Below are 269,319 nucleotides of genomic sequence, written 5' to 3'. Positions count from 1 at the left end.
TTTCTCCTTATAAAACTATTTTGCTACTTAATCAAATGAGCAATTTCCTTTTATTATAATCTGTGTTGCACTAGTGACATCTGCTGGTTGAATAGGCAGCAGTATCTGTCTCCACAGTCTCTGTACAGATCTTTTTCAAATCACTGGTCCTCAGACTTTGTAGTTGTAAAAAATAAAAAAAATAGAAGAAAAATGCTATATCTACATATTCTACATGGCATGCATTAAAATATATAATATATGCCTTCACAATATAAAACAAAATATTTGTGCAGTCCTATCCTCTGTCACCACTCTTCTGATAACCCTCACTGTCGTCTCTCCTCAACTAGCATCCCTAACTTCTTTTGTTTTCTTTTCTTTTTTCTTAAATTTTCTGCAATTGAGAAATCTGACATTCAAAATCTTCTTTCTTACTGCTCCCTCTAAAATCCCATCTGATTCTTCACTTCCTATATATAACTCCCTACTGCAACAGACTGGACTGTGGAGTAGTAGATGGGGCTCTTGCTCAGCTTCCACTTTCCCTCCTCTTCTTTCAGCCACCCCTCTGACTCAGACTTGGCTCCTAATTCCTTAATCCCTAACATACTCTTGTGCTAGGGATCACATCACACTTATTTCTGCTGGGCAACTTCATCTACTGTACATGCCTTCCTTTATCTTCAATATCTCTCTGCTTTTTGGAAAAACATTCAAACATTTGGACTTAATTAGCACTTAATTAGGGTATGTGTTACTTCCCCGGTTAAAAAGCAATCTCTTCTTAACACCTTTTCAAAGACAATACTCTTTCTTGGCTTTTTCTCTTCTCTAAAGTTCATGTATTCATCCTTAACAAGCCCCTTTTCTCAGTCCTTGCTCAACCCATTAAAGACTAACTTCTATCCTGCACACCATTAAACTGCTCTAGATTGCTGCAATTCTTAGCAGGAATAAGCACCTTTCTGATAATGGATGGATATTGGCCATCACCTCAAATCCTTAAGGACACATGAAAGGTTATACTTTTACCTTTTTTTTTAACGTGGACATCTCCAGACTAAGATTATCTAATAGTGTCCTTGTCCAAAGGGCAAACAAAGGAGGATTTACATTTTTCCAAATATCAAAACCTTTTTTTCTGGACCTTTTAACCTGAAAAGGTTCAAATACGTTTTAATTGAATAGCTGAATGTTTACAGTCTGAAAAGTCACTAGTTAAAATTATTTTGAGGGATAAATTAATAATAATAATAATAATAATAATAATTGCTTACACTTATATAGCGCTTTTCTGGACACTCCACTCAAAGCGCTTTACAGGTAATGGGGTCTCCCCTCCACCACCACCAATGTGCAGCATCCACCTGGATGATGCGACGGCAGCCATAGTGCGCCAGAACGCTCACCACACATCAGCTATCAGTGGGGAGGAGAGCAGAGTAATGAAGCCAATTCATAGATGGGGATTATTAGGAGGCCATGATTGGTTAGGGCCAATGGGAAATTTGGCCAGGACGTCGGGGTTATACCCCTACTCTTTTCGAGAAACGCCCTGGGATTTTTAATGACCACAGACAGTCAGGACCTCGGTTTTACGTCTCATCCGAAGGACGGCACCTGTTTACAGTATAGTGTCCCCATCACTATACTGGGGCATTAGGACCCACGTGGACCACAGGGTGAGCGCCCCCTGCTGGCCCCACTAACACCTCTTCCAGCAGCAACCTTAGTTTTTCCCAGGAGGTCTCCCATCCAGGTACTGACCAGGCTCACACCTGCTTAGCTTCAGTGGGTTGCCAGTTGTGAGTTGCAGGGTGATTTTTAATTAAAAAAGAAACCTTGAAGCTGCTAATTATATAAAACTAATGAGAACTGATGTGTTGATATGTTGTTTACAGTAGTTTATGCATTTTGGTTTTTGTATGTAATTCATACAAATTCTGAATTTATGTATTTTTATTGTATGTAAATGAATTGAAAATCTGTAATAACTCCTATAATACATTTTTTTGTCTCACAAAAAAAGGTTACAAATACGAGGAGGCTATTCCACCAGCCCAGCCTGCTTGGTAGTCAGAAGTTAATTGATCAAAGAATCCCATCCAGCTGTTTCTTGAAAGAAGCTAACGTATCATCTTCAACAAAATGGATGCTTAAAATGGTATCAACAAAATGGTAGCTTAGGATAAACTCTGACAACCTTAAAACCTTAAAAAAGTCTCTTTTATTCTGTCATGTAAGCCACCTAGGAACAAATTACAAAAATGACCTGAAGAACGATTTATCAGCATGGGATTGAGGCAAGCAAGTTGAATGAAGTGCAGTACCTATATTCAAAGGAACAAGAGCAGTGTTTAAATGCATGACCCACTAGTCCAGAGCCCTAACCACTAATCCACACCAATGTTAATTTATTCAGCTAATTTGCTCAGGTCCTATGTCCTTCCCCTTTTCTGACCTATCCATCATTGTTATTCAACATTTTATCCATCTAACCCTGCCAAAGGGTTTAGCATTATCCTACTCTCAGGAGTACTGCTCTAGTGCTTTAAAGCATCTACAAAAACAATGCTGTGCTAAGAAAAAGTTTGAAAACCCTCTAGGTTTCAGATGGAGTTTTTTTTTTCCTGGGTATCCTTTCCTGAAAAATATTCACATTCTTTTCTTTTTCCGATAGTTGAGGCAGAAACATTGATTCTTGGATGTTAGTCTGGGTTACTGATTATCCTGGATGATATTCCAGGTTGCTCCTGGGCAGATCTTGGCAGCACATCTGTGTCCAGGACAGAGTGATCATGGTTTTGACTATTTCCCATTTGTAGAAAGTAGATGGATGGAGACCCACATTTTTAGAAATGTATTTTAATTCTCTACAAACTGATGAACATCAACTATTTTTGAGGACCTCTGAAATCTTTGATTGTAGCATGACTTTCTATTCATCTTTATGGTGAGGAACAAACTCACAGTTGCTCATAAGTTGCTAACCATTATATAACAGAAGGCTGCCCAGTCTCAGTCCTTGGTTACTTATTACTTATACCTAATTATTTAGCCACTTGATTTTAATTATCTCCTCAGCTGTGCTAAGTAAACTTGGGATTCACGTATTATTTCACATACACTTAATCTTAATTAACATCTTAATCTTATTTTTTCTCCACCAGTCTGCTCATAAAAAAAATGAAAATAAAACAAAAAGGAACAAGTTGCACAAATGGTGAACAAAATTACTCAGGCTGCCCAGAAGAGGGAGCTGAAATGCTGTCTTGATAATTAAACCTACTTATTTGTGTATGTTTAAAACCTGTGTAAAAACCTTTGCAAGAGTATTAAAACTTATGTTCCTTTGTTTCAACTACTTCAGAATCATCTGTACTATAATGATGTAAATGTATGTATTATTAATGTAAATCACACAATATTCTTGTGAATTCTGTTATTCACACATAGATAAGACTGGGCATGTTCACAAGGCAGGGCAATGTTAAACATTGCTTCAAGGGGCCATAAGCAATTAACCCTGTGCAAACATAATGAACTTCAGAAAATACAAAATTAGAAACAAATGCAAATATTCCAAAACTATATCTAAACTACTTAATGTAACCAAAATGGAGACAATGTACAGTACTGTTACACCTATTTTAGTCACATTTTCACATTTACAATATAAATAAATGGAAAATAATAATACCAATCATGCTGTCTTCTATTTTAAAAATAATTGGTATGTATCTATACACAGAGATGTTTTCATTAACTTCTTAAACAAGCATTTTTCATTTTCATTTTCTCTAATTCAATTGCTTTTCTATTTAACATGATGTTTACATCTTTTTGGTAGGATTTTTCTAATGAGACTGTTAAATTATTTTTTTTACCTGCTTTTCAGGGAAGCAGTAACATAAAGTAATCTGCACCAGCAAAAGTTGTCTTTTCAATTTCTGTTGGCAGATACAGTAGATTATTTTTGGACCTTTTTTTCTACATTTCTCTTATCCGTTTGCACCAAAACACTGCACAGTGTAAGCAGGAAATGCAAAGTCACAGCACAGAAACTGGAGCTTGATGTCTGTGTCACTTGAGAGATATCCAGCCTGTCATTTGGAATAAATAAAAAAGTAAGCTCTCTGAGGTTCAAAGACCTTTCAGCCACACACTAGCAAGGATGTTTAGGTTTACAGTATATCAGTCAGTCACTCCTTCTTGGAGGGAGAATTTCTGCAATCTTTCCCTGAAAAAGAAAAATGGGGATTTGCAGTGGCAAGTGTTGTACATCATTAACCTGACCACAAACCTGCCACAAGTGATACACATCTTTAGTCTCAGGATCTCCACTGGGTTAGAGGTTGCTCTCTCTAACACTATTTTTATCTTTGAGCTGAAGCTCTTCAGAAACTGGAAAGAATGTATGGAGAGTCTTCTTCCTTCTGTGTGAAAGCAAACTGACCATGTTACAGAACAGGAAAATCAGTAAGATCACTAGGAAAGTTTTGCAGATTGCTGGAATGCTGGAATCATCTGTGGTCAGACTTCTTATAAGTTAACATATGACATGACTCAGATAGTCTATGGAGTGACAACTGCCCTATGTGTGTTAAGATAATTACAAATTAATCAGTAATATTCTGAAAATAGAAAAAAAGAAACACAACGTTTCGGCTATGGAGCCTTCTTCGGGTGTTGCTGTCTTGACACCTGAAGAAGGCTCCACAGCTGAAATGTTGTGCTTCTTTTCTTCTCTGTTCAGCATGGAATAAACCTTTACTTGTTCCTTTGCAGCCTACACAACTGACACTGCTCCCTACTTGAACTAATCAAGTAAAGGTTGATAAAACCATTGAGAAAAGGTTGATAAAAAAGTAAAGTAAAAACACAATATGCTGTGTCTGTTTGCAAGAAAAGAATCCTCTGCTTACCAGAAACAGGCCTGTGACTCTTAAATGAGTGGAGGTGGAGTGTACAGTATATTCAACAGGAAGACCTTGGGAATGTACAGAAGGAGTACAGAACTCTACTTAATGGGCGCAGATGATATCCCATTGCATGTGAATGTGTTGCTGAAAGGTGACACAAATGTACCGATTGTGTATTCCAGTGCATTGGTAGCATGGCCATAAGAGAGATGCTGAATGCAGAAAACACAGCTATCTTCCAGGGGCAGCTTGTTTCCACCATTGGCACAGCTGTGAAACCCAGGCATGTGAGCATAGTAATAATGCTATTCTAATAGTCAATAACGTATTTGCTCCCTTTTTACATCATTGTACCCTAAATAAAAACAATGTATGATACTTTATGTAATGCATAAGGATACTGGTGACCACAATGCTGAAAGCACACAACAGCTCAAGGGAAGATGTCCGCATAGGATACCTTCTGGTTCCTCTGGTTTGTTTCCTTTTCTCTTCTACAACCAGAGAGCACCAAGAGCACCCAGAGATAGTGTGTATAGAAGCACATATAGAATGCAATTAACATAGGGGTGCATGAATGTGAAAGAGAGCATGAAGTTGTGCTATGACATGGGCAGCAGGGAAGTGCAGAGACATATGCATAAAATCTTCATCTTCAGGGGGACAGTGCTGTAGTGAAGCACTGGCAGAGAAATGAGACCTACAGTAAAGGGGACAGTAAACTGCCACACTATTTTTATATTCCAGGGTTAGAAAGAGTCATCAGTGATAAGTGGTTTGCAAACCAAAACAAAAGCAAAATGTACACAATAACTTTCAAAACTTCCAATTTACATCACAAAATGGACAAAATTTCCAGGTACTGTATGCACGGTGCCACATTCTGTGATTCAAAATGAGGCTACAAACCTTTTGGTAACATGAAGTGCCCTGTTACATTGTAAACAGTAGAAAGAGTACCTCTCTTTCAATCCAATAGAAATATTGCTCTCAACCTCGAGACGGTTTTGACGATAAATAGAACTTACTTGTTTACTCTACATGCAGATCACATTCAAAACTTTCTGTGGTGAAATATCTGGTACACAACCTGTACTTAATTCACTCATACATCGCATTACTTTAGCTATTACAGTGACTAGCGAGCAGGAAATACTGCCTCACGTCACACTTTCTGGGAACTCTCATTCTCACCCACTGCCAGACAGCGGTTTATGACAACATGGTGCCTTAGAGTACTTTCACAAAGTAACAAAGTTACTTAGAACTTATTAAGAGTACAGTATACTTCCAATAAAGAGAAGACTTTCAAGCCGCAGAAGGTTATAAATTTACATTGACATTTTTTAACATGACTCACTCACAAACTGATTAAAGTTTTACAATGGACTACAATGGATTGGTACAGTATGTAACATTAAGATAATGGAAATATATTTAAATGTACTCCATTTGTACAGGTCATGCAGGCAATGAATAATGTGAGGTATTGTTCTTTTAAAAAACAAATATGAGACACTTTTTAGCTAAATATGCATAAACATTTTCCACTTCCTTATGTAGATCAGAATTATTGTACAAAATGCAGATATTGGTCCATATCTGAATCTTGACATCTGGCTTTAGATTAAGGAACTGTAACTCAATTTGATATTTTCTGAGTTTTTTTTTTATACAGAAAACAGATTACAGGTGTCCTAACCACTGAAAAGATTTGAATGGTTATCATCTGATCTATGGCTTAGTATTTTATTGCTGCATGAAATACTAAGTAAAACAGTTCAATTATTTTAGGGACATTTATTAACATCTCTAATTAATGTGAACATTAATCACATTAAGAGCCACTTGTTAAATAATGCAGTAGCATAAGAGCATTGTGGTGACATCCTGACTCATCTGAATTAAACTTGTTTGACCATAAATACTGGCTTAAATGGCATATACTTACAGTGGGAACTCTGAGGGTACTCTCTCAACTAATAGTAGAAGGGTCAAGCTGGGAACTGTATCAGGTTTGAGCTTTAAAAGAACAAGAAGAGGTTAGCTCCACTTTGAAAAGTACAAAGAAGACTGAAGAACACACATGAATAAGGTTCCACAGCCAAACCCCCTCCTCCTTTGTATTTGTCAGCGTGAAATTAACCTCTACGTGTTTGTATAAAAGGCAGGGTAATTACCTGTGATAGAGGAAAGAACTTAAATTTGTTTTGCCTAGCAGTATAGCAAAAGATACAGTAAAACAGAAGGGAAAATACATCCATACTTACACACAATATCATTTTTACCCCGAGGCAGTATGTACGTGCAGAAGTCTCTGTATATCCCTTTTTGTCACTTCTTTGTAGTGCTCCAGGAAATGAAGTAATGTCATTTCTCAAACCGAAGCATACTACAGAACAAGAGCTACTATACAGCTTACAGCCATTTTATATTAACCAATGAAATGTGTTTGAAAATCTTTTTGAAGGGAACTACAGACATACCAATACTCTTGTGTACTAGTTTGCAACACTGACCTTATTAAACAAATTCACTTTCTACGTTAACTGAAAAACTTATATTTGTTCACATCATGTAACTGTTTGATATAGATCTCCATAACTCTCTGGACTGGGGAATAAGCACTTCTGGTAAGTATTGATCTATTGTAGCTTTCAAGTATTTCCCATTTGTTATAAGAGTTTCATTAGTGACTCACTGTGCTCTAGCAAGGCCCATCATGGGACAGTGATGAGAGGCATTGCGAATATTACCCTGCCATGTTGTATTAGGTCAAACCTGGTTCTATCACCCTGCTAAAAAAAACCTCTGAAAACCTGGTCTAATTTGATATTCATTTTGTGGCCAACGTGCTAGACCTAATACTAGAACATTTGGTAACAGCTAAAACAATAATGTCATGTAATAGGAACAAGTTATTTTATTCCTGTTAAAGAATCTAGACAGGTTTAAAGCAACTTCACAGTACTGAAACAGTCCAGTTCAAAGTCACTTATAACATTGAATTTGATATTTGATCATTTGAATGTGATATAATTTACCATATAATACTCTGAAATTAGAGACCTATACTGGAATTTTGGGGTTTGCTTTTAATTAGTTTCGAAAGCAGTTCAGGACAATTGAACACACAGCTTCTGATACTTCTTATTATTTGTTTTCTTTTTATATTATTTTTGCTGTCCCACAAGCTTCAGTAGTGCATCTTCTTTATTTCAGCTTCTACATTCTACCACATATGATAGCGTGCGGTCAGATTTTTCATATTTTTTCCCATCGACATTGATATTTTGGGGTTTAAAATAAACTCCATTGGAGAAGGATTATACTGTATACAGATTTTGCCAGCACAAAATGTGTGACACTGGTCAAGATCTTTCTTTTACAGTATATCTAAAACCTATTAAAAGGGAGAAGTACCAGCACTACTATTTGTGTCTCTGTACTGTATATACTGTATGTAAAGGGCCAACTCAAACTAGAAATGCTGTTGTAGCCAACACTCTCAGCAGAATTTGCTATTGACAGTTGCGGTAATTTCACTGTCAATATTTTATAAACAATATGCAAGTGATTATGAGATAATACGAACTCTTTATAGGCCATATTATTGATATTAAAGCTGTAAAATCTGCAATTTTGATACAAAAAATGTAAAAACAAACATGGTAAGGAGATCATCTACAGTACTGTATGTCTTTTCAGGTAACTCATTGCTTACTCTTCTTCACACTCCAGTGCCAGTACTATACATTGGTGGTTTACATGTGAAAAATTACATAATAATAAGTTGATGCAACTAAAACGCAAGCTAGCAGAGCCATACACTAGTTACAAGTACCATTGATTTTACTCATATTGAGATGAGAATAAATAGTATTAAATATGTTCAGCACAAAAACACTGCCAAAAATGTATTGACCTTGTACCAAGAATTGTTTTGCAACTTCTGGAATGTGGGAGAAACAGTTCCAGGCAAAGCATCCTGGAACACATCACAGAAGATGAATGTGATGATTAATGAAAAAAATATGCATTCGCATACTTCTGTTTTACTCATAATAAATGTTATTTTCTTGTGATTTTTAATTATATGTTTTTTTCTGGAAATCATTTTCAATATTATTCTTACTGGAATGCCAAAATGTTGTTAAAGGAAAGCCTTCCTTGGGATATACAGTATTCACAACTTGATATCACAGTTTTCACAACCCCAGTATAATGATGAGGCCATGTTGTCTTAGTATAGTATATTAAGCAAGGGTATACTATACTTCAACTCTAAAGAGTACAGCTGCAGAAACACCACTATATTTTCATTACATTGGAACAAATAACCAAACAACAGGAGGCAGCTATTGGCTTTGTAGCTAATATGATACAGGACCCCATTCACTTTCTTGACTAGTAAAGCCTTAGAAAAGACTGCCAGATTTTTACTTTGCTATTTTCTATGAAGTGCCAGGCAGAGGGCTGTTAATGTTATCTGACTGATGATATACAGGTCATCTCAGATGCTCCATGTATTGAGGTCAGGATAGTGGTCAGACCTTGATCTGTTTTTTCTTGAACCACAGTATTACACTTTCTGCATTTGTGACATGTTTCAAGGTTCAAAGCTGAGTATCATGTACTGTAAGGAAGATGTGCATGTAAGGAACCTTGTGAAAAATTCAGTTAATGCTGTGGTTCAATTAATCCCTGTTGTTTGAGCACTGCACTGACATTGTAATAATAATAATAATAATAATAATAATAATAATAATAATAATAATAATAATGATGATGATGATGACGACGTAAGTTTTTTCAAAGTTTATGATAAATTTAATTCTAATAAGATCTGTGACTTCTACTGTAGATGAAACACTAAAACTGCCACCAGAGTTTTAAGCAATTACGTATCACCTTAATTGTTCATCTACAGTATATGTTTTTACCTGATTAAAATTCTTTGTCACTAAAGAGAAAAATAAATCCATACCTACAATATGGTTGCATAGGTATTTGTATATTAGAGGCACCTATAATGGTAAACAGATTGATATTTTTCACACCAACATGAATCTGATTAAATCAGATTAGTGTTATGCCTCTTTAACCTGTGTTGCACAGAATGAAACTTTGGTTTCTGGGTTTAAAAGACATATCCTATGGAACGGTGAAGCTTTACATTATTATGAAATATTGATAAAATATGATAAACATTAATATCTGAAATAACCAAATTATAATAGCCACTGCTTCATTGTGTTTTGTGTCAGATGGGTGTACACTGGGGCGTTCCTCATGAAATGTCTAAGATATAAATGTAACTATAGGTTTGTATCTGTTGTTGCATCTTCATACTCTATTGTTAGAAAGGAGGTGGAGTGCAGCATCATGACTTAATAATGCCAGTAATACTACTAACAATAATGTCAGTAGCAATTTGCAGGACTTCCTCTAAGGAAAGAGTGTCATTATGAACTGTTATTGTAGTCTTTTTAAGGTAACAAGATAGACAAAGTGCACATAAATTCTCAAGAGGGCTTTAAAGGCTTTTAGAAACCTTTTTGCTTCAATTAAATGTAAAATACTCTCAGAAACAAGCAAGCATCTCTAGAATTCATTTGAAAAAAGAAACTAAGGAGTTTTTTTCCCTTTCTATTGAAATAGGGATATAGAGAGAGCCTACATAAACATTTTATATCTGATATAAAATTGTACATTGATAAATCAGAAAAGGAAACTTCCTCTTCCATAGTACATACATTATATATGAAGTTCCTCCTTTGAATCTCAAAATAAGCATGGCTAAATGAACCAGGTCTTTAAAGAACATAAAGTGATTGTGTGCCACTTTCATAGTATGACTATACTGTGCAGCAGATGGCAACACTTTCCTTCAATTCGGTCACATACTTCTTCATAAACACTGCATATCACATTTTAACAACATACATAATCCTTTACACCATTTCTGCAAATGACATTATAAGCATGCAATTAACTCTTACTGTTTGAAACAAGATATACTTACCAGCCTAAAGCTAAGAGCAAGGTAGAGAGCAAGTTACATGAGACACCATATAATGGAATTGGCTGTGGATTTTTGCACAAGCATTTCAGTAACAAGTCTTTGAATGTTTCTATGAAATGTTATTTCGCTTTATGGTTTTTATTTATGTTAACTTATGTAGTCTTTATGAAAAACTTATGAAATTTACTGTATGTTGTGTAGCTTCATCAAAGTAAAGCATAACCAAGACTTGATTCAATTGATTTCAGCAAAGTATTCTCACAGTTCTGTACCTTAAAATAATCCATTTAGAATCATTTTTAGGAATCTCAGCTGGAATTCAACATTTTCCCTAATGTCTACTGGCTGAGGCCTTGACCTGTTGTGTGTTAAACTGTACTTTGGAAACAAGATATGGTCTTCAGGCAAGGTCGACATAAGTTCATAGAACCTACACATCTAGAAAATCGACACAGCTGAGAAAAAAAATTTAAAAATCTTCTGGGATTAATTAATGGCAGCCTTTTTATTGTACGCCCTTTGCTGGCTCAGACTAGAACGTGCACCACCCTCTGGTGTTAAAAAAATAATACCTCTCCTTACAGTGTTTATACTATGTACTATATATAGGAAAAGGAAAGTTTTATAATTTTGTTGCTGACTTATCTGTACAGGACAAAAAATGAGTAAGCAAATTATTTGTGGAAGGTACTATTTTTTATGTTTACTCGTTACACTGCATTTGCAGCAGCCTGGAGCATTCACAAGTTTTTTTTAAAAGTATAAAAAGAGGCAGCATGACACCATGGTGCTTAGTACTTCTTCCACAGCTCCAGGGTCTTGGGTTTGATAATGGCCTTGGTGGTTTATCTTGGTGGCCTGTGTGGAGTCTTCTCTCATGATTGCACGAGTTATCTCTAGGTGCTCTGCTTTCCCTCCATCCCATTCAGTGGACAAGTAGTTCTGTCGTCTCAGTGCTGCCTTGTGCCCTGTACCTCTGGGATACACTCCTGCTTATCATGTGTGATCTTCATGATAATAAGTGGCCTTATATACTTTATAAAGGAAGTAAAGGTTATTTCTACACTGGAAAGTAGAAAATGAAACACAGCATTTTGGCTGTTGAGCATTCTACAGGTGTGAGTGGTTCAACAGACAAAAGTTCAGCAGCTAAAATGTTGCGTTTATACTTTTACAGTATTTCAGTTTGTCATTAACCTTTATTTTTTGCTTTAAGAATCCCTCAAACAAGTGTGAAATGGCCCAAGCAAATACATTTACAAGTAAGAGGTACTCTCCTCTCTGGCCTATACTGAAAAAAATATGAAGTGTGTGAAACACAAATGGTCATCTTCACAGATGCCCAAAAGCCCAGTCTTGGATGGCTGACTCTGAGTAGTTTCATAAGTCTTTGTTATCCATTTCCTACAATATCTGTGGAAAGGTGGTAATTGTGACCAATTTAGTAAATAACTAGTTGAGTTATATATTTAAGAACCCAGGATGGAACAAAAACTCAGAACATTTTGTTTCTCAAAGACCTGACTTTGGCAATAAATGGTCCACTCAGACTCATTTAGATTAGCCGTTCAATATTCAGCCAAGTTGAAGAGCTCAAACAGACAGCACATTGCAATTGCATTTCATTCCAATATCAAACAACCATTTTCCCTCTCAAAATTGGACCCTTTCTATATTGCAAAATAATGTTTTAGTGGAAAACAGTTTAATTTTGCTTTTGTTGTCTCACTATTGTCTTTCTATTGGCTCAAGTTAGTGAATTATAATAACAGCAACAATATTATTTTTATTATAAGAATATGAATAATAAATCAGAGCATCTTATGATTGTTGTTTATTTTCAGTTCCCTCTCTGTATGAGGCTCAGTGAAGAGAGATGGAAAACATGCAAAATTAACATATTCATTTTAACTCAGAGATCATATGCTCAATATGAGTTCTTGTATTCATATCCACTGCTTACCATTTTTAAGTTACGTTTTCAATTTTGTTGGGATTTAAGGAAGCTGTTCTTTCATGTGCCTTAAATAAATTTGCTCTCAATCAGAATGCAAAGAAATGTAAACTCTGGACTACTTTTTAGAGTAAACATGAGACTTATTTCCTGCTTCAACATTTGCCCAGGCAGTGACATTACCCCCAAGAGACACACTGTGTTTATATTAAATATTAAAAAGACTTCTAGAGTATTTTTAAAGTACTTATCTCGTGAAACAAGATGCTTATAAACTAGTACTGTACAAAACATAAATACATTTCATTTGTAGTATATTTCATAAAGGATATATAGGTATTTTATTCTCCATACTTTTTAAAATTTAAAAATGTTCATTTACATAATTCCCAACCCCAAATCAGTGAGAATATTTAAACCTCTTAATATAGATTGTACAGTATGCATTAGTATACTGCAGTTTATGCAGTCAAGTATGCCTAATATGTGAAACACTGAAGTAAAGTGCTGCAAGCAAACAATACTTTTATCTGATGTAATTACTGTATGTCTTTAAGCCACTAGTTGCAAAATTTCCTTTTCAGTTTTTCCCTATTTGCTTAGGCTGAAAGTTTCTTCTCAGTTCTCAGCCTTTCTGAGTATTCTCTATTTTTATCCATTTAACATGTCTTTCGGAACCCATTTCTTCTGATAAAACTAAAAAGAAGACCTTTCAGTTGTTGCTTAACTTAATTTTTCCTAGAGAGTAATTACAGGCTTTAATATGTATTACAATCATTAGTAATGTTAGTGAGCATAGGCAAATGACCTTTTATATGTTAATTTAAAAACAAATAAAAAGTTGTGTCATAAATGATGTCCTAGTGCCTCCTTGTGAGACACACTTTCCTCTATTTTGGTCTTATAGCCATACAGTATGTGACATTAAATTTGCATCTGTTTTCACATAAGCAGAATCAGGTATTTTCTCTGTAAACATGTGGATGGTACACCTACAATAAACTGGGAAGCTTCTAATATCTCTCAGCATAGATTGTATTCATTAGTATAGTAGTTTTTGCAGTATTGCACTGTTATGATCTCAGCTGCTCCATTTCTCACAAATGTAATGAAGATTTTCCTATTTTCTTAACAAGTGGTGATGTGCTTTGATTTACTTTACATTCATTATCACTAAGATATGGTTACAAGGGTTTACAAGGGGTAGTTTTAGCATTCCATAAGTATGATAAGCTGAAAAACAAAGGCAAGCACTGAGCAAAAAAAAGTGACTCTTTAAAACTGTTTTTTTTTTGTTTAATAAAGAAAGGAAGTAATTTGTACTTGCAATTGTAAATAACACAATGCAATTAGCAAATACTTGTAATAAATTGAAGTGCAACAGAAAATATGATACTGGTCCAATATGTGTGTGTCCAGTACAGTCCTGCTACAGGGAAACAAGGCAAGAGAAGGAGCAGATACTGTCCAACAGAGAAGGAGAAATGAGAAGGAAAGGAGAAAAGGAGACAAGAAGTGAAGTTAGGAACAAACAGTGTACTGAAGAGAGCAGCGAAACAGAAGAAGGACCTTGTGCTGAAAAACAGCCAACAGCAAATGCAAAGTTGAGAATTACCACGAGAGAAGTGAGAGTGGCAGAGGTTTAGCCCTGAGCTAAAGAGTGTTGCAGCAGAAGCAGAAAAAATGCGGTACTTCAGTCTAGACGGGGTTTGGTAGAACTTCTACTACTAGCTGAATAGATTAGGCAGCGAGCAAGGGTGGATACAGTAGTTTTACTAGGAAAGAAAAATCATGATCACGCAGGGGATTGATGTGCTGAGTGCTGCAGAGGGAGGCATCTAGAATGATCATGTTTTTTTGGCAGAGGAAAAAGGGTGGAGGGTGGTAAAGTCAGACAAAACAGAGACAACGACACCAGAGGAGGGGCAAAGAAGAAGACAAGGATGAAGAGGGGGTCAGTTCTGGAAAGAGCTAAGTTTATGATGACACAAATACATCCAGGCGTACTGTAGGACAGAGAGAAAAAGCTGTTTAAATACCAAGGATCAAAATTGATTAAATAAAATCTTCTTGCAGATGTCAGTGGGACATATGGTCGTAAACTACTTGTGAGTCTAGATTACAGTTAATGAATCCCTTTTGACTGCTAGACTTAAAGTCTCAAACAACAAATTTACAAATGCCACCCTTCAATCTGAGGAAGGAACCAGTTAGAGAAACTTTCACTGCTGATAAAATCTTGTTGGACAGTAATTAAAAAATTAAATTAAGCACATTACATATAATAACATGTAATTTAAGTTAAGGAGTAAAAATCCATTGCTGTTAGTGAACTTGTGGCTATTACAGTACCTCAACACCCCAATGGCACATAGCATTACAAACAAGTTGCTACATTTCTAAAAAACACACTCCTGTATCAGAGGAGCTGCTGCCTGAGTTAATTAAACAGCCTCAAGGCATTGCAGCTGGTGACAGAATCTGTATAAACACACACCAGAAACCACTGTGTGCAGCATTAAAAATATTAAAACAAATAGTAGAAAATGCATCTTCAACAAATCCTACTATGTCAGAATGTTCATATCTAGTTTGTATCTTGGAATGACTTAGGAAATAGCACAAAGTTATATTATCTTACAAAACTGAGCAAGTACCCCATTCCACTGTTTGCGACCCAAATGCAATAACTCATATTTAGCCTGATGAACTTAGTTTTGCATATGATATTTGTGTAAAGCACACAGGTTTTTAAGCCAGTAATTCACAATGATCTTTAAACTTTACTAAAAGAAGTTATGTTCTGCTCTTTGGTTATGAATGGTAAACTCTACTAAAACTCCACATCTGTTCTACATTACCGCAGTTAAAGATATGTCATCAGATTTCCTTGCATCAGGCTTAAAACAGCTGGAATTTCCTGTGTTTCACAGTCCGTATGATGCACGTAACTTTGTGATCTTGCTACCACATTAAAATAATTACTGTGTGGGCGCTAATGTTTTCTACATCATGTCTTATCTGAAATCACTCATTATAGAAATAAAACAACATTTTACAAGAAACAAAATCAATTTCAGTTCCTGAAGACAAAGTCAAGACCTTTGGCTATAAGCAAGAAGCTTATTGGGGAAATTGTAGGAGGTCAGATCAATTCATGGTTAAGTCAAGGATATCAGCTATCGGCAGCATCTGCATATCAACAGCAATAATGAGAAGGGTCATCCAAAGATATCAGATGTTTGCTTATGTGACCTTCTTAAGGATCATAATAAATCATGTGTTTATAGTTATGATATAAACACACAAGTCAGTAGACATTTTACCATTTGGGTCAGTTTTCCATTGTATCTGTTTAGCTAATGTGATTTTTTAAATGATTAGCTATGAAGTCCATTCAAAATAAATGTTTAAGAAACAAATACCAAAGCACTGGCATGTGTAAACTGGTTAAATAGTACCTTTTGGCAATAAAGTCAATAAAGCTGAGGTATTAATGTGCTAATACTATGTGTACTACATTGCATATTCCTTCCAAACTGTAGCCTCCACAAGTATTCCATCAAATGGCTTTCCCATGACCTGATTGGCCTCCCACTCGCTGTTGGGAACATATCATTGATAACATTTCAAAAATTGGATGTATCACTGAAAATCAAGCAAGAAAACATGAACAGTATATTGTTTGGAGGCTCCCTAGTGGCTCAGATACTAAAGACACTTGGATGAACCCAGAACATAAAATGAACCCTATGGTCTAGACATTGTAGGCTGGCCCATATCTATAACCAGCTCAAACAGCTCATCCCCTTGACTGCTGGATTTGCAACAGTACCTCATGGGACCTGCCAGAACTTGCATGCTACTCCCCCAGTCTATGCCAATTATCTCTCAAGGTATAATTGGGCTCTCAACAGGTCAAATAACAAATGACACAAACTGCATGTGCGTCTGAGGAATGTGTGTAGTGGATCTACTTCTTGATTTCCATATCAGGTAATTAGTCTATCCCAGTCCAGTCACTTTGGTCACTTAACAAGACCCATTCCCTCTCAACACTCATGTGAATTTTTGCCCCTCTGTAAAACACTTTTAGGACTAATAAAGTCTCAACAAAAACAAAACTGCCTTTTACCATACTCTAATTGCAAACAGGAAAATTGCTTTCCAAGCCTTATTCAGCTTATCTCAGCTGTTTCAAAATCAAAGTCAATAGGCTGGAAAATGAGGTGAGGGATCCCCATCTCAGAGTGGACAATCTCAATGTGGTTATCAGCATTGGGGGCATTGCTTTAAAAAAATAATCTATTGCAGTACACAAGTAACTATAGTAAAGTGCTTTTTAAAAGTGACTTTCCCTGGCACCAAGTATAAATATACTAATTAGTCAAAGTTATTACATGAAGAAAAGATTTTATCTTTAATATACGTCAGTGCAAACTTTCCACACATATCATAATTTCAGACAAATGTAAACCAAAATGGCTATATACTGTACATGTAAACACAACATACACCTTTTTGACTGATTACATTTTAAAGTGATGCTTCCCCAACTTCACATTAAATTTTAAAATGAGAATAATAACTTCTGGGATTTTGAGACAAGATGTGAACTGCACATTAATACACACAACAATTCATAATAAAGGTAATAAAATATAAAATCACTCCAAAAAACTGACTCTTTGAGCAGAATAACAAACTCCACCTCCTTCAAAAAAACAGAAGGAATTACAATAAAGCAAAATACTGAACAATTTACTCTTATCTGCTTAAATAAAAAAAGTCAGATACACTTTAGAGTGACAAGATTATCCAAAGACAAAAGGGTGTAATAAAAAAACATAACCTAATGTACCTCAGTGTTAAAGGGGAACTGCGGTCACAAATTCTCAGACCAGTTATTATATCTTAGCAACAAAAAACAGTAATTGACTTCATAGAAACATTTAACAAATTTCAAATTAAGCACAAGATCGTGTACTTTGTAAAAGCACTGTAAGCTGCCACGTTGTCGCAAACTCCTGGTCTCACCACAGGCGAGAACAAGAGTTTGCCCAAATTGCGATTTGAGTAAGTACAGGTTGAGCAGTACGTTCTCTGCTATGCTAGACAGTAAATGTCTGTAGAGAACAATCATGATCCACCTGGAAAAGGTGGGGAATCAAATTCTCTGGTTCCTGAAGGATGAGCTGAAGGTCAGTGTAGTGAAGGGGTTTAACAAATGAAGTATGAGGTCTGTCCCTCAATGTGCTGGAGCCATCATACATCCTATGACTTCAATAGGCCTAGTGATGTCTTTAATACAGTATCTTATGTTTCTTGTCATTAAATTTAGGGAGGTGGTGCCAAGATTCATTTCAGATAAAGTCTTCTATATTTAAAGATAAATTATGCTTAGGGTTTTTTTCTAATGTCAATTTATTTAGGAGCCACTGCAAGTCCTTCATTTACATTGGTGAAAGTTGCATACATACCTATAATTTTCTATTGGAACAAAACTGGTGCACTACAGTGACATTTCTATTTTATTGATGTTATAAGCCTCTCCATAAATGTTTACTTTTAACTAACCAACAGGCAGTTAAAACAATAAAGGGAAGGCCCACATTTGTTCATCAAAACCGAAATGGAAGAAAAATAAGATGGAAATACATGATGTCATACTGGGCAGTCACACCAGCTACCATGAGTAGCACAGTGAAATTATGCAAACCTGGAATAAATTATCATTTTGTTTCACACTTTCTAAATGAAATGGAAGCATCCCCACCTAAAAATAAAATCTTCACCACTATAATTATTGCAAGACATTGCATTGGATGTAACCCAAAGAGTAAAGTTTGCTTGCTGTGCATGCAGCTCTCCAACAAATATTCATTTTGGACACATTAGCTGTTTTTTTTTTATTTAATACAGTAATTTAGGGCAGAAGTCAATTCCATAGCCCTGAAGCAATTTTTCGAAAAAGCATTGGTATTTTTCACTCCTGTATAGTTTTGATTTCTACCTAAAAGTAAAAAGATAAGGTTTTGATAATCTTCACTTCCTAGAGTTGAAGAACAAAACACACAGATTATCAACATTTACTGATCCAGTAATTTCAGAATCCCTGGAAATGTGTACTATCATTAAAGAATCAAGATATGAAGGTGTATAGATAAGATATGCAGATACAATTTAACTTTGATTGCATCTCAAGTAGAGAGAGTGATAACATCCATGAGTAATATTCAATGACATTTGTTGAATTTTATATTATTTTATTTAATTGAACACAAAGTGCATACAGTAGATAATTACTGCTTTATATAGTACCTAACAGAAATAAATAAACCATTTGTCTAGTGAGAATTGAAACCTGCTAACATGGAGAACTAAACATGCATGTCTAGGTGACAGCTAATAATGTCACCTAGGTTAAATTAAAACATCAACTGACTTGGTTGTCACAAATTAGGAATCAAGCTTCTGAGTGCAGCTGTATATTAGGATTCTTCTTTAAAAAACCTGCCCTTAGTTAGTGACTTTCTAATTTTGAATTATTGGGTGGTAGGAAGTTTTGATCTAATCAAGAATTATGTCATTGTAAGAAGAGTATAACTGCTTCTATAACTTAGTAAATCATCACCTATCGAGTAATACTATACCTTCTATATTTTTATTGACAAGTGGACAAAAACCCCATTCATGTTGGAGTTATCTCTCTCAACAAGTGGTGAAACATGCAAGGTATTAGATCTATATCTTTCTGTTATCAGCTTTATCACATAAGCAATGAAACTGCTGCCACCTTAAAGAAACTCCTCAAGTTTATAACTTCTTAAAATATACTGGCAGTTGTTTGTATTTTTTATATCCAAACATCTCATCTTAATTTAGTATACCAAACACTGAAGTTTTTCAATGAATGCCACTGCCACTGAAATAAAAAATAGGTTCTGGTAAAGTTATTCGTTAAGAAATGGAATTCAAAGGAAGTGAATGTATAAATACTATTGACTCACTTTTTTTTACCACAAACCTAAAACAAGGCTAGAGATGCCTGTATTGTTTATATGTACTGAAATGCAGAGTAAGTAATCCCAATGGGAAAATACCCACATTAAACACTCAATAGCAGGTCACTTAAAGTATGTTCTTGTAAGTACATTCTTCATGTTCTTGTACAGTACATCAGTTAGTCAAGAAGATGAAATCTTTAATGCATTAGCACCATAATGCTCAGCTAAATAACAAACAATGGAAATTCTAAGAAAAAGAATATTGATGGTAAATTCAAACACCATCTTAAAACAAAAAAGTAACATTCATATAAATAAAATCAAAATGGGATTTTTCATACCAGAAAAATCACTTTTCTGTTGTTTTTTGTGTTGAAAAGAACAAATGGAAATATTAAAAGGGAAAATATGCTGTTGAATGTTAAAATTACGCTGACAAAAGCGTTCAGATACTCAACTGTTCTTTTTACTTTTGGTTGAGAACTCACAAGTTTTATCTGGCCTATGTTGTTGTCATAGTAACATGCAATACATTTTTAAAATGGCTAACATTTAATAAAGAAAATTTTTCAGTCGAAAACATTTTGCATAACTAGGATTCAAAATTCAATATTTTTTCCAGATGTTTTAAAGCTATTGCCCATTTAATTAAAAAACATACTGTATACTAAGGTATATGTTACAATGAAATGTTGTTGTTTTCATAGTTTGAATTCAAAAAGATTAATATTTTACCTCCACACTCTGTTACCCAGCAACTATATTTAAATGGTCTCTAGAGCCCATAAATGCCAGCTTTAAAGTCTCTTCCAAATCTTTAGAACGTAACAGTAATGATTTATGTTGAAGAATAGGTTGATAAGAATTTCCGTTTACATCAGCCTCAAGAGGAATTCTAGCACCCAGAAGCTAATTTTATTCCTTCCCTTTCACCCTAACAGTTGATCTACAGTATTCCCAAAAAATGCTCAGCTCTTTTCCAGACCCAACAATCACGTCATGACACTAATCACCAAATCTACACAACCTGTCCACAGTTGTTCTAACTTGCTCACAGCCAAAACCCACTTCATGTGCTTTTTGCTATGATAGAAGCCACCGACTCACCTGACAAAATATACAGTATATCTGACAGAGCATATATACATGGTTTCTCTGGCTAGATTTATTGGTTTTCTTGCATACAGTAACGTGCCCAGCCGTGCACATTGATGAAACAAGAAGATGGCTGACTGTTTCTGGGAATATGTCAGAGCAGTAAGGATCAAACATTTCTCCAGGCTAACACTCCCCCATTTTACTTCTCTCGAAAATGAGCTTTCAGCCTAAGTCCTTTCACAGGGAGTCAAAGTCTCCTAAGTCTCCTTTCTCATGTCCCATGAGCAATCAACAATTGCCTAATACATTCATGTAAAGACTGCTGCCCTGCCTTCCACATATCTCCCACTGGAATTTGTCTTCCAGATTTTAGTCTCTTCGTCCCCTGTTCACCTATCATCTACCCATTCCCACATTGTCTTCCTTTTTCCCCACCTCATGATCACATGAAATTTCATATCACAAGACTCTTAAGCTCTTCCTGTTCCTTCAGATCCTGTGCACTGACAGCTCCTCACTCTAGCCTTATATACTGTACAGTGCATCCGTAAGTATTTGGACGGTGACACAACTTTTGTTGTTTTGGCTCTGTACTCCAGCACATTGGATTTGAAATGAAACAATGACTATGAGGTTAAAGTGCAGAATGCCAGCTTTAATTCGAGAGTATCTACGTCTATATTGGGTGAACCATATAGGGATGACAGCCCTTTTTATACATAGTTCTCCCATTTTAGGGGACCAAAAGTAATTGGACAATTTGCTGCTTTGTTTCTTGGCCAGTTGTGTGTTGTTGCATCATTAGTTCATGCACAAGAGAGCTAATAAAAGGTCTAGGGTTGATTTTAGATGTGGCATTTGCATCTGGAGTCTGTTGCTGTTGTCTCTCAACATAAGGACCAAAGAAATGTTAATGCCATTAAAGCGGGCCATCATGAGGCTGAAAAATCAGAATAAATCAATCGGAGACATAACCAAAACATTAGGTGTGTCAAAATCAACTGTTTGGTACATTGTTAAGGAGCAAGAACGCATTGGTGAGTTTAGCAATAGCAAATGATCTGGTAGACCACGGAAGACCACAGTAGTGGGTGACCGAAGAATACTTTCAGTCGTGAAGAAAAACCCCTTTTCAACTGTTGAACAGATCAGGAGCACTCTGCAGGATGTAGGCATAGATATGTCAAAGACTACCATAAAGAGAAGAATACGCCAGCATAAGGTCAGAGGGTTCACCACAAGATGCAAACCACTGATAGGAAAGGCCAGGTTACAGTTTGCTAAAAAGTACATAAAAAGCCTCTAGAGTTCTGAGACAAAGCCTTATGGACAGAGGAGACGAAGATTATCCTGTACCAGAGTGATGGAAAGAGAAAAGAATGGAGAAAAAAATGGAACTGCTCATGATCCAAAACATACCGCCTCATCTGTGAAAGAATATATTATAACCTAAAAGACCTCACCAACAACTTTTACTATCCCACACTTTGCTGTAACATATGGAAATGATTTTTAGAGAACTGCACTGCTGTGCATTTACATCCTTTCATTACACTGCTGAACATCCTGCAGAAGGTCAAGGTCCCATGAAGAAATGTGAACTACAGCATTCTTTGTTGTATAAGTAAGTTTTAATCTATCTGACTTATACCAGTTGCTAAATTTGATTCTAAGCAAAAGGAACTGTATCCACTCACAAGAAAATACTTTATTCACATTAATTCTAATAACAATAGTATATAATTATATGAGTAAATACAGTATGAGTGCAGACTGATATTTACTAGTATTATTGAACTCAAAATGTGCAGTGTTTAATTAAATAAGTGCAACCTTTTAGCATTATTTTATAACTATTTTGAAAAAAAAAAACATATTGCTTTAAATTTGCTTTAAAACAGTGCATAACATAATATATTATAGTGAATGTTGTTTAGTCAGGTTTGACTGAGTCTGTTTGAGAGGAAAATCTAAAGAAACCAGTAGCAAATATGATGTCTGTCAGAAATGAAAAGGTTCCTGCATGGACCCAATGAGTATCTGAACATAATGTATGTCTGCATTAACAAGTTCCTCTCTGGGTCAAGAAAGTGATTAATTTGTGGTAATTTCAGAAAGGGGGGGAATATGTGACACATTTGCAGATGTTTTTCATTTCAAAATAAACAGAATATTTATAATAAATTGGCAGGCAAGAGAAGCCCTGCAGACCCTCGAAGGTGATGGATCTAGATTATAACAACACACAAGGACTGAAGAGCCATTCTGTTCTTGCGGAGAATTAAAACTCTCTTACTGACAATACATTTTCCTGAGCTTTTTTGTTTTCTCAATATTTGTCTTTAAAGATTCTTTGTGGTCACATTATGTAAATAAACCCTCACTTTGGCCTCAAAGTGTTTGGAAAACAGATTTCCAAGGAAACATTTTCATTCTTTTTGTTTAGAAAAAGTCTCTGAGTGTAGAATCTCTTTTGCAAGATGAAAAAAATCAAATTTAGGAACTTCAAACAAAGGTAGAAGCCTTTTAAGAAAATACTCTGGGATTTTGGTATAGGTTTTTCGCTGGTCCTGTGTGTTTACTTTTATTTTCAAAACATTATTTAATTGAATATAACATACTTAGTTCAAAAAGATGGGGTGATCAAGATAAGGCAGAGGAGAATCCATGTAATCAATTCTCACAAAGTAAGATACAGTAGTACCAATGATAGTTAATTTCACTAATTATTTCAATTTCATAAAATTTTCTCATACAGTAGATCCTTTCATTGAAAAATGTTTAAGGGCAGAGTAATGATCAGCATAGGAGATTTTAATATGTACCTGAGTAAGTCTGAGAATACTCATATTAAACTATAAATACTAAACCTGAACTCCTCCATTCTTGTTCTTAAATCAAGTGGGGAAAATGCCAATGTGATAGGTTTCTGGGGTAGGCATAGATGTCACACTGTATACTTCTAGTTGTTGCTTTCAAACTGGGCATTATATTTATGTATTTTGCTGAGAGTCAGCACTGAAAGTCAGGTAATGTGTGCATTATTATTAGAAACGATGAAGACACATATCTGAATAACTAAACACCGATCCTTCGAACTTTACTAGAGAATGCACATTAATTCCTGCTTGAAATAATACACAATACACAAAATAGTGTCTGGAAAAAAAAGAGAACTGGAGCCAATGAGGTTAAGAAATCTTTGCTTAGTATAAAATGCAGACTTTCTGTGGGTCATGGATCATCACAGAAATGCCATTTTCCCTTTTTTGTTAACTGATGCTAACTATATTGTCATCACAAGTGCATGATTAGTGCTGGATTCTGGTATTGTGAGTATTCCTCTCCTCAAAATCAGAACTGACACATAGGTGAAAGGAATGTACAGTACTGTGAGTTCATAATGAGTAATAATGCGTTGAACTTGAAATGCAAATTTCCAACCCAATATTTCATGTAAGGTTCTGTAAGCATATAGCCAATGCAAATAACTTGGTTTATTGTGGATTTGATGTGGGTTAGATTTCTACAGTCGTGATGTATCCACTTTTCTTTTTATAGTCATTATCTATTTACTTTCTTTTTGTTTTTTGCTCTGAATGCTGTGCATATAACAAATTAATTGCTACTTCAAAATGTCATGCCTGCAGGCTTGAAAGCAACAAAATGTAAAAATTCTTCAGGGGGTCTGAATTCTTTAGCAAGGCACTGTATGAATATTTACAGAAATTATTAACATTAACACTGGAGAGGTCAGTGAAATGTTTGAAAGGGGTTTAAAGATACTAAATATAACAGATTTTCTGTCCAGCAGTAACAAACACACAAACAAAAGACACCACTTTAGACGATTGAAATGAAAAAAATGGGCTGTGTTCCATCCCAATGACTTCCTCAGTGAAGCCGCAGACTTTTTGGAAACCACATATTGAAACTTGACAGAAGTTCCTCATTGTCTGGATTAGACACACTGAATAAATACATTGAAAGGTTAAGAAATTTACAGCTTCTGCATTTTCTTTTGGGGGTGGGGGGGGGGGGTGGGGTGTTAAGACAATGGGCTAAAAGTGTTTACTGGCCCTTAGCATGCCAAATTTAAACTGTCATGGGTGACTTCAGATCATGTCTTTTGAAAAACATTGTACAGAACTTCATGATGTTAGATTAAAGAAAGAACCGTGTTTTAGAATGTGTTGAAAAACATTAAATTGCCATGGAGACAAGGATGATTGTGCAGTTAAGAGGAAGCCATAAAATAGTTGTTGACATTTCAGATCACTAAAGGCAACAGAAGGGGTACTTCAGAGGACTGAGGAAAATAAACCTTAACCAACAGCTGCAAAAGTGGCACAGCACATGTCCACAAAGACATCAGATTTTATCTCCACAGCATTGTAACACAGAACTCCCCTGAACTTTTCACCCCAGTTGTTGCCATATCTGCTTTAGATTTGTTTTGCCTAATTTTTTTTCCTAGAAGTTCAGTTTTTACAGTATTATTATTATTATAGAAGTATTATTGTCTTGCACTGGAGTTTTCCTTAAACTGTCTTCTTCACATACTGTAGCATACAGTATGTAAGTGATTTCTGCTTTGGTGTTTGATTTGTTCCCAATGATTGGGACCTAATTCTCCATTAAAATCCCCAGGACAGAGATCTAGACCGCTGCAACCCAAGCCCATTCAATACAGAAATGTTGAGTACGAGGACATTATAACTTTGTCACATTCAAGCAACCTACTCCATATCTATCCAGATTGTAAAATAGGTGCCTTGCTGTTATGTTGACATCCCTCCCATAGAGGGAGGTCCATTTTACTCCTGTCAGGAGTTCCCTGTGACTGTTTATGTGTTCCAGGTGTGCCTTGTTGTGTCTCCCCTTATTTATTCTTAGCTCCTCCAGGACTCAGGGCTCAGAATTAGGGTACGGAAGTCACGAGGCCCACCTAGCACCAGGATACCCTACGCCCGTCTCCTGCGGGCAAAGGCCTCATCCCCGACACCTCCTGTGTTCTGAGCCTGGGGAATGGAGGATCTCGCCCCATCATCCCAGGATCTCCATGTTTTTTGGGTGTTCGTGTTTTCCCCCTTCCCAGGGATTTTAACCTTTTCGTGTCTCAGGATGGATTTACCGTTTATGGATTAATGGACTGTGCCTTGACCTGCTTTTGGACCTGCTCGGATTTGGATGCCTCTCTTTGTTTCCCCATTTAACCTTCTCACAGACTATCACTTTTACTTTACTGCACCATTAAACCCCTGTGTGTCTTCCCATACTCCGCCTCCTGTCTCCTTCAGCTCTTACCACTTCGCATAGGGTCTAACATAACAGCCAACACGGACTATGGAGCCTGTCCGTAACACTTGCAAAGTTAGTCAGACCTTTGCACAGTTTTCAGATGTTTCTATAAAGATTGCAGTCTTGGACTTTGAAGTTGAAATAAATATTTGCTATATGCTCAACATAAGTTAAAAACAAAAAGAAAGAGAAATCATTACAGTCATAACTGCATTGGAATTTAAAACCTTTGCTGAGGCAAACCAAATTTGTTCTTAGCGGGCCATACAATGTGTGGCCCATATCTGTGTGCAATAATTGTGGTTCACATGATTTTAGAATAAATACATCTGTTTCTGTATGGCCCTTCAGGCATGTAGTGAATTTGAAGCAAATATTAGACCATGAAGACTATGGGGCTTTCAAAACAACAAGGGATTAAGATGTAGAAAAGCACAGATCAGAATAAGGTTAAGAAAACATTTCAAAGACCCTTAATATCTCTCTGAGCATGGTAAAGACAATCATTAATAAATGGAAGGAACCCAGACACTGGCTAGATTGGGCAGTCCTTAGGGATGCCACTGTGAGGCCAACAGCTACTTTAATAGAATTACAAAGTTCAATGGCTGAAATGAAAAAAAAAATGTCTATAGGTCAACGATATCCCATTCAATTCACAAAGAGGGCTTGTATGAAACTAAAAAAAATCTTTAATCCCACATGGAATTTGCAACAAAGCGCATAAGTCATTTTGCAAATGTGGCAAACATTTTTTATGGTTATACAAGATAAATTTGGAGGTTTTTGGTCTAAACACAAATTAAATCTGATGCTAATACAACACAGTGGATCATTCAGTCAATTACATTATGTATTGTTGAACATGGTGGTGGCAGCATTCTGTTATTGGGCTTCTTCTCATTAGCAGAGAATGAGAAGCTTGTCATGACTGAAAGGAAAATACTGTAAATGGAGCAAAGTACTGGTAAATCTTAGAGGGAAATCAGCTTTAGTCAGTTAAAAACCTAAACTGAGATTGAAATTCTCCTTCCAGCAGGAGAATGACACAAAGCACAAAGCCAAACCTATACTGAAGTGGCAAAAGAATAAGAAAGTACTTGTCCTTAAGTGGAATATATTCTCTGGTTGAATTTTACCAGGAAAATGTAATTTTGATATAGAGCTCACCAACTACTCCTTAAGTGTGCACATTAGCTAAAATTTCATTCAAAAATGTTCGATTTTAATCTTCCATTGATCCCAAAGGCTCCTTGTGTTTATAATACAGTAACTCTAAAATATAACAAATGTTTACTGTAACATTTGGACAACCTCTAATAAGAAATCTCTGAAATCACTGCTATTCCAACTAAGCATTTTTGTATTCTTTACTGATAAAATATTTGACATTTCAAGTCTGTTCTCAATAATACACTATTTGTTTTATTTAAATTTTCTATTTGTATTTAATCTTTTATTTAAGATGCTTTAAATTTTATACATAGTCATGCACAATGTACAGTATGCATTGACACTCTGAGCTGAAAGCTGGGGTAAAACAGTACAAGAACTACAAAAATATACTTTACTCCTGACTTGTCTTTTCCATGTTTTAATATACAGTTTATACTGTTAATATTCTGATAATGAATTATATCCTGTTAGTGAATTGTCAGCTAAACTAAGAAGTGGAAACTCAGCTCACAGAGGCTAGAATTGTGTGTGATTTAACAGATATCACAAATAAAAGGAGGGATAGTCAGAAGTACAGTAATCATGACCATTGACTGAAGTTCTGGCTATCTGAAACTAGTTACAAAGTTGTTGAAGCTGAAATTGTTTGATGTTGTGCCATAAACTTAAACTCATATTAGGACAAAGATGAGTCTAGGTGCAAGGCAGTAAAAGGCATAGTCCTTGAAGGTTTCTCATCTTGCTTTTTAAAATGCAAAGCAGGCCAAAGCCCACAGGTCAGTTGCCACAGTGAGGAAGATATGGTGAAATATGAAAATGTCGAAAAAAAGTCTTCACTCAGGTTAGGTGTGGTCAAGCAGAGTCCCTTTATACATGCGCATGGGGAGGATATAATCATGCAGACCTGAGAGCAGCCTCTCATACAGATCTGAGAGCAACCTCTCCACCGAGATGATAAATGCAGTTCTATCATGGATACAGACAAAAGGAAGTATATAATTTAAAGGTGTGAAATGAGCTAGACATTCTGCAGTTGTAGTTCAGGTGGGTAGCTGCGTCAGCATGCGTAGGCTGCAAAGGAACAAGTAATAGGTTTATTCCATGCTGAAAAAAAGAAGAGAGAAAACACAACGTTTCGGCCATGGAGCCTTCATTAGGTGTGAGCACCTCCCTCCCCAAAACGTTGTGTTTTCTCTCTTCTTTTTTTCAGCATGGAATAAACCTATTACTTGTTCCATTCTGCAGTTGTACCATTAATATCAAAAAGTCAAATAATATGCTTGCAATTGTTCTTTCATACTGTTGCTGGGTAAAAAGCATTTTTCAAGAAGCAAGAGTTGACAAGAAGCAAATGCAGAAATGTTAGAGCTGTCATTATGCAGGCCTTAAATTAACTTCTAGCTGGAATTCTAAATATATTACAATTTATTGAGAACAGTTTTTTGAAGCTCTGGGAAGACGTTCATTGCTGTGATTTATGTGCAAAAAGACAAATTTTGGTTATGGGAAAGTGAAGAACGCATACAAGCAATGTTATAGAGGAGAAAAAAGACAATGTGGTAATATGTGCTTCAAGAGTTAAACTGGAATCAAAATAATGCCATGTTTCTTTAGTACAAGGTTGAATCTCATTAGCATTAATAAATAATTTGAGGTTTTCTATTTTCTGGACCTGATATTTTGAACCATCCAGTAATCTTTAGTTTTAACATAACTCAAGAAGAGAAAATTCCTTTACATACCATCTAGTGAAGAACATTACACATACTGTAGGTAGGCCAGTGTCAGAATATAGAAAAGAAACCTGGCTATCATTCTCACAGCAATGAAAGTTTATACCATACTTATGAAAAATTTAATCTCTAAAATCGATCCCTGATGGACTCCAGATGAAACAAAATGTTCATACTTACATTTCTAAATCATGTACAATGGCTCTCCAGAATGCATTTAATCAGACACAAACACACACACACTCACACCATGGCCAGTCGCACAGAACCCAGTTAACCTACCAGCATGTCTTTGGACTGTGGGAGGAAACCAGTGCAGCTGGAGGAAACCCACGCGATCATAGGGGGACCCAGGGCCCCAGCACTGCGAAGCAGTAATGCTAACCACTGTATTACCGTGCCTCCCTGCACTGATAGTACTTTCATTCAAAGCATCAAACATACATAAACTGTCTGCCATGTCATTAGTAAACACTTTCTTCAGAAACTCAAAATACAACATTTAAAAGAACACTAATTGTATCCTTGCTGTACATGTTTTTATAGCTGCTATTGCAAACCCTTGCAGTAATAACCGTATACTCAAACACTCAAATATGCAAATACTACGTGATAGCATGAATCACACAAATTGTAATAAAAAATCATTTCTTAACTTACCTTAATTATATTCTTCAAAATTCAAAATCTCCACCCAGAAACAGGTATTAAAACGCTTTACAGTCTCTCACCTTTGGCAAATTAAGCTGATTCACACCAGGGTGACCACACCTTGGGAAGCTAAAGAGTGTTTTTAATACTTTATCGTGTAAATGTAATGCTTCTCTTAATTCAATTAATTGAAAGAAGTAGCAATTGCACACACAAATGAAATTAAAGTAATTGTGACGAAACATGTACAAACAGAAATATTACAATGGCCAAAACAAAACTATTAAGTTGTTCCAGGGTCCTTAGGACCATCAAGGATGAACGTGTCATTACACTGTGCTGCTCAAAATTCAATCACCATGTGACACACTCTACCCAGCATGAGCCATAACAACTTCATTCCAAGGAGGGTGCACACACACCCCTGGACACCCTCCTGTCCAAGACAGGAACAAATATAGAGACACCAGCTAACCTATGCAGGTCTATGGGTGTTCTGAGGAAACTGGAGCAGCTGTACAAAAGTACAGGCTAAGGAGAACTCCACACAGATGACACCCCAGTCCAGAATCAAGAGTTATGAAACAGCAGCGCTAACTACAATATCATTGCACCATCTTAGAAAAACTGAAAGCACTTTATGTGCTAAATACTGTAAATATCAGTATAATAAACTGCAAAAGTCATCCAGACTGAGATATAGAGTTGAAAAACCAGTTTTTCTATTGTATTTAATTGGGTTCTGCAGTGACTTTAAAATATACCATTTTCTGTGTCGTTAAAGGTGTCTGTGCTTACTCTCTACCTCAAAATTTAAATATCATATCAACACAAGTCTGCACATCCACACCTTTTAGGGAGACAGTTTAAAAAAAGAAGCATGGTCATGTTTGGATTTTACATGGTTTTGCATTGATTTTCAATATTTTAATTAGTTTGGAGATCCATGAATTTTGTTTCACACAACTTGTTCTTTGGAAGAGCCTAAGAAATAAAGTGGTTAAAATGTGGTTAATGTTCTGCAATCTTAATCATGTGGGTTTGTTAAAATAAAAAAAAAAAAACAGTTCCTTTAACTCTTGGCTCATTGGTCAATTTATGTGCAGTATTTGTTTTAAGGCAGCAGATTTTCCTATTGAATTTAATGCAAGGTTGTGGGGCAAAAAAGCACAGGCCTCTGTAAAACTGGATGAAGCTTCACAGGAGGGGACTTGGAAGGAGGCAAGGAATTTGACCTAGTACCTCACTTCTTGCTGTTAGCACCGCTTCATTAATGTGGTCAGCCCCAGTGAAAATAAACATATTCCCTTATGAGGTGTCAAGTTTTTAATAGCCTGGTATGTAAACAGAAGACACATCTGCAGAGCCCTGTTGGTACAGCTTTTAAATCTGGCTGACACAGATCGTTCCTTTTACACTGATTCTATTGTGGGTCTTTCAACTTCAGGTGTCTGGTTTTTCCCACACTGCCATTTTTGGAAGTCTGAAGGCTTAGATGGAGAAGGAGAATTCAGGGGAGGTTCAGTTTGGATTTCTTCCCATGGAAATCTTCTAGCTCATCCATATACATAAGCATATCCTTCATTTTGGAAGTAGTGTGAGGGAAATACATCTCATGTTACAACTTCACAAAGAAACTTTGTGCATCTCTCAAACAGTGATATCACATGGCTCTGCGAAGGCATTCAAAAGGCATTCAATTGCGGTCTAAAGTTTTAAGACCCCATTGCAGTAAATACAAAATTTCCCATATGCGGATAACAGTTCACGCAATGTATACAGAGTAAGTAAACTTCAATTAAATATTTATGAACATTAAACTACTGCACAAGGACGTGTTCTTTTCCATTTATTTTAAACGTCTGTACATGTATCCAGGGTAGTTGTTCCAAACTATGCAGAAGAAGGAATGCACAGTAACATAAACTAATGATTTTAATGGAAATTACAAGAAAGAAAATGTATACAAAACTTATATTTTCTCAACCCTGTTACACTAACAGTGATGTTTTGAATTTCATGCTGCATTTTCATTCTAAGAATTGGATTATACTAGGTGGTAAACATATACAGAAAGTATTTTCTTTAGCTTTTGGGCTTGAATTAGCCACAATTTTGAAGGCAACTGTGGTTCAGTGTTGCTGTACTGTGTGTTTGGTCCACAGATTCATCAAGCAAGCCTGCTGTGACTATGAGAGCATAGGATCATTGTTATACACATAATATAGTTGACAATAAATTCTGAGTCCATAAATCTTTGTTTGATTGAAGACTCTCTTTCATTAAGTCACAGCTACCTGAATCCTAAACAAATATATCAGGCAAATTAAAGCTAACAAGTACTTGCTTTTATACAAATCATGACATTACACAAAAGTTACAGTAGTTAGGCATTTAGCACCATCTAAATATTAATTTATAATCCACTGGAACAAAATAACTTTTGTCTAAAGTTCCAATTTCCAATAATTATGCTTTTGGATGTTCCCCTACCTGATCTCCAGCCCAGTGAAATCTGTCACAGGAATATTCAGATGTCATAACATGTGCTCAAAATGACCATTGATTATAGTGGGCAAAAACTATGTACTGTAGTATAATACTTCCGATTATCTTTCTTCTCAGAAACCCACGATGGACACACCACACCATTTTTCTCTGCTTATTGATTGAGAAATTATTTTAGCTCACAGTAACTTTCCAGATACATTTTTAAGCAAATGGTAAACTGACATTTTAACTTTAAGAACAAAAGGAAACTTACAGACCACTTACCTGTTCCTAGGAAATTAAATCAAAGACCTCTGTCACGATTGCCCAATCAGGATTGCTCCCACAAACAAAAGTTCATTGGACATCATTTTTTACAGAAGAAGAGCAAGCAAGTAAAAATCTAAGGTTTTGTTAAATCTGTGGGGGGTTTTGCAGCCTCCTAAATATCCTCAGGTCAACTACTCTTCACGTGTATTTTTATGATTAGTTATTACACTAATGCAGCTTTGGTAAATAACAGATTAGAGATATTATTTAATTAAAATATTCCTTACTATCTCCCTGAAAAAATGTTCAGTTGACATTCATTGTCTACAGCTCTTTGTTTCTAGATGCTGATCACTAATAAGAAAGCTGTAAATATAGAACAATGCTTTTACACCACTGCCTTTCCACTCCGAAATAATTACAGAAAAAGAGGAAAAGTGGAAAAACGAGATGTTACATGTTGTTATTGCCATGGTGGCAATAAACACAGCAGCTTTAGTTATTTAAAACTGAAAATACCCTGTTGCATGTCAAATTAAATTTATAATTTATTAATTAATTATCACCCTGAAAAAAATGTTCAATGTAGATTCATTGTCTACAGGTTTCAGCAGATGTTTTACAAAAAAACCCATGTGTTCTCCTATTACACATCAGAAGCCCTATCGGGCTCAAACACAGAAAAATCCCAGATGGTGAGAAACAGGAAAGGAAGTAAATCCTGCAAGGCATACTGGAATTTTATTACAGGATCTTATTAGATGCATTAACTTCCAAACGCATTTTTTACGTGACTTGGTCAACCCCTTAAAGCATCAAAATACAGAATGTTGGCAGCTGTATGTATGAAGCATGTACGTAAACTTAATTCATATTTGTGTGAAAAAACCTTTAGTATACCATATTGTGATAAAAGAATGATGGACATGATTTTTGCAGAGTTCTCAGCCTCCTATTAAATAGGTTTAGCCTTGCCTTGTAACAGTGAGTTAACGATGATGATTAATGATTGCGATTTGTAATGCTGAGATCATAAGAATGGCTAAAAAACATGAGAAAGCCTGCGGACCTTCATGTTTGTCTGTTTGCTATTACTTTTTAGACTTGCTGTTTCTTAAAGGATCCCTGGGTAGCTTGTTTAAAATGCCCTCAAGCTTTTGTGTAAAAATGTGCCTCCTGTTCTCAGACTTAAATGCACTTCCCCTTCATATCATCTTGTATCCCCCTAGATTATCAGTAATCAACCTTGGTTTACCTAGGTTTTATAACTTTACAGGGATCTGAACCTTACAGTAAGTTAAGTTGAATTCATCCTTAATTGCTTAATTAACCTAGGTGCTGCAGATCACTTTGTTAATTAAGATTTATCTGGAAGAAAAACGTACCACAGATGGCATCCAGTTGTTAAAGTTAACTATCCCTACCCTGGCCCATCTTTTACTGTAGAAAGAAACTCTAAACATATGTCCTAGCAATGTGATTAAAGCTGGCTGGAATGTCACTATTTTCAAATACCATTTTCCATGGATAACTCTTTCACTAATTTTAACTTGTTCCATTTTGGACCATTCAGGCTTTTTTATTTTTAATGTCTTCCTTATGCTTCAGCATAGTTTCCTGTTAAAAGTCATGTCATACAAATGTTCTAAGAAACTTTCATTAGTTATGTTCATGCTATAATTATAAAACAGTGGGAAAGGAAATTATGTCGTTTTTTCATAATGTGAGGAGCCATTAACTCCTGAACGGGCTGCAATCAGACTGTGAGGGTGACCCTTGAGGTTTGGTTGGTCTTGGGCAAAAGCCAGTAGAAACAGGAAATCATACGTGGTACATGTAACTGCTCAGTCATGGTAACCTCTGGGCAGAGATATTCAAATACTTTTTTTAGTCAGAAACCTCATGCCTAGTTTTCTTAACAGAAAAGACTGCAATGCCCATGGAAGGAAATATGCACTGTCTGAAGTAAACACAGTGGAGGAATGTGTAAATTTGATCTCAAACATATGCTTGAATGCTTGAATATAAATCTGTGAATGTTGAATACTAGTCAACAGAAGTTATGATGAAGTTCTAAAATGTGAAAGAGTTTCAGTGCTGGGCACATGAAAAGGTATGTTGCCTATAAAGTTTTTTGAAAGAGAGAGCCTAAAGGTTACTAATATTTGTCAGATGCTGGAAGACATGGGTTATGATGATTTGTTGAAATTAAGCATAAACAATAAAAAAGAAAGCAACTTTCTTGTTTCTGATCCGATTTGGCTCCCAATTTTATGCAGTAACTGCAAATATTCTTAGATGCTGATCACTATAAGAAAACTGTAAACATGGAAGTACAGTATGCTTTTGCTGCACTGCCTTTACAGACCTACATATCATTATGGAAACAGAGGAGAATTAGGTATATAATGAGAAGATACATATTCCATATTATAATTGCTTTTATGTGTAAATAAAATGTTACCTAATACAGTATCACACGGACATGCTACAATGACATTGGCTGTCAAGAAACCTAATTACAACAATTTATCAAGTAATAAAAAAGACCTGGATGGATAAAGGAAACACCTTGTCTATATAAATGTTTCAAGAACTGCAGCCCAAAAGCCATAACTGGCAATTTGATAGAGATGTCGTTTATTGTTGTTGATTTTACCATGGTGACAAAAAAGCAGTAGCCACCAGTTATATAAAGCGGCGGACACCATGTTGCCAGTCAACAGTTAGTACACTCTGGGCTCTGTGCTTTATTGAATTCTTCTCTGAGAACCAGAGGCCTGGTAGTCTAGCTATGAAAACAATTTAGGCTGAAACCCTGGTGTGAGTTCATCTACACGGGTGGGGGGATGGGAGTGGAATAAGTGGGTGGTAAATGGCAAGAAATCATGACTGAGGGAACTGACATCTGGCTTCGTTTGTATAACCAGCTGTCAGACAGAGGAATTCCCATGCGCTGTTGCTTCCAATTTTTTTCCATTTCTGATTTAAAAGCTGAATTAGCATCTGCCCCCTCATGAGTGTTCTATGGGAAAAACATACATATGACTTACTTTTTGGTCTCCATTCACCTGATTTTAAAAGGCTAGTTGTAGGATAACATATTAAACTAAATAGTACAGAGTAAATGGAGCCTTCAAACCCAGATAATATCAATTTAATTAGGACAGCATGTTGGCATGCTGGTTACTGCTGTTGCCGTAAAGTTCTTGGATGCTGGGTTTGATTCTGGCCTGGGGTATTTGAAGTTTGCATGTTCTCCATGTATCCATGTAAGAGTTGTCTAGAGGCTGTGGCTTCTTCCATTCTCTTAAAGATATGTTTGCTATGTTACTTGTGCCTCTATATTGTGTGTGTGTGCCTGCAATGGAAGCGCATACTGTCCACGATGTAGTTCCAATTTGATCCCAATTTTCTTGGCTAGGTTTTACTAGTGAGTTAATGTGACTTTTACCCAGGAATGAGCAGCTTTCTGGTAATGCCTTTCTATCATAAGACATTTATTTTTAATACTAATTATTTTTAAGCAACTTCTTTTCTTTCCATGCCTGAAATCCCCAATTTATTTTAACTTTGATGTTTTTTCTCAGAAGCAAAGTCTTGTGTTTTGAAATCAGGCCTTTTTGAATAGTATTACATTCTGTTTTGCAATTCTTGCAATTTTGAATAACTGTTAAAAATGCATATCTTTCTGAAGAACTTCATACATCCAGATTGCTATCGAAAACAAGAGACTGCACAACAACCTAGAACTGACAGAACAAACAGCATTTTCCACAACCCCACTGAGTTTCCACTGAGAGCTTTGGAGCGGAGCGGTGGCTCTGTGGCTCAGGATCTGTGCCTGTGGCTGGAAGGTTACCAGTTCAAATCCCACAGCTGGGAGAGGAATTCTACTCTGTTGGGCTCCTGAGCAAGGTCCTTAACCCCAACTGCTCCAGGGGTGTCATACAATGGCAGACCCTGTGCTCTGACCCCAGGCTCTCTCCCTGTCTGTATGTCTCATGGAGAGCAAGCTGGGGTATATGAAAAGATAATTCTTATGCAAGAAATTGTAAAGGGTTAATAAAGTAATGTTATAAACAGTCCGTTCTCAGAAAATGCAATGCAGAACAGAAATGTACCTGTGCAAGCAATAAAGGTCCATAACCATGGCTGTAATGGTGGTTAAAGAATAATTATTCTTGTTTCTGGGTAAAGGAAGTGTTGTTTTATGGAGTAAATGACCCTGTTGGTTGGTGTCTTATTTATTTATTAGTCCACATTAGTAGTGTTTCAGGGTTTGTTTACCTTGGGGATTTTATTTGAGATGAGAAGCTCATTGTTACACAGAAACCTGAAATGCACAGGAGTTCATACAGTACCTTAAACCCTAAAAGAGGCAAATTAACACTCCATTACCTTTCAAACATTTGTGACTGAATTACTCTTTAAATGTGTGACACTCCATTACCTTTCAAACATTTGTGACTGAATTACTCTTTAAATGTATGACAGTAAACTGAAACTTACAGTTACTAACTAGCCTTAAAGCAGTTGTTTTAAACTTGAGACCAAAATACTAAAAATACAATTTTGCTGCTCAGAGAAATGGGGTATGACACACAGAAAAAATGAGTCCCTGAAAAATCCGACAAGCAGTGATATTCATTTTGTTTTAGTATAGTGATATAGTGATACTTTAATGTAGTGATTTGAAAACTGCAATAGCAAATTTGAGAGACCTGAGGTTTATCGGATCACAAAAATACATACTGAGCATTACATGCTAAACTGAGAAAAGCCTTTAAGTAGATTTTAAGTTTGTTACAACTGTACATTGTGTTTTTACATTTAATGCAGTGTGACATAAAAACTGGGTTGTGATAGTTTTCCTTTATTGTAGTTCTGAAAGAATAGTTGAAGTGTTAGTCCTTCTTGGCTAAACCTTATAATAAATGCTGTCACACTGAAGAGTTAAAACCTACTATGCTTCATCATTTTATAGTGTTGTAATCTCATAAGGACAATTTCCGGTCTACTATGTCTGTTGTTCATTTCCCAGTACTCTGTAGCATTAAGATGAAGAAAAAAATGGAAAAAAATCATCATACCTCCCACATTGCTAAGATGTCCTCACCACAGTGTGATGAAAACTACATATTTTATATATAAAACACACAGACTACATGGATTCTATCAATGAAAAGAACAACTAAGACTTGGAAGTGAATTCAGCACCATATATCAAACAATTCCCTTAGTATGGAATGCCATAAGGCATAAAAGTCTTAAATTATAAGAAAACATTTGATGTGTCTGGACACATATTAGCTTGAAAAGCTCAACACAGACCTTATCAGCATGTTTTACAAGAAGGTAACATTGTCATTAAAGCTAAATAAAGGAAAGTGGAAGAACTGATTAAAGTGTCTGCTAAGAGGATACTATATTCCCAAATTTTTTTCCTAGAAAAGATTTTCCAGAAAACAGAAAGGGATTATAAAATTAAATGTTAAGATTAAAAAGGAATTTATGATTAACAGAACAATCTAAACCACCTACAATTCACCAAACACATAACAGTAATTGAATATATATACTGTATATATAATTTTGAGTTTAACCCCCGAGTACAGGTAGGCCTTGAAAATTGAGTGAAGAATGGTTATAGAGCTATTCATTTCTGTGAAAACTAATTGATATGTATTTTTAAAACCTGCACTTGATTGTTCTTCTAAGAGAGAAAGGTGAACTGTAAATATTGTTGCATGTAAAAATGTTAAGAGTAACTTTTAGTCTTTAAATGGAAAATGCTCTTTCTCTTCTGTAATAAGAAATAATGTTCCATTACTGATGGAGAGACAAATATTCTCTGGCTTTGTAAAAGTGATTTGACCACTTCCCTTACAAGAGCCATCTCATGTCAAGGTAAGAGAAGCATTTAAAAAGTTAAGAATACTTTTTAACTTACAGTATATGTTTATTTTCCTGTAAACTGAAAGAAACTTTCCTGAAATTGGGTCTTCCACTGAATAAAGTGTGTGCAATAGAAAAAAGAAGAAAACTAAAATAAACAAATTCTACACTAATGCACACCAGACATTAATCCTTACGAATACATTTCAATATATACATTCACATCCTATTTCTGTTTACACAAAATATAAACTGTATTTGTCTTTCCAAAAAGAAAGTTCCATATTTGTTTTCTTTTACCATAGTGTCAACTTTCTCATAACAACACAAGACATTCCCCCTTCAGATAGAAATTTATGAAATGGGTACCTAAGGTTTCTGGAGTCATCTGGCACCAAGCCATGAGTGAGGAACATTTTACTTTGTTTGAAAGCAAAGTTTATAGGGTGTTTGTTTAGAGAAGTTCATGTAATTAGAGACATTGCTTTTCATAATAGAATGTTTGTACCCTGTTACCCTAAACATTTGAGTCAATTGAAAGGTTGATGAAGTGATGCTGAATACCACATAATTCAAGTGGAGAGGTATAAGCCATTGGGCATGCCAAATTTGTAGCAATTCCATCCTGAACAGGGATTGGGATCTTTTTTATCTGTTTCAATGTGACACACCCCTTTTGAACTAATTACTGGTGAAGAGCCAGTAAGGAATCTGTTTAAAAAGAGGATCTTTAAGAAAGGACTGACAGCTCCATGGATGTCTGTGGGTATGAAAAAACTGCAGGACATTTAACGAAAGGCTGTACTTAAGAGGTTTTAGTTTAAAAATAACTTCCATAAAGAAAGTGTTTTACTTCCCTCTTGAATCACAAGAACTCAGACCTCTACATATATCAGCAAAAAGTGATAAAAAATTCCCCATACTTCATGAAGTCAGGTTGCTGAGATACACACAAATGATAAGACAATTTTTGTAAATACACAGCATTAAGACAAAACAAATACACTATACAAACGCAATACAAATTTAAGTTGTGTAAAGGGAAGTGTTTCATACAGTGCTAAAGCTAAAGGTTCCTTTTTTCATTGTTGCTCCCTGGCTGTTCATAGAAAATCCTGTTTCCCTTTTAACATGGTATTTTATGATGAACCATTTTTGCATTATCTCTTTAATGCTTCCAGGAAAATGCGCTCTACAAAACAGCAGATAACCACTTAAATACACATAATCTATGCTCTTAATTTCCTAAAACAGTACTGAATATAAAACATTATATCCTGCTCATAGTCATTTCTAATCATGCTTCTTGAAGTGTTATTAGAAGAAATTTGCACCATTTTTTGTTTTGTAAATAGTGTAAATCTCTAGGAACTGGGAAAATTGCAGAGGTTTGTAAACTTGAAAATGTAATAGACAGAAAGAGGATCAAACCTATCTAGGAAATTGTAGGCCTGTTTGTGCGACATGTAAACCTTGTAAAATAAGGGAGTTTGTAATTAGGGACAGGTTAGAACCATGTCTGTACAGTAACACTTTTACAGTAAACACTGGCTCCATGAAGGAAGATTTTGTTTTTCAGATTAGATTTTTGAGAAGTATGATACATATAAAGTATATAAAGTGTATATAATTTTTGTATCTGGTTTATCAAAAAACAGGTTTTAGAACCTAGACCTGCGGAGATTAATGCTTTGGCACTGCCTGTATTATGCTTCATTCAATATATTTAAACAGATCAGGTTATTAATAGCAAAAAATATTAAAATTGTAATTAGAACAATGTAAGATTTTAGAACTCGTACATATACGACAAGGGAAGTATCATATAAAAAAAGATTTAGACAAATATAAAGGTATATTTATGTCAGTATAATTAAAAAAACTAAGAAGTTTTCAAGGCATTCACTACATAATAGACTTCCTGCTCTAGCAGTGGTGAAGGCAAATAGGACACAGAAATACATATCAGAGAACATAGAATAAAGATCAAGAAGGGTTATGCTGAAACTATGTTCTTTTTCACTTTCAAGGACAGAAGTCTGTTATCATCTTAGTGTATGCACAGTATGTATGTATACTTAATCAGTCCAATGGGCTCAGTCATGTAAAGACGGATTGAGTTATACCTCTTTGGAACAGGGAAAATTGAAGAGGTTTGTAAACTTATGTGTTTCAAAACACGCTCGGCTTATTTGATCCTTGGATATTTTATTTAATAAATTGTAAATGAATTGCGGATCTCACTAGTTTAGAAACTGTTTAAAGAAAACAATCCAAATTGTCTTTAGAATGCAGCATTCAACATCAATTTACTTAAAGTATCTCAAGTTAGCTTGCAATCATTAATAGATTACTTACATTGATAGATTATCTTGCACAGATTACTGAATATGGAATTATTGAATTAATTCTGAGCCCCTACACTATGATAAGAGTTTGAAGGAATTAAAGATGCTTTTCAAACAAGAAAGGGAAGACTGAAATAAAATTTACAATATTTGTAAAGGAAAAATGGAGTAGGCCACCATACAGTACCTTTATATTTCTTTTTTCAAGTCTTTGCTGCCGTTTGTCTATATGTCTACAGTATATCACTTAATTCAGACTTGGTGTGCTAGACACCAGTCTATTTTCTGTCTAATATAGTGACCTCAAAATTGGCTGCATGTAATGTTCCACCCAACGACTGCTTCTTTAATGACAAAAACAAGCATATTGCCCTTTAAATAGTCTCTATTTTTTAATAGCTGTCTTAGATTTAGTAAATGTCCATATGCAACACAAGAAGACAAAAAATGCTATGAATCAGCAATTTTGTACTACCTGAAAATTATTAAATAATAACCAAGTGATTAAATGATAAATGTGCATTTAACAATAGTATGAACATGCTGTCTTTAACTGATGATCAAGTTTTGCCTTTTCCTTGAAATTCTTTGAAACTATGTGCTTTTTCAGTGCAAATAAACATTTTACATGCATTTTTTTAAGCAAAAATAACAAAGTGTGTTGAAGTGGGGTGGGCATGCATTCTTCTCGTTACAGCATGTTTGTGTGTCAGATTGTTTTTTCACTAGTGATCTGCTATTCCATGGAAGCACTCAGAAAACATGGGGCATTGACTTTCGTAGGCAGCAAGGACGTCCATGAGGAATTCATCTACAAAACTCCCCCAGTATAAAAAAATAATCTCATCTGTATAGGGTCTCCTGGGACTTTTCACTCCAGGAATATAGGAAGACTCAAGCAAGAGGCACATAACAATGACTTACTGCTAAAGACCAAAACATATACGAACTCTGCCAAAGTAAGGGCAGTTCCCACTAAACGATACACGCCTTTGCCACATAACACAAAATAACTCCTGAGGCAGCAAACCCAGATAACTATTTTAGAGCTAGATTATAACCTAGTTCACTGGTTTATTGGATGTTCATGTCTGTAGATGAGGCCTTTTTACCCTTTCATGGTTTAAGCTTGTTTTTGCCTCTGCCATTTAGTGCTCACTGAAGATCAATGCTAACACACATAAGAGCAAAATCTACTGCATTAGCAGGCAATGAATTATGTCTCAGAAATGAACTCTTTGGTAATAAAAAATTAATGAAATGTACTTGACTAACAACACCCTGAAGTAGTTCCTCATATATAAAAGAATTCAGAAGACAAGGGCATTTCTCAATGGTTTCAGACAGTTGTGCAGCTACAAAAAACAACATCATATAATAATGATGTTAAATATTTGTAACTTCACAATTATTTGTGTGACTTTAAAACTGTAGATAGTCAGTGCATAAGCCATTGTCATTCAGTTTCCATTGTCATTACGTATCCATAATACATAATTAACATAACAAATACTGTACATTATATTAGTTATTTTGAGAAGCTTCAACTATGATTTCATCTTATTTTTTTCTAAGCAGATTAGTAGCTCAGAACTCTGATGAGTGCTATTTAGTCCCAAATAAATAATGAATACAGACTACATACCAAAGATACTGACTACATATGTGGGCAATTTCCCTGACAATTGTCCATGCTGGAATTTTCTATTACACCATGATCATTTAAACCTAAACTAAGCAAGCCCATTAAAGCACAAATGCCCTGCTGTTACGCAGTCAGTCAGGGGCATTATTAGGGCTGAAATGAAACATATGAATAATGAATGATAAGCAGGTTGTCCTGGAATTGTTTCTACCCCAGGAGGCTAGGGGGTTCTGGAAAAAGAAAGTGCTGTACATGTATTGTAACAAGAAACAGGGAAAATTAATTATCCTATATGTTTGCTCACTGTACAGTACAGAAATTGTAGAATTCCAAACGGATTGGATATGCTGATTGCATACTGTATGGGAATTTTCTGTGCCTTTTTGAACCAGCAGAATTTAGGCAAACTTGTTTTGTGTGATCACAAAACAATATACAATAAAAACATATATAGTGGTAATCTATTTATTTAATCTAGTTTAGCATGATTTTTTTTAATAAAAGATACTGTAAAAAATATTGTTTGAATGGGATTTGTGACTTGTTCCTACATTTCTATTAGAAAGTGTTATTGTGTACAGTATAATTTCTCAACATCACCTGTTGTAAACTCCAGAGCCTGTATATCAAGGGAATTATAATGATGCGTGATAATAGAAGAAAAATAATAAAAGAACATTCTCTAAGCAAGACTTTAAATTGTCTCATGTTAATTATAATAAATACAGTAACACTCATTGGCAGTATATAACCCTGTTTTTTTTCCACCTAGTGATGTACAGTACTTACAGTAGCTTCTCAATGATGACAATTTAAGATTTCATGATACTATAATGTATCAAGGGCTACAAATTATGTAACTGGAAACTGCATGGAGTCACCAGATATTCACTTGCAACATTTGAGCTGAATATTGTATTATTTTGATTTATTTTTAATTGTATAACTGAAACCAACTTTAAAAACTTTAAAAACCAACTGTCTTTAAAAAAGGGAAAGTTTTAAGTTAAGAAATATACAGTACAGATACGATCTGCTCTTCACTGATGATGTCCCATTTTCAACCTCATTCACTGTATCTGGCTGTATACCAAACTAAGAGACAATATATAGACATGTGATACAGTTTCTGTTTCCAGAAATGCCCAGAATATTGTGATAGCTACTAAAAAGATCTAGTTGTTATAGACGTTTAATTATTTTTGTGTTTATATTTAGTTCCCACTGTGAAATACCATAAGATGACTGAGGTAACATATATATATATAAAAATGTTTAAAAATAAGGTCTGTAGCTTTGCTTCACCTTGCAAATTTATCTGCAGTTCCTACAAAATATAAAATGTGTGAAGTTTTGTTGTTACAGTATTATTATTTAAAGACTGTCATGACTTTTGTTTAAGAAGCTTAAAATACATTTTGGTCCTCCAACTATGCAGCTAACAGATTCCTGGGATGACCACAACAAAATAATTCAATCAACAGCAATTAATCAGAATCCTTGAATTACTGTCCTTGGCTAGGAGATGTTTTGGGGATGAACCAATAAAAATAACTTACTATATACATATTAATAGCAGATATGATGCCAACATTAAGTTTCATTTCGAAGCTTCTTATAGTAAATTATTGCATAGTAATAGTAATGCTTTAAAACAAGTGAAAGGTTTGATGAATAAATGCCATTTACTGATAAGTTAGATGAGAGTAATAAATTACTGAGGGCCTCCACCAGAAAATAAACAGATTGCAGGATATGTGTTCCTGATCTACATAATAAATTAACCATTGTTTATGTTTGCTTTTAAGTAGGAAATCAGAAAACAAAATATAAATAGCATCATATGCCTTTAGCTATGACTCTTTTGGAACATGCTACATGGTGATTATAATCATGATGTCTGTCTGAAGCAGACAGAATATAAATGAGTGGCTCGAGTTCAGTCCTTCCTTTGTGGTTTTTATTCGCTCTGAGCTAAATCAGATGTAGTCCCCAGGAAATGGACACTTCTACTGAATGCATTTCTGCAGGGACACTGTTTATTATCTTCCTCTAAGGAGGAATTGCATGGTCTGTTAATTTGAATTGTTTCCTTTTTGAAAATCTTTCTAGACAAAACCTATGTTGATATTTACTTTAAAAGCCTTTGTAGTTACATAGTAAGAAGTACAAGATTTTTGCAGTGAAGTACGGAGTAATTAGACCACAAGTGCTTTGGAATGGTAATTATTGTACAGTAATCTGTATTTCAGTATTCTTTCACTTGCCCTGATGCAGTCCTAAAGTAAATGCATGATAATAAAGCTAGTGTAGAGGTGTACTAGTTTAGTGGAGTAAATCATAATAATTATTCTCTTTTACTGTACCCATTATTGCATTTCAAGATGATAACCATTGACTTACTGAGTGGAAAAATGTATTGAACCTCCAGCAAACTCCAGTCCAAAACTAAAGCCACCATGACTTCAGTCATTAATCTCCAATATGCAGTATGTTCCTTGAGAGAACTAAGACACTCTGAAGACCATACTTCTCCACCAGTAAACTCCAGATACACATGCCCAGGACCCATTCATTTGATTGAAACTGAGATTCATTTCAAATGTAGAGCATCTCTCATAGTTTGGGTATTATCGTTCAGAGAAGGCAAACGTTGATGTGGATATCCAGCATCACCTGAACTCTCCAAGAGCAGCCTTTGGCCAGCTGAGGAAGTGAGTATTTTCACTCATCATTGTGCAGTGCTGATACATGGACAACATGCAGCAGACGTGTAAAAGGACTGGAGTCATGTCACCAATGCCATCTGAGGAAGATTTTACATTTAATTTAATAGGGAGGACAGAAGAACCAATATCACTGTTTTCACCCACACAGTCAATGCAAGCATTGTCGGTCATTACTAATGTATTTCTATGACTTATCTATTGTGAAAATCACACAAATATAATTTACATTTTACCACGTACAATAAAAATAGCTACATTCTAAATATGCAGTAGTTGACATTGTGCAAAGTTTCTACAGAACATCAATAGCTACTGTACTTCTTACTCCTATACCACCTCTGTACTACAATAAACATACTCCACATCTTCTCACCAATGTGATAGAGACTGAGTGTCAACTATAAATTCTCAGCTGCTCTCATCCACTTCATAATATTATGGATTATTTATTTTAATTTATAATGTAAAGCTAATAAAATAATATAAATTTGCATTATCTTTAGGTCTAAGATTCTTTAATAGGCTTTTTAATATCATTGTGTAAGTGTTTTAGGTAATACAGTATATCTACAGTATGGTATTCAATAATGTATTGCAATAAAAAACTGTAAGCATACTACCAACCCCCCATCCATCCATCTACATTCCCAATTCCAGAGCACTTGGACAACCTGGGAGCCAGCCTATGTACAGAGAAAAGACCAGTGGGATTTCATGGCTGGCCACTGGATTTTTATTGGATGCTTTAAATCAAGTGCACAGCATTACTTTATACATGATGAAAGTTCTCCAGCTGCAGCCTTCAGTATTATGGAGTAGTTTCCTCGGAATACGAGGAAGAGCACCGCATGAAAGTAAATAAACGACAAACATGAAACATCGAATGGACATCTGTGCAGGCTCCAAAGTTCGACAAGCCTCTCCTCCATTTGCACAGTCCAAAACACTTGCTCTCCTTCTTTCTGTTGTATCTTCACATGAAGCAAAGAATGACAAGGAGGTGGGTGTGGAAAAATGAACTATGTATTACAGAAAAATTCATTTGTACAGCACAATAATACCGAACTGACACCTTTCTCTCATACTAGCTTTCTCCAACTGTCCCCCAGTTCTCTCCGGTTTTCTCTCTATCTTTCTGGCGCCAACACTATCACATCCGGATGACTCCTATAACCTTGGAAAATGGGTTGAGCCACCTGGTGGACTATTACATGTAATTACAACATTTATAATAATTATAATAATTGCTTACACTTATGTAGCTCTTTTCTGGACACTCCACTCAAAGCGCTTTATAGATAATGGGGACTCCCCTCCACCACCACCAATGTGCAGCATCCACCTGGATGATGCGACGGCAGCCATAGTGCGCCAGAACGCTCACCACATATCAGTGGGGAGGAATGCAGCCAATTCATAGAGAATTCATTATACATTCCTATATCACTTTACTACACTTTCCTTGAAGCCGCATTGTTTGCGTTGTACTTGCGGTTGAGCGCTCATTGGCTATTGACTGTCGCAGATACAAGAGCCCAACGCTACGACTTGCGACTCGCTATGAGAAAATCAAAGCAGTTTCTCTCTGCGACTCGCTGGTCATAGGGGCTATTGAGAGCGCTATGACTGAGTTGCTGGGGGTGTCACTCAACACAACTGACGGAAACGGGCGAGCGCGCTGCTACTCTCTACAGCTCGCTGTGATTTTCTTATGATTATGTAAATGAATGCTACGACTAAAAATCCTAGGAAAATCGTGTAGTATAACGCCGGCATAACAAGATGATACATTAATTCACATGAACAGATACTTTAAACCTCCACCGGAAAAGAATAATCTCTTTCAGATCATTTAGAAATACTTTTAAGTAGCTGTTTCTGTTATTTTTCTTAATTGTTTTACATTAGCTCCCAATTACAAATATATCACACTATATCCTGACATTGCTATACTGCTGGACATCCCAACATTTTAAATGTCATATATTATTATGTATTACAAGTATTGTATGTTCTGTATCGTTTCACTCAACAATATAAAGAGCGCATTGAAATAATAATTTCTTACGTTTATATTTTCTGGACAGCGCTTTACAGGCAATGGGGACTCTCCTCCACCACCATCCAAAATTGATTGCAGATTGTATTAATTTATATGACTTATCAATTCACTCGTGCTCATCCACTGCAGGTAAACTGCTTCCTATGGGAGTGATATTTTAATCACCTAAGATGACGATACAATTTATAACGAAGTGCTCTGAACTATACCTGCACTTCACTCAATTTATTGTGCGCAATTCTTGTTTTTTCTTTTCTAAGTAGAAAAAAATGATCGCACGAGAAAAAGAGCACTAAGTGCTTTGAAAACATTGTTAACATGGAATTCAATAAAACCTTGATATAAGTCTAGGTGCTAATAGCCAGGTTTCAATCAATGGTTTGCCATTACAAAACGATTTCCCATAATAGTCTGTAACGTATGCTTGAGGATTCAATTTCCTGAGATGAGCAGAGAAAATGCAAGGTCAACAACAACAATAAACCTTGTACTGTATGTCAAATTGGGGGCCTACGTGATGAACGTAGCTTTGTCACGCAACAGACACCCAAAGTTTCCTCAGGTGACGAGTTGAGGTTAATTTATTCGATTGGACCCTTTTATATTGCATTTACGTTATGTTTACTATAGTTTTGATTGCTTATTACGCGACTTTCGTTATTTCCATCTTAATTAAAAATAATAAACTTTATCTCATACAGCGCGTTAAAGCAATCCTACAGGTCTTATACTGTATGTACTGTATAAGTTCTGCGTAGTAGAATTTGAGCTTTTGTTTTTTTACTTAATTATATCAGTATAATGATCACTGCAATATGTCCAGTTTTGGGTGCTAGCCATTCAGAAAATAAAAGCATACATCAGACACTGCGTAGTGTCATTAGCCTGAACTGTCTAAAAAAAGTAGATCTGAACCTTCCGAGTGGAAATCCCCTATTTTAAAGTGTTGATATACTAAGAACTACTCTTATAGTTTGACTTCTGCTTTTCAATACCCCCTGCAGGATAAATTTAACACACCCTTAGACGTCATAACAAAGGCGTGTTAGTCATTTCATATGGGAATATTGGGAGGCGATTAACTTTCAGAAAGTTTCTGTGGATCCTTTCATTGAAGTAGAAGGCGATTTAGCAGTGCTGCAAATGCACTGTAGATGCGTATTTTTAAAGTACTGTAGCTGAACTACACCACATAAGGGGATGTGAGCTTAGAGTAAAAGTAATTTCGAGGAATTCAGACTTTGCCATTAGGAAGAAACTTGCTTCGGTAATTTATGTGATGAAACAAGGATTTTATAAACAAGATTTAAAATGGGAAGACCATACAGTCTGGGAGCGTAAAACCAACTGAGCAAGTAAGTCTGGTATATGAAATCCAAGACAATCAAGTAAGTATTCGATCAAGGGACTTTACAACACAATAACAGGAAGAAGCAGACGAGATCAATATAAATATTTTTCTTCTGTTATTCTACATTCACATGTGGTCATTTTGTAATTGAAATCATTGCCTTCATCCTTTAGAAAAATCAATAATGAATATACGTGATGGTGTGTCGGATATCTGAACTATTTGATATAAATGGTCCTTATATTAAGGGGTACATAATTACATTTTAATGTTTGGAAGGAAGGGCGATTTATATTTATAAAGCTAACGATTTGTCAGGTTTATAATTAACGGTATGATATGTATTATTTGTAATATATTTGTGTAAAACTTTAATATGTTTGGTAAGCAGACGTATGTTGAAAAAAACTGCAATTCTAGCTATTTATTGATACAATGTTTTACTGTCTTTTTTGCAATAAAAACAGGTTACTTTGGTTTTTAGGTCTGTGTCCATAAAATAAGTTGGCAATAGGAGTAAAGATTATAATTATCATTGTTCTTTTATTTAATAATAATAGCAGTGCTAGTTTTGGAGGTGGCGTTGCTGCTGTTGTGATTATGTTGTCGATGCTCTTTTCATTTACAAACGGCAAACTTAAATTGTAAATAAATTACTTTTAAAGATCCGAAAAGAGTAACCATACCTCAGCATGAAGCCCCCCGCATATCACGGGCAGAATCGTGCTGCTTATGCATCCCTGTATTTCTAAAATAAAAGTGGTACTATACCTTCAAGCTTTAAAAGAAAACTTTCCATTATGTTTGCAAAGTGAAAGCTCTTCTGCTATAAAACATGTATGTACTTGCGTTATAAAATACACACCACCCTTCATTTAATTTGTTTGACACGCATAACGTTCGCCTGCTGCACCTATCAGTTGGTTTTTGTTACATCCTTAGAGCGAAACTTTTCTAAACAGTGAATAATGTCACCTTTTCTTTCACAGATCTGGAAATACGGTAGCAAGGGACTGCATGCAACTCCAGACATCAGCTCTGTAGAAGGGAGATGCAACTGCTTAGTTCTATCGGCTTCAACAAGGAATTAACTTGAAACAAAGATGCCTTCTCCCCTACTGCCCCCTGCTGCAGCTATGGAGATGAATTCAGAATACAGGAACGAAATTCTTGTTCAGCATTATAACTACGTAGGGAAGCTTGAAAACCGTGAGGAAAGAACTGAAGGAATGGGCTCAACAAGCATTGCTTTCCTGGTAATATGCAGTTTCATAGTCCTGGAGAATCTAATGGTGTTAATTGCAATATGGAAAAACCACAGGTTTCACAACCGCATGTACTTCTTCATTGGCAATCTAGCACTTTGTGATCTACTGGCTGGAGTTGCCTACATAACTAACATACTCATGTCCGGAAAAAAGACGCTTAGTCTATCTTTAATGGTGTGGTTTGTGCGGGAAGGAAGCATGTTTGTGGCACTGGGGGCTTCCACGTTAAGTTTACTGGCCATTGCCATTGAAAGGCACATGACCATGATTAAAATGAGGCCTTATGATGCCAATAAGAAATACAGAGTGTTTCTCCTGATAGGTGCCTGTTGGCTGATTGCCATCTCATTGGGTGCCTTGCCTATCCTTGGCTGGAACTGCACTGACAACCTGCCTGATTGTTCCACCGTCTTACCTCTTTATAGCAAGAAATACGTAGCTTTCTGCATCATCATCTTCATGGCACTTTTGGTTGCCATTGCTATACTATATGCCCGCATTTACACTTTGGTCAAATCTAGCAGTCAGAAAGTCACTAAGCACAGCAATTCGGAACGGTCTATGGCCCTGTTGCGAACAGTTATCATTGTTGTTGGAGTCTTCATTGCCTGCTGGACTCCACTGTTTGTTCTGCTGCTGATTGATGTTGCTTGTGAGCATAAGCAGTGCTCCATATTGTACAAAGCTGACTGGTTTATTGCTGTGGCCGTGCTGAATTCAGCCATGAATCCCATCATCTACACACTGGCAAGTAAGGAAATGCGGCGTGCTTTCTTCCGCTTGGTGTGTGGCTGCCTAATTCGAAGCAAAGCAGCCAAGAACCTCCCCATACAGCCCACGCCTGACAACAGCAGGAGCAAGTCCAGCAGCAGCCATTGCCAAAGGATACCAGATGGAGAAAGTCCTGAAATTACTGTGGGACCTTCGATGACAAAACCCCACCCTTCACAAAATGGTAATGAATGCTGACACGTTTCGCCCTTTCATTTTTGGGATTATTAAACTTTAATAGCACACTTGTGCTGGCAAAACCAAAGAAGGGAGACCTATAACGTCAAGCCTTAATACTTGTGAGAACACTACGGGAAATTAGACATTGGAATGACAACAATGGGCATTTAATTATGTTAAGTATTATAAGGTTTATAACCATGGCTGTGATTTTTTTGAGGGTGTGGTTACGATCTGTAATTGACAAACTCAATGACTGTGCATAAATGAGACAATTTGTGCTATTCGTAACCCTTCATAATTGTCTACAATTTACTTTCTTTTGCTCTGCGCCATTTCTGAAAGGCCTTTTTGGTACGAACTGTGTAAATATTTTGCAATTTTAAGATTGATGGTTACCAATAACCAAAAACAATTTCCATTGTTTTATATTTCCTTTCTTGCCTTTTTACAAATTTTGTTCTTTCATTTAAATTTTGAAAAGTGCTGTATATGGGATAAAAACACAAAATGCAATTGCATTGATACAAATAAGTTTGCATAAAAAAGGACTAAAGAGAAAGCAAGAGAGTAACGGAGACAAGGCATACCATGCTGTGCATCTAGAAGGTCAGGAGAGTGCGGGGGAATCAGAACAGAATAGGATAGACCTGCTACCTTCTGTAAGGTTCAGTTTAGAAACACAAGATAACCTGATAAGGTGGACATTCAAATGAGGGGTCAGCATGCTTCCACCAGTATAAAATGTAACATCCAGCTAATAGGCTGCATTGCGTTTTAGACAGACCAACTCCTTTGGGTGCAACTCCAAAGGAGGCAACAAAAAAGAAAGTATCAAAAAAAGGGAAGACCAGCACACTTAGCTGATCTAGAACTAAACAGTCTAGAATATGGAAAATCGAGGTAGGAGGAATGTACTTAAAGATGTCAGATCCACTATTTTGGTCCCATATAGTTTTTACAGTATTAGATGAAACCAACTTAGTGATGCACTGTGAATCAGCTTTAGGTACAGATCACATTTCGGTGAAGAGTTAAGTGTTAGAATGGAATCGACAAATTAGCTTTTGAAATTAATCATGATCAAAAGTATATGTTGCAATCCAGCTTTTTGTGTTAGCTGTTCAAAAGAGTCAAAATTGTTACCGATATATATCATCTGTGTTGGTGTAATGGTTGGAATACACACAATGGAAGAGCACCATGTAACAGAACAGACCGGGAGTATTGTTTACAAGAACCATCTTCTAGACAGAGCCATTCAGATAAATCCAATGAGCAGCTTGAAGGTTGCCAGTGTCAAGCACAGTGTACTGTACGTTGATAAACTAATAGTCAAGTTTGAACTTTGGAATATATAGTCTACAGAGAATACAAAGGACATCATATTGTTCCAAACGGAAGTGGAGATAAAACTGTTGAGGATATAAATGAGAGGCTTAAAAAACTCCAATAACACAAACTTAATTCTGCCAATAAGTGACATCAGGAAAGTTGTTTTTCTTGTTATTCAGCAGGTGGTGGGTACTGCTCATCTCTGAGAGTGCCTTAAAGGTGTATTCTACAGTATTATGCACATTGCCATGACTGTATTGTGTGTGTAATTGGTGAGAGGTCACTGGGTACGTTGTAAAACGGGTAATATCAATGATTCGTGATGAAGTCACTGCTATTTTGCTTGGCAGTTTGCTCATGAGGCAGGAGAAAGGCAGGCCTGCCATTTAATATGGAGAGAGATTTATTTCCGATCAGTATCATGCAGTATATTGTATACTGTATGTAAATAAGTTCTTACATTAGGAAGTAAAGATTTTATAGTTAGAGTTAGGGTTTCAACAAGAAAGACCCATGTAATCCAGAATTTACTTATATCACATCACAGCTTGTAAGTTTTGGGTAGAAATTCCAAAGCATCACAAAATCAGTGTATATCATAAAAGGTTTAAGAATGAAATGCTTTGTGATTTTGTATATAACCTTGCATACCTTCACCAAAAGGCTGAGCATTGAGCATATTACTGTTCTACTGGAACTGTAGCTTCCACCATTAGAAACAATGTTATATGTCCTTGCAAAGTTTTCTGCCTTTATTAAGATAAATGTAAATATTCTAATTTATTATTTATAATAAATATAGTAATATAGTAGTTCATGTGGTTACTTAGAAACCCTCTTTCACATAAGAAGTTCTTATAAGCATTTACCACAATGAAATATTCTAGTGAACACAGCTGCCAGTTAGTAGAATTTATAAAAAATTGTACCTTTTAAGCAGTTTGTGTATTTGCATTTTTCATGGCCAGATATGACTTGTAAAATTATTGCAATGATTAAGCAAAGTGTTGAAAGCTATATCCCTTTGGCTAGACAACACATTTAACAAATCCCTGTGACAAGACTACCAAAAGTTTTTTACTGTGGTGCAAACTTTGGTTTAAGTAAGTTAAAAAATACAATTGTTTTACATACCTACATACCTTTACCTGGAGTTACTGCACAACTTGAAAAACGTTGGAACCATTTTCTATTCTATTATTATTGGGAATAATCAAAACTACATTTTTCCATTCATACATTCAAAATGTTTGGTGAGTTGGGGGTTACTGTAGGTCTCATCACAGATATTGTATTGTAATTAAATTCTATTTTCTTGTTTTATGTATGAGTACATAGAAGAATCTTGGTTCATTATGTGATGGGAAAGCCTAGAACTGCAACATACTAAAGAGAAAATTATTCTTAGACTCAATTGTGTTAAATATAACACAATGAAAGTGTATGATAAGACACTTTGTAGATAGAATAGTATGTAATAATGAATAGTAAGTGATATAACTGCAGAGTAATCACTACAGTACATTTTACATACAGTATATTTACTGTATATAACTACAGTATATGTAATAATCTAGTTTGTATATATAAATATGTGTGTATACTATATGTTAGAACTGCATGAAGCAATTATAAAGCTCTAGGAAGGGGACTTATTAGTTAGAACGGACTAGTTTTAATAGTGTTTTGCTGTTTTTTTAAACCATTAAAATGAATGATCCTTTAATGCAGATCAGTTCTATCTTTCAGAAGACAATATTTGTAGTTTTTTGTAATACCTGTTTCCTATGATTTACATTAAGGGTTATGTTCAGAAGCTACAGTAGTAATTTCTTTATTAAAATCTATTTAAAGCCAATAATGTGTTCATTAAGGCTAACAGTGTGATCAAGCAATGTACTAAACTCACTGGCTTTTAAAATATTTTTTATTATCCTACGCACCAACAAGAGTGGTTTGTAACCCTTACTTTACATAATTTCTAATGAATAATCTTTTAAATTGCCAAAAGTGTTTATGGTATTCTAGTGTACAGAAAACATAATTAGAAATTATGGATACACTCAGTACTTTCCAATCAACCAAATAAAACAATGCCTGTGGACAATGAAAACAATCTAAGTTATGTGTCTTTATTCTAAAAATATCAATCTCAAGCCAAAATTCTTATGTGCAATTTAATTGGTAAATGTAAGGCCAGCAAATTAGAGCAGTTGTATAACGACTGTAGCTTAATTGATGGTAGCTTAATTAGTGCTGTTAAATCACCGTAGAAATCAAAAGGAATGAAGTCAACAGTCTGAGATAGAATTGACAAAGAAAGAAGAAATTGAATGACTGTGGTTGCAAGCAACATGCACATATGAAATGTCAACATAAATGCACTTAACATGAACCTCCTTGCCCTATCATGTCATAGAGAACAACCTTTTGCTTTAAGTATTTAGTATTTGTTTTAATTACAGTCTGTCTGTTATCACCGTTGTCACTGGACTGCAAAGGGGTCTGTCTAGATGCTGTGAGTGCTGCAATAGTTTACACTATAGCAGTAATGAATTCTATATCCCAAAGAAAAAGCTTAATAAGACAACAAATAATGATAATTGATATGATCATGATACTGCATTATCTCCAAAAATGCTAGCTGTTCTAAGTGATGTTATTACTTTTTTTTAATAATCCACAATGATAGACTATTATAATACTCCTTATTATAGACTCCATGACCATGAAACTAAAAGGAAGCTGTATTGGTGATTTTCTGATCTAATGGAATGTTTCCTGCACAAAAGATTTCCATAAAAGATTGATAAGCATTAATAGACATTCAAATGAATTCCTGGTGAAATTCTCCTACAGTATTCCAGATATTTCAATTTCTCTCTAAAACAAAATATGAAGCAAAAACACTGAACATTGTCCGTTTAAAATATGTGATCTTGTCACTTCCTATATCCGCCATGCATTCTACCCAGGCCTTGGCACATTTAGATTATTTGTGATCTTCGTGTTAGCTGAATTATCAGTATTCAAAATCTTGTGCCACTTATTAAGTAGGTGTGGTCCAAAAGAGATTAAGAACAGCAGAAATTAAAGGTTTTGTTTTTGAATCTTGGAATTTATGGAAAACTTGGAGTAGTTTGGACATGCAAACATTTAATGAAAACACACAGAAATGCAGCAGAAAAATGACACATTTGCTGTTTTATTGCCAACAGTCATACAGAGTTATGGTAATAATCAAGGATCAAACCTGTAAACATCTTCAGGAAATTACATTTTGTTACCCTTTATTCCAAAACCCATTGAGTGTGATTTCATTGTAGCATCATTCAATTTCAGTATAGAAAACTAAGAAGAAAGAGAAGTGACTGCTGAATCTCATGCTGTAACATTTTAGCACTGAATAACTACCTCAAATAAAGAAAAATGCCCATGACCGAACTCCACTTAAGGGTTTGCCATGGTATTAATTAGAATGAACACTGTAAGTACATAGAAAAGGCACGTTTTTTTGATAACATAGAAAACTGGCATTATCTATTTGTTAAAAAAACACATAATTACATTTGAGACCTTGTCTTGCAAATAGAGGGCAGCTTAATTTCAAATGCAAAAAAATCAAGTCAAGTACTTGCGCCAAATTAACTACTTTTACTGTCAGAAGGAAATCCCATCTAAGTTTGGCATTGGTTTCCATCATCCACAAATGATGTTAGCTCCATCTGAAATAATTCTTGTAACATCAATTTGTGTCCAGTTATAGCTAATGAGCTGCCATTTTAAAGCATTTTTTTATAACAACAGGTTTTATTTTCAAGTTCAAAGGTGCAGTATTAAAGGTAACAACAAACCCTCCTCTTACCTTTGCATATGAAAGGCTCAGAAAACAAATACCCACAAAAGAGACATTAAATGCGGAATGAAATTGTAGTCATTGAAGATAGTAATATGTTTATCTTTCCATCAACAATCCATAACACTACAAAAAGGAAAAACAAGCTCCCGTAATGTTGCTTTGATGACTCTATTCTCAAGTGAAAGGTTTCTCTTTGTAACAACTGAGGTATTAGCCTTTATTTGGGCAGCACTTGAGCTGGGGCAAATGCAGCATCATCACTGTCTTTAATCATAATCCCAGCTCATTTCATATTGCACAAGTAAAAGATTCCCTTCAGCAGCTCTTTAATACTTTCTCCTGTATGCAACAAAGAAACAATGTTTGTAAAAATGCAGTAATGAGAAAAGACAAGCTTGCAGGCATAGCTTGACAACATCTTTCATTGACCAAGTCAGCTTACAGTTTTATTATTCCTAAAAAATGCAACAGACTTTCTGTTGAGTTTGTCTTTTTCCATAGATGAGCCTCTACCTTTACAGAAAATACTATACTGTAGTTATCTATTGAAAGCTTTTTATATAGATAAAAAACAAATTGAACCTGCCACTTACATTAAAATTTGCATGTTTGTATAGTGGTATTCAGCTCAAGTCTTGCCCTAGAAAGAATGCTGTAAGCAGTGGATACAAACCAATAAAGCATAATTTTGTTTATATTGAATAATTTTACTCTCAGTCTCATTTGGCACAAATTAAATTGCTTCAGATAAACTGATGCCCAGGCAGAGTGCTCTACAGAAAATATATACCCAGATATAGATGTCTATAGAATGTTATACAAAGACCAAGAAACGTGACTTACCCAGATATACATAATTAACAAAAATAATTATATATGTATATTTGATTTAAACATTGAATGTGGGTATTTAATAACAATAAATCCTATTTTGAAAGCAGATGTAAGTTAAATCATGTTGCTTTAATTATTTAACCCCTTGAGTGAAGTGAATATGCAGAACAAATATGAAAAAAGTGTGGCTCTTGTATCAGCGTCTACCCTGGGATATATTATATGCTGCAAAGGAAAAGAAAGTTTCTGTGTGGTACCCCCAGTTTAAATAATCAAAAATAATTTGTCAAAAATTCTTCAGCTGTATAGAAGAAAAGGTAAAGTTAGTGCAGCAATCCTGTTGTTCAGAAATTCTGTACATGATCATAACAGATTGTATTTATAAAGAGTAGATTGTATATCTGAAGATGTTCCAAAGTACCTAGTTTAAAGATCAGTCCATGTTTCTTTTGTCTGCAGGATGCTTTTTTTCCACAGCACTGACATACATAGAAAAGACAAGAAGCTAAGAGAACTTGTTTTACAGTGATATAAAGGCACTTTTCATTGTAATAGCCTTAAATGTGCCATGTGCAAATATGCTAATACACACACAGAGAACAGAGAGTTTCTAAATCATCAATCATCAACCACCACCCCAGTTCATGCACATCCAAAGGAGTAATTGCATTACCACCAGAAAAATGCAACTGTACCCCGTACAAACGAAAATAGTTTACTGCTTCATGAAACTTTTATGAAACATTAAAACAAATAACCAAATAATTTACAGATGCCCGATCCTTCAGTAGCTACAAGCACATTGCTAAAGACTTTACCATCTGTGAAGTACTGTAATTCAGTGTTGGTGCTTAAGAGCTTTCCTCAAAGAAACTGGATCTGATCTTCGAACTGGGCTCTTTGTAAGGTCTTGGAATAAACATTCTATTCTAACATCATCACATCATGTACAGAATCTTTAGAATAACAATAAATGAACTGCTCTGATCTTTCCTTCTGTATGGCTTAAGAAAGACTCTTGTCGAAAACATCCTGAAACAATCATATAAACTGTGTGTAGAACATAAAAACTTTCTTTTCTTTAACAGTCTTTTATTTTGTACATTGCAGTTCATCTTCCTCTTAAACAGATATTGTTTTGTTTTTGCTATCAACCCATTCTGGGTAATTAACATCCTAATTAATGTACATTAATTGTTAATTGAATTAAGAAAATATACAGGTTAAAAGAAAATTTGAGATGGAGCCAGACTGAGAGAAAACATTAACATTTTACACAATGTGCATACACAAACACTTCTCAAAGGGTTAAAAGACTACAAACAATTACCACAAAAACTATTTTCAAGTCATGCGACTTCAGTGACAGATGTGCGTACTCTCTAGTAATTTTGCAGCATTTTGCATTTTTAAACAAGTCCAGAGTACTGAGTAAAGTATATGGAGAAGTTAAAATATTTTGTGATTTAAAAAGTATTTTAAAGCAGAATTAACAGTAATTTGAAGCTGTTATCAAATTAACTGTTACTTTAGCTGCATGTATTAAATATTTTTGTTGTTTAAATTTTTAAAACACTAGCTGCTTTTTTACATTTATTTTCGTCCAACGTTAACCAACAAATATGTAAATCTGGTTGTGCTTGTCAGACAAATCTAGAACTTCATGTTATTCTAAATTACTTTTTCTTTGCCTCAGTGAGGTCGGTTAATCTAAACATTTTAACAGTTTCAATTTTTAAACAACACCAAATCAATTTCTATTCATTAAACCTATATGTCTTCTTGTCTTGAAAAATATATATTTTCAATAATCACAATAAAATAATCACAGTTCTATAAATTCTGTGTATTGGATTAACATCTTCCTTTCTGGAATCCGGATAGCGTGTAAAAGACACGGTCTTCCTAAGCCATCTTCTCTTTTTTCTTCTTTGCCTGCACATTTCCAGGGTTAGAAAGAATTTACCCCCATCCAGCTACAGTATTGGTCACTGTTTTCTTGCTACTGGCTGTTTAAGACAGAGTTCACTTCCAGCAGAGACTATTGGCAAGTTGTTGTCACGGTGATGGCTAATTAGGTGACTTATGCTGTCAAATACATGATCTTTAGTCCGTACCTTCAAAAAAGAAAAAGACAGAGAATTGCTTATAACACGACTTACAAGAAATGACTGGATTTCTTATTTCAATTTGCAATTTGCAATTAACCCCAGTGTCCTGGCTAATTTGCTGTCTGATCCTCTGTATAGTGAGGAACATAATAGCTGGCTGCCAAGAATCACCCAGATGGGTGCTGCATTTCAGTGGCGGATGAAGTGAGTCCCCATCCTATTTGTACTATGCACTATGTGATCCTTTGGAAGGAAAAGCACATATAAAGCATATACTGTAAGCATTATATAAATATAAAGAACTTTTGTTATTGTTAAAATATATATGATCGTTTTATGCATAACCACATCAAATCCACTAAACAACTGATCTCTTCCTTTTCTCACAGTTCTGTTGTGGACGTGTGATTGTGTCTGCCCTGGAAGTTCTATGTTTTTACAAGATGGTAATATCACAGAGATGAGCCGTAGTTAAGCTGCCATGACTCAGTCTTTCAGGGATCTCATAACAGATATTCCTTCTGTCTTTAAAAAAAACACAAAACAAGGGACATTTTTCCAAGGCAAAAGCAAAAGGAAAGGCTCCCTGGATTTCTTTTTCTTAAGAAGTCTAAATGGAGGGGGGTATGTGTGTTGTTTAATATATCACCTTTAAAGCCTTGTGATTAAATTAACATTCACTCTTTAGGTACAATTAAGCACATCTGTATTATTTCAAATATAAATGTTCTTAGTAAGCCAGGCACTAGAATCAAAAGGCATGGGCAACACTGTCCCCATGCCCACTCCTCTTACACTACATATAGTATTAGCAGCTTAGGAAATGTATCTTTATTGGTTCTGTATATCTTTGCACAACACTTAGGAATCACAAACTATGTTAGAATCCCATGTAGTTTACTGGTGGAGTTATTTTTAATGTGCGCTCAAGACCTCGTGGCAGGAAAGAGATTAAGCAGCTCAGGTGGCTGAGTGAATGAACAGTGTGTCCTACTATTTGTTAGTAAACTCCCAAAACTGTGTTTTTAGCATCACAGCAATGCATACTGTACGTCAATGCTTAAAACAACTTTGTTTATTATATCTACATTCCTTGGCTTATTTGGTTAACATATAAAATCTTAGCTGCGAGTAGAACATGTTGAAATAAAACTCACTTGAATACTTACAGCACCACTATTTGTAAGAAATAAAATAAACCAAATATACAGTAGGGTCACATTAAATGGTGGTTGCCTGTTGCGTTCCAGAAACCATCAGGATATGACATATCATGCCATTATTGGCATTTCTGGTTGGGCTAATAGCAACCCGGGATCAATCCCAGGGCGGGGTAGCATTTTAGAGTAGCTGGTCACTTTTCACTTGGATGTTTTTAGGAGTTGGTTAGAAACTGCAACAGCTAACATAAACCTACATAAGAAGAACACACAGACACCTCCCATACAGGTGGCAAAGGTGAGAATCAAAGCCAGAAACTTGGCGTTATCAGACTGCAGTGCAAAATACTGCACCACTCTGTGGGGCTATTATTAGCATTATAATATTATTCATATAAAATTAGTACAGTGATATTAATACTTTTTTCATGTTTTATGGTTTCTTGAGGGCTGCTGTGATACAAAGATAAGAGTAAACACTTGCTAAATCAGCATTTTCACTTTCAAACTATCAAACTATCAAAACCTGCCTCGCCAAACTCTACCCCCTCACTCAAGTGAATGAGAGGAAGAACATTCTGCCAACATGTGGGACATGCACGTACAGTATGACAAGATTGTATTACTTCCCACAGAACATCTGACAGGACATTTGTATAAACAAAAACTACTTATTTTCAGATACTGAAATATCACAGTGACCTTTGAGTCATGCATAGAAACAAATCGCTGGCATACAAGATTGATTTGAAAAAAGTTACTTTTTACTTGGTTTTTCAATAGAAGCACATCCCTTTTGAATTCATAATTTGCATTATTGTTAATACTAAGTGTTAATTAACATTAAAATACAGCAAACACTACACATTCAATGCTTTGATCGCATCTAAGATTTAAACTAAGGGTTTAAACTAAACATTCACCAAGTATTTTCCAATCAAAACTATCTCCAGATAATTCCCCTCCTTTTTCCTTGGTACAGTTTTTTTTCTGATAAATTATATGCCTAATTTCTATTTTCCACATACCTTTGTTTCAGCCAAAGCTATATTTATGAAGTATTAAATGCAAATGTTTTAATTCAAATTGATTTACCAAAGATTTTAAGCAATGTTCAGAAACGTATTAGTACGGGTGTGAGTAATATAATAGCTGTAATAAAAACTTTTTTTCCATTGATAATCATTTTAGCCGTAATAAATTAACTTCATGTCCAGAATATTATTCACACAAAAAAAACTCACAAGCAATGCAGTAAACTGTCCGAATAAACATGAAGGAATAAACTACTAAAATGATCAGATTACAGAACTTATTAACCTTTGCTAAACATGATTTTATCTAAGATCTTCTCTGTATACACAGTGGATAAATTAGAACATTTACAGAGTTTAAAGAGTATGTAGGAGTGCAGTAAATTAGATTTAAACTGCTTAAAAGATTAACCGATTAAATGAAATTTACTGTATATACATAAATTGTTCAAAAATATTACATAAATCCAAAAAATACTCACTGTGCCCTCCGGATCTACCAGAAGAAGGTGCTTGGCCTGGCCATTGTGCATTCCTGTCAGGACATAGGAACCAGGGTTTGTGGTACTTTTCCGGACCAGGAAGTCTCCATCCACCTTCAACAGCTGCTCTGCTTCCTTCCTGCTCATTTCTCTGTGGTACCACAGCTGTGAGCTCAGCTCTTCGTTCACGTTGAAGGCTGTTGCTCTGACCAGGAGGGGGCTTGAGTTGTCCACGGATGCGGCCTTGTTTAAAACAGGGCCTTGGCCCTGGTTCCGGATGGCATCTTCAAAGGGCTCTGCAGGAAACATAAAAGCACCAATCCATGGGAAGGAAAATAAGGTACTGACACCGGCAGATTTCCAAAGGCCAGATATTCAGGCAGAATGTGAATTTTAAAACCTGGAGTCTAGTGCGAAGGCATTCCACTAGATGGCTCTGATGGTCCTGATGTAGGCTCTGTCTTGCATGCTAGTGTTAAATTGTGAAGGGTGTATATTACTGGACAACCGAACTGCTGGAACTGCTGGGGGTGTTTGTAATTGTAGATTGAAGCTGTAATGCATCTTTTCTGGTGCTTTCTCTCACTCTTGGTCTCAATTAAGTGTATGCCCTGAAAGATCAACAAAATCCTCAAAAATACCTAGCAGAAGAGCCACAAATTAGGAAACATTTTCTTTATGAACACTCATCCACATACAGTGATGTGGGTGGCATAGTTACATAGTCATTAGCATTGCTGCCTCGCAGTGCTGGGGTCCTGGGTTAAATTCCTGACCTGAAATACTAGCTGTGTGGCATTTGTATGTTCTCCCTGTGTTGATGCAGGTTTCCTCTGGCTTCTCCGCTGTTCTCTAACAGTCCAAAGACTGTGGTAGGTTAATTGACTTCTGCGAAAGTTGGCCCTGGTGCGAGTGTGTGTGTTTTTGTCTGTATGTGTGCCCAGCAAGTGACTGGCGTGGTATGTTTTGGCATACCCTGCCTTACACCTGTTCCTTGCTAAGACAACCTGCAGAGTCACAGTGAGGGTCACAGTGGGTTGAAAATTGACAGATGGATACAGTGATATGCAGTGTTGAGAAGCAGAAATGTTAAACTGACACGACAGTTTGCGTTAGTGGTTCCAAAGCCAGGCCTAACAAGAGAAATGAAAGGTTGCATCCCTAATGAATGCCCCCAAAAATTATGTTATTCACCAATCCTACAGATATTTGCTTCTGAAAGAGAAAAAAAAAGAGCAAGGTGTTGAGTGCTAATCTCACCACTAGAGAGCGCTGCGTGACACCTGTTTCTAGACAACTGCACAGAAGTGAATCCAAAAATATCACCTTTAATGATAACTTCTGAATGCTCAATAGCTTCCATGTTAAATTAATACCAAAAACGAAATCAACAGTTTTTATTTCACTTTTAGATTCAAAAGAGATAACATTTCCCATGATTCTCATTTCACATACTGTTCACCTTTCACAAGAGCTTAGGGTGCACGCATTTTTTGAAAATGTCTGAACTCACAAACCACACTGCATACATTGAAAAGTCTGAACTCTGGCATTGTTTCTAGTTGACAGCCTGATTATACCACTCAAGGCTGACAGTTCCTAAATTAAACCTTTTATTACACTTCTGTTAAAGGAACAGTGCCTCCTGCTAATGCAATGGGGAATCTTAAGAAGTCTTAATCTTTTGTACTGAAATGAGAAAAGGTACAATTAAGCATAAAAAAGATCTAGATAGGACAATTATTTTGTCACTGCTCTAATTATTTCTTGCAAGCTTAATTAGATGGTTTAACTTTACTTACTCATATCAAATATGTCTTTCCTAGGACTATCTTTGGCAACCCCTGCTGCTCCATTGATCACAGTGTCAGAGTCTGCCTGCAGGGCTGCCAGGACCTGGGCATCTATGTGCTGAGTGTTAACATAGGTCGGGACATCCCCAGTTTTTGGTAATTGAGGTTTTCCTTCAGGTTGACCATATATATCACTGGATCCTAGATAAAAGAAAAAAAAGAATTATGGCTTATGCATACCATCTGATTGTACAGCATTCTCACAAAACCCTAAAATTCAACTGTGCTCTTTCCAGGCAGTCCTTGTCCATCCATTGTCATTAGACGCTTAGTCCAATATAGGGCCGCAGAACCCCTGGATGCCTTTCCATCAAAGGGGCGCACACAGAAGGAGTATAGAGACCCTAGTTAATTGAGTCAGCAGGTCTTTCAAAAATGGGAGAAAACCAGATTGCCTGGGGGACATCCATGCAGCCGGAGAAAGAATGCTGACTCCACCTTCTCAGTGTGAAAAACCCTGTGGTCAGTTGTCAAAATTAGGCCAAGATTAACTTCCATTGTCTCTTTTAGTGCCTGAACTCGGATTCTTTGAATGCGCGTTTTTTGTTGTTTGTTGGATTGTTTTGTCTTGTGCTCCCAGAAATACAAAAAGGTTTTAAAAGAGGCTATAAACTTGGCCCAATGCTGCAGTCTTGCTGGGTGTGCAGCATCTATCGTCTCTCGTGTGAATTGCTTTTGCCATAACTGAGAAAGGGCTCTTACCTTGCCGGACTGGAGCAGGTTTCTTGTCCTCGTTCTGATTTTCCCCATAGTGTCTTCCTTGGTAGTATGTTTGGTCTATTCCAGCTGCTGTGTTAGGCTATGAAGAAAGTAATCAGAATACCTTTAAGAGAAGACCTTATTAAAAACATTAAAAGGTGGCAGCACTTTGAAGGAAGACTCATCGCTAAAAAGTGATTTGCCGTAGTTTGAACTTGTATGCGTGATTTGTTTTGTGCAGAGAAATTTAGCTACCCAGACCAAAACTGTTCATCACAGTTTCCTCATTCAGGCTATAAGGAAACGCTTTCTGAACAACACTGGAAAAACAGTGAATAGAATTGAAGCAGAAAAACCTTCTTGTCCCAAGGACTAACAGAGAGGGGGGATGCACAACACTACATGTGCTCAAATCATTCAGAAAGATTCTGAATGTAGGGCCATTGCAGAGTGCTGGTGAACATTGTTACAGTACATATTCTCTTTTCAGTTTCCTGAATGTAACAGCTACACAGCAGCGGGGTGTTCCGTCTGATCAACAACATTAGCAAAGTTCAAATGTATCAGTTTCTCAACTTGTGTTGGCCTGTTGCTCAGAAAGCGATTTGTTTTTTTGGAGAAACATGATTGAAGAACACACCTGAGAGCCATCTGCTGGGCCGGATGTCTGGTTCTTCAGTCTAGCGTCAATGAATCCTCCCGGAGGAGGCATCTTCCCTGGTATATTGTTGTAATACGGATGCTCAGCCATTTCCTCTTCTTCTTCAGTCCACAGGGACTCTTCCAGATTCAACATCCTGTGTTATAGTAAAAGATAAAGCCTGAGTCATGTTCCTCTTTTAGAAACAGACCTTGCAGAAATGTAATTTGTTAAATTTACCTATGTGTAAATGGCAACCTTTTACTGCCTCTCTGAAAACATAAAAAAGGTTTCAAATAAGAAAAGGCCAATGTTATCAATGGTGAGCGAACATCTTACTGTTCCCGATCACCATACAAAATCAATAGAGTAAAAAAAATATGAGCAGTCTCATGTCTTTAAGTTACACATTAGATATTACCATTCAGATAAAATAAACCTATTTTATAACAAAAATACAAAGCTTTTATATATAACACAATATTGTTGATATACTGTACATGTACAGTGCCTTGCGAAAGTATTCGGCCCCCTTGAACTTTTCAACCTTTTGCCACATTTCAGGCTTCAAACATAAAGATATAAATTTTTTATTTTATGTGAAGAATCACCAACAAGTGGGACACAATTGTGAAGTGGAACGAAATCTATTGGATTTTTGAAACTTTTTTAACTAATAAAAAAATGAAAAGTGGGGCGTGCAAAATTATTCGGCCCCTTTACTTTCAGTGCAGCAAACACACTCCAGAAGTTCAGCGAGGATCTCTGAATGATCCAATGTTGTCCTAAATGACTGATGGTGATAAATAGAATCCACCTGTGTGTAATCAAGTCTCTGTATAAATGCACCTGCTCTGTGATAGTCTCAAGGTTCTGTTGAAAGCGCAGAGAGCATCATGAAGACCAAGGAACACACCAGGCAGGTCCGTAATACTGTTGTGGAGAAGTTTAAAGCCGGATTTGGATACAAAAAGATTTCCCAAGCTTCAAACATCCCAAGGAGCACTGTGCAAGCGATCATCTTGAAATGGAAGGAGTATCAGACCACTGCAAATCTACCAAGACCTGGCCGTCCCTCTAAACTTTCAGCTCAGACAAGGAGAAGACTGATCAGAGATGCAGCCAAGAGGCCCATGATCACTCTGGATGAACTGCAGAGAACTACAGCTGAGGTGGGAGAGTCTGTCCATAGGACAACAATCAGTCTTACACTGCACAAATCTGGCCTTTATGGAAGAGTGGCAAGAAGAAAGCCATTTCTCAAAGATATCCATAAAAAGTCTCGTCTAAAGTTTGCCACAAGCCACCTGGGAGACACCCCAAACATGTGGAAGAAGGTGCTCTGGTCAGATGAAACCAAAATCGAACTTTTTGGCCACAATGCAAAACGATATGTTTGGCGTAAAAGCAACACAGCTCATCACCCTCAACACACCATCCCCACTGTCAAACATGGTGGTGGCAGCATCATGGTTTGGGCCTGCTTTTCTTCAGCAGGGACAGGGAAGATGGTTAAAATTGAGGGGAAGATGGATGCAGCCAAATACAGGACCATTCTGGATGAAAACCTGTTGGAGTCTGCAAAAGACCTGAAACTGGGACGGAGATTTATCTTCCAACAAGACAATGACCCCAAACATACAGCAAAATCTACAAAGGAATGGTTCACAAATAAACGTATCCAGGTGTTTGAATGGCCAAGTCAAAGTCCAGACCTGAATCCAATCGAGAATCTGTGGAAAGAGCTGAAAACTGCTGTTCACAAACGCTCTCCATCCAACCTCACTGAGCTCGAGCTGTTTTGCAAGGTAGAATGGGCAAGAATTTCAGTCTCTCGATGTGCAAAACTGATAGAGACATACCCCAAGCGACTTGCAGCTGTAATCGCAGCAAAAGGTGGCTCTACAAAGTATTAACGCAAGGGGGCCGAATAATTTTGCACGCCCCACTTTTCATTTTTTTATTAGTTAAAAAAGTTTCAAAAATCCAATAGATTTCGTTCCACTTCACAATTGTGTCCCACTTGTTGGTGATTCTTCACATAAAATAAAAAATTTATATCTTTATGTTTGAAGCCTGAAATGTGGCAAAAGGTTGAAAAGTTCAAGGGGGCCGAATACTTTCGCAAGGCACTGTACTCTATATTACAGGTGAAGAAAGATGTGAAGACGGGGGTTTGAATTTAATCTTTTCTGTAGGGGGTTTAGACTTCCAAGTCACAAGCAGGGGTTTATGGCAGGAAAGGGGGTTAACTGATAAGGATTGCAGATGCCAGCTAGGAACCCCCCTGGGTGTAATGTTAAAACTGACCATTTGCCCAGAACATCGTAAACTGGCCAAATACCATGAACCCCCCTCTTTACCATCATACCGAGTGACGTCAGAAACGGAGAAGAAAACACTATATAACCCAAAAGTTTGTAACAGTACGTTGAACAATACTTCGGTTTTGTTGTTTCTTGCGAGAAACAAGACTTCGGCTTTATTGTTCCTTGCATGCAATAAACTCATCTGTTTCACTTCATCTCGGGATCAAGAACCTTGTTTCTTCTGTTACAACAAATTTGGCGTAGTCGGCGGATGCTCCAGAACGCGCAAAACTTCCCATCGGCAGGAGAGACGGTCAGCGCGCACATAACTAAGAGGTAAGGACTCCTCTTTTATTTAAAAGTCCCGACTCTCTCTGACCGATTGGGAAATCTCTGCTCCCTGCGAGAATCGCCCGAGATGACGGAGTAAACGTGAGTTTCTGAATTCCTCTGGCCCGGGGAAGGCACCGGTGTATGTAATGGGTTGTTTGCTGTAAGCCCAGAATTTGGTCTGGCAGGGGTTCCGCGGTATTGTGTACAGGCGTTCGAAGCTGGTGTATGCCTTAATTGCGCGTGGAGTTTTGAACGGGTTTTGGACCCTTACCGTGAAGTCAGGACTGGTGTGGGTCTTAATTGCACCCGGAGTTCTGAAGCTCAGAACTGGTTTGGGTCTTAATTGCACCCGGAGTTCTGAGGCTCTGAATCGGTGTGGGCCTTAATTGCGCCCGGGGTTCTAGAGCAAGTGGTGCATTAAATGCACGTAGTTCAGGACTGGTGTGGGTCTTAGTTGCACCCGGAGTTCTGAAGGTCAGAACTGGTGTGGGTCTTAATTGCACCCGGAGTTCTGTGGCTCGGGATCGGTGTGGGCCTTAATTGCGCCCGGGGTTCTGGAGCTGAGTGGTGCATTAAATGCACGTATAATCCAGGATTGGTGTGGGCTTTAATTACGCCCGGGGTCCTGAGATTAGCTACGCCTTGATCGTGCACAGATTGGCGTGGCGTGGTTTTTTTTTGTTTTAAAGGAAGCAGGAGTGGAGGAGATATATGTATGTATGTTTTTGGTGTTTTCCTTGTTTGTGAAATACATATACACACGCGCGACACTGGCATGGGCGCACCTCATAGTGGGGAGCGGGGCATTAAGTGGCAGGATTTGGGGGACCCGAGAATCGCCCTGATTGAGCTCAGTGCGTAAGTCCACCCCGGGGCAAAAGCAGCGATGCTGGCGTTCTGGGGATGGTGAATTACTGATCAAGAAAGGGGGTTTTCGAGGTCTCGTTTCTTACCTGTGAACAGTGCGGTGTAAGTCCTCTCTAAAGTCTCGGAGAGGCATTTAGATCCTGAGGTAACAGACGCCCTTGGCTGAATGAGTGCAGGAATGCACAGGTTTTTCAAGTGAAAGCATCCCCCTACTGAATGAGCTGTTACCTCACACACGACAAAAGTAAATCTTAAAGAGACCGAACATGTGCGCTAACTGATGGTTTGAGAAAGTGGTGGAAGGGTCCGTTTAAATATCGGAAAAGTGTAAGTTGACGGAAAAGAAGGAGAAAAATATGGAAAAAGCTGAGTTTGTCAGAGGGAATTTGGGGCGAAGACGCCTGTAAAGAAAGCATATATGAGTATTGATTGGCAAAAGCACAAGCATGTAGCTCCCACCCTGGTGCACGGCCGGCACCAGTGGTGGCAGATACATGACGAAAAAGAAAGAAATTGGGATGTGACTTAAAAGTGTGTTTACGGGGAAAATAAATACCCGGAAGAAGATATACTTTACTCGCTACGAAAGAGTATACGGAAAAAAAAAGCTAAAAGAGGCAGTACAGGAGAATGAGAAACGAATTAGGAATTAACTCCTGGTCACGCTGCACTGGTTAATGTGCTACAGCCGGCGACTAAGTTATATCCTGCTCTCCCACAGGGGAACAAACAGGCAGGAAACGAAAATAATTGGGATCAATTCCCTCAGTGGCCATATGGAGAAGAGGGGTCTGATTGGGATAACACTTGGTATGAGTATGATAAAGACGGATCAGGGTCTCCCCTGTTAGAGGGAGGGCGCCCGCAGGTCTGTACTCTCACTCGAAGTGGGAAAGGACTTGATGTAGCAGGGGCTGGTGCCGTTGATGACAGCGCCACTCTAACACTGTCTCGCACCCCGTCGAGGGGGTCTGCAATCGCACCTACCTTCCCTGATTTCCCCCATACGATCAAATCCAAAACCGTAAGATATTGACCGGTGGGCTAAAGTACCGCACCCGAAATTAGAAATGCAGCGAACCTGGAGTGCGCTTCAGGAATTAAAATGATTCATGTAGGAGTAAAACAAGAATACAGCACATTGTATTACGAAGAGAAAAATATATTCTCGATGTATATGTGTGTTTTATGAATTTGTGTGCCGGCATGTATGTGTGCAACTGTGAGTTTTGGTCTACTAAATGACGGTGTGAGTGTGTTTAGCCAGCGGGACTGGCTAGAGACGTAACTACAGAGACTTGACGAAAATCAACTTAAGGAGATTGGAAAATATAAGAGCGTCTGAAACGTATAAGTACAGTACAGGTGGACGTAAAAGTAGTTAAACAGTTTTTGTATTATTATAAATTGTAATTTATACAATTAGTTGCAATAGTGGAAACAATTTGGTTTTATTCGAATGTCTCGAAACCAGACATGCTGAAACGCTGTAGGTTTAGAATCGAGACTGGGGAGAATAACGTCTTGTGAGAAAATCTGTTTACCTAACGATTAGATCCTGTAAATCCCTTGTAGCCTCCCTAAGTCTGTCCCAGTCCAGTGGATAAAAATGTACTGTTAATGGAGTGTTGGTTTTTCTGTAGGGGATACTGGAGCACTACTGTCCTGCTTGTTTCACTCCTCTGTTCAACAGTGTACTATAGAGCAATGTATATGGGAAGATGGCAGGAGGCCACAGGAGTATTGGGACAGCAAGTTTTACTTGCCGAGTACCAGATTTTAATGGGTGGTTTGATCCCAGATCTATTGGGTTGAAATATTATGCATTACAAAGAATGACTATGCAGAACAGGGTATCACGTGGCTTCAACTGGCTGTGATCACTCAGTATGTTGATGGTATTCTGAGTGCTTCCCCTGACGAGGAAACCCACAAGTCTGAGTTGCTTCAGCTTTAGAGTGTCTAATAGAAGCAGTTATGATAAGGCCCTTTTGTGTCTAGCATTGTGGAATTTTAACAGGGCCTGGGTGCAATGTTTTTTACAGGGTGAGCACAACTCTTAACAGATCTGCTTAAGGGGGGAGTGCAGTACAAGGACAAGATTGCCTTGGTTCCTGCAGCAAAAGCCGCCTTTAATAATTTGAAACAAGTTCTCTTACAGGTGCTGAGACTGGAGTTTCCTCAGAGGGATCAACCATTCCTTTGTATTATTGCAAGTAGCTGACAGAGGCCACCCAAGGAGCCCGCGAGCAGGTCCTGGAGGCGTGGGGACCACCACCTGAAGGAGGGCACAACCTCATCCCAGGAGAGTGGGTGTGGATCAGGAAATTTCCTTCACAGGTTCTCCAGCCCAGGTGGGATCCAGATCCTGTTGACAACCGAGTCTGCGGTTCGAGTGGAAGGAAAAGATCGCTGGATCCACGCGCCACACTGCCGACGAGCCTCATCCCCATTTACAGACTCAGAATGAAATCATTTCTGTCAATAATGATAATTGTTGCTGTAGAACTATGTTCCGCAGGGATTAATGATCATCTCTCCCACAAAGGAGAACATGGAATTAATTCCTTTTTAGGCCTCTCCTATCTGACAGCTAAGAAAACCAACCAAAGTGCCTGCTGGGTGTGTGCAGCATTACCCAAATATGTACAGGGAGGACTTCCTATGGGAGCCATTCCTTGGCGTCTCGAGGAAGTCATAGGCATGATCATTTGGAGGGATAATTTAGGAGATTTTAATATGACAAACTATGGGGGTTGCCATAACACGACTTTAACCTGCACAACATTACAATATCTACAGGAGCGAGGCTTAGAGCCCACGAGTTTCACAGGCTCTTACGCTCCTAAATATAACAGAAGCCATACACCACCATACCTGACTCTAAATAAGGAACGTGAGGGAAACATATGTTTTCAGCACACTAATGGTCTGCACTTGGTTGGATGGAGTCGTTGCAACCTTACCATCTCTGCAAATATATCCACCTCTACCTTCCAAATTCCAGGATGGGATCGGCACACCCCACAATTCGGTATAAGTTTCTTATTTTCAGAGGCATGGGGAGCGCCAAACGGAACATATTTCATTTGTGGAAAACGAGCCTACCCATGGTTGCCAGCCCAGTGGTCTGGCTCATGTTATTTAGGATATGTGGTTCCTCATATCCGTGTTCAAACCCACACCCCCTTCGGACCTAACCACAGACCACAAAGAAAATTGGCTGATTGGGAATATTATTTAGGTATAATATTTCCACAAGCCGGCATGAACTTTCTGAGTCGAGAGTTAATTCAAATGGCTTCGACTTTAGAAGAATTAGCAAATTCTACCTCATCTAGTCTGAAGGCTGTTAATGATGAGATGGTAGCCCTCAGAACAGTGGCCATGCAGAACCGACTAGCTTTAGATTATGTACTGGCGGCCCAAGGAGGAACTTGTGCAGTAAGTGGCACTGAATGCTGCACATATATTCCTGATAATTCTGAGCACATCTCAGATCTGGCCCAACACATTTACAATGAAGGACAGAAATATCAGGACTATTATACTGAAAATTGGGGAATTGGGCCTTGGGTAAAGTCTGTGTTTGGGGCCTGGGGTGGAACCTTTTTATAGTGTTTATCTGTAGGAGTAGTATTGTTTATATGTATAATTGTAATCATCACGTGCACAAAAACATGTATCACATCTTGCCATAACCGTGGAACGTACAATGTCATGGCAATACATACCTGTTCGCCAAGAAAGGAAAGATCTGCCCTGACATTGTATGTATAAAAATAGGCTACACTGACGTATGCCATATTTTATAAGGGGGGAATGAAGAAAGATGTGAAGACGGGGGTTTGAATTTAATCTTTTCTGTAGGGGGTTTAGACTTCCAAGTCACAAGCAGGGGTTTATGGCAGGAAAGGGGGTTAACTGATAAGGATTGCAGATGCCAGCTAGGAACCCCCCTGGGTGTAATGTTAAAACTGACCATTTGCCCAGAACATCGTAAACTGGCCAAATACCATGAACCCCCCTCTTTACCATCATACCGAGTGACGTCAGAAACGGAGAAGAAAACACTATATAACCCAAAAGTTTGTAACAGTACGTTGAACAATACTTCGGTTTTGTTGTTTCTTGCGAGAAACAAGACTTCGGCTTTATTGTTCCTTGCATGCAATAAACTCATCTGTTTCACTTCATCTCGGGATCAAGAACCTTGTTTCTTCTGTTACAACACAGGGTACAACAAAAGAATATAATATGGTATTCATTTTATATTTAATTGTATAACTATCTGAAATGCCTCAGAAACAAAAGGACCTTGAAATGGTAATGTAGGTCTTATTAAAATGTATTCGATGTGAAAAATGTGAAAGCAAGTTCCAGTAAAGCATTAATAGTACACATTTTCTAACTATATGTTTATAAAAATCTAATTAATCTAGCCGGCCACTGGGAGAAATTCAAATGAACTGTGTTATGCCTTAATAATCAAAAGTGTGCTGAAGTAATAAGAGGGGTATGCCTTAACACTGACCTGTCATGAAGTGTGGGGAGCTTGGAAGGACACTGCAGGTATTGCCGAAATCGGAGTTCAAAAGCTTGCCCAATGGTACTAATGACATCCTGAGCCAAGCCGTCACAGCATTCCAGAATATGACAAGCTGCAGAATAAAAAGAGGGGTATCGAAGCCAGCACAGCTATTTCACTACAACAGCTATAAAAATAGAAACTCTGCTTTCTTAAACAGTAAAAAGTATGTAGCAATTCGGATTAGTAAAACATCTAGAGTACATTTAAAGTTTTTTTTTAAATATTTTTCCGGTGTCATTTCCTTTATATAGATAGATACTTTATTGAACCGTGAGGGAAATTGCAGTGCAACAGCAGCTTTACACAGACAACACAGCCACAGTGTAATGATTGATACAATAATAATAATAGTACAATACATACAATAGGCCTAATTAACTAGTTCCCAATCCTGATCCTAGACAATGATGTGTTTAAATATGCTTTCACCCTCTACAGGGTTGTACAGTAATTGGTATCAAACCTGTACCAGTTTTTGAATTCACAACTCTTTCATGTACGTTGCCTGTAACTGACTGGACATAAATGACAAAACTCTTCATAGAAGTGTTTATTACAATGTCATTTCCAGTGATAATCAGGACGACAGTTAGGAAACACTGGCAGAAACTGAATTAAAAACCCCATAATTGTTTAGATAGTCTTTATGAAGGAATTATCTGAATACAATTGTGAGTGTACTGTTTTGTCTTATACAATTATAATAAACCAGTGATTCTACCAATATCCCATTGGACATGCAGTGTCTGTGTTAAGGTACTGTGAAAATAAGTCTGTTGGCAAAATTGAATCATTCCTTTCCACATTTCCTAGTTTCAATTACTGCTTTGTAACTCAGTGTAGCATTTAATTTTAGAAGCTAGGTGAGTCTGGGCCTAGTGCATTTTCAGATGGTAAGCCTCTCAGGAAAGTCTGAGTCCTGTTGGAGTGGTTGGAGTGCTCCCACTGAAGCAGATATTACTAAGTCACTAAGTTGTGACTTTCAGATATGACTTTATTACAACAGTCCACCGGCATGGACAGGAAATGGAAATATTTCCAAGATTAGCAAGTGTGAGCCCCATATAATGAGCAAATCTATCACTGTGTTTAAACTTTAAAAATAAAGTCAGGCTTCCTTAAAATCTCTGTTTTGTTTAGAATGGAAGGCTTTTTTACCAGTCCCTCTCATCCCACCCTGAAGAACCACTGTTTGGTTTTCTTGTCATGTCAGTGTCACATGCCATCATTTTCAGTACACATCTGCATTCCGGATGGAGAGTTTTGTTAGATGATTCATTTAAGAGACTAGACCTCACTTCTTTACAATGACAATGAATTGCATTTTAGATAACAGGGGTCAATTCTCACTACTGGTCATTTAAATGCAGGTTTATGTTCATAATGCACTAATTAAATTGATTGAGTAGAGGCACTGCTGTGCTCAAAAGGCACTTCTTTGAAAGAGCTTTTAAAAGAGCAGTATAGATGTCTAGTGTGAGGAGAGCCAAAACACAATTTAAATGAGGAATGCAAGTCTCCAATGCCACCAGAGCTGTGGGACTCTGATCTGGTTGGTGCCATTCTTGTTGATGACTGGTAAGTACAGTTACCAAATGCATGTTGTCAGGGAACATAAGCAGTAATAGCCAATGAAGGCTCAGTCTTTCATTTCATCTAAAGCTTTTTGTTAATTTTAAAACTAGGATTTAAAGTAACCAGCACATTTTCACAATCTTGTTCACTTCTCTACTTTGTAAACAACGCTGATTGATTTCCTACTGCTGTTCACCCCACAATTCAGCTGCCAGCCTATGAAAAACCAACATGACTTCTGAAATTGTTGATATGAATTATGTCTTTGGGGGTGACTCCAGATTATTCAAAGGCCTGCTATATTAAAATCCGTAGCTCTGAACATAACGGGTTGGTCCAGCTTTCCCAAAACATTTCCAAACTGTGGTCTAAACATCCCAGTACCTTACTTGACCCAGACCAGCCTTAAATTATGTAAAAAACAAATTTTGTGTTTGGATTTGGTATGTCAAGGATACTCATTTTTATTTATCACTGTGTATTTCAGCACACTGCCAGACGGGAAATGAAAGTGCATTAAAAGTAAAATTGCCATGAAGGTTGATCTGCCCCAGAAAGAAAGACTTTTCATCAAAAAAAGATGTGAATTTTCATGGCAGATACATATGATGTGGCACGTTATGCTATACTTCATCCACAAAATGACTTTTGTGCACAAAATGCATTACAAAGGGTGTTCTCTCCTGACAAACTGATAAATATGATTTGGTTCACAAAACACATGACCATGTTTTTGTCATTCTACAATGTAACAGAACAGGTTCACAAAATCATGTTTGTATGTTTATTGGGACATTTCTATCTACAATACAATGTTATCAATTATATTCAAGTGTTGCATAACCTAATGCACAGAATGAATCATATAACATGAGTGCCAATTTTGATGTTAAATAAATGCCTTACCTCTGCGATTAACAGGATCTTTTGCTACATATGCAACATAATCAGTTGTGTCCTGTAATAAGAAATCTGAATAAAAAACTTGTTCTGAAAAATCCATAAAGATTTATAGCATTTAAGATACAAGAGTATAGTGTGAGCCATTTTGAAATCCATTAAACTGTTAGCAATTAAAAACATATACTGTATAATGCACAGGTACGTAAATAAATTGATCGATAGGGAGATTGATAATAAATACTATACATATACAGTACAAGGCACAATTGTGCTTCTCAAGATGACAAATACAATCTTACCGGATCCCCACCAGATGCAAAGGAAATTGATTGCATGTGATGATTTGCTATAATCTATGAACAGAAATGACAAAAAAAAATTCAGAGTTACTACTCATTCTCTGTACTTCCTGCAACACAATCTTTCACTGTTACATGTGTCCTGTCTGTCAAAAATATATTGAATAAAACTGTACATTTTACAGGAAATTAAAATTGGGATTAAACCTGAAGAAGCCTGCTTTCTACTGTTTTATTTTAAATAGCTTATTAATGGCTAGTTTATAGTAATGTTGATCTCCTTTTATACAGCTGGATGGACTGGAACATCTGGATTAAGGGACCTCACTCAAGGTGTAACAGCAGTGTCTGCAGCAGGGAGTTGAATCCACAAGCCATGAGCCCAAAGGCTTACGCACTATACCAGAAGAATGGCTGCATTAAAGTATCCAAAAGTACCATTGCGCAATTTCATAAGAGTCTCAATATCCACATGTGTGTAGAATTAACTTACCCAAACTTGGAAAAATAAACATGAGAAAGAAACAAAATTAAAATATTTTAGATTTGAAGTGCAAGTGATAAGCCGTATGATCATTTGACTTATGTTTTCTCTAACATTTGCTTTTCTAAATATTAAATTTGTTCGTCTTGTAAGCAGACGTTTGTGCCTAGGTTTCATCCTTTCTTGTTTATGTGTTTTTTATGTAAAAATAATTATTTCACAATAGGACTTAAGACTATCATTAAGTCAATTTGTTTTATTCTTCTTACCCTTTTTAAATTGTTTCAATTATTTCAATTGTTAAAGAACAAGATGCATTACTATCTCTTGTGTTTAGAAACTTTGGAATAAACAGAACTTGCAATCTTGTGTGGTGTAAATGAAGCAGCTCAGTAGTGTAGTGCAGCTGAGAAAAAAATGAAAAACTAGAGTGGCAAACACATTTTTCAAGGTTTTTATTCTGTACGGATCTGAGTGATAAAATAATGACAAATATTCACCCTTTTCACAGTTCACCATGGAACATTTGCTATCTTTTTTCTCAGTTTTCGCAATGGCTTTACCAGTTCTACTTTGCATTGTTGTAGTAACCTATGGTTTATGGTTTATTGTAAAAATCTGTACTGTCTTGTACTTTTTCCTAAACACATTGTGTATTAATACACATTACTCTTCTTTTACCATATCTTTATATGGGTAGACCCACTGCCAGTGAAAAACTCAATGCGGCCCTACCTGTTTGGAGTCTGGTGTCATCAGGTTCAGACTGGTAGTCGAGATGTTCAGAGTAATGCTCATTCCTGCAAACTGGAGGTTGCTCTTTCCAAGAATGCTGGAGAGGGCTTTACTAGGGGGCTGTGGAGTGAAATAGCATAATCAGTAATGGAACAAATTAATCAAATCACTCCTTACACGAAGACAACTCTTTATTCCAGACTTTATTAGTAACATTTCACAGCAAATTACTTTGTTCTATGGGCATCCTGTACATTTATGTCAAATTAGGACTGCTTTTAATAAAATTCTTAACTTTGGCAAAAGCGTTAAGACTATCATAAGGTTTCATATAGCAGTGAGTCAAAGAGGAACTGTTTACCTTTCTTTTACGGAATGCTCCTTTGGCACCTGGCACAGCTTCATAGACTCGACTGATAGCTTCCCTGGGGAATGAGCAGAAACGGGATGAGGAGTGTCCTGCAAAGATTGTCACAGTCCACAGTTTTATTTTTTTTAAATACAGTACTGTAAAACGTGGCCTTTGTAGTGTTTTAGAAATTTTGGTTCAAGATACTTATTCAGACCAGATGAATGAACTTGTTATCCCTCACCTCGTAATTTGTGATCTTGTGTTAAAGTCTAGTGACCTCATGGAGCGCAGAACCTCTATACATCCCAAATACTGAAAGAGAAAAGAAATAAGAACTATAATAAATAATTAAACCTTTTAAGACTTGACTGCATACAATTATGCAGTGCAGGCAGAAATCTGGGATGACGTTTACAAAAGCACACTTCCAGAGTCCTCTCTTACAGCTCAGAGAAACTCACTCTAGTTAATTTTTTTCCTATTCCATACCACACCTAGTTTGAGTGTTATCATCTATTGAACGGCCAAGTTTTCTTTCATTTCTTAGCAGCGTTACTGGGGTTGTGGTGTATCGTGATTTCATTTCCACGATGTAGCTGGGACAACTACTTTTTCTTCTCTCCAAGGTTAAATGGACTATGAGCTGAAACCACATGTTCAGCCCTCATGACCCAGTTCATTACATAAAAAAAGGACGAATCTAGAATTGAACTTGAACAGGGTGGCACTTGAGTTTTTTCTTTCCTTCAGTCTTCATTTAAGCATCTACTGTGTTATGTAATACCTTATAAACCTCTTCGTGACTATATCTGTAAGAACACCATCTGCTGCAGCTTCAAGGTCTTCACAGAGTCAACACTACAGAAGAAAGAGAATAGTTCTTTTACCTTATCCTGAGCTAAGATGAAGGTTGCCACCCTCTTACAGATCAACTAAATCTTACAAGGCTATGAATATATGTATCTTTTATTTAGCTAATAACTAATATTAATAGACTACCTAACTACATATTTTATTAAATTTAATTATGATGTTCTATCAGTCAGTGGTAGCGAGCGCCATTTTCTACGCAGTGGTATGCTGGGGCCCTGGGATTAGAGCAGTGGATTCTAAAAGGCTGAACAAGCTCATCAGGAGAGCAAGCTCTGTCATTGGGTCTGACCTGGACCCCTTGGAGGTAGTGGCTGAGAGGAGAATGGTGTCCAAACTAAAGGCCATCATGGACAACATCTCCCATCCCCTCTATGACAGGCTTGTAGAAATGAAGAGCACATTCAGCAATAGAATGATTCATCTACGGTGCGACAGTAGCACTACAGGAGGTCATTCTTGCCTTCTGCCATAAGACTGTACAACGCATCCACCTTGCGTCTTGGCAGAGGCAACATTGACAGTGACCTGTTTCTGTACTGAACACATCTAAACATCTACTGCTACATCTGTTCTTTTTCTTTTCCCGTTTACAAACGTTTTTTGTGCAATATATGCCAGGGACCCATGCAATACATTTATATTTATATCTATATTTACATCTATATTTATATTCATATGTGCAATACGATTTTTCTGAGTACTGTTCTGTTCTACTGTAACTCTTTTAGTGCACCCCTCACTGTACTGATTGTATTGTATGTATTGTATTATTATTATTGTATCATTCCTTACACTGTGGCTGTGTTGTCTGTGTTCAGCTGCTGTTGCACTGCAATTTCCCTCATGGGATCAATAAAGTAAATATCTATTTATTTATTCCTCAGAGATCATTCATGAATTTGAGGAGACATTCATGTTAACTTGTTCCCTTACATGGACCTCAGCGAGCCTCTCATAGATTCTTCTGTAAAGAGCCATCATCGAATGAGAAACTATACAAGGACCCTTTACAAGACCCAGTGTCAATATTCTGTCATTCATATTGAGCTGCAGAAATGCAGCCCAGTGACACAAAGAGGACTGGCAGCTCTCCTGGTGTGAATTCAGTTTACACCCTTCCCTTTTTTGGGTTTACCATGACACAGTAATGAGTGCTCGCTGTCAACTAGTTGAGCTCCTTTAGCCTAGAAAGTCTTTGTGGGCCAAGGGACTCTGAAAGCCCTAACAACATCACAACTTTTCAGGGGGCAACATCTTCCACATCTCTCACTGTGATTGAAACTCTCAAACCCATCATACGTCATGCACATAAACTGACAAGCACATATGTATTACTACGTTTATTCCGGTATTGTCACACTTTGACATTTCATATTCAGGATGTAAGGAGGTGACCATTTTCTACAGACCAATCATAACCCTTAATAAAACACATTAAAATAGGTTAATTTAGTTGCATAATTAATCTTTGGGCAACTCAGTTCAGTATTGGTTAAGGGTCTGCAGATTGTGCTTAAATTCCCAGGTGGGCTATTGCTGTTGTACCCATGAACAAAGATCTTCATCTGAATTACTGTAGTAAAAAAGTAGTTTCTTTGAATTATAATGTCAGGAAAACAAATTAGCAGTCTTCATTCTGTGCCCACTCAGTTTGGAATTAACTGTTTCATGGAAATTAGTTTTATTGTGGCTTGCAGAGAAAAGCACACAGAGAAAAGGGAAAAGCAGACACGACTCTCCAACCCCACATTTGTCTTGGGCTCACAGGCTGCAAGCTGCGCAGTCCCTGAAAGGAGAGTTGGCACTGACTAAAGAAGCTGCACGTCTTCCTTATGTAACAGGAAAGCTGCAGGTGCCGGGACAGACATAGGATAGGGCATTTTAGAGATTCACAGCTGACTCATCCACCCTTATACCAGAATAATCTGCCAGAAATGCATGATGTTCGACATCTGCTTTATAGAGATCAACCTGCTCCCGGATTGAGTACCTTTACTGGATGATACATGCAGCAGCCCAACTAATTAATGATTTCAAGGTGGAAATGTGCTGTGTTTTAGTACACAAGGAAGAACATTGTTTAAGCACACAATGAAATGTAGATGTAAATAATGTGTGGCTGCTGTTTTTATAAAACAATTAGCACATTTATTATGTAAAGCAATTCAGTTCATTAACCAGAAAAGAGTATCATTGTACTAAATTATGGATTAAAACAGGAACCCCTAATGAATTAGAGAAAGTTCAATTTAATCATGACTGACTGTCAGCAACAACGGAATATGGTCAAGACTCACCTGACATTTCAGTGTTGTTGTCTGCGTCTACTTGTCTACTTGTGTCCCAATCCCATGCAGTAAAACAGCCGCCTACACACTTTCTGTGACTAATTTCAGTTGCTGGGAACATTTCGTTCTGACAGCCTGAGGTAGGTTTACCATAGTCCATTTCTATACAACCTAGTGTGTACAAACAAAGGCCTCTAAAAGTATCACATCAATTAAATGTTCAGTCCATTGCAAGATGTACAATAAACCAGCCCTAGAGAGTTAAAGATTCCTGTGGTGTTCATTGCTCCCGAGCTCCAAAATCCTTATTTCATAGCTTGACCCATGTTTGTTATTTACGACCTTCCACGATTGCTTTGCAGGCCAGGCGTTAGCCAACACCTCTGTCTATATGTTCACTAATCCGTATACTATAGCTAGTGCTTTATAACTTATATACGGCATTGGTTAGAATTTTGTAGGCAAAGAAACAGGGCTCAGAGGTACTAGGTCGTGTGCAGAAGGTGACACCACTCTCCTTGAACTCTCAGACGATTCTTTGTCATTGACATTTTGTGTTCTTCCTGCAGTGGACGAAAACTTGCCACATTTCAACGTCAATCCAACACCTGGTTATGCTTATCTGTACATCTGGTTCCAGTTTGTGTCACTTCATAATCTACCAAGGCAAACTGCATTATTTTACAATAAAGACATTTCAGATATCCTACTTGAAGGACCGAAGTCTTGTTCTACAAGGTTTATTGAAAGAGATTTGCTTGTATTTTTCACATTGTCCTCATTAAAATCATTCTACTTAGGAATTCTTCAGGTCCAAAAAAGAAACAAGTAGTTAAAAATATGCATGTAGTCTGTTTATATAATTCTGATAACAAAGATCAATGCATGAAGACTAAGATTTAGTAAATACTGTATGTGGTGTCAAGAAGAGTCTGCTTCCCAGAGGGCCCAGTCACACATTCTTGAAGATGACTCAGGAGTGCGAATGATAGTATTTAAATATGAAGAACACCCTCAAACACTTAAACAATACATCTTAAAAATAACATGAAGTCTGAGTAGGTAGCTGTGTCAGCGTACGCAGGCTGCAAAAGAAAAGGTAAAGGTTTATTCCATGCTGAAAGGAAAAAAAACACAATGTTTCGGCTATGGAGCCTTCTTCAGGAGTCTCCTTCTTCACACCTGTTCCTTAAATATAACATTTTGTATGCATTTACTTGCACACCCCTTGTACTCTGTAAAATCAAATCCCCATGTGGCCATACTTTAATGAAACACAAGACAAGTTTGCCATGACAGCTGTTTAGTTTTAAAGCTGCATGCATATTCCTCACTAATAACTTTATAATGTTTTTGCAGGCATTTAGTTTGGAAATACAGAAACGTGTGCACTCCATGCAAGTTCAGTCCATGCTATCTTATTAAAGGTCAATGACTGCAATCAGTGACATCAATAAAAAGCTTTGTCATACTTTTGTTTTTCCCTACATTGCCTTAGTCAAATGAATGTCTTTCCTGAAGTTCTGCATAGGCATCCACTCACTGTGTATGCTGGCCAGAAGTAACAAGAAGGATCTGTAGATATCTTTTAGGAGTGACACAAATGATTGTAGCCCTTAAGACATTTCATTTGCATATTTCAAATCCATGAACTGGAATACAATATTTTGCTAACTCAATAGGGCACACAGAAGTGCAAGTAGAAAGTGACATTTAATTTTAAGCACTATTAAGTTCTTTCCTACTCAGCTTTCACGTTCAGTGTTTGTTAGCTACAATGAGTAAATTGTTTCACTTTCTTTTTTGCAAACAGATTTGAAACTGGCACAAAATAATTTTGAATAATGTACGAGTGTAACAGCCGTATTCTCATAACTTTGTGCTCCAGCTGAATGTTTGATTTCTGTTTCTTTAAATGTCAGGAAACAATAAAGTTATGAAAACATTCCCTTTGTTTCCCAAAAGAAACACAGGTAACAGCAACAATTTTAACAGACAATTTTAAACAAAATAATGACTTATTTCATCATGCAATTTTGAGTTCATGAATAAAATTCCAGGGTCAATTCAAGAGAGTGTGAATTGAACTCTGACCTTTGTAGAGGGGCACTCATGCTCCCCAGTGATGCTAGCGTTTCTGGAACAGTGGAGGTGAAAACATTTTGAGTTTGGCTCGGGCTAGTAATCTAACACAAATCAATAACTAACTGGAAACTGAACAAAACATGTTTTTATCTCACATTTCAGATCTCTCTTTTCTTGTCTTCTTGTACACTAGTCCACATGTGTCTAACATTATCATTTTATGTCAGAACTAAAGCATCAGAGAATTTCCTTACAGACTTTTTTTTAAGAACTGGGCTCTCTTTCAGCATCTCCTGTATCCACTTCGGATATAATGAGATATGTACTGTATGTTGTGTTCCTCCCACACACCCACCTGACAAGCTGCATGCTCTGCAGTGCCTCGTAGGAGAGATAGCACTGACTGGGAATCTGACACACCTCCGCTGTTCCACAGAGAGGAACATGACCAGCTCCTCCCACTCCTACCCCAGGAGTTCACAGCCAATTGTGTGCTGCTATTTGAGGAATCCCGGTCACATTCAGTTGATGTCACTACCTAGGCTCAATTAAGCATCACCTAGGCAGTAGAAATGAGCCTGCTTTCGAGGCTGCTATTTCTTGTACTGGCTTAACTACTTGGAACCCCAAAAGAGATAGTATGTGGAGTATTTTAAGGATTTGCAGAGAAATGTTAAACAAATAGTATGATATGAACACATTTTGTTTAAAGATCATGGTACTGTAAGTTACAGCTTGTTAATTTTGATAAAATACCAATGTGCCCTTTAAGGAACAATTCTAATGTTCTGTTGTTTTTTACTTACTCCTTATCTCAGTATTCATTGCTAAGCTCCTCCCAGACCTTGAAGTAAATTATTATATGTAGTGACAAATAAAAATGACAAACATATAAGTCACGATGTCTCAAGGGCATTCCCATGTTGCTAATATTTCTGCTGTATCACCAAATGTTGTATAAGCATATCTCATGGCTTCATTATACACTACAAAACTCCAAAAATGTATTTTTCGGATCTACCAAGCTGTTGTGAACTGGTTGTGCATCTGGCTTATCCTGTAAAAATCACTTTTAAAATTCATACCTCCTCCATACCAACAGGCATATAAACCTCATCTTTAATATACATGTAAACAGCTGAATTACTGTTCATTTCACCAGTTAATCACAGTGAGCTTTTTGTCCTCTGCACATGCACACTTGGTAATTAACAACAGCGTGGTTGATAATTTTGCATACCATACTGAGTAAAACAAAAACCTTCCTCGTGGACAATAAATCCTGTGAGGACAGTTGAGAGAAGCCTATCATACCTTACTTGCATGCCTTTGCAAAATGGGAGATAAATGGAAAATGAAACATATTGACTCCCCACGAAAGGTGCCAAAGGGGGTAACTGAATCCAAGACCCTGAAGCTATGATTCATTAATAACAACAATGCCACCATACTAAATGTAGATTACACTTTTTAAAATGTATATTAATGTGTTTTTAAAAATTGTTGTCTCATAAACAGTATACAGACATGTTTCTTTCAGGAGTTTATTTCTGTAGAAAGCAGCTTTCACAGTAGCTTGCACCTTCACAAGAAAGGATAAACATCAAAAAATTTTATGTGAGGCATGCGGAGCCCAACTTCAACTGCATAATAATAAGATATTCTTTCATTTTTAATTTATTTGGGATTTTTAACCATTTATTAAAAATTAAAAATATTTATTTAAACTTAGCATACAGAGTGGACATTGTATTAGTTCGTATTGCTGGATGAAAGATTGCTATAAGTAAGCATCTGAAAAGTTTCTATTCTCATTTGAAATGATAGATTTAGAATAGTGCATTTTCTTAATGACTTAACATAAAAAACTTCTAAGTATATATATATTAGAACTTCAGTCTGGATAACCATGCAATTAAACATTTATTAGAAAAAACAGACTCGCCCAAATTAAAAAATACTTTTACCTTCTCTCTATGATCCCAAAACTATGGCCTACAACTACTGCATCAATCAATGAGTTCTAGTCTATGAGTTTCATTTGTACCGTATTCAAAAATGCTTGCCCAGCAACATCTGTTTTGATATATTTGATGTCTACTTTTTTCCATACAGCACAAGTTGTACGTTTAACAGAAATTTAATATCCACATTTTCTCAAAACACAAAGAGACTTGAAATTAACCAGAAGATAATGAGAATATTTTTTTGTTAGGGAGTGAAATAGTCATTACCATTTAATCGAATACCAGCAATTCCATTCCACAAATAGTAAATTGCAAAAAAAACAGTACAGATAACGGGAACTACTCATGTTTTTATAGTGCAGAGGTGTAGCACCTGCTGTCAGAATTCACTGCAGTACTGAATCCAGCAATGGTGACACACAGCTTTGCACACGCATGTGTTCTGAACACAAAATGACCAAAATGTCCCTAGGAAAAACATAAGCTGCCCGTGTATTGCATTACATCTTTTATTTAATGCAGCATACTGAGAGACAATATGTTGTATATACAGTATGCTATATTATCAGTTTATGTACTGCATCACATACAATTTAATAAAATATGGTGCATTTCATATGTACGAAAAAAATCAGGTATAAATGATAAAAAAAATCTATAAATATATTTGTAATAAATAATGAATTACCAGCCTACATTATCACAAAGTCCATTTCATTAAAATAACAACAGTGTAGATTGAAATGTGGTAATACCACTGAATTCTGTGAATGTAGTAAATTGGAGATTTATAATTGACTAACATTATCTGATCAAACAGATTAATTGTAACAGGCTATGAGGCCTTCAAACCTGGAGCCTCTGTTAAAATTCGGAATCTAAGAGTGATTAACTACATAAGATCTTCTGGTTTGTTTCTTTGAATTACACATGGATTTGCAGAGTGATTTACTTCAACCAATTCCAGTCCAATACTTCAATCTGATAATCCAGCCAGTACTAATGAGATACTCCAGTAACTCCGGTCTAATACTCCAATATGATAATCCAGACGGCACAGTGATTTACTTCAACCAACTCCAGTCCAATACTTCAATCTGATAATCCAGCCAGTACTAGTAACTACAGCCGGCACCAGTCCAAGTCAACCTGACAGACTAAATATTTCCAGTAATTAATCAACTCATATACATTTTCAAAGATTAACAACCTTAATGTCTTCCTTTGTGAAATTTGTAAAAAGAAAATTGAACTCCCTTTGCTTAACATTTTAGCGATTGTTAATTGAAGATATCTCAAAGAAAATCTACATATAGAGTATAATTTAATGGATTTACAGTACAGGGTAATACTTAAAATATTTATCATATTACATATTTTCAAGGAAAACAAACGCTCCAGCTACAGATTAAAAATAATCCACACTGACAAAGGCAGTACATGGCAAAACCCATTTGCGTCAGGTTACTTCGCCATGTTGTACTTTGCAATAATGCAGCTATTAAAAATAATATGGAGTATATCCATACTTTGTATTCTTGTATTAATTTAAATTATTTGTTGTTTATCTGAACATTTATATTGAACCTGACATCACAATATGGTATTTTTATTAAAAAAAAGACTTACTATGAAATGCACGGACATTAGAAAAATACAGATAATACAAAAATATGTTGAAAGAACCCTTCACCGATCTTAAAGAGTTGCTTCTATAACACGTGAGGAGCTACTGCTAAGGTGAGGTTGAGGTGACTAGGAGAAAGACTGACTAAATTCTTAGAAACAGACAAAATTCTAAGGCAGAGTACATTGAAAAAGCAGTGCTCCATCGTTTACTGGAGGAAATAAAAGATATGGGACAATACCAAATCATGTTATGTGGCCACCATTATCTTCAAAATCGGTATCCATCTTCTCTATCCAGGCTGCGAAAGGAAAGGCTTCACCACAATATCTGATATGGATAAGAGGAATTTCTTGGTCAGGAGACTGAAATTAAAGCTACTCTTCATTATCAGCGATACCCTCCTTGATCCTTTTCTTGTTCAGAAAATTCAGACACATTGGGCATACTATGTATTTAAAGAATTTTAGTACTTTATTTGGATTGTCATTTCAATTCAATACAAAATGTTGTTTACAGTGGACTGTTCTGGTTTTCTACATAAAAGTGCGAACGACACCATCGCCTTAACCATTGTCTGGAAGCAGCATTTTGTGTGCAATCTCATGTCTTCAAATTAAACACATCAAGTGCAAAAATAGAACTTCAAATATTGATTCTTAATCAGCCATTACACTGTGTGCCCTACAGAACATAAAATATAATGTTTCCCCACTGGTGAGTTAGATTTAAAAACAAAATTCAAACCTAGAAACATTTAATAAAAATCAAATAGATAAAGAAGTATGGTTTGGTGTGTTGCCCTTTTAAGCTATTCACAATCCTCCACTATAGCCAAGAACTAAGTAAAACATAGTCAATTTATTTCACAGATTTTTTGCTTACAAAGTGATATGAGGTGAATTTAAAGTACTATATTTACTAGAACACTTCAATGACATGCTGATATTAAAAAACACTGGAAAACAAACACTGGAAAACAAAAGTCACAGACTGAGTAAAGAATTATCCTTTTATTCCTCAAAAGGACATGCTTTGTGAATGATCAAGTGAAATACAACAGAAGTTAGCAAACGATGCACATGCACTGCGTTACGACACAAATGCAAATGAACACAAACATCTACCATCTCATTTGGTCTATGTTCAAAATGAAAGTCGGAAAAGAATGTCAATTAATATTATTGTCTTTTCTAACTAATGGTGCATGAAGAATATGGCCAAGCACATGGCACTAATTAAAAATGCTGCAAGCAAAATTACACTTTAAACTCGATACATTGCCACTAGGTACCTCAGAGAGGCTTTTCTGCAGTATGTACATTTTCAAGGTATTGACTGAGTACTTCAAATGCACAGTACTCCAGCAGCTAATTGTTAATGCTGTGGGAACTGCACCCTTCGCAATATCTCTCTTTATATAAGGGCTTCTTTTGTAGAAGTAAAGGTTATTGTTAAAAGGTCATGTTGAGGGAGACTGAGAAGCCGGGTATCAATCTAATCTTATGTTACATGGATCAAAATCCATCCAAATAACATTCACCTGATGGGAAATTTGTACATTTATCTAAACTTTTTATTTTGGGGCGCTCTGGTCAGTTCAAATGTTGACTATTCTTCTAATGGATTTGCAAAGGTTAAAATAAGAGGGAAAAAAACAACAGCTACTGGTGTGATTTCTGTTACGGACAACAGATTTTCACAAAGCTGAGAAAAAAATCTGACTTCGTTCTGTTATTTATTTTAATATATTGTTTTACTGTCGTGTACCATACACAAAATGCCACTACAGTGAAAAAAAGAATCCAGAAAAAAAACAATAGGCATATGATTATATCCATATCATACAGACATTAAAGAAGGAAAGCTACTTCTTTAACCACAATGCAAATGGACCTGCAAATTGATATCCTTATGATGTAACTAAAATAATTGATATTTGTTTAATGGTGAACATTTTTCAGCTATAGAAGATGCAAACTATAAAACTACTTTTTCAGTATCAGATTTTGCTAAAATATATGAATAAACATTAACATAATGGCATATACATGTGTGTACGCAATGTAATAATATACTTATTGCTGAATGTATTTGAAAAAGAGATACTGAAAAGGATACACAGCACCTTGTACTTCTGTTTCTTTCTGAGCCTGTTATTTCTTAAGGTTAAATGAATCAAAACATAGAGAGAAATGTGCGCATATATGTAAAACAACAAGAGCTTTTTTTACAGCAGACAACTGCTCGATCTATGCTGCAAGGGTAGTCACCACCTACACTCGTAAGGGTAGGTTTTTCATTAATTCTCTCAAAATATTGACGAGGAAGATGCAGTGCATCACACATCTAATGCACATTTCCTTGTGTGCCTGTTGTGAGGAAAGGAGACCACTAGTTTGTGAAAACAAAAGCTGTTGCCAGATTGTGTGCCATATGTGAGAATGCAGAGAGAAAATGGTGTTCAAAAATGTGAATGACAAACTTGGAGCAGAATGTAAATAATTAAATGTAAGTAATTAAACATAAATGGTACTCGGCCCTCACAGGGTTAAATGTTTTTCTATCCCTCTCTTGCTGTCTAGCTTTTCCAATTTCAGACTGATGACCTTCTCAGCTCCATGAATTATTTAACCCCCCCTCCCCTTACACACATACACCTGCCTTTTACTGTTTTCTTTTTAATTTTATCAAAGGAAAACGACAGGTAGACCGACCGTCCTTTTCTTTTTAATGAGCAACTCGTTCATTGAGAGAAAAGACGGAATGAAAACAGAGACAGACCAACCTTTACAATGTACGTCACACCTGGTCCGGAGATCTTCTCGCTCGAGTGCAACCATCCTCTGGAGGGTTTATTGACAACAGTGCCGCTCTGATTCCAATCGTCCCCTCCCAGGTGCATTTCCTCCAACCTGCTCTTTTTCCCCGTACTCATTTTGCCCACGTCCTGTTGAGAACACAGAGTGCCAAAGGCAGAGTTACATGAGTTGTCGGAGGCTGCCGCCGATGTGCCGGGAGTGGTGGAGCTGCCGCCCTGCAGTTTGGAGACGGCGAGGTCTTTCACCGCGGAGGGGAGGCTCTTGATGCCCAGGAGGCTGCCTGTGTTGGCAAACTTCAGGTTGGACACTTTGTGGATAAGGGTACAGAGGGTGGTGGCTCCATCCTCGGGGTCAGCGCGGAGGACCTCGGCCGGCGTCGGGTACGAGGGCTCAGCGGAGGTCGCCGGGGCAGCTGAGACCTTGCTGTTCATGGACAGGTTCTGGAGAAGCTCGTCGACGGATGTCACGGACTCATTCCTGAAACGGTTGTATTTGGTACGGTGAAGCATGCCCTTCTATCTTGTTGCCTGCATACGTACTGGCAGATGTGATGCCAACCTAATTATCGCCTCCTTTAACATAACAAATGCCTCATAGCAGCAGCAGGCAGTGGGAGGTCATTTTTTTTTCCTCTTTTTGTAGAGAGCCAGAGCTTCAGGTCAGTTAAAAAATAAAAGAATGGCAATAAAACTAAACAAAAAATACAGACAATCCATGAAAAAAGGCAGCGGAAGATTCCAAACCCAGCCCAGATGCTTGTTCCTACCAGTGAGCTCCAGAGAGGAAAGTAACACTGCTATATGGTAGAGATCCCTAGTTCTCTCATGGCTGCCAACCCGCTCACAGCAAAAGCATGACTCACAGAACTGAGAAGACCCTTCTCAACAAAAGGCTCACTGAACACTGCAAATCACTTCCTGTAGCAAAAAAAAATCCACCCACTTACAGCACACTAGAACCAATCAATTCTCAAATTTCCCAGACTGATATTTTTCCCTAACTGCAGAAAACGTTTTTTTATTATTTAGCAGAAAGTTAAAAAGCCCTAATCAGCAGCAAATTAATTTTCATCAAATTATTCTATCTGTTTTCTTATACACTATGCTTTCTTCTCTTATAGATCCAATTGCTAATTAAATCTTTTTTTTTTTGCTGCAGCATGGAGCTCAGATACAGTTGATTTTATTTAAAAAGAAAGACGATCTGCCCTTAAGGATTAAATGAAAAGATAAAGATAAGAGGAAAATTATATATAATAATCCAAACTGTTATGTATCCAATAATATATATACTATACCTTTTACTTAAAAACACAAACTCAAATTCATATCTATGTCATTTTAAAAAGTTATCTTTTTATATAATTAATTCTACGATTAATGTTATAATGTTCAAGAGAGAATGCAAGGTTAACAGCTTTAAAATTCTGGAATTCCTCACCAAGGAAAATAGATTTTAAAAATGTATATTGACTTTATTGATAATATGATTCCATAAACAACATTGTTGTTCAATTTTCAAAAGTCATTAATTTTATATGACTTTAAAACCAATGCTATCTTTCTAATTTTTCATTAAATAAGAAAATTAGTAAAATGACCATTCAAAAGGGAGAAATTTTCATTTTAAAGACGGAGTTTCCATGTCTTGGTAATTTCAGTTTTCCATATTTAAAACATATAGTCTGCATTACAAATTGCATTTCTGTGTATAGAATTCCATTCAAAGACAGCTTAGAGAAAAACCCAATTTCTCTTTCTTCAATTTCGCAGACTTCACACTCACTAAAATATTTAGAAAAACACAACACAAAACAGTTAACAATTCTAACGCCAGTATGAATCAATGCTGCATATAATTCTCAAGCTTTTGTTTCAACCAGTATCAATTTACCCTGCTGAATAAAGAAACACACACCTCAAAGCAGCAATCCGGCTGCAGAGGCAAACTACACAACTGACATTTCATGCTTAAAATAGAAGAGAAACAATTATAATTTCATAAGACAGCACACAGTCTATTTATAGAACTAACGATTAATGCAGATTTCCAGAGGAAATGGTCTCTGGTGATCGACAGTCATTCATAACCATTCCCTAATCCTGCTACAGCTCGCACACTGCAGTCTTTCCCTCTACCTTGTCAAAAGCCTGCTTGCCAGCAAAAAACATAAAAAAAACCAAAACAAAAAAACACACCAGGTTTGTTCTGTTAACAAAACCAAAATAAAATCTAGATACATGTATATAGCTCCACAGCAAGCAGCAGAGAAGATGTCGAAATGTGAATGAAAATAATATTTTTATGTGAATGAAATGGCTGGCTCGCATACCAATGTTTCTGTGAATGAAGGAGGGCCTTGCAAGCTATGCAAGACGATCCCTTGGGAGCAAAATGGTCTTATCCAATAAGAAAGGAGCTGGATGAGTCATTCAGGGAAGGCTTGCGGAATAGTGGAAGAATCCATTCCCCTTACAGGTGCTGCTGTTTTGTTCTGAAAAGGCTTTCAAATAGCGTTTTTAGGGTGATTTGCCTCCTCATTGGTGTGGTGTGGTTATTGTTTTTCTAACAATGCATTTGGAAAGCCTTCTTTAAGACAATGTTAAGCAAACCGATGGTGGAACATCTTTTTCTCTTGCAGGTTTTTTTGTTACTGTACTGAGTCATTCACATGAAAATTGGTAATACGAACATACAGCCTCTTTGTTTCGCTCTCTAAGTGATCAGCATGTCAATGGGCACACTGAAAATTACAGAAGATTGGTGCCAGTTATTGATATTCAAAGGGTCTGAAGCCTCTAATGACATATTTAACTCTTACAAGCGTACAGCTGATTTGTCTGACTCCATATAGGAAAAGAAAAGGATAAAGGTAAATCTGGAATAAAAGATGCTATTTTTAAAATGAAGTAGCTAAGTGTTTTTATTAACCTAACCTAAGGCTGTACATACAGTATCTATGTAAAAAATGATATTTTTAGATTTGATGTCTGTAAAGGGAAAATAGAATTTTGCAAAGTGAAAGTAAAGTAAATATTAATTACTTACATCTGATCACGTTAGACTCCCTTTTACACTATCATATTTACTTAATGTGAATTTGTCCAAATACTTATGGTCACTTGAAATCACAAGGCAATGTTTTTGTAAGTTTATGACCTAATATGATCAAATGTATGCATGGAATGAACATACACAACACAGGGTTTTCAAAGTCTAAAAAATAAAATGCTTGACTTTAAAGCAGACAACAGTTTTAACTTTTCTGTCTGAATACTTTTGAGGGCACCATATTATGTTGTTATTATGTTGCATGTATGTTATCCGTCCTGTTATAGTGTAGTTTTTAATACGCTCGATAGCACGGACAGCTGATTAAAACTAAAATTACTTAATTGAAAGGGCATTTCCAAGGTCACAGCTAGGTGCCCTTGGTAATTCTAATCAATTTTTGGCAGGTTTTTATTCTAATTAATCCTTTATTATTCAAATCAACTTTAACAGCAGAGTCAAAGAAGTGAAACACTGTCTACTGAGTGATTAAAGTCCTGTTTGATCTGAAGCCCTACATTGCCATTCAGAGCTAGAGGCCAAGTTTGCCTGTCCCAGTGATAGAACACAGAGAGATCCAACACTGACTTTGTCTGCACTCTCTGACATGGTGTTGGACACTTGTGGGACTACAATCTGAGAGTCATGTAAAATTCTTGTGTGATTAGGCAGTCATGTGAACTTTGTTCACATGGTGTCAATGTGCAATACAACAGACATACACTTTTGTATTGGGGGAAGCAAACACAAAATCATGGTAAGGTGATTCTCAGTTTGATAGAATTGGAAAGAAAATAAGAGCAAGTACTATCTTACTTTCTAAGTTACAACATAAAGCTGATGTTATAATCAAATTACCTTTATGTAGGAAGAAAAAGGATAAAAATAGAAGAAAATAACATTTTAATGTCTCCTTGATTTAATATAAAAACACTTAACACTACATATAACTAAGAATAGTATTTAATTCTTTTACCATTCTAAATATTCAGCCTCCCAAAGAGACACAATACTGGCTTTCCTTCCAAGATGTTTTCAGTATTTGATCTCTTTAGGCAGTGACTGACTGTAAAATTCTAATGAGCAAAACTTTTTGCTGCACTGCAAAACATTAGATCAGGCAAAAAACCTACACGTTCAACATCATCGTTAGTCAAGCATCGTAGGGAGAATCATGCTATGGGGATGCTTCAGCAAGGACAAGAAACTTTTTTAGGATTGAAGGAATAATGAATGAAGAAAGCTTGTTTCAGTCTGATAAACATTTAAGACTGAGGAATACACTCACCTTTCAGCGAAAAGCACAAGGCTAATGCTACACTGGATTGGTTGTAGAAAAAAATGGTTTAAGAAAAGTGAATGTCCTTGAGTGGCCCAGTCAATGTATTGGGCTTAGTTGGATTCTATTGAAAATCTGTAAAAAGACTTGAATGGGCAAAAAGTGCACCAAGCCAGTGTGGAAAGTTGTTTGAAACATATAAAAAAAACATGTGACTATAATTTCTGCAAAGGTGTTTCCACTAAATATAGAGTTCAGGGGTCTGAATACATATGCAATCAATATATTTCATTTTTCTCTTTATTTTTTGCTGACATTCCTTGAAGCAAATCACTCCCTTAGAAGTCTTCAGTCTAGAGCTTTGAATAAAATATGAAATTTAAAAATGTGTCTGTGCAATAAATAATGGCTAACAGGATATTGTTGGAAGCTGAGGCTGTTCAAAACAATTTTATTATAGGAATTACTGGTTGTTACTAGCTGACTGTGACTGAGATTCTCCAAGTGGTAGTGGACCATTGGGAGCCAGGGTTGCTTTGGCTTAGCGACAAACAGTGGCCCCTTATGGGTACCTGCACACTTACAGCAATGTCAGTGTGAGCTTCAAATAAATTGTAACATTTTTTTAAAACATTTAATAATAATAACTTTTATTTATAAAGCACCTTTCCAAATCAAAGGACACTGTACATGAAGAGTAAAGAAAAAGACAAGAAAGGTACAATAAGAGTAAATGATAAAAAAAAACAAAAGCATACAGGCTTTTACAAATTGACTATAGGCAATCAAATATGGACCTTGGGAAAAAAGTTAAGTTTTAAGTTTAGATTTGAAGAGAGTTACAGACATTGTCTCTCGTAAAGTCTGAAGAAGGTCATTCCGCAACATTGGAGCAGCGACAGAGAAGGCACTGTCGCCAAAAGTCTGTGATTTAGTCTTGGGGACAGTGAGTAGAGGACTGGCCTCAACTGAACTGAGCCTATGAGGGTGGGTGGGGGGGGAGTGTAAACATGGAGGAGTTCAGAGATGTATGATGGAGCCAGATTGCTTAGAGCATTGAAAGTCAGCAACAAGATCTTGTATTGAATATGTGACTTTATAGGCAACCAATGTAGAGACTTACAGTACAGTAAGTGTAGGAGTGATATGCTGCCAGGGTTTTGAACATATTACAACTTGCTGAGAAGAAACTTAGGAGCCAACACAGCAAAAAGTTGGAGAAATCAAATCCTGATGTTATAAATGCTTGGAACAGGAACTCAGCATCGGACATTGAGAGAAATGACCTAATGCGGGCAATATTTCTAAGGTGAAAGAACGTTGTCTTAATCAAATGTTTCACATGTGGCTCAAAAGCCAGGAGAGGATCAAGTGTGACTCCCGGGCTGACTATGGCTGACGTGTAAATGGGTAAGCCTTCCATCTTTACAGTGGAACCCTTAAGTTTATCCAACTGATATTTGCTGCCCACCAGTAAAATGTCTATTTTGTCACTATTTAGATTCAGGGAATTTGATGTCAAGCAGAGTTTGATGTCACACAAACAAGAGATAAGTGACGGAGGAGGGAGACCAGAGGGGGAAGAAGTGAAACTGAAGACCATGTTTGAGTATAATTTGGACAGAGGTAGCAAATAAATAATAAAAAGTAAAGGACCCAAGACTGTACCCTGAGGCACACCGTGATTGACCGGGGCCATGGGGGATTTATGAGCGCCACTGGAGACAAAATGCTGCCTTCCAGTCAGACAGGAGCAAAACCAATTAAAGACAGAACCACTGAAAAACAAGAATGCCTGCAAGTGACTAAGCAAAACTGAACGATTTACTGTATCAAAAGCAGTGCTAAGATAGAGGAGCAAAAGGATACTTATAGCCCCCAAGTCGGGGGCAGTAAGTAAATCATTCAAAACCCTGACAAGAGCAGTCTCAGTGCTATGATTTGAGTGGAAGCCAGACTGAAATGGCTCAAACAAGTCATTAGCTATCACACGTGTCCGTAGTTGATGTGCAAACACATGCTTTAAAACATTTGATAGAAATGGTAAATTAGGGATTGGTCTGTAGCATTTCTCTGGTAAAGCAGAGAAAAATAGAAAACATTTGTAGTTACTTCTTAGTCCCATGTCCTTGTTTTCCACACACACAGCAGTATAATGTATATAATTCTATATAATTATAATTCTGTAAAAAATGTTTTTTCCAAGGGTGGCACGGTGGAGCAGTGTTTAGTTGCCATTGGGGCCCTTGGTTAAATTCTGGACCTGGGGTGCTACAGTATCTGCATGAAGTTTATATGTTCTCCCCATGTTTGTGGGGTTTCCTCCAGGTGCTCCAGTTTCCTCGCACCGCCAAAAGCCATACTGATAGGTTAACTGGCTTCTGGGAAATTTGGTCCTGGGTGTGAGTCTGTGTTTTGTGTCTATGAGTTCCTGCGATGGACTAGCATCCTGTCCACGTTGTACGCCCCCCCCCCCCCCCCCACCCCATTGGATAAACTGTTAGAAAATGGATAAATGTTTGGTTTTTTTCCCTGAAGTATGTACTTGGAAGCTAAGACTGTGAGAACAACATAGCAAAAGGCAATGCTTATTGCTATTGTCTGTGACTCTATTGATGTATTAAATACAAAAGAAAAAAAATGATAAAACCAGTCAGTGTGTTCTATAGGGAACACAACTTGCTGTACAGACTGATTTACATTCTGTTTTACTCTGTTGAATGGATAAATCTGTCTCAGAAATCATAACACAAACAGAAAAGGCTGCCATGAAAGAATCTAGCCCATTTTCATTTGGACCTTCTTTTTTCGAGCAGCAAGAACACAGCTAGCTTGGCAAATATCTACAGAAAATATAAGAATATTCATGTTATTTAGAATTAGTGCGCCTTTGTTAAAACCACAACTTTGAAAGAGAAACAGAACAATATAATTTTGTTTGTGAATGATAAAGAAACAATGTGTCAGAAATCTTGTTTGGAGCTTGTTATATAATAAGAAAACAAAAAAAATAGCATGGTCATTAAAAGATCGGGTTGGGGGGGTGTTTACTTTCACATAAAAATGCACTACAGGGCCCTGAGAGTTAATCTGCATAGTCGTGACTACTTGTATCTGTCAAACTCTCTCCAAGGATGGATAATTAGAGCTGCAGGAAGCAGTGGAGATTGGATGTATGTAGGTGTGGAGGGCATTCATTTTCAGCCAATCGCTGAACAAAGAGTACAATATTCCTGCAATCTTGCTCATTCAGTGCAACGTGACTTGCACTACAATAGAGCCTGCAACATCCAGTGAAGGACAGAGCTGCCTTACCCAGGGCCTGCACAGACAAGAAGTCATTGAAATAGGGTCTCGTTTCCCCTAAAAACACAGTTATCAAACCATTTCTCTCCTATCAAGGGCCAACGTTCCCCAGACATTTAAGCTCAGATTTGATGTGTTTATTGAGAGATCAATAATAATTCATTTAGAAACAGACCATTAAAAGAAACACACAGCCATGTACAGTAGATGGATAGATACTGTATTTGCATGCCCACATAGAAAACATACAGACAAGGACTTGTGCCAGGCAAGGACATGCAAGTCTAGACAGATTGTACATGTTAATTAATTACAGGCAAGGCAAACAGGACTGATGCAACGTTTGCAATGTAGCTTGAGGTGGTATAGGCCTTTGACAAACTTCTTAGAAATCTGAGAATTACATTAAAAGTCAGGCATTCCATGTCATGTATGTTAAGTAATTATGATAATCTGATAATTGATATAAAAACACTTAACTTGAGGGTTTCTAAAGGAATAATAATAATGATGATGATGATAACTTGCTATTATGTATATAGCAAGTCTCACATTAAGACATTTTAGATAACAATTATGAATCACATAGCATTCTTCATTTAAAAAAATAAAATACCTATCTGTTTCAAAGGCACAAACTTAAAATGCACTAGTATGAAAAGATAGCAGGCCTATACCCAAATATTAAACATTTTCATAGTCTTCACTGTGTACCTTATGAAATAAAGACATCTGTTTTCAGATTTCAAAAAGACATCAAAGCCAGGTCTGTTTCCAGTCACAGGAGGTAAAAAGAAAGACACTGCTGAAGACATTTCTTTTCATGGAGATGACAAGCTAAAGCATTTCAGATTTCAAGCATACAACACTGAAACTTGAAAGCTGAGACCAAAGATATCAAAGCATTCAAATGGCAGTGATGAATGAATTTCAGCATCTGAATTATTGAAGATTATAATAAACATATTAAAGAATGATCACATATTTGTTTATTTAAGAGTATCAAATTCAATATTTCCTAAATCTCACAAAGGGAAATAACTTTAAATTTTCATAATTTTAACAATGCATCATTTTTCCCCAAAAATATATTTTGAATGATGTATCATCTACTTCCTCTTCTGACAGAAAACCAACTAGGTCTAATTTTAATGTATCAAAGAATGGGATGACATCTAGTGGTGAAATGAGCACAAAGCAAGGTTCTCTTCATACTTGTTTGCTTAAGATCAAGGAAATAGCTAAGATGTACTGTATGCGAGTTAAAATATGCAGTGTAAGAACCTCAAGCATCACTGCCCTGTGTAAGAAGGGGACAGACATTTCACTCTTTGCCAATACAGGTTTAGAAAGAAGTATACAATGAGTCGCTTGGCCATTCCACCATTATTGCTAATAGCTTCGAAATCTTCACAGTGCAATTTCCCAATCCACACAGCCAGAAAATCTCAAAACACATCCTAAACCATGGTTCAGGAAGTGAAAAGGAACATGAGATTGTAAGAAGGTTTACACAATAAGCAGAGATGACCATTTGGCCAAGTGATCGAGGATCCCATCCCCCTTTTTTTGAAGAAGCCAGATGTGACCTTTGTCAATATTTATTCTATAAACTACACAAATATTATAATTCATTTATACAATAGCAACACTAATTGTTGTTTTTCAGAAGTGGACAGAAGACCATTAACAGGAACTGGGTGATGTAAGATCTAATGTATATTGCAATTCTAACATCAGCAGCCACTCCTCTGAACATGCTGGACCAAGTAACACACAATCTCTAGTCGATGACCAGATATCCTCTGGACTTACCAAATTTCAAAATGCAAACATCAGCTGAAACATAGCAAAATAATCCCCAGGACAAGTAAATACAGGGATGCTCCTTTTTTCGAACTGTTAATGTACTTGAAGACAGACAATGGGGCAGTACAGGGCAATGATGGAAAAAATCACCTAAACTTAGAGGAGCAGTGATGGAGAGAAAAGTGGTCCATCTCACTGTGACAAAGCTGTACTTCCTCTTACCGCATGGGATGCAAATTATGTAAAAGGAAACAACTGAAAGTCTCCCTCGTGGCTTGTCCCTCTCATATTTCTTTTAGTTTTCGCTTTATTTTCACAGACCTTTTACATTTTGTGATCAAGCCAGTAATCTCACCTCTTTGCTTCACATGAGGTTAGGTGAGTAAATGTATCCAACAATTCTCACTTAACATTCCAGAGATGTCATTAAACTCTTTCTGTTAAATGCAATATCAAACCAGATTTTGTTGCCTTCTTTATTTAGTGACTTTTATTATTATTTAAAATGTTGGTGCTTTCAATTTTCATTTTTGTTTGTTAATGTACTCTTTGGGGTTCTCCAGCTGTTAGTGGAAGAGGTGACATAGGACAACATTTATCTATTAGGAAAGCCCATAAACACAAACCACAAACACCAAACCACCCACACAGAGGATGAACAGCAAATTTACTTTGAGGACAATGGTGTTAAAGCTACTAAGTATTCTCATTCAGGCACAGCAGAGGAGATTTTTATACATTGTAAAAGGATATCTTCAAATGAATAAAATTACATGGATAATTGCTTTGTGCAAAATTGTTTGTTAGCTTGGAATAAAGCATGCAAAATTCTCTGATAGTGCTTGTTTATTGATATAGCTTCATTAAGTATTTAGCAATCTTTGGATTGATTTACCTATTTCCATTTTACTTAAACACAATAAACTTAAAAATAAAAATATCCACTGCATCATCATCATTACTACTCTCATTCTCATTATTTGAAAGAACAGGATTTTTCAACCATGAACAGCAAATGACCTTCCTATGAAAGTATGTATTTTCCCTGAATTGAGAGGAATGAATCTGAAGGTCTTGTTTGATCACTACCCTTTCCTTTATCAAACCACTTAGCTCAGATAAGCCTGGTCATAACTGATTAAAACATGGTAATATGTGGAGAAATAATACTGATTACAACCAAGGTGAAAATGGAAAAAGGCATCCAGAAGAGATGAGATCTCTCCAAGCTTTGTTTCCAGCCAGCAATATCAGAGATGGAACAGAAAACATAATTGTGCATGATTTATTTGTCTGGCTTTTGTTAAGGTTTATTAACCTCAATTAAAAAAAAACATTTGAAATTTCCTTTTGGTAATACATATTACCATATAGCCCATGGGACAGGTGAGAAAGGGTATGAATGAGTATGATTTGAATATGAGACTGAGTCTGTAATTAAATAATTTAATAGAATGTTATTCTTGTATACATGTGCATCATTACTTACTAGGCTGAAAATGATAAATGATGTGAGGATTTGCTATCACTCTATTACTGACAATCCACACAACGGCCTTAACTGGAATCTAAAAACTCCTTCTGGAATCTTCTTACAGTACAGGATATCCATTCTAAAAATACATGGTCGATTTTCCATGATTCTATATCATGCTTGAATGAGGAAATGTCAAGACAGAAGGATCATTCCCTAAAGGCACCTTTACCGTAACCATAGTTTCAAGGACAGCATAGCAACAGGCAGGGAGTGAGGGCTGGATAAACAGATTGACAGCCCATACCAAGCAAATGCCTTTTGCTTTTCATAGAGAACCATCATGGAAATACACCCAATTATGACACTGCGTGCTTGTGTACATATCATTCCGCGTGAATGTCAGATTGCAAGCATGTGCGTGTTATCTCCTGAGAAAGGGTGGTGGATTATTTGGAAAATGTGTTACTAGGGTATCTGTAAGAGCTGGCTTCCTTCCACTCTATAAGTAAACACATCATGTCCATCGCTATAGCTTAGGTTAGTTTTTTTTTTAATTTTGTAATCTAGGAAGTAAAAAAAAATTTTTTTCTATGTACATGTCTATTTTAACAACAGCTGCACTCAATCTTAACATTAGACATTCATGCTCTTACCAGATTCTGTATCAATGCGGATTGCAGAAAATGTGCTTTTTTATTAACTGCATACAATATACTGCTAGCAGTATCTTACTTTACTTGTTGCCTAAAATAAACAATGAAATGATTCACTGTAGATATTTGTTTAATTTTGAGAGAGTCCTTCTAAAATGCCTGACAAGACGTGAACAAATCTTTGTGGAAATAATATTCTTTGTGATATTTAAATGTATTTTTGTCAAGCTTATCATAACTAAAAAAAAATGAGAAACAAAATTGTTAACAAGGTTTATAAAGCACCACAATGCTTGGAAATATGTGGAGAAATGCTTTTTTTTTTCAGAAAAGAGAAATAAAATGCATTATGTTGTTTGTTTTTCAAAAGTAGAGTTGCTAAATTTTTGTGTTTCCTGGAGCAGATAACTGCAGACAATGGATGAATTGGAGTCTAGACAAAATTCTACCAAAGCTGATTCCGTTTATGTACTGAGAGACATTAAAAATGCAATATATTCTTTTGGTTCCTATACTTAATTGTTGCATTCTTAATGCCTCTCAGTATAATTTCTGTTCTGTGACAAGGAGGCACAAGGACTGGGTTCTGTTTTTTATTAATAATATAATATAAATGTCCCTTATTTGTTTAAGCACAATGCCAAAACCACACAACGCTCGTAGTCCAGTTGTCAATTTGGCACAGTTATTAAATTAGTTTTAATGCTATTATAATAGCTGATGGAGACTGATGGTGAAGAATACAACAACACTGTTCTGAAGATGGAAGAGGGAGAGTTATAGCATTATGTGAGAGTATTCCTGCATAGTAACTTAACCTAGATGAATCTAGATGAATCAAAGGGTCTCAGAATCTTTAGAAAAATGTGTAATATTAAATAATATTAACAGGACGAGGTGTGTTATATACACTAGAAGTGCTTAAAATAATCATATATATCCAGGGCCTGATGATATTCTAGCAATTGCACTTAAGGCAACAAGAGATGCTGTTCATAGCCTGTTAACAAAACTCTTCCAACAGTCGCTCGAGACAGGAGTGATACTCATCCATTCATCCATTTTCTAACAGCTCCATCCAATTTAAAGTCAGGTGAGAACTGAAGCCTATCTTGGCAAGCTACAGGCACAAGGCGGGGCACATGCTGAATAAGACAGCAGTCCACTGCAGGACACACACAGGAATACACACACTCAGACTAGTGCCAATTTTCCCAGAAGCCAAATTAGTTACCAGTACCAATTGACTGGAAAATTTCTAATGTAGAGCCCATAAAAGTGACAAAACTACATCTGAATAATAAAAAGTAATAACATTACAGTCTCAATTCTATTACATGCAAGGTTATGGCAATGACATCAGAGAATAATCTAGATGGAATTAAGAATCCTAGGAGATAGCCAACATGGTTTAAGAAAAGGTAAACTTGCCTAACTAGCACATTCGAATGTCCTACACTGACAGGCTGAAAGAATTGAACATAAAACAAAAGCAATTAGGAGGTAATCTGATTCAAGCATTCAAATTCCACAAAGGACAATCCTGCAGACTGGAGAATCATCAGAGAGACATGAACCAGTGAACACAAGTATAACAAGTATGTGGAAGTGCATTTAAAAATGAGAATAAGACACACATCTTTACACAAAAGGTTGCTGGTGTCCTGAATACACTACCCAGCAATGTGAGAGATCAAGAAATGGCTGGATTCCCTCAGATCAATTAACGACTAGTAACCAAATATACAGGTGGTCTTTGTAATCTTTCCAAAATTTCTGGCATGTTAAAGCAATCAGTTGGTTTATAGTAAGCACACTGTTAGAAAACACACGCACCACAAAGGTTTTACATGTTATACAGCTAAAGTACCAGGAGCTTATACAAGAAAAGCAGAAAACATACTTATTTTTTAACACGGGACTAACACTCCTAGCAATGAAAGGTATTGGAAAATATGATAATGTGTACTGGAAAATACATTAACAAAAGTAAAACAGGTATTATTAATTTGTTAGTTAAACACAAAAGCTATCACCTACATCAGAGAAACGAATGTTTCCTAGCAGTTGTTTCCTAGCTACACTTTTAAAGTCAGTTTTGCTATGTTTCTCTGGGTTTGAGACACGATTCATTTTAATATTGTCTGCCCAAGGTACTCCATTACTAATATATGTATTCACACTGTTGATTGCACTAAATATACTTTATACACTTAAAATACAACGGGCTTACAAATTAAGCCTAAGTTTATTCAAGATTCATTATATAGTATAGTTTATCTTTCCTAAAATGTTGCTCTTGAGAAGAGTTGAGTCCAAGAAAGAGCAGAAGACGTCTCTCAACTAGTATTTTGAAATGGTAAAAAAAAACAAGGTGTTGCAACAGGAGTATCTGCTATTCATAGCAGAAACATAACAAAAGTTGAACTGACACATTACATTAGTTTATGCAGAAAGCAAACTCAATCTCTGTCATACCTGTATGCAGAACCATTGAATTGTATTGGAAGATAGCCTGAAAGCTGTGGCCAGACAAAATGTCTCCTTAACCTAAATCTTTACATGAAAAAAATGGCCTCAGCCTTACTTGATTGCACTAATTATTTTCTTACTTGGGTATAGTTATCTTTACTCATTATCCTGTTAAGCAATTATTTATATTGTCTACGCATCTGGAAGAGGCAGAATCATTCTTTAAACATACCTGCTCCTCAAGTTTTTCAGTTTTTCAAATGCAATTAGCTCAGCAGTAACATACAAGACGTTGTAAGGCTAAGTGAACAGAGCATCACCTATAAGTTGCAAGGTTTATTATTTCAACTCTGCTCCCTGGGACACTAAGGGAATCCTGGTCACAATGGGATAGTGGCACAACCTCAGGCCGCCACCTCACACACACACATTACATGTAAAGGCATTACTTTTGAAGAATTTATAAAGCAACAAACAGTGGTCACCTCTAGTGGGAAATACGGACAAAATATAAATTTTGCACTTCAATAAGAATGTTGATAAGGTAACTGAGAACTACTTATAACAAAACATTCAAGTCCTTTAGGATTATAATGGCTATCATATTCCCATCATATCACCACAATGCTTCATTATTGTAAAAAATATTTAACACAAGCTATTACTGGAAGGCAATACTCAACATAAAAGTATGTAAATAGTTGTTAAATTCAGGAATTGGACACTTTATTCAATTACTACTTAAAAACTATTCATATTACATTAATTACTGCATTAACACAAAGCAAAATCAGAACAAATGCTTGCACCAAAAAAGTTAAACATTCAACATTTAACATGAGCATTTTAAAATCCCAAGACATTGATCTGCAATCAGATTAGAAGGTAGAAATTGCATTATTAAAAAAAATAAAATGAGACTGAATGAGGTATAAAGAACAGGCTCTTTATTTACCACTGTCCTTAGAATTACTCAAAAAGGACAACCAGAAGTTTTAGTATCTTACCTCCTTTAAATTTTTGTGTACACATCTTTTCTGCCATTTCAGGAAACTCACGCAAAAAGACATGTTCTCTGGAAGCCAGCAGCAAGCAATCAGTAAAAGTGAAATCACTGCGATGTATTTGGTACAGTTCTTACAGGGGAAATTGTCATTTAAAGGCTTTCAGCACAGTTGCAACGGATAGCCCAGAATATCCATCGCCTAACTGCAAATCAAAGTCAACAATTCACACACTTGAGAAATCACTGCATCACTGGCAATATCAGAAGCACTTTTATATGAGCTGTGCACTCAGTGAACTTCCATCTCGGTACTTGCTGGTAAGTAAAAGCTTCAGGTGGATAACACAGTGATCGTTACTGTTTAAATATCCCCCTTACCTTCACAACTTATTGTCTGAGATCCAGAAAAAGACATCTGCTTTATTACATTCTGTTTAACTGTAGGAAAGATACAGGTAATCGCTTCTGACATTTCCTTGTCAAAGCCTGAAAGAGACAATAAGAGATCACATTAGGAAAAGGACACATTATCCAATTGTGATTTTTAGTGTGTTGCTGTTCCAACCACATGTTTGGTGCACTGTTTTAATAAAAAAAAGTATTTGTCCTTTGTAACTCCCAATACTCCAGTGACCTGAGAGCAGAAATATTAGAAATGTATTTATCTTTTTATTTTTGCCAGAAATTATCAAACCGATTATTTATGAAAAGATTCACTACTCTGTTGATAGAATGTCAACAGAGGAAGGACAAGAGACTTTGCTGTGTTAATGTTCATACACTTGATTATATGTATATATCAGGTTCAGGACATATAGGTCTGAACACAAATTGGGTAGGAGAATGAACAAAATATTAATGCACTAAGCATCAAAGAAAATTGCTGGTAACTGTAACAGATTCACAGAGTTGTTAGCAGGAATCTTTTTTTGAGTGACATTGTATTGAACACTTACTGTAAGTAAATTTATTGTAGATTAACATTTTTCATTTGTCATGATTTGCTTTGCAAATCACAGGCCAGTAATTGTGACATGGTGACATGGTCCCACTACTTGCAAATCCATTTATCCATCTTAGTCTTGCCTCCAACATATCAATGGCACAAAAGGTATTGTTCTCTTGATAAGTGTGGCATACTGACTCCTTTCATTGTTGACTCTTACCAGGCTTGTCATTCAAAACATTAAATCACTTTATCACCTGTGATTAATCAAATATCTTACTCATAAAGTGATTTAGTGCTTTAATGACATTCAAAGTCACTCAGGTGTCTCATGGTCAGTTGTGTCAGTCAAACATTGAAAATCCAAACTCCATACACTTTGTTATTCCAACAATATATATGCATAATTAGAATGAAGAGTTTCTTTTATGCATCTACTTAAGTGGCAGATGTCAACAAAGAAATACATACTGAATACTTATGATGCAGCTCAAATGACTGTTTCAACCAAAGCCCATTATTATCTATGAAATAAGCCTTGCATTATGGTAAACAATATATTTCCATTGTATTTTAGCTGGAAAAAAAATATTGTTTTATCTTCTAAACAATGTTAAATTAAATGACTCTTCTCAATTCAAAAGCTGAAAGGCAATTCATAAATTAGTAACAGCTACAAACGAGAGAAGTAAATTCAGCCCATCTAGCCCATTTTGGTAGTTGATATCTAACTGATTAGATAATAATATGTAAGAGAACCACGGAACTCAACCAGCCATTTCTAGAAGGAAACCAGGGTATTGGCAATATGGCTGGGCAGCGTGCTCCATACTCCCACAATTTGGGAGTAAAGAAGTGGATATTTGGGTGCCAACTTTGGGTTTTTTGGGGCGTAAAGAAGAGCGCCGTTCTCAATTTTGAATGTGCTTGTATTCTCTGGCTTGTGTTTCACTGTTGACTCTGAAGAGGTCTGTTCAGCTGACTTTGAAGATTTGGAATACTTGAATCAGATCCCCTCACAGTCTTCTCCACTCAAGACTCAAAAGGGTCACTTTCTTCAGCATATCAGTGTAGGTGTGTGTAAGATTCACCAGATATAAACAAAAACATTTCAGCAGAGAAGTGAAAAAGTGCTCTTTGGGATAAAAAGCACTGTATGTAAAGCTTATAGTATACCATAAGCATTATACTGCACATTGGGCTTTCAATCAAATTATTCTACTATATTAGTGCAAGGGTTCAAATGAAAGATATATATTATATGTACACCATTACTCTCATATACGTTTAAGGTTTTAAAATCTCTAGGTAAAGTATTTTCAAATCTAATTAGAAATAACATTGTGCTGCTCCAAAAGCCTCGGGAACCGTTATGCTGCACAATTGTAACACCTGGGGCAATGTATACTTATTAAATTGAGTACTGAGGATTTGAAGTCCCGTTATGGCTGTGGAGTATGGTTGCTGCAGGAACATTTATAACCATCTGGTTTTTCTACTGTCATTCCAAATGCTTCTAGAAACTGAATGAAAATAAAGCAATGGGAATTTGTTAAACTTAGTAAAGCAATACATGGGAAAAACTTACTTAAAATGATCAATCACCATGGGCTGATTTTCGCTATAACAAATCACACGCAAAACAGTACCACCAGGTGGACACCAATATAACGTCGCTGCATTTAATGTCTGTTTTTTATTTATTCAGTTGTGTTAAAGGAAAACTATTCAGTACATGGAAAAGGGCAAAACTTTGACTGTTCTCTCCTTTTATCTTGAAATTAATTTCATTAATTAATTTCACATTGTCGATTCACAGAATGCTGTGTTAATACTGTAATATGTATGTTTCATTCCAATTAATTACTATATGTATAAAAAATCTCTTCCTGCTGTTTCCTCGAAAGGATAACATGGTATATTTAATTTTAAAAAGCTAACACTGGCAGATAAGTACAGTTTAATTCTTGAAAACTGGTTTCTAATTAATACTTTGAAGCTGTTATACGATTGTTTTTTTCATTTGCAGTTCAATACTTTATTATATGTAAGAAATACCGAGTTCATGTTATAAACGGAGTTGGAAACACGTTCTCGGTCATTCTACACCCAAATGGCAGCTTAGTATAGATATCTTCAGGTGGCACAGACATTCAACAAAAAGCAAATAAATAACTGTAAGTAAAAATTCTTATTAATCAAACTAATGGTTTTGATTTTTTACAAGAGACCACTGAAAACTACACGTGATTAAAAATAAACAGATGATGCAGGTATTTGCAAACCAGTCCTGACGACTTGTCAATCACTAGATCCTTATTTTCTGTTGGTGTGATAGGATGAAGTATTCATATTTGTTTTTATTAAAACGTATTTATTTTACCTAGCATTTCTGATTAATGGCATGATTATACCCTAATTTGCTGGTCTGAGAATCGAAATCTGGGAAGTAAGAACAAATTGGGCGGTATTGTCAAAATTAATTGCGACCATATCCCACGTCTGTCTATGAGTTTCGAGTTTTGAGAAAACACATTTCATTCCAGACGATACAGATTTCCCAATCTAAAAACAAATTATTTAATATACATGTGTATCGTTTGAGAGTTTTCCTATATTGTCAGCCGCTGTAAACAAATTGCCCCTTGTAGATAATAAAGACTCTTTCCTAATGTTAAGTGTAGTTAATTCAAAGCACACAATTTAGTTAAGATTATACTATACTAATTGTGCTATAGAAACCACGTGCAGCGAAATCTATTATCTTTAACATCTTCAGTGACAACTTTTTAAAATATATCGTAAATAATGATCAATTTTTACCTTACACATTTAACCAGTATTGCAAGAACCGCCCCCAATATTAATTATACCTCGTGGTCCCTGAGCGTCTCAATAATAAAAAAAATTGACCTCCTTCCCCGTGATCCTTTGCGATTCTCGCAGGGAGAGGGATGTCACGTGGCACCCCTCTGTCCAATCAGAAGCTTGCTCTCGCTGTTCAATTCGCAGTTCTGTTGCTGTTTGAAACCAGTGTCGGTTGGACTGGGAATCAGAGCTGTGTGGAGAAGTTACTATTTTGCTTCGTTTTAAAAAGTATTACTGCTTCCAATTTAGTAGCACAGTCATTTTTTACTCAAGCCATGGCTCATAAGCAGATCTATTACTCCGATAAATATACCGATGACCACTATGAATACAGGTAAAATAATTATCATTTGCTTCATAGTGTGGTAGGAGGAGGAGGAGGAGGAGTAGCTGTAGTAAAAAAAATATTTACTAGACAGTGGTAAATAGTAACTCGTGAGATTTAAGCCTTATAAATGGTAGTGATTATTCTGTATTGTATAGCGCGGTGTATGCGCGAAGGCTGGAAAGGAGGTCTCTGTTTTCATTACAAACACAAACTGATGAGAAATGTTTAAGCTTTGTGTATTTTTGTATTTTAAGTAGTTAAACGTAACAAAAAAAATGATCGATTTTAATCTACGATTTCATGTTGCGAACAGTTATTTTCTGTTGTGGGCTGGGTGGGTCAGTGAAAGTTACTTTCCTGTTCGCCATGCGGGAGATTTTTTTTTTTAAGCGTCGGTATCAAACGGGCTTCATTCGAAAGGAAACCACTCTTGTAAAAGCATTCAAACTCATAAGAACTAAAACTGAAAAAAGCTTGTTTAGTTGGAGACCCGGAACTTTCTAGAAAACGAGGCTGCTGATCCCAGGCTGAACTTCGGAAAACAGACCAGCCGGTGTTTCCTCCCGGCGCCTGCAGATAAACTCCCCACGTTTCCTGTGGACGAAATAAACCAGAGATGTGAAACGCGACGATTCGGCTTTTCAAACATCAAAGAGACAGTGGATGGTATACCTGCAGTTTTAAGCAAATTGCTAAATTACAGGGCAGTTTAGGTTGGTTCCTTCTAAAGCAGAATGTGCTCCACCTTTGCTGTTTTCAGATTAAAAAAAAACTTTTCCGCAGTTTACCAATGCAGTGACCAAATATGTAATCGTTCATTTTATTTAGAGAAAAGTCGACTTTTTTGCACCCCGTGAATAAGATTTTCCGGGGGTATGTTGTTTTCAAGCGTGATCTTCTATCTTTACTTGCAGATGTTGTTGTTCTCTTTGGTAGAACTCTTCAGGCCCATGACTTCCTTGAGTGTTTCTTAAAGCCCCTCAGTGTGCAAATATCACTGCAAAGCCCCATACAAAGAGCAAATGCGAACTCTGCAAATCGCATATCTGTGAGAGTGATTCTCTTAATATGCTTTGTGAGCTTTTAGAATTTGGCTGCAGTTCTTTAAGGATGACTAGTACTTTAAAACATTAACAAAATATATATGTGCTGGTACTGTCCATCCCCAGCAGTGTTGCTGCAGATCTTTGCTGTAGAGTTGTGGAACTCTAAAACGTGACTAGCCAATAGTTTCTCAGGAATAAGTTATTTACTGAACCTCACTACCACCTCCTTGGATGTTTAAGTATTCTGCAAATGTAGAAAACATATTTTATATATTTATGCTATAAAATCTGCACTTAATATTTCTACGAGTAGGTGGTGTCCTTCTTCCCCCACAACATAGATACAAGAGTGTCTCCTCCTACTTAATTTAATAAGTCACCTGTAATTAGTGTTTCTCTTTAGATGTTGATCTAATAGTTACCTATAATCCTGTTGGAATGGGGATCACCGGGAGTAGAGATAGAGATGTCTGTACCACGGGATAAATAAAGGTTTTTGATTTTCTTTTAACAGGCATGTAATGCTACCCAAGGAGCTGGCAAAACAAGTACCCAAAACACACTTGATGTCAGAAGACGAATGGAGGCGGTTAGGAGTACAGCAGAGTCTTGGATGGGTTCACTACATGATCCACGAACCTGGTTTGTACTTACTATGGCTCTTAAACCCTCTGAAATCTATTCTGGCTTTCTGCTTTTACATGTTCATGTTAATTGCAGTTTTTACCAGGAATGGTTTCACTCCAGCCAGATTTTCCATTTTGATGAGATCCAGATATCAAAACCCTTTATGTATAGAAAACTTAGTCTAAAGGAATTTTTAGTATTCTCTGCAAAAGATTTAGATTTGGACCTCAATTTTACTAGCCTGTATTTTTTATAGTTTAAAACATAATGACCTGTGTGAAATGGTAGGAGATTTAGAGCAAAGAATAATTTGTAGTGCTGTAGGGAAGCAAACAATTTTTGTGATGAAGGTAGAAAAATAAAAACTGATTGAATTTGAACTTATCCTGTTTTATAGGAGCACAAGTCCTCTCCATGACTAAAGATCAATGCTTATTGACAAATTAAGTAGCATACTGAAAAGAAAAAAAATGTCTATGTATATGGAATAGATTATAACTTCACTCCCTCTTATTTCAGAGCCACACATTCTCTTGTTCAGAAGACCTCTTCAGAAAGAGTAAAGTGAACTTCCGGAATCTTCACATGAATCTTCTGGGACATTGTTCATTATTGTGGTATTCAGTGAATACTTGGATTTTGCCAACAAATTTGCCAACTCCTGTGCATGAGCTGTATTCTTCACAGCAACAAAGCTCAGTCAAAATACAGAGGAGAAAATGGATATTCTGCTTAGTACATGTGGGAAAGGGAACGGAGTGGAAAAAGTCAGTTCTCTGTTAGAAGCAAGTGCCTCTGTTTACGTAAAATTCTTGTTCAAGTAGAGGTATACATTTTTCAATAAAGTTCTGGTTGCATTAATTGTGTATGTACCATTGCTGAATGAGTTTAGTACTACAAAACTAGGAAAGTTGCAACTTCTTTGTAACATTTCTGTTTTAAAGTCTAAGTATATATACACTGAGTTTGCAATTAGTCTTATGGGAGGGTTTTGGGAAATCTTATGTGAACTTCTTAGGATTGGTGGTATGTTTTCGCCATACCTGATCATTTGAAAATCTGATTATTCTGCCTCAAAAAGTAACACAATATGATGAGCAGCTTTGCTTCCTTGTCAGCTTGGTCAAAATATTTGTGCCTTGCACTATTTGTGATTGGTTCACTGCTGTAATGAGTTGCTTGCTCACTACTTAATGTTTGTTCTAAATAAAGCTTTCTGATATCATCTTCAGGTATTGCTGAAAAGGTTTCTACTTTACATTTTATACAGTAATATTACTTGTGTGGAGTAGTTGCCGAAACGGACAATTAAAAAGATATTCATTTCAAAACCCTACTTTGTCATCTTGTGTTATGTTTACGTTTGAAAATTACAAATATAAGCTCGTTGCTGAACGACCGTGTGGATCATGGAGTGAAAGTAATGGTTGTCTTGAAAATTCAAGTAGCTAATCGCCAGTAGCTTTTCTCTTAATGTTTCTCCTAGGGATCTAAAAGGTAAGATTCCTAGTTTGTGTGCGCAGATTAAGTTCTGCTGGTTATGGATGTTAAATCCACCTTCACCACGATCCCCTTTGTAAGCTTCAACATTTCTTCTGGGGTTCTTAATTGATCTGTATGTTAAATGTTTTCTTTTGTAAGGAAAGCCTTTAATTCAAACAATTACTGTAAAGCTGTGTAGTAACAACTTAAAAATAGGAATATAAGAACCAGTGCACCAGCAAGAGTTTTCTGTACCTTTGGGTCTCTTCACATCGTAGTAAAATCTAGAAGAAATCTTAATTCACTTGACCTACAATTTGGTCAAACTTTTGCACAGCTTTAATATATCACGCAATTTTATTACAGCTGCTTACAAACTTATGGGCATCACAATGAATAAAATCTGCTTAATTTAGGAAGTTAGATTGGGCAGCCTTCGAAATTTATTTGAAGTGAAAAATGTTACGTTTGCACAATTATTGCTGTCCTATGGCTCAAGTAGTTGTGCATGTCATAGGTGCGTCACTGAAAGGCGTGCTTTTTGTGTGATTTATCAATTTGACGTGATGAGGAGGAGCAAGTAAAGATTTATTCCATGCCGGAAAGAGAAAAACAACGTTTCGGTTGTCTAAATGTAATGAGGAATTCGACTCGATTCAAAGTGTGGGACGCCTCACGCACTTCCCCCTTCTTCAAAGTATTACGAGTCATAGCTCAGTTTGTCCCTGCTGCTCTGCCGTAGTAGCAAGCTGTAGAAAAGCAGGGATGATGGAATAAGGTTAAGGAAGTATCGTTTGTTAGTCAACAATGTGAAAATGGACCTCTGATTGCACCATTAGAAATCATGAAATCTGAAGCACACGCACAAAACAAGGTACCGTATAATATATGTACGTTTCTTCTTGTAACATCAAAATTCACGGCATTTTAAAGTTTTACAGTATTTTATTTACTATTGTGAAAACTTCAAATATTTTCAGAATGTATGTTGGATGCTGTTGTCACCTCGGTTTTAAAAAATACGCATGGTAAACTATCTTGCAGTAATTTACAGCCTTAGATGAGCTATGGACAGACTATCTGTAGAAAAGTAACGACGAGTTACATGTTACAACCAAATGATTCAGGTAGCTTTAAACATTTTGACGCATCGTTTTTATAGAATGTTTTTGCAATGAAAATGTGGTTCACATATGTTCTTTGAACGCAATGCTTTGGAAGGCATTTAGTAATGTTTCGCAAATAAATTAAAGTGGATCAACACAATAAAAGCCTGTAAGAATGATCCGCAGCACATGACTGAGCTACGGGTAACTGTGTGAGTCAGGAGTTTGCCTAGCTGGAACCTCTCAACAGGTTTTTGCAAAAGCCTAGGAAGTTGAGACGAAGCTATCGCGTTTTCCAGTTAAAATAATTATCACTGATTACATGCATATTTTAGCGACCTTCTCTCATTTTATTATTTTTTATTATTGACTGTAAAAGAGGAGAAAAACTTGTTTTTATGCCATTCGTAATGTTCAAAGTTGAACAGTGTTTTCGATAACTTTCTATGGATTGCAATGCTGGAATTTGTGACATACTTGTACACCATTTGTATCTTTTGTACTTGAGAGCAAGTGTCATGTTTATACCCGAGTACTTTAAAATATGTTACGTTTAAATATTGTCTACCTAGTAAAAAAAAAAAAGTGACGTTCTACGTATCTGAAGGAATGAAGAGTATCTGTAGTGTAGTTTTGAATAGAATAGAAATATGTAATTGATACCCGGGTGCATTTGAATAATATTTTCAAATGAAAGGCAACAGTACATTTCCGAGCCTGTGTTTACTTATGATATTAAACCTTTTGACTTCTTGTGTAACAAAGAAGAGAAAATGCCCTAGACCAAATCACTACCAATACGAATTTCTTAGCATTTTTAGTATGTTCTATTACACAACACTGAAAACCATATTAACATAATTAAAGTATAATGTTCTAAAGATATTTACATGTGTATTATTTATATTGTGAATATTTACAGTGCAGCTTTTTAAATAATATTTTAGCAGGGAAGCAAGCTGTCACCTGAAGTTGAAACATTTGTGTCCAAACGAATCCTGAAGGAACCTGGAGCTCAACCTCTCAAAGTCAGTGAGATTCCAGACTCTGTATCGTCAGCCCGTCTCTGTGTCCAAGAGCCTGGTGTGGGAAGGTGGGTATCCCTAATTTCATTTATTCTGTTTATTTGACATCTGTGAATTTGTTTCCACACAACAACATCTTGTTATTTCATAGATAAGTGGAATCCCAAGAGAAAGTGTCCTCAATGAGTAAAATGAAAATGGTTAAATAGATCTAGATCAGAATACAGTATGTTTGGAATTTATAATAGCCAGCTTTGAGTTTTAATAAGCATCATGCCATTCTGCTGATACCTAGCTGTCATTTATGTGGAATAAACTGCGAATTCTCCAGACACAGCAGATTAACAGCTCCAAAACAAGTTCATAATCTGTGAGGTAATGGGCATGCACTTACTTACTTTTGTGAATTCCCCCAAATTAATGCAATTTGGAAATATGTAGGGTCTGCATTAAGCTATACAGGTATATGTGTTACTCTTCTTCCCCAGTCCCCAGATGTTCTGAGATACTCTCTGATGTATCTCAGTTAACACTATCAGTGCTCCACAAACACGTTTTGTTAGCGGGAATGACTGCAGTTAAGGAGACTATTCTAAGGAGCTGGATTGGATATAACATATTTGACTTCCAGAAAGTCTATAAGTTCTCTATGTTGGTGCTTTAAGACACTTGTTGAAGCTCAGAGATAGCTCTGGTATTGTTTTTGTATATCCTCATTTACAAATTACAGATTTGGCCTGCATTAAATAAAGTACTATCAAGTCCCTGAAGGAGACATGGTGCACATTTTTCATTCTGTTACAAAAATGTCAGCAATTTAAGACATGGAAACCACTCATTGTCTTTTTTGTCTTTAGTGGACTTCACTCCTTTGAAAAAAATGGCAGGGAAAGGAAACCTCAGTGCCCATCGGGTCCGGACATAATGGGCCCATCGTCACCTACGGCCTCTTCTTCACTTCCTACTTGTCACCCCAGAGTTCAAAGTAAACACGTCCCCAATGAAGATGGCTCCCCCAAAAAATACAGCAGCACCCGTCGTGGCAAAAAAGCCACACAAGAACAAGAGACCCTGTCCGGCAAACAGTCCAGAAGGGTCAGTTCAGAGCAGCTGCAATCTTCCGAAGAGAAAAAGGTTGTGCGCTCCCTAGAATATGAGAGGCAGTTGGCTTTTCCAATGTCTAGAACATGCCGTTTTATAAATGTTACATAAAAGTGAATCATTTTTGCACAATATTAGCAGTCCAGTGTCGTAAAGTAGCCAATTTTGCAGTTTATCGGCTTTCTACTTAGTTTCCAAGCAGTACTTTTGTTTGCTGGTATTGAACAACATTGAATTGGCATTGAAGGCATTCCCTTTGGCAAAATCTTATATTTCCACTGATTAGGAGAGTATTTTTTTCAAAGTTGCTATGGCATCCAAATGCTTAAGGTGCTGAGAAGTAGGTGTACCTTAACGTTTTCTTCTGTTCAATTCTGTGCTTGGTGTTTCCCCCATATGATTCTGTCAGATTGCTGAAAGACTTTCCACAGCTCAGTTCCCTTAATACTTATTTCTTATTTGCAGGCACCATGGTCAAGTACTGAACCAGGTCCTGTGGGACATGGGGTGACGGGAAGACCGTCTGAAGGAATGACAGGGGAATGTAGCCCAAAGAAACTGGGTAAATGTTTTAGAAGACATTCTGACGGCATTGATTAGTATTCAGTTATTTACAGTCTTCTACACTGCAGAATTGCTGTTCTGTGAAAGGTGCAGTTAGTTTTTGTAGAAGTGGAAGCTTTATTTCACAGATTTGAAATAGTTTCACTTTCAAGAGGCTTAAAGGCCTTCTGTCTTTTGGTCATTGTTTTGGGAGTCTTCTATTTTCATGTGATCACAGGCCATATTGGTGATAATGACTTGTTTTTTATCATGAATAATATGTAGAGGAAACCCAACTTGTTCATGCTATACATTTGGTTTAATAGAATGATCTAGGCTTAAATTTCATGATCTAGTATGAATTAGAAAAAGATGGATCAATCTGTATATTTCTGTGAAACCCTAACATTTCTCTCACCTCCAGAGCTTTCCCAGAAATACTGGCCTCCAGTATAAAAGCTTTTGCAGAATTCGGAAACACTCTCCCACCCACACAAATCTATTAATGTGTTAATGTTAAGAATGAAACAGAAAGATTGTTTTTTTTTAAAGTGTAATTAATAATTGCATTTATATAGTCCTTACCAAAGAATCGCAGAGTGACTGCAATAGAGGAGGTGTCCTGATTCATCTTCCTGATTAGTGACACGCAACAATTATGTGCCCGCATCCCCACTACACAGCAGACATGGTGATAATCTACTTCACCAGCTGAATGAGGCCAGAAGGTGCAAGTCCAAAATGAAATTTAGCAAGGACACTGGGGCTGACTCCCTGTTTCTTACAAACAGCATATTCTCTCAACTCAACATTTTTTCAGGCAACAGAGGTCGAAAATCAGCGCCAAAGATAGTGGAGAGGTCCAGGCCGCAGCCAAGAGAAGCTGCTGCATTTGAAGTTAAGCTTTCAGATTTTCCGCAGCTGGAGTCTGCTGCTGTCAGTGTCCAGAGAGAGCAGGTGAGTCCACAAACATCTGACAGGCCAACAGACCTGGTCCAGAAAGAGTGTGCAGTGTTCCCTGTTCACAAGGTTGGCATATTAATCATTGCTTGAATTTTCAGTGAATTAACATTTTACCCCCTGTGTTTTTTTATTTCAGTATTCATTTTCCATATACTGTATATATATTCATTATTTGCCCGAAAGTGTTCATGATATTACTTATTCATGTCTTGAAATTGCCTATTGGAGAAAGTATGGTTTCTGTATTCCCTGGGAAATAATACTTTTCTGTTGTTTATCATTAGAAATATTGTGTGAGGAAAGAAGAAACTACTGACCCCCTTCAGTGCAGTTCTGCTGGTAATAGTGTGGACATGCCATTAGCATCTTCCCAAGGTAGTGATGTAAATGTGAATGGAGTGCTATGACAAAAAAAAACTGCTTTTTTTTTTAAGAACACCCATACTAAAGTACTACATAAAATTAAATAAAAATATTGAATATATAAATTCTGATATAAAAAGTAGTTGTAATCAAAGTAGTTTGCATTTTAATGTGGGAGGGACAGGGGGATGTGTTTATTTTTCTGTTTTGAATCAAATGCGTTATAAAATACTAGTATCTGGGTAATACATGTATTAAAATACCTTGCTCTTGACTTTAGTGTGAACCAGGTTCACAACATATGGATATGTATAGAAACCAGAAATGAACCATTCTTTATCAGTCATATCTGGCCAGCAGCCATATTACCCTGCAACTCACAACTGGCAACCCACTGAAGCTAAGCAGGTGTGAGCCTGGTCAGTACCTGGATGGGAGACCTCCTGGGAAAAACTAAGGTTGCTCCTGGAAGAGGTGTTAGTGGGGCCAGCAGGGGACGCTCACCCTACGGTCCATGTGACGGGGACACTATACTGTAAACAGGCCCCGTTCTTCGGATGAGACCTAAAACCGAGGTCCTGACTCTCTGTGGTCATTAAATATCCCAGGGCGTTTCTCAAAAAGAGTAGGGGTTTAACCCCAGCGTCCTGGCCAGATTTCCCATTAGCCCTTACCAATCATGGCCTCCTAATAATCCCCATCTATGAATTGGCTTCATTACTCTGCTCTCCTCCCCACTAATAGCTGATGTGTGGTGAGCGTTCTGGTGCATTATGGCTGCTGTCGCATCATCCAGGTGAATGCTGCACATTGGTGGTGGTGGGGGGGAGTCCCCATTACCTGTAAAGCGCTTTGAGTGGAGTGTCCAGAAAAGCGCTATATAATTGTAAGCAATTATTATTATTATATCTGTTTTCAGTTGAAGGGAAGCAAAGTTTGTATTTAACATTGATTATCTAAATAAAAATAAACCATATTTATATTTTTTTAAGGGTGACTGGATACATTGTAGATCATATGAAAAATCATCTCCATCCTTAATTTCCTATATGATCCTCACTTTACAATTGTATTGTGTTGTAATTCTCTCTTTTGCATGTCTTTTAACTTCTCATGCACATCAATGGCAGATGTATGTGATTAGCAATGTAATGTATTTTTCCTGTGCTGTTTTTTTATTAGAAGCAGAAAATGTTGTAACAGAGACCAATTCATCTAAAAATTACTTTGTTGCAAGAACTTTCTGGGTAGACTAAAAAATATATTGCAAGTAAAGTTAATCTAGGGAAAATTGAATAATGCGTGGTGCAAAATTACTACTAAAAGTACTATAAGTACTAAATTCAAATACAGTGTAACTTCAGTACCACATGTTGCAGGATTTATATTAGCGCAGCTGTATTTCCATTTGGTCATAACCTCCCTAACACAGTACATGTTAACACATTTCATCTCATCACCCCTATGTGAATTAAAAAAAAGAGACTGATAAATGGAAATTAAAAACCAATTAGCACAAAATCATTAAAGAAAAAGCTATAGAGGTCAGCCAACTCTGCAAATGGCTCTTGGAAGTGCCACTTAAATTAGTTGTAAAATTTCTGTTATTGAAACTACTGTATTTTGAAGAAAATGTTTGTGTCTATATCTCTCTTTTCTGTCAGATAGGCTTCTACTATATGTAAACCCCTCTTTGGTTTTGTAAAGAGGTCAGGGTATCTCCACACACCATTTTGGTGCTGTCCAAAACTGAAGGTTTGTGCACTCTACATGCATGTGGCTCTCCATGAAGAGCATGAAGACTTCCTAACCACTAGGATGCGCAGCTCTCCAACCGTTTCCCATCGTCTTTGTGTATTTGGAATTAATTGCAATAGGATCTTGTTTGACACAGTTTTGTGAAAGCCTAATTTGTGATGCAAACACAGGTTTGACCTTCCCATAAACAACTGGAAAATACCAGAATGAGGGAAATGTACAATGTATTGATGAGCCAGTTTTGCTGCTCTGTATTAATGCTCTTAGCAATGCCGCAGAATGGAAAAATAGTGGAGGATTGCCAAAGAGAAAACTACAGAAGAAGCTGTGTGTACACAATGAACTGTAATAAGAACAGTAACGAAATGCTTAGTATTATCCAGAAATCAAAGGAGGATGATTGCCTATTACTGTGGGAAAAAAAATAGTAGAACATCTTTGCTTTGTTGCTGCATGGTCATTTTGATGACAATATTGAGTCTTATCCGCATTTTTAACAAATTGCCTTGATTGTATTAGCTCAGTTTCCAGAGCCAAACTTGTGCATCTCAGCAAATTCTCTATCATCCTGGGCCACCATTGCTTCTCAGCCACCACAGAGGGACATCCCCAAAAAACCTGCCAGTCAGCCTCTACAACAGAACTCTGCCACTTCACAGGTACAATACAGTGTGTGGTGTAGGGATACTGTATCAGTGGCTGGTTTGCTATCATTGGACAGTCGGCTTCTGATACAGATAAAAACGTCACAAAACCACACTTCCACGTCTTTGTGAAGTTTCATTTTTGTTCCTTCAAGCATTTTCTCCTTGCTTTTATGAGAAGACACAACTCTTACGACAAGTAACTTCTAACTTATGTTACAGTGTTCATTTAAAAAAAGAAAACCACAGATTTGATGTCATGTACCCTGCTGCCATATAGGGAATGCATTCTTCTTTTAACTTTCTGAGGAGAAAACACATTAATTGTGTCTACTGTAAAATATATTTCTGTCTGCAAACACAGTTAATCATATTATTATTATTATTATTATTATTATGACATTATTAATCCCACTGTAAAGTTCTCCTCATTGAGTTAGTGGCCTGTGAATCAGTAACTCACCACAGTGACCAGATAGGACCCTCACCCATCCAGCCTCTTATCCTGAGCAGTGCACAGTTGCTCTATCACTTGACCGAAACACTTTCTGTAAGGTCCAGCACCTAATCAAACCTGAAAGGTCTGAAGCTGATGTGCAGTGGAAGTTGTATAGCCATCTGTGCTTGCTATCTGCAGCCTCTGTGTCTGATTGACCCAGTTCAATTGTCTCTTACTTTTCCAGAGCAAAGAACTCAATTCTCATTCTAATTGAGACGCCCATTTCTTTCTTTACACTTGCAAAACATTTTTATGCGCATTTCTGTTTATGTATGTTTTGCAAATGACGAATTTGTTTTTCTTATCCCACAGAATCGGAGCAAATCATCTGAAGGTGAACTGCAGCAAGTCTCTGAGAAGAAAAAGAAAAGAAAGAAAAAGGCCAAAAAAAAGCCTTGTGATGCAGCAGAAAGCGATCAGCCTGAGTCCCCTGTTGTTGTTCAGGAGCCCCCAAAGTTTGAGGTACGAGTAGAAAAGCTGCTTATATCCCGCATGTGTTTTTTTTGTTTAACAATACACCCTTTGTTTTAGGTGAGCACAGGTGAATAAGATTGCGAAAACAGCACGAAGTTCAGAAGTGCGTGCATGTCAACTGGGAACGTTATTATAGAATACTGTACATAAGAGTTACAGGAATAGCCAAAACTGGAATGAGGAAGATAACTCAAGAAACTTGGAATACGAAAACTCCTCAGCCTTATTTACTGCAGCTGTTGCAGAGACAGCCTAACTGGCTTTACATTTTGAAAATATTACAACAGCAGAGCTGCCCGGAAACCTGTTTTGAGATGCATTGGTGCTAAGAGTTAGAGAACACAAGTTTTCTGTAGCTTATATGCCATTACCAGTTTACCTCAATTTTGTCCCCAAAACTACATATTTGCAGTTAGGAATGGGAAAGAGGCTCTTTGTTTTATCTTACCAGCTTCTCTCACCTGACCCTTGACCTTCTCCACACAAAAGGTTTGACACCCAGGCTACTTATCACTCCTTCACTTGTTTTTTTTTTGGCAAGTGGCAAATTTGTATTGCTTAGTTCAGTTTAACTCTCTTAACTATACTACCACCTTATAACTTAAATTGCTTAAGTTGCCAACCTGGTGACAAATACATTATTTTGAATTGAATAACAGAAGCCTTTATCTTATTCTATTAATCTGTGTTTGTTTATGTGACATTAATTTCATGCCACTATAAGTTAAATTCTTAAGTTCATAAAATAGTTCATTTCAACCTTGGAATGGTTTGAAACTTTCAGTTGATTCCTCTACTGTCGTTGACATTCTTTTTATGCACATTTCCAGCTAAATAGCATAATTTGTAAACAAAGTGAAAATGATATGACATTGTAAAAGTCTCTTTGTTGATTAAAACTTCAGATTAAAAAAATAACTTTGAAAAAGTTAAAATTAAACAGGTTTCAGGATGTGGAAAATATTAAAGTTTTGGGCGCAAGACTATGGTTTAGCAATAAACCTTGAAATGCTTTTGAACCAGGGCAGTAAACAACAGCTGAGTAATAAGTAAACCTGGTATTTTTCTCCTGTAGGATTATTTGCTCTTCTAACGGACAGTTAATTATTTACTGTCTCTTAGTTAACAGACTCCACAGAGCAGTGACTGCCAACTGAGTTTCTTGTACAATATTTAGCTCCTTTCATTTAATGAAGGAAAACTATACATTTAGCATCTTTTTTAAGCCACAAGAAAATGAAAATCACATGTTAACATCAAAGCATATAGGTTTATATATATGTGACTTGTGTCATAGTATTTAATTAGGTGATTGTTAGAACATGGCCACGGATTAGCTGAAATCTTGATTTTATGTTTGCATTAGGTAATTTGGAGGTAGCTAGAGCCTTTGGCATATTGGGTTGAAATTTGTGTAACAAGAATACAAGGGGATAATTATCTTCTTTTGATAGGCAATGGAAACCATTTCCTTTACATCACCTCTCTTTTCAGGTGAGCTTTTAAAAAAAAGGATATAAACTATTATACATTAATATTTACGATTGACTGAGGTTGACTAGTAATGAGGCCTGAGACCCATTGATGGTGCATGACACAGTCTTAATGCTTTTGTACACTTTGTGCACTGTAACATCCTCTATTTCAAAAGTGGTCACTTTAAAAGATATGTACAACTCAGATATCTTAGAAAGTAGAGATCTATGAACTAGACTACACCAGTTTAAACTTTTTATTACTTTTGAAGAGCTCACAGCTGTAGTTCTGAGTATAGTGACAAACAGCAACTGAAACTACTGTAACTGCACATACAGTAGTTTTAATAAGGTTACTTATGGTTTATATAGTATTTGATTTGAATGTTTCCTAATTATTTTCGGAGAGTATGTAAAACATGTAAAATATTGTAGCCACCATAAAAAGAAAAAGGACTTGAACATTTTTGTTTTACTGCTCAATCCATATTTGAAAGTCATTTGCCGTCACTAGAGGGGGGTGTTTCATGTTTTTGAGAACAGCATTATGATCATAATGTAGATGTTTTCCCTTAAATATTTAATTTCCTCAATGTTATGGGTTAAAAGTTACATGCACATAAAATACTCAACAAAAATGGTTTATGAGGACCAAGAGTCAAGGCTCAAGCAAATACAAAAAAGGGTGTCTGCTGGAGTCGAGGTGAAAAGTTGCAAAGGTGTTTCACAAGTTATGAAACAACATGAAGTACTGCAGTGTTGCTAATTGGATAATAAAGCTAAGTAGTTGTTTTTTTTTACATTTAGAACTCTCCGTGAATAGAATTCTTAAATTATTTAACCAAAGTATGAAAATGTCATTTTTTGCATTTCTGTCTAGTGGAGTTGTATTTGTCGACAGCATTTAACCTTTGAGTATGTCAGTGACATAACCCTTTAGTCACAGGAGATTGTCCAATTGAAGCATGAATACTTATATAGAAAGACTAAGAATATCAGCTTCCTCTTGTTTGGTATAATAAGTTAATATGAGTATCTTAAGATACTGCTCAATTGGTAAGCATAAACCTTTAGAAGTCTATTAGCCACCCCTCACAGTTGGAGGTGGTCTTTCATAAACCCAGAGATGACAGATAAGGCCAATATAGGATTCACACATTTTCTGGCAGCTTGATGAGGTGTTGGCAGTGGAAATACCTAATTGTATAAAGTTCACCTGTATTTATACTAAGCTAATCTTTTTTTTTGAGGAACAAATTAACTACCAGTCAGTGTTTTGTGGGAATGATGATCATTGTTGTCGACAACAGTGATACCACCATGTTGCTTGATCTTATGAGATCTTGTTAGCTAAGCACAGTTGGGCATGGTCAGTACTGGGATGGGAGACCTTCCATTTAAAACCCAGATTACTGCTGCAAGTGGTGCAGGTAGACCAGTAGGTGACATCAAGGTTCTGTTTATCCGGCATAACCAATGCCATGGCACTGTCTTTAAGGGTAGGGGTGTTCTCTGGTGTCCTCCCTAGATTCCACTCTGGGCTTGTGTAGTCTGGCCTGCCTAAATGTATTCTTTATTCAGCTGCTGAAGTAATTTCATGCTGTGTATTGGGGCTGTTGGCATAGGATAGCTGTTGTGCATCACCCAGGTGGAAAAACAAAACTTCTGTTTTGTTTTTCCAGAATATTTCTATTATAATAATAATAATAATAATAATAATAATAATAATAATTGCTTACACTTATATAGCGCTTTTCTGGACACTCCACTCAAAGCGCTTTACAGGTAATGGGGACTCCCCTCCACCACCACCAATGTGCAGCATCCACCTGGATGATGCGACGGCAGCCATAGTGCGCCAGAACGCTCACCACACATCAGCTATCAGTGGGGAGGAGAGCAGAGTAATGTAGCCAATTCATAGAGGGGGATTATTAGGAGGCCATGATTAGTAAGGGCCAATTGGAAATTTGGCCAGGACACCGGGGTTACATCCCTACTCTTTTCGAGAAGCGCCCTGGGATTTTTAATGACCACAGAGAGTCAGGACCTCGGTTTTACGTCTCATCCGAAGGACGGCGCCTGTTTACAGTATAGTGTCCCCGTCACTATACTGGGGCATTAGGACCCACATGGACCGCAGGGTGAGCGCCCCCCGCTGGCCCCACTAACACCTCTTCCAGCAGCAACCTTAGTTTTTCCCAGGAGGTCTCCCATCCAGGTACTGACCAGGCTCACACCTGCTGAGCTTCAGTGGGCTGCCAGTTGTGAGTTGCAGGGTGATATGGCTGCTATTGAATCGTGTACAGTGACAAGTGGAGAAGCAGACCTAGATGATGGCAGAATCTGCAGTTTTGTAATGGTATTTTGCACTGTACTCCCTAAAACACGTCTTTCTCACAGGATGAAGAAGAGTTTCCAAATTTGGGTGTTGCCTTTGTCAGTTCTACCAAAGCACACAGCACTGCAACTTACCCACTCTTCTCCTTCAGCAACATAACGAAGAGGAGTAAAGAGGTAAAGAACTTTCTGAAGTGCGGAAGGACTCATCTTATAATGTATTTTCCTGCTGAATACATTTTTCTGCTTTTATGGTGCATGCTGTTAGGAGCCTTAATGACTAATTAACATTACCTTTCTGAAAAAAAAAACATTTCAAAATGCATCATTGGTGTAATTTCAGTAATGTACAACTTTACATGGAACAAGTTTACCTTCATCAACTTCTACCTTGATCATCAAAGGAACTGGTTTAAAATAGCTGATTGGAGTCATTTATTCCTAACATCTTTGGAAATGAATCTGTGAAATCAATCAGAAAAGCAGCAAACACCACACTACTATTCATGCATTTAATTTCAAGTTTGTTTCTATATCAATTTCAAATTTTTAAAAGAAGAAATGTTATGCCATTTTATTTAAAACAAAGTAGCATAGCACTGCAAGAATTAAACACCTAGGTAGAAAAAGTGCCTTTTTTACACTCCTTAAGAACTGCATAGTGACTTTTTTCAGTCTACTTCAAATCAAATAAGAGCATAACGTGTATGCTGTTACTTTTAACTTTACTGTTAATTTTGGGAAATATCTGTGCAATGTTTCATTGGAATCCAAAAAGTGTTTTAATGTATTAATTCTAAGGCACAAAGTTTTAGATATACAGGGTTAGTCAAAATGCTGTCGACACCTTTTGACAGTTTATTATTACAAATTAACTGCATGGGTTACTGTAACAAAAAAAAGGTTTCAAACGAAAGCATAAATATCAAAGTTTCAAACAGTTACCTTACAATCCTTTACCATCTGCGGAGGAGAAAACAAAACTTGAGTAAAATAATTGGCAGTTATACTCGTCAACAACATTTTGACTAACCGTGTACTTTCTTTGTTCAAATTTACCTTGAGACAATTTGCCAGCCCCTTTATTGGCCACCAATGTTGGAAGACTGAAAGGTGTCAACGTTCGTCATTTTCATTGTTACTTGCTATGTTCCAGGTTTTTCTCACTCCCCCTTTCTCTGGCCCAATCAAATATGATTTTAATGTTTTCATTTAATTTTGTGAGCAGGTTGCTGAGAGCAAAGGCACCTCTCCTCTTAGTTCTGCAACTCCTGCTGGTGAGCCATCAGTGAGCACGAGGAAAGACAAGACTCCGGCACATCAGCCTCAATGCACAGAGGCAAAGGGACAGGTAGTCACTGGAGAAGAACCTGCCTATACTATTATTACTTATTGGGATCTGATAAACTCTCAGCAACCAGACAGGAAGTAATACCGTTTATACAATATGATATGATGCACTACGCTTGTTTCTAACTACACCGGTAACTTTACAACATTAATGTTAACTCATTAGAATTGTCAATAACGAATAAACACCATATTAATAAATGTCATAAATTAGAGTAAATTCCCTTAAGGTTTTGAAATTTGTGTACACATCAAAATAGTTGAAATATTATTTTCTTACATTTGTTTAAAGAAGAGAACAGGCAACTAACAACATAATTGACATTTCCTGTAGTTGTGTTAAAATTAAGCACAGTTTTGTTGAAAGGTTTAATGACATTCAGGTATGCAGAAATTTTCTGTCCTTTTGAGTTGTTACTTATTTTATCTCATTATAAATGTTATTAAGTTAATTGAAATAATTTGCTCAGTCATCTCTTTCGGATCTCAGATTGAAGCCCAGAACCCCTGCGTTTCTGAGGCCTAAAGGCCAGGACCAACAATACTCTAACTTTCTACCAGCAGGTGGCAGTAGCTGGTCCAGTTTCTGAACTGTTCAATGAGTTGTAGCCGTGAATATTGAAATTGAAATATACATTGAAGTAGGAAGTGATGAATATTCAGGAAAGACTGAAAAGCAATCGGTAAACTTTTTCCAACTCCATATAAAATCATATTTAATTTTACTCAAATGTATTGGTAGACAAATTAACAGTAAGAAATTATTCACATTTGGTAGCAGGATCGCTTTTGGTATACTGTCCCCATCAGACTTATACATTTATTTTCAAACTATGAAAAGTAGATTTTCTCATGGAGGAAAATGCTTTTAAGTACAGAATACATTGTGCATGTGAGTTTAAATGTAAACCATCTCTTCAAATATTTCTAATGAATTCTGTCATGATGAATGTTACTGTGTTTTCATTTGTAAAAGTTTATTTACATATCATAACTTCATTAATAAGATTTTTTAATTCTTTTTTTTAAAGAAAGCTGAGAAGACAAGTGGAAAAAAGAGTAAGATCCCTGTGCAGTTGGACCTAGGAAATATGCTGGCAGAGCTTGAAAAGAAGCAGCTATCCCAGAAATCCAAGCAAGATCACAAACCAGTTATATTGTCAGGTAGGCCACAACCTGCATTTCTGACATGTTGTTTCTTGTACATCCTTGCCATCACTTCATTAAGCACATTAAAAAAAACAGAAACTTCTTAATCATGTGAGCAAAAATAGTGATAGGGAGGGCAAACCTATTTCACTTTAAATGATAAAATGTAGTGCATGAGGCACATGATGTGTAAGCCCCCTCTGTATTTTTATCTTTCAATTTGGATACATTTAATTCATGTCCAATGTATTGTGGGTATGGGTATTTACTCAATGTTAACATTGACTTTATACTCTTTGTGCAAAGAAGCAGAATGAGAAGTTTTGATAGCTGTCTCACACAGAGTTTTTTTGATTTGGTAAAAAACTTGAATATCCATACCATAATTCATTGTGACCAAAAACCCTCATTCCTGTGAATAACCATGTACCTGCAGTTGGAGGATCACTTCCTGTTGTTCACAAGGATCCTTCCACACAGAAGAAGCACCCCAGACAGCTTGAGAAAGTGGCTCACAATCCCCTGGACTCAACAAGCCCTCTGGTAAAAAAAGGCAAACAGCGAGAGGTTCCAAAACCCAAGAAGCCAACTCCTCTCAAAAAGGTGAGTTTCGGCATTCAGTTGTCTGTTTAAGGTAACCTTCACGCCTGCATAGCTGTGGGGCAATTTTTCAAGTGCTTTCCAAGACCAGTTCTATTGCAGTCTCCTTCAACAACATTCTGCTGCCTCGAAACAGCCTGGCACTTTCAAATAAGTATCTTAGCTCATTTGGACAAGAGAGGACTCGGGTAGAAACATATCTTCCAGATTGTGGATAATCAAAATGAAATAGTTCAGGTGGGTAGCTGTGTCAGCATGTGTAGGCTGCAAAGGAACAAGTAATAGGTTCATTCCATGCTGAAAAAAAGAAGAGATAAAACGCAACGTTTCGGCTGTGGAGCCTTCTTCAGCTGTGAGGGTGTGCTCACACCTGAAGAAGGCTCCGCAGCCGAAACGTTGTGTTTTCTTTCTTCTTTTTTTCAGCATGGAATAAACCTATTACTTGTTCTTATGAAAATGAAATGATTGCTATGAATTTTTTTATAAGGATCATTTAGCTGTGGATATTCACTATTACCTCTGCTTTGAAGAGGGCTGGACCTTAAAGTTTTAATAGTATGCACTACTTATTTTTCCAGATTATTCTGAAGGAAAGGGAGGAACGAAAACAGCGCCGTCTGTTGGAAGAACGTGGATTGATCCCCTCTCCCTCAGACTTGCTGCCGTCTGCAGATCAGCACGAGGGTCCATGTGAGAAACCAGGCACCGAGCAAGACCATCACAGTTCTGCAGGTGTGACGATGGACAGAAACGAGTGATGATCATGTGATCAGGCACAAGATATGTGCAATAGGAAATAGCTCATATTGTCCTCCCTCTATTGGATAAAGCAGTCAGCAAATGGATGGGTGATATCTCCCTTTTAGAAAATATACTAAGGAATGTAAGATCATTGCCAACAAGTGGAAGTGTTTCGGCTTGTATGTGCAATAGCTTGTTTGGTCGATAATACTTGTAGCATGAGCCAATTTTGTTGTTAAGGTTTAGCTGTTCAGCTGAAAACAAGATTGTAAGTACACTGTGGATTTAGTTGTTGATAAAAACATCTTAGTGAAACAAGTACTTTATATATTCTATCATATAATTAAATGTACTGGTTATTTGATGAACTACTGTTTGGTTGGTAAAGAATGAACATGTATGATAGGGATCTTGAATTCTAGATGTTTTATATGACACCACGTCTTCTTACAGATACTGTAGAGGAAACTAGCACTGCTCTCTTCGAGCAGCTTGAAGAACAAGGGCAGGAGGAACAAGAGCCCAGTTCTTTTGAAAAGGACACGGAGGAGGCCGTTCTATTGGGATCCCAGCTAGTTTCTAATCGTCCCAAAATACACAGCAGGCGGTTCAGAGAGTAAGTGATGTAAATCTATTTCTTATAGCAGATAACAAGCAGGCATGCATAAGAAAATGACGTGATAACAAAATGTTCTCTGTAAACATCCCTTTTCCACACTCCAGAGAAAATGGTTACAAAATCAGAAGCAAGCCATTTACAGTGTGAAAGTTTAACAATAAAGCAAAATGACCTCCTGTTTTTTCCAAGAGTTATTGAATGTGGCAGATCTTGGTTAATTATAGCTTCTTTTGTCACATTCTAATTTATTAGTCATCTTACTTTTAAGTAACAATATAGGTTTATTCCATGCTGATAAGAGAAGAAAGAAAACACAACATTTCGGCGGTGGACACCTGAAGAAGGCTCCACGGCCGAAACATGTTTCCTTTTTTCTCTTTTCAGCATGGAATAAACCTATTAATAGTTCCTTTGCAGCCTACGCATGCTGACGCAGCTACCCACCTGAATTACTTTTCAAGTATTTTTATCTCATTAGAAGAGATACAGATATTGAATAGCCATAGGTAAATGATCCCTGTTAAAACATTTTTCATAGCAATCATTTAATATTTTTTCATTCTTAGGTGCTTATCTTTTTAATTTTGGGAAACACTGTGGTCTTGCAGTGCACGTTTAGAGCAGGATCACGCTCAGCTGCCCTCATGTAATTGAAGTACATAGCAAAACTGGATCAGTAAGCTACCGTCAACCAAATAAGAAACATGGGCATACATGTATGGATTGTATGTTCTTTAAATTTTGAAATGATAACGGTGCTATGTTTTGTTTCTTCGTACCCCTTTGAATGGTGAAGGTACTGCAATCAGGTGCTCAGTAAGGACGTGGATAACTGCGTGATCAGCCTTCTGAAGGAGCTGGTGCGGTTTCAAGACCGCCTCTACCAGAAGGATCCCATGAAAGCCAGAATGAAGAGGAGGCTTGTCATGGGACTCAGGGAGGTCCTTAAACACCTGAAGCTTCGAAAAGTGAAGTGTGTCATCATCTCTCCCAACTGTGAAAGAATAGAGTCCAAAGGTAACTTTTTGATTTCTTAATTGTACGCTTAAACCGCTGCATCTTGTAGCATTGTCAGTTTTATGCCTCCCCATAATTGTCTTTTTTCCACTTTTTGGGGCATACATATGCAGTAAAGATGAGTCTGATGTTCAGGTGTTAAGTTAACCTTCAGGCGTTTAACACAATTTTTGGTAGTTGTCCTGCGTACGCATTTATGAAAGATGTTTTTGTGAAGTGACTAGAAATTAAGAGTCAACTAATCGATCATTAGAAAATACTATTTAGTAATGCTGGTCATTAGTCCTTAATTCATACTTTGGTAGTGTTTTGTTTATCCTTATTACATTGCTACACAGGAAGTATTGGGTTTAGTAAGTTCTACTGTTACACTGGTGATCTTTGTCTTACTTAAGAGATACAGTAAGTAGAAATTAAATATTTACCGTTGGTATGTGCAAGTACATTAAACAGTGGATAACAATGTTTCTTTTTCTTTTTTTTCCCCACTGCTGTGTGTTTTGTAATGGCGTGCCTTAGCCTGTTTTTGTTTTTTGGCAGGGGGTTTGGATGAGGCCCTGCACAATATTATTGACACATGTCGAGAACAGAATGTTCCTTTTGTGTTTGCGCTCTCTCGCAAAGCGCTGGGTAGAAGCGTCAATAAGGCAGTTCCTGTCAGCCTGGTGGGGATTTTCAATTACGATGGTGCGCAGGTGGGTTCACTGAAAGTTTATTTAATCATTTGAACGGAAGTAAAATCCTGCTGCTTGGAGGTAGTGGAAGAACATTCACAATTTGCAAATAATTGGTGACCATGGGAGCACCTTGTTAATACTTGAAACGGTCCTTTATGAATTTGCCATCGGAAGAAAGTGTGTAACTTTTCAATTGTGTGTGCTTGATAAGAAATCACAGTCATACTGTGCATTTGATGAAGAAAAATACAGTTATCAAGTTGCTTGGACTTCACAAGGCTTTCACTGAGTAAAAGACACATCCGCTGTGCTTTTAAATAAAATTTGCAATGTGGACCTAAAGTGGTAGAATTCATTGAAGAAACCGGTTTCTTTCAGCAGGTGAAATTTTGATTTTTGTTCTATATTTAAATTCAACATAGAGAATATTTTACATTAATGTAATGTACTGTATATATTGTAATTGTATTTTATTGTGGAGAAGTCTCCTGAGCAGTAATTGGCTGGGACAGCTTTAAGAATGATTGCAGGAGGACAATACTATTGTTAGTTCTTTTAATTTTGTGAAATTTTTAAAGATGGAAATGAAATGGAAGACTTGACCTTCTTTTATTTTGCTGCTTCAGATAAATGTAAATCACTATGTTATTACACAGTAAAAAGTCTTATGCAGGCACCTTGTAAATGCTGGTGGAATAAGTACATGGTTATGTGGAAACCATGGTTTTATTGCAAATTATAGTAAATAACATACAAGGTACATCATTTTCATTGATGTACTGTAGCCCCTGCCATATAAAGCTGATGGTTAATTTGCCTGTAACAGTCATCTGTGTAAATTCCTTTTCACACCCTCTTAAATCTAAAGAGAATGATACTTTTTACACAGGATTATTACCATAAAATGATTGAACTGTCCTCTGAAGCCAGAAAAGCCTATGAGGAGATGATTGCAAATTTAGAAAATTCTGATGGATCTGACGAACAGAGAGATTATCCTGCAAATCATTTGCCAGTGGCAGTGCAGAGTAATGGCTCAGCTCCCAACCCATCTCCATCTCAAATGGAGGAACCAGAGTACAGTAAGTAACAAGTACTAGTCTCCCATAGCACCTGCTAAACGTAAAGATCTTCTTTAGAAGTCATAGTTGACATCTGTAAGAGAACCCTTCCTTGATGTTACATCTTCTAGGCATTTAGATTTATTTATTTTTAATTAGGTTTTCAAGCATTGTGGAGCTCAGCCTGCTCCTGGGTAAGATTCTTGATGGATTGAAGAGTGCAAGAAATCTCAAGACACTTTTAACCAGTTTCTCCTGTTTTACTGATCTTCCTTTCAGGGGAAGCTAGGGCCATACATACCTGCGGTAAAGAGTGGTTATTTTGTATTAGAATGTTATATCACTTTTTTGTTTTGTTTTAACATTTTGCTGAATACAATATACATCAGAAGGCATAACAAATCTTTATATAACTGAATGCAGCATATGTTTGATGAACCTATTCTCCAAGAATTGGTATAATACATCCAGAAAAACAAGCAGTCTGTTCCATGAGTCCTCAAACCTGCTTCACACTCTGAAAAAGAATTGGGAGCTAAATTGATTGTTTTCCTGGTTTTTGACTGTGCCTTTTATAAAGCATGTGTTTTCTAGTATTGTTTTGTATATTAAGCACTATGTACTTATAAAATGTCTTTGTACAGAAAACACTTCAGACATTTGAATTATGTAAAACCTGAAAGTTTCTTTTCCCTTTTTAGTAAAAATATGGAAGAAAATGCTTGAAAAGAACTACAATCATCCATTTTTAAACTTTGAAGAGTACATGGGCACAGGGAAAATGGACAGTAAATCAACACTGAAGGCTGATGACGACTTGAGCAGTTGATGAAAGTATATGAATATTGAACAATATGAATCTTGATAAATGTCGATTTTTGTTTCTTATTAGTTTGTAATGCTTGAGTAGGTCACCACAGGGATTTTACTGGGATCAGCAGCTAACTAAAGATATTTTTTTTGGTTTGAATTAACAATATGAAGTGATTTTGAAGTAAACGCTGACAAAGAAATGGTGGTGTTTAGACGTTGGCTGGAATATAGGGCTTTGAATATGTAGAATAAAAATACAATGGAAATTAAAATGTGAATCATTCACTTTCTGGAAAAAATATTAGGTGGAGAGAAGTGCTGGATTTATTTTTAAATTATGTAAAACGATGTTATTACATAAGAAATGCCCATTTTTTTATCTAGATTCTTGTTAAAAATTAATCACACTAGATTTAATTGTGGATTGTTTTAAGACTTGGGTCTCTGGTAAAAACATCTAGATCATATTGGAAAGAGTGCTGGTCCAGTGCATCATATGTCATGTTGCAGGCTCCACAGTGCCTGACTGGAGAGTTAGCACTGATGGAAGAGCAGCGCATCTTGTATAAGCATCACTGATAGCATCTGATATCCATCTCAATAGCTAATAGCTGAGCAGACTTTGTCTGACAAACTTAATTCCTTTGTCTTTCTACCAGTTATGCATCAACACTTGATATGTATAATGCATGTGAATGTGAGTTTTGGTCACATATGCCTAGTGATGTGACCTAGGCTTAAACAAGGGATGTCTGCAGCATGGGTCTAAACCCACATTCCAAGCAAGGACCTTTACTTATTAAGCAACTGCAGAGTACAGGAGATGTTTTGAAGTCCACAAAAGTCTTTAGTTGGAAAAGACGTGCATGGAGAAGAGGAGCATGGGTAATCAGAATCAGTGGATAATTTAGGAAACTAAAGAAGACCTCTTTTCAAGGCAGTAGGTATGGAGAACAAAGCACAGGAATTATCAATACAAGCAGTAAATGTACAGGGTGTTAACAATATTGGTCGACCACCTTGTAGAAATAAGTCTTATAAGAAACAATGATATTAGTACACATACAATAAGGATTCTACAACTTTTAGAAGTTAACATTAGGGTAAAAATGAAATTATGGCTTTTTTCTCCAGTGCAAAGTTTCAACATCATATTTTTCAAGTACAAATATACAAAATAGTGTTGAACAGTGCGAACTGTCCACGGTTGTAACAGTGTAGTTCATCAACAACATTATGTTCAGACCTCTTTTTGCATTCCATCTCTGGCCTTTATGGAATCATATGCACAATTCCTATAGAATGCTCATTTCTCACACTTTTCGGCAGGGAGAACATTTGTAGAAGCCTTAGAAGTTCCATATATGAAGCTATCATACACAAAGTGTGATTAATTTAACATCACTGCCACTGCCATTTTATGGACCGAGAAGGGGCTTCCCATCATCTAAGTGTTCACCAGTCCTAGTTTTTGCAATTTCATCTTGGCTGGTAAATTAATCAGTTTTCATTTCCATGATTATGTTTTGTTTGGAAATCCTAGAGAATATCTTCTTGCTCACAGATTTCCTGAAGGAGAAGAACAAAAAGAAGAAAATAATGAATGTGTCCGAGGAGGTGGACATACAGACAAACAGTACATTTTGGAGTCAGTGGCGCTAAAACATTATGTTAAACATGAAATCTAGTTGGTGAACAAAGCTTTAAAATGTGAAAAAAATATTACTTCATTTGAAAGGTGTGTTTTGTTGGGATTTTACTTTCTATTCCAATATTATTTCAGCTAAATAATGTCTCCTGAAATCAGTGCAGTGACCGGCTGAAGTAGACTGTGCTTGACGTGACTGTTGGAACACATGTTCATGGACTATACCAGACGGAGTATGTACTTGAATAATGAGAATAAAAAACAATCCTGCTTTGATTCTTTTGGAAGTTGTTTGATTAATGTGCAAAGTCAGGAAAATCGGTGTTATACAAAATGCTCATTTGCTTGCAGTGACAGTTTTGTTCTGTAGGACAAACAGTGTGTGGTCAGGTGCACTCGTCCTCTCTCCTGACATCTAAATATTTTCCTTTTTCTGGTGGATTTGAGAACGCTGTGTGATTTTGCTTAATGCTTAATACATTTTGCTTATGTTCATATAGCAGCAACAGATCAGTCTATTAGGCTGTGAGGTAATTTACTTTTTTCCAGACAGCATTTACCTACATGACCTAAGTGTTTTATTGAAAAAATAAATTAGGCCAAATCCTGTACTATTTCCCTCAAATAGTAAAGATTAAGGAAACAGTTTTTAATTTCATATATGAAGTATACAGTACGTCTGTATACAGTAGATGAGTAATAACCCAGAGCTCTGGCATTTTTTCCATTTTCACTGCTTTATGTCTACTTATTTATATGGAGCCATTACACAAACCTTTATAGTATATATTTTATAGGTTTAAAACAATGTATTTTGATGTAATTCTGTTCCAACAATAAGTAGGTACCACAATGATATTTTTCTATATTTTGTATAGGTTTCAATAGTTACAGATAATGTTGGGCATTTTAATTGAAAAACAAGCTGAAATTGAATGATACAGGAGGTGTGAATACAGGGACACCAAAGGAAAAACTAGTAAGAGTTGTTTGGAGTATCATACAGAAGATAGTTGAGTTAAAGTGTGGTAATGATTTTTAAGAGTGCAGCTGAATGAGTCTTCAGGTGTATAGAAAGTTAGAGAGCAAATGAAAGTCTGGTCAGCACCTTGAAAAATCTAATTTAAACCCAGAATATCCAGAACAGAGAACATAACCATACTTTTCATTTTCTCAGTAACATAAAAGACATCACGTGTTGTACATAAGGCTAATTTTTGGCCTGTCTCAGATTTTTGCCAGTAAACATGCAGCCATTTGACCATCCTATCAGTAGTTAAAGCATTGGGAAAGGAAGGGGGAGGTAAAGACAGATCAAAAAATGTTTTTGGCTTTTAAAGTAGTATGTGTCCCAAGGGTAGTCAGCACCTTATTTCCACTATCCTTGAAAACTGGTGAAATTATAGACTAGAGGCAAGTATGTTTCTTAATAATTAGCTAGTCTTGGTTAATAGTTAACTTTGCAGCCAGATCTGAATGAAATTGCCAGTTCCTGTGTGATATTCAGTTTGGACTCCTTGATAAATTTTGATTTTCTCATTCTTTTTACTGTCTGGTGGCTGCTTTTCATTTCACCTATCACAGCCAAGGACCTAATGAGGTGATGTCTTTCAGCAAAACGCACAGTGCTGAAATATGTTGAGACAGAGGATATGTAAAAAAAATGCCTTAAAATCAAAATTATTCTTCACATTAATCAATAAAGTACTTAAATAGTAACATTAACAGATTATTACCTGAATTTTAATTTGTGCAGCCACTGAAAAACCACTACTACTATAAGCTTTTATTTTTGGAGAAGTTTGCTTGAACAAAAAAGGAATTAAATGGATTACAACTGCAATTAAAATATTTAAACAAATGTTCAATTATAATAATATACCCAAGCTTTCTTCCAGTCCTGCAGAAGTTTCTCGTGGCCATTTAAAGCGCTCCTCCATTGACTCAAGTCTCTTGAAAAACTGTGATCTGCAGCTACATCTGAGGGTGAGATGAGAAGAATTAAATGCAGTACATAATAATTACATCATAAATGATTAAAACATGTATTTAGAAATAATATATAAAATCCCCTCCAACCTCCAAATCTGATAAAAATGAGAAAGTGCATTAACACAGAAAAAATGTTTTACTTTCAGACAATGTTCAGACTTATTTTGATATCCACATTTCTGTTATCAGCAATTATAGTTTTTTTAAAATATCAAATATTTTAACACCATAGACATAAACACAATAAAACTCATTGGCCTACCTTTCCTGATTAGTCTGATGGAGACTTGGGATGTTTTATTCCCTGCTGCAGACTTGGCTGCACACTGGTAGTGGGAGTCAGATACTAGATCTTCTCTCACCCAGCTGCTTACAAACAGCCTTCCATTCATTACAGTGTGCTTGTGCTCTGTGACAAAGTTTTCTATATTTCGTCCATTCACCTCCCATTGAATTTGCAGATCACTTGGACCTAAGAGACAAAAAGTACTTGTTCATTCAAAAGAGCATCATATTCAGTCCTGTTTTTTAATGTTATTTCAGACTTGCAGTACATTCAAGGTGCTGCCATCCACAACATTCTACACTTCAACAGCCAGAAGTTATTCATCCATTTTCAATCTACTGCTCTTATGTAGGTCAGGAAAAGTCAAAAACTACTGAGGACCTAAATAGTAAGTGGAAAAAAAAAAACCCAAACACCAACACTATATATACAGGTTTTAAAGTTGAAAGAACACAGAAAAACAACATGAAACAATAGGATACATCAAGATCATGATATTGCTAACATTATCAAGTATGATGCACTTTATGAAAATGAAGTTGGTCCATACTGGTAAAGCCTTTTTTTCCTACCTCTACTCACCTCCAGCTACCAGAGCTGAATGCATGCACATGCATGCTCAAATGTAGACCACTTTACTGCATATTAGTGTCTCTGTCCCTGAATTATCATGAGAGTGGGGTAGAAATCTTCATGGAGGGGGGTATTTTACCATTTTTGTGCCTTTGCTCTGTATTAGTGTCACCCTTTTTTTCCCCTTGGTCTGTAAAGAGACCACATTCTCTTTTAGAGATGGCTGGACTGGAGATATCCCTGTGTAGGCTAACAGAAGCAATGCAGAACATGACAGAGCAGAACTTACCCAGCATTTATGGCATTCCTCCTCAACTTAGGCATTTTTGCACCAATTAAGAGCCCTTCTTCATGAACTGATATATATATATACACTTATGAGCCATTCACATGGATTCATTCTGGAAGAATTGTAATGCTACTCAATATTTCAATAATATCCATTAATGATAGACAAAACCCCTCACTTCATGTGAACTTTTATCCATTCTCTCCGATTGGCTCTGCTGCCAAGGTGTGTGCCAAGATGCCCTGCTGACCGTCATGATCATACAAGCTTTATTATTGGGTGCCCTTTATCCCATGTTTGCCGTCTCATCCACATTTTACATATAGTTAAACACATTTCTCCTGCTGCTCCTCAGCTGGATACAGAGAATGTTTTTGAATATCTATGACTAATTCTACATTATATATAGGCTTGGTATCAGGTTTTGCTCGTATGGTTAAAATGTTAAATAACAACCCTTCAGGCCATGTGTGTGATGACCTTGTGCTTTCAGCCTGGGCTAGAAAATCTGTATTAATCTCTGGACTTGTGCTCCACTAACACTGACTTTAATGCTAACAATTATTACATATTTTGCTTGAATATTTGTCCCACATGGTAAATAAAACTTTGCTCATTTTCTGATGCAGCTCATCATAAAAGAACAGCAGTGTAAAACAATCAACTTAAGTACTATTATCTCTAGTATCAACAATAGTATAAAGAAGTTTCCTAAGATACATTTCCAGAATTTGGAGTAGGTTTCAAGTTTTCTCTATAAAATACTTAAAAATAATACTTTTCCAGAAGATGTAAACTTAGTGGTCAGTTGTAAATACAACACTTGTGTAGGAGTCATTCATTGTTTCCAAAAATGTCTTTCATCATTTCATACTAATGCTCGTGCTTTAGGCTGTCACTTTTGTAGGTGAGTGGATAAGGACTGCATTAATGATGTTAATGTGAGTGAATACAAATATAGATGATAGCCGGCGAGTACAATCTTGGTGTAAGGTGAACTAAAACTTAGAATAGCTAATCATTTTACTACTGCTAGAATTTTGCAGACCTTTTCTAAAACATGATCACACATTCATCCACTTAAAAGAAAAATGCAGTAAGACATAAATGTAGCCTAAAGGTTTTTTTTAATGCTCACCTTGCTTTAAATCAAAATGGCAAATTAAAACCAATTTAATAATATAGAAAACAGTCACTTGCATGATTTTGCCAAAATGTTTATGGTGAAGCTAATCTTTTTTTCTTTTTAATCTCCTATTCCAAATCTCAGAAATTTTGGATGGGTATTCTCTCACGGTGGAGAGAAAGGGAAGACAGAAGGTGGCACAAAGATTTTAAATGGTGAAAGACCTATGTTTTTTAATTACAACCAGTCGATGTCTATCTGACAAAGCCTACTGAACCTTTTCAATAGGCTTTGAGTTCTCACCCGGGTTCCTACTGCACTCCTGTCTTCATATTTTCATCCAGGTGGATGCTGCACATTGGTGGTGGTGGAGGGGAGTCCCCATTACCTGCAAAGCGCTTTGAGTGGATTGTCCAGAAAAGCACTATATAAGTGTAAGCAATAATAATATTATTATATTTTCAATGGAGGTCTGGGTGTCAGTTTAATTGTATAACTTCCACAGACCAGCTGTTTAGCCTAAATTATCTGTGCCTCTGTCATTAGATATGGGAAGAAAAACAGCCAACAGATCCAATTAATCTTGAGGTCTGGACGAACTGATCTGTGCCATGAATGATTCTTCCTATTAGTGAACAGCTAAGCTACTAAGTTTTCATCTTATCTTTTTTAATGGAACTGACTTGAAAACCATGGGAAGGAGGAAATCTGTAGTCTCATGGTTGAAAGCCTTGTCTTCTTTGGAAGTTGTCTGTGTTTATTTTTATTAACGCACCTAGACATTTTTCTAATTTGCTTTTCAGCTTCTGCAACCTCTTCAAAATAAAAATAACTTTGGTTTTGGTCATGCTCTTCTTTTGGTGAGGTGTGTTCCGATATGTGCTCATTGTGTAAGTGATTAGTGGTGCCAGTAATCTTTTTTGGGCACAAGAAGTGAGTGTATACTTTTAGCCGATAATGAAATGACAAATCCACCAAATAAAACACTGCAGTTTGATTGTTATGAAACAAATCAACATAGGCATTGTTCCTCTGATAAGACTACTATGATTAAAAATGTTCTGCTTAAAGTATGGTGCCATTAAAAAAAATAACATCCACACAGCTGAGATCCAAAATTTATTTTAGTCCCTACTAAGTCCACTAGTGGATTACTCCTCTTCCAATATCACGTTTCATGTACATCTTCAAATGCATATATACACATATTCACACTATATTCTTGAACTATCTAATAATTAAATAAAAAAAAACAATAAGCCAATTTTTTCCAGTTTTGTACCACACAAAAAGCACTGTCTTCTTTCACCTCAGTAGTGGTAGTTGCTTTGCTAATATTTTTACAAGCTCTACAGTTTGTTGTCTAGGTTTTAGAATTAATTTTACATCATAAAATCTTCTTCATATACAGGATTTGTGAAATAGCCACTTGTATACTGTGCCTTTTCATCTCAAGTGTCATAGTGGTGTTTCAGAAAAACCTTTACCATACGGGTCTCCTGTGTGGCTCAAATAGCAAAGGTGTAGCCTGACATGACCAGAATTCTGCAAGCAGCCGCCCATGTCTTGCAACACACAAGTGGCAGGGTTGGGATTAGTTGGCCAGGATTTAAGCACTGGGCAAGAACATTCCTTGGACATGCAAGGCTTGCACTGAGTGATGCACAACTTCTGCAAACAATGCACACCCTCCTGTAAGGTATTTCAGAGCTCACAGCATGTCAAACATTGAATGACTTGTGATGGTCAGCCAGATCTGCCCATCCTCATTCTCTCCCGGTGTTGCAAGACTCACTGTGGTGAGCCGAGATGTAAAGACCAGTGTCTCTTCGAAACTGGTCAGGTACGAAACATAAAAATCTTCTTATGTTCAAGTTAAGGGAATTTCAGGTTGTGGTTCTGAAGTTCAGGAAAACAAACGGGCAGGGTTTTCAAAAGCTGTCCAAGGTCATGCAGGAGGGTAGAAGGAAACAAAACAGAAAAGCAACTAGTAGGAAACCAAGGTGGACCAAAGCTATGCATGTATTCACTCACCCACAGCTTGGCAGAATAGAAGAAACAACTCATGGGCATGGACACTCTGTGCCTGATCGCTCAATAGAGGAGGTAAAAGGTGCACTACTGAGCTCTCGGCACTGCCCTGAAGATCAGGAGGGGATGTGGAGGAAGAGACAGAGGGAGTGTGTTCCACAGAAGACAACGAGAAGGAATCCACAGGAGAGAGAGGTGAAGGAGAGGCTGTGGGAAAGGAAGAGTATGGAGAAAAATACATAAAGAGAGTGCTCTATAGACAGGGATTAGGAGAGAGCTGGAACGGGCGCATGAACAGCCAGAAAATGATAACCGACTTTGAAGATGGTGAGACTGTTATACTAACGATCCCTCCTTTAAAATGGTTGGCGTGTTTTTATAAAGGACCTATGGATATACCAATGCTGTTTATAAAACTTGACAACTACAACAAAATTGGTATTTTCTGAGAGCAATGCAGCATCTGCAACAAATGTTTTTAGGGAAAAAAAATCAAAATACAAAAGAATTAGAATTTTTAAAATAAAGATACTTAAACAACTGTATATCTTTTAACATTAAATACTCTCTCTTTATAACTTCCACATTTTGAAATTCATAAGTATCATTTCATTGAAAGTCAACCTAAGAATTCCACATTTAAGAACAAGCCATACGCTTGGCTTGCATACCAAAGCATGATGCTATGCACGACATTACTGATTTTAAAATTCTTTAGTATTCTTCTCATACATATCCGTATAGAAAAAAAACCAAGGTAAAATAGCCAAAAATTCAAAGCAAATGAAATATACTTCTTTAAAGTTAGTTTTATACATCAAGAAAACTTTACATCAAATAAACATTAAAATCAGTACAATATGAACATTTAAAATCAAGCTGAGTGGACAATGCTACAAGTCCTGGAAGACTTGATTTGCATGTCTGGTTTTGTGGTTACTATAACAGCAGCTTGCTTTCCAGTGTTTCACTCCAAAGAAGCACCTGTGATCTAATACACAGTCTTGGCATTTCCTTATACACAGGTTTAAAGTCACCGTAACCCTCTGCAGTAACATGCAGGATGGCTGTACAGGCATATTCCCCCAACTTCAAAGCATCCAACATCAGTGGTCTCAAAAGTCTTGCATTAGTCCTTTTCCAGCTTCAATTAAAGTTTCCAGACTTTCTATTCACAGGAAAAGAATCTATTCACAACGACATGGCTCAGAATTGTTGAAGCTACCCGTTTTTCTTTGTGTCAGACAACTTCCTTTCTCCTGTATCACAAATTAAACTGGTCATTTTGGTCTTTCAACATAACGTGCTTGTGATCCCCAAGAACTTCTGCATGCGCTGAATCCACCGCTTTTTGCAGTTAATAGCATTTAGCTGAACAAAGTAAAAACGTTAAAAATCCCTGAGAATTTAATAAACATTTGAGAAAAGAACTGTCGACCTACATCAAAAACAGCAAGAAGTATAGGTAATTTTGAGTGTACAAATTACTCGAAAACCAATTGAACACTTTACAAAATATAAAAAGTGACATGCTCCAATTTGGAAAACATTCAGTTACTTACCAATCTGATAAACCATGTTTCCAATTTGGAATAAAAACAATTACTGATCAGAAAAATGCTGTATATAATGCAGGTTGTATGAATCTAGATACTGATAATCTGATGAGAAAGTTATGGATTTTTGCAGGAAAAATGGGGTCACTCCTACTAGAAACATGAACCCTGTTCACTTGAGCTGAGATAAACACTGTCCATCTTGCTTCTAACACAAAGTCTGCATATATAAGACTCCTCCTTTCCCCCTGTATGTGCAGATACATAATTTAAATTAAAAAATAAACAGCAAAAAACAGACATGTAAAAAACTAATCAGCAAGGTGCATCCGCATCAGCAAATTCAATAGGTTGAGATTCACAGATGACGTCGAAAGGTTTGTCCTGCGTTTCAGCAACTTTGTCTGTGTGATCTGGATTGGAGATCTTGCCGTTGGCGTATTCTGGCTCTGTCTCATAGCCTGTGTCGCGCAGACCCTTCTGCTGGCCCCCATTCTGGTTGTGCACACCTGTCTGCTCTACCTTCTCCACTATGGGCTCCATCAAGCCAGGTTCACAGGACATGTACTCAGGCTGGGGTTTCTTCTTTTTCCCCAAGAGCGCCGCCCGCACTTTGAGACAAGGGGGTGGCAGGTACTGCATGTAGCAGTTGTAAGCAATCAGTGCCAGAAAAAGGATAAAGAAAAGCAGAAAGAGAAACAGAAGGGCGTTACTGTTGTCCGTCTTCAAGTACTCCGTGGAAGGGTCCCGAGTCTCAATGCTAGGAGTGCCTGGACTGGGGAAAAGAAGCTTCTGCAATGGTTTTACAGTCGTGCTGAACCACGGGGTTAGTGTTGTTTCAGGTTGGGGTGGTGAGGTGGGAGTAGCAGAGCTTTGCAGGGTTGAAGTTAGTGGGGATCCTGCGCTGTTAATATTACCTTCTGTCGAGGGCGCTGGCTTGACAGCTGAAGCAGTGGTGGACATGAATGGGTCTGATGTCACATACTGCTTACCAATGTCAAAACTTAAGATGTATCCTGTCAGGGGCTGGGTGAAGTTCTTGCCATTTGCTTGTTCCTCCGACCAGCACTCGTAGTGCCCCAGGTCCTCTTGAGAGACGCTGTAAATGAGCATACCCGCCTCGGCTATCAGGTGAAACTTGGAGGATTCGGCCGACAAGACAGCACCGTTCAGTTTCCAGACCGCGTGGGCCAGGTTAGAGTTCAGCCGGCAAGGCAGCTCAGCTGAACTTCCAGGCTTCACAGTGATCATCTGATAGTCTTCAGGGGACAGCGACTTTACTGTAAAAAAGCAAAAAAAGATGGACTAGTTAAAAACCAGCTTCTTTTTTCTGAACTGTGGTCTGAACAGAAGACTGTCTATCACATAGAAACCCAAAACGCTGCTAAATTACTTTATTATTAATAGAAATGACATGACAAGTATTATTGATGTGCAAAATCTGTTTATATTTCTTTGCATCTTTCAGACTCAGACCATGGATTTCCTTCTCCAGATACATACCTGATGGACATTTATGCGCATCTCCATTTAGATTTTGTATTAAGTTCCTGCGAAGAAAATACATAATCTGATAAGTGGCAGGAAAGGCTGTTCCTATTTGCATGAACAGAAGAATGGACAGGTTTGATGATGATTTTTTAGATGAACACAAATTCTGTTGAGATAGAATGAATGGCTTCTGTTAACATCAAAAGTTGAACCACAAGACTGTGTCATTGGAATTTTGGTCAAATCATTCTGTTAAAATGTTTTTAGGAAAATCTAAAGATATGGATTTTGAACAGCTACTGAGTTTACAAATGAACAAAGGCTGGTCCAGGACCTGCTTAGTTTAATGTTCATGTTATCTGGTGGTGTAAAGGATTACCTTTCAGAGTTTGCATTAGGTAGAAGTATATTCACACAAATCTTGGCATCAGAGTCCCAGGCACAGTAGGGGTCACGGGCTAAGATGCAGTCTTCACACGATGAGTACTTTTCACAAAAAGCAATTGGGGACTGCACGACCCCAGAGTCAGAGCCAGCATACAGAAACCTAGTCTGCAAATATAAGGTGTCAGCAGTTATCACTCCGAAAGGGAAGACTTTTCATATACACACTCACCATGGGTTTGTTAAGTTTTTAATCACATGAGATCTCACTTGATGTCACAAAGCAGAGAAACATAATATTGAAACTTACAATTCCACTCTCATCACAGAAAAGACACTGATACTGAGCAGCTGATTGGCCTAGTTCAACAAATTATATGGTTCATAAGATTCCTCACTCTTCCACATCCCCCAAAACAGATTTGATACACATTGTTTTCCTTCAATGTCTAATACTATTCATTAAGTGCTTAACAATTCTGACACCCCAATTTGTATGAAGGATTGTTTATGTATACGGCAAGTGAATCAGATTCTCTTAAAATTATCTTCAAGTTCAAAAATGACAAATCATGAAACAAGGAACGTGATCAGATTTTTTTTTAGTTCCTTTTTTGGGCCGACTTTCTGTCTTTCCGTGTTGAAATTTGTCACTTTTCACACAATAAAGCAAATGGCATGTTAGATTTCTTAAGAAATTTTATTCATAAATTCAAGAGGGCAGATTTTTAATGAACATATCTACATGCCTTGCCATTCTAAAATAAAACATAAAATAAACTGGTTGATCTGAATACATACAAGGCATTCTGGTATAACAGGAAGGACCCCCATTTAAATTTTGACAATGGTTGTGTCGAAATTGGACTCATAGAACAACAGTACTTCCTCTAGTAATTGCTTAAGTGTTTTTAAATGGTTTGAATTATGATTTTAGTAGCTTCCATGTAATTCAGTGTTTTACTTACCCCCTGAGATGACAGAAGCAATGTCTTAATGGGTTCTGAATTTGGCAGTAACCTTAGTTCTTCAACTATATGTACTTCTCCATCATAAATTATGGATTTGTGCAAAACTCCTTTATCTACAAAGAAAAGAGTAAAAAATGTTAAATATTTCCACTTGCATTTTTATATCTGTATTACACCCTGATACAATTTCACTGAAGAGAATTTAACTCTATTGTACTGTCACTGTCTAGAGAAATTAATGTTCAATTATGTTTTATGATTTTAAATCACTCGTAAAACATCACTTTCTCCCAAGCATCGCTAAAGACCAAAAATGTATGTAATGTAAAAATCAAGACATATGGATGTGTAAATATATCTTCCTTAAAAAATGTTGCAAGACCTCACAAATGGATGAGTTTTCTTAATAGTGAATACACTTTAGCTGACTTTTGAACTTCTTTAAACCAACTTCTAACTATGAAGTTAGGAGACAACAAATATTAGTAGATTTCAAATAAGTGAAGATTTGAAGACACTGGATGCTGACACTCACCAAAAGTTTTCATAGTCCTTTTGTTTTATTTTAGTGTGGACTGTAAAAACACATTTCTACCCTCACAGTCATTCCTTTTGTGAGTTTGGACAAGCAAAACCTTTTTTTTTATGAGAGAAAGTAAACTTAGCATTGGTGTTAAATGTGTCATGGATACAGTCTGCAGAATTTAGGGTGAGGCTGAACACTATCCCCAAGTCCGGATCTGGGAAACAGTCAAAATACTTAGTAAATGTTGAAAAAACACTTTTTTTACAGATATAAACAATGTACAATTAACACCATTTTTATATCTGGCTCCTCAAAACCAAAACCCAGGGACCCCATGTACCTCAATAAGGTACACAATAGAAAAGAAAACTCAGGAGCACCTTACCAGTTCCTGTGAATATAACGTCATAAACATTGTTGTCAAGTGCCTGCACCCTGTCCACTACTATCTGGGTGTAGTTGACATCTTTGGCGACAAGTTTTGGTCCATTTCCTATTGGCAGCACAGGATCTTCCAGCAGGGGGTGATCTCTGACGAACTGGAGAGTCTTGTCTGGGAGGTGGAGGGAGCTGTTTATGTTCTGAAGCCGGTCGTTGTTATTTATGCACTAGAGACAAAGAAAGCACACAAATAATTAGTGAGTTCTAGGACCCCTCTCTCACTTACAATACTGGCCTTTGCCTAATCCACTCATGTAAGCCTGCTACCAATAATACTGAACTTGAACTAGAAGGATATTCATTCTCACTTTTTCCCAGGACTGTGAGGCTCAGGCAAGAATGAACATAAACCAAGTAACAGCAAAGACTTACAGCTCCAGGGCGAGGACTTGGGGGAACTCCATTGAACCTCACCCACTTTGTGTGAGACTGCTCAACGGTAGCCTTCTGCATGTATTTTCCTTTTGAGAAAACTTCACCCACAGAAGACATGTTGTAGGCACAGACAGCAGACAATCCAACATTTCCCCTATAACAAGAGATATGTTAGAATTACACCTAAAACATCTGCTTTCCTACAAGTACAACTGATTTCATACAAGAGTAACTTACCACTGGGAAGTAAAAACCCCATAAATTATTGGTTCTTTGGAGTCAGGCGTTTTCAAGATGAAAACATCATGAACGACATTGAAGACAAAGTTCAGTTCGGACATGGAGCAGACTAGCTTGGCCTTGAGAAAAGACGTCCATTTCTTCTGCAATGTCCTTTGTCCTCCTAAGTCACCCTGAACAAAAAGGGAAAAATAAAATATAACCACTTCGAAAACTAACATTGTTTATATTCTAAAATACGTTTTATACATAAAATGAAAAAAAAAACAATCAGTTGTAATATGTAAAGAAAGAGAAAAAAAATCTATCATTTTTAGTAAGTGATTACATAGCAAAACAAAATTCAGAGGGTGTGGCAGGTCAGTATATGAAAGCAGCTGACCCGCCACTAGAGGCAGCCAAAGGGCCTCGAACAATTGCAATGGCTTCTCAGGGGTGTTGATCAGATCACCAGTTAAATGCTGGAGGGCTCATTCTCACAAAGGGTTAATTAGTGGTAGTATAAAAAGGGCTTGTGCTGTGTTAGTGGTGGTTGGGTGTCTAGAAATGAAACAAGGCATATAGCCATAATTACTAAGTAGGGAGAAGTCTTTGATTGCTAAGACTTGAAAAGTCTTGCAGTAAACCCTCCTGCATGTTACTGCTGTTTGCCATCCTGGGTTCTTCATGTGTGCAGATCACTGGGACAGCCCTGGGATCTGCATACATGAGGAAAAGTACTGTATGTGAAAGAAGCTGTGAAGAAAGAACAGCAAAAGAGGTTTGTACTCAAGCCAGAAGAAAGATTTTTTAAAGAGATTCAGTGGCACTAAAAAGAGATGCAGGATGGGGAAGAGCAGGAGGACTTCAGAATGAAACCAAAAATCAAGGCAATTACAACAGAGATAATGATGTCAGAAAAGGAAAGAGAAACAAATTAAGAGAAAGCCTGACTTGGAATGGTTGTGTATGCAAAAGTAATGCCAGTACTTTTAGGACGAGAAAGCTATGAGGCAGTTAGTGATGGAAAAATGTGAGAGAGAAATCTGAGGAAAATCAAAGCATTATTAGCTTAGCAGTGGTAGGAGATCATAGACAATCCAGGAAATATGTGGAGCAGATAATGGCAGTCTCAGGAAGGACACCTGTAGAAACAGACCACTTGGAAAGTTGGAAGAATTAGCCAAGGAGGTAAGAAGAAAACCAGTCAAATGCTACATTTGGAGAGAAGAGAATGAAGTCTGCAGGGAGAAGATGGATCAGGACAATGGCCGAATGAGGAGAAACTAGTTTGTAATAGAATGGAGAATGTGCAAGGTGAAGGCACATTAGGGAAGGTCACATGCGGCAATGTGGATGAATACAGAAAAGCACTTTTGATTTTTTTTACAGCCTCCAATAAAATAAAACTTTTTAACACATTAAAAGGAAAGGACAAGCTCCCACCTTTCTTCATTACTCTTTAAAAAAATGGATAGAAACTTGCAAAAATGCCATTTTAACAAAGGACATAAAACATTGCAATATCTGTAAATAAATCTGTACATTATCTTTGCATTGAAAGAAAATGCGGTCAAGACGTTTCTATGAAGCTGGACTTTTGTCAGTATGAATAGTTGATTCTTGCAGTACTGCAAAGCAACAAATGCCAGGTCTGAGGCCTGCAAATAAGCTTACATTTCATGGAACTGTGTTCTTTACATTGAGCACTTGACCTCAGCTTTGCCTTTGATTTCTTGAAAGGAATGATTAGAACTTGTAGTTCTCTGGTCACACAACACTCAACAATGGAAATACTCAGACCGCCTTGCACTTTGCAGTCCTTTACATTAACAGAATAATTTCAAAAGCTGGGCGAATAATGCAAAGCAATCCATTTTAGTGTCAAACACCCATTCTTGCTCACAATATGTTCAAAAACCCAAACACACAAGGGGATAAAACATCAAACGGTGTTGTTTAATACTCCGAAGCATGCTCATTGTGCCCTTTTTAACATCTAAGACCACTGTCTCCTTTGACTGTATCCATAGAAATAGATATCAGAGACATTCACTTGTGAAAGCTGGTATATGATTAGTACAGTATATTGCGAGATGCTGGCATTTATGCTTGATGTGAACTGGCTTTTGTGACTTCAGTAAAACTAGTCTGACCTTTGTAAACAACTGGCCATTTTAACATGAACACACCTCAAATAACAATCCCTCTTACCCTTAAAGGATTATATCTAAAACGAAGACATGTTTCATTCTAAAGGAGGCAGGGCAGGGGACAAATAGCATTTTCTTACCTTGCAGACTCGGGCTATTCTGGGAATGAGGAGCTTGCCAAAGAATTCATATTCCACAGACACCTCCGTGAAGAAAAAGTAGATCTTGTCATCATCACCATCTGGGCTGTTTTTGCTCTCTCTGATGACATCCGCAAAAACAAAACTGGGCTCTGGGGGAGATAAATGTAAATTAAAAATGTGTACCAAGTGAACGATCCCTGGTCACCACACTTTTACTGTGCAAATGTAAACTTGTATCTCCAATCTACTGAAACTGCTGAAGCTCCAGCAGGTTTCTTGAGCTACTTTGTCCCCATGTGCACTGGGGAAAGGAAAAAATTACCAGCTTGAAGTTCCTAATTAACTGTCATAACCCTTGAAGGCATACTAATTCCTGTGTACAACACAGAATTTTACAGAAACAGTTGTCTGAAGCATGTGATCCATGTGATCCTTAAGGATGGGAAAACTTTGATGCCCATAGTTAGTGCCATATAAATATTAAGCATCTTTAAACACCATCTTCTTTATTAACTAATACCAAACATTCAAACAAGTAACAGTAGGTCCATGAGATTTGTTGGTTTGGTGTTACAATTAATCAGAAAGTCAAATTATATGACTTTAGTAAGTTACTCTACAGCTTCCACTATGTCAACACTTATGGCACTGCCTTATCTAGGAATAGCTGTTACCATTCAGCCAGGATGTTGAATACTCTGTTCGCAGCAAGCTCTGCATTTGTGAGTATCTGTAAATTATTGGTTCACTTCCTAAGAAATTGTAGGCAGTTCCAGAGTAAAGTTCTCCATCTGAAAAGAAACAAAAGAGGATTAAGAATTCCAGTTAAAAACAAATATTTCACTATGACACATTGAATGTTTATCAGGAATGTCAATCTCCACCAGGTTTAAATTGCCAAAATAAATGGAAACCGATTAATTTCTATGGAACATATTGTAAAATGTAATAAAAGATTCAAAGATGAATACACTTTGTGTAACAATGTCTAGACAAACATGCACAGTAAGTTACTCACCAACCATAACTGTTGTGAAACTCTGTGCTGGATCAAATGAGCATTTTCCTCTGCCATCCTCAAATTTTTTTTCCAGTTGAAAATCATGAAGAGACTGCAATGAGGGAGAAAAAAACTATTTGTGCACTGAAAAGGAACATTTCTGCAATACGTTTGACGACAGAACCATACGTACCAGGTAGTCACAAGAGGGTTGAAATGCATGCGTACCACAGACATAAAGACTGTCGTCACTGACCACTTGCAGAACTCGTATGTAATTGAGACAGTCTGTCTGTAAACAAAATTGTGTACGAAATATCAGTCATAACTACAAGAATGACCACACTACTACCATAATTTCATAGAATAAAACCCTATGGGTAACAGACTTGAACTTTCAATTATAAGTGTCTGTAGAAATGCTGTTTTAGACCTTAAAACCTTAGACCTTAAAAAAAGCAGGAATCATTATTGTTCACTGTTTTCTAAACTAGTTGCAGGGATGTCTCCTAAAACTATAGGCCAACAAATTTCTAAAAAACATTTCAGGCATGTGCTTAGTGTTCCACAAATAAAAAATATTATCGGAAATACTGACATAAATCGGATTCTACTGTCCGCAAGACATGTAGTAACATGATGTCAAGCATTATTGAAAGAAACCTGAAATAACACTTTTGCAGGCATAACAGGAAGCATGATTTCAAAACAAGTGCTGGCATATTTCATTTGGTAAATTACTCGTAAATGTCCTATCTTCGTCAGTGCCCAGAATGTCCCAACATACAATGAAAAACTGTAAAGTCCCAAGCTTTAATTACGTTTGTTCTAAATCCAATCTTGTATAATCAGTTTGTGCTCTAATGCGATTTCAAATGCTGTTTATGAAGCACATTTTTTACTGTCTTTTATAGTTTCCAGTCCAAGAACGAGAAGGCGAAGGAGTTATGATAGGAAACAAAAAGGTACCAAACAACAGACAATATGATCAATACTAATTGTGCAATTGTATATAGGGCATCCAATTAGAACGGACGAACAAAAGAAAGGCTGCAAATGAGATGAAACCAACAAGATTACTAGTCAGCATTTTTAACTGTTAGGAGATAACTGATCTGAAAATGTTTTCCAGACTTTTTTTTAAAGCAGCCAGGGTATCAGCTTCTACAACATTGCTGGTGCCATATTCCATAACTTCCATAATTTCCACATCCCACAACCACAAATTGTGACATTCTGTACTTTTGCCTTATATTCATCTTTTCATCTCAAAATCAAATTGCTTGAGTATACAGCAAAAACTGCAATTTTGACTTCCTTGTCCCACAGAGGACTGTATGTTTCAGAGTTCACCGAGACACTTCAATTTCATTTCACTTCAAAACTGCACTTCAATTTAATTTGTGCTTCATACCTTGGCAAAGATGATAACTGGTGTTTAATACCCTTGCATGGTAAGCATGTAGTACTACTCAGGTGTTCATTATAAAACCTAACCTGAAAACTTGCTTCCAAACAAATCTGTAACATTTTTCTGTGGTTCACATGGTATGACCAATGATTTTCATCTCGGCAAAAGTGTAGTTCACAATTTGCTAATTAATGTCTTTCAGTTTATGGGCAGTACTGAATTTCCCATCCTGTGCCCTGGTGAGCATGGGGTCATATGGTCATGTAAAGTGAGCTGAACTATCATGCTCTTTTCCTGTGACTTATGTTGCCTCCATATGAAAGCATAATAAAAGGGATTTTTTTAGCTAGCTTGAGTGGCCTTTCATCTTTACCATTTTTAATTTGGCACTATTCAAGTCACATGTTTCAATACCAGTATACATTACAAATTCACCCCTAATTAGCTCATTTGTTCATTTTATTTGTTTTGTTGAAACGTTTTGACCATGTTTTACAGTGTGCATGGTCCTTAAGAAAAACAATAACCAGAACATGCAGAATGCCAAAAGTTCACATCCCTACCAAAGATGTTATTAGATCAGTAACAATGCATGTTAAAAACAATGCATAATAGTGATATTATATGCCTTTCTCCACTTAACTTGAGTTTATAAATATCAAAGTACAATACATTTTCAACATCAACCTACCTCTTTGGATTTTCCTTTTAAAATACACTTTTCCATATCACTTTCAGGAACTTTCCAAATTACCTTAAATAAAAAAAGACCATGTAAAAAATAAAAACAACAAAATCATATACTTACAGTCCAAAATGCAAATATCATTTTTTTGGAATGTAGATTAATATTATTCAGATTTCAACTTTTTAAGTTTGTCATAAAAATTAAAGTTCCATCTTTTGTTTCACTGCCTGTTACAAATTATGCTTAATGTATGCAGGCCAAAGGACAGGGTTTGCTCATACACAGCAATCTGCAAATCTCAAGGTTAGTCAGCCATTCATAATTCAGTCAAATTTCTTTCTTAAATAAAGAATTGCCACTAAAAACAAGTATAGAAATATCTTGGATATAAAATACCTGATTATGCTTGATAGAAATGTTTCCCATATTCAGCTCAAAGATGGCTTCTCTTGCTCCCACATATAAGGCCTGTTTATCTTCACTGAGCAACAGAGTGGAGTAGTTGAAGATTCCAGGGTCGGTGAACTCTATTAAACTGACATCTGCAGACAGAAACAAAACATCTGCATTGCTGAAATACTGATGACCCATCTTATCATGAAAGCCTTTCAGAACTCATGAGTTCGATGAGTACTGTGTGCCCTCTCCCCAGAAGTACTACCCTCAAAAGTAGTTAACAGTCAGGTTTGAGGACTGTGCGACTCCTATTAAAATGGCAGAGGCAGGTTTAAAGCAAATTTCTGACATTGTTTAGAAACAAACAACAATTATCGTCCCAAACTTGTAGAAGTCAAAGTATTACTAGTGCAAATAAAATACTTCTGTTAGCCACCTGTTTTCATTAACAGGTGCTTGGAATAAATCACATATGTTGGTCTCCCAGGTGGCTCAATGGGTAAAGGTGCCTTTCCTATGATCCAGGCAGTAGAGGTCATGCCACTGGCCAGCTGTGCCAAGGATACCCTTGTGTGTCACAGCTTAGGGCAGTGTTCCCAATCCTGGTCCTGGTGACCAACACACCTTGTGGTTTTTGTTCCAGCTGAGCCCTCAGTTACACAATCAAATCCCTCACTGACTTAATAAAACTAATTAGAACTGTTTGTTCCCATCTGTTAAACATGTTGGAGCTATAACCATTGTATTTTGTAAGTGAAATTAAATACCAAACTTGTGACTAGAAACAAAATGCAAATATTCAAATGAAGCAACGTCTTAGATCAAGTAAGGCTTCGACTACGTAACTGAGGTGGGATGGGTCACCAGGACCAAGATTGGGAACCACTGGCTTAGGGTGAGGTGACTGTGGCTCTCTCAGGTCTCAGCGACACAAGCAACCCCTCCTGGGTGCTAGCGGGTTTTGTCTGTGAGAACATGCCTTTCTTCCAGTCAACACTGAATGTCCAGTGGGAGGCTGTGTAGCTGGTAAATTGTGCCTCAAAGATGGGTGTGCTGGAGGAGCCTGCCTACACTTCTTATATTTCCTGTGTGCGGTTGCGGGGTCAGTGGCTGTGAACTGAGCTGTGAAAAACGTAATTGGGGATACCAAAGTCTGAGGGGTCTAACAAAAAAAATGTTACACACATACAGGATATAATAACATGATTCTGCTGATAATTTTGGGTCAAAGTGGTAAACTATCATTAAAAGCCAACTTTGTTTGTATTGGGAACTTTCCGGCAGTTATAAAGAATCCATCTGTTGTTTAGCTGCCATTAACACAGTGCTACAAACGATAACAAAATAAAACATTTTGAGCATTTAAAACTAGCTATTTCTGTTGTTGCTAGTAGCTACACTTCTACCAGAAATCGAAATCAATCTTCTAAGAAATACGATGAGGAAAAGAGGTCATTCAGGAACACTACAACTACAAGCCTTTCAAGTCAGGTAGGAGAAATGAATGGTAGCCTGTCATGTAAACAATATTGGTCTTGTTAGCTTAATTAAACACATTGAAAGGCAATTATGGCTGTTCTGGGAGACATGATTTGTGCAATTATGACTCAGAAGTAGGTCAAACATTTAGTCATTTAATCATTTTCCACTGGGTTCTACATTTTATAATTCGTACGCAACTGCTTTTCATTCCCCAACTCAAAATACACTGGATTCAATTCAGCATCAAATGCCCCACACGTAACATTAATAAAATACGTTTGGTACTTTGAATTCCTGATCATACTGCAAACTCTGCCCATTCACACGTCCCAGATTAGTTCTCTCAAGTCAGTGAGTGCTTCATTAATATGAGGAATTCATTTTGATTAGTCTGATTAGCACCTTCAGATGTTTCCTCTTGTTATTTCATATGCTCCTTAAAAGACAATTGGGATTTTACTTCCTAATTCTCTTTAAAGGCGGACAGTTAATAGACGTAAACACTGGAAAAAAAACACAAATTCAGACGGTGGCTGTAGGTTCTGTTCTGGTTTGTGACCTCTTTTTGCTGCAATAGGTCTCATTTCCTTACTGTAGCCAACTTTGTAAATCTGCAAAATAAGTTTCTTTTTTTTCTAAAAAAACTTTTCCATTTTTAGTGAACAGAAAGAATGTAGCTAGGATAAGATTGCAATTTGATTAAAAATAAAAAACGGTTTCCTTCTGAATCCCTGACACCTTTTGAGTTCAAAGATATTTGTTTCTATGGTTAAAGATCTAAACAATGTAACGTTCCAATGCAGTACCATAAGTTAAATATAACGGTTAACATTTTCTTATTTAATAAGTCCTGGAGAGAGCATGAGGTTATTATGGACAAGACAAAACTGTAAAACCTGAATCATTACAATTTTGTCAACTATCCCAGCTCCTAGTTAAATGGTAGATGAAGCACTGGCATTTTACATTTGAGTGAAATACTTCTTCATTGCCAGCTGTATCAATGTGTACAAAACGTAATTAAGAACAATGAAGAAGTGAAAGAAGAAAATGACTTTTAAAAAAATAAATTCTTGTTAATGACTACTCAGTTTTGCTCATGAAAGTGTTTAAAAAGGAAAGTGTTTTAAAAAGAATACTTTCCATGATAATCACTGATGTGACTTCCACTGAAATGATAACATTTTACATTAACACTGTTTAGGATTAGGAGAAACCAAATTGCCTCAGTCTTTGAATGGCAGTGTTATCTATTCATGACATCTTTTCATCTGCGAGTTGTTGTATGAGCACAAATGCTCAGTTAACACACAAAGTAAATGTGAATTATTCATGCAGTATTTTTCAGCACAGCCTTTACCCTTCACGTTTTTATTTAAAAAATAATAAAGAGTTTGGTTATTCACTATACTTTACAAAAGTACATAAAAGAACTTTTATATGCCGACATTTTGCCCTACAGCACAGATTCATCTACAATACTGTGAGAAGTGTCCTTTTGCTTTTGCAAACCCTGAAACAAACAGACTTTCCGAAAACACTGAACATTATGTCAGTGAAAAGACACCTGCTTGGAGCATGGAATCAATTAGTTTAAAAGTATTGAATTTACTGTCACACTATGGGATACAATATCACCAATACAGATTAAGCATCATACCAAACATTTATATAAACCACAAGAAAAAGAGTTAACTTGCTAGCACCCACCCCAGACCCATCATTACCCTTAATGTAGAAAATGCTCTGAGATTACTTTAAGAGATTATACATAAAAAGTTCATTGTGTCACTAAATACATATATTAAAATGTATAAAAGCAATTTTTTGCTTAAAATTTCAAAAGCCCTTATAAAGGATTATAGGGACAGAGAATGAGAATAAATCAAAGATTGTACCGTGATGTTTCCAAGATGTCCTGGGCATACCAGTGGGACCCTCTGTTGACACCTCCAGAAGTAACCCCAAGAACATGCCAAGAATACTTAAAGCCATATTGGACTCTGGAATCCTGGACACTGTGAGATTTCCTCTGTAGTAAAAAAAGCAAATATTAGTACATATGCTGGATAAGACTCAAACTTTTTGGTAAAAAGCATTTGTTCTTGACAAGGTAATCCCTGAGATGTACGTGATCATACTGTTAGAATGAGTCTGTACAATTCTGCAGTGCAGCACTTCCTCTTTACCCTTTGTGACAAATGTCATTACCACAACATCCTTCTAATTTAATACAAGTTTCCACATAACCCTGTATGCTGTTTGTTTTTTAAGAGACAGCTTTTAAACCTACTTACTTTAAACTTACCATTACCATCAAACAGACAAACGAGTGACTAACTTTTCTTGGTACAGGTTGGTAAAACATTGAAGACTTAAGTGACTTAACCAACTTTCATGAATCTCAAGTATTTTAGCAACACATAAAACAGAAAAGAATCAAACAAAATGACAGCCCATGAGCAATCTGTACCCAGCCCATCCCCCAATACCCTGGTACTAATCAAATGAGCATATGCAGAAATAAAATATCACAATGCTGAAAACACACATCCCTTAATAATCATAGAATGGTACAAAACTGTCAAAATCTGCTGAAGATATCCACAATTACTTTCACAATGTAAGAAAAGCTAACTAACCCAGGAGAAACTGTGGCTTTCCATTACTGCTGGGACACAGAAGAGCTATTTCTGAAATGGCATCTACAAAAACGAATGCTGATAACAAGCCAAAGTATTCAACTGGAAACATATGCTCTCCAATATGATAACTGAATAAAACAGTGATTTCATGTGCTGCATACAGCACTAAACTTACTTTGAATATTCGTATGAAGGATTGTAATTATTTTACTCCTACCTACTGGTAAAGGATTTGGTGTTCCAGAACACAGTACATTCTAGAGCTCTGCAACACAGCAATGTAAACAATTTTCAGAAGGAAAATATTACACATGCAGTCAAAGACAGCCATGTTTTCAAAAAGCTGAATCCACATTAGTCATCAAATGGACCTTAATGGAAAGGTTATGTTTTCTGATAAATAAAATGTACTGAAGCGCAGAGCAAGGCTTTTAGTCCTTTGAGCTCTGAGAATACCAACAAGCCATTTCAATTCCATTCAACAGACAAATACTGCTTAAAAACATCTTCTAATTATGTGCCGGTAAGTGTCTACATAACATTCTTTAAGTTCATACCTTATAGAATTTAGAAAGTTCCACATTACTCCTTACTTCTTGTGTATCATGCTCTCTTCCTCTTTCTAACTTCAATGATTTTTGTAAGAAACTAATTTAAAATGTGTTTTTGACCATACAAGTTCTCTAACAAGAATGCTAAATATATCTCAGAGGACTTTCCATCTTTCAACAATAATTACACGTACACTACTTGCAAAAGTCTTTCAATAATTAGCAGTTATATTATAAAAATGATCTCAAAATCCTCTAGATTCTTCTAGTCTTGTAGCTTTGCTTTTATTAACACAGCTTATTTTGGGCAAGAAGAAACAAAACTTGTCAATTAGAAAAGTTTCATTTAAATTTTGTTGTGATGAGCTTGATCATAACAAAAAACTTAACTAAACACAACCTAATCCACCACACTTACCAATTAAATGAAATTGCTCATTTTTAAATTCATTTGGTCCCGTCTACATATCTAGATAGCTGAAAGGCGATAAACATGTTGATTTATGGTTTAAACTGCTGTGTAAAATACATCTAACATTATTTTACTCTTTGTGCTCAGTAATTTACCTTTTTTATGCAGAAACACAATTCTAGTAAATTCCTTTTACAGAAATCTTAACCATTGTGCTTTTTTGATTAAAAAATGCATGTCTACCAGGATCAATTGATCTTAAAACAAAATGGTTAAGATTTCTGTAAAAGGAATTTACTAGAATTGTGTTTCTGCATGAAAAAGGTAAATTACTGAACACAAAGAGTAAAATAATGTTCAATGTCTTTTACACAGCAGTTTAAACCATAAATCAACATGTTTAACTAGTGGATATCTCCCATTTCTCCCATATCTAACACTGCAAAAAAATGTAGGAGGAAAAGGTCTGGCCTCAGTGTGTCTCAGTCCTGCAAAAGGCCTGAGAGTCAAGTGTGTGAGATTTGGATGCTGCTTATATTATATCTAACTGGGTAATATCTTGCCTTGTATCAAATCTCACCTGCCCTGGGTATTTTACAGTAAGTGATGTCACCCTCCTTGAAAACCTGCACTATGCGGAATTTTCCAACAGCACCAGTCAGTATTTGCTGCTGTCTAGGGGGAGGTACTGCGTCTGCTCTGAACGTGCCAGAGACCTTGGACAGATCAGAGCTGTACCTGTCACAGCCCTGATATCACCCAATATTCATTTCTTTTTTAAAAAAACAGCAAGCACGAATTTTGTAAAAAGTTCAAAACAAACAGTAATCTATTTACAATTTACATTCAAATGTACATGTATGTCTGATGTCCAGGCAAAACCTAGCTATGAAGAGCAACAAAAATAAACCATTACAATTTGTTCCTTTCTAGTTATCCAGTGGGCAGGAACAGCAAGATACTGATATTATCTTTCCATTGGAATGCAGTTGTTACAAAATAGATTCCATAAAGCGAACTCTTTACTAAAAATGTTGCCAACCCTACTCAAAGTACTGTTAGTTTTTTTTAAAAGTCCATGTAGATTGAATTGAGTAAATGTAAAACTTCTCCTAATTGTTGTTCTTTCTAAACTGCAATATACAATGGTAATATGGAGAAGTTCTTTATGTGCAGAAGAAAACGTTTTACTCTCAACATGCGAGGCTTCACCATATAGCTTGTGGGTTTGTTGGTTTATTGTAAGCGCTAAACAACTTTATCGAGCTGTGCTGAATAATCAAGGCAGGTCTTCAACCTGAACAGAATGCTGGTGTCACAGAAACACAGACAATGTATAGCATATGTGCATTGAAACCAAGAAAGCAGAAATGAGCAGAGGATGGAGAGTTTGAGTGCAATGTGTGAATTCAAAGAGTATTGAACTGGCTTTGACATTTACATTTGCGTATAGTCTGGCTTCTGACTATACTGAGTATAAGAGATTCTTCTTACCCAAAAATAAAAGACATTTCTACCAGAGTCCCAAAGGTATAAGGACACAGAAGAATAATTTTAAAAAACATAATGACAATGCAAACTACCAATGATCTCTACCTACATGCTACAGAAGAAATGCAATGTTATTTGATAACAAATAACTATGACTATTTAAAATACTAAAATATAAGGTTATTCACAAAATCAGAACATTTTAAGTTCACTGAATACTGAGCCTTTGAGAATGCCCTATAACCCCAAAGACTATAAAACAAACTAAGCTAAACCTGCTGACACCTCTGCTTGACTAGCATTAAATATTATCTTCAGTTTAACCCAGAATGAAATACGAGTGGAGTAGTGTTATCTTCAGCTCTACTAATAAATTAAGTAAAACAGAAGTGCTGTAAAGTATTTGTACATGCTGAAAATGTTTTCAATCATCAGTGTTTTCTGTGAGAACATTCACTGATCCTCAGCAAGGTTTATATACTTTAGTTTAAGCCCTTCAACATTCCTCATTATCAACAAAGCGCATATGCTGCACAACATTGTTTAAGATATTACACCAGAATGCTTAGTGCAGTTGATTAATACTTAGTAAAAAGCATGCCAGAATCTGCAAAGTATGAGAACCAGCTGGAAGAAGAATGCAATTTACTTGGGGGAAAGAGATTGACATCAGATGTACTGGCACACGTTTTGAAAAGCCGTGCATTTCTTGAACGCCTGCATAAAAAAAGCATACCTCTCTGGCAACAGAAGATAGAAATATGGTGGGTGCAACAAACAAAGCAGGACACTGGATTATTTTCTGCATTTGCTTTACTTTCCGTCTTCTCATGCAGTATGTCAGTGGATTGGCAAAAAAAACAAGCATCTCAGAAGTTTTGCAGTCTTCAGGTCAGAGGTGAGGTACATTTGGTTTATAAACACATGCAAGTATTTAAAGGGCCTCCAGGGTTACAAAAAAACAAGACAGGAAATTCTCTGGTAAAAATTTATCTTTTTCCCCACTCGTATGCAGCTGTATAGAAGCTAACAAACACTAACCACATTCCACATATCTAAGTGGGAGGTATAGCTCCACTCATGCAACCTGTGTGACTAACAGTTTGCAGGCAATTAGCTAGGGTGAAATACCTTAACCTTAAATACCTTAATCAACAAGAAGCTGATCAAGAAGGAATAATTATTTCTCAGAAGCAGGAACGAATCGTGTCAGCCTCTAATGGAATCACAATGAGGCCACACCTCGTAGATTAAATGAGTTTCTGATTGGAGTTCCTCTGCATGATGAGCAGCTAGCAGCACACGATTCCTTGACAAGCAGGTGATGTTAATTTCAAAACTGTTCCATAGTTTCATTCTCTGTGACAAGGCTGAAAAGGGTATCACTCCAATGTTCAGCAGGTACGGATAGTCCACTTCAGACACACGAGCATGTTTATCTAAGAACTAACTTCTGTATGATCAGATATATCCTTCTATATCACTGCTGCAATATAACCTCTTACACTCAGGTGGTGTCAGACATTAAGCATTTTCTATAGCTCCTCTGGCATTAGTGCCTAAATCCTGTGAATGTCCCTCAAACTAGCAAAACACTAGCTTGATAACTGTTTCTTGTTTTTGTATGTGATATCACTGTAAATCTATCCACAATCTTTGGGCATATTGCATTTGTTTCTCCTATTACTTGCTTTAAACTCCTTAAGCTTAATGTAAACAATGTTCATTTGTACTTATTGTATATGATATGTGACTGCTTACAGTTCGTTATACTTGTTCTGCAATTGACCAGAAATATAAATTCAAAACCTATTTACTGATATAGAAGTAGGCAAATAGAGTATGCTAATTACCTGCAGTTGTGTACATTGAAAATAATTCCAACATCTGTAGCACGTCTGCCAACAATTACCATCTCTGTTGAGATGGTAATAGATAGTGCCAATTAACAGATACAGATACAAAACAGTACAAGTTTACACCATATCTCTTAAGAGTGGAGAGCACAGTTTTGAGAGTTTTTGAAGCACAGTTTTGTCTTGCCTAATAGGTAACATCCTTTAAACAGTGTTTAACTTACTTTCTTTAATGTTGGTAAAGACCTGTGTTATATTTCTCGTCATGCTCTTCATAGGTATTATTCAAAAGATAAGAAGATACTGACTACTAACATGACTACTTCATGTTATACATGAAAGTACATGACCATTATAGTCAATAATGTGAACACCATTGCTGCAGTGTAACATTTCACAGATTGTTCACTGAAGCTGGTTAAAGCTAAGAACATGATATCATTGCCTAGATACATTTCAACTGAAAGAGAAAATAATATTTTCTCTTTTGGCTTTGGACTTTGATATTGACCCAAAAAGAACCAGTGATCTCTTTACAACCAGGTTTCCTGGTTTTCTCTGGTTTTAATTCCCAGTCAATTTGCCTTTACAGTTCATACAATATAAAGTTACCTAACTAAAAAAAATGACACTTGGGTTATACATCAATTAAACTCAAATTTATTTTCAATTAAACTACTACAATGCTCTAGGTAGACCACATTTAGAACATTGTGTACAGTTTTGGTCACCGTGTTACAAAAGATAGTGCTTCTCTGGAATCAGTCCCAAAAAAAAGAAGCCGATACTTTCCCAGGTTTAAAGAATGCCCTTCTCCAACAGGCAAAAAAAATCACTGAATCTTTGTAGTCTTGAACAAAGACTATGAAGGGACCTGATTTATTCAAAATCTTCAAAGGCACTGACAAAGAAAAACAAATGGGCTTCATGAGAATAATCCCCAAAACACGATCCAGAGAACACAAGCGGAAAGCAACATTTAAAACCGAGAACAGAAGGGACTATTTTTTTTTCTACTTGTTTTTTCAGGGGACGTCTGGAACAAGCTATCCAGCCATGTTGCCGCTTGGCATCTTTCATAAAATGCTTGGATGAAATTCTCAGATTAATTAGTGACTAGCAACCTAACAAGCTAGATGGCTGCTTCTCACTTATAACATGTATTGGGGTTATAAATCCATTAACCAAAATGAACAAAAAACCCACAATACAGTTGACTTTTATATTTACAGTAAGAAATTAGATTAAAAGCAAGCTGGAAATTAAAAGTCCACACCACAAAGGTTAATGTATTGATATTTAACTGTTCATAAGCTTAAATTAGCAAGGTGTTTCTAACGTTTTTTTCTACTACAGAAACAAATTCACATCACAATGCGAAACACCCCACATCTTCATTTCAATACAATTTTAAAACAATGTTTTTTATCCAGTACTTAAATTTCATTTGTCATTATCTTTCAGTATTACAAGCAGAATGGTCACCCACTTACAGGACGTATTTTAGTTGTTTTTTCTCTGCCAGTTAAAATGACAAGAAACATTATGAGAAGAGTACACCACACGTGCTTCAAACGTGTAGTTCATGGCTGTTTTCCCCCAAGGATTTTAAAGCATAAATCCTCCTAAAGCTTGAATGGTGTTTGCTACAGCACCAGTCACCCACATGAAGACACGTAAGAACATAACTGCACACAACACTAAAAAACACTCTAATACAACACATGGTATTGCAAAAAACAAAAACAAGTAAAACACAAAATACTTTTTTCCAATACCCTTTTAGGCAGGACATAGCTAGGAACACTGGGTAGAGCAAGAAATTCAAATAATCACAAGAACTTTTATAGGTAGGTGGACCTTTCTACCTAGTGATGGTAGTTCACCTGAAATGCTCTTTGGGACAATCCCAGTCTACACATATTTTACTTACACTACTAAATGTATTACAGAAACTAACTGCACAGCAGATTATAACTCTTTAGATGTCAAAAGACTTCTGCTATTGGTAGAATAAATTATATCTTCGGATAGTTCTAGAAAAAAACACAACACATGTAAATTAAAAGAAACACCAGTTTTTAAACCTGGATTTCTGCTTTTACATGTGTACTTTCAACTAAAAAAAAACGTTTTTCCCCCTTCATGCTTGTGAGGAAATCTAAATGTCTAAGATTGGTGCCTTCAACTGACTTTTGTTTCATCAGTGGACTTCATCAGGAAGTCAGGCAGGAGTCAGGACTTTACTTACTGTAGGAGAGGCTTCTGTTGGCTACTCAGATATTCACAGCTTGCCAGTTTCTCTTCCCATGTCATCTGTGCTTTGTGGTTTCAGCTATTGAACAAATATCAGTGAAGACGCACTCAATTTGTTTTTAGTCCATACTGCGCATAAAGTAATAAAGATGTGCAAAGTATTTTTACATTTAACTATTGCCTTACTCACAGATTTGACTTTGCTTTGGCCGCATAATCAAATTAGGTCAGACAGCTGACATTTCTAGATTGAAGCTGGTGTTTGCATACAGTGTTTCAATCAATATACTTAATTACATTTTGTTTTCATTTAATTTAAAAAACACATTCACTATACTTTTATGTAATTTTGAGATCACACAACAGTCTATTAAATGAGAAAGCTGATATCAGTATATGAAACCACATACAAATACTTATTAGGGATGCTAACTGCAAAGTCATTAATTCCCCAGAAAACAATGGTACAAAGGACTTTTCTTTGGCACTTCCTACATTTCAGTACTAGTTATTGGTCAGCCAATATCTACAACCTATGATACTCAAGAGTTCTCTAGTGCACTGGGGCTTGGTTAACTGTGGGAACCACTGTCCTTTCACTTATCATCACTACTGTTGCACTTCTCTTTGCCAACATATAGCTGGAGTCAGTGTGCAACAATCCGTCTGAATCTCAACAAAGTTTAGACTGACCTTTGGTTTACCAGCTTCCTTTATCTCTTCTTATTACTTACTTGGCCTGCAGCACTTTAGCTGCGTCTGTTGTCATGTCATGTGTTCTCTGAATGACCGGCCCTTCTCTCCACCATGGTTACCTGTTCTTTCTCTCCCCTTCCATCCTTCCTTATAAACTCTCTTACTTCTGTCCTTTTTATTCTCCTTTCAGCTTCCCTTCCAAACTCCTTGTAAAGTTCTCTTCTAGCTGCCAGCCATATTTTAAAATTAAGATTCAACTTGTAACATGAACATCCTTAACAGCATTCCAAGATATTGTACCCCTGTCTATACTATACATAATTTCTGAAATATGACTTTTATTATAACAATACATATAAAAACAATCAATATACACATGCAATACTAAGTATTGACTAGGACGTTAATTTTGTGATATGGTTATCTATGGTTTTCATTAAACTGATGGCCAGGTGTTTCAGGAATACTATGCTTGTCATTGATGCCAGCTTTGTAACAATAATTCAAATTATTTGGTGTTCTGCAGAGCTCTCAACTAACATTAAATGTTAAATCTTCTTAATCTTTTAAGCGGTTATAAACAAGCAATATAAACATGAAAGGCCAGTTACGTGCTTGAAATCAAAGGACTGATTTTTTTGTTCTCTTTTTGATGAAAAGGGTAATTTATTTTGAAATTGGTGTTAAATAGATCGGTCTGCATGACCTGCAACTGGTCTGAATGTTTCTACGAATTCATATTTTTGGAGTGTGGTGACAAAAGATCAGATGCTGCTCTGCAGTTTCGAACAACAAGACATGAAGCACATCAATATCACTGCAATACTGCCAACACAATATTTGTTGACAACATAGTTATGGCGGGGAGGGAAGGGGGTGGCCATACTTCAGTCGGGTAAAAGAAATGTCAACAATAACTTTCTTTAAATGGGTTTGTTTTCAGTCCGATAATGTGCGTTTCAAAACAAATTACAAATTATACTTAAGCCAGTTTAAAAGCAGTAGTTACCAACCTCAGACTATCATCTGGACGAGCCTTGAAAACCATAGAGCTGAAGCAGGAAGTACTGGGCACAGTGAACGTTACATTAAGGACAGTAAATGGATAGTCTCAAGCATAATTGCTATATACAAGATATATGCTGAGTTTGCAAGTTAACCCTAAATGACCACACTAAAGAAACATTAAGGGTCAACCACACTTCGAAGGGTATCTTTAGCTAGTGACGTGATGCTTTTCAAAATAACACACCCAGCACAGTCAATTCCGGCTAAAACAATTGCACTTATTAGTATTAACTGAAACTAGTTCTAAAAAAGAATTGGACTCATTAGCATATTATTTGCTGAAGAATACTTTCGATTTCAAGTACCGTCCAGTGGTGTTTTCTAGAACTCACATTTTTAGAGCTCAAAATGTGAATTTTAGAATGGCAGGCATGTAAAGGTGGCTTCCAATTTCTAAATCTGTCTCAACCCAAACTCCACTTTTACAATGGTGTTCCTGTAGTTGAATTCTGAGCTATGGCCACATGGAACTTTTTTTTTAAAAGAGACAGACATGCAAGCTGAAGGTCATTTTCAGAGAGCCAGGAAAAAGGGGAAACAAAAACAGTTTTCCACTTGAAACAGTCTTTTTGGAAGTGTAGATTCTTAATGGGAGAAAGCAAATAATTTCCAAATGTGGTAGCTTTGCTTTAAACAAAGAACACTATACATTAATTTTCTCATCACTAATTAATGAGATAAATTAGAAGACAACTAGACTACAAGGAGAGATTTTTGACTAAACTATGTGAAATCTAATGCAGTTGTTTCCATTTATAAAAACGCATGAACAATCATTTATACCACTTTATAATATATTAAACGGGTTGTTGATGGCACTCAAATACACACTGCAAAGAGAAGCACTGGCTGACAAGAATCCACAGGGTCCACACCTGCTCAGATAGCTTAATGCAGATGGATCAAGGGACCTTACTGAAACACATGGTTGCCTTGCTGGAATGGGCAGGAGTGCAAGAATGATTCAGGACATCTGGTTCAATATTACTCTACCCGTGTTTGTACTCCAGGCTTGAGTCTGATTTCAATAATATCGTCCTTTCAAGGAGGGGTGCCAGTTTTCCTGTATTAAAGCCAAAAAAATCACTGCCATGAAACACTGCTGGAGAGTCTGGTGATTTCAGTGGAAATCTGGCTTAGCTTGAGATAGCTGCTGACTGTCCCCAAAAACTACTGAATGTCCTTAACAGCAGAATTACATATAAAGAATTATAAACATCTTTGACATTAAAAAATCTTTAAACAAAACTGAAAAATGCACTAAAACCAGGTCCCTGGTAAAATCTTTAGAATGAGTGTAATCTAATGCTAATAAACAGATAAGCCCTAAAATACAAGTGCAACCGAGTGTTATATGTTTGCAACATTCAGTTAAATGCAGTTAAAATATAATCTACGGATACTATTTTCTTGAAGTAAATCCAACCTATAGCCCAAAACAGCTTAAGCATGTAACCTTCTGCTATTTTGGGAAACTTAAAAGAGCAAAGGCAATTTGAAATTCTGGTGATGCCGCTTCTTATGATGTCCAGAAGCAGCTGCCTGCTTTACCACAGTAGGTACTGACTTATTAACAGTTACAGGAGAGTATCCTATTTAGCCTTGGTTGACCAGATCCTTTACAGCCCCCCTTAAGCTCTCCTTGACCTATTACATATTTTCAATGCACAGTGACAACGCTGGTGTGTTAAAATTCCAGTGTTTCAGCCCGTTGGTAAACAAGCAACTGAGTGAACGGCCTTCAACAGCTCCTGCTCGCAAGGCGTTTGTATAAAGGATTAAATAAAAAAAACATTCCAAAGGTGTTTTCTGTGTTTTTCTTCCCATATTAATTCAGATAAAATACATTATCATTCAATAAAAATAAAAAAAAATTCTGGTAGAAAGTTGTGATAGTTTAAAACCATTCTAACAAACCCATAATAGGGTAAGCTATTTATTACAGTCTTGTTTATTAGTCTGGGCATTCAACATATGCAAACAGTAGCACCTGAAGAGACAACGACACTATGTCAATTGCCTTTGAAACTACAGTAGGTTACATGTGAATGTTGTTTGGAAAGTGTTCTAGCAAAAACAATTGTGCATCACCTTAAGCAAGAATTTGTTAGTAAAATTTCACCCTAATATAAATAAGGTCTATGCATTTGTTAGTCAACGAAATTCCACAAATTCAAAACACTAAAAATAATTTCTTGTTCTAGATACAAAGTATTGTATGTGCTTATGTGTTACGTCAGATCTCTTTGAAGAACACAAACTGCTCTTTAACCATTATTATAATTATCTCCTGATATAAACAATTGTACTCCGAGTGCGGTCCTTCAAAGAATTTTTAGTATTTGTTAAATACTATCACACAATTAAAATGATTTAAAAATTTTATAATTATTTTATAATAGAATGCATTAATGCACTGTTCAGTGCAGTAAGTACAGAGAGATGTTTTGAGCTTGGCTTGCACTTCACAAACATGACCTAGAAAGTTTGCATACTAGGAAAATGAAGAGGTTCAGTTTTTATCCACATCATTCATTATTGATTTGACAGTTTCCCCAGTACAGTTACATTTCAGGCTTTCTTTCGTTGTGAATTATTCCAGTTTTGCACTGAACATTTGTGCTTCTGCAGTTGTTGTATGATTCATAAGAACTCCACATAAACCCATTTTCTCACAGGTTCACTTGGATAAAGCACCAACAAACAGAGGCTTCTCTTACATGCCACACAGTTCACAGTCCAATTTATTTCAGCAAAAATCCTGGTTTTTGGAAAAATCACACCATGCTCTATCACATAACACATTTAGTTTTTCTTGTGCTGCAGTGTTGCACTTGACATTCAAAAATAAAATACAAATACAGTCCTTCATTCGCGCAAGTTCCGAAATCTAAATTCTCATTAGGTCATCCAGGATTAGTGTTAATCAAGGTTTGTGAATCTATTGCCATGAGCCATGAGACACTTTTTAACAAAGTCAGTCAGATCCAAGCATTCCCCCACACCACTTTCTACTACCTTGTGAAAGCCGGAAAAAAAGATTTGGTAAATAATTAAACATTGGATTTAACAAATATATTTCTCTCCAACCTTTTCTAACCAGATATCAAAGGAGGTGGAGACTTAAACTTTAGATTCATTTCATACAGAAGGTTAACCAAAATCACACAAACAGTGTGTGAATTAACAGCTTCATTCTCATCCACAAAAGAATCTTCCAGGACAAACAAAAATGTCAACACTAGGCTGTCCCACGGAGTAAATTCTACATTTTATCATCAGAATATTGTCATGGAGATTTAATTCATGTAGTCATCTGTCCCTGATCAAGAGAACAGCAGTTTGTGAAATGCATTATTGCCGATACCTGTCTTCTATAAGTCAATAAGCCCTTTACTTTAATCATTTTCTGCCATGACTACCCCTTGTTCAGTGAACATGAGCTCCTTCCTTTTGGGTGTCATTTCATACTACCCAGATTCAAATGCAACCTTTTATTTCCTTGACTATTAACCTGCCTGATTTGAAAAATTCATTGTATATCTTACTTTATTTGTATATTTATTTTCTTTTTGAAATTACATGTGTCTCATAAATGTTAATGGGCTCAAATTGTGTTCAATGTATTGTTTACCTGCCTGCAAAGCAAATTTCCCATCTGTGACAATGAAAGTGAACCACACTTTTAAGGAAGTGACCTGTCAGGACTCTAAAAATACTTAGTCTAACCAAAGTTAGACAAAGTTTTTTTTACCGGTTATTCTTTTCTCCTTAGCTAACATTCTTCCTAAATACTGTCTTTGTGTTTAAGGGTGGCTTCTCAAAGGGCTTTACAGAAAAAAAAACAGGAACAACAACAATTAAAAATAAATAAAAAAGCATTTCAGCAAGAGGGGTGAGCCTGTTTAGTTGAGCAAAGCAGATGTGAATTCATTTTTCGAGCCTTGATACAATAATTCACAAGAGTCTAACAGATTTTAAATCGCCAGGAATTTTTTTGACGGCAAAGGTGTCGCGGTGGATGTTGCAATGCATCCATTCATTTCTGGAGCAACCTCTCTAATTTGTGCAACTACACCGCTATGTCGGCTTGTCATCGCTCTAGCACCGTCTGTACAAACTCCGACGCATTTTATCCAGTCGATGACATTCTCTTCGATAAATTCATTCAGAAGCTGAAATATGTGCTCTCCTGTAGTTCCTGTTGGTAGCGGCTTACAGAACAGAAAGTCCTCATGGGGCGTACCCTCAAACTCGTATCTAACGTAAACGAGCAAATTGGCCAAATCGACTACATCTGATTGCAGTGAAAAAACATCTGCTCATCTTAACGCGCTCTATCAGCGTACTTTTGATATCATCCGCCATTTCAATAATTCTATGAGTGACTGTGTCTTTCAAAGGGGGCAGCAGATTGAGCTGTTTAGCAGCTTTTTTTCCCACACATAATACGTGTCAGCTCTTTTGCCAACAGTAAATAAGGTTCTTCAACAATAGTGTGGGGCTTACCTGCTTTAGCAATCCGCAAGCTTGAATTTTTCCCCGTTTCCGTTTCAGGAGTCTGTCTCAGAAGTTAAAAGAAGTTTTTATTTCATGCGCATGGGAGCAAAAAACAGAGACGCTCGGTGTATTTTTCTCAATTAACTTAGAACAGTTCTTAAAATATTTTTCTGTTATCTATCACGCTTTCCTGTACTCACAAGATTACCAGCATTCGTACGGTAGCATGCATTTCTATGCATTCCTTACAGCATTGGCAGTGTTCCAAGATCACACACATTCTCCTACCTCCCTATTTGCTGGAGATAGCTTTTTTTTTTAAAATACAATTGGTCACTTACGTTTGTAGCACACATTCCTATAGAATGGTACAGAATTACATTATAGCTCTGTGTCCACTCAAGCATTAGCGCGCGCTGTATTGTAGTACTAGGCTGCGTATTCGACATGTATTAAAATAGAAAATATGAAAACCCGTCCCGATTTTTCAGCGCACACAACAAAGTTCCAGGGTCATATGGCGTACCAGCTGGCGGAACTCCGCATACCACTCCTGGTACGCGTACCACAGTTTGAGAACCACTGCCTTAAGGCTTATGACAATAACAAAACATGCAAACTGGCTAAAACCAATCCGTACTGCTCTTTTGAACTAAAATAATTTTTGTTCCTGACAGCTGTATTGTTTGCTCCGCAATTGAGATTTTGGTTACTATATAATTATTCCTATTCCATACCCTAAGGTATATTTTTTTTTCCAATTCACAGATATACTTGGACAGAAAAATTAGATACTACACTTCAGACCAAAGCCTTCTGAAAACTAGCCAGTGCAGATATTTAGCACATTCTGGAGCATAAATTAAGCAGACTCACAGACGATGACTGAGTTAAAAGAAGAACAGGTGAGGAACAAAAAAAAAAAGTCAACACATCATAGACATCAAAGAGAACGGAAAATTAAAAACTAATAGCTGGTTCCAAAATGACAAATTTTTCCCCTATATAATTTCCATCTGTGCTGTCTTATCATATGAATACAGCTTGCTTACATATTTAAACCTCTGCAATGTGATCATAAACAGTAGGTAGTCAGGAATTTCAATATCATGTTATATTTTAACATTTTATCACACTCTACACATTTAATGACGTAAAGTCAAACAATGAATAAAAAGCGTAACATTCACACTTTAAGGAAAAAAACAGTCTGTCCAGTTAAAGTGTTTTTAAAAAGACTGATTCATAACCACAACCCAGCTATGACTAAGCAGGTGTAACTGAGGACCAGTCATACCCACTGTCTACTGCTCTCAATGTCTGAACCTATACTCTTCTTAAATATAGTCAGTTCTACCAATATTTTTTCAGGAAACCAGCTCACAGCTCCAAATCTCATACTTACACAGGATAAAGAACATACAGGCCTACTCTGATATGAGCTCGTCAGTCTATATGCTTCCTATTCACACTGTTGGCCCACAGCTCCAATTAATCAGTAGTTATGGCACCACGGAGAGGAGAGGTGCAGATTTCATGCATTAACACTGCAAACTCAAACGTGTCTAACAGGCTACAGGGATCTTTGATGTATAAGCAAGCCAGTTATACTGTAAGTGATTTGAGCCCAACCAACAGACATCAGTCTTTGTCTATCTCCTGAATCCTTAAGCAAAGATATGGTTTATGCCATACACTTGATCCAAAACAGCAATGTCTGGGTAAAAAAAGCATTCTCCGTAGTCCCAAGAATCTACTGGCTGACTTCTGCACCCCTCAGACTGCTTATCAACTTCTTTATGCAACATTCTAGTTCTTGACAGATAAATATTTTTTGAAAGCAATAATTAAAATTCATTCATTGCTTAACTTGAATACTGTGACTAAGACTAGATTAAGATCATTCTTCAGACCAGTGAAGATCATGTGTCTGTTCTACAACAAGATAACAAGGCAGACCTTACTGTACTTCTCTCTTGTGGTTACACATACAGTGTATGAAAAAAAGACAGCAAATTTATTTGTTCAAGAAGAGGTATTTTAATGCAAATGTCTGCAAATTGTTTGATTTCAAATACGTATTTAACAGTTCTTAAGGAAACTGTCTTTCTCACACAGAACAGGAAAACACAAGACTATTTATTTTCACACATTTTGGCCACGCTGTTATTCATGATCTAGCATTTGTTTTGAGTCTGTGATAACCAAGACAAATCACAGCAAACACTAGAATTTAAATGGAGTGAATTAGCCTGTGTAAAAGAAAAGGATTGTTGTCCAGTTCAATTGGTGACACTTTCTTTGTGAGAGGCTATTAGTTAAGGAACAGGGTGCAAAGTCTGGTGTGGAAAACAAATGATGGAAGAACACTGAATGTTGCTTTACAAATTTATTTTAAAAAGTTTAAAAACTTAAATAAATGATAAGAGCAGCAGGTAACTATTTTCTGAATTCAAGAACAAAATGATTGGAAGAATTTAAAGTGCGGAGAGTAAAGGAAACCCCTGACAAAAAAAACATTTGAGAGAAGGAAGTTGAAAAGCCTCAGATGAAATATTCTGAGCAACTAGCATTGCCTTCTTAACAACCGACACTGAAAAGAGGATTTTAATTTTAATGGTGTTTCACACCACTGGCCCACCTACATTGTTCAAACACCAACATTCTGTTCTTTGGTCCAAATGAGCCGAGCACATTTCAGTTACTCAACTGAACACTTATGAGAACGAATAATATGTTTAATTAGAAACTATATGGTCATGAAAGGCTTTAAGTTTTCAATTACTTGCATTTTATTGTTAACAGGAAATAAAATGTTAAAATGTTGGAAAGAATAAATGCATAATAACCAAAACATGCATTCATTTAAACACCACTAAGTGAATTACTTTTGGGGTTATGTGTGTTAAAAAGGTCTAATGTAACTGATTTATGTAGGTAAGAATCCAGGAGGTTAGATAAAACAAATGTTACCCAGGTTAGCAAGGGCCTACTTCAGTTTTAAATGCAATTCCTGAATCTATAGTAAGTCACCATACAACTGAAAGGCAGACCCAAGGGTACAGCTTTGAGGAAATCAGAATTGGGGATAGCAGGATTTTATGTCAACTAGAAAATGATAAACCTATTTCAGATACAGCAGTGACACTAGAACAAGGGGATATTCCTAATCCACAGTATAAACAGGATTAAGTGTAGGATAAATGTCTCTTTTGAAGTGGACATGGAATGTAAAGTAAAAACGTCTGATTTTGTAGCTCTGGTTAGCCAGAGCTCTCTTTACTTGCACATAATGACCAAGATACATACTAAACTTATTCTTGAGGTAAACAAACTTTCAGCAACAAAATACATTGTTCCATGCATAAAAAAGAAAGGAAACTTACAACTTTATGTTAACATTAATAAACATGCAATATTCACTTTTCCAACCTGTCTTCTTGTGACCTTTTAAAACTGCTTTACTCCGGGTTGATCTATACACATGAACTGATGGGACGTTCTTCCTTCATGGGAATTATAGAATTTTCATGCTACGGGGAAAAAGAAATCGAACTTATCACAAAATGTTTACATTTCACTATAGGAACCATGACATCAGTGGTTACGTGCATGGGGCTTTTTTTTATTAATGCAGACCTTAGTGTCTGTGGACCAATTTACATTAGAAACTAAAAAAAAAACAGGAAGCTAGCTTATGTCAGTCAGAATGTGAAATGTAAAAAAATACTACCACAAAGTAAAGACCATAAGACCAAGCACATCCTTTAATGAAATAAGCCTAGTAAAAAGTACACTACTTTGAAAGACAATGGCACAAAATTTAATAACTAAAAATGCTACAAACAGCAAAATAAGAATAATTTTGTTCAAGAGATACTGTATGACTTTTATTAGTATTTAAATGTGCAGTTTTATTGTTCTGTAATTGTTATAATATTAACATACACATACATGCTAACCCCTGGAATTACTGTACAAGAGTGGAATGCAAAAGAGCCGTTAGCCTTTATACGACTTATTTCAGATTTACCTGCATCTGGAATTTTAGGTTAACACCCCCTTTGCTCTTATGGTGTATGACACAAAAAAACAACAGCAGCAGCATAAAATAAAATTAGAAAAAGTATTTTGTTATATATTGGACATAAAGTAACTCCTACTGGTACGGAAGCCCATTGCCCCTTATCTTGGAATTACGAGAAACGCATCTCGTAATTACAAAAAAATTATCTTTTAATTATGACTTAGTAATTCTCACGTACTTTATGTGCTCACGCGTCAGCGCAATTGTCGTATAATACCTATTTCAAGTAGGTAGCTACCTCAGCATGCTTAGGCTGCAAAGGAACACGTTAAAGGTTTATTCCATGCTGAAAAGAGAAGAAAAGAACGTTTTGGCTGTGAGGGCTTCACAGCTGAAATGTTGTGTTACTTTTTTTTCCTCCATTTATTCCATGCTTTTTTCTCTTTATTTATTCCATGTTTATTCCATGCTGAAAAGAGAAACAAAGTAAGAACATTTAGTCTGTGAAGCCCTCACAGCCAAAACGTTGTGTTTCTTTTCTTCTCTTCTTAGCATGGAACAAACTTTTAATTTATTCCTTTAATACTATAGAGCTTCGGGTATTAATTCTCATGGGTTTGCGCCCTCGCAGCTCCCATCAGTTCGGCCCTTCACCACTGGGGCTCAAACACAGGTCTCCGGCAGCACTCAACAGGGAACCAGCCGGCTGAGCTAAGGGGAGATCTCCCCTCAGCCCGGCGGCTTTGGTCTCTGCTATAACCAGGGAAGGGCGGTGACGTCACCGTAGTGCTGGGCGATAATTCGATAACGATAATTAATGCGATATAATTTTCCTCGATATAATTTTAACAAATGTTCGATATGTATGTTTATGCTTTGCGCATGATATGCGCATGCGCACAAAATACTGCGCGAGTGCACATGCGTGTTGCAGACCGTGGTGTTGTTTACCCACACAGTGGTGGCTGACAGGATTGTAGTTAGAGTGGAGAAATGAGCGACACGGAAGCAAATGTAGTGCTGCCAACGACCAGAAAAGGTCATTCAACTTCTGTAATTTGGAGATTTTTTGGCTTTTTACGATCAGACATAAAACAGAGCACTTTAAACTTTGCAGTCTGTCTGAGCCATCTTCTATGTGTGTTTTATCACACTGCAGTATTTAATTTTTCTATTAAGATATTTATTTTGTAAATTTTACTCATGCATATTTTTACATAAAAAAGACTTGAACACTCTTTACCTCAGATTTGTTTTATGTTTCTGCTGTTTGGCAAGTGTTTGTTGTGTTCTTAAAATAAAGAGTTGTTTAATTTACCAATTAACTGTCTGGTTTCTTCAACTTTTACGCATGAGAAAAAATCTGCCTTTAAACTTGAAAGAAATAATGATTTGACATTTAACGGGATCATTATCGATATCGACTTATATGAAAATTTTTATTGTGATAATGTTTTTGGCCATATCGCCCAGCCGAAATCTGTACAAATTCTGCAGTGCTGGACACAATCATTAAACTGAAAGTGCCAGCCAAGTTCACCGTAGCTTCTACATGCGTTCAGTGCACAACATAACAGGTTAAACATAAACTGACACAAGCATTGCTATCTCATAATTATGAGATAAGATATCAAATTTTTTTTTCTCTTAGTGGCAGCAATGCGCTTCCGTATACTGGAGAGCTAAAAGAGCAAAACATAACATTATGAACTGTTATATTTTCACTGAATGTTTATAGTTGTAGCGGCGAGGCTTATTAATAAGGCAGAATTAAGTGTTTCTGAGCTTCCCAAATGAGGCCCCATTTCTCTGTTAATCTCTGTGGTGCAGCCACAGAGAAACTATTCATGCAGGCTGCTTTAAGGTCCTTTGATAAGGTTTCCTAGGACAGCTCCCAAAGGGGGATGCACTTAGCTAAGCCTGGCTATCATGATCAATGGTCATCCATTGGCACCTATCTGTCTAGGGAGTGCGAGTTGGACATCTGGATTGCATTCCTAAGTGTCAGGAGTAAGTGACTCATATCTCACCTTTATCAACCAATCAGGGACTGGTAGGGCCGAGTAACCCACGTGGGACTCTGATGCCCATGGAACTTTCAGCCAATCAATGAGCTGAAGTTCCTCCAGGTAAAAACAGGCAACACAGAGAGCCTGTGAGATTCAGAAGGGATTCAGTAGAATTCTGTGGACTGTCCTAAAGGGAATTCAAAGGAGAATTCCAGGGCAGGACGGCCCAGGAGCAGAAGGCTCCCAAGGGCAGGACATTCTCGCAGCGCGCCTCTTGACCATCCTGAGACTCAGCCCGGACAATCACGGAACGGCCACTGTGTCCGAGTGCCAGAACTTTCCTTTGTTCTAAGAGTCTAGAGCGGAGGTTGCCAGAGAGTAACCAGAGGATCCACTCGAGGTTAGCACCAGCAGCAGGCCTCGTGAACAGGTCGGAACTGTGGACAGCTGAATCACTATTCAGAACTAGCTCTTCATCAGGAACGAACCGGTCCTCTTCCTGACTTGCTGGGACCCACAGTCATTTTTTCTCCTGTGCGCAAACTGTGCTAGTTAAAGCCAACACTAACTAGCCGGTCAGTGAGCATCAGCAGCGCACCGTCGCAAGCCACACAGCACAGCCTGGCACCGAGCCAGAGAGCGCGGATTGGACAGCAACAGCCTGCAACTGTTTCTTTGTGCCCGCAGGAGATCTGAATCCCCAGAAATTGGATGAGTATTCAACTTCAATGCATTACAGCTCGAGAATTCAATTGTTATCCAAACCAGTTGATATCAATTTAATTCCTAAGAGTTATGTACTTGCTTGAGTATCTAATGTAGAAGTTATAACCAAGTTCATTTATGAAACGGTCTTAATGAATGATATACTGAACGTATGTCCTCTTGATATATGTAACACTTCGTAACTGACTGAATATATATATTTTGTATTCTGATAACCCTCACGATAAGACCTGTTAGGTTTATATGCATATTTTATGTATTAATAAATGTATCCTCGTGTATTAGTACCTGTGTGTGTGCATTGTTTGAGTTATGTCGCATGGTTGGATTCTAAAGCCATCAAAAGAAACAACTTTGTGATTTACTGCTACAATTAATAATTGTCTCAGTAAATGCCCAAACCCTACAGAACTGGTGCCTTCAGAGAGCCACTACATTACATTTTGGCTATGGCAACGTTACATATTTGGCGTCCCTGAGCCGGTTTTCTTACATATTTGGCGTCCCTGAACGGCTATGAAACATTACATAGTCTTAAACACTTTACACATTATAAAATAATATACAGTATTCAGTGCTGAGATAAAAAAAAAGATATTAGCGCTTAATAATTTACATGTAGCACAAAATGATAAGACTTCTCATATGCTTAATACAACATATACAGTTAAATGTAATAAAGTAAAAAAATGGGTAGGGTCTCCAATAACTTAACCCCTTCACCTCCACTACAGTGGAGATGCTATAAGCCCAAACAGAGCCACAATTTTTTTCTCGCTGTCCAAAACAGAAGCATGAAAGTAACCAAGTCTAAAAAAATGTTTCTCAAGTTTCTACCTCCCAGCACTCATTACTATTTGGCATTCAATTTGTACATTATGAAATTGAGAAGCAGTTTTGTTCTGCTTTTTATGCTTACTATGAGATATATATATATAAATAATGAATCATTTAAAAAAATTCTAATTCAATAATAGTGATCATCTTTTACAGGTGTTTCAATCAATAATAAAAACAAAACTACTGCTCTCTCATAAAGCTAGCAGTATTTTTTATATTCCATAGAATGCTTATCAAAAGCCTTTGACAGTGTACCAATATAAAAGAGATTTAGATGATTAAGGACATTTCAACACTTTTGAGATGGCTCATGATTTCAAGACTAAATGACAGCCTCTTTTGTGTTCTGCACCTGCCACAGTCTCACAACAGCTGTAGGCTTTATAACAGTGACAAGAGAATCCCATTCAAACGGAGAAAATTTACTACGGTCTGCATGACAAAGGGCAAAATTAAGCAGGGTGCAAAAGTTACACCATCAGGAGTCAATAAGATTTCACAAACAGCTTTGCAGATATCTCCTTCTAAGAAAATGCAAAACAAACACCACATAGGAAAAGCAAGCAGTAAATACAAACTCAATTAAAATTAGCTTAGTGATTGTGTCCCACCCAGTAATTAAAAAAGCTTTACTGCAATGCTTCAGTATGGATCAGAACTGCATGCAAACACAATTTCTTAGTTTTTCTTTTATATGATTGATATTGATTTTTTTACAATTTATGTTTTTTTGTAATAAAAGTGCCTTATGACACTGAAGCACAGAGCTGGAGGCCTTATTTATGAATATAGCTCTACGGAATGGTAGGTATGTAGAAAAAAACAGATCTGGCTAAATATTGGTAAATTACTTAATGTTCCATTAATCCATAGGGAATGGGAGTCTGGGATAGTATATGGACAATTCAAAGATAAGACTGCTTTCTCTTTTTGTAAGGCATTTAAACAATTTAGAATGAAATTATTTTCTGAGGCAAACTGTTTTCAGTTATTGATTATACCACTGTACAACTTCATGCCTTGAAATCACTTTTACCAGCAACCAAAAGTACTGGATAGACAAAATGTATTTCTTCAATCAACTGCATAGAATCTCAACATTATTGTTCTTGTGTTCATCACCTTTCATTTCCTAATGAGTAAATTCCATAATACAGTATATATATATTTTACTAAACTGTAATCAGCTACTATCAATTACAAAACACATTTAAACAGATAAAGATATCCTTAAATGGTTAAAGCTGCAAAAAAAAACTTGAGAATACTCATGATGCATTTTAAAGTGCAACAGATGCTGAATTTCAAATTAGCTGACATTGAGAATTACAAAAAAGGATATGTGTTGTAACTATACTCTTTATGATCTTAGCACAGAGATGTGCTCTGCTGACAGCACAAGAGAGAGAAACCACCTTCTGGACAACAGTGCTTGTGGCTGTGTTTCCTTATGCGTCCTGAACAATATGCCCCTATGGTGGCCTGAGAGGACATTCTGCAACTCCCCTGTCTGAAAGCTTTGATCTAAAAAAACAAACCTTTGAAGTGTGACACGCACACAAAACATTACTGCCATTTCAGAGATGCACCCTCTTTCTGGCTCTTTATTGTAGATGTAAAATAACTGTTAAGTGGAATTTTAAGTAATCTGAATTTATGTATGTGATTCCACAAATTTTCTAAATGCTAGTAAGAATCTAAGATTATCCACTATTTAGTAGACCAGAACTATCTATTAAATGCAGTTAAAAGCATTTCAAAATGATGCATGTGATTCCATCCACATAAAACTGGGGAAAAAACCCAATTCACATTCCATAACTAAATTCATCTTGTACCAAACAAATAAATCTGCACCATGACATGCATTAGAAGAAAGTTTTAAAGAAAGTTAGTATTAATATTTTTCAATATTAAAGGTGCTACTTACTATGTGTTTTTTATTTCGGGAGACTACTGGAGCACTGCTGGACCCAGCAGCTCTGTTCAAAAGTGTCCAAAAAAATCCAAAGCGAAAAACCCAAATTTCCGGTATCTCACTTATACTCTTATCACCCGATAAAAAATGAGAATGATAGGAAAAGATGTTTATAATGATGAACTGTTACAATAATCAGTCTCGGTGTGATACTGTTGCAGTAAAGAGCTCTGACACTGTATAGTGGCAATGTCATGGTTGGATGACAATGTACCCTAGGGTCACTAAACTGTATTTCAACAACAGCAGTGACAATCTGTTAGGCAAGAAGATTTAGGTCAACAGAGGTTGACAAACCAATGATATTATAGATTTGCAATTAAAACAAAAGCAAAGAGGAGTATGGTTTGCAGAATGGCTACACTATCCACATTGAAGTGTAAAGTCAAAATCCATAAAATTGATTTCTTGTGGTCTACTTTCTGTACATTGACCCCAGAAAAGGAAATTTCAGGATTTAACTCCAGGCACAAAACTAAGCAAATAAGAATGGATGAATAAAAAAAAAAGTTACTTTCTGACATTTTCCTTTTTGTATCATTGCGTGTTCTATTTCTTGATTGCCTTCACAACTGTGGTGCACAAATCAACAAGATTTATTTAGAAACAACCTCCCACTCTCTCACAGATATGATGGACTCATTGAAAGACTTATACTGTACATTACATCCAGGTGTAAAAAGTTACTAAGCTACATGGTATCAATTGTATACGATTAAAACTAAAGGAAAAACTAAAAAAACATTAAATAAGAAAACTCAAATCAAACAGTTGTGTTCCTCAATAGTTTGACATGCAAGGTTGGTTACAGCAACAACTAACAACTTTTTTGTATTATCTTACAGGTAGTAGACTATATTCTGTGCAGTAACACACTTTCACTTGAATTCCATTAAGTAAATAAAAAAAGATTTTTGTGAATTCTAACAAGGTTTGTTCTCACAATGGGACATCTTTTGTCCTTAACTAGCTTTTTAAAAAAAAATCATGTTTTTTTTTAACAGCAAAAAGAAGCTTATCTAAAGGATGAATCTTCCCAAACTGAAGTTTAGCAGTTTTGGTTCACACCAAAATTTTAAAATAAGAGACTGCAATGATACATTCAGAAAGGCTGCCAGTGGCCACTCTAACCATACAAAGCCAAGTTGAGGAACAGCAAAAAATTTAACTGCCTTGGTAATAAGCACCCTGAGGGCCAGAGGAGAAGACTTCCAAATTCATGAGCTTTGGAGGTCACAGGTCAAGGATCACTGCACCAGCTAGGGTAACAGTTTTCTTTGACTTCACCTGACATTCACATTTAGCTAAATGTGACCTTAGCTCTGTGGAGATCTCAACTCATTTAGGGCCATCAAGAGTCACACCAGCAGCCATTGATATGGGTAAATAGTAAATATCTCCTATTATCTATCAACGTATCAATTCCAATATTAATCAACGGAATATATGCAGTAAGAGACATGGAGATCCACACATTTCAAGCAGTTGTAGCTCAAAACACTTTAGTAAAAAAATATTCAACAAAAAAACATCTGGACAAATATGACAATATTACATTGTCTGCAAGGAACACACGATTCATGAATTTCACTCCTCTGGTAGACTTAGAAAGAAATGGTGAAGAGAATCTACTACTAGGTGACTTGGCTGAGAATATCTGCCAGCATACTGAGGGGGGGCTGACAATTTATATATTCATTCATGGAGAAATGAGATGACTATCTAAACAAGCCCGTCAGCTTCGTCTGACAGCTACTTGAACCCTGAACCTTTAAGATGTGTGGCCTTAACCTGCTGCATCTCTATCACAAATCAGATACAAGCACTCATACGTGAGGTGGCTGAACATGCTAGCCTTCTTGAGCGACGGCAGTGGCGGCTGACTTAACATCCTAGAACGGACTGTCACGATTCAGATGTATAATCATCCCCCTGTGGTGACAGGCCTTCCAGAATTACAAGCACTGGGGGCAGGGGGAGGGCTACTAGGTAGTGCTCTAAATTCCAGTCTTCGCTTTCAATATGCACTGTTCACAAGTAACTCCACCATCACTACCCTAACCCCTTTAACCCTAACCCAAGTAACACATTTCCAGTTAATAAGCCAATAATTGAAATTTTGTCTTAGTGAATGTTCATTGTCTCTTCTTAGCCATTTTATTTTTTCTGCACAACTGCAGTTGGCTCCCTTTTGTGGAAGAAAGAACAGAACTGCACTTTTGGAAGTGGTAGGTGAAAGTTTCTAACAAGGTACAAGATTACAGAGATTTGAATGTTTGAACAAAAACGCTATCAGTACTAAAGCACTAATGTGACATTAGAAGTAGCTTAATGTCAACATCGCTATCAAGGAATTTAATACACCAAAAGATCCTTCACACCACCACTAAAAGAGGAAAAAATGTTTACCTTTATTTAAAAAAAATACTATCAATATTTCCTTGACAAGGACATCTTCTAGACTGAGTTCTACAGTACTAATAATAAAGAAGCTTATTTCGTGATTCCACCTTCTTCAAGGTAGAAATACATTATGTTATTCCCATTTAAGCAGCAATATGTATATATTCTTTGCAAGAAGGAAGCAGAAAAGAAAGCACATGAAGTGTTAATCAGGAATCATATATACACCTGACAGAGTAATTGTCAGTCTACTGACCGCTACATTAGAAAAAAAAATCTGTATGTGAAGGACATATTCTGTTTAAACACAGAATTAGTTTTTTCAGACTAAAGTCTAAATCACCAAACCCCAAGACAGCATGAATTTTAAACAGTGCCATGGAGAGAAAAGCTTTGTTTTGTGGCAGTGACAGGGTCAATTCCTCACTTCTTCTTAACTTCCTTTTGGCAGAACATTTATCATTCTTCCAGACGAACAATTGTACTCAAACACTGACCAGCACAGGCAGAACAATGGACAACTAAATGTGGCCCTCCATCACTCCCAGCTATGGTTGCTAGGATACCTTTGATCCTTTAGGCAGCTTGTCAAAGCTCATCACTTATTTAAAATTTCACCATGAAAATGTTTTCTTGTTAATTTTGACTTCTAAATTTTCCAGTTTTTAAAGATGACTTTGAAATGCAATGTTTTGGAGATCTTTTCAGCTTTGTATTAAAAAATCAATCAGTATCATTTCCTAATACCTTTTTTATACAATGTTATCTGCTTTCTAAACTTAAGCACCTTCATATTAGATATTATAAAACATTTTTTTACAAAAATGAATTCCTTAATACATACAGATGTCTAATAGTGTTAAGAATAGTTAAGAATTAAACTTAATTTTCTGTTTTGAATTTAATAGCTTATTCAATTGATAATTTATTTTAAAGTCAGTTACAAGTTCATTAGAAACAAATTGTAAATAAAATTCAATGCAAATCACACTGAGGATTTCATGTAAGGAGTTAATGTTGATATGTGATTTTCTTGTGCTATGAACAGGTGCTGCACAGTATGTAGCACACAACATGACCAGTCCCTGTATAAGCCCCAGTACACAAACCTGTTTCCTGTGACATCAGTCACTTAAAATAAACATTTCAGCTAAATCTCTTTAGTTTTATCTTATAATGAAAAAGTCTAGGATCCTGTCCAACCTTTCTGGATTTTCATATTTCTAATCTTTTTTTAATTACTTGACAAGAAAAACGTTTTCATGTTGGCAGTATCACACAAATAATGGTAACAGTTTTAAAAGACTTGTTAAGTCATCTAAAGTTGCAATAAAAGGTCTAGTACTCTGACATTTTACTAAATAGTGAGAAAATATAGAACTTGTAAAATCAATGTTATGTGAAAGATTGCCAGTGCTGTCCAATATACCGTAGCTGAAACAGTGATTCTTTTAACCATTTGCTTTTATAAAACAACAGTTTGATTTTTCACATTTTGGCACTGTACCTCTTTTTATTGTTCTGTTGATAAGTCGATTTAAAGGTCATGGAAATATAGTATGGATGTTGCATACATTGTTACACAGAAATTAAGTTGTAATATTTTATGCTATATAAATAACTGTCATGTATTAAAAGGAATTTAATGTTGAGATTTTTACTATAATACTCCCCCAACTACACAATACAACAGGCCTTAAATAATAAACGAAGCTATGCAATCAGATAATTGTTTTTGCATGCTCCATTTTGTGCTAGGTGCATATTTTAAGTATTACCTCAATGGAAAGTCAGCTAATTTTCATTATGTGAGGCTCTGCACCCACATATGTTGAGCATATTTGTACTGCCATGATGACAGTTTATGGGTAGCTGAAGAACCAACTGCGTTAACAGGTTACTCTATTTATACCTGAACTTTCCCAACGATAACCAACCAAACAGAATCCAGTACACTGTGACCCCACTGTGACTCCACAGATTAATGTAGCATCTACCTTTTAATAAGACTTTTTATTTGCGTTCGCAATTTTTTTAAAGTACACTCTTTTGAAACAGTGTTTTCTGCAGCACAATTTTATCTTGTAGGTCTACCCCAGTTCAAGAAGACCTTAGACAAAACAGTGAAAAACAAACTAATTTCTCATTGAAAGAATGAACCTGAAGAACATGATGTAACATCAGATGAAAATTTCATAAGTACTCACCTGGACATTCCATACCTATTCTAAGACGTTTTTAAAATCTAATTTTATAATGCCTCCATTTACAATCTATTATTGGAAGAGCAACATCTAAAATGTAGTTTTCTTTTTTTCCTGTAACAAATATTCATATACATAGCAAACTAAAAAACAATGTCATGGACCTTACCTCCTTCAACACTAGCTGTTCTGGAGTGAATGCTTAAAGCATCAGTAACAGACAAGGTTTTCAGCAACAAAAAATACTAATCCAATATTATATACCAAGAAACTGAATTGTTTAAAGTGGATTTGCTGACCTGAAGTGACTTTTTTCATAAGTTACAATTAGCAGTAGTGCTAATTAAATATTTACATTTGCACCCGTGTGTGCACCACGAGGGATTTATTGTCCAATAGCCAGAAAGGGTGGCGAAACACACTTTTGACAGCAACAATAATAAACGGTAAAGTAACTATAATATATATACTGAACTGCCTGAATACAAACAAATGTCTGTAACCCTGCATTATTTCCTTCCCCAATCAGCTGTCCACAACACTGGATTGCAAGTTGCACTAATTTTTGTGGCCTATTTTTTGTTCATTGTTTGCACTGTGAACTTAGAAATCCCAGGACAGAGCAGCTAGTTGGTGGCACTGGTTCAATATTTCCAAATGAATGGTTTTACGAAGAAAACAAAAGCAGACAGCAGCGACTGCAAACATACCAGAGCAAATGAGGATGCAAATTAACCACAATGCAAATCACGTAAGTTTCAGTGGGACAAGAGGCCTTTATATTCTTGATAGGGTCTGTAATCTTTGACAGCACTAAGCAATGATGATCATAAAGATATAATATACAGTATGGTAGTTAATAGCAGATGCAAATATCATCCTTAAGGGATACATTTCCTGAATCGGTTGTGACTGAATATTAAACAAAAGTGACTCACTTGACTGTCATAGTTTCAATGGGTAAATATTCCCAACTTGTTCATAAAAAGTTCAGCTCAGCAGTCTTCAGTTCAGTAGTAAGGTCCACCCAAATGTACTCAAACTGGTTAAACCTAAGAAAAGGCCAAAAAAGAAAAAAATTAACAAGACAGTTTGCAAAATTTAAGAAAAATTAGATGCTTTAGAGTATACAAAAAAATGACAGGTCTATAAAACGTGCATTTATGAATGCTATTTATACCACACCCAATGCAAAAGGCCAATCTTTCTTTGTATTACCAAACACACATTCTTCCCCTTCATAAATCCTGTTCATCCACTGTCTTTTCATCTAGGCCAAAGTTCGCTGTAAGTCCTTTTAGCTAGTGTGGGGTCATTCTGCCTATCTGCAAATCTCAAGAAATAAAAATGGGTTATAGGTCACTTGAAATTTTTCTAAATGCGAACCATATACATTAACCCGAGGACCTTCTCTTGGCCAAGTAGATGTAGGCTGGAACACTATTTTTAAACCTGAAAAAAAAAACACAGCCCCTAGTATTTCCTTTCAAAAGACACTTTCGTAAATCAAGCAAGCTGGCAGCTATGCCTGGCTTGCTCACAATTAGTAAAGCGAGAAGTAGTAGTCACCATCTTTGTGGGGGATGCCGTTACCATGGCTACCGGAGTAGCCACTGGGAACAAAGTGCCTGCACAGTGAAATCTAACAACCATGCTTACAGAATGATCTTAAGGATACTGAAAGAAATGCAAGGATACTGAAAGAAATGCCTCACAAGCAGACACACAGTTCTTATCACAAACCTGAAAGTTTCCCATGACGAAGCTTGCATGCATGCCTACATATTTCTTCCAAGTACATGGAGAGATTTAAAATATCTTTTTTGCTTGACAAATTTTGAAAGGAAAGGCAACAGCAGTTCGGCCTCAACACCAGGATCATGAGAAGGGGACATAAATGGATAATAAATGCATAATCAGGAATGAGGACAGAAGGCACTTATTCACATGAAGGAGGTCAGGAATCAATGGAATAAGGCTGCCAAGTCATGTTGCAACTGTTGTGTCACTGTTGTGTCTTGGATCATTCAGCTACTCTTCACTAGCCTCCTCTCATTTGCAATTTCCTGTTTCTTCGATTCCTAGCATGATCAGCCATTACAATGCCTTGCGTTCAAATGCTTCACAGCTTGTCGAACGTGAAGTCTCTCCATTACTTTCAGTTTTTGACACAATGCTATCCATTATGGACATCATCCCCACAGCCATGAGAAGCACCATGCTAAAAGACTGACTCTTGAACTCCTGAATCATTGAGTGAGCCTCTGTTGGTTGAAGGGTGTTTCTTACTATGAAATATACCAGACAATGACTCTAGCAAAACATTTGATGACTACGCCTATTTAAATATCCAAACAAAACACAAAAATCCAAATACACTTAAGCAGATGAATCTGTAGTCAACCTGAAAATATTTTCTTCTCTAAAACTGAACAGCCCTGGAGGATTCTGCTGCTATACTACAGCACCTTTATAGGAATATTGAATGGAATATAATAAAAGTAATGCACAATGTTCAGACTGCAAAACTCTTGAGTCTCACAGGGAAACAATACTTAGTCAAAGCCTAGTTTTTGTTGCTATATTAGCAAAATAATCATGAACACTGATGCGTTTCCTTCACCCTCTATAGAATGTGCTGTAGGATCCAGACCATCTCTTTTCCACAAGGGTATCCATATTTCTCCTGGTTTGCCATAATACATTCCAAAATGTTATTGTTTCTCCCCATCAACAGACACCCCCACCGTTCAAACAATTCTCGAGAAACAGATGCTTGAGGAAGCCATCAACTTATCAACTGATACGTCTGCTTTCTTCCCCATTGCAGTCTATTCCAAATTTGTGTATGTGATTCACATCTCTTTAGCATTCAAAAATTACAGAGGTATCATGGGACGTGACCTTGTGACCTCTTAGCACACAAGCCGCCAATCTAATTATACAGCCATTCGGAAAATATAAACAGGCTCAAAAAAGACAATGAGCAACAACAAGGTACTGACGAGTTTGCATAACTGACTGCAATAACGTTTTTTATTATATTTTTCTCAAATATTTGTTCATCTACTGTTCGGACAAGTCATGATTAAATGAGTAAATCATTTAAGGATCATGAGATAGACATGTATTTAATACTACATTGTTAGATTTATGGGGAGTCCTTTAAATATATTTTCTCTCTCGTTTAAAAAGTGTACAGAGATGCAGACAGGCATGTAGCTTAATTCAATGAAAACCCCTAGGAAAAATTCTAAAACTAAAAATTTGTTTTGGGGATAATGCTTAGCTTGGAATAAAAAACACCTTTCTAACAGAATCGCACCCTATATTTGTAACACTGACATGCTGCAATTCTACTTTACAGATGGAAAGCATAAAACTGCTTATTGACATTTAAACATTTATAGCACCCCTGCCTTTCAAGCCCTAATAATTATGCAGTTTCTGTGTATTGCATGCATGATGTGGTCAGTATGTATATACTGCTAACCACTATGTGTCTGTCCTATGATTTGTATTTCCATATAAAATACAGTTGCTGCACTGAAATAAATTATTACTAAGTTTGGCTACTATGACTAAACTAATGGAGAAGAAATATAACCAGTTTCAAGAGTTTCCAAACTTGAACTGATGGAACCTAAATATGAGGGAGGCCCACACCCAAACCTTAAATTTTCATTAATTAAAGAAGTATGCATCCATGATGGCTAAGTTAAAATACTATTTGACAATTTTCTAAAGAGAAACACTTTAGTATAGTGCACGTATGGTCTTTGGCTTGGCTATGACATTGCTTTAAAGTTCTGTTCAAGTGCACCACAAGATACTAAATGGGTACTAAACAGCCAAAGCATGCAAGCTGCAGTTCACTCTACAAAATAAAACAGCTTTATGCTTGTTAACACAGACTTGGCTAGAATATAATTATAAAAAAACATAAAATATCCCTAAATTAAAATGTTTTAAAAAGATTATTTCTAATGATTCTAGAAGCAAAAGCAATAATGTTGCTTTGTGAAGCTTCTTAGAGTATTTTCTAAACATAACAGATGGGTGTCATCCTCATACTGTAAGTCAGACATAAATTATATCTAATTGTCAATTCAAGAAACCCAGACAGTCTTTTGTTTTCAGACACTAGCATTAAACAGAGTTGCAGACCAGGAAATGCAGCTTTTCAAGGCTTCGTTAAAATGCCAGAGGACTCCAGAGGGAGGAGAATGTTATGGATGACTGAACTGGTTCAGCTGATACAGAACAGCTTGAATTACAAACATTCACACCATAATAAATAGAGGTAAGGATGGGTATAGAGCAGAAAAGGAGATTATCATTACATGCTAAATTTATGGGTTTGAGATAGAACCGACCTCCTAATTTCAGACCAAAAACATTGCCACCACTGTAGGGAACATTTGTAGTTGAAAGCTTTGTTCTAAAAACACTGCATTTCAGATATTCAATATTACAACTAAAAAGATTAACTGTTTCTAGAAAGCACATGCTACATTTAATGCCTGTCAGCCAGTAATCTGTAAGAAAATGTTTCAGAGAATTTTATTTGACAATACCTTCAAAAATACTGCACTGTGCAGATCTTTGGATTATAAATGTGGTAAATTTACCCAAAATATAATTCAACATAACATCACATATAGAGCAGAACGTAAAAGTAATTTGGAAAGTAAAGTGGAAGCTGCTTTTCGGAAAGTGCTAGAATTTCCATTCCTCAACAAATGAGGGATTGAAGGCCATACTAAATAGAACTATCTGGAATAAATATCAAAATCAAGGAGTATAACCTAACACCTTTGTGAAATGTTTTATAGGAGATAAGACATGAAACACATTTAAAAAAATAAAGTATATAGATGTGTTCTTGGCATCATTTTTAGTGATTGATCATTCATGACCATATTTACACTGGAGTACATCATTACTGTTGCACAGTCCAGGGCTTTCCAATCCTGATTCTGGAGGACCACAGCTTTTGTTCCACTCAAACAATCATCTACTCAACCAGACCCTTACCTGACTTAAGAGGATTAATCTGAACTGCTCAATATTTTTGTCTTAGTTTTAATCATGTTGGAGATTGGCACTTCATGACTATTTCATGAGCAAAATAATATCTCAAACCTTATGAGCTGGAAAAAAATGCACTATTAAATATTCCAATCGAGTGAATTGTTACATTAAAACCTGGTCATTCATAGCTGGAATAAAAACTACCTCCAGGACCAGGATCAGACACAGAAAGGAACAAATATGCATCCCTGATCTTCTGGTGATGGCAAATATTAATCCGCATAATGTATTGACCCATGTTCAATCTCACCCCAATTGCTACAAAGATATTTTAATATTCCTGATAATCAAATGTAACAGAAACAGTTCTAATGATGAACCTCATTTGATTCTCAGTATACTTCTAGTTTTACCCCACTGTCATGTCACATGGTGTGTAGCAATCTTAAAACAAAGTCAAAGATGCACAAAATACGGAGCAAAATCACCGTGCCACATATTACATTTAAAACTGCAGTATATATATATGACAGTTACATTGATGACACAGTTATAAAGAACAATGATTTCTTTGTTAAAGGAATAACCAGTACTTTTCAACAGTAATGTACATATAACAAAATAACTTTGCAACACTGTCTGAAATGGGTGCCACCACCCGGAAACAGACTTCTTAGTACATTAAGTATCTTGCAGTTTACCTTAGGATGCCCATGGCATTTATTTCCCATAAAATGGTTTATGCTTCACTGACCATGATTGCCAACATGGAACAAATTTCCTATTCCCAAAATCTAGTTATTCCATGACACGTTAAGAGAGATATACCATTACATTGAATGTAAACAAGACTTAACTGCACTATATGAAAAGAGTAGCACACATTGTCTTTTTAGCAAAACCTCCACCAGTCAAACAAGAGTGAATCAATATTGTGTAACAGTTTACTCCCAAGCTGACATACTGTAGCACTTCAAATTTAATGTAGAGTTTGAATATTGTAAAACATGCAAAATCTCCTGGGCTTGTGAAAATCATGCTTTTGGAGGCTTGGATGAGATACAGAAGGACACCGTCTTCCGAGACATCACACTGACAGCATGCAGCATGGAACCAGTCACCAACTACACTTTATGTGGAATATTTTCACATTCAAATACATCAGAGGTGAAAACAGATCTTACTTTTAAATGCTAAGTACTCAAAAACATTTATCATACACTTCCATAGAGAAAAAAAAGAAAAAGTGACAGACATTACTGGATGACCCTCTTTTATCTGTATTCATGGGATTTGGTCTGGTCAGCATTGCAGAATTGAGAACAAAAGGGGGAGAATATGAAACAAAATGACAAGTCGGTGAAGTCGAACCAAAACAGATAACCCAAGGGATAAACAAGACATCAGCGGATTTGATTTAATTTAATGTCCTTCTGTTTAAGCATTCAGCTTTGAATATAATTAAAGATTAAAAAAATGTGTGTAGGCATCATTTTGTAATTTCACAAAATGAGACACCATAGGAAGTATCTAAATACTTTTACAAGGCACTGTACATTCTCAGGCTTAATTTCTGTTTTACTCTAACAAGCTCAAAAAACTTTTTTTTCCCCATCTTCAGAGAAGACTACATGGTGACTTCAATTCAATTATTCAAAATCCTCAAAGGCACTGAATAAAGTAAACCCAAAGAACCTTTTCAGAATCAACAAGAAAACAGAGAAAATAAATGGAAACCATTTTAAAGAGCATTTAAAACAGTACTTTATGTTTTACACAATGGGTTGTGAGTCTGCAACAAGCTCTCAAGCCATGTGTGAAAGCAGATACTATGAATTATTTTAATAAATGGTTAGACAAAATCCTCAGATAGATTAGCTATTAGAAACCAAAGTAATTACTTTTGTAAAATCCTTAAATGTCTTAAAACATATGACTAAATTATATTTGTAAATTGGGGTAACCACATGATAACACATGCAGTAGCTTTTTTTTGTAAACAGTATTAATGAAACAAACAGGAATGGATAAAAAAATTCAATAATGTCCAAAGCACTCAGTATTCACACAATGAGAAACAAAGACTGTCTAACTGTGGTAATTCCAGAGTATCTTGTTTAATACATTACTTTCAGAAATCAAATGCTGTTCCTAACACATAATTGCAGTGATTTTCAAAAATGCCAGAGAATTAAGAGCTGCTCGGGATAATCTTTTGGTTTCATAAGCGTTAAGCTTCAAAACCTCATTCAAGGAGATGTAAAATATTGTGACACAAGGTAAACTTGCAGATGAGAGGTCTTTGCTTATTTTACTAGGATGATGTTGATATGTACTGACATTATATTTATACAAGCTGGACCAACTGAAACTTGCAAATATGAAAACGGAAAGCAGGCCACAGACAGAGAAAATCAACCAACACTGTAGCATGAAATGAGCTGGAGCAGAAACTTCTTGTTTTGTGTTCTGGTTGTTACTGACCACAAATGCAAGAAAAGAAAAACATATGCAAGACATACTGTATAAAGAAGCAAAAAGAGAATAGATTCAGTATATTGCACTTTTACAATTCACATGAACTTACTGGAATGAATATTTTTGTTCTCCATTCTTAATAAACTAATAGTTTTAATAACTGTTTTCTACATATTATAATTATACACTGTGTTTGTAGTTTAAAAAAGCTTGTGTGTGTTTAAAAAGTGAGTGCAGTGTAATTAAATTTACAATAGGAGATCACCTTATGCTCTACTGCGTTCCACTTCATACAACTGTTGTCATGACTTTGTGCCCTGACTTGAGGAAGTAATTTTGCTGCAACGATGTGAAGGTTTAAATAAATCTAATAAAATCACTGTTATTTGTTCATTTCCAAATTTACTACCTGCATTAAACTTCAAGCAGGTGCCGTTAAACTGAATGGACATTTAATTAAGTTAATTTGTCCTAGATGATTAACGCAAGTTAATTCTTTCTAATGCAGAGAAAAAGGTGTCTTCCCAGATTAATGTAACTGCAGTTTAAAGTCACAAGAACTACATTTAAGAAGCAACAAAACAAAAACATATGTAGCTCAAAAACCACAGCTGTACGAGATAAAGGCATCCAATGTTTATTGCATGTATTGCTGCTCCAATATTTATCCAATGTTCACTTAGTGTGGTTGGCCACTCAAGGTCATCCTTACATGTGACCCCAGATGCTAGGCTAGCCTCTCTAATGTCAAGTGGACCCAAGGAAGCTAACATACCCTGCAGGCCCAGTGTTAGTGTAGAAGAGGTGCTTATACAATACCTCCCTTCGTGATATACCATCCCTTCCAGGGATTTTCCCCAAAGTTTTTGCTATCTTTATTCAAAAAATAAAACAATATATAAATCACCTGTACTGAATATATTGGTTGGAAAACATTAAGATTAATGTGTGAAAACATCAGTGGACTACAGTACTGTAGAATAAACACAGAAAATGATTTAAACAGTTAAACATAGAATAAAAAACAGTGTACTTAAAGAGGGCGTTCAATTATAGTTTGTTGCTGGTATGGTGGTATTTAAATATAACACTTCAATGACAAAAGGCTTTGTGCTACACTCTGCTACAAGCTCAGGGACTAAAAGCTGGAAGGCAGCAAGGGAAAGGGGCTTTGAAGTGTTGCGATAGCACTTGAAAAGACATGTTAAGTAGCTTTGATCTCCAAACGGAAAACCTGAAACAGAGACAGACTGAGGCAGAGAGAGTCCTTTAAAGAAGGGCTTTGAGGGTCACAAGCAAGTGATACTGTGTGTTTAAGGAACATGATGGCTAAAACAACACAAATTACTAAAGGTAAAAACACCAATAAAACTTTAACAGACACATTAAAAAGAAAGATAGGTTATAGGCTGAATTCCTGATTTGTTCCTCAGCTCTGTGAAGTCTGCTTTGTCACAGTTAGCAACAAAGTAAAAATACAACTGTGAACACAGCAAACCTTGAAAACAGTATTACCAGCATTAAAATGACACATTTCACAGACTACTAACCAAACGCATGATTTAAAAAATTCCAAAGACTTTTTAAAACCATTTTTACACTACCCTAAAAATGAGAATGGTAAAACTCCACATTCCTGAACAGAAATCCCACTATTAAATTATTCACTATATCTTTCAGAAATACCCTGATCTGAAAATGCAACATTACATTAAAAAAAGCTAAACACATACAAACAAAGCAAAAAAAACATATCATATGGAATTCACCTCATGTGAAATCCTACATCGTTGTTTTCAAGACTTAATAAGACTGTGAAGAAGATAATTTTACTGACTATATTCAAATGTAAAACATGCTTTTAAAATTTAGACATCAGAAGATTACCTTATGGTGGGAAAACATATTTTAGGCATCGGTGAAAATGCCATATGCCAAAAGTTAGACTCATTACTGTACTGACATACCGACAGAGCTTATAACTATGATGGCAAACAAAAAAAGGGTGTGTTTTGGCTCAGATCCTACATGCACTGTCTCTTCAAACACGACTACTAAGAAAAGCAATACAAAAGAATTCAATATTTGTCTTATTTCTGTATAGTACTTTGTCTTAAAATATCTGCACAGCACTAATAAAGCATTGTTGCTTGAAACGTGGAAATTACTGAGAAAATATATTATTTTTATAAATCACTGAACCAAAATTGCCTTTGAACGGAAGTTGTCCATTGAAACAAAGTTTGATTTTCAACTTTACCCTTGCAACTTTACACACCTGCACAGTTCAAGGAAAGGTAATGAAAGATGAGCCAAAACATCCACAATAGAGCTTTACTAACAGGTACAAGCTATTGGACAGCAAAAGTCACCTCAATCTTTTAACTTCATGGATTGGATACACAACAAATCCAAACACAAAACTGAAACAGGTTCAAATGGTAGAATAAACTGATATGACGCTGTAAATATCTGAAGTGTAATCCTCCATCTCCATGCAGTCTTCGTAACCCTCATCAACCGCCCAGTCAGTGAAAAGAAGCCAACCTACCCACAATAAAAAGAGAATAATACAGACTCACCAAGCAGCAGGGCATTCTTCACTATTCCTCAAGAAAACTCAAAAGGAGCTCCACTAGAGTTCTTTCAAAACCTCCTACCAAGGTGTCATGACCTTCCAAAGCAATGAGAATCATGACAGTAAAAACAACAAACTGCAACCAGAGTGAGCCTTTCCTCTCTCTCTCTCCCTCTCTCTCCTCCAGCAACCTCATTTAATTATTAAAGCCCCTGTGTCCAAAGAACAGCAGAGGAGAGGAGGAGGAACAAAAATCAATAACGTCACAACTTACCCCCGAGGTTGGAGGATTCTTCTTACCTCGATGGTAACGTTAGACCACTGTAGATATTTTTCTGTTCTTGGAATATGGGTCAGCAGTCCGTCTAAGCAATTGTAAGACGGAGACAAGTGAAATATTTTCTCTGGACAGCAACAAGGCACAAGAGTCCCCATGAGGAGGAGGGCTTTCATTTAAAGGTGATGTCAACTGTGCTCAGTGTCACAGCCGCCCATCTTCATCACAGTAAATCATTTTCAGTGGTAAAATGCTGTACTGTGCACACTCATAGGGATGGCTGCTTTCCCCCCTTGGAAACCACGTTACAAAGCAGCTTGGTTTGGCTGGCTCCAGACTTGAACTATGCAAATACAAATCAAATACTTAAGCGTTATGGAAAGAAAAGCCTGCACTGGGGGGTTGCAGTACTTCAAGATTAGAGCACAAAGCTCTACACTGAGAAACTAAAAGTTCCACCAGGCTCCGTCTAATCCTAAAAACAAAATAGGCAAAATGAAACATGACATTCCAGGGGCCTGCAAACCACCATCCGCATCTCAACTGTAGTCCAGCCAGTACATACAGTATGAGGTGAGTCCTATATCCTAGAGAACCAATATCAAGTGTGGTGTCTTACATCTGAAATTTGAATGACCTAACTGAATTAATTAAGTGCTTAAGAAGTCCAACCACATGCAAAAGCATGGGTGCCTACAACACCTGCAGAAACCTGGCATGCAATGACTGGAGTTGCCTACTTGTGCACAGACATCTAGGGAACAATATGAGGATTTATTTAAAAAAAAAACACCAAGCCATAAGGTCAAAGTGCCTTCCCTTGATGTACTACTATTATCCCCAAACACAGAAACATTCATGGCAATTATACAAAATAAATCAATGTGGTTATTCCAAGAAAAAAAAGTCTTAACAGCAAGAAGAATCGGGTTTGACAAAGCAGGATATGCTTGAATCTGGGTTGGTTTCATTTGCAGAAATGACCCTTAAGAATGTCTGGATTAGACCTACTACAGTATATATACTGCAAAAGATGTGACAGTGCTCAGATACATTCCCTCTTCTTCAAACTCACAACACACTGTTTGCAGCTTAAAGGGCTCATATAAACCTTTCAGTAATATACTAAATACTTTTACTTGTCAGGACTCTAAAATGATTTAATTCAATTTGGTCAATTTCCAAACATCCGCATCCCGGAGGGTGGCAGTAATCAACTTAGGCACATGTTTATGTCATTTTTGGAGACTGAAGACTTGTTCTTTCTGAAAGTAAGTCCTAGGATTGTCTTGGGACATGACAATGATGTGATTGTTCATTCTGCATGCAAGCAAACATCAGAGAAAAAGAGCAAAAACAGTTTATGACACTCCTTTGAGTTATGTGCAAAGACTTGGACTCTGTTGTTCGTGCTTGTATTTTTAATGATATTTTTCTAAATGGCTGATTATAATTAGACCAGTAGCAAATGTGCTAGAGATCACAAGACCATATCCTACTACACATTTGTTCTTTCAGGAAGAGCATGTGTGTCTTCAGCCTCTAGAGTAAGAGGTGTACGTTTACATTTATGCAAATGTTTTGGAAAACAATCACATTAAATAATTTGATAAATAAAAGTATTTCATATTATGCTAAGTTGTTTATATGAATCCCTGGAGATTGTGGATGCAAATACCTATTTTAGTTCACTTTCTAATTCAAAATTTGTCATTCAGCGGATACAAATTTTCCCTATCCAAACATTTCATACTGATAAAGCATTTATTGTACTAGGACATGTACAGTAAGTACATTTTTAGATATTCTTTGTAAAACAAATACTGAACAGGACAAACAACCTCACTTACTGCCCTTATAGTGCCCTTAACTCACTTTGGGTTCATCCTGATGTGACCACATTCCAACAGGACTACATGTCCTCATGCTGCTCATGTAACAGCTTTCTTGCAATATGCTCAAGTCAGATGCCATACTCAACTGTCTTAAACCCCACGGAATGTTTATGAGATCAGCTGAGATGACATGTGGCATCTGCACCTCTACAAGAGTAAGAATGGGACAGAAAATGGACAGTTTTTGTTTAATAATGCTCACAGCATGCAATTCATAGCTACCACTCCTGACAGTGGATAAACAACCTGCTAGCCTGCGATTCTCAAATTATACGCTATTGAACAACACTGTCTTCGGTTTGCCAATGTCATGTCTGTTAAATAAAATATCAGTGCCGTTATTATTATTATTAATAATAATAATAATTATTATTATTATTGTTGTTGTTATTATTGTTATTCCAATAACTTTATGATAAGTTATTCAATGTATATAAAACATACAATTCATGCAGTACACAGCACATACTGTATACTCGTGTCCAGCATCTCCTTAGTCTTTCTGAAGAGAATCCTTGTACCAGAAACCCAACCAGGGGCTGTTTTAGCTGCAACAGGGTAACTGTGATAAGGGATTTATTTCTTTTTCTTTTTATTAGAAAACGTATACAAAAATACTTATTTTCCTTACGAAAATAAGTGAAAAGCAACAGCATTCAAGATTCAGCTCCAGGATCTTCAGCATTCCAGAATATACAGGGATATTCACAACACATTAAAGCAGTCTTAAATTCTTCCCTGAAGCCTGTTAAAACTCACACAGAGATAAAGAAATAGACAATTGTATAATTTAAAGACTCCAAATTGCACCACTAAAAGATAGTACAAGGTGAATAGCATAAATATGCATTTATATTATCAAAATGTTAAATTTAGAGCAATTATATCAAGCCCTTAAAATATTCTGATTTGTACTACACAGCCAGTTGTTCAGCAAGATCAGTTTCCTGCAGTTTTGTTTTCACATCTTAAGTAAATTAAGAACTGTTAAGCGCTACAAACAATTTCTCAATGGCAGGAAATGTCCAATAAAACATTTCCCCTCAAGGGAAAAATTAAAGCCAAAGACAAGCTGTTTATAATTATTTCTCTCCTGGGAATCCTTAACTTGGATAATATTTTTAAATCATAAAAACATCTAAGCTTCTGATATTTTCTTGTTTTTGTGTAAACACAAAGTAAACACAGAAAACAATATGAAAAGACAACTGTGGACAGTTTCTTAACATAAAACTTTCAGTTCCGAGACACACTAAAGTTGAAATACAAATAAAAACTTAAAAATTACTGTATTTAGCACAATTACCTACTATTGAGATCTGGGATTTGCTAAGGTGAGTTTTCTGTTCTCTTCTGAGAAAGAGCTAATTGAATAATTGAGCTGTGTAAAGCTTGAGAATCATATTACCCTCATGTTATCTCACAGGACTAAACCCCAGAGATGACAGCATACATTAATGGAACGATACAGTTACACCTTTCAATACACAGAGAATATGGAGACATGGTTTATTTCACTGTATTTCACAAAAGATGCCAATTTCAAAATTTAGGACCAACATATGACCTTTGTGTCAGAATAGGCAGGATCAATGGTGCTCTTTGTATTGATTAAAACTGCTCACAAAATCTCACATCTGTTCTGAATGTTTAGCTTTTAATCAAAACCAGTTAAAAGAAACTATGACATGAAACCATTACCATTGGAAAAGACAATTCTTACAATTATCTCATGCTAAAAAAGCTGAAAAAAAGACTTGTAAGAAACACCAAAATACAGTATTTCATTTAATTCAATAATGTCTCATGATGATCTCATGCTTCCAATGGAATTCTTAACTAACAATGTTAACATTGATTTAAATTAAGCAACAGTATCGGGAGCATAAGTCATGCAGATATACGTTTCAACAGAATAAAAGTAAGATAGAATACGAATGTCAAACATATATCTGACCATTTAGCTTTAGCCACTGTAGTGTATGAAAACAAAATTAAAAAAGGCTAAAGCCTTCTGTCACTCTTTATGTGACTGTATTGACTTTAGATTCACCAATTTCTGATCCACTTAAGCGGCTGAGACTCTCCTTCAGTCGAAAACGAAAGACAAAAATAATTTTGAGTAGGTACAGTCAAGACTGAGTTCAAGGGAAAATTTGTGTTTATGGGGTGTTTGAGTTTTGTTTCATGCTAACTATTGCTTGTTTCTTGTTATATTACATCAATTGCATTTACCCTTGTCTTGCATACGGATAGCTGTCTAGGTCTGAGTTCAATACACATGTATTTACTGCTGTAAAACCTTTGTATTAAGAAGTGATGTGCAGGTTAGCAGCTTAAAAAGTATCTGCTAAGGGTGGGTAGGTCCTGGGTCGTTCAGATAGGCTAATGCGATATCACCACCACAGGCTCAGTTCATGGAGAAACTCCTGCACAGCATGAGGTCTGCATGAAATCTGGAAACTCAGTCCTCTTGGTCACTCAGCTTTGGTCTATATTCCCATTTATTTAATGACGGGCCAATTAACAGCACCTTAAATGGCAACAAATTGTGTGTGTGAAGAATTCACTCCCTCTCTCACTAGGTGAGCAAGGATCTTTCATTTCTTCAACACAAACACATTATCTTGGTTCTTCAATCAGCACATTTCTAACCCTCTCCCATAAAAGCACAGAAATGGAACTGTATCAAATTTCCAAGAGTGGATAGTAAAATCTGTTCTGACTGGAAGCTCTCTGTCATCCCAACTAATAAGGAAAGAGTCAGCTCTTATTTCTAGAACACGTGGAACTTTGAATTTTAATCCTTTTTAAATGCAGCAGTGAATTTGCTTTGTAAACTAATCTTGTTGTGATGCTTGGGGAAAAAAGCAGACTGTCCTCCCAGCACAATGCAAAATGACCGTTTTGCTAAAATTACTAATTGCATACTGGATCAAAAACAACCACAAAAGGGAACATTAGAGAGAATGAGAAAAAAGAAAGGTCAAAACATAAAAACAACCATAATACTTAGGTTTACATCATGAGTAATGCATAAATATAACCCAAAGTGCTGCACAGAACTTCTATAAATTAAGGAGAGAGATCAGCCAAGGTTCAAAAATCAGAACTGCACCCTTAGACATAGCTTGTTGTTCATACAAGATGGTAAGTGTTAATTTCATGGATGCATTGTGCATAATTCTGAATTAAGGTAAATTAAGATGATCCTGAGGGCACAAGTGGAAACTATGGGGAAGTGAATTTAAAACCGAGAACAGGGGGAACTTCTTTACCCAACAAGCTACCCAGCCATGTTGTTGTAGCAGATTCTCTGGCATATTTCAAAAAACAACTGTATGATGATTCTTTGATCAATCAACAGATACCTATCAAATGGGCTAGACGGGCCGATTGACTTTCTCTCAGTTGTAACCTTTCTACTGTTCTTATGATAGACTGCAATCTGACAAAGACTTTGCATAGTGTAACATACTGATAATGTTCAACTTTGCTGTAATTGTCATTGATTTTTTTAAATCCATGAGAATTGTACTCCATTAAAATCAGAAGATAAAATGTTCACTTTACTGTCATGAACTCTTAATATGAATGTCAGATCTTAAATGATTATGCAATGAATGACAATATAATGGCCAATGAGTATCTCTAGCTTAAACAACTTATATCTATCCATTTTCTGACCACTTAACTTCAAAAGGTACTTCTGCTTACTGTTGCAAACCTAACATTATAGCCCTCACCCTCCCAAACTTCTGAACTGCTGGTCAAATTAAGATGCAATGTGAAACTCCCAAATGTAAAATAATGCAGATATATTTAATCATCTGTCCAAGAGTGGGGTGACTTGACAGTTGCATGATTTTAGGTTTACATAATATCTTGGGAGTGCTATATAAATGCAAGGAATTAATCATTCTTATTGTCATAATCACAATTATATTTATAATTCAACATTCTAGTTGGTGTGTCAGTAAACATGTTTTAAAACAAGACACACATTTGTTAAAACCATAATACTTCAGTTACCATTCAGTTAAAAAGTGATTCTGGAGTTCAAACATTTCACATGATACTGGAGATAGAATTAATATAAAAACTGTGCTTTTACAAAGTTTCTCCAAGCCTTTCAGTACATAGCATTGCACTCTGAAATCTGGTTAAGTGATATAGTGTTCAAGTACAAAGGCCTTTTATGTTTACTGAAGTGGTAACAAAAATGTGCTGCCGTAGGCAATATTATATGAAAACAAAATGTGGTACCACGTCGAAAAAGAAAAAAATAAGTGTTCGCTCTATCATGCAGAGCAAGTGCAGAATTGTCACCTGTTCTTTAAGCATCTTTCTCTATTAAAATAATAACACCCTATTTCTGAACATTTACAATCTACTCTACTGATCACTCAGTGTTAACATAGGTAAAAGTCTGCAAAGTGTTTAAGGACACAAACACATTTTCAAATTCCTTTGTACTTTTTGGTAATGCTGTTATATTCAATGGCTATGACAATATGTTATCGTCAGTGCGAGTGCTATCTTATGCCCTTACTGTGACATTCAGTGATCTATTTCAGTATGTACAGTACTTCACATTATTAATACAGACAGACAACAGGGGTTAATGGTTTCAAGTGGATACTAACACTATAACACTAACAAAATACAAGAACGAGTCTAGTCTGCACCTCTGCACCACCTTCCTTTTAATAAGATCTCAAACGAGAACTGTCAGATTATTAAGCTTCTGCAAAAAAGCAGGAGCAACTTTAGCATTTTTTCAGCTGTTACACAGGGATGACAAAGCGTCTTTGCTGAAGAGCACCTGTGCCATTCTATCCCATTTCCTAACTCTCTGAGCTTAAGGCGCTCAGACACTTAGGAAGACTACACAAACACAGCTGACAGCTGGTTTCCCTGCAAGACATGCCTGCAGGAACGACTGCAAGGAAAAACACCACCTTTAATTAACATGCAAAAGTTGAGCAGACTCAATCAATAACTCCTAGGGACAAGCTGCTGTTGTCAAGTTACAAATCAGATCTCGTCTCCATGTCTACTTGTCCCTTTCACAGAGCATTCTAACAGTAACACAATAAATACTTGCCTGTTTGGAGGAGGTTACCAACTTACCTTGCCAACATTAATATAAACAGCAACCAACATGACACACTCAGATAAGGCAAACGATTACACATACATAGTCTATGGATTTTCATATGAATTTGAAATTAAACTGACCAATTACTGTATGTATTACATTTTACTGTGGGTTTTAAAGTACTGTACTTGCCTGATACATACTGTATAAGAAATAGATTTTCCTATTTAGAACAAAAAATACTATCAAGGTATTCATTAAATTAAGAAAAACTATGCATATGTTAAACCCAAACTGCATTTTTTAAAATAAAAAACAACTTCATCTCGCACATTTTCAGGCTGGGAAGACTTCATGACTAAAAACCTTTTCAGTAGGCATTGCTGACCTGTAACTGCCAGTTATAAATTCAGCAACAAAGTGAAAGCAACAAATTACATTAGCAATACTCGGGTGGCATTCCAGCTCATATGACCAAATGATGAACTATTACCTAATTAGTCAACATAAACATCTCATTCAAAGACCAGAGGGGGAATTTCTGTTGATTCACAGACATGTAATTGTGCAGCGCATCAGAAACACAGTAGAAGTCTCAGAAAAATTAACAAGAGTCATCTAACATGTGTAAACAAGGCCTGTACTAATAAGAAAGAGAAACGCAAAATTCCAGGAGAGCAAAGAATGCCTTTCAGTTCCAACATTTTGAATCACAAGACTAAGGGGATTTGTGAGGCCAAACAAACTCACAATAAATAAACTCCAAATCAGACTTCAATATTTCTACTAGCCAACATGTTACCTTTGCAACAGCATGAGAAAAGCCTTTACATGTCAGCCAACACACCACACTCCTAAGAACCACTATTTGCAAAACAGGTCTTTTTGCAGTCCACACCCATTATCCTTTGTAGGTCTGCATCTCTATATCTAAATCAGGCAAGAGGAAATTCAGTCTTTTAGGGCTAGTTGTCATTCCAATTGCCATTTTCAAATTTTCCATCAAATAACCTGTTAAGTTGGGTTTACTTATAAAATACCAGTACAACTTAAAGGATTCCAGACATTCAAGCCTTATTGTTTCCTCTCGTTTGCACCCACTCTTACGATCGGATATTTTATGTATTAAAACCTACAATGTACTGGCATCCTGTCCACAGTGTATCCTGCCTTGTATCTGTAGCTAGCTGTGTTAGGTTCCAGCTGCCTCGCGACCAATGAACTGAATGGAGAGGTCAAAAAAATTATGGATGTATTAAAACCTGCTATAATACAAGTTTCTTAGAACAGAGTTAGAACCCCAGGATAACTGTACTTAAAACCTTTTGAACAGTGACTGTACTCCCTGCCATATCTAATGCCATTTACCTGTGGCAATTCATGATGGGCTAAATTGCTTCATTTCATGTGAAACCATTCCTTCTTTCTAATCTTTTTCTCTATAGACCTACTGGAGTAAACACTACTGCACATGAAAGAGACAACTCCATTATTTTTACACCTCATGGCGATGTGATGTTGCAATGATCCATTCTTGTTTCATTTCTCCTTTGAGAAATTGACAATTATTAAAAAAAAAATGGTTCACATTTTCCACCTCTTGTTTGTTAAAAATGATTTTAGCACTCTAGCATTCCACTTACTCATCAAATTCCAAAAACAGCTACTGAAACTGATGAACCACAGCCGTGAAATTATTTTGAACCCTTCATGGATTATTATATGGAAACTGGATACACATCAGATTGTTACTGTAGGACTTACAAATCTCCCTTTTCATCAAGTCTTGCGTAGTTTAGAATTGACATTGGAAGGTATATTAACAGTGGAGAAGTAGTGTGAAAATACTTTTTGGAGATCCTGATTGGCTCTACCAGTAAACACACTTGTGAGGAGTAAAAGATGGACCCCATAACCTAAAACAGCTGATCAATCTTAGGTTGGCAGAACAGCAAGTCCCTTGCAGAAGTGAAGAACTGGTGAAGTACCATTTGAACTGGCAGGACATGCAGTGCATCTGTGTTCATTCAGTCCTCAAAACTGAAATATCACAATTGTAATGCAAGTTTGCTCAGGACATTTCATCCTCCCCATGACTGACCCCACTGTTGATGCTGTAGGCCTTCTGTTCAGTTTGAGATCAGAGTACATGTGCCTGTTGCATTTCTCTGTCCTGCAGAGCTACACACGTTACAGCCCTGATTAACAAATAGCAATTCCGAGTTGGAGGAAGCATAAAAAAGAAAATTGCCATTCCAGTTTCTTTCTTTTCTTTCTAAAAAAAAGCCTTGGTTTGGATGTACATCCAAAATACAAAAATCCACTGATGTTGATGAACCATATATGTTTGTTCTAACTTTATACCCTGCGGGTAAATGCTGAATTGCAACCAATCTCAAGGGAACATTCTGACTGGATGCCTTCCAGTATTCGTAAAGACCGCTTTATGCAAAGCTGTAGTTAAGACCGTCCTGGCGCTTGCTGTGAAATAGCTGGATACTACTGAATATTCAAATCTGATTATCTATTTCAGTTCAAGTTCAGTTTGTGAAACTCACAATTTGGACTACAAAAAATGTGCAGCTCACTTTCAGTATTCTACGTCAATACAGACAAAAGTCCTCCATAATAACTAATTTCATTGTTTACTTTAAGAAGCTGAGTCACAAAGTACACCATTACAAGTCAAACCTACCAATTACATGAAATGCAGTTTTATCACTAAATTTCTCATTAAATGGAGGTGTTCAACAAAAAGCTTCCCATTCTACCACAGGGTGAAATTCAAAAGGCTTTTTTTGAGGTTTAAGGGAAAAAGAAATACGGAAACACAGTGATTTAAGGAAATGCTGAAGGGAAAAATAAATATTGGAACAAAGTGGAGGCAAAAAGACTATGTGGTGTGTTGACCAAGTGACAGTTTCCTCATGTTACCTCATTTGGTAGAGTTGTAAAAACAACTGAATTCTCCTTTTATTCTCTATTAGCATTGTTTCATCAAATATGTCACTTTCAGTGATACTTAAGTCCCTCAATAAAACACACCAAGTGGTGATTACAACAGTACCGAAGAGCCACAACTATTAATGGGCAATCAATGCAAATCTCATTGTTCAAACTGGTTGAGGATTTACATACTAAAAAATGTGCTCTCAGAATTAATTTGTGAAAAGGTTAGGTCCTAGCAAAGGAATGACTGTTGTACTCAAAGTGCACATTACATCTAAAAACCTTGTATTCCAGACATATGGCTTATATTTCCTCTGTCTTTCCAAATATGTAGTATATTTTCGATTTGAAATGAAAATGTTCAAAAAACAACTCGATTCTGTCACGGATAGTTAAAACTTGCTACTATTAACATATGAAATGAAAGTCTGCTCCCCCAACACTCTGCATGGATCAATGCATCATCTATATTACTTTAAACTGAGTCTTGATGAAGAAAATGCAATGCACAATAGCTGTTCTTTTGGGAACACATATGGCATGTCTATACATATGGCATATAGGCACATGAATTAATCTGTAAACATAGAATAAAAATGCTAAACTGGTGGAACCTTGATTAGCCCAATCTGCTGATTTATGGCAATCCCCAAACAGGTTGAAAATAAATTTACAAAAACTTAAGCACATTTTAATACAGCCAAGGTGAACTACAGAATCTGGATCTCTCCAACATCTCTAGAGGATGAGATAGATCTGATTGAAGATTAAAGCATGCAGATGCTTCGTTCAAAACTATTATAAAATATGTAATTGCTATTCTTTAATCTACTTTTTCCTCCACTCTGTTATAAGATTTTTAGTTTCGGGTCCTTAAATTTGGTTAGGACCCATTTTTCAAATGGGTCAATGCAATGGTGATGGAATTTTAAATGTCATCTGTATTAGTTCGAAAGATAGAAAAGATATAAAGGGTTTCTGCTTCCTAACAACAGATCTTTCCCAACCTAAATCACTATCCATTACAATAGATCAACACTTTGTGAGTTTTGCTCTGTGCACATCCATAATGTATTACCATTTCAGTATGGAGGTCAACCAATTTTCATATAGGGGTAGTAAATCAATGTAGCAAAGTCTTTAAATGCTGCATTGCATTGTCAAACCAAACAGATCCTTGATCTAAAATGTATTCAACGCATCTTTGAAAGGTCACAGTTCAACATTGCTCTTCTTTTATCCCGTATAGACAAACTGTACCGATCTAGAATTGCACGGCGACGTCTCTCTCCAATTTCAACACACAGAGCACTTTTGTTTTTTTTTTTAAATAAATGAGCCCTTTCGATTCACTTCTGCTCTGGACAGTGGCCCCTAAATGAATTTTGGACAAGATGCATATACATTTGTGCATTGCATATTCAATTAAAAACAGGATGGAGATGTCTGATTTTAGCTTTTTTTTTTCTTTAAGGTAGAATACGCAGACGTGATCCATTTAAACAGTTACCCTTATTTAAGAACTTCTTCCACCGGTACAGCGGTAGATTAGAAATGTTCATTTGCGCTGGTTCAAGTGTTGTACATTCAGTTCCAGTGTAAACGTAATTTAAAAACCCCTATAATCATACGAAATGCAGATGGAGTTATTTTAAAGAATACAGAAAAATATCAAATGGATTTTTTCCTTATGTTATATTTTTTCTCAACTGAACCATTTATTTTCTTGAACGTTTAAAATTGTTTTAACAATGGCGCAAAAATACTAGATTGTTCGTATTTAATATAACAGGTGACACTTGTTGGTTCAAAACTAACCTGTTCCGCCTTCCTTTCCAACAAGTGCAACAACAGGAACATCTACAAATGCTCAACTACAGGCAAAACATGATCGCTAGCCAAAAACTCAAGGGGGTATATTGCTACTGGAACAGATAAACCTTTAAAAGAAAACCAAAACACTGCACAAGAACATTAAAACAAAACTGTACCCGTCGTTAAAACAAAACGTGCAACAAACATCTAAAACTCACCGTGTTCGGAAAAGGCTCGATCTTCTCCGTTTAGTTTTTAGGGGATGGTGCAAAAAAAGTGTTAGAAGTTTGTCTCTCGCAGCATGGCGGCTGTAGCTCGGATTCAAAAAAAAAATCTTTTCCCTGGCATATCAGTCCAAAGGCAGGGAGGAGGGGCAGAAGAGAGAACACACAACGCAAATAAGGTACACAGTTTGAGGATGTTTTAAAAAGCAAACGGATAACCTTCGCACGCTTCCCAAGCACACACAACGTTTCACACCCCACAATTAATGAGAAGCGTCAATTTTAGAGGATTTAAAATACAGCCATATATTGACTACATTTTTTCGTCTTTGTTTTTTAAAGAGTTTAAATATATACACATAAAAGTGTTTTAAAAGCATTTTAATGTATAATGGCTATTCTTTGGCCTGAAAGGGTCATTAAAAGTATTGTTTGGAGTATGTGTCACATGTGCGTGAAATGTCTATAAAATACCCATTTTTGCGCGTAGGAATTTTGTAATGATTTTTATTTTACTTATATGTAAAATTTGAGCGAGTTTTGTTTTACCCAATGGGACATTTTTAAGACGTATATACTGTATGTGGATTTTAGAGATATGTACACGTTATACAAGGAATACAAACACGAGAAATCTTTATCTTAGTGAATTAGTCAATTTAAAGCCTTTTGATAAGATAGCAAAGACCACGCACAGCTGAACAAGCAAAACAATTCTCCTAACAAGTTAAAGTAAATAATATAAACATTTTCAAAATGTTTTGATTTTAAGTAATATAACTTTTTTTTAACCACTACAATTTCATGATCAAATTGTATTTACTGTGAAACTACTACTTTCAGGGTAACGTTAGATAATATTGTTTTTAAAATATATTTCATTAAAAAATATTTACAAAAAAATTTCATGAAGCTTTTTTCGCTTAATATAACATTACAAGCATAACGATATTAAAGGTGGAATTAAATGTAATATAATAAAACACAGTTTTTCCTGTGATGTTTTCACTTTTGAATATACCTGTAATGTTTATCTTCCTGTGAGCTTTCAAACTTTTAAAGGGCTCCTTACTGACGTCACTTGAGCGCCATTGTACCGCTAAATTTATTCTCTTCCCACTACTCTTAAGGTGTATTAATATCCAACATAGTTTAGATTGGTTAATACCTAACGTGACGTGTGATAAAAGAAACACTACACGATCTACATATTTTTTATACTCCTAAAGCGTTTCATGTTGACGCGAGAATACAGGCGTGTTAAAGACGTGTCAGAAAAGAAGTCGCTTGCAGGCGGTAGTGCTGATTTTGATTTTAATAATGAATCCTGCGTAACAGCATGATGTCACAAGTCAAATAAACCTTGACATGATATTTTCAGTCTGATGCGCCAGATATATGCAGTGTCTTATCTGCCTACATTTGACACAGTGGCAACAGAATTTGAATGAGTGACAGTCATCCAGCCCCGGATAAAAGAAGATTTACCTGCAAGATATAATTATATCATTTGTTAAATGAATGCTAAAGACTTCCAGGATAGAAATGAATAACAGTATTGTTCCTTACCTGCTGTATCAGTGGGGTTGCATGAAGGTTTGTACTGTAATACAACACTTCAATCACCAAAGAGGGGTGCCAATCCAACTGAGGGAGGTCAAAGGTTAAAAATATTTTTATCTTGACAGGGAGTGGTGGTGCAGAAATAGGGCCAAATACAAACCAGCCCTTGTTAAGCTAAAAAAAAAAGGTTTCATAGGCATCTACTTCAACTCGGCGGAAAACAACTGGGTCTTTGAGCAGTACAAGTAATTGCTTTCAGTTATGCTTTAATTGTGGGTGATGCAACAAGAAAACTTGAAAATAAAAGTCTGAGAAAACATTTTGATCACCATATCGGATCTATTTCTGTACACAAACCAGTGTGCAGAATAAGGCCTTGGAGTCCGTCAGTGTTTATGATGTGTGTAATTGTAATCATATGCATGTCTTTTGTCATAGAAAATATGGGAACTGTTATTCTAAGGGACAGAATAAAATTAGGTGGTTACAGTACTCAAGGGTTGCATATTTCTGTAACACTAGTAATTTAATACTGAAAAAAAAATTATAGTATTACACCAGTAGCCACGATAAAAACTTCATTAATTTAGCGCTCAGTCTGTATTTGGATGAATTTAAAAGTTTTTTGCTCATATCTGGAATTCATCTCAAGTGACAAACTTTACTTTCTGTAGTGGACTGACACAGCTGAATATTATTCCAGTTAGATATATGGAGCTGTATGCATTGTCATAAAATAAATTCCATAACAATTACATTATAACATAACAATTTTGTTTTGTTAAGATCAAAGTAATACTTACACAAGAGATACAGAATAAATTTATATATACAGCATTTCAAAAATACGACATCTGCAAATATTTTACATTTTTCTCTGCTCTTTTCAAAAATGAACCCTACTAAGCTCTAGGATCACAAATCAAGACCACAAAGGCAGAAACATGTGTTTTATTACAGAATGAAGGAAATACCTCATGCTTTTCGATGCAGTTTGACAGCAGCCTCAAGTATGGTTTAATATAAATACTTGTGCTGAGATGGGGTTACGCCACAGTAATCCTTGGTATCTCAGACATGAGCACACGACCAGCAACTGTTGTCTGCATTGCACAGAGCCCTTAGATACTTCAGATCTCATAAAAGTATGTGCACTGTGAAATAAGGACATGCACACTTAAATTGACAAATGAATTTATTATACACTTCATTTTCAAAATAACAATAAATACAATTTCTTATAGAAAAAAAAACATATTTCCAACTTCCATTTTACAAAACATGTCCCTGAAACAGTGAATTATTAAAAAGGACTGATTACTGTTATCATCTATGGGTAGATCTTATTACATTGGTTTACTGCCCGGTAAATGTTTGTCAACAGATATTAAATTTCCTTTTCATGCACATTGTAGGAATGATCATGTCTGAAAATAGTTCATAATCCTCACTGTGAGGAGAGGTCAATGCTCAAGCGTATAGTGATACCTTCTAACAGCAAGCCAGTGCAGTTTGTGAATTCTATCTTGACTGCCCAGACTTATACTTTTTTCTTAATAAAGAAAAAATGTTTGTCATATAAATACGAACTCTGAAACCAAAGCGGTTTCTTTTCTTGAAAGTATAGCCTACGCCTCCTTTTTGGTTTGTGTAATTGTAATACTTGTGTGTTGCATATTATGTTATTATAAATGTATTTTGAACAATACAAATTGTGTATTTCTAAAGCATGTCTTTGAAACATTGGACTAAACCTAAGTACAGTAAGCGATAAATATGCTTCGGTTCTTTTTTTCTCTCATTCAGCACTGGCAATCTTTCCAGAATATTTGTGTTGCTGGAATACTCCATTTAGAAAGTGTACCACATTCAACTCTATCAGAAGATCTTTAAAAAGAATAAATGTCTGCCAGTAGTCTAAAGAATGTCCACCTGAAAATCAAGTTTTAAAGAGAAAGATTTTATTCCTTTCCTCAATCTTGCATCATCACCATTACCATAATTCCTTAAATTTATATAGCACTTTTCACTAAGATTTCAAGGTGTAAAGGAGACATAACACAATACTGTAGATCAGAAGAGGAAGTCAGATTTGATTTACCATTGGAATTCTGGGGGGACTTTAGGAAGGGCAGAATGGAATTTAAGAAAAAAATTAAAGAAAACTACCACAGGTTTGCAAAAACTCTTATCTGAATCATAGCACCTCTAATTGCCCAGTGTCCCCATTAACCATACTGGGGAATGTGTACACTGTGGTCAAGTGAAAAGGCCTACAGATCCACTAAGTCCATTTGCAACAGTAATCTCTTCCATGGAAGTCTCCCACCCCAGCCTTGATTAGCTTCTGACAGGTAACAAGATCAGGCTAAAAGCTCGTAACGTCGCTACATACCCTCTTCAATTATTATTATTATTATTATTATTATTATTATTATTATTATTATTATTATTATTATTATAATGCAGTTATTTTCACTTACATTTTTAAGTACTGTATCTTTGAACAGCATTTTCAGATAACGTTAATAAAAAAGCAAAAGGCTCCCATCTAGCGGCAAAACTGATATTATATTTTTTGGCCACGCTTTCATCAAATGCACTTCGGGTATTTAAACCCCGACCATATGGATTTCCATTTGCACTCCATCTTTTTCATTTTGCAACAAATGTATAACTAAACCCTTTGTCTAATTTTATGTTGTGAAAATGACGAAGCTATATTACAAGTTCCTGTAATTTTAGCAAGTACATATTTCATAACTGACACAAATGGGAGATTTAAGGCAGTTTCCAGTCAATATCAGATCTCCACGTAGGGTCTCATTTGTAGATCAGCTCATTGGCCGCTAGTGTAATACTGAAGATGCTGCATTCATCACAATTTTGGTTTAACCAAGGAGTTTCCAGGCAATATGGCCAATAACTGCAAGTGCAGGGATCGCACAAAGCCAAAGGTCTAATAAAATTTTAATAGAAACAGCCAGCCGAAACAACCAAATGTATATTGTACTTTGGTTCTTGGAACGTCGGTATTGTTTATTAGTAAATCGGAAGGCATCAAAATCAGAATTTGGGCTTTTCGAAATTGTCCTCTGTGTTTGTGAGCTCTGTAATAAACTGAGTGCTCGTCCAGAATGCAGAATACAGTTCTAGTTGGCGTCCTGTGCTTCCTGGATAGGCTCGGTATAGCCTCGATTCTTAATAGGAAAGAGCAGTTTTCTGATTATAAAAGGATACCTCCGTACCTCCCAGTTTTAAATGACTCTTTTAGTAGAGTAATTATATCCGAAATCGGAACCGTGTTTAACTCTTTCCCCTTCGACCATTCTATACTTCAGAAGCTACCTTAAATTAAAAATGTCATTATGTTTTAAATACAAAACAAACACAAAATGTACTTCCAATACATTTTGGAAATTTGACCTTAAGCCGGCATTTGACCCGGAGGTACAACCGAGCACGGCCGATAAACACGCCTTTTTTGCTCCCGGAAGTTGTTCACCGAAATGACACATTCACACATATAACAAAATTCAGAAATTACGTGGATTAGACACATTCACACAATATATTTGACTATTTCCGGCTGTCAAAATAAAATAAAATCTGGAGACGTAAGCAAAGTAAGACTTTTTTTAAAGAGCTTGATTTTTTGTTTTTAGGTTAGTCGTAAACACAAAGAAAGATTTTGAATCGCACAGAAACAATATCGTATATACGAGGCTTATTATCATTTTATAGTCAAAATGATGTTATTTAAAATGTATTTTGGGTTTTTTTCCAGATTCACTGAGATACTTGGTTCTGGTTCATAGCAGTAAGATAGCATGCCCCTGACTGTTCAGCCTGAAGTAAGAGATGACCAGTATGTGTTGGTGGCCAGCTTGGATAACGTCAGAAGCCTTTCCAACATCTTAAAAGCCATCAGTTTCAAAGACCACTCTCTCTTCACAGCCACACCTAATGGGCTAAAAGTTACCGTGGAAGACTCCAAGTGCTTGCAAGCCAATGCTTTTATACAGGTCAGTGCCATCGTGAATTTATAAAAATACATGTTGATGTAACATGCTTCTACATGAAGTGCCTGGTGGCAGGGGAAAAGTTTAGAAACATAATGTGGAAAAATATTTTTTTGTTTCATTGATGCAATTGTTTTCGTCTTTTGTGATTATTAATAAACATAGTTTAAAGGAATTAAGAATGAATATGTATTTCATTAGTACTGTATATGTCTGCATAGTTAGCAGGACTTTTTCTTTTTTTAGGCTGAGATCTTCCAGGATTACTTCATAAAGGAAGACTCAGTTGGATTCACAGTTAACTTGACTGTCCTCTTAGACTGCCTCACCATCTTTGGAGGAAATGTTGTGCCAGGTATTGCTCTTTAAAAAAAAATATTAGTATAAAAATATTGGTTTTTTTTCTCTTATTGAAGAGACCTATTGTTAGTATGTTGTTTACTTGGAAAAAATATTCCAGTTTTCTATGGATAAAGATTTTTTCACTTATCACTACTGATTTTTTTTTTTACTTTTGTGCTTTTTGGATGAAAGGAGTTACAACTGCTTTGCGGATGTGCTATGGTGGCTATGGCTACCCCCTGACCTTGTTCCTTGAAGAAGAGGGAGTGGTAACAGTGTGCAAAATTAACACCATGGAGCCGGAGGATCCTATTGACTTTGACTTCTGTAGCACCAACGTCACCAACAAAGTGATTCTGCAGTCAGACAGCTTGCGGGAGGCCTTCTCTGAGCTTGACATGACCAGCGAGGTCTTGCAAATCACTATGTCCCCAGATAAACCTTATTTTAGGTGAGTGGAAGTTCTGTGTAGGTACACATTAAAGAAATGTAGATGATATACAAGGAAAAACCCAAACCTCGAAGAAAGATTCAACACAGAACAGCAAATCCTTGCATTAAATTTTCAATAACTACTTTTTTGTGTTTTTTTTTTAAATTTTCACACAATTGCTTATTGGTTTAATTTTTTAAGGGATGGTTAATGTGTGTTCCATTCACAAATCAGTAGAACGTGATGTCAAAATTAGATTTCCATAATGTTTTGTTTATCTGCACGTTCAAACATAATGACTTAACATTTACTCTGGAATATGAGAATTACCCTCTGATTGTGTGAATACAAGGAAGAGTCAATTGCTGACATCTTGATAGCGTTGATTTAACTGAAACCAACTTAAGTACTATGTCAAGATTTCTAAACTTATCTGCAGTTAGTTTTTGTAAATATTCTGTTGTGAATATTAATTCTTTAGAAAGATGTAAGGGTTGGGAAGCTTATTCCACATGATTTTAAGATTAGACTCAGAAAGCTGGACTATTAAAAAGTACCACACATGCATTATTTAACACTGCTACTGGTAGTGCTAAGTGGTGGTAACAAGTCAGGTAACAAGCAACTCGGTCAGGATCATAGCTCATGTATGCTTTATGCTATACCATCACATGCTTAAGTCTTCAAATTTTGTAAACATCAGTCAAACATTTTTGTAGAATGCCTGCTGTAGCCTTGTTGTCCATATCACAGCATGCATGTTATTAGTCACATGGTATGCTGTTTACTGAAAACAAAGTTTATTTTGCCATCTCAAACATTTTGTAACTTAAGTAACAGTGGAAGTATTCCCTAACATTTTCTGTTTTTCACCAATACATAGACTATCTACGTTTGGGAATGCAGGAAGTGCCCACTATGACTATCCAAAGGACTCGGACATGATGGAGTTCTTTCAGTGTAGCCAAACACAGACAAACAGGTCAGTGGACCCCTTCCATCCTGGTTATTTTGGCCTACCCAACATTTAAGGTTTAAATAAAGTTATTTTTTAATCTAAAGTGTAATTTTCTAAGTTGTTCAGTCTTTTTGTTATGCAAATAATCTAAATATACAACTTGTTTTTCACATTGCAAGAGCTACGAAGTGCATGCCATGACAAAGTGAGAACTCTGCAAATTAAGTGTGATGAGACAATGCATTAGGTTTAATAATCTCATCTATTTTATCTAAATAGACAGATCAGAAAGATGACAAAGCAGTGTCTCTCTACGCAGTGTTACATTTATTGTAGTATTTTATATGTATTGTATTAATACAGTAATTAAGGCTAGGGTGCCTGTAGTACAACACCCTTTTAATAAAGGACATAAAAATGATAATTGACAGTACAATCATTTGTTGACTACATAATTATGGAAAAATGAAAAGCAGTAAGGTTATTTTTGTGCACTGAAGAATGACTAGTTTCAAGTGACATTGTAGTATACATTTCATTTGGAGGTTCTATGGTTAGTAAAATCCTAAAGATTATATGGATTGGAACATTAAATGAAAACAGTTTAAGTTGGTTTACCATTAACAGAATTGTTTTTTTTTTTACTTTAAAGGAGAGGCATAGAGCTAAAAGATGTTGTTAAAACCACACTAATAGAATATGAATAATATGTCTGACAGAGTTGAATAACTGAAGTCCTAATAACAGTTTTCACAGTCCTGCTTCTAGCCTTCCTCTGTCCTGAACAGAACCAGTGTTCAGTCATTATCCAGCACACTCAGTATGAAAGCTGATGGCGTAGTCATGGGTGTTTTACCCACATGATAGCATAACGGTAGATTTTTTCACCCTTTTGATTAGCTTTTTGTTGTCTTTGCAGGTATAAAATGTCCTTATTAAAACCTTCCACCAAAGCACTGGCCCTGTCCTGCAAGGTCTCAGTGCGGATGGACAATCGTGGGTTCCTCTCTCTGCAGTATCTGGTGAGAAATGAAGACGGCCAAATCTGCTTTGTGGAGTATTACTGTTGTCCAGATGAGGAAGTTGAGGAACCTGGAACATAGTAGTCTATTTATCCCTTTTCTTTTAGCCCTGCAAAGTTCTTTTCCTGATTCTGTTCGTTGTGTTGTTTTCAAAGATATTGCTGTCATATTTTTCCAAGTGTAAATCTCTTCATGGCAGTGGTGATTCATGCAATTTGTAAAGTTATGTTTCACTTAAAATATTTTTGTATAAAAAATCGCTGAAATAAAAAAGTCTTAATTTTTGCAAACTCTTTGTGAGGTTTAAATTGCACTAAACAACCCAGCAAGTATCATCAGGGTTGCCAGCTGTCCTGGCTTGTCCTTTTCTCCTGGAAACATGGATCTGAACAATGTGGCAGAAAAAAATATATGACCTGGCTCTTCAGCCAAAGGGGAAATGACCGAATTTTTGTACATCAGACTAACATCCAAAAGAAACCTACATAGACCATAATAAAGAGAATATAGAGTTGACAGAATACTGGTCAGTACCTGGATGGGTACTGCTGGAAGAGGTGTTAGTGGGACCAGTATGGAGTGCTCACCCTGCAGTCTGTGTGGGTCCTAATACCCCAGCATAGTGATAGGGACACCATACTGTCAAAAAGGCGTCGTCCTTCAGATGAAATGTAAAACCGAGGTCCTGACTCCATGGTCATGAAAAACCCAGAGTGTTTCTCAAAAAGGGTAGCAGTGTTAACCCCATTGTGCTGGCCAAATTTGCCCCTGGCCTTTGCCAATCATGGCCTTCTAATAATCTCCATCTATGAAATGACTTAATTATACTCCCCACTGATAGTTATGTGTAGTGAGCATACCATGTACACTGTGGCTGCCATCGCATCATCCAGGTGAGTGCTACACATTGCCTGTAAAGCCCTTTCAGTGGAGTGTCCAGAAAAGGTCTATATAAGTGTAAGGAATATTATTTATTATAACCTTCAAAAACATTTCATAATCTGAAAATGCTATAATTTTTCATAATAATAAAAATACCTACAAATATGATTAGGTAATAATAAGCTGTTCTTTGCTTTTCATCATATTTACAAACATTTAAGTTCAACATTTGAACAGGAACATAAAAATGGAGAAAAGCAGTAGATGTGCAATATTTCGTTTGTAAGAACTGTGTCCTCCGTTCGGATGGTGGCGCACGTTCTTCTCGTTAACATTTTTTCTAGAGCGTCCAAGCCTTCTATCGTTGGTAAGCGTCCGCGTCCACTTCCTCTAAAATGGGTGCCTTCAAGAGAAAACGTGGAGTAGATGCCGGAGCCGGGAAAACTGGAAAAAAAGTTAAATTTTCTGAAAATGACAAACGAAAACAGAAATCTGGTCCTGACCAGGAGCCAAACAAAGAAATTAGCATTCCAGCACCGGTTTCTATGGTACGTATAGCACGAGGACAGACTTTATTGCTTTGTCTATGAGTTGTATGCAGTTGTTTGCAATTGCTGCACTCTTTAACAACGCTCCCATCAATTCGTATTTAGCAAAGGATGCTAAGCTTATTTGTGTACTTAATTTGGATTAATTACATGCAGTTTTTAGTCTATTTCCATGTTCAGAGTGAATCTAAGTAAGAGAAACATAGCTGTTCCATTTTACTCCGGCCAAGTTTGCTTGTTCGGTGCTTTAGGTTAATTCAGAAATATTGTTTGCGTAATGAACCTATACGCTCTTTTTGATTTTAGAAATGTTTCAATCGTTTATTATTTATTATTAGCCATTTACTTGAAAGAGTTATGTTTCTCATTTTCTGTAGACGTAATCATAAGTATAAAAAGTGTAATTTCTGCTTCAGCATCAGAGGCAGCCTGGATAACAAGTTTCCCCTTGTTTTACTTTAGGGTAAGTGGACGAACAAAGAAAGGGTACTCTTGTTTTCCTCCAGAGGTGTCGACTTCAGAACCAGGCACCTAATGAATGATCTGAGGACATTGATGCCTCACACAAAGCCAGGTAAGCGTTCAGCCAGTGAATGTAGCCAGTTTCTTTCACAATAAGGCTCCTCAGTCAGCTGTTGAAGATCTTGTACATACCTCAGTAATCTTTAGGTAAAAAGTCAGCTTCAACATTTTAAATTTCTTCCAGTAATCTTTTAATGTGACATTTCATTCCAGATACAAAAATGGATCGAAAGGATAAACTGTTTGTTGTAAATGAGGTAAGTCTGTGCTTGTCTTTCAGGTTGTCTGTAGTTTTGTCACATTAATTTCTCAAATGTCTGCGTGATAGGAAAAGATAAATGAGGGTTTTGCACAAAAAAACTTTGGACTGAATCCAAGTGTAATCACAGATTATTAGCCTGGTGATGATGACATTGGTTTGCCAGACACTTCTTGTCTCTCACCAATTGAAAACAAGCAGAAAGGAATTATAACTTATGAAATTAATTGATGCCAACTATTAAAGATGAAAAGTAACTTAGTACTTATTCAGATGGACCATATGAAATACGGACCAAATAGGTCTTGGAAAAAGCACTCAATTCAGTTGTTCATGAAATGCAGTGTTATTTTTTTTATTTTGTTAGTATTTGTTTAAAAAAAGTAGTAGAATGTCTGGGGGTTCTCGTCTTTCTTCTTTGACAGTATTGTAGATGCAGTTGAAACCTGTACTTTATTACCTGAAAGAATGTTGTGATGCTTCACAGCAGAGCACGATATGAGTGTAGTTACATATTCCATTTGTGCTTGAGTCTTAGTTTTTCACTGAGAACATTTAAACTTGTCTTCCAGGTTTGTGAAATCAAAAATTGCAACAAGTGTATCTTTTTTGAAGCCAAAAAGAAACAGGACCTCTATTTGTGGTGAGTACTCAGCTGATTTGATTGAAAGTTATTTTGTGAATTTTCTTTATGACAAATGACTAGTAGTATTACTGAGTAAATGTATATTGCTGGGTTGTTTGACTGTATTTTACTTTTTAAGGTTTTCCAATGTTCCACACGGACCTTCAGCCAAGTTTTTGGTTCAAAACAGTAAGTAAAAACACCTGAAGGACTCTTTTGGGGATTAAGGGATAATTCAAACCTTAAAGCACCAAAAACAATTTAAATTTGTAAAGGGTTTGTTAAATATCTAATGTTGTAATTTGACATGCAACTACATCACACTTCTTGGGCAACTGTTGAATCTCTGTGAAGAATTGACATAGTTTTTTCAGTGTCCTTCACTGATGTAGACTTGAGGGAATGATAATTTCTATTATGTTTTACAATCCATACTGGAGTTGAGGTTAGGTATAGTTTTCATTGTGGTTTTGCAGTTCATTTGTTTTAATAAAATGATTTGTAAAAATGTGAGGTGCCTGCCTGTACATGTTCTCGTGAATGTTCCTTGTGTGCAGTCACAGGAACCACAGCTGTTTCATTCCTTGTTTTTTTTCCCTTTTCCCTCAAGTTCACACTCTGGCGGAGCTGAAGATGACTGGAAACTGCCTGAAAGGATCAAGGCCGCTGCTGTCATTTGACCCCGTAAGCAAACACCAGCGAAACTTAACATCTTCAACATTTTAAAGTTAAAGTCCTTTGGGATACTATATGACTTTTTTTTGCCTTTTCCATCAGAAATTTGATAAAGAGCCACACTATGCGCTTCTGAAGGAGTTGTTCATCCAGGTAGGCATGATTTGGACTTTATAATTATCTTGGGCTGCTGATTTCAATGTTTTTGTTCTCTCTTCCCGCTTTTGAAACTACCATGACAATCATGATATTCTGTCTTTCATAATAAAGCCTCAGATGTCTGAGGACATTACAACTAGCCTGAATATATTTTTTTGGTATGAATAAAACTTGGAGACCATTAAAATTTAGAATAGGCAGTCAAAACATTAAGGTAGAAATAACAGAACGGTGGATTTTTAGCCATTTTTATGTAAATTTGGTTTTTGTCGATAAGATTTAAGGGATTAAACATCTTTGAGTTGAATTGTTTAACTAAGAAAACACATGATCAGAAAATGCAAAAATTAGTAAGCTTACCATTGATGTTTGTTGTAGTTCAGTGTGTTGCTGTTTATTCAGCTTTTGTACTCATTACATTTATTTTTTTTCCCAATTGTTCCCGGTTGGTTTAGATTTTCGCTACCCCTCAGTACCACCCAAAGAGCCAGCCATTTGTAGACCACGTATTTTCTTTCACGATAGCAGATAACAGGATATGGTTCCGTAATTATCAGGTGAGTGCAGGTGACTTTTGTTTTCTGGTTCTGTTAGATCTCAAAACATCTGATATCTCATCCTTTATTCAGTTGTTTAGGTATTACATATTGCTCATTGTTTCATGTAATGAAGTGCATCTTAGAAGAATTTTAGATGTTTTATTTTCTAGAAACCCACTACTTTGTGATCAAAGCCAAGTTATGTTTCCTTCACAGAAAATCAATGAGGACACGATCCAGACGATGTCACTATTAATATATTTATTTAAATAAACACAGAAAAATAGATACTTTATTGATCCTGTGAGGGAAATTGCAGTGCAACAGCAGCTTAACACAGTCAACACAGCACAGTGTAACATAATAGTACAATACATACAGTACAATCAGTGAGAAGTGCACTAAGAAAAGTTACGCACAGTCCAGAATATACAAAAAACAAACCAGAACAATACAGAAAAGGCTGAATTGCACAAGTCCCTGGCATATATTGCACAAAAACGGTTGTCCAAAAACAGGTCAATGGCAATGTTGCACCTGCCCAGTCACAAAGTGGATGTATTGTACAGTCTTTTGGCAGAAGACAGAATGACGTCCTGCAATACAGGAAAAGTACTGTACCTGCAAATGATACAAATTGCTGCACATGTATTACTGTAATGACCATAGAAAGATTTTATGTGGAGAGTAGATCTTTTAATTTACAAATATGTTTGGCTTGCTCACTACACAACATTATAGCGCTAAGAAAATTGTAGAAACTTTGTCTATAGGGAGCAGATATTGTGTCATTAAACAATTTCTGGATCTCACAAATTATTCTAAGCTAAGAAACATCTGAATATGTGTGAGGCCAAGGAACATTAGGAATTTTTAGGAAGCATGTACAGTAGATACACGATCCCTGGGACATACTTCATCATAGTTATTTGTGTATTTTTTAATTGCACAGATCATCGAAGAGGATGCTTCTCTGGTGGAAATCGGGCCACGCTTTGTGCTGAACCTCATCAAAATTTTCCAGGGAAGCTTTGGAGGTCCAACTCTCTATGCAAATCCCCATTTCCAGTCCCCAAATATGGTATGTTCTTTATATACTCAGAATTTAGTAAGGTCAAATGGAATAATTTCTGAAAAGCAAGCATCAAAATCAAGAAGTAATTTTAGAATTGATTCTGTCTGTTACTAAATTTTGGTCTGTAGATTTGCATGCTTTATAGGTAATAAACCTAGTGCATTATTCTTTTTTTACATGAGTCTAGTTTTGATCACATGACATTCCTGCAGTCTTGTGAAATCTTTAATTTGTGAATTGAATCATCAAAAATCTGTAAAATTCCAAAGCAAGGTTAGTTGCTCCTAAGTCTTCATCAAACTGATGATAGCTTTCCCTGATGTGCAACTGGAACACAAAACAGACCCAAATCCTGTATATTTGTGTATTGTTACAGTTTTTCTAATATTTTAGTACAAAACAGCTGTGTAAACTATCAACAAATCAAAAACACAAGATTTTAAATTCTGTTAACTTACAGAATGTATACTAAAAATCAGGACGCATTGAGTATGTTTCTCTTAGAATAGAGAAAGATGCTTTTTAGGAATGCTCTTAGAAAAGAAATGATGAGAACAGGAATCCCTATTTATTTGAGTTTTTATGCAGATGTTATCGGAGAATAATATTCAGTCTGACCTCTTAAATACATTCCTTTTCCCCTCAGCATCGGAGAATGATCCGTCTCGCCACAGCCTCCAGGCTGAAGGACAAGCAGAAGGTGAAGGAGCTCCAGAAGATGAAGAGGATTGAGGAGAAGGAGCCCCTGCCCCAGGATCCCACAGATGACGTGTTTGTGACTCCTGCGGAAGAGAAGCCTTCCGACGTACAGTTGATGCCTCCAGAGCCCAAACTGGTGAAGAAGAAGAAAAAGGAATTTAAACGGCAGAGAATGTTAAAGAAACAGAGACTTTAAAGCAGTACAGATTTGAGAGCTGATAAACCTTTGTCCACCTGTTTCTCTCAGTGTAGGTCTTTGAAATTGGCAGTACTGTTCAGTCGCATCAAGTAAACAGTTAAACACTGATGTCCAAGTTTGTCTTTCAAAGTGTAATGTTTGTCCTTCCTTCAATATACAGTGGGTATAGAAAGTCACCACCCCCTTTCAAAATGTTCACCCTTTGTTGCCCTAAAGCCCAAGAAGAAGATAAATAAAATCAGATTTTTCCAGTTTTATTTAAAAAGTTTACCTTGCAACATCCAAGTGAAAAAAAGCTAAATTTCTGAAAACAATAAAAGTAGAATAACTGGGTTGGATAATAGAACACCCTTGCTTAAATTGCACCCTTGAGTCTGTTTGGATACATCTCTACCAACTTTGTACACCTAGAGGGAGGAATATTGGCCCATTCCTCCATACAGAATTGTTCAAGCTCAGTCAAACTGCTTGGTGAACGTTGATGGACTGCCCTCTTCAAGTCATTCCAAAGATTTTTTATATGATTTAGGTCGGGGCTCTGACTAAGCTACTCACCTTCCTGTCCTTCAGCCACTGAACGGTTGCTTTGGCGGTGTGCTTTGGGTCATTGTCATGTTGAAAGGTGAGCCATCTTCCCATTTTCAACTTCCTGGCTGAGGGCTACAGGTTTTCTTCAAGAATTTGCCTGTATTTTGCACCATCCATCTTCCCTTCTATCCTGACAAGTACCCCAGTCCCAGCTGGAGAGAAGCACCCCCACAACAGGATGCTGCCACTACCATGCTTTACTGTAGGAATGGTGTTCTTTGGATGGTAAGATGTATTGGGTTTTCGCCAGACGTACCATTATTGCATTCCAGCCAAAACGTTCAATTTTGTTCTAATCTGACCACGGCACCTTTTGCCATTTGGCCACAGAATCTTTAAGGTGCTTTTTAGCACAACATAAACTAGACATGATGTGTTTTTTTTCTCTTGCCACCCTCCCATACAGGCCAGATTTGTGGAGTGCTTGTGATATTGTTGTCACATGCACACTATAACCAGTCTTTGCCATCGGCCTCTTGGTAGCCTCTCTGTCAGTCTCCTTGCTCGGTCATTCAGTTTGGAGGGACGGCCAGATCTGGGCAAGGTCTAGGTGGTGCCATACCTCTTCCACTTCTTAATGATGGTCTTGACTGTGCTCCATGGGATACTTAAAGCCTTTGAAATCTTTTTATACCCATCTCCTGACTTGTGCCTTTCCACAACTTTATCTCAAAGTTTTTTTGAAAGCACCTTTCTGCCCATAGTGGATTCTTTGCTTTGAAATGCACTTCCAAGCAGTGGAATCCTCTAGAAACAGCTGCTTCTATTCTGAACTAATCAAAATCACCACAAGTGATCACAGGTGGGGGCCAGTTTCTTGAGTGATCTTTAAAGTGATTGGTTATACATGAGCAAGTTTGCAAATTCAATTGTAAGGTATTTTACTGTTGTAATATTAATTTTCAGAATGTTTTAGACATTTATTTTCACTTGGCTAATGTGGGTTACTGTGTGTAAATAAAAATGGAACAAGCCTAATTTATTTTTTTTATTTTCAGTGTCATACAACAGAAGGTAAAAAGTTTGAAAGGGGGTGGTGACTTTCTATATCCACTGTATTTTATGTATACATGCCACAGTGTAAATCTTAAGATTGTAAAAGGGCAAACTGTTAATGCAATTTTACCTAGTCATACACAACATGTCATTTCAACACCAGTAAGTTAGAAATTATAGTAAGAAAAGGTCTGATTCTGCCTCGCTTACTCTGTATTATTATTTTTGGTTATTTTAGGTTACAATTAATTGTCTACTGCCAGAGGCCCTGCCGATGCCTCATTCTGAGAGCTAAAAGATTTTGGAGTTTTTGCAGCTCAACTCTTTAAATATGGGTGCTTTTTAGTAAAAGGGCAAATTGTGCAGATTGTAATCCTTATTGAGGTTTGCACTAAATATATTATGTATTTACATATTACTTTTTATTAGATTTGTCTTTTGCTATAAATTGCTGTATATTTACTTCAGTTGAAGTGTTGATAGTTTACAGAGGAGTATTTTTTTAAAGATTGTGGTTATCTGAAGTTTTTAAAATCTAATCCATGACATTGTGGATTGCTTCATAGCATCATTAAAAAAGAAATGGTGAGGGTTAACATGCCCTGAAAGCAATTTCATGTTATGCAAAAGAACTTAGAACAATTTAGTCATAACTTTTTAAAAGTATTTTGTGTATCATACATTTTTATGGAAATAGACATTCAGTTACATAGCAGTGGCAAAATAGGGGAGGAAATAGATTTGTGGTGTCATAGCAGCAGTTTCCCAGCTGAGGAAATCCCTATTCAAGGAATAACTCTTTATAAAGACTCACAATTAAAACATAACTAATAATAAAGAATAGTCTGACTAGCTAAAATACTGAAAGAACAGAACATTAATTCAACTGGGATGTATCAGTGATTTTACAAACTGCAAAAGGAAGGATAACACAGTTAATAATAATTGCTTACACTTATAATATAAGTTATATAGCGCTTTTTCTGGACACTCCACTCAAAGTGCTTTACGGGTAATAGCGACTCCTCTCCACCACCACCAAATATGCAGCATCACCAGGGATAGCCAAATTTGTTTTCACGATATATGAATGAGATGAGCGGTTCTACACTGCAGAATTATTACCCAGCCCTGATACAGAAGGAATGTCCAGTTCTTACTTTCAATGTGATTGGCAATGTGTAGTTTCCTTTTTATACTATGTGTGACAGGTCTAGGTCTCGCTGCCTCTGGTGGCATTTGATCCTGGTTACTTACTGTACCCAAAAAACCAGGTCCTCCGTCAAGGAAGTTTTAAACTGTTTAGATTTCAGTGGGCATGGACATTATTTTTGGAACTCAGTGAACTGAGCCTTGTTATACCTGTTATGTCAGTTATGAACAGTACTGTTGAGATAACATGGGGGCTACTGTGCCAGTCTGCAGGTGTTTTCCACGGCTGTGAACTTGGGTATCATACGGAGCTTTGATTCACATGCATTTACAGCATGAAACGTCCTTTCCTTTCATTTTGGGATCCTGAATATACATTTACTGGTGTGTGGTTTCTCTGGAAATGGATAATCACTTTGTTTACGTTTTCAGTGGTGTGTGTCGTGCCTTTCCTGCTGATTTCTGTCAATGTCCCATTGGAGAGCTACAATATATGCTACCTATCAGTCATTCAATTCTCCTGTTCACAGGTACTGTATCTGCAGGTGAAGCTTTCTCTAAGGTTACCATTAAAAATGGGATTGTTCCAATTTCGAGTTTACTAATTTCAGTCCTTTATCAAGTAAATATAAATTGTCCTATAATTCTAGTGGCTCAGTCTAAATTCTGAAGTGTTAAAGTTTAAGGACAGCTGTAGTGGACTGCATATTATCAGTCCACACTAAAATAAAAGTAGATATACAGTATGTGCTATTTGAACTATCCAGATTGTAGAATGCAAATTTACTGTTGCCAAGAGCCATAGAGAAATGTAATGTATTAAAAAAAACTTGTGGAAAATGTCTTACTCTTGGAGATTGCTTAAACAAGTCTTTAGGGGTTTAAACAACAATAATGATGTCCAATAATGTATAAGGAAGTCTGTTCTGCTTCTCTGGGTATGTGTGGTATTTAACATGTAGTCACAAACGTTTTTAATAAAGAATGTGCATTTTAAGAACAGTTCTGAATTAACTAAATATTAGAAGACATATCACTTCTTTGTTCTTATTTCTTTGTTATATCACTACATACTTTCACATAAGCAACTAAATCAGTTATAATGAATAACAAAACCCTCGGGCCTTAGAGGACTGTAGTTGCTCGTACCTGGCCCATTTTTTAGTAATAAAAATTCAAATTATGCCCATGTAACCAGTTTTTCAACCACTGAATTGAAATAGAAGGAAATAATTCTGGTAATTTGTGTTTTCTATTTGTCTTAGTTACTTCTTTAGAATTGAATTATAAAATACAGAGGTTGACTTTTAGTCACCTGTATCAGTGATTAAAGGAAAAGCTATTTTTTGTACAATTTTTTTATCTTTAGATGTGCAAACGGAGTAATTGAGATTGTTCGATTTGTATCCAGTAATGTTAAGTATAAAGCAACGGTTTAAAAAAAGTGTACGGTACCTATATTTCTTGTTTACGGTAATATTGATGCGCACAAAAATGACGTCACTAAAAGCGCAAGCCGGCAATGTAGAAGCCACATTGCTGAAGTGTGCAAGCGTGAGAATAGTGATCAAATGATCATTATAAAGAACCAAAGGGAAACAGATCCTTGAGATAATTACTGGGAGGATGGCTAAATGGTTAAGTTAGTTTTGGTGAACACAAGCAAAACTTAGTCGACGTCGACTAATAAAGCGACGTCGAAGGAAAACAAATTTGGAGTGAAGTTCACGAACTGCCCTTCCGAGTACCCGAAGGGAGAAAATGAAATCTAATCGACAAATCTTCGGTTAATATATGGATCATAGCTCATACAATTTTTGAGTCTTTACAAAATCGGAAAATAATTAAAGCATCGTCGACTCTATTCCCACTAACCTTTTCAAAGATGAAGTGCCATTATGAAGTTTTGGGTGTCCGAGGAGATGCTACGGACGATGATTTGAAAAAGGCCTATCGCAAACTAGCTTTGAAATGGCATCCAGGTACTTCATTTCAACATACGTGAACTGGACTGTGACATTTAGCGTTCCTTTTAAAAGACGTAACTTCTGTTGTTCAAACATGATTATGGACGAGTCTTTAGCGTAACTAATGCTGCATACTCGTACTCGGGTTCGGTTTGTTCGGCTGTTGGTGTTAATGTGAGACCCTGTGTGACTGATGTATCATAAGTAACATTTTAACGAATTATTTTTTTCCAGAAATACAATTCCCTGTCGAATTGCTTTGGAAAACATACTTGCCAGTACAGCCAGTTAGGCCTACATGACTGCTTTGTTAAGTAAACAGGAACATTCAGCACTTAAAATGAGGAGACTTGCTCATTTGTTTACGGTTTCATCCTTTCCATAAAGAAAGTTACATATTTTTATTTTTTAAAATATGTTTTGAATGAAAGGAATTCCCTTTTCGGTGACCATTCAATAAGGATAAACCCTGAATAGTTGAACTATAAACTGTTTGATCTTTGGTCTCAGCGCTTCATTTGCACTACTACAACATGAGAGTAGGGCTGTAAGACTGACAAGCGTCCTCTAGTATTGTTGTTGTTTGTCCAGATGCTCCGATTTGTTCAGCTTTATGAGTGTCTGGCAGCCAAGCTCTTGATCTGAGCAAGTGTGATTGTTGAAAGCCCAATTTTGACTTTGTCAGTGGCACATCAGCTCCACCTGGCGGTTTCTGGGGTCAACTGTTTAAGAAGATGTGGGTTTGAACATTAGTTCTGCTGCAGTCTGTGTTCATTTACATTTCTTGGGACAAGGATCACAGTTCAGTTTTATTTTTAGGTCAGCATACAGTTTTACTGTTAAATTCAGGAAGCAGTGTAGAGTACTGGTTAAGGATCTAAACTTGCAGACAGAAAGTTGTAGGTGCCATTTTGGACACTGCTGTTGTACTCTTGAGAAAGATTCTTTGCTCTAATCACCCCAGTAAATCGCCCAGCTGTACAAATATAACTTGCTTTGGGTACATGCATCAGCTGAATAATTTAATTTTCATTTGATTCACTTTAATGGTAGAGCAATTGTGTCATGTTAGTTGATGGGACATCTGTGACCCTGTTTGATCAACTGAGTTTGCTGTTGGGCTCCGGTTTAAAGTCTGGAGTTTACACACAACCAGGCTCTTTGGTTAAGATTACTTAAAAATCGTGATTTGTCATTGAATGACTTATTATCACCTGCAGTTCTTAGTGCAGCTTTAACACCCAAATATCACGATAGTAAATTGAAAGTAGGAATTTATGTAGTATTATTCCAAGTGGTCTATTTGTAAGAGAGTTTGTAATAAATACATTTAAAGCACTGTTGTCTGTGTTGGTCAGATGGTTTGTTAGCTAAGGTACTGGTGGCATTGCATTTCACAGTTGGCCACCAAATCACTTCATCAGTAATTTAAGGCTGTTCTCTATTTATCAGTGCAGGTTTATACAGCGTTGTCTAGGGCAGGGGTTCACCAACCTGTTTCTGGAGAACCGCACACCAAAATGTTCCAAACAAGCATCTTGTTGGCTCAACTAAGGCTTCAGTTAGGTAATACAGATTGGCTGGAAAGAGGACCAGCAGATGTATGGACCTACAGAACCAGGATCAGGAAACCCTGGTCTACAGAGGCACTTGGGCCTCTGATTAAAGTGAACATTGTTGGGCATCCATGCCTCTCTGTGTCCTGGCAGATAAGAACTTGGAGAATGCGGAAGAAGCAGCTGAACAGTTCAAACTGATCCAGGCCGCTTATGATGTATTAAGTGACCCACAGGAAAGAGCCTGGTGAGTGTCCCTTCATCACGAACATCATTCCATCTTTTCCCTTTATACACACCAGTTGCTTTCTTCAGCTCAGTAAGCTGGGCTTATTGTTTATGGCAGAGAGGAGATGGGGACTGGGCATCTCTGCGGGGGAATAAGTGCATGTGGTCTTCATCTCTCCTAGAATGATGAATTATTTTGGAAATGAATAATTGAATTTATTTTGACTATAAACATTGCCCAAAGGTGATGGATTGGAACAGCCGAAGAAATTACCTGCATTTTGTCTATAGTGGTCAGAATTAAAGTTCGACAAATGCCTAAAGAATAGTATGTAAACTGCTCCTGTCACGCCACTCCTCCTGTAGGTATGATAACCACCGGGAGGCGCTGCTGAAGGGGGGAGTGAGTGGAGAGTTCGAGGACGACAGCATCGATCTGCTTCAGTATTTCACCGTTACCTGCTATTCCGGCTATGGTGATGACGAGAAGGTAGGTTGAGCCTCAAACCCGGTCTGTATTTTATTTGATACCTGCTTTATAGCACACATGGGAAGGTGGTAGGTCGTAAGTATGCCGTCGTTGTTACATAATGAAATTTAGAGGAGTGATGGAATAAAGAAAATTAAATAAAAAAACTTTCCCCATCCTGCTAATCACAAATTACAAGGCAGTACTAGTTGGCAGCTGTTTTTTTGTCTGAAGCCTCTTCTAAATACTTTAAGGCAAGTTTCCATGTAGTAACAGCTTCTCAACTTGCGAGTTGGCTAGTTTACTGTAATTATTTGCACGGAAGACACCCTTAATCAGGGGAACATCCATCAGTTGTGAAAATACCATGTAAGCAAGTGTAAACCGACCACAAAAGTACAGCTCAAACCCTATAAAAGTCTATTTTTTGCCATGTGTGTGCAAGCTGTCAAGTAGGCATTATTGCAGGGGCAAAAGACACCTGACGGATAGAAAATATTTGCAAATGAGAATGAAGAAACTGTTAAAAAAACAAAATGTACACATGCAAATAAAGACAATCTGTACAAAGCGGTGTACACACTGTTCTTAAGTAGTGTAAACAGAGTAATGGAAAGCCAAAAAGCCAACTTGTAAGCTTGGGTAAGTGCAATAGTTAATGGAGAGCCACTGAAAGTCAAGGTCCTGGGAAAGGATACAAAGAAAGTACAATCCTAGTACAGGTGACAAATCGGAGACACAGCGTTCCTCAATTTACCCATTTTTCCGTGTATTGAGTCTCCCTTTAGGTCACACTCTCAGAACCGTGTACAATTGATTCGTCTGTCGTCTAATCTTGCAGTATATCCATAGCCAGCTGACTTCTCTCTGATGAGAAACCACCAAGACACTCTTAAGTGAGGTCTGTCCAGCTTCAGTTGGGGGCAGACTTGACAGAGGCTACTTTCAATTGTGGTGATAGGGAGACACCAATAGGTGAGCACCCCCTTCTGAAATATAATGAAAGGGTTGCTAACCACTTGAGCTACAAATTTAGACAACATAAGAGTCACCCCACCAACAACTTCTAGTTCTGGTGCAAATTGAGTCAGGAAGTCACAGTCACAGTCAATTTTGACCAGGAAAAATGAAATATTTAACGTTAAAGTTCTAAGTGAAGATGGAGTATGACTGAATGCACTAATCCCTGTTGTTACATCATGAAAAGGTCAGAGAATATGTAGTCACATAAGTTATCACTTGATAAGTATTGTAGATTTACCTGCTGATATTAAGTGTTTTGAAACTGGTCTCCAATATTATGTGTTGTTTTAAACTGACTGACATTCCTTCTGGGATGTGAAGAAACAGTTTTAGTGTCCTATTAAACTGTCCTTCACATATAGAGGCTAACATCACATAAAGGTGTTTATTGCAATTATAAAACCATAGAAACTAAAAGCTGTTGTGTCATGGTGGAATAAAGAGTTCAACAGGTTTATGACGCAGTTGTTCTCGGAATCCCATTGATGTTTTCTACTTTAGTCAGAACAGGATTTTTACTATGATCTTTGAATCCATCATTATTCTGTTTGAATACAAGGACCTTTTGTACCTAGAACTTTCTGCTTGCTTCATAGTTTCTTCATCTAGGTCATTTTACATACAGTTTATAATTAATTAGTTATTTCTGCGTAAAAAATGCAGAGTGCCAGTTGATGTTTTAGTTATGGTTTCCGGTGAAAACAAAATGTGACTTAAGAATTAAGATGTGAACAAAGACGTACTTTTGCAAGAGAAGCATCTTTCTTCCATCATGTCTAGGTGGCAGCAAGGCTCCTCAATTACACATGACTTTGTAAAGGGTCTGGAAAGCTGACAGATGAAAATAGTTATTTCTACCCTTTAGAACTGAAATCTCACAGTTGTCATGCTGGTTATAATCAAAGCTTAGTACCTTCTGTAATTTGAGTGAAAGGTCTCTTTTGAAAAAGTAAAAAAACTGCAACTCTGCATGTTAAGTGTTACAGATTTTATGTCACATGTTCAAACTTGTATTTAAAAATGTCACTCAAAGAGGGTGATTACATTTTTGTACTAGGTAGTAATCTTAACGGTTTGCTTGATGTTTTGAAAACTCAAGAGAATATCTCTGCTGCTTCTTTGGGTGATCACGGCTTACATTTGTGGATGCTTACAGTAGCAGTGTGTTCTCAATGAAGTGGTGTTGTACAGGTTTTATGGATCAATGCAGTTCTAGAAATTTCAAGGAATTTCTATCTCCTTGTTTTTTCTCCAGGGTTTTTATACTGTCTATAGGAAACTGTTTGAATCCATTGCGAAGGAAGAAATGGAATACAGCAAAGAGGAGGAAGAAGGCGAGTTCCCATCATTTGGAGACTCACAAAGTGACTATGATACGGTACGAAACCACCCTTCTTCTTTATCAAACATGTTTTTGAAATAATAAGTCTAGGATGGATAGAAGACTCATGTTGCATTATTGCTTATGGCTTTCAGGTAACTTTGACAGATGGAAACTCTTACACCCTTATTGCAATGAAAATAATTAAATTACCATATATCATAATGCATACGTTTACAAACAAAAGACCATTCAGAGTCTCTCACTCCAAGTTGCTTTTAGCTGATGTGCCTCTTTAAAGCGTCAACAATGTATGTTTGGAGGGAGAAAACAAAAAATGATCTAAATAAAGTCAGAATGCATTGGCTGTCATATAGCCATTCCCCATGGTTCTTAGGCTGCTGGTGGCTTAAAGAGGGTAAGTGCCTCAGAAAACCTTCTGCAGTACTTGAGACTTTTCCTAAATTAAGTAAATGATTAATATATTTAGGTCTTGTGCCCAGAGGAACTAAAATAGGCTGGCTTAGTTCTGCTGCAAAGCTCAGTGCAATTAGGCCTGTGAAGCTTGTTGAAGCAGCCTATGAGGGCAAGACTAAAACACACAGCACAACCCCTTCCAGCAGCTGGGCACGTAAATTATTTATAAATTCAAGTTTTTAAGATTGCCTTCGAAAAAGTCTTTAATATGCATTTATTGCTACAGAAAAAAAGGTTAAAGGGCAACATGATTCTCATCACAGTACTTTCTGCAGTATAGCAAACAAGAAGTGAAACAAATTTAGATGGGGTTGTTATATTTCTTTCATGGGGATTGTGGTAAAGAAGGAAAAATGCTAGATGTGTGTTTATGAAAAATTTGCAAATGGGAGCTTGCAAATATCTGAATATTTGAGCTTAAAAAAGTATCTGAATCTAGACCTGGTGCATGTTTCATCTAAGGAGTTCACTTGTATTTATGCACTGAAGTCTTTTCATGGCTGTACAGTAGATAAGATAAGATCACTTTATTAGCCCTATGCAATTTCTTGCATTACGAATTCATCTTTTCACGTACCCCAGCTTGCTCTCCATGAGACAGACACACAGGAAGAGAGAGAAGCTTGGGGTCAGAGCGCAGGGTCAGCCATTGTACAGCGCCCCTGGAGCAGTTGGGGTTAAGGGCCTTGCTCAGGGGCCCAACGGAGTAGAATTCTTCTGCCAGCTGTGGGATTTGAACCAGCAACCTTCCAGCCATAGGCACAGATCCTTAGCCACAGAGCCACTACTCCGCCCTGTAGGTGATCCAGGATTAGTACTCTGATACTAATACTCAGTACTCTGATATACAGCTTATTGATTTAAAACTGTTGTGCAGTAAAAACAAAACCCTTACGTTGCCAGTATTATCTCTGAGCCTTGAATGTAGGAAGCCAGGATTTGCTTCAACTGAAAGAGGTTCAGGACAGCTGTTTGCAAATGTTGTCAAAGCCTCTAAAAACGTCTTTATGTTGCAGGTTGTGCACCAGTTTTACGGCTACTGGCAGAGCTTCTGCACCTGGAAGAACTTTGCCTGGAAGGAGGAGTACGACACGCGTCAGGCCTCCAACCGCTGGGAGAAGCGGGCGATGGAGAAGGAGAACAAGAAGCTACGGGACAAGGCGCGGAAGGAGCGCAGCGAGCTCGTCAGGCAGCTGGTGGCTTTCCTGCGCAAGCGAGACCGACGGGTGCAGGCTCACAAGAAAATGGTGGAGGAGCAGAACGCTGAGAAAGCCAAGAAGGTGGAGGAGCTCCGGCGCAGACAGAAACTCAGCCAAGCAAAGTGAGTGGTGCTCCTTTCATGTTGACGGAGGCGGCGCTAACATCTGTGGAAGGGCAGCAGAGCCTTGGCTTTTCTTTTAGAACTTATCACTAGCATTGTTCATCACTACTGAAGCACCACAGGGACCAGCCTTTCATAACCATGGGAGTTAAAGTACTATTGAGCAATCGATGCCTTTAGCCCATGAACCCTGTTTTCCATTTTATCAGTTGAATGAAAACATTTTGAGAATTTTGTTACAAAGGATTGCACAGTGTTTCACAGTAGGGCTGGGCGATATGGCCAAAAACATTATCACTATAAAAATTTTCATATCAGTCGATATCGATAATTATCACGATAGATGCCAAGTTTACAGGCAGATTTTGTTCTCCTGAGTGAAAGTTGAAGAAACCAGACAGTTAATTGGTAAATTAAACAACTCTTTATTTTAAGAACACAACAAACACTTGCCAAACTGCAGAAACATAAAACAAATATGCATGAGTAAAATTTACAAAATAAATATCTTAATAGAAAAATTAAATACTGCAGTGTGATAAAACACACATAGAAGATGGCTCAGACAGACTGCAAAGTTTAAAGTGCTCTGTTTTATGTCTGATCGTAATAAGCCAAAAAATCTCCAAATTACCGAAGTTGAATGACCTTTTCTGTCGATGATGTCATCGTCCTTCGAGCTGGTCGTTGGCAGCACTACATTTGCTTCAGTGTCGCTCATTTCTCCACTCTAACTACAATCCTGTCAGCCACACCGTGTGGGTAAACACCACCACGTTAGCAACACGCACGCACACTCGCGCAGTATTTTGTGCGCATGCACATATCATGCCCAAAGCATAAACATATATATTGAAAATGTATCGAACTTTTGTTAAAATTATATAGAGGAAAAATATACCGCGATAATTATCGTTATCGAATTATCACCCAGCACTATTTCACAGTGACGCCGGCCCATTAGCTGTATAAGATCGTGTGTGAGCAGGTATTTGCATGCAGTGCTCATAAGACTTTGGTGTCATCCTGTTGTTTAATGATCAATCACCTGTTCATCATGTTCAAGTTCAATATTTAATTGCCATAACAACTAATTGCAGGGAATTTGGTTTTGTCGATTACAATTAAAGACATACAATGCAACATAAGCCGATAACCTAAAGCCAATAATAGCATCCACTCAATACATTCGCAAACCATTTCTAAAGCACACAAGTAATAAAATAAATAACAGTGAGGCCTGATGGAGGAACAATGAGCTGTACAGAAATATCAAATCTCACTGTCATCTAGGCTTTTTGTTTTGAGGGGCTGTACTTACAGAGATTTCTATGTCTGAAGGTCTTTCTGTAAATTACGTTCTGCTTTTGACCTCAGACAAGAGTGAAATTGTTCCAGTAAAAAGGCAAATTAGCTTATTTAGGAAATTCAGAGGCTAGATAACATGAAAAACTGAATCCTCTTTTGGTCCTTTCTAATGGACAAGGAGTAACTCTTCTCCTAATTTCTGGGTGTGTTCATGGACAATGTAAAGGTTACAAGTTTTTTTTCTATTTTAGTACAATTCTAGATATTCTAGAGCATCTAGATTCTACAATTGGCAATATCAAATTCCCAATTACAAAACAATGGATTTTGGTCAGTTCTAAACAGCCGAATTAAATGTCTTGTGTGTTCCCAGGCTGGCTGAGAACTACAAGGAGCAGAGCTGGGCAGCCATGTCGGAGCTGGAGAAGGAGCTGCAGCAGATGGAAGCTCAGTATGAGAAGGAGTTTGGCGATGGCTCTGAGAGCGAAGAGGAGGAGGCAGAGGTGCCAGAGCGAGGAGAGGAACCCGGGGGTCAGTACACACACAAGACCAGCACCTAGCCCAGCACTTAACAAGCAGGCAGTTGAAACACTGAGCTTGGGTTAGGTTAGGGTAGCAGGTACAAGAGTAAAATGACACGCAGTTGGTCGGTATTCACTAGTAGTTGCTGTTTGATTTCTGAGAAATGTTAATGTGCCTTCCAAGTTTAAACAACTGAAGCAAGTACTCGTAGTATTAGTAAAAAAAAAAGTAGGAACTATGATATAAGTATCTTACTTATGCAAGAATTAAGTCTTAATTTGTACTGGTCAACATGGATTAAAAGTTCTTTATCGAAAGACCACTAACTACTTTTGTGTGGGTTGAGTTATCTTAATAAACTCAATGGACCTAATACGTTTAGAGTCTGAGCTTGGAAAAGTGAACAATGTATTCTCTCCTCTGTACTATTAGTTGCTATTTCTAAATTATTCGGCGCCAATAATCTGTTCCCTTTGCACCTTTTTGTGTTGTGCTACCAGAGTGCACAATACCAGAGCAAGCCTTTCATTATATTTTAGTTATCTTTAACACTGAATTAGTTTTCTTGCATCATGTCTAAGCTGGGCAATGTATTGCAGATTTGCTGGTCATCTTGGATAATTCAGTAAATATAATTATTCTAACTGTAATTGCAACTTGCCAAAATACCACCAAAGGTCCCCCTGCAATGCTGAGCTCGTCTTTCATTTCGGACTAGGCTACAAGAGCTGAAAGAGTTAATGTGATGTGAAGATATCTTTCTATGTGCATTACTGAATTCCAGATACACTCACAGATGGAGCGGATGAGCTGGCTGACTATTTTGATAGCCTTTACTGTCCAGCCTGTAACAAGTCCTTCAAAACTGACAAAGCGTAAGTAAGCTATTAGTTGTAATGTTGGATAGCAATCGGCATTGCCAGTATTCATTTTCCCTGAAAATAAGTAAATGAAATGTTTCCCTCTTGCCTTGTAATCTCCACTTAAAATAGGGTTGCTATTAAGATTAAATGATTTTTTCATTCACAGCATGAAAAACCACGAGAAATCAAAGAAGCACAGAGAGATGGTCATATTACTACGGCAACAACTGGAAGAGGAGGATCTTGTACTTAATCAGGATTCTGAAGACAGTGGGGAGAATGCCAAGGAGGAAAACGAGGAAGACCTGGATGATAATCCAAAACAAAAGTTGATAAAAATTATAATCCTATTTCTATTTTTAATTTAAAATCTCCAATTATTTTTTGGTAGCTGCCCGATTTTTAAAGTTTGTTTTTACATCTCAGCTAATGGTAACGAACCTGCAACTGCACATGGGAGAGAATGGGGAAGTTTAGAAGTTTATAACTCTAACTTGCCCACTTTCAAACCAGTCCTTAAACATGCTACTGAATTCACAGCCCAGTGTAGGAGGTTCAGTACCGATTAGAGGAGAAGCACGTCCCTTCTAGAGCACAGCAAGCTCCCTAGAAGCCACAGGAATCGCTGTGTCACAGAACCCAAGACAGCCCTTTCCGATTTTGCTCTCTGTGGCATTCAATCAATTACGTGAACTGCTAAAGGAATCCCAGTCATAGTCAGATAGTGACATCATCCGGATTCCAGGACTGAACCTGCAGTTCCTGGAACATGGAGCTTAACTTGCATTGGGTCACCTGGGAGCCCCCATAATCTTATTTCTAAAATAAATTTCTGACATTTTGGCATTTATCCTCCTCCTTCCCAAAATTCATATTGTTACATTTGTGCGTTAAAGTAAATCCTTTACTCAAGAGTATATGGCTCAAATTAAAAATGACTGATTTCTAGGGAAACAGCAGGGTATATTTAGAAAAACAGTTTGGAAAAACAAATCCACTTTTAATCTGTTACATTAGCAGTGTATTCTTGAAAAACATATTTTAAATTCTCAGGAGGGATTGGTTCATTTAAAAAATGCAAAAAAGTCCACTCTCTTTATTTGTTGTGATACACTTTGTAATAATGCTTTTTCCACAAATCTATCTTTGAAAAACTGTGCTTATAAGATTTAAAGGGATAGTATATAGAATCACTTTCATAAACTTTGTTTTGATTACAAAAAAGTGTTTTCCACTTTGATATGCAGTTTTCACATTAACACCTGATGGTAACAAATTTCTTGGACTTCCATAGTAAAAGTGGAAAAAAATAGCTTTTTAAGTGGAAATGTTTGTTAAAGTTTAATAAAATCCAGAAGTATAGAAAAACCATCTCTGTTAACAGGTGCTTACTCAAATTAATGCTGTGATCTGTCATATATACTCAGTATTGATAACTTTACCATTTAATGTTGTTTCCTGTTTGGGAGTAATTAATCACCCGAGCTACTTTATCATCAGCGTGTAAACAGTATAATGATATTGTTACAAAAGCTGACCTGCTCAATTAAACTGTTTTTTTATTTTGCAGACCTTCTAAAAAACAGAAGAAGAAAAAAAGGCAACAAAAACTTAGTCCAGTAAGTTGTTTTGTCTAGTGTGTTTACACCTTGTATATAAACATACTTTCAGCACTTCTTTTGACAATAGCATACATGATTATTACATAATTTATTTGAACTAGATTAAATGATACCTTTGGCTGACAATATTTTAATTATTTTTAATTATTTTGTGAAGCAATCTTAATTTTTCCAAATGCAGAAGAAAAAATGGAACACGATTTCAAACTCTATCCCACTCTTTCTCTGACTTTCTCACCAAAGGATCTCTAAAATAAGAGCAAATGTCCTATATATCAAACTTAAGGGAATTTATTACACAATTTACTTTATAGATGTGTATTTTATTAACAGTACTGCCCTTTGATATTTTGAATTTAATGTTCTGTTAAATGGTTAAACTCAAGAAAACATAATGACAGACTATGCTCTTAAAAGATTACTTGAAAGGGACTGGTGAATATGTATACATTTTTTGGCTTAGCAGTTTGTTTTCCCAAGCTGCAATGCTAAGGGATTAAACATTTTGTTTACAAATAGCATACTCAATTCAGAGTTTCACAATCCTGAACTTCACTGACAAAGATCATCCGGACCCAGTCATCTTCAGATGAGTAAAAATACAAGGACTCAGGGGAAATAAGAGGAAAGAATGTTAGGTGCATTCTGTACAGAAAACGGGGGGTTTTAAACAGGGAAATATTTTTTTTTAGAAAGCATGTTGCTTAGCAAGAAGTAATCCATAATATGAAGTAAAGCATGGTGTATGTTCCCATAAGCAAATGAAACAAAACATCCACATAAGAATGTAAGAAAATTAGATTTAAAACTAGAAAATACAACCCACATGGCAAACTGGAGTTCCATCTATCTATCCATCATAGAAAATGTTAGGATAAAATTAGTTTTACTTTTTATTCTTGCTTTTAAATGTTATCTTTAAAGACGCCTTATTTTTCTATTATTTCCCAAGAACGTAACATCTGCTGAAATGTAAAAGAAAAGTATATACTGTACCTGGAAATAAATAATCAGTGAAAGCTCTGAGTACTTTTCCAGAGTATAATTTATAATTTAATGTCATTTTTATTTTTAATGAACTCATGATTAGTGCTTCTTTGAATTGAGAACACCTGTGTAAACTTGTTTTCTGGCCTGCCTGGGTAGAACCCTCCAGAAGTCTCGATTGAGGAGGGAAGTGTTCCAGATCTTGGATCCAGCCAGGCAGCCCATGAGGAAGCCCCGCAGTTGGAGACTGAGGACATGGAGAGCACACTCCCCTCTGAGCCACAGGCCGTCCATCAGGCTGAAACAGCAGCCGGAGACTGCAAACAGGAAGATCCAGCACCATCTGCTCCCAAAAGGTGACCTTCCTCCTCCCAGCATGATCCTGCATCTCTTGTCTTGGTGTACAGTAGACTATATTTTTCCAGAGTAGGTCTTTACAATATTGAAGAATGTCTCTGCTTGTTGGTTGTTTGTTTTAAGCTCTGGAAAGGCCAAAGCGAAGAAGGTGGGCAAGGAGACGAAAAAAGGCAACAAACCTCTGGGAGGAACAGATCAGTCACTGGAGGTTTGCTTTTCAACCTTTGTTTCGAAAGTCATCGCGTACTATTAAAATAGTCAGAGGCTCTTTAATATTACAAGGGAATTACAGATTGCAATGATAATAGTTAGTATTAGCTTTCCTTGTATACCATACATTTTAAGAAGATTCCAAGTTAGTTTGTCAGTTGTTTTTATTTTTGTTAAATTTAAAGTTAAATCATTTTGTTCTTCTTCAAAAGCAATTTTTTGTGGGAGATTACTGCTCTGGAAATCATGTCTGGTTCATTACTATAGAGTCTGACTGTGTAAATTTTCCAACAAGACTCCAAAAGTGGTACATATTTCATCACCATCCCCTCGTGTGTTTTTTGCAGAAAGAAATAAACCTGCGCTGTGTCACCTGCCAGTTTGAGTTCTCCAGCAGGAATAAGCTCTTTGACCACCTAAAGACGACAGGCCACGCCACAGCCCTCTACTCTCTCTCTGCACCCTGTGGGTCCGGATCAGGAAAGAGCAAGAAGGAGAAACGGAAAAACAGATAGCCTGGTGGACTTCACAGTGTAGGAGAAACTGAACTTTGCTTAAAGAACAATTTAAAATTAAGTTATATTCAAGTGGAAAATACTGTACTTCAGAAAATACAGTACAAGAGACTTCTTAAATGGTGACTGAAAACTTTCCTGATGAAATATTTCTCAGCCTGTTTGAAGGGAGTGTAGAGGTAAAGGGCTTTTGTTTTTGTAAGCCATCTTTGCTCATGTTGGTAAGCAAAGACTTTTTTATTCTGAATTTGCAGGCTTGAATTATTAATCCTAAAAAGAGTCCGCTATTCTGCTGTATTGCCCTTAAAGTCAAAATAATGTAAAACAACAGAACCAATTACAAAATGCTTTCTACTGTGGGTTCCTGTCACTTGCATGGTTATCTACAGAGACCTTTTGAGTTTTGAAATAATATTGTTTAACACAAGATTTTTTAGTCTATAAATAGAATCTTAATTTGTTTCCAGTGTTTTTCCTTGATTCAGACTCCTTTTGTAAGTAAACAAATCAAGTATTCTATGAGACAGGGCAAGAACCAGATAATGAAAAACAGAAGAACACAGTTTAAAAGGCCTAAAATGTGAGGATTGTATTTTGTAATGCTGAAAAAATGCATTTTTACAGCATTACAAATGTTGTAATAGCATTTTGTGTTTATTTTACAAATACCTCCCTTTATAATGCAATTACTAGCAATTGCGTCTTCAGTAGATCACAATATAGCAATATGTATATATTATCTGCTGAATATAAGAGGTTTAACATTATTAACCGTAATGTAAAACATCTTACCTGTGATTAATGTATGTTGATCTGTTTTGTTGAAAAGAATGTTGTCTGATGTGTCAGATGAAAATATTTTCATAATGGATGCAAATAATTGTGCAACCATATGCACACTGACTCTAGAATTAGCACTTGTAAATGTTTCATGAGTGTCCTAGGAGTTAAAACACTCTGTAGCTGTGATGTTCAGTGAAAAGTAGGTCAGTTGGGTTCAGAATTAACAGTATTTTAGCGTTTTTAACCAGTAAACAGTCAGTCAAAGGTAATTGTAAAGGGAGACGTGACAAAATATACACAGAAAATGCAGAATACACTTAGCCAAATTCACGTTAGCAGAGTTGAATTCAGAAAAAAAGTGTTATCTTGTTTAAACTTCATATTTTGGAAATCTCTATAGAAAATAGTGTATCTGCATCTCTGTTTAACCAGGCTAACCCACACTCTAGCTAGTGGTTGGAATCATTCAAAAAGGATCTTTTCTTAAAATGTTCAGGATTAATTAATTTGATCTTTTACATGGAAGATTTAAAGAAAATTATTATGCTGCCAATAAAAAAGATCATTATTACTAAAGAGAGGAAATCACATGAAAGGAAAACTCTGAAAATGTTTTAATGAAACGGTGCAGATTTTTATCTATTTTTACTTGTAAGGACTTTGACTAACCATATTCCTTATTAGTGCTTACATGTTTATAGAATGTCTCACAATGTTCTGTTTACATTAATGTTCACAAAGTGTTCTTTATATGCCTGGAATAGACCATCTATTATAGTCTTCACCAGCCCACTTCCAGTGCGTATTTTGTTAATATCATAAGCCAGTAGTTCCCAGCCCTGGCCCACAAGGATCACTGTCTCTTGGGTTTTGCTCCAGCTGAGATCTTAATCACAGGCTAACTGATTTCAGTTTTACATTTGGGGCATATTAGTAAATTTCTTTTCCGGGGTTAAAAAGATGAAGTGGGATTTGTAATTATTGACTCTGTATTAATTTCTAACTTTTTAGAACTGCCCTCATTCACGTGTGTTGCCTGAAGTGTAACCTGTAGGACCACTATAGAGGAGAAAAACAATGCTCTTGGGAGTGTCTGATACTGTGTCCTTCCCACTGGATCCATTCATCTTTAATTAGACAAGTTTTAAGAGCTGTTCAGAAATAATGCCAAGTAAAGTTCAATAGGCTGAAGGTGTTTGATAAGCTACACTTGAAGTATCTACCACAACCGGTACTGACTGAAGAAACATGTAAAATAGAAGTCTAATGTTCGATCTAATAAGGAGGTGAATTTTTCATAGTGCAGAGCAGAAGCAGAATAGGATCCAAATGGTAAACTGAAATCAATCAATCAGAGATGAGATCAGCCACTGGTAAGGCCTCACGCTAGTACAGTTGACCCACATTCTGGATAATGACAGTGCACACCAATCAAAGATGAAGCCTGCTGACCTTGAACAGGGAGGGATTAGGAATTGAGAATGTTTGTTGGTAGGAGAGCAAGCCTGACCTTGAGCTAACAGAGCATGCTTTAGGACCTCCTACTGAAAGAAACCTGGGTTTCACTGCACAGGACTCTTCAGTCAGGTTTTTACTCAAAACTGAGGCTAGCAACAATTAGGGTTTATAATACATCACAGCATGTTAAGGCATATATTGATTTACTATTGAACTTTCACCCAGATACCTTTTTATATAATGTTGTTTTTGTCCTACATACTGTACTAAAAGAAAATAGTTTTACCAAGTAGCTAGAGAAACTAGAAGACCTCAATGATGAGTATAATAATGACAAGAAATGTAAAACTACTGCAAGATGCTCACAGTTACTATCAGGCAAATATCTTTTTAGGTGCACTTACATTTTATTGTACACATATGCTATATGTAGATTTATTATGCTTATTTACTTTTGTCATTGACAGACGGCATGCTGTGAAAGGCCACGTTTAGCAACGTGCAGACACCTTTCGGTTATATTTGGATATTAAGTTAACCAAAATTATATTTCAATTCAGGAGAATTTTGCTAAATTCCTACAGGTTTAAGAGCATGCCCGAAGTTAAGTGAAGTTAGGTGATCGTTCAAAGGTGATGTGAAGGCAGCACTCACATTCAAATCATAGTAGAATATTAACACGATATACAAATAAACAGTAGAGACTAACAGCGAGTACAATGAAAGTTCAGCACAGCAGTAATGTTAATATATGTTTCCTTTAGTACTTCACTTTGAACACATAATGCAGTTTGGTCTTAAAAGACTGTTGGCAACGATCACAGACACTATAGGAAGATAAAATGCAATCTGTAGATTGAAGAATAATTTATTAAAGTGTTCTCTACTTACTGTACATTCTATCAATACATCACCTTTAACACATTGTTGTAAGATTTAATTATATAGCCTCAATCTGAAATTGACAATTTCGTGTTGCAACATGTTTAGAAACCATGACTGTGTGGTAGCATCCTCTGAGAATTACTAGGTAGATGTTGAACAGGCTTAGGAAATGTTGAGGGAAAAGCTCTGGACAATATACTGTATAAACCACAGTGATACTCATTGTTAATGCAAGACATGAAAACAGTGCATTCTGGTTCAGTAATTTCCTATCAGTTAATTTCTTAAGGCAAGTTGCACAGACAACAAGAAATATGTATAATTTAAAATGGAATTTAGAGGTTATCACCTTCAATTTACTACTTTGAGTTCATCTATTTTCCCTTGAGATGACTAACAGGAAACTAACAGTTGGTTAAAAATAGTTTTGATCTATGACCTCAAAAAACAGGCATTTTTAGGACTAATTAAAAAAAAGTATTATCCTTTAACTATATTAATTTTCATTGTTGTAATTACAGCTAGGTTAAATCACATTAGTTAATATTTTACATATATTTGAGAATATTCGGCATATCCGAGATTTGCAGCTAAAGCCTAAAACGTCTTTTTAAAAAACATTTCTCTTGAAATATCTAATAGTCTTTGAGAGGCCTTCAGAAATATTCCAAGTGTAAAGGGGGATATTTTCTGACCTAGCTGACAGCTGTGCATCATGATTGAAGTGTTCTCTTCCATTTTATATGGAAGTTATTTTTCAAAGTCTCTGTTGGATGGACATACTGGAACATTACTATTTCTTTTCCATGTGGCTCTGAATTGCATGGCTGAAGACAGATAGAGCGAAGTCTGCATCTTCTTTTGTAATGCACATGGGGGGCTTAATCCGGAATGTCTGCAACAGCAAAAGGGGTATTCGTGAAGAGAAACAAACAGGTAGAGGCGTGACAGTGTTAACTGGATTTGATCATGCCAAGCTGAATGGCAAGCTCTATATCATCTCAGTACAAATGTGTGCAAAATCTAATTCTGAAGGCCTTTAATATAGTTGCCTTAGGAAAAATGTACTTTTTTCATTAATTGCCATGGCACACAAATGCACTCTGTGTGAAAACAATAGCTAGAATGGCTAATAAAAAAACTAATGAGCCTACCTGTCCATAAACTCCCCCCTTTCCAATCAGCAGGCCCATGTCTTTGCAGTCTTCAAAGATCTGGTTCATCTCTGCTGCAGGCAGGGGTTCCCGGCTTCCCTACAGGGAAAAATCAGATGTATAAGATCATTTGCGTGAATTAATTTTTCAGTTGTTATAATGAGGAAATTGGAGAACATTGCAAGTGAATATTTTCACAATACACATTGAGGTGTCTTAAGCTTATTGCCTCCTTGCAAATAACTGAAAACAATCTTGGAAGGCAAAACATGATCATTTGCATTAATTAAAAAAAGCAGAATTCCTAGGGATCCCTCAGCTATTAGATTTAGCAAGTACAGTATGTGGTACATCTCTCACTAATAACACTGCAAGTTTACAAGCACTTGGCAGGACCCTGGACTTAGTATCACACAGCAAGTTAAGCATACCAATCTACCAAAGCTGCCTAGAGAGGCTGAACTGCCTCCTCTCATTCTTTTGTTCTTGTTCTCTGAATGACTAAACCCCCATCAATCCTGGTGGCACTTGACTCATTGTGCACCGCTGCTTGTGGAATCTTGCTCACAACTAACTGGAGATTCAGCCCAGTCGTGAGCCTGCACTGTTTGGATTGAAGGGTTTAACTACCTTCTAATCAAGCAAAAGACAGTTTTTATTTTTACCAAAGCCATTCAATGTAAAAGAAACTGTCAGTTTTCTCCTTTAAAATGAACTATTACCGGTGATACACAAAGTTAAACATGAAAGGAATGGGATGTTCTGATCTTCAGTAAAGTAATACTGGAATTTTGAGTTTACTGTTTCAGAGAGTTGAGAGTTGAAAATTTACCTAAAGCACTGAACTCCTCCTGAGATAATTAACGCCATGTCAGCTCTTAACACCTGGCCGACATCACAGCTACCAGATATGTGGGGAGTTTACTCTGAAGCCACACATACAGTGGAAGGCAAACTGACTGATTCATACAATGATTCTTTACTTACCTTGTTCTTGACCATTTCCACCCCAATCTGCAGTCCTTTTCCACGGACGTCACCAATGATTTCAAATTTATCACGTAGTTTGGCCAGTTCTGTTAGCAAATAAGTCCCAACGTTTGCACAGTTTTGCTGAGTACCATCTTCTTCAATAGCCTGTATTATAAAAATTTTAGAAAGCAGCATGAATTACAAGCAGCTCATGATGTAAGCAAATATTAGCACTGACTGACATAAAAAAACAACCTATTACACTGAAAAAAACATTTCATGGCTATAACGGGGTTTGGTTCAGCATGAAATGGTAGTGCAGGATGATGTCAATCACTGAATAGCTTTCAGCATTCAATGAACAATGCGGGACCTTGAATGCTCTGTGCTTGAGGGATGTGTTGCTGTTTTGCTGGCAAAATTAAATTCATACAAAATTAAAACATACAAAATTTAAGGTACTACAGACATCTGCTTAATCTCTTAATAGGGGAAATATAGCAATAGCATTAAACAGAGATTTTCTACACTCTAGGACATAACGGAAAGGAATGTTTATTGTGCATCCAATTCTTCACGGTTTTTTTAAACAAATAAAAAAAACTTACATCAAGCACTGCAGATGCGATTGCACAGCCAACTGGGTTTCCCCCAAAGGTATTGAAATGTAACCCCTTAGCAAACGAATGGGCAACTTCTGAAACACATTGAGGGTGAAAAATGAAACAATGTAAACAAAAGAACCAATGAATTAAGTTTAGCCTTCAACAAATTTCCAGTTAACCAGCACAGATCCCCATCATCTTCCAACAATTATCTGGTGAGACAGGGTGAAGTGCTGTATACTTAAACACGGTTTATTTGCCTGCATTCCACCTGAAACATAACTAAATAATACATAAGAACAGAAAAAACATAAAGGGTAACCATTAGAAAAAAGCTAAAAATAAATAGTTTAAGCCATGATTATCTTTTTGCTATAATCATACATCAGTTGATGATTGCTCTATATCTTCTGAGATGTTATTATTCTATCTGAATTATATTCCAACTCAATACTATATACAGTATATGATTATAATGGCCATACTTTCATTATGGCACTGCTTTCCTAAAATCAAGTAATTTAATCATTATGCTACTTTCTCCCTTTTACATAGTATTATAAGCCATGATGGATACTACTGCTTTTTTTTTCAGGGTGGTACAGTGGTACAGCAGTAAACATTGCTGCCTTGCAGCATTTGGGCTCTGGGCTCAATTCTGGACCTGGGATGCTATCTGTGTGGAGTTTGTATGTTCTCTCTTTGCTCACTTGGGTTTGCTCCAGGTGCTCTGTTTGCCTCCCACAGTTCATAGACATACTGGTAGGTTAATTGGTTTCTGGGGAAACTGGCCCTAGTGGGTGTATGTGTGTGCCATGCAATGGACTGGTGTCCTGTCCAAATTGTACCCTGCCTTGCACTCAATGATTACCGGGATAGGCTTCCAGTCCCCCATTGGATAAAGCAGTTAGAAAATGGAAGTATGTTTTTTTTTCCTTTGAGCACCTTCTTCTCCTGCATCATGTCTCACTGAAACTGTATTCTGGATCTCTACAATGTAGATCTCTACAATTGTACATCTTTACAATGTAAAGAAAAAGCCTCTGGTCAGAAAGGCTCCCACCCAGAATAGGCACACTGAGCCTGATCCTTAGGCTTAGCTCAGCACTAATTGAAAAACAGATATAAAAATTTGACTTGTTACAAAGCCAGGCTGTCTTGTAGGTGTACCTTCAGTAAGTCAATTTGTTTTCTCTGTAGTAACAGAGCCTGACATAGTATAATGATGGGAGGTTCAGAAGCAGACCAGGCCCCTACTCACACGTGCTACACAGTAATAATCACCATGAGTTTTCTGTTTTCTAGAATCTGTGGTACTATTACAATACAAAACTCATAATTCTAATAAAGGCTGACATCACAGCTTGAGGCAAACACTTATAATCTTTTCAGCGTGCATAGTAATTCCCCTTCTTGTCTCTCGGCAAGATTGTGTCTTACTGGAATGAGAAGAACGTGTTTTCATTTTTATCCAAAAATGTCACTTTTTAGTTTTTTAATGCAAGATCTTCCTCCAGCTTGATGCTTCTAAGAAGCAGAGCTTCATCTGACCTTCTCCAGCTAACGATGAGCAGATGGACTTTGTCATCTCTCTGCTTCCAGCACCACAAATGTCACAAAAGATAAAAGCAAAATGGTAACAGCAAAGCCGTCCAACGTCAAGTGGAAGGTGATAGTATTCAGAAGAATAAAACCAAACAAATTTCAGTACACTGAAGTACCTTAATTTAAAACACAGACTATTTGCCTTATACCTGTTGGCTGGTGCCCTGTATTGACAGAATTCACTATCTTACATTATTGTCACTTCATTTAAACAGATATACAAGGAATAAAATAACCATACTTTATACAATTCAGATAACTTGATTGCTTTTTTATCTTAACTGATTGGGATATTTATAAACGTAAAGGCTTTAATTTTAGAATCTATGTTTTTATAAATCCCATACCCTTAGCATATCCCTTTAAACTAGTGTACTGTTATACCACAGAAAAAAACAAGTAAAATATGCATACATGAATTTGTCTCCTTTGTAGATTTTTATTACAGAGAAAAGGAATTCCATGTGACTTAAAGGACAATAGATATTCTAAAATCATAGATAACTATTAATCCCGCTAAACTGGAAACGTTTTCTAAAATAATTATTAGAAGTCACCTAACATAAAAATCCCTCCTTTAATATGTATCCATGACATAGCTCACGCCTACAATGATGACTTAATAACATGATTCAGGCTTCATCTGCTTGGATACAAGCGTTACCAGTTTATAATCTGATTTTGACAGATCCCAAAACCTAATCGATGCTGGGTCTGGTCAGTACTGGGATGGGAGAATTCCAATGAAATCCAGGTTGTTGCTGCATGTGTTGTTGGAGGACCAGTAGGCTTCCCTCCAAACCAGAATTTCCAAACATACACCCCAGAATGGGGACACTGTGCTGTAAAATTAAACTGAAGTCCTAACTGCCTCAAGTGTTTTTTTTTAACTGGATTAAGTTGTAGAATGCATTGGGCCTTGTCTTAATTTCACACTGGAATTTATTAATTTGATAAGGCAGTTTCTCACTTCTCCACCTGGTCTGCTGTGAAGTGGGGCTGCTGGTACATTATGGCTGCTGTTAACGTCATTTAATTGGGCTCTGGGCTTCAATGGTGGATGAAGTGGATGAAATGGGTCATCTTCTATATAAAGCACTTCGGGATGACACACCCACCCTGGTTATGTTAACTCACCACATGCACTATAAATTCAGCTCTTACTGGACTTCCATGGGTCCAATAAGAAAAGTTCACCCTAGATACATGAAGGGCATAAAAGGTGAGTTTCTCCTGTGGATGAATTGAGTGGATTAAGAGTAACTCAGTCATCACAAGCTTCCAAAAAGGCTCCACTTTACACTCTGTGTCACTGTAGTCCTCTACTTTTTTGTTTATTTTGTTTAATAACAGTATTGTGTAGGGTAACGTTCAAGGAGTTATTATAATTTGCTTTGAGTAGAGCACTTAAAGCAGGCTGGTGTACATGTTAAATAGCAATAACTTGGCACAAATTTAAGATCCCTAATTTCTAATATCTTACCTACAGTATATCTGGATTCTTCTTGTCTGCATCACATGGGTGTTTCAGTTAATGACATGGTGGAAGAAATATTTGTTAAAATGTTCTTAAAATCATTCCACAATGTACATGAATATAAATATATGAAGAGAAAAATATACAAAAAAATGCAACTTGTTATACTTTTGCACAATAAAAAGTTATCTCTTTTCTGAACATTAATTTGAATTTTTCATTTGAAAAAAACACTAATTTCCAAATTTCCAAAGTATTATTTCCACGCCCTGCCCTGTGTGGTAAATAACGCGCTGCAGTATTTTGGTCTCACCTGGTGTGGTGACTACAGCTCCCATAGGAAATCCATTTGCAATTCCCTTTGCAAGGGTAACAATGTCTGGAATGACATCATGTGCAGTGAATCCCCACATGTCACTTCCTGTGCGACCAAATCCAGTCTGAACCTAGAAACCAAAAAATCAAAACAGATGGTACTTAAAAATGAAATCTTCAGCATGCAGTTTATAAACCTTAAATATTTTATTACTAACTCTGCAACCAAACATCATAAAAATAGTTGTCACTCTTCCTTCCACAAGAGCAGATTTATATGCACAAAGGCACAAAAAGGAATTTGGAGTGATGCTGCACACAGCAGTTTGATTCAATATTATACTTGCACACAAATATTAAACAACTATAATGTTCTTTTAATTTATTTAAAAATGTAAACAGAATAGTGATAGCATAACTGGGGCACTTGGACTTGTATTTAATTTTTTGTGAAAAATCTTTGAACTTCAACTGTGAAGACAATTTAATAGTGGAATATTCTTCTTAAGTATTCAAGAGCACACTTAATTTATTGTCCTAGACGGTAAATTTGCTTTGCAGGCAGGTAAAGATATAACTCAATATATTTAACGTAACAGATTACACAATACATCTAACACACAATACATTTAACAGGTGTATAATGAAAAAGAAAATAATTATTTCAAGATATAGTAAATGGAGAATCAATTTTCCAAATTGAGCAGGCTGATAGCTGTGGGAATAAAAGATGACTATTACTCTTTAATCTAGGCAGTCTAAATTGATGCCCAGTTGGAAGGAGGTCAAATTCACAGTGCAAAGGGTGGTCATGACAGTCAATGGTTATACTGGCCTTCTGCGGTATAGCTTGACGTAGATGTCTGAAAGCTGTAGGTGTAGCAGACCCTTAATTTTGCTGGCTACCTGTCACGATTATAGTCCCTCCTCCTTAAGGGTGCTCCAGCCCTTTCTTTGAATTTAATTCTGTGCTCCTGACCCCTGTTCCCAGTCCACCTTAAAAGCCAGGCGCTGACGTTCATCCTGGCTCTGCGTCTGGTTTCCGCACCGTGCAAGTCCGGGACCTGGAAGCGCCTGGTCCCGTTAAGGTTTTAATCTCTGTTCCTGTTCCCTGTCCGCCGATTCCGACCCGGTTCGTGTTTTAACTCCTTGTTGGATGGATCACCTGGCTTTGGACTTATTCTTGTATTTTTGGATTACCCTTTGGATTACTTTTGGATTGTTTGCCTCGGCCACACCTCCCCCGTGCACCAGCGCACTTTGGACATGCCCCCCTGTTTTCATCCCCGTATTCCTGCATGACTGTTTCCTAGTGTTTCCCACTTCTTCAGATTGTGTCGTCCACATAGGGTCCGGAAAGAACTGTTCATTACACTACCTTCACAATCCAGCTCAGTCTGTTTTTTATTACATGTATTAAGGTTACAAAACTGAATGTTAGGATAGATTCAATGAAAGCTATACAGAAAAAAGTCATTGTTATATATTAAAAGAGCAGAGTTTTCTTAGGAAGTGCTTCTGACCTCATCAGCAATGCAGACCCCTCCTCTCTCTCTGATAAGGTGAAATGCCTGTTTCAGGAAGCCTTTTGGGTACTGCACTACTCCTCCCAGTCCCTGAAGAAACAGATCACTGATGTTACATGATATTTTTAACGATCTAAAATTTGGCCAATAGCCAAACTTTTTTTAAAAAAACTCTTAAATCTCATACTGGGTAATTACCTCAGCAATAAATAAGCACATTTAATATATCATCCCAATCATCCTTATCAGTGGGAGACATGAGGAACATGGAAATACTAGGCAAATTGATGTAGAAATCAAGTACCAAAAACTTCAATATTTCTACTTCACAATACGTCAGCCCTCCTTGCTGAGTGTTCACTGCGTCTGAAGTCAACTGACTCTTAGTTACACTTGAAAATGAGACTACCAAGAAATGGTGTGGAGGGAGAGGATTTTGATAAATGAGTGAAGATAACTCCAAAACACATAAGTACATATGACAAGCAGTTGTTTCATAGTGCATTAGAATAATTAAAACTAGTTAATAGTATTTACTGTAAATGTGTGCACTTAGACAATGCATAGAAATGAATATTTCAGAAGATAGAACATATTTGTACGCTGTTAAGATATCAGAAGTGCTGAACAGTTAACAGATTTTTAATACTCCTAATCATATAACCCTAGATATCACTCATGCAAAAGAAATTAATTGGACCAGCACTATTTTTAATTTGGTTAGGACTTTAGGGATTCACAGCATAATTCACAGAAAAATAGTTTAGACGTTGTGAGTACAGAATTCTGCAGATGTTCTAATTTCTTAATAATGTCCTTAATGATGTAATAAAACAAATTGGCTTATTAGGAAGCCAGCTGTGAGTCTATTATGTGTGTATTTATCAGTAGAAAGTTAATAATGAATGTCCAAAACACCATATATTTTTAATGAAGAGCACAGCATAAAAACTGCTGTCTTTCAATGTTTTTTGTCAAGCATATTTTTCATACCTGTATGGGCTCTGCAAAGAATCCAGCAATCTGATTAGGAACACTAGTCTTGAGAACCTCTTTCAGTTGCTCAATGTACATGTCATTAGCCTGGCAACAGCCTGGTATTGAAGATCACAGTTATTTCAAGTAGAAAATGTTTGATATACAAACAACTATCAGAAAACTGGTAATGTACTCTTGACATGAAAAATTATAATAAATTCTACAGAAAGATAAAAAATCTTTTCGTACAGGTGTTTCTAAATAAAATGTATTACTTCATTATTTACAATTTATAGACTTTTAACAGTTTTCAAGGTGGTAAAAAATACAATAAAATTATTAATTTCATTAATATGATTAATTTATGGTACCGAGTATGCTACTGGAACTCTGTTATCCTGAGTATGCTACTGAGCTCCCTCTATCCTGTACAGAGAAAGTACCATTACTGCCATTACAGGTGCAACTGAGCCCAGAAGTAAAAGAGTGATTTCAGCAGCAGTACATTTCACAACTCTCCCCAAATAATTGCAAAACACTACTGAATAAGTACCTGGGGCACAACTGCAGTCACGAGCAGCTTGAACAGCAGAATCTCTACAGTGCCTTCCACCCCACGGACCTCTAAACACATCAGGGCACATGGTCTGTAGAAGCAACAGAGATAATACTCTTTAACAATCAAGTACTGTATGCACTCATATTCCCGGCATTACTGTATTACCAAAACATTCAACTATCAGTTTTCTAACAGCTTTATCCAACACATTTTTGCAAGGTAGCCAGAACCTACCCTGGCAAGCTATATATTGAACAAAATAAATTAAACATGTTATATATACAGTGAAATCAGTAGTATTACTAGATGTGAAATATGATAACAAAAAAATAGGTTCATTACTCTCAGCATCAGAAGTCTGATGACATCATACTTTGTTTAATATTTAGTTTTCATAATGATCTACATGCATAAAGATAAAGGACAAACAAGCGAAACGTCCCCAGCAATCTGAGCCAGTGCTATTTGGATGTCTGAGTATATGCAAACTGGACTGTAAGAAGCTATGAATGATCTGCCAGTATCACTGGATTTTCCCCTTTCTTGATGTTAGTTGTATGGGGTTTTCTGCTGCACAGATCTGAGGTGTCAGGGGGCCTCAGTGTAATGTGATCAGGTCTTTGCTGCATATTATCTCTGTTTTTGCTGTCTAGATTAGCCCATGCATTCTTTTGGTGAAGACTTTGTTGAAGACATTATTGTCACTTGACTTTAAAAGACAGTCAGGAGTCTGTCTCAGAAGTTAGAAGAAGTTTTTATCTCCATCGCATGGGAGTGAAACATACAGAGATGCTTGGTGTATTTTTCTCAAATTGATTAAATTAGACAGTCCTTAAATATTTTTCTATCTATCACACTTCCCTGTGCTTATCAGATTGGCAGCATTCCAAAATCATGCACATCTCCCTCTTCCCTATTTGCCAAAGATAGCTTGTTTTAAAATAATTGGTTACTTAGTTTTGTAGCACGTGTTCCTATATAACACAGTACATATTACATAGTTACCCTGGTGTCCAGCATTCTTCCATTCCAGTTCAAACCAGTTATGTATGTCCACTTTATAAAGTACTGCAGCTTCAGCAGAAAAAGTATGTACAATGTTCACAGAGACCCTCTCAACAACTTAGAGAAGGTATAATGTCTTTTGACTCACCATTAAGCAATGCTAAGTAAAACCATGATGCAAAACTTACTGTGTGGCACCCAAATCCAGCAGCAATGGGGTATTTGTAGTCTGAGTTTGATGTCAGGCCTAATGATTGTGGACTGCCACCATGGTATGACCCTCTGTACAGAACAACCAGGAAAAAAAACATTCTGACGTGTCACAGATGTCTGCTTTACCAGAACCAACAGACATATTTAATAATGACACTTCACACATGATGTATGGCTGTTAAAAACAGCTCTGGATAGAATGAACTTGGATAGTGGGAACAATTTAAAAACAGCCTTCTTCAATTCATGGTGTCATGGATTTAATTGTTAATTTGCAGTTCTAATTCAGCATTTAGAATAAAATCTAGTATTAATGTTTAATTCAAATGTATCCAGCACTTAGAACAGCATAACACCATAAGCATCTTTAGAGGGGCTACATATTGTGTAATAGCAATATTCATATTTGTTTATATTTACTGTTACCAAAGCTATACAAACTACATAAGTATTTGTAACAACTTGTCACAGCAGAGGTCATCGCATGTCTTAGGGTAAGGGACATTGTGAACACTTACTGTACTGTATGTAAACTACAGTATGTCTAAGGGATTACAAAAGGGATTACAGCATATAGTCTCTTTGAAAGTGTTCTGGCTACATAAGATCATGTTCAAATAACTATAATTATAATCAGACAAATCGTGATTTCAAATAAAAAGGTATATGTAGTCTATAGTTTGTAATTTTCAACAAAGTCCTACCATATGAGTACCAAAGACAGAGAAAGACCATATTTGCAATCTCTATAGACAGAAAATATAACAGGCATAAATAGAAGTATGTAATCACTTGGATTTGTGCATCAAGCAAGCCCTCATGTAAAGTGAGTAATTTTTTAATACAAATACTCAAATAACCACTCTTTTCAACAGTGGTGTGCAGAAGGGCATCTCTGAATGCACAAAGCATCGAGCCTTGAAGCGGATGGGCTACAGCAGCAGAAGACCACACCAGGTTCCACTCCTGTCAGCTAAGAACAGGAAGATCACGCTACAGTGGGCACGTGATCACCAAAACTGAATGACTGGAGATTGGAAAAATGTCGCCTGGTCTAACGAATCTCGATCTCTGCTGCGACACGCAGATGGTAGGGTCAGAATTTGGTGTAAACAGCATGAATTCATGGATCCATCCTGCCATGTGTCAACAGTACAGGCTGGTGGTGATGGTGTAATAGTATGGGGAATGTTTTCTTGGCACACTAATGTTCATAACATTTTTATAGTTACTGCAGATGTTTGACATTTTTGTATGTACAAATAAGTTTAATTAAAAAAAAACAAATAAATCATAAGTGCATAAGAACCATCGAGACACACTGTAGTAGTCAACTGATCTAACTATTGCTGAAAGAAGCCATTTACTGAATGAAGCCAGGGTATCGGTTTCAACAAATGGCTTGGTAGCTTACTCCATACTCCCAAATGTTCTGTTCAGTTTCAAGATTCCCTTTTAAATGCAGCCGGACTCTGCTCTTTACATGAACAAGGAAGTTGCTGAGGAACATGGGAAATGTGAAAGAGAATGCTGTACTCCCACATCCCACATTACCTGAGTGTTATGATGTCAAAGTTTCCCGTGTGCAGCCTTGCCATGAGCATAGCAAGGTCATTAGCCTCGGAGCCACTATTTGTTAAGTAAATGACCTGGGGGGACAGATAGCACAGTTCAAATTGATTTTCTCTCCTACTACAAAACTAAGATGCTTTCACAACAGCAAAGAACTAAAGGAGATATGTACATGATATACATGAAATTTACATCTAGATGAGACATCAAGTTTATCCTATCCTATCTTTAGAGAACAAGCAATTGACTGGGTTACTGAATTTGAGATTGTAATGCTGGTTTTCATATATAATGACGTATATGCAAGACAGACATGTCCAACATTAATGCACACGTTCCTACACCTGAAGTGTACTTAAATTAAAGTACGTTAAAGTTTCGTAAGTTAAATTATATAATCCAGATGTTGCCTGTTTAAATCATGGCTGTATATTCCACAAACAAAGCAAGAGCCAGGCACTCTGGACCTTTTGGTTTGATGGCAACAATACACACTGTATTTCACACAGGCTCTCAGAAGATGGTTCATAACACAGCAGTACTCAGCCCACAGTTATCCCTCATCACGACCACATTCCACATTGGAACCCAAGCAAATATGTGCATTACACTTTCTCCTTCACAGCTGAAGTTTGTTTCTTATCTTTAATAACCAATGTCATGTTGAAGATGTAGACATTTCAGCCACAGGAACTGAACCCAGGCTGCCTGTTGTAAAGCGTTTTTATTTATTTCCAAAAAGCAAGTATAGTCTGGCAAGGCAGGGACAATTTGATTTACCAGCTATAACGCATACAGACGTCTAGCAGATGTCAATAACACAGCAATACTCACAGTAGTCACAGCCACGCACTACAGCACACATTCAGACAAATGTTTATGTAATACATAAATGTCTGATCACTACCTGGGTTGGGTGGCCTTGATTTTATTTTTTTCTTATCATAAAACCACTTCTCATATCTGGGGGAAATTGTTATAATCAGAGGGAATTTTGTACCTTTAGAGGATCTGGAAAGCAAGCAGCCAGTTTTTCACAATACTCATGGATTGGAGAAAGCACATAGATTTGTGTTGTGTGCCACAAACGTTCCATCTGTCTTTGTGCTGCAGCTTTGACTTTTCTGTAGAGATAAGGGCAGATGATGAGTTCACAATTGTATTTTATCATTTAATTCTGTGCATTCTCACATTTTCACTGTAATTCTCAGAAACCTGTGCACTAAAAAGACATGTCCAATCATAGCATCTCATCTCATTTTGTTGAAATTATGGTCTCACAAATCATCAGGCAGCAATATCACATATTCATAGATTTAATTTGGTGTCATTAGTCCTTAATTGTTAAAAAATATGTCTAACTTTAGAATCTGAGTAGCCTGAGTAGCCACAGTATAGCGAGCAAACAAAGGTGCATCTCGTTGAGAAGCATATCATCCCTTCTGTGAAAAACCAAAAGGCATTTGTGTTCTGTATTAGGGTTGTTCTGCACCAACCAATTCTGATGGAATAATGAACTGAGGAACAGACAGACAGATCATATTTTTACCAGTATATGTTAACCTGATGCTGGCAAAAACAAGACTGGTTTAGACAGGTGTCCTTTGTGAATAAGCTTTACATATTTAAGATAGATTATAATGCACTTTGTAACAGGACAACAAAACGAAGCCTTCACAAAGCTCAATGACTAGATTATTAAGAAAGCATAAAAAATCACACTAGAACATTTATGGTGTGAGCTGAAAAGAGCACTGCACAAACACAGACCTGAAGGAGCTACAGATATTCTGCTCAGAGGAATGGTTGAATATCCCTCAAAAGAAATTTAACAACTTGTTATGAGGCTACCGGAAGCACCTCCTCAAGGTTTACAAAGGAAAGGAGGGATCATAAAATACAGATTTGAAATAAACGTGAACATCTTGCAATATCAAAGGTCAAGCATGTCTTCAGTCTTTTAATCTGAATAAAAAATGTGCACTAAATCAACTTTTAAAGTTCAGAAAGGATGTGAATAAATTTGGGGGCTACCCTTATCAAACAATGAACACTAGAGTAGATACTACATTCATCCTGAAATAAAAAAAAAACATTCAGTGCAAGATAGTTGAAAGGTAAGCATTGCTTTAAGATTTAAAGCACTTACGGATGACAGTGTCCAACACTAACAGTGGCAATTCCACCAAAAAAATCAAGGTATCGTTGACCATTTACACCCCACAACCACTGCATGTAGCCTTGGTGGAGAAACACAGGACTTTTATAGTAGGTAACCTTCATTGTCATTGGACTGCAGTTACGTTTTCGTATTTCCATCATTCTTTCCGTGGACAAATCCTGCAAAAGAAGTGGGGCACCATCAAAGATAAATAGATGTGGTTTCATATACTTCTGGTGTAAAGTTAGGAAAAGAAGAAGGCTATAGGTTGGGATTCACTTAGTCAGCTATGACTACTTAAACCATTATCCTAGATATTGCAATAACTGATTATTTAGCACAAAAATAAAACATAAAATAAAGTTTCAAAGTTATTAGGAGTACATCATGCTGAATGTTTCAATGGCGAAAGAGATCATACATGGAGGTCACATGAGGCTGTTACTCGATATATAAAATACAAATTCAGTCCATATGACCTACAGTATTTCTGACTAGAAAGGGCATGATCTAAACAGTACCGAGGAAACTAAATGCACCTTAAAAATAAAAATAATGTGAGTATCTCAACATATCACTTATCTTGAGCTTTTATCCCTACAGTGGATCCATAAGTAAAGACTCTCCAAATGCAAAATAGAGGAATTGTATTAAAAAAAACAAATCACCTAGTATTACTGTGTTGAGAAAAAAATACTATTGAGAAAAGCGAGGTGTAATAGAAAAAACAGCTGCTAAAGTTACGAATATCATGAGAAGAACAGACTGTGATCTGCAACATCATGATTATAAATAATCCAGCGTTTGTTGGGGAGAGTAAGAGGTAACAGGCAACTACACATGATCAAGTGAATACTTTTCAATGTTTTAGTCAAAAATACGTCTTCTTTTATTAGCACTGCCAGTGATTAATGACACTATTGTGAAATACAGCAAGCCATCTGAACATACTAATAGCACATTTCAAATTAAATCGAGTTTTTGCTTTTGGTATTTTTACCAAGAAGCACATTTCTCTACAATATGTAAAATTTTTCATGCGCTACAAAAATACAAAGTATATCATAGACAAAACACATACACATTATACTCAACTTCTGAGGGAAAATGGCTTTCTTGTATTGAGGGATTTCAAAGTGATAGTTACTGTATTTATTGGTTGTGTTTGTATCAATCATAAAATTGTAAAATATTACGTATACCACTAAGAAAGCACAGACGTGCTATCACTAGGGACTCCACCTTCCTCTCACCTTCTAAAGCCATGCTAGTAGGCTGAGTGGCCATGCTAAATTGTTTGTTTACTGCTCCATCAAGATGTCTCTGCGAAATAGACAATCTCCTATCTGAGTAACAGTTCAGTAACTGAGGGATATGATTTGATGCTGTCTCATACTAAATCATGCAAATAAACACCCCTTTTCATTATTCACCCATGTTTACTAACTGATGTCTAAATTGTCATTGAGCCTTTTTACAATGAAATCCAAGTCCAATCCATATTTTATCCCTGAATGCCTAAAATATTCTAAACACCATTTTATGAACACCATGAGATTAATGCCATTACGTCTGAAGTGAGACATGTAAATATTGCACCATATCTAGCCCTACAATATTATTACTTAACCACATTGCCTTTACCAAAAGTTAAAACAGAATAAAATTGACACCCTTTAGCTGCTGCAGCAATTAATTTCCTTCCTGACACAAACACACCATAAAACAGGATCAACTTCTGTCACATATCAAAATACAATGGCTAAATAAAACAGATCACAGTTCCAAAGAGCTGTGGGAAACAAGACATGCAAAACAACTTCTGTAACATACAGTATCAAAGGAAATGACACAAAGTAATTATATATCAAAGAACTGGAAACAAATTTCTTTCCAAGCCATACTATCTATAAGAGTTGGGAAACCCTCACAATGTTCTGCTTCATAGATCCAATGTGCTGCATTTATTAAGCTCAATAAAAACTGATTCTACACAAGACTGTGTCCTGCTCTTCTGATGAAGCATTTCCCACAACAACCTCCAGCATGCAGTTCATTATTATAAAATACAGCAAAACCTACATTATTTACAGTACATTTTAAAGAGATCTTGGACACTGACCTTATATTCCTCAGGTTTGAAGTCACATGGGGGCATTTTAGGAAGATTTTGTAGTGGGTAATTCTTGATAGACTGCTGACATACTGCACCTAATGAAAATAATATTAGCATTTCTGTTAAATCCATAACCATTAAAGAAATGGCAACTACAATGGACTGCCAGTTGTCATCTTAAACAATCTTGTACTGTGAAATTACAATTTTTAAATCTTTACCATAAATGCTCTAGGGTAATTTAAACTGTGCAACAAGCTGTAACGTGCTGAGTATTAATTATGATCTTGAATAAGCTCACCAGTTAAATGATTGTGTGACATGATAATAATAATAATAATAATAATAATAATAATAATAATAATAATAATAATGTGTTCAATATGAAGAATTAAACAGAAGAGATTCAATGCTTTGCGTACCAAATACTGAAGTTAGTGTTAAAAGTTTTTTTTTAAGTTTAACGTCCAGTGTTTCCTACTAAGAACAAAATCATAGTGGACGCATATGATTCTTATGGGGTGCAATGTAGATTTGTGGCCTTTTAAATGTTAAGCAACATAACTGTCATTTGTTAAACACATGTGTGTTTAAGTAACAAAAACAAAACAAGCAAATAATCAATAGCTGTTAGGTACTGTACATAACGGCTTCCAAGTCCATATTTTTTTTTATTTTATTGCATGTACAGTATTAATTGAATCTGCACTGATAATATTACTGTATTCTGCACTTACCAACGAGTCGGTGGAATGTAACCAAGGATTCAGCATGTCTTACTGGGTGCCTTTTCACATTCCAGGACGAGGACTTAATTCTAGGAAAGGCCTTAAACATTTTCTTCAATATTTAGAGCACAACACTTAAACAGTCAGTCTATGACTAACCTTTTTGTAGCACTCCACAGATTCTTGATCAACTTTCCAAAGGGAGGAGCAAAACTGTCCAATGACAACTTGATAATGCTGTTCAAGTTGCCTTAAAAAGATTCGCAGCATAACACGTTTCGCAGCTGTGCTTGGACAGACCCGTTTCAGAACAGGGATCAAAATAATGGACAGTTGCGTTTTTTGAGACATATGTTGTACCAAATACTGTTAACAGTTAAAACCTCATTGTAGATATTAATTGTGCGCTTAAATGTAATTGTCCGCTTCCTTAGGTGAAATATGTAACATTAAACTAGCCACTACAAGAAACACGCTGTGCGGATTGCTTAAATGCTGCTGAAAACATTTGTTTTGAAATTGAGATTAGAAATAATAAATATTGTATTGTTATTTTGAAAAGCGGTTTCATTATTATGCTAGTAAATCTCATTGTTGCCTAAAACTGCGGTGTAGATTATTCTGGAAATCTTTTACAGATCAAAGTGCCATGTGGCAAGAAAGTTATGCACTGTATGCAATCAGAGCTACAGTGTATCTACTAAGAGCTTTGGTTCCTCCTTTAATTTGCTTTGCATACTTACAGTGAAAGACTTTTGACATACCCGTGAAAAAGAAGCAAGTCTTACTTACAAACGTATTTAACAAAAGTAAAATATGAATTTCTGGAGGTTTGAAACTGTTTCGCTAATAGGTTTCATGAAAAACATTTTTCCCAAAAACCATAGTGGAATTCAGTTATATTTGTTGTAATCATCTTATATTCCTAATGAGTTGTGTTTAACAATAACATACTCAACAACTAAAAAAAAAAGATTGTGAAATCAACACTTTCTATTGATGACGGCAAAGAACTCAAAGGACATTCATAAGGTAGTCGTGTTATTCCAGTGTTAGTCGGTTAGAATTAATCAGGAATTTGTAAACATTGGTAGGAATTGTTTCTAAATAATGAATTGAAGTGTTATGAACAGTGTGGATTTTTTTTCCAATTGTGAATGTGTTACAAATGTAAAATTCTCTATATTATGATTAATACATTCATATTACAGTGCTCTGCAAATTCAAACGAACAATTATATTCACGTATTTTTTAGTTTCTCTTTATATATGCTCCAATGCAAAAAAACAGAAGACACTGCATGTTCATTAGTTGGTTGTGTTTTATTGCAGCACAGCATCAAATCCACAAGATGGCTCAGCGCAGCTTCCAATTAAATATGCTGATATTCGGCTGTACTCTAAATTCACTTCATTTTTATCTCTAGCATTTCTAAATCACTGTTTCCGAAGAGGCTGCACAATTATGAATGAAACACAAAAAGCGTGCATATATAAGTGTTAATAAAATGGAGGGGAGACTGTTTTACTGTACAACACCTCCATTTCCATAAGTTTTTCCCATTGTTTCTCAAGGTGTTTCTCAAGGTTAAGGATATGTTTGTCATAAAATTTTATTATCTCCTTGGATGATTTTTAAAAATCAGCAGTGAAATATATTCCAGAGGACACATAAAGAAACTACAGGAAAGTACATTTGGATCAAGCAGGCTGGATGGCCTCATATTGTTTGTAACTTGTTCTAATAACATAGCTAATGGCTGCTTCCTTACTCTACATTTGCAGATGTATCTAGTAGCGGGAGTACTTGTATTGATTAAGTATTTTTAAACAATCAAGATAAAGTGAGAAACACAGTGAGAAAACCATTAAGGGACTCAGTCATATTATGTTATTCTTTGAAGTATATTTTAAAAATAAACAGGTCCCAAACGAATGTTGCAAAGAAACAGGTAAAGGTTTATTCCATGCTGAAAAGAAGGCTCCACAGCCAAAACGATGTGTCTCTTTTCTATTCAGCATGCAGTTAATCTTTTCCTGTTCCTTTGCAGCCTGCGCATCCTGACGCAGCTACCTACTTGAACTTCTTCAAAACAAATGTTTACAATAATAAGGACTAAAGGAACTATATGGTAATAGGATTCTACAGAACAGTCAGATAGAGATGAGCTTCTCATCTAGCCTGCAGAGGTCATCGAACCCAACAACAGAAGCAATAGGGGTGTACCCCGGCATCCTGGCCAGATTTCCCATCTGCCTTTATCAATCATGGCCTCCTAACAATCCCCCTCTATAAATTGGCTTAATTACTCTGCTCTCCTCCCCACTGATAGCTGATGTGTGGTGAGCGTTCTGGCACACTATGGCTGCCGTCGCATCATCCAGGTGGATGCTGCACATTGGTGGTGGTGGAGGGGAGTCCCCATTACCTGTAAAGCGCTTTGAGTGGAGTGTCCAGAAAAGCGCTATATAAGTGTAAGCAATTATTATTATTATTATTATTATTATTATTATTATTATTATTATAATAATTATAATAGATACAAGCAGACCTTATGATGTGTTACATTTATACTGTCTATTCAGAAAGCCTTTGACGCTGTACTCATGAACAATTATTTCTTAAATTTCAGGCTTCTGGCATTCAGGATAATTCAAGCCCTTGGTTAATAAACAGAAAACTCAGATAAGAGGTGAATGCATAAATTAGGCAGATGCAATTAGTGGAATTGCTTTGGTAGGACTTTGACAGGCAGCAAGTGTTCTGTTGCTTTGAGCTTGAGTTTATGAGTGCATAGAATGAATACCTATTTCTGGTATTGATACACTCTGCAATATTGTACTCTTGTGGGAACAGCAACTTACTGTTTATAAAGAACAAAAAAAAATCCCTATTGAACCAACAGTACTTAATTGCTACACTGGTGTGGGGTTAGGATACCAAGGAAGACATACAGGAACTGAGGTGTCACCTCTGAACTTCATTGCCATGGTTACTGCCTGATGGCCCATGGCAATGGCAGTGCCAAAACACTTCCCCTGCTTCATAGCCAGATGCCACCATGCCTTTTGCACTGGAGAAGAAGCACCAACTGAATCCTTTGAAGGTCACTGCTCATTTTTCAGATGTTTGAGGAAGGGAGAGAGGAGCCCATTTTTACCTACCTGTCCTTGCCTGCAGAACCAGACATCTCCATACACTCGTATTACTCCCCCTCTGAGCAGAAGACATTTCCACTTACTCCCTTAAATAAATCACAGCACTTAGAAAGTGCAGCAGCATTAAAAAAAACAAACATTTTCTAGTGTTTAAGTTCAAGAGCCCAACACATTACATTCAGTCTTCCTCATTGGCAACTCTAATACACTCAGAAGTGCACATTACTCTTTATAAGGGAAAGTAAAACTGCTTTCATAAAATATAACTAAACCTCCAAGGGACGCAACATTTGAACAAAAATGCATCCACATAAACAACAGTGATAAACAAATATTTCCACAAATATAAAAAATCAGCTCTTTTTCCTAAATTTCACTGTGTCCCTTTTGTACTAGATGGGTTGAAATAAGTTTTCTTCTGACCCACTCTTTGTCTCACCTTCCATATACTGTATGTTATCTGGCTGTCTGCCTTTTAAAGACAATATTGGTGACATTGGCTGGCTGTGGAATGTCTGAGGAACGTTCCAGCCGAGAAATTTAGTCTCCATGCAGTTTTGTTCAGGATTGCTGGTTGTAGTCTCTCCAGGGTAAGGGACAATATGAAAAACAGCCTGCACATTTATTCTACTCCCACTTGAAACATTTGTTGCAATATTTTTTGTTAAAAACTGTATCCTTATATTCATTAACCTTACAGATTATCAATGTGTGCCTTTTGGTTTCCAAAAGCATTTTTTTTTTATTTCCCAAGCTTGTCAATTTCAAAAGCACGAGCCCAGTAAAAAAAATTAAGGTCTGGTTAAGCCTAGACAATCCTATTAACAGAGAGCCAGCAGCCTGTTCATGGTTTCTGCAGCAGAGAAAGGAAAATCAGGAGGATTTAGTAGCAGCACCTCTGCAGGACAAGCTGAACGACACAAAGATATTTAGCTAGTGGGTGTCCCTGTGTCCTAGCTGGAGGAGAAGAGCTTAATGAAGAGCAAACTAGTTGTGTTCCCACATTGTCTTGACCAGAGATGAGCCGCAACAGTTGATCCAGCTGCATGGGAGCTTCACCATGGCAGAAAAGGAAGTTCCCAGCTGCTGATGACATCAGTGTGCAAGATGGGAAAAAGAGCCAATAAGCAGAGAGTCAGGTCAACTCCCTGGCTAAGTCACTGTAGAGGACTGTGTGGGAGCTCCACTGTGAGCAGATAACCTACCTCCAGCAATTATTACAGAATCAGCCATCAATTCTGGAGGCACCAGCAGCTTTAGAGCCACTCTGGCTCCAGAGTCACATCTACAGGCTGTACCTCATCCCCAATGGCACAATGAAAACTCCACCTGGAACCAGTATAGGAGATGGTCTCAGGATGAGGACATGGTCTCAGGAGGCTATGGAGGATCTACGTGGTGCTTTGGAGGCTACCGAGTGGGATGTACTGTGCGAACCACATGGGGACGACATAGACAGCATGGTGGACTGTGTCACTGACTACATTAACTTCTGCATAGACAACACCATCCCCACCAAAGACGTACACTGCTTTTCCAATAACAAACCCTGGATCACCAGCGACTTCAAGGCTCTTCTAAATGACAAGAAGAGAGCCTTTAGGAGGGGGGATAAGGAACAGGTCAAGCGTGTACAGAGGGAACTAAAGCAGAAGTTAAGAGAGAGCCAGGACGCCTACAGGAGGAAGGTAGAGGACAAGCTGCAAAGGAATAGGGTGAGAGATGTATGGAGCAGCATGAGAGAGCACTGGCTTCAAACAGGCTGGGGGTGCAACGGAGGGGAACCTGGAGATGGCCAACGAGTTGAACCATTTTTTTAACAGGTTTGATTCAGGGCCTTCTGTGGCTCAACAATCATGGCCGCTTACAGCTACGACCCCCAACAGCTACTCACCCCCCCATCCCCCACAGCTGCCATTCTCCAACACCTCCACTATTGACACCTGCAGCACTGACAGCGCTATGAGCACCATCCTCCAGCAATTGTTCAACCTGAGCCTGCGTTTGGAGAGAGTCCCTGTGCTCTGGAAGACATCATGTCTGGTCCCGGTACCAAAGAAAGGGGCGCCCCTCTGTCCTCAATGACTAAAGACCAGTTGCACTGACTTCTCACGTAATGAAGACACTGGAGAGGCTGGTCTTATCCCACCTGAGACCCCTGGTTAGCTCATCACTGGACACCCTACAGTTCACCTACCAGCCCAATGTTGGTGTGGAGGATGCGATCATCTACATGCTGCAAAGGGCCTACTCACACCTGGACAGGGCTGGCAACACTGTAAGGATCATGTTTTTCGACTTCTCCAGTGCCTTCAATACCATCCAGCCCTTACTTCTAAGGAGGAAGCTGGAGGAGATGCAAGTCGATGCCTCCATGACTTCGTGGATCACTGACTACCTGACAGGCAGACCACAGTCTGTGAGACTTCAGAACTGTGTGTCTGAACAGGTAGTGAGTAACACAGGGGCTCCTCAGGGGACGGTTCTTTCTCCATTCCTCTTCACCCCCTATACTTCGGACTTTAAGTACAACTCAAAGTCATGCCACCTGCAGAAGTTCTCAGATGACTCTGCAATTCCACAGAAGGAGGAGGAGTACAGAGGACTGGTCAGCAGCTTTGTGGAGTGGTGTGGGGAGAACCACTTGGAACTGAATTTAACAAAGACAAAGGAACTGGTGGTAGATTTCAGGAGGAAAAAGGTCAAACCTACTCCTGTCTACATCCATGGGAGTGGCGTGGAGATGGTGGACTCGTACAAGTACCTGGGAGTGCACATCGACGATAGACTGGAATGGTCTAAGAACATCGAGGCCATCTATAAGAAGGGACAGAGCCGACTTTACTTCCTGAGGAGGCTCTGGTCCTTCAATGTGTGTAGTAAGATGCTACATATGTTCTATCAGTTGGTGTTAGCGAGCGCCATTTTCTATGCATTGGTATGCTGGGGCCCTGGGATTAGAGTGGATTCTAAAAGGCTGAACAAGCTCATCAGGAGAGCAAGCTCTGTCATTGGGTCTGACCTGGACCCCTTGGAGGTAGTGGCTGAGAGGAGAATGGTGTCCAAACTAGAGGCCATCATGGACAACATCTCCCATCCCCTCTATGACACGCTTGTAGAAATGAAGAGCATGTTCAGCAATAGAATGATTCATCCACGGTGCGACAGGGAGCGCTACAAGAGGTCATTCTTGCCTTTGCCATAAGACTGTACAACGCATCCACCTTGCGTCTGGGCAGAGGCAACATTCACAGTGACCTGTTTCTGGCCTGAACACATCTACACATCTACTGCTACATCTTTTTTTTTTCTTTTCCCATTTACAACCGTTTTTTGTGCAATATACTGTATGCCAGGGACCCGTGCAATACATTTATATTTATATTTATATCTATATTTACATCTATATTTATATTCATATGTGCAATACGATTTTTCTGCGTACTGTTCTGTTCTAGTTTGTTCGTTGTGTGTCCTGGACTGTGAGTTACTCTTTTAGTGCACCCCTCACTGTACTGATTGTATTGTATTGTATTATTATTATTGTATCATTCGTTACACTGTGGCTGTGTTGTCTGTGTTAAGCTGCTGTTGCACTGCAATTTCCCTCACAGGATCAATAAAGTATCTATCTATCGTACAACTAGAGCAACGAACAGTGCTTTTATCAGTCAGAATCACCCCAACCACTGGAGATGGAAAAGGCAAAGACAAATATGGTTTGATTGTGGTCAAATTTGGGGAACCATGTTACAAAAAAGCTATTGTTGCTTTGTAATCAGTCCCAAGAACAACAACCAGATTTATCTGGCCAATAAAGGACATTCCTTTCAGCCCAGGAATGTGAGAACTAAACAATTTTTAGCTTTGAATGGAAAAATATTTAAAATCCTCAAAGTCATTGAGAAAATTGATCATATCGCCTTCTACAGAATGAACAGTGAAACATAAAGCAGAAAACAGAAGTGGAGACTACGTGGATGTGCATTCAACACTGAGAACAGGAGGCATTCCTACACACGAAAGTTTGAGGGAGTATGGAACTACAGTGGCTACAGAGCCATGTTGTTGAAGCTGATGCTGTGACGTCTTTCAAATGTATTCAGGAAATTCTCACATCACCTACAGCTACAGTACTAGCAACCAAATGGGCTAAATGGGGTGATTATCCTTCTCTTGTTTCTTACCTTTCTTAACTTCTTATGTCCTAAGCATAGTCCTTATTGGTTTGATTCAACGTATAAATATTCACATACAGTATTGCAGCTATATTCAGCCCTGATCCTTGATGGCTGACATGGCTTCTGTTTTCTTTCAAATCTGAACTCCAATTTACCTATAAAACCAAGTTGACTGTGACCCTCCAAGACCACAAGTGAATATCACTGACATGTTGTATACATATTTTTATTTTTTACCTGTTCGGGCTTGTTTTGATGTGAAAACAAATTTTAGAATATTTCCCTCAGAAATCCTTCTCACACTCCCTGTTTTTTTTACTTTTTTGCTTCAAAAATTAAAAAAGGACAGAACAGACGACCTACAATGTGTATACAGAACGTTTTTAATTAGGTTTGCTGATGAGAATTGTTGAATTAGAATAAACTCTTTCAAAAATCAATTAACTGAAAAAGTATATTACAGCATTATCTGTAAAGACATGTGCAGTGACATTTTATAGCATCTTCTGACACTTCATTTTGTCCCTTTAAATATCAAGAATAAACCAATGGAGTAAGCAATGTTTCACACATTTTCATATATGACAACTTAATCAAAAAAGAAAAACAAAGAAATTAGATTTGAAATTCTCTTCCAGAATTTCTTGTCACTAATTACTTTTCTGGGCAAATTATAAATAATTACTTTGAGTAAGAAAGGAAATATAATATATAAATATATTTTTCACAAGAATACAGTCATCATTTCACATAACATTATATGGTGGTACAGCTTCCTGAAATACCTAAATATCCAGGTTTATCAGTTACTCTCAAAAGTTTCCAATAAAAATGCTAATTAAGGCCTTACAATGATGGCTGGGAAATAAACCTGAGAATGAATGGCCTTTATAATCAAACAATTCTGTAATGTTCAATTAGAAGTATGCATATTTCATTTCAGGAGGTAGATTTCAGTGAATGACTGCCCTGATTTTTGCCAAAACATATGAGAATCTGGTCAGCCCTGTTTAAAAAGGTCACAGTTTATCACTTCAAAAATCCTTGACTCTCTCTTGAGAACTAAATTTACAATACACCACTGTGTTCTGAATAAAATGGTGTTTGATGCACTTCAGAACATTTTCTCATCCTAGCAAAGACTTAAAATGCCTTTCAAATATCTTAAAGAAGCTTGAGTGTATCTGGGATGAGATTAGTTTTGTGGATTTGAAAAAAAATGCAACCACTATTTGATGTCTGTTTTTGTCACAACAACTTGCCTTTCATTTTCTCCTGAAAGGTTATTTCATTTCTCTGGTTTGTCATTGGCTACTTTTAACAATTGGTGTGCATTTGCACAGATCCAATGCATCTATATGTTAAGAAACACCTTTATGTAGTGACGCCATCCTTACAGTGAGTATAAAACAACTAGTCTTGTTTAACCACTTAAGGTTTGCATCTGATTTTTTGGGTCATTATCATATATCCATTTTCAGAAAATATGAATATCGTTTAAAAGTGCTGATTACTGCATTAAATTCAGGTTGAGAACAGCACCAAACTTCAAAAGCTGTCAATCATAGTTAATTTAACACCAGTAAAATCTTCAACAGGTATATTGTAACAAATCTGGATATAGTACCATCTGAAGTCTTAGGGGGTTATTCATAAAACAGATTGTATTTCCAGATAGCTCTGTTAAAATGCCAAGCCAGATTATTATTTTTCATTCCTCAACCCATCAACAAGGTGAATAAAGTAACAGTGCTTCTGAATTGACACGTGATAGCTACAGTACCAATTTCTAACAAATTTCCCACAGCCACTATTAATTTCTATACAAATGAACTGGAAACTCTCCAGGTTTGATAACTGAACTGACAATAAAGTTTGGGCTATGGCGATGGCTTGTGAAATTCAAAATTCAAACGAGAGAACGTTAAATTCTCCATTCAATAAATTATTATTCTAGCAGACTTAAATAAGCAGCAAACACTGGATCAGCAATAACAAATATGCCAGTTAGATTGTATATTGGTTGCATTTGGTGATTGATTAATTGTTTTCAATTCTCGAACAATTAGTCTCTTAATTTAATACTTTTTAAAAAAAGGTATCACAGATAAAAAATTAAGTGACTTTTTCAAGGGAGCCAAAGGCCTTGAAAGACTGCCTCTATAATCTCATTACAAAATTGTATATATGTGACATACTAAATTTAATGTATAATGATGTTACACTGACCCCCAGAAATGGGCTATTTTTAAAATTATGATCAAAATCAAATTTGCCCCACAAAAAATATATTAGGCCAATGTTGACCTAGTGCCTGCTCGCTATCTGGGGTAAAAAGCTTATATTTGAAGTGAAAAGTGTATCTTAGAAACACATGTGGACATAGATAACTGGTACTATCAGTGCTGATCACAACTGATGAGATGATCACAACTGGCCCATCTTCACATGACCTAAAAATTGTGAATGAAATTAAAGCACCCAAAGTTCCCCTGTTTACTGCAGAAATATGTAGGAAATTACAAAAATTCTCAAATTTTGATATGGCATACAAAGGTAAAAAAGCATGTGAAAAAAGTGCTTAGCTGTTTAGCTTGTACAATGGTATCCAATGGTTATGATTCATAATACAGAAATACGCAAAAGAGATTGTCAAAAGAGGAATGAAAAGCTAACAGGCAACGTTTTTTGGAAAAATACACTTGAGAAGCTCTATCAAAATTTAAGCTAGCGCTAATCATTGTTATAAGCAATGTTATGAAACTCATGATATGAAAAAGTGGCCAAATACAATATCTAACCCAATTTTCAGTAGATAAATGGACTGAAAAGCTCCAGAAATGCATAAATGTAGGAAACTGACAAGTTCTGCAAGTACAGGAATTCCAAAATGTTTCTTTTTCATCCAGCTCTCCATAAAGCTTGAAAGGTACTGGTGGGTTAATCTCAACATGTCTTACACCACGCTCAGAAATAACAACATTATTTAGATATTTTGAAAGTGTGTGCCCTCTTTTTCTACTATAACATATTGCTGACAGAACAACATGTATACTGTACATTAAATTAGAATGAATAAATCAGACACCAACACTTCGATCTCATGAAAACAGAATAAAACAACATTACATTGCTGTCAAACTGTTCTTCAAATTAGTTTCATTGTATCCAATTTTGGGAAAAAGGGGCTGTTTTGGTGGTTTGTCACAATAATATAACTATTATACATACATTTAATAATTTAGATATGACAGTTTGCCCTATTTTAAAGCCCATTGATGGACAAACAGATGGTATGCACTATGAATAACCCATTTAGTACAGTCCTGATCCTTAGGGAAAACTGTGTCTGCAGAGCTCTGAATCTGCAATGTCAATGGATGCAGTTAAGTGATTGCTTGCTTGTTTCTGCACTTATATCGGTCCTAAATATCCAAAACACAAAGTACTTTCTCTAGCAATTTTTCTTCTGCTGAAGTCCAACTGGTTATAATTTTGGTACTCTGGGCGAGGGGAGCAATGAAAATCAAATTGAAATCAATTACTGAAAACAAAATCAGACAACACATCAGTCCCTTAGCCTTTGTGTATTAACCTCTTTAAAATCTAGAATGTCAATGAAAAATATCTATTAGCAATGCTGAAGCTTCTACAACTCAGCCAGAGCTTATATTTCACAAAAACAAACACCATTATTTTATTACTTTTGTAAAGCACCATTTTAAACGTTCTTCCTAATTGATTTCTTCCAACTACCTGTAATTTGTTAAAACCCTGCAAAGATTTTGATTTACAAAATCTTGTTGTTTGTTCATTTCCAGTCACACCGAGCTGTAAATGCTTCAACTAAAGATGTGCTACAACTTTTATTGAATGCACTCTGCTAGGCAACACTTCATGTTTATAGCGAACAGCATAATCACAGTTTATCCTCTGTGCTTGGTTATGGAATGCTTTTTTCCTAGTGTACCCCATTTCAGTACATGTACAGCTGGATTGTAGAACATTTCAATACAGCAACACCAATAAATCACAGCATAATTCTTATTCATAAATACATTTTCTATATATACAAATTGAACAGATTATTGATATACATATATACACAACCACATTATATAAATGTATTAACAATCTAAACGCTGTAGGATGTAGAAGATTTTTAACTGCATTACTTTTGATGCCAAGCTTCATTTGGTATTGGAATTTTTTTATTAAACTCTAAGTGGTACAAATGCTGTTTAGCACAAAGGAAAGTCACATTTCCTTTTTGCTTTTCTTAGTAAAAAAATAGACCTTTATACAAAAAGAGTGTGCTATCACCTTTACCATCTCATGCAATGTGTTTTAGGGCAGTTTGTTTTATGTACAATAAGGCAGTAAAAATGCTTTTCCAACATTAATGTGTTGAGTGTGTTTTGTCCAAAGTTCTTAACCTTGGTCTGATCAATGAGTTAGATGCCTACAAAGCTTGTATATTAAGCTCTGTAAGTTTGTGTTTTAAGAACAATAAAAAATATAAATGATATACAGTATATGTATTTATTTTTGTTCATTGGAATTGATAAAAAATGGCATGCCTGAAAATATTGCCATTTTAATAATTATTGATTAGCTTTTCAATGACCAACTAGAAGTACAAAACTGTATTTATTCGCAGTATTTACAATAGGTCTCTGCTTAAATAATTAGAACTGGTACAATTTTAAAAAGGCTATTTTGTGCTTGTATAAGAGCATTTACATGGGGTGTTTATTAACCAAACTTGTGAGATTACTTGGAAGTCTTTAATATGTATGTTTCCTGATAATAGATCAATATTAATAAATGATCTCCATGAACATCTGAAGTCATCCTCCCACTACAGTAACACTGGAAACATGGAAACTTTTTATATCTGAGCCAACCCTAGAAACTAGAAAGCAGGTAAAAACATTCTAACTGGTTAGCAACAAAGGTTCATCTTCTACAGATCATCTTCCCAGCTCTAATCATAAAATGATCGTGATAGGGGCAAAATGAA

At 36.6% G+C, this 269,319-nt stretch overlaps 9 protein-coding genes across 28 annotated transcripts; 6 read left to right on the top strand and 3 right to left on the bottom strand.

The window, feature by feature from the left end:
- Positions 1-48,329: 48,329 nt before the first annotated feature.
- On the top strand, positions 48,330-51,145 carry s1pr3b (sphingosine-1-phosphate receptor 3b). Of its 3 annotated transcripts, none has more exons than XM_088628994.1 (2): positions 48,330-48,646; positions 49,632-51,145. In XM_088628994.1, exon 2 carries the CDS (start codon positions 49,746-49,748, stop codon positions 50,877-50,879), a length of 1,134 nt encoding a protein of 377 aa, XP_088485120.1. In that variant the 5' UTR covers positions 48,330-48,646; positions 49,632-49,745; the 3' UTR covers positions 50,880-51,145. The 3 variants fall into 3 exon arrangements, with proteins under 3 accessions (XP_088485120.1, XP_088485119.1, XP_088485121.1); XM_088628993.1 differs by having other exon boundaries at positions 48,330-48,679; XM_088628995.1 differs by lacking the exon at positions 48,330-48,646 and adding an exon at positions 49,009-49,025.
- Positions 51,146-55,380: 4,235 nt separating this feature from the next.
- On the bottom strand, positions 55,381-107,910 carry shc3 (SHC (Src homology 2 domain containing) transforming protein 3). 6 transcript variants are annotated; one of them, XM_088628987.1, is made up of 14 exons: positions 107,801-107,910; positions 104,410-104,517; positions 88,945-89,455; positions 77,558-77,628; positions 77,326-77,389; positions 76,965-77,084; positions 75,746-75,799; positions 75,450-75,501; positions 72,912-73,038; positions 64,869-65,025; positions 64,232-64,328; positions 63,479-63,670; positions 61,677-61,972; positions 55,381-59,006 (listed from the first exon to the last, which is right to left on the bottom strand). In XM_088628987.1, exons 3-14 carry the CDS (start codon positions 89,407-89,409, stop codon positions 58,878-58,880), a joined length of 1,824 nt encoding a protein of 607 aa, XP_088485113.1. In that variant the 5' UTR covers positions 89,410-89,455; positions 104,410-104,517; positions 107,801-107,910; the 3' UTR covers positions 55,381-58,877. The 6 variants fall into 6 exon arrangements, with proteins under 6 accessions (XP_088485113.1, XP_088485112.1, XP_088485115.1 ...); XM_088628986.1 differs by lacking the exons at positions 104,410-104,517; positions 107,801-107,910 and adding an exon at positions 91,117-92,355 and having other exon boundaries at positions 88,945-89,106; positions 89,224-89,455; XM_088628989.1 differs by lacking the exons at positions 104,410-104,517; positions 107,801-107,910 and adding an exon at positions 104,033-104,126 and having other exon boundaries at positions 88,945-89,106.
- A 63-nt stretch (positions 107,911-107,973) lies between these two features.
- Positions 107,974-111,177, top strand: LOC148672934 (cyclin-dependent kinases regulatory subunit 2). Its single transcript, XM_088628996.1, has 3 exons — positions 107,974-108,179; positions 109,734-109,861; positions 110,366-111,177. The coding sequence occupies exons 1-3, from the start codon at positions 108,121-108,123 to the stop codon at positions 110,407-110,409; spliced, it is 231 nt and encodes a 76-aa protein (XP_088485122.1). The 5' UTR covers positions 107,974-108,120; the 3' UTR covers positions 110,410-111,177.
- A 730-nt stretch (positions 111,178-111,907) lies between these two features.
- secisbp2 (SECIS binding protein 2) lies at positions 111,908-131,918 on the top strand. Of its 3 annotated transcripts, none has more exons than XM_088628978.1 (18): positions 111,908-112,202; positions 113,385-113,527; positions 114,317-114,593; positions 115,026-115,122; positions 115,924-116,060; positions 116,351-116,441; positions 118,707-118,846; positions 119,643-119,792; positions 123,683-123,796; positions 124,848-124,970; positions 126,001-126,133; positions 126,555-126,721; positions 127,297-127,450; positions 127,913-128,075; positions 128,875-129,095; positions 129,636-129,790; positions 130,662-130,854; positions 131,535-131,918. In XM_088628978.1, the coding sequence occupies exons 1-18, from the start codon at positions 112,173-112,175 to the stop codon at positions 131,660-131,662; spliced, it is 2,616 nt and encodes an 871-aa protein (XP_088485104.1). In that variant the 5' UTR covers positions 111,908-112,172; the 3' UTR covers positions 131,663-131,918. The 3 variants fall into 3 exon arrangements, with proteins under 3 accessions (XP_088485104.1, XP_088485105.1, XP_088485103.1); XM_088628979.1 differs by having other exon boundaries at positions 111,909-112,202; positions 113,382-113,527; positions 114,317-114,554; XM_088628977.1 differs by having other exon boundaries at positions 111,909-112,202; positions 113,382-113,527.
- Positions 131,919-132,422: 504 nt separating this feature from the next.
- On the bottom strand, positions 132,423-205,036 carry sema4d (sema domain, immunoglobulin domain (Ig), transmembrane domain (TM) and short cytoplasmic domain, (semaphorin) 4D). 10 transcript variants are annotated; one of them, XM_088628974.1, is made up of 20 exons: positions 204,835-205,036; positions 183,428-183,541; positions 154,726-154,859; positions 151,346-151,491; positions 150,953-151,015; positions 149,044-149,142; positions 148,869-148,962; positions 148,525-148,641; positions 147,848-147,999; positions 145,573-145,748; positions 145,333-145,489; positions 144,905-145,127; positions 143,991-144,106; positions 143,018-143,190; positions 142,651-142,697; positions 142,065-142,427; positions 139,595-139,798; positions 135,549-135,758; positions 135,177-135,274; positions 132,423-133,215 (listed from the first exon to the last, which is right to left on the bottom strand). In XM_088628974.1, exons 2-20 carry the CDS (start codon positions 183,436-183,438, stop codon positions 133,186-133,188), a joined length of 2,613 nt encoding a protein of 870 aa, XP_088485100.1. In that variant the 5' UTR covers positions 183,439-183,541; positions 204,835-205,036; the 3' UTR covers positions 132,423-133,185. The 10 variants fall into 10 exon arrangements, with proteins under 10 accessions (XP_088485100.1, XP_088485101.1, XP_088485102.1 ...); XM_088628975.1 differs by having other exon boundaries at positions 142,140-142,427; XM_088628976.1 differs by lacking the exon at positions 139,595-139,798 and having other exon boundaries at positions 142,140-142,427; positions 204,835-205,035.
- Positions 205,037-209,870: 4,834 nt separating this feature from the next.
- Positions 209,871-213,470, top strand: rad1 (RAD1 homolog (S. pombe)). 2 transcript variants are annotated; one of them, XM_088628951.1, is made up of 6 exons: positions 209,871-210,029; positions 210,191-210,428; positions 210,672-210,780; positions 210,960-211,218; positions 212,084-212,182; positions 213,078-213,470. In XM_088628951.1, the coding sequence occupies exons 2-6, from the start codon at positions 210,234-210,236 to the stop codon at positions 213,259-213,261; spliced, it is 846 nt and encodes a 281-aa protein (XP_088485077.1). In that variant the 5' UTR covers positions 209,871-210,029; positions 210,191-210,233; the 3' UTR covers positions 213,262-213,470. The 2 variants fall into 2 exon arrangements, with proteins under 2 accessions (XP_088485077.1, XP_088485078.1); XM_088628952.1 differs by having other exon boundaries at positions 209,877-210,029; positions 210,225-210,428.
- Positions 213,471-214,442: 972 nt separating this feature from the next.
- On the top strand, positions 214,443-219,627 carry brix1 (biogenesis of ribosomes BRX1). The gene is made up of 10 exons (XM_088628949.1): positions 214,443-214,610; positions 215,073-215,184; positions 215,346-215,389; positions 215,964-216,034; positions 216,156-216,205; positions 216,627-216,700; positions 216,794-216,844; positions 217,306-217,407; positions 218,342-218,470; positions 219,111-219,627. Exons 1-10 carry the CDS (start codon positions 214,458-214,460, stop codon positions 219,357-219,359), a joined length of 1,035 nt encoding a protein of 344 aa, XP_088485075.1. The 5' UTR covers positions 214,443-214,457; the 3' UTR covers positions 219,360-219,627.
- Positions 219,628-223,603: 3,976 nt separating this feature from the next.
- On the top strand, positions 223,604-237,675 carry dnajc21 (DnaJ heat shock protein family (Hsp40) member C21). The gene is made up of 12 exons (XM_088628947.1): positions 223,604-224,080; positions 225,775-225,868; positions 226,216-226,339; positions 228,597-228,719; positions 230,156-230,460; positions 232,142-232,299; positions 233,075-233,165; positions 233,320-233,481; positions 234,724-234,772; positions 235,922-236,118; positions 236,243-236,327; positions 236,677-237,675. Exons 1-12 carry the CDS (start codon positions 223,984-223,986, stop codon positions 236,842-236,844), a joined length of 1,653 nt encoding a protein of 550 aa, XP_088485073.1. The 5' UTR covers positions 223,604-223,983; the 3' UTR covers positions 236,845-237,675.
- Positions 237,676-239,937: 2,262 nt separating this feature from the next.
- On the bottom strand, positions 239,938-257,621 carry agxt2 (alanine--glyoxylate aminotransferase 2). The gene is made up of 14 exons (XM_088628948.1): positions 256,966-257,621; positions 256,235-256,323; positions 254,101-254,291; positions 252,952-253,075; positions 251,934-252,028; positions 250,355-250,448; positions 249,156-249,249; positions 248,618-248,718; positions 247,622-247,714; positions 246,097-246,229; positions 242,705-242,793; positions 242,112-242,261; positions 241,125-241,223; positions 239,938-240,865 (listed from the first exon to the last, which is right to left on the bottom strand). The coding sequence occupies exons 1-14, from the start codon at positions 257,063-257,065 to the stop codon at positions 240,764-240,766; spliced, it is 1,554 nt and encodes a 517-aa protein (XP_088485074.1). The 5' UTR covers positions 257,066-257,621; the 3' UTR covers positions 239,938-240,763.
- Between the last annotated feature and the right edge of the window lie 11,698 nt (positions 257,622-269,319).

The sequence above is a fragment of the Lepisosteus platostomus genome, chromosome 4 (assembly GCF_059453375.1).
Source record: "Lepisosteus platostomus isolate fLepPlt1 chromosome 4, fLepPlt1.hap1, whole genome shotgun sequence".
NCBI lineage: Eukaryota > Metazoa > Chordata > Actinopteri > Semionotiformes > Lepisosteidae > Lepisosteus > Lepisosteus platostomus.
The sequence above is the reverse complement of the archived record's forward strand: the minus strand, read 5'-3'. Positions and strand labels throughout refer to the sequence as shown.

Bases quoted from the DNA above. Each gene is read 5' to 3' on its own strand.
- s1pr3b (XM_088628994.1), top strand. From the start codon at position 49,746: ATGCCTTCTCCCCTACTGCCCCCTGCTGCAGCTATGGAGATGAATTCA.
- shc3 (XM_088628984.1), bottom strand. From the start codon at position 91,220: ATGTATCTAGATTTTATTTTGGTTTTGTTAACAGAACAAACCTGGTGT. The intron at 77,629-88,944 runs GTTGGTCTGTCT...TTTCTCTTTCAG, and splicing joins GTGTGACGTACATTGTAAAG to TATTTGGGATGTATAGAGGT. The intron at 75,502-75,745 runs GTAAGATTGTAT...TTCTTATTACAG, and splicing joins TTGCATCTGGTGGGGATCCG to GACACAACTGATTATGTTGC.
- LOC148672934 (XM_088628996.1), top strand. From the start codon at position 108,121: ATGGCTCATAAGCAGATCTATTACTCCGATAAATATACCGATGACCAC. The intron at 108,180-109,733 runs GTAAAATAATTA...TTCTTTTAACAG, and splicing joins GATGACCACTATGAATACAG to GCATGTAATGCTACCCAAGG. The intron at 109,862-110,365 runs GTTTGTACTTAC...CTCTTATTTCAG, and splicing joins CTACATGATCCACGAACCTG to AGCCACACATTCTCTTGTTC.
- secisbp2 (XM_088628977.1), top strand. From the start codon at position 112,173: ATGAAATCTGAAGCACACGCACAAAACAAG. The intron at 114,594-115,025 runs GTTGTGCGCTCC...TCTTATTTGCAG, and splicing joins AATCTTCCGAAGAGAAAAAG to GCACCATGGTCAAGTACTGA. The intron at 126,722-127,296 runs GTGAGTTTCGGC...TTATTTTTCCAG, and splicing joins AGCCAACTCCTCTCAAAAAG to ATTATTCTGAAGGAAAGGGA.
- sema4d (XM_088628966.1), bottom strand. The intron at 149,143-150,952 runs GTAGGTTGATGT...TTTTGTTTACAG, and splicing joins TAAAAGGAAAATCCAAAGAG to ACAGACTGTCTCAATTACAT. The intron at 144,107-144,904 runs GTAAGGTGCTCC...TTTTCTTTGTAG, and splicing joins CGTTATATTCACAGGAACTG to ATAAAGGAGTTTTGCACAAA.
- rad1 (XM_088628951.1), top strand. From the start codon at position 210,234: ATGCCCCTGACTGTTCAGCCTGAAGTAAGAGATGACCAGTATGTGTTG. The intron at 210,429-210,671 runs GTCAGTGCCATC...TTCTTTTTTTAG, and splicing joins AAGCCAATGCTTTTATACAG to GCTGAGATCTTCCAGGATTA. The intron at 212,183-213,077 runs GTCAGTGGACCC...TTGTCTTTGCAG, and splicing joins AGCCAAACACAGACAAACAG to GTATAAAATGTCCTTATTAA.
- brix1 (XM_088628949.1), top strand. From the start codon at position 214,458: ATGGGTGCCTTCAAGAGAAAACGTGGAGTAGATGCCGGAGCCGGGAAA. The intron at 214,611-215,072 runs GTACGTATAGCA...GTTTTACTTTAG, and splicing joins TTCCAGCACCGGTTTCTATG to GGTAAGTGGACGAACAAAGA. The intron at 217,408-218,341 runs GTGAGTGCAGGT...TTAATTGCACAG, and splicing joins TATGGTTCCGTAATTATCAG to ATCATCGAAGAGGATGCTTC.
- dnajc21 (XM_088628947.1), top strand. From the start codon at position 223,984: ATGAAGTGCCATTATGAAGTTTTGGGTGTCCGAGGAGATGCTACGGAC. The intron at 232,300-233,074 runs GTCAGTACACAC...ACTGAATTCCAG, and splicing joins GCGAGGAGAGGAACCCGGGG to ATACACTCACAGATGGAGCG. The intron at 233,166-233,319 runs GTAAGTAAGCTA...TTTCATTCACAG, and splicing joins TCCTTCAAAACTGACAAAGC to CATGAAAAACCACGAGAAAT.
- agxt2 (XM_088628948.1), bottom strand. From the start codon at position 257,065: ATGTTTAAGGCCTTTCCTAGAATTAAGTCCTCGTCCTGGAATGTGAAA. The intron at 254,292-256,234 runs GTCAGTGTCCAA...CTTCTTTTGCAG, and splicing joins TCAAACCTGAGGAATATAAG to GATTTGTCCACGGAAAGAAT. The intron at 250,449-251,933 runs GTAATGTGGGAT...TGTTCTGTACAG, and splicing joins TTTGACATCATAACACTCAG to AGGGTCATACCATGGTGGCA.